This window comes from Tripterygium wilfordii, chromosome 20, assembly GCF_013401445.1.
Source record: "Tripterygium wilfordii isolate XIE 37 chromosome 20, ASM1340144v1, whole genome shotgun sequence".
NCBI classification, from domain to species: domain Eukaryota; kingdom Viridiplantae; phylum Streptophyta; class Magnoliopsida; order Celastrales; family Celastraceae; genus Tripterygium; species Tripterygium wilfordii.
Window position 1 is genome coordinate 1216307 of NC_052251.1, and position 218698 is coordinate 1435004.

Sequence of the window (218698 nt, forward strand, 5' to 3'; positions counted from 1 at the left end):
CTCACTTTTATATGTGAAACGCAGGTACGAAAGCAACAAGGCTCAAAGACAGTGACACTCACCAACGCAAAAATAACGAAGTTTGAAGGCGACGACGTCCGCCAGTACGATAAAAAGATAATGGCGCTCAATAAAGATCACGGAAGAACGCACAACAGAAGCGGCAGCGGCGTGAAAATGACGGAGATATGGGATAACGACGCTCAACAAAAACAAACAACGACGCACGACGAAATTGGCAGAGTTGGTAATAGAAACCGAGAGCCAATCAAATAAACAAAAGCCATTGTCATATATCAAAATTACTAGGTACAAGGGATCGAAGTATTGCTAAGTACAAATTTACTTAGGATCATCCCGATCCCCAACTCCGCGCTTGCCTTGATCGCCCACTCTTTCATCATCCCTACCGTCATCAGCACCTTCATCGCCTCCGTCTACACCAACCTCGTCCTCTTCCTCTTCAGCACATTCTCCAGGCTCCTCGCTGAGCCCCTCGCCGCCTCCAATGAGCTTGTACAAGTGGCCGAACTTCTTTAGTACAATTTCGCAATCAGCTATCTCGCCCGCCAAATCCCAAGTTGCTTCCCGTCCATCCCTATAATCCTTTAGCATTTCAAGACGAGCCAAGGCACCTGCCACACCCCCGACAATCTTCACCTTCTCAGTATGATCAGCTTCGATCGTCAACCTTTCTGCCTCCGCCGCCTTAAGTTTGCTGTCAAGTTTAGCCTTTCGCTTGTGCCATTTCTTGGTTTTCTTGGCCATTTTGCTCTTAAGAGCCGCTAAGTCAGATTCTGCCCGCTGAACATTTGCTAAGGCGTCTATTCTCTCCCTTTCAGAAATCGAGAGCTGATTCGTCAGCTTTTTCCGCATCTCATCTGCTAAGTCTTTCGCCGCCTGGTACTCTTCTAGAGCAACGTCCATCTCAGACTTATACTTTTTTAAAGCAAGGATTTGTTCATCAGCAATTTTCAATTCTTCTACGATCCTGGCTTCACTCACCCTCGCGCTTTGTTCGTCCGCCCTAACTCGCTCAACCTCCGCTCTTAACATCTCCATTTCCAGTGCGACGCTAGTGGCGGTCGAAGCAAGAGTGGCCTCCGCTGTTTCCGCCCGACTATTGGCTTGATCGACCGATATCTTCAATTCTTCCGCCTCTTCCCTAGACTTGCCCAACTCAGCCCGCAACCGCGCTATTTCGTCCTCGACGAAGAGGCTACTTTGCAGAAGCATAAAAGAATCATGAACTGACTCACGAACCACCCTAGCCAAGCCCTTTCGCTCAAAAATTTGCCTATCTCTGGGAAAAAGAAGGCGGCGTGTGTCAGTAGGAAGCATCGGGGGATGATCGTGCGCCGATGCCAGCGCAGGAAACGAGCATTCGATTCTTCTGAAAATGCGAGCCCTCTTGCTCGCCCTAACATAACCCTCGGATCCCCGCTTCCGCTTCTTCTTCGCTTTCTTCTCTTGATCCTCCACTATACCCTTTTCCCTATCTAACCCTTTCTTCGTCCGACTTTCTTTTCTCCTCTTTTCGTCCTCTTCCCCCATCGCCCGCTTAATCCTTTCATCAACATCTTGTTCGTCCACGTCCGCATCCGCTTCCGTAATCTCTAACTCGGGACCGCTCATCGAAATGTTCCGCTTCATTGCCGCTTCCTCCTCCTCACTAACCATCGCCTCTGCCCTCATCTTGGCCGCCCACGCGGCCATACCCTCAACGTCCTCCGCCACAGGAGTCTCCTCATAAACCGGAATTGAATCTATCCCTTTTTGCGTCGCACTCTCCTCCGATCGAGCCATCCTTGCTAACTCCTTGAATGAATAGAACGGCTTAAACACCTTGGGGGAAGTCAACGCTTGGCCTCTGCCGACGTCAGATTTCTTCTTCGACTTCTGTGGGGGATGCTTCGACGCTTCCAACGCTACAACAGTTATTCGTGGCGCAGAACCCTCCGTTAAGTAGACGTCGTCTTCCCCAACCGAAATCTCCCCCTCGGTCGCCTCATCTATCTTAGACGCCCGTTCACCCGTAACTCGCTCAGCAACCTTGGTTGCCCCGACCGGCTCAGGAAGATCAACCACCTCGACCACTTCGTCCGCTCCTGGTACTGGGACGACCTCGGCCGCCCAAGGTGGTGGCGCCCCTTGATTGACGGTAACTTTGGCCTTCAACACCCTTTCCTTCGACGCCTTCTTGACTCCTGACAGACAACACGATTTTAGGGATAGTCAAAACATGTGCAACGCATATTTAATTTCGACTTGACCCTTACCAACGATCTTGGGAAACTTTTCAACATCAGGCACGAGCTCCGCCATGATATTCTTTAAACTCCTCTCATGGTCTGGAAGATTCCTCATCTTCTCGGCCGCCATAGTAGGACGATCCTCTTGACCCTTCTTCCTCGGCGGATCCTTTGGGACTACAGAACGAACAAAATGTGAGTCGGATACTGTAAAACTTGGTCATTGGACGTCGAAATAAACATACTTACTTGAAGGTTTTACCCAACGCATCGGGAAACTCTCGGCGCCGAACATGGCCGCCCCTTGGGCAAAAAAGTACTCGGTCTTCCAAGTATCGTGATCGTTTGAAGTATAGTCCAATATGATAGGAGGAACGTTCCTCCGCGTAACGACCATGCACCGCCCCTTCTCGTCCTTGTGCTCTTTGAAACCGTATATCGAGAGGAAATCTCCTACACGAAATTCGATGCTAAACTTCCTACTCAGATGTTGAACGCCCAAGATCACTCTCAGAGAATTTGGCATGAATTGACCAAGCGATATGCCTAACTCGCTTAGAATTCCCCCCAACAAAGGCGGAACTGGGAAATTAAAACCGATCCTGAACATTATCCCGTAAAGGGACACCTCCGTCCCACGATCAGTGTCAACTTTCTCATATGATTTGGGCGCTCGAAGCCTTATGGTGTCCGGTATCTTGGCCGCCGATCTTAAATTCGATAGAAACTCCGCATTCACCGACGACTCAGGATTGAGGATCGAAGGAAGAATCCTTAGAGACTCTAGTATATCCACTTCTTCGGCGGTAGATCCCGCCTCAACTTGACCGCCCTCCTTCGAAGACGCACGAACTTTGACAGACGAACCCTTCTTGTGCCCCAACATCTTCGTCTTCATGGAAAACAAAGGAAACTACGGCTGGTGATAGTCGAAGGAAAGACACTTCCTCTCTCTCTAAAAAGTTCTTCTTCTCTCTCTAGAAAGGTGAAGGTTAAAACGAATGAAGTAAAACTAAGGAGGACCCCACTATTTATACTAAAGAAGCCAGGGGCAGAACAGTCTTAAACAAAACCCATGATGGGGCACGCCGTTTCACGAAACGGCGCCCATTAATCACGTCCCCCGAAATCCTCGCCTCTTCCAGCCCGTCGTTTCAACAAACCACGAATCTCAGCTTGCCACGTCAGACAATTCGCGAGAGACGATCCCTCGATGCATTAAATGCCTATCCTTTCATAACGTACACCATTCGATACATACCGTTACCAAGTCGGTCAACAGCGCCACTTGAGCAAACCAAGTCGGTCAAGAGTGCCACTTGAGCAACCGAGTCGGTCGACATCGCCACTTGAACAAACCAAGTCGGTCCACAAGGCCACTTGAGCAATCCAAGTCGGTCAACGTGACCACTTGAGCAATCCAAGTTGATTAATACAATCACTTGAGCAAACCCAAGTCGGTCAAACACGACCACTTGAGCGATCCAAGTCGGTCAACGAGACCACTTGAGCAATCCAAGTTGATTAATACAATCACTTGAGCAACCCGAGTCGGTCAAACACGACCACTTGAGCAATCCAAGTCGGTCAACGTGACCACTTGAGCAATCCAAGTTGATTAATACAATCACTTGAGCAAACCCAAGTCGGTCAAACACGACCACTTGAGCGGTCCAAGTCGGTCAACATGACCACTTGAACAATCCAAGTTCATTAATACAATCACTTGAGCAATCCAAGTCGGTCAACATGATCACTTGAGCAAAGAAAGTCGGCCAATATGACCACTTGAGCAACATTCCATGTTAGCAAAACCACTCGAACAAACCTCGTAATAGTAACAGCGAACTACTCTCGCAGTCAGACTTCGTCTAACTCCGAGAGTGGGGGACAAACTGTAGTGGCAAAAAACCGTCAGATGATTCAACCAGCGATATTGGGCGACGGTCAACGCAATGTGGGTCGGTCAACACCCATCTACATCCAAAGCCCTCGGCAGCCCATGAAAGGGCGCACAAGCCCATCTACATTAAGCTTCCCAGACGGTCCATTAAGGAGCTTCCCAGGCGGCCCATTAAGGAACGCCCTAGGCGGCCCAGTAAGGAGCGCCCTAAGCGGCTCAGTAAGGAGCGCCTCAACCGGAGACGTCTAACGTAACTAATCGTCAAGAGACAAAAACCACTCACACCTCAGGTACGCGTCTTGCATCATATTCACATGTATTTGCATACGCATATACCCCGTACCATGTTGATCATGCACCTAAACCATTATCTTCTATCGTACCCCCGCCCCCTGAGGTAACGGTCGTCTGAGATCTCTGTCGAACCTGGCCCCGACAAATCATACAGCCTAGCACGTCGTATCAGACGGCCTTCAGCCACCTTCTGACACCGAGCCACCTGACCACTGTACACTCCAGACTTCAACCAACCAAAATAGGCCGCGTGTCCTGACACTCGACACCACCTCCCCGTACCTGCCTGCGAACTGTACCCAATATGTCAGTATTGGTCGGTTGACTACCCAACTATAAAAGGCCCCCTCCCCCTCGGGAGCAGGGGGACGCATCTTTCTGAGAGACTCAAACCCCTCGCCCTCTTTCACTTCCTTAAGCCCTCAGTTCATTCACAGCTACCTGGCATTTTTTGCATCCATCATTTCCATATCAGCATTCACATTTTATGATTCGTATATCTTTGCTTTGACCGACCCAATTCCAGTTTACTGACTTGAGCGTCGGAGGTTCTTTGGCAGGTACCCCACTGGTGCCCAAGTCCTTCGATCTCAACCTTGCTTTGTTTCTCAGAATCCCGCTGTAGAAGGCCTGCATAGAAATTACGTTGACTATTCAACGATTGTAGATTCGGGTATCTACAGTAGGGAAGTTCTGGAAAAAGGCTTAACTTGGAGGATAGGTAATGACCGCGATGTGTCAGTGTGGTATGACAAGTGGATTCCCCAAGCCTGGAAGTTTAATCTGGTTACTCCTGTCAGCTCAAGATTGGGTCATATTCGGGTAAATCACTTCATTGATGAGCGCAATGAATGCTGGAATGAATCGTCCTTGAGGGAGGTTCTCCTCCCAATTGATGTAGAGACTATTTTGGACCCTTGGCTCAAGTGATTCCTCTGATTCAGAAGTCTGGGCATCTATTTGGGCAAGTGAAGTGCCTCCTAAAGTGAAGTTGTTCAACTAGAGATTGTGCAAGAATTACCTCTTGTTGGACTAAAATGTCCCACATCGGTTAAAACATGTGAGGATGGCTGCCTTATAGAGGCAAGCCCTTCTCCCTCTTAATAGGCCTTTTAGGGGGAGGCCCAAAGGGCCCAATTTATAAGACCTCTCAAATCTATCCAATTTATGCTCACGTTCGATAGCTACTTATTCCCAATGCTTCCTATGTGGCAATGGTCCTGAATCGCTGGAACATATATTTTATGATTGCCGCTGGTTTCGTTGTGCTCTTTCCTCTACAGGCCTCTCCAACATGTTCAAAGTCTCTAGGGGAAAATCCATTCTGAACTGGGTTAACGACATGTCCCATTTCTTGACCAAGGAGGCCTTCGCACGCCTTTTGTTATGCTTATGGCAATTCTGGAATGCCAGGAACCAGGCAGTTCACCATAATACTCTTGGCTCCCCTGAGGATGTGTGGCAGCGAGCTGGTCAATTAATGGAGGACTACAGAAATGCTCAGGTAACTCAAGGCCTTGAAATGCGCAGAACTCGTGTTCATGAAGCGAACCCAGCTAGCTGGAGCCCACCTCCATCGACAAAGAGCTGCTAATCAAGTACTTGCTATCAGGAATGCTCTTAGTAGTGGTGCTATCAGGAATTGGTCTGGGGTTTGTCCAGACTTTCTTGTTCATGTTCTTGCTGCTGATGGCAGCTCGGTTTCTGTTTAATGATATCGTCCCCTTTTCAAAAAAAAAATAAAAATGACTGAATACACAGCAATAACACATGGGAATAGCTTCTAATCTTTTTGTTATTGGATTAAAAATACAGAGAACCCCCACCATCCTTACATAAGCTGGGATGGCGGGGGTCCATATGGTCCGCTATTGTATTGGTGTCGCAAGAGCCCTTGAGTGCGTTTGTAAGTGTGTGCGTTTGCACCTGTCTATCATTATTTTTGGTTTGAACGTACCACGTCAGGATAAAAAAAAAAGTGTTTATCTAGTGGTGTGTTACGGCATCATCGCATCACACAGTGAATTCGAAGCGGAAGCAACAAAGAACTACTTCAACTCTCGACGCAACGTGATTGACATCGTTTTCTACCTACGTTAAAACACGAGATTTTTTTCCCAATTTTACCCTCCCTACCTCATTTTTATTATTTCATTTATATTTTATATAAATAAATTCATTAAAAATTAATTGATATCAACGAAAAGAAATCCAATCTTACCATCGCCTCGCCACAATATGTTTAGTGACACACCAAACACTTTTTGACACCATAATTTACCTCACCACACTACACCACACCATACCACAGTTTTGAAACTCGCCTAATCTCGTTGTTGGAGGTTAAAACACAACACACTCCCAACACGGAGACATTATTTAACATACATGACTGTGACTATGTATTGATCGGGATATTTCTTTTAATGATGGCCACTTAGGTTAGATTACGGTAAACGAATATTGGCTACTTATAAATCTATGACTTTTGCAATTATTTTTAGCAAAGACAACCCGATAAAATGACCGTAGATTAAACAAAATTCCAAAAAATAAGACCATTATTTTAGTAATATAATTATGTTTTGAATATATATAAACACATGAATTTTGTATTTTTCACCATTCTCTGTATCGCAAACCAAAAATCGAAGAAGACGAAAACCCATTGCAAATCGGAAGAACGATCCCTCTCTGATCGTTTACCTGAATGAGGCTTGGTCTCTCTCGCCCCCTCTGGTCGGAAATTGAAGAAGGAAGAGAGCGTATAGGCGTACAACTGATTTGAGGTTAAAAATGTTGTTTTAATCTTAGTCGTTGGTGAGATTCAACGATTGGGATAGAAGTGCGTATATAAAATGCGTAAATTAGGTGCGTATAGGAGAATTCCTCTCTCTCTATATATATATATATGAAGTCGTGGGTGTGTTGGTAGATGTAGAAACAGTTGACCATTTGTCATTTTCCAAATTTGTTATGAAAATTATTATTAGTATTTTGATAAATCATGTTATTAGCATTATTATTATGAAAATTGTTATGCACAATATAGGCAAAAAGTACCATTTAACATATAAATACAGTAACAAATCAATTGCTATTACAATAGTAACTTGAGTACTCACTTTCCCACCTTAAAAAGGATGCGCCGATACGGGTTCGAGTGGACAGAAGGAAAAATTTCTTGAAATAAATCATGAGGGGAGGGTGGAATACCCATAGAGGTACCCCAGAACGGACAATACCTTGGATGCAAAAACGCATCCACGACTAGCGACGTGTTAAAATCAATTTAAAAAATGAATCTTACTACTATTTGTTTTTTAGAATAATTATAATTACTGTAATTATTTACTATTTATTTATTGAGTTTAGGAATTTTTAGGGTTTGTTTGGATGGCGGTTCAACTCTAAATTTGGACAGGACGAAGGAAATATATGAGCCGACTTAAGTAGAACGCTACGCGGCCCAATACTGTTTTTACCCTTTTAATAACCAAACGGACCGAAGCACGCTCTTCTCTGCGCAGAGTTGGAGGCCTTTGATTTCCTCTCTCGTTCTCCATCTCTATCAGTCGCTTTTGGTCTCCGACGAAGATTCAGATCGACTACAAGCTCCTTCGGAAATCCTAGTTGTTGCATTATCAGTTGCAGGTATCGAGAAAACCCTAAACATTCGTTGTTTGTTTTTGCCATTCCGTTGCGTGAAGATGTTAGTCGGTGTATACAATTAATTTCGCTAAGTTTTGAAGAAGTTTAAGGATTGCTCCTCTGATACGCGGAGTTCTTCAGATTGGCACCGATAGGATGTCTTACCCGCTATTCTTATAAACAGATTTGCATATCAATCTGAATGTATATAACCTGCTGGTTTTTGTTCATAAGTGTGGATTTTATGTTATTTTGATTTTGGATAATGTGGTATGGTTAGTGAGTAACTGTGACAATTAGCGTTGTGCTTTCCCTCAGATTATACTTAGCTGTTCTGGTGTAAACTAATAAACTTGTAATAATGTTGAACTGATTTATGCTTACAGTCTTGCTTTTGTTTCACTTTTTTTATTCAGGGTTGAAGAATTGTACGGAACAATGTTTGGTTCTACTAGCCGTAAGTATTTATTTTACCAAGCAAATGCTGTTATTTGATTCCTTAGTTGTTTGCAGATACTTTTTTCCTGAGGAAAGTTTTGTGTTAATTAACCAGTTTTCTTGTTACAGCTTCAGATTTTTTTTTGCTTTCATTTTCTTTATTTATATGCATTCTCTGTCACACAACCATGGTTAACTTATTTCCTTAAAATTTGTGTATTTTGTTTGAATGGAAGTCATTACTGTCTAAGGAGATTGTTAATTTTTTGTTTTGTGCACTAGACATTCCATGGTAGATTATCTATATTTTGCTTCACTTTCTTATATGTTGTTGTTTTTATGGTGATTTTATCTAGACAGTTACGCAACATCAAATTTTATTTTATTTTTGTGAGTTTTCCACTGCATATAATTGTTTTGAACATAATTTCATTGTTCTTCGTTTTGGGTTTGGAAATTGATCTATGTTTTTCAAGGACGGCCTGAGATTGGGTATTTGATTAAGATCTTATTTGCATGTATTTGTTTGATATTGTATGAATTGGTTTAATATTTAAAATGTTTCTTTTTTAAATACGAATTAATAAGTGGATTCCCTTTAACAGCTTTTGGGCAGTCATCTAGTAGCCCATTTGGGACGCAGTCCGTCTTTGGGCAGAACAGTGGTGCAAGTAATAATCCTTTTGCTCCCAATCCTTTTGGCAATGCGACCCCATTTGGTTCACAAACAGGTAGTTCCATTTTTGGGGGTACTTCAACTGGTGTGTTTGGGGCTACCCAATCTTCTTCACCTTTCTCTTCAACAACGGCATTTGGTGCTTCGTCTTCACCCTTTTCAACACCTGCTTTTGGAGCGTCTTCTACCCCGGCTTTCGGTAGTTCATCGTCATCCTTTGGTGGTATGTATGTTTATGGATCAGTTAACATTACACATGTGATCTCAGATTCAGCTGTTTTTTTTGTGTCTTGCTAATTCTTGGAAATTTTGACATTGAGAAAGGAGGTTATAATTCATAATCTCCAGATTTTGGGAATTTTAATAACTCATTTAAGTTTTTAAGGTTTTAATATATCGAACTCTTGTGCGCGCCATAATTCCTCCCTTGAATTTAATTGCAATTTGGGTCTTTGTTCAGGCATTTTGGCATTTATAGCATGGTAATGTTTGCTATTGTGGATATTCATGCTTGGGATTTTGAATAAAATGACCTTTTCTTTTTTCTTTTCTTTCTAATTTTGAAAAAGTAATAAGAATGAGAGGTATTATTGCTATATTCCTTTCTATATATTAAAGTAATTTTGGTTGGTTCTATAACATATAGAAATTTGATTTTTTGTTCCCATAAAACAAGGGTGGAAGGTGATGAAGCAAGCATTAAAGGATAGAGAAATATCATGCGTTAGGAAAGATGTGTTCTTATAGTGTTCAATATGAATACTGGTCACTTTTCCTTAAATTGCAAAGATATGGGATGCACTTTGACACATGCCATGGTGTTGATCAGCTAGGATTTAGAGGGATGTTAGGTTAGTAAAAATATATAAGAAGAGAACTAGTTAATTGCCGGAGGCAACCATAGTTCTTCCTCTGGTTGCTTCTTATTTTACTTCTAGTTATTGAAACTTGTTTGTTTAATTTCTCTTTATAGTTTTCTTGCTTCTTTTTTTCATTTTTCTAATTTATTTATTTTTACTTCTTGGGGACACAGATGTGTCTTTGGTGACATTGTGACAATAATCTATTATTTGTAGTGTTTGCCATTCTGGATGGTGTAAAATTCGAGCCGATAAACTGATCATCTAATGATAGGCATACCGTACCTTATAGTATAAATAGTTCTGTTATTTTGTAAAGCACTTTGTTGGTACTCTAAGCTCATAGCTCAATGTAACTAATTTTGCTATATATTTTTTCCTTCTTGTAGGATCTTCTGTTTTTGGTCAGAAGCCTGCTTTTGGTGGTTTTGGCTCTGCTACTCAAACAACTCCTTTTGGAAGCACAACCCAGCAGTCTCAGCCTGCATTTGGCAGTAGTGTATTTGGTTCTTCCTCACCTTTTGGTATATCAAGTCAGGCTGCTTTTGGTGCCACAAGCACCCCTGGATTTGGTACCACGAGCAACCCTGCTTTTGGTGCAGCTAGCACTCCTGCCTTTGGTGCCACTGGCACTCCGGCATTTGGCGCCACTAGCACTCCGGCATTTGGCGCCACTAGCACTCCTGCCTTTGGTTCAACATCAACTCCGGCATTTGGTAGCACTGGTTCTGCATTCGGTGTGTCAAATTCTCAGATGTTCGGATCTGGGGGAGCATTTGGTGCTTCGAGCTCTCCTGCATTTGGTTCTGCGGGCACTCCTGCATTTGGTGCTTCAGGCACCCCTGCTTTTGGGGCTTCGGGCACCCCTGCTTTTGGGGCTTCAAGTACCCCATCCTTCAACTTTGGGTCCTCCCCTGCAGTTGGGCAATCAGCTTCTGCATTTGGTAGTAGCCCCTTTGGAAATGCTACTGCTCCTTTTGGAGCTCAGAGTTCCCCTTTTGGTAAGTTTGTTTGATTTATATAATTGGCTGTTCTCAAGATAATTTTATAATAATTGCGGAGGCTATGCTTCCTTTTAAATGGGAAAAAAAGAACAAAAAGTACTGGTACGTTTACTGGTTATTTACTCCGTATCCAACCTGAGTTGTGTTGCAGGAACCCAGGCTACAGCGTCAGCATTTGGGAGTAGTACCTTTGGGCAGTCTGCCGGTGGAATGCCGCGTGTGGGAAGCAGGGTAGCCCCTTATACACCAACAACAGATACAGATAGTGCCAGTGGTACACAGCCTACTGGGAAGTTGGAGTCAATATCAGCCATGCCTGTCTACAAAGATAAAAGCCATGAGGAATTAAGATGGGAAGACTATCAAGTGGGAGATAAAGGTAGTTCTCATTAAATATTTGCTCAAACATTAGATAATTATTGTGCCAGTTGCCTATTATAATCTCAAATTTCAGGTGGACCGCCCCCTGCTGGTCAATCTGCTGCTGGGGTTGGCTTTGGTGCTCCGGCTGCACAGTCCAGTCCTTTTGCTTCATCATCAACATTTGGTCAAACATCTGCAAATCCATTTTCTAGCTCGACTTCCTCCAACTTATTTGCTTCAAACTCTTCTGGGTTTGGTGGTCAAGGTTTTGGAAGTTCTTCAACCCCTGCAGGTTCTTCACCTTTTGCTCCTGCTTCTTCTGCCAACCCCTTTTCAACCTCATCTGTATTTGGAACAACTTCAGCATCTGCATTTGGGTCTGGTTCATCTCCTTCAGTTTTTGGATCATCAAGCTCATCAACATTTGGGTCGTCCCCTTCCATCTTTGGTTCTACATCTCAGACACCATCCATATTTGGCTCTACATCTCAGGCGACAACTCCAGGGTTCGGCTCCAGCATTAATTTCGGTAACACACAGACATCTCCCCTATTCCAGTCCACCGCACCTTCACTTGGACAGACGGGTTCTGCTTTTGGACAGAGTACCGCCCCTTCCTTTGGACAGATTACCACCCCTTCCTTTGGTCAGCAGGGCGGATTCAGTTCTAGTGGTTTTGGGGGAAGCTTTTTCTCAAGTGCTTCATCAATGATTCCTTCAAGTAGTCCAATGGGTTTTGGCCAAATAACTGTAAGTACATTGCCTGTACCTGGATCTTGGAGTTTAATGTTGACACATTAATTAAATTGGTTTTTATTGTCTCTTTTATTTGTAGCCTTCTATTTCGACGCCTTTTCAACCAGCTCAGCCTCCACAGACTACTGGTGCTTTTGGCTTCAGCAACTTTGGTCAGACACAAGCAGGTAACTTTGATTTAATGGGTGATTGTACTATTTCAAACTAATCATACACTCTTTTAATTTCACTATATTTGCTTTGCAGCTAATACAAGTGGCTTTGGTGGTACATCGAACCTTTTTGGTCAGAGCAATTTGGGACAGTTGTATGTCTCCCTTTTGTTGTCCCCACTCACTTTGCATTCATGCTTTTTACAATGCTACTTTTATGGAACTGAATATATTAACAAACTATCATGCTTTTTACAATGCTTTTATTAATTATATTAACAAACTATCATGCTTGGCTTTACAGTTCTGCCACACAAGGCTCAACTGCCGGGCAACCGGCGCCCATTACAAATCCATTTGGAACACTCCCTGCAGTGCCCCAAATGTCAATTGGTCAAGCTGGAGCTGCCCCTTCAGTTCGATATGGAATTTCATCCATGCCTGTAAGCATTACATGTCTGAATGTTTGCTTTGTCTATTCTTGTGCATTGTGCTGATTTAGTTTAGTTTGCTAATGGCGGTTGATTATCGATTTGTTTTATGGTGGTTGGTATTGATGTTTTTCTGAACTTAAAAAGTTAAAATTTTACTGACTTAGGAAAGGAATCTGATGGTTCGCTGTTTGTGATGTTGTTTCTCTCAGGTTGTTGAAAAGCCTGCTCCTGTGAGAATATCATCCTTATTGACTTCTCGACACCTTTCACAAAGGCGGATTAGGTGGCCTGCAAGGAAATATCAGTCTAAGAATGATGGTCCACAGGTGAGAAAAATGCCTACTTCTGATGAAAAACATCATGATGGTTCTGGCAATCATTATATGGTTATTTGTGGGTTTGTATGTTGGTCTTTTTTTAATATCCATTGGGTGGTTGGTTTATGCAGGTTCCATTTTTCCATGATGATGTAGAAACAGTCAGCACGCCAAAGGCAGATGCTCTTTTAATTCCCAGGGAAAATCCAAGAGCTTTGGTTATTCGCCCCATAGACCAGTGGCCTTCAAGATCTAATGCGGAGAAACCATCTCCCTTGAAGGATAGGTCTACCCCAGTACATGAAAATGGTAATTAGATCTCTTGGTGGTGCCATCTACCGCATTTGAATAAGATAGAATATGTTCTTAACTAGTGCCTAAACTTGCAGTGAGTTAGTGCCATTTTATATGCCTCACAATGATGTAAGAAGGGGAATATTGTGCTATTAAGAGGCACTATACCCAAAGAATGAAGTAGCAGAAATGAGAGTGTTGTGTTGGACTTACAATAACACAAGGAATGATGGACTTTTATGTTATATTTATATCTAAGGTAGGGGGAGCTGGAATCAAAAGAGAAAATAGTTTGAGATTGTCTGAGTATTTACATCATAGGGAAAGTGATTCTACAGTAAGAAGAGTCAAGGTTCAAGTAGAATATTATAAAAAGATAAGAGGGAGACCAACAATGAGTTCTGATTGGAGTGATGATAACTGATATGGACTCAACACGATTAGTGGAGAGTGTAGCTCAAGATAAGAACAAATCCTGAAAGTGAATCCCTAAGAATTCGTTTAGCCAATCTCATACTCTTTGAGGCAAAGACTGATTACGACGACGACGACGATATTATGTCTACTGTACTATTAGGGTTTTAGGACCATCCAGAACATCGTTATGGCACTTCAAACTTTAATATTGGCAGCACTTGATGTGTATTGTTTAGTTGGATTAAATAATATTAGTTATCAGTTATCACTCCTAGTTCTTGTATCCCTTCCCCCTAATTTTTTTTTTGTCATGGACATCTAAGAATCTGTTTTTTTTGGCACACATACAAACTAGTGATTGGGCTGTGTGGTGTTATTTCTGAAAATTTTCTAAAACAAAGTGTTTTGGTAGTGAATGGTTTCTGGACTTGGAGGATTCTGGTAAGACTTTTCATTTTAAATTTGCACATCATAAGCAAGTGAATATGCTATATGAGAGATCAAGTATCATTCCAGATAATCCTTTTGGTGATTATCAATGTATCTAGTATGCAGATGTATGTTGTCTGAATATATTTTGTGTGTCTTGGTATTTTCAACCTGCCCAATCACCTTATTTTACCGGACTGACCGTTTTAATAATTCCTGTATGTAGGTAAAGCATCGGAAGAAGCCAATATTCCTGCTGATGGAGACAGTAAGACTATTTATTAATACTCCATTCCTCTTAGCTTCTTTTTCTGTTTATGTTGCACGAGAAGACTTCTTTCTATTTTAGGGAATCCTAATCCTGTGCAAGACCATCTGTCCTCCTAGTAATGGAAAAAGACAAACTGGAAAAAACCCATAACTAGTTGGGTACACTTGTTAAAAAAGGATCCTGCTTATTGTATAAATGACAATTTGTTGGAGTTCCTCGTAATAGGATATATTGGGATGTCAATTAGTAGATTAAAGTTTAACAGAAAGTTCGTGCCTTCATCAGCCTTTTTTATCGGCTAGTATGATCAAACTAATCGTTTCATGCTTTTGGAGCTAGTGATGGGGTTTCCTGTGATGTTAAGGAACACAATTTCTGCTGTCGCACTCAGATACAATTGCATGAATAGATTTCTGTAGTTTATATTTCTCTCTCTTGATGATCCTAACATAGAAGGGCACAAACTGTATCCATTACTTTCACCTTCATTTTTCTAATAAAAAAACCAACTAGCAATTTTGAAAATATGGTGTTAATTTCGACTCCTTTGCTACTATTTGTTCTTTTGATCAACATTTGTTCTGATTTGCACCTGTTCCAGACAATCCAGTTGAAGATGGCATCATGAAGGAGCAAGTTCATCATAAAGTCAACCAGAAACCTAATGGAGTCCATGATGATCATTCTGTTCAGAAGGAGGATGCATATATGACACTCAGTGGCCACAGGGCTGGTGAGGCTGCAATTGTGTATGAACATGGGGCTGATATCGAGGCATTAATGCCAAAGCTTCGACGTTCTGATTACTACACAGAGCCTCGGATCCAGGAATTGGCTGCCAAGGAAAGGGCTGAACCGGGGTTTTGCAGGCATGTGAAGGACTTTGTGGTTGGACGACATGGATATGGCAGCATCAAGTTCTTGGGTGAGACAGATGTGAGACGACTTGATCTTGAGGCCTTGATTCAGTTTAATAACCGTGAGGTGATTGTATATATGGATGAAAGCAAGAAACCGCCTGTTGGGCAAGGTCTCAATAAGTCTGCCGAGATAACCCTTCTCAACATAAAATGCTTTGACAAAAAGACTGGACAGTATACAGAAGGGCCAAAGATTGAGAAATACAAGGAGATGCTTAGGAGGAAGGCTGAGGACCAAGGTGCAGAGTTTGTGTCCTATGACGCCAAAAAGGGGGAGTGGAAGTTCAGGGTCAACCACTTCAGTACTTACAAACTCGAGGATGACGAAGATGACTGGTATACTCAAACCACCTCAGTTTGCTGACAAGGGATAGTTTTGATTTCTTAAATGCTAGTTGGTGTTGGAAGAAAAGATGTGTGTGATGCATGCATTCAAGGGTTTTGTTGTGGGGATGGACAAGTTGTTTGTATAGAATTTCACCAAATTGTGTCATATTACTTCCACACCTTTGAGTTATCCAAACCCTCCTTTTGTGGTAGGTTTTATATTTTCTTTTGTGGGATTTGCTTTTTCTTTTGCTCGGTTTCATCTCCTCTGGTGTATTTGAAGTTTGGATTCAAGTTTGCAGTGGATGAGTTGAAAGTACGTTGGACAAAATAATATTCGAAATTCAGTTTGTTCTAAGCCTTTGAAATTACTCTTCATGTTTTTGTTTCTCGTAAGTTTATTCTCTGTTGGTGGCACAATTGATTGCTTCATATGATTGGTTCAACCATTCTGGTCGAGGAATGTACACTTTTGGCCGCTCACAGAATGACCCCCGATTAGTTCTTCGACCACTTTTAGCCACTGACAGAATGACCCATTATTATAACTCAGTCTCTCAAGTTCCATTTGTTTTACTTTGGTCATCCGTTTTATAACAATGTTTCACGGCAATTATTTTGTTATTTCGGTCAATGAAAGTACTAACATGACATTAAAAAATAAAATAAAAATAATTTTTTAGTAAACATTTGCATAGGTGGAAAATTATGTATACGCAGGGCACTTTTAACATCAATAATTGGGTTTGACCGCCACACCGTCCTCCTCCCCACCTTCTCTCCACCACCGACCATCGCCTGAAAGTTCTTCTACATCCTCCTTATCCATTATGGCTTCTTCTTCTTCTTTCTTTTATCACTGTTACGGCCTCGATTTCCTCTTGAACTCCTTCAATACCACAAACCAAGTGTGGATCTCCTTTGGCCGCCCCTTCTATCCGACAAGGATTGAACCTCAGTCATCACTATTGCAGTAACTCACCGGAAAAAAACAAACCAACAATAAAAATCCAATACACATCCATGCCGTTACCGTTGATGTTCAACAACAGAACCGCATGCACAAATGGTTGCCCTCCCACATTCTTCATATCCATGTACATTGGGGGAGAATGTGAGATCCATATAGATAAGTGGTTTTGTGTTTTCTTCTAGGCCATAAAGAGAAGCATCTTTTGGCAATTTGGTCGAAATCTCCAACTACTGGTTCTTAAACACCAAATCATTATGTGGGTCTGATGAATCAGAGCTTGAATCGAATAGAACTTGCCCATCTAATTTTCTGGGCAAGAGATTCTAAGAGCAGTGATTTTGGAGAGCTTGCAATTGGGGATTTAGGGTTTCAAAATTCTCTTTTTTTTAGCAATTGTACTCTTTAATCCACGCCGTTTTTTTGTAGCGCCATGTCATCTATTATATGTTTTTTGTTTGGTCAACGGGACACTTCAATTGTTGACTGACCAAAATAACAAAAAACATGACCGTGGTACATTGTTATAAAACGAGTGGTTAAAGTGAACAAATGGAACGTAGGGATTAAGTTGTAACAGGAGTTATTTATTAGTGATCAAAAGTGTACTTTTCTTCACTCTGGTCAAATAATTTCTACTTGAATTGGAACAGCTTGGTCATGGTGATGGTCATTGTAATTGGTGCTATAAATTTTTGCAATTATATGTATGGTTGGAGAGTGTTATGTTTTGACCTCATGAGGTGAGGCGAGTTTTGAAATTGCAATGAGATGAATGTGTGGTGACAAAAGTGTTCTGCTCGTCACGAAAATAACTATATTGAATATTTTTCAATGATATCAATTAAATTTTAATGAATTTATTTTTGTAAAATACAAATGGAATAATGAAATTGATTGAGGTAAAATTGAAAAAATTATATTATGTTTTGAAGTCGAAAATGCAGTCAACGGCATTATGTCGAGAATGGAAGTAGCTCCCATGCATCTTCACCTTCGAACTTATCGCGGTGTGATGATACCATAATACATCGCACAGCCAATATATTTTTTTCATCCAAATACGATGCTTTCAAACCAAAAACGATGTATTTGACAAGTCTAAACACATTGCTAAGCGCACCCATGGCTTTCTTCAACTATTAAGTTGTGCATACATGTTTGTGGGCTTGGTTTAACAATTAAAGTTTGGGTTGGGCTTAATTTTTTTGTGGGCCTTCTGTGTAGGCCATTTTTGACTTTGAACCCATCCATCCAGTCCAATGACCTCTCAGGACTGTACACATTAAATAGAGGAGTGAAACCCTCATAGGGTTTTTCTCAAGCGGCTGGAGTAGTGAGAAATCTGTGTTTGTGAGAGGAAGCCGCCGCCGCCATGAAGACCATACTTTCGTCGGAGACGATGGACATCCCAGAAGGGGTGAAGATCAAGGTCAACGCCAAGGTGATAGAGGTGGAGGGACCGAGGGGCAAGCTTGTTCGCAACTTCAAGCATCTCAACTTGGATTTCCAGCTCATCACTGACGAGGAAGGAAAGAGGAAACTCAAGATCGACGCCTGGTTCGGTTCTCGCAAGACCAGTGCTGCCATCCGCACTGCCCTCAGCCACGTCGAGAACCTCATTACCGGCGTCACCAAGGGATACCGTTACAAGATGCGCTTTGTGTACGCTCATTTTCCCATCAACGCCTCAATCGCTAACTCTAACCAATCCATCGAGATCCGCAATTTCCTTGGAGAGAAGAAGGTAGTAAAAATTTAACGATGCAGTTTCTTTTTATATTCATTTGGGTTCTGCTTGAATTTCAGTTTCAGAGATTCCTTTCATGCTCAATGGAAATTTATTTTGGTTATTGTGTTCGTGATATTGTAGGGTAGTAGAAGACTTCTTGCTTATTATGCTCTCAAATTTCTTAGGGTTTAACTGCTTGAACTCTTTAGGTTTAAGGTCTTGAATGGATTTGTGAACGTTTTATTGTTAAAGCAATCTTCTTTCTATTAAAATATGTCGAATTTTTCAATCCTGCCCAATGCCTGTTGAAGCATCTGTTGAATGGAGTCAGTATCATTAAATATTTGGTTATCTATTTACTGATTCGTATGGTAATCATAGATCAATTCTACCACAATGCTATTTGCCCATTCCTTAGCTTACTGACAGGATGATTATTCTAAAGTTTTGGTGCTGTATGATAATATTTTGTAGAAACAAGGTTGATTGAGAAATTCTCATTTTAATATAAATTGAAAGATAAAATTTGAACATGTGACAGTTGGGGATAATCTCATGACAAGTAAGCATGTTGCGGTAATAGGGAGGTGAACTTTTCTTTTCTTTAATTAATGTGAATATATGTTTAATTTAGTTGTTTTGAGCTGAATGTCATTTCAAGCTATGTAGACAAATGTGGATAGTCTAGATGCTGGTTGTTGACTGATTTGGAATGTGCTATTATGCTTGAAAAACCAGGTACGTAAGGTGGATATGCTTGAAGGTGTGACTGTTGTTCGGTCTGAGAAGATCAAGGATGAGCTCATATTGGATGGGAATGATATTGAGCTTGTCTCACGATCGGCTGCTCTGATAAACCAGGTAATTATATTTCCTTTGTTTACATGTTTGTGCCAGTGGTAATGGAGGGGGGTTTCAATGACCATCCATACAACTCTGAGGTCATGCATTCGAGCCCCCTGCCCAACTGGGGTTTGACTGATGCTAGTGGCCTACTGGTAGTTGCTATTATTTGTGGTTTACTGTGCTAGGTGGTTCTAATGAGTTCCAACCTTGGAGAGTTTCCACGTCCTAGAAAAGAACTTGTGATTGTGTCCACCGACACATTTAGATATGTTTTTGGCATAACTTTAAAAGCACCCTTTACAATGTGTATACATAGTTTTCATCATGTTTTGTGCCCTGATTGTTGTGCTTAATGTTTTGGACAGAAATGCCATGTGAAGAACAAAGATATCCGAAAATTCCTTGATGGTATCTACGTCAGCGAGAGGGGCAAGATAGCTGAAGAGGAATGATTAATTATATAGTTAAGGGGAGATTATATCATTGTGGAAGTTAAAATTTTCTTTTTATCCATTTGCTATTTTGATTTTAAAGCTGGAGTATGAGAATGTTTTATTGTTTGCTTGTCTGGGATTTTGGTAGTATGAAACTTATTGGAGATTTATTTTAGCTTACGTGGTTGCTAGTTTTAAGCCAATTGATGCTTTTTGTTCACTTGAAATGTTGAGTTAGCAGTTTATGTTACCTTACGTGGTCTCGGTTGCTAGTTTTAAGCCAATTGCTGCTTTTGGTTTTGTTCACTTGAAATGTTGGAGTGACGCGAGCAAGCACATCAACCTCATAGATTTAGTTCAGGATGTCCCGTCTCCTTCACTGCAGTACCCAACCTACCATCTAGGTTAGTTGGTAAGTTGGGTAGTCACTCTTCCATCATCACCAAGAGGTCATGGTCATGGGTTCTAGCAGTGAGGGAGTTGGGATATTCTGAAATAAATGCATGAGGTTGATGTGTTGGGATATCTCTAATGGATTCTTCTAATACATAGGCGAGGAAGGTAATATCTCCAATGGATTCTTCTATCTCCAATGGATTCTTCTAATACATACGCGATTAAGGTAATCAAAAAAGAAATATGAGTTCTTTCTTTTATCACTTAGGAGCCGTGCGAGATGGAAGTCTCATGCACGGTTTTGAATGAGAGAAAGAAGTGAGGAATCCTTTCTTTGACTCTCCCATTCCCCTCGTTGCGTTTCTTTTTGTTACTTCGAAAGTCGTTGCTTCAGCTTTAAACACTCGAATTTTCGATATTTCTTTTAATATCTCATCAAATGAATGACATCTTCTTCTGGAAATCCTAGCTAGAAATCCTAGCTATTCTTAGCATGATATTGGGAAATCTCATTGCTATTGTTCAAACAAGCATGAAACGTATGTTTGCATATTCATTCATAGGTCAAATTGGATTTGTAATTATTGGAATAATAGTTGGAGACTCAAATGATGGATATGCAAGCATGATAACTTATATGTTCTATATCTTAAAAATGGTGGATATGCAAGCATGATAACTTATATGCTGTTCTATATCCTAAAATAAATCCTTGTTGGCCGGCCTAATCCATGGGAGACTGGACTAATTGATGTATGGGTGGCCAAAGCGGACAATTCGGTGCATAGGTGGCCAGACAATTCGATGAGTGTGGTGTGGACTACATTTGAGGCAGAAAAAAAAATTCCCCCACAGTACTTTTTTGACAAGCAAATGTGAGGAATCATAGAGGACATTGTTCAGATAAGCAAAAACCCAGTACATTTTACACCAATCCACTCTTGTCTAGTCTTATATAATCCGGCTGACTAACTCTCTACTTTAATGCTTAATTACAAGTTATCCTCGAGTCTAATAAACCTGACATCCTTTCGTTACTTAGCTGCTATGAGATCATTATACCCACTAGCCACCTTTTCTGGTGGATGGCTGCGGAAAGACATTGTGATTAATTACAAGTCCCACCCCATCTCCACTGGGTCTGTTCCCAGGAGTACCCTACAACTGTCAAAAGAAAAAGTTTGAACAACATATCCATGTCAGAAAAGTATAAGAAACATGTCCATTTTTAGGTAAAGTGCAAGACATATCCTTAGTTAGTTGCCTTCTGCTTCAATGAGCAATGAACTCCTGTATAGATAATGTGGGCATCATCTTCCATTGATATTGCTGGACTGATATTAGTTCCACTGATATATTATATGCCAGTTAGATATGTTAAAAAAAAAAACAAAAAGACAGAAGAAAGGATAAGATAGAAGTGAGAGGGAACCAGTTGGGTGATAACCTAGTTGGTGAATTTCTCTGGGGCAAAACCGTATGGGAGAGCTTGAGTTCAATTCTCTCTATGAACAATACCCTTGTGGCTACGCGCTGCGTTTTGGCCTAACTAACTCTGTCTTCATGTGGGAATCTTCTATGCATGCGGGTCTAACGGCCCGAGTTTAGATCCATATTGGATGTTCAAAGAGCAAGCTCGTACAGTTTCTTTTTGGTTACCAAAACAATAAAGAGAAGTGACAAAGGGTTGATCCTTCGGTGCTATTTAAACCATGATAGGACTTGATTTTTGTTCAGAGTTTGAGGGTGCAACTGCATAGACATGGAAAAAAACTATTCTGCCTATGTAGCAATGGTGCTTGTTCAAATAGTTTATGGTGGATCAAATATCCTGGTGAAAGTTGCTCTTGAGAAGGGATTGAATCAACTAGTCTTTGTCGTCTACCGCCACATAATCGCCACGCTTTTGTTAGGATCCTTGGCTTATGTAATTGAAAAAAGGTATATAACTTTCTCTCTGAAATCTTCAGTCAGATTCAGTATTTTGATTTGAGAGTATGAGAACACCAAGTGACTCCTTAGATTTTGTTTCCGAACCAGGAAGCAGGGCCCGTCCCTTTCGTTTTCAGCGATGATGGTGATTTTTGTTCTGGCATCACTTGGGACAACAATCCATCTGAATGTTTTCTACATTGGTATAGAATACACCTCTGCGACTGTCGCAACTGCTTTGAACAATGTCGTCCCTAGTTTGACGTTTCTCGTGGCAGTTCTGCTCTGGTATGTGCTTAACTCATCTGTTCTGTAAGCTCAGTAAAACCCTTCTTCAGCAATCTTATTGCCATCTTGCACGATGGAGAAGGTGGAGATTACAGATGCCAGAGGTCAAGCTAAGGTGTTGGGTACGGTCATTTGCATCGGTGGTTCGCTGATATTTACCTTCTGGAATGGAGGATATCAGTTGATAGGCTTTGAGACAAGGCCATTGAGGCTGGAAAACTAAGGTTGTCTCCATTACATAAGATAATGGCTTCATTAACGATGCTTACTTATGGTGTAGTTGCAGATTTTATGGACGAGTATGTTACGATTGCAGAAACCATAGCTATAATTACCAGGTTGCTAGTTATTTTCTCATATAATTTGAATGAAGATTGTTATGTATGTATGCATTTCATAAATAAGTCTCATAATAAAGTCATAGAAACTTCAAGTAATGGAGAAGCCTCGATCTGAGCTAGGAAACCCATGAACTTAGTCACACAACTTTGAATATTTGACCATATACTAAATTACTAATTAAGGATCAGACAAATCGATGAGACTTCTTCAGTGGCGCGCTCAAATTGTGAACCTCCCAACGATATCTCATCAAAGCAGCGGATTGACGTCACGGGAATGGTGTGTGTACAAATATTGGAATTGATATGGGTGTACTTCTATACAGCAAATCAAGAATAAAGCAAATCAACATGGCCATAAAAATGGTTGAAATGGTTGGTTGATAGTGCTTCAGAACAATTTCTATTGTCCAGAATGAGAACATATTCTGTTAACAAACATCTCCACAAGAAAATCAAGAATCAAGCAAACCAACAAGGACATTAAAATTGTTGGTTAATAGTGCTTGAGAACAATTTCCATTCTCCAGAAAGATAAACTATTGATATCAGTCTAAATGAGAATATCGTTGGGTCTCAAGCCCGGATAAAAGAGGAGGCCAGAGTTGCAGTAGATTGGCAATCAACGTAAAACTTTGTCAAGCAATATGCACATGAGTATAAATGAGAATATCGTTGGGGCATCCATCCTATACACATATGGTGGACTCCCGTTGATGTTCTCATAAACTCATGTAGACGATCTCTAACTTTTTGGATAAAGACTTTGATGATGATGATGACAAATATCAATATCATGAGAAGAACATGTTCTCAAATCCTAAACTTACTTCAGTGAGAAGTGAACACTCTTTTAAAGGAAAGTAGAGCATCCTAACCTTGTCATATATTCCTGAACTGATTAATCCCACTAGTAAAAAAGTGGTTCTCAAAGACTTGGGGGTGGAATTGATCCTCCACTACTATTTCATAGACACCTGATGTTGTCTGACCCCCGGAACCGACCTTTTTTTTTTCTTCTCCACCCCTACCTCTCCTAAAACCCTATATTTAAACTTACTTCAGGGAGAAGTGAACACTCTTCAGTTAAGCTATCTAGACATGAAGACCTATGCATCATGTGTGGCAATGGTGGTTGTTCAAATAGGTGCTGGTGGATCAATCATTCTTAACAAAATTGCTTTTGAAAAGGGACTCAATCAACTTGTTCTTATAGTCTACAGGCATGTAATTGCCACACTATTATTAGGCCTCTTGGCTTATGTACTTGAAAGGTAAAACTATGATCCTTTTGGGACTTTAAAATTTCAATCTTTCAGGATATATATATATATATATAGCTGTGGAATTTATATATGTCCAAAACAGGAAGAAGCGACCGGCTCTGTCAATTTCCGCGACGATGAAGATTTTTGTTCTGGCATCACTTGGGACAACAATCTATCTTAATGTTTACTATGCTGGATTAATATATTCTTCTGCAACTGTTGCCAGTGCCTTGAGTAATGTTATCCCTTGCTCGACATTTATCATGGCAGTTCTTCTCAGGTATTTCCTTATATCCAAACTTAGTTTAATCCGGGTCGACGTATTAACTTACGACAATTGTTTCACAATGTTTCAGGATGGAGAAAGTAAATATTACGAGCGCAAGCGGACGAGCCAAGGTGTTGGGTACAGTCATTTGCGTCGCGGGTTCACTTATCTTTACCTTCTGGAAAGGAGGATTCCTGTTGAAAGGGTTTGAGTCTAGGCCACTAATAAACTTGTATAGCTCCAACAAGCATTCTAAGGAAAACTGGATATTGGGTTCTGCACTAATCCTGGCTAGTTGCATATCATGGAGTGGGTGGTTAATTATGCAGGTGATTGGATGATTATATGATCTAAACAATCAATCGCAACGTTGTTAATTAATATAGCTAGCTTATGTATGTTTTTCATAGTTGTTTATGTTTATGGAACATTTGTGGTTTTTCTTTGGCTCATACAAGGATATGTCCGGACAGATAATCTATCCGTCCAGAGAGAAGGCTTTTTTTTGGGAGACATAGTTGTATGCTCTTGGGACATGTTAATATATATAAATAATTTCATTTCCTAATCATCAACAACGCGTTTTGTTGGAGGAAAACATCTTGTAGTAACCCTGCAATTAAGTGTGCTTCAACGAGAACACTATTGGGATGATTGACCTCCTGAGAAGACAAAGTCATGCAGCCCGATGTATCCATAGGAACCGGACTACCCAAATCGTCTAGAGCGAGATAAAGGGATTTGGATTAGTTATTGAGTTAAAGAGCTCGTTTATTTTGTAAATCGTCCTCGTTTTAGTGGAATTTTTCGTTATCTTTCGCCCGAGGACATAGCTAAGTTGTGCTGAACTTCATTAAATCTTGTGTGATATTGTTTTATCACTTTTGTTTCCATAGATTTTCCATATTGGAAATTTTGTTCATTAATTCACGACAACATTCCCCTAACAGGCTGTGGTCTACAAAGCTTATCCAGCTCGTTTATCATTGAACACTTTGATTTGCTTCTTTGCCTCATTGCAATCTGGTTTCCTTGCCTTGTTTTTTGGAAGGAATCCTTCCTTATGGAGGCTGGAGTGGAATGTGCAGCTCCTGACCATCATATACAACGTCTGTGTTCTCTCTCATCGCTCCTGCTGCACGGCGTTTTCCTGTCGTAGTATTTCTTCTTCTTCTTCTTAATTTCACTTCATCTGTTTCAGGGAGTAGTGATCTCATCCTTCATATACTATCTCCAAACATGGTGTATCAGTAAGGAGGGACCAGTCTTTGCAGCAATGTTCACTCCATTAGCCCTTATTTTCGTCGGATTGTTCTCAATGATTGCATTTGCAGAGCAGCTTCATGTGAGCAGGTAAACAGTATTTCTCATTGTTGTTTTTTTTTTCCTTTCATAGTCTTACTGGCTGTTAATAACTCCCACCAGCTTGCTAGGAGCAGTTGTTATTATTGTGGGACTTTACTGTGTGTTGTGGGGCAAAAAGAAAGATGAGATTCTCAATCAACAACCAGAAAATGGAGAAACCGTCACTACTCATACTGAAACGCTGGAGGAGATTTCTATAAATGATACCCCAAGAACGCATTCTGCCATAACTGTGTGAAAATTGTATGGTTCGAACTCCCGACCTCGGGTACCATACGCTCTAAGTCCGGACTCCGGAAAGATAACCAATTAGGCGATCATGAAGTGTTTGAATGGCTAGCATTTTGTCACCAAAATGATGAAAACCCAATCACATGTATCCAGATTTCAATGAAACAAAATTGTTTAGAATCCTATAACACTAAAGTATTTTTCCTCATGCTGAATCACTTGGTCAATAGGATAGGGATGATCAGCAAAATGTTTATCCAAATGATCAAGCATTAGGAGCAGCCAGATCTTAGGAGCACTGCTAATTTATATAACTAAAAATAACCATAAAACTATGAAGTATGAACACCACAGATCTTAGGAGCAGTGACATAGCACAAACAAAGTAAAACACTACTGATTATGTTTGCAGAACCTGCCTGCCGACAGTTAAGTTGTGCCGAGACAAACACGAAACTGAACGGAATAAATCCACTGAGGATCAAACCACAAAAACTCCGCACGCATACGTCTTTAGCCGAAACGGATAACCAGCTGGGCTATTCAGTGTGCCAGTCCCTAGATTCCCTACCATACCGGTAGATCCGTTCCCACCACCACGGCAAAGACCACCGAACCACATCGTGGGTCTCTATGCTTCTAGCCTTGTACGGTGTCTCGGTCTCTCAAAACGTTTCAATGGTTTTTTGCAAAGTCGGAGCCTTGAACCCCCGAAGCCCCGACCCGAGTGCACTCAAGTGACCAAATTGCCCTCCAAACCTTCTCCAGTTTCGGTGGATTATCTGGTTGATGCGCTGGTTCTCTTATCGGAATTACAAACCCAAACCCTAAAACCTTTCGGTCAAGGCTAGCTCCTTCCAGTCCAGCTTAGTCTAGTCGAACTTGTCCCAACTTCTTAGTCTGGCGAGGAACCTACTCCCTTTTCTAAGAGTTTGGTTTAGGCCATTCCCACTAAACCCGATCCTTATTCGGAAGCAAGTATGTCTTCCCCTGATCCGGATATTGATCCTCTTTCGGTTGTGAACTCAGAACTCTCTTACGCCATCCTAGGCGGTTTTCCCGTAGCGTCTCTGCCGGCTACTTTCTAAGGTTCAGGTTTGTCTGCCTATCCTAGGTGACCATCTTCGTCTACTACAACTAGGGTTTTTTCTTTCACTTCTCATCCAACCATTTCGTTTTTTTCTTTTCTGATATTGGCTTGACCGACTGGGTTTTGCTTTAAAAGGAGCAAGCAAGAAGAAGTAATCGAAAGGGGCGAAACAGAGTTCGTACACCCGACGACATCGCACCACCGCCACTAGCGATTCTATTTCGACTACCGGTGCTTATCCTTCTCTGATCCTTTTTCTGTACCTATTCACTTTCATCTCTGTAAATGTTATTATTGACTTCTGTTTCATTCTTCACTGATTTTTGAATTTTATGCTCAATGGCTTTGATTTTGGATTGAATTAACCAAACATCGGGATTAAACAGGAATAGAAGTTCTTTATTCTAGTAATTTGTCATTACAGTTGATCCATTCGACATAGGAGTGTTGATTACATCTTTTTTTTGCAGTAAAAGAAATTAACTTTATTGTCTCCAGTGATTTCTAATTGTTTGCCCCATTTCTAATTGTTATCATATCTCTATGCCCCCAACACCCACTGAGTTTCTCATCCTCCATGTTTGGTTATCAGTTATAAGAATAAATTGCTCTTGCCAGATTATTTCCAGCTACATATGAGTCGGTCTTTGAATCTGGGTGGTGCAAACTTGTGCTTATAGGTAGAGAAACAAAAGGATGAGAATGGAGGAGTTGTGGGAGGCTGTGAACTTCATCTGCTCGATGGAATTCTTGAAAATGGCAGTGCTGTGGACAATGTCTCTCTTAACCTCATACATCCAGTTGTTTGTGCCGCGTCTCTTTGGACAGAAAACCACTGTTTATCCTCGTTGCCTCCCTCAGATGAGAGGGTCTATTAGGCCCGTTTGCATTGTCACTGGTGTATGCCATCTTTGTTTTTTGCAGTGGAAATTCGACTTCTTTTTTTATAATAAAATTTTTTTCTTCTCGTGATTGCTTTTTATTTGCAGGCTACCTCTGGTTTGGGTGCTGCAACCGCTCAGGCTCTTTCAAATGAAGGATTCTGTGTTGTTCTTGGTATTCTGCTCACTTTCTTTCGTTTATATGTTTATTTCTCATGCATGAATGCTTCCAATTATTATCTGATAAAGTAATTAACCCCTAATGTGATGCATTCATTTCCATATGAATTTCATGATTTCTGCTTGCTCCATAAAATTGTAGTTTGCCTGCTTAATACACCTGTTGTTTAGTTTATGATCAACTTTATGGAGAGATTGCCAAGTAACCGGAGTATTACTTAATGGTTTAATGTTAGTCATGCGAGAGCACCTTTGCATCTTGAGAGCTTTCTTAATAGGTTTACAGGTGTTATAAATGAGAACTCAAATTTTAACTACTATTTTATGTTAATCAGTTCAAGTCCACTCATTACTTAAATTTTTTTTGAGACAATAGACAGATGTCAAATTGTGACCTTAATTAAAAGAAAAGCATTTATGATAGAGTCGCGCCCATACACGCTCTGTACCCAAGACCCAACCGACACCCACCCATATGGGCCAGCTGTACCCAAGGCCTCCCAGCCCATACTAGAAAACCTTGGGTACTAAGGGAGGCCCATACCTCCCCCCTATAAACAATACCTTAGCTCCCACATCTTTCGATGTGGGACAATCCTATCAATTTATTAAAAAAATATCTCTTTTTTTCATTGTTCGAAAAATGTGGAGCTGAAACTTCTTTTGTTGCTGCAGCTGGACGTTCAATGCATTTGTTATCTAAGGTAGAGCTTCTGTGAAAGCGTTTCAGGTTTTTGGCTGCAGCTGGACGTTCTTATGTTTTTGGTTGTACCGCTTGTTTGCAGACTATGACACAGATAAAAAGACTTAATAAGGATGCCCATCTCAAAGCTTTTCAGGTTGATCTATCATCATTCCCATCAATCTTGAAGTTTATAGGCTCTCTTGAACAGTGGCTTGTGGATTCAGATATGCATTCTTCAATTCAATTATTGGTAAACAATGCTGGGATATTGGCAACATCATATCGGCTCACAACAGAGGGCTATGACCAGTAATTATCTCCTTTTTTATTTTTGTATTTATTGGAACTTGAAGTCAGTGCTTCTTTCATGTCCAATTTTTTTTAATATTAGTGCTTTTATTATCCTTATTTGTCCACTTCATTTTGGTTTATATTATATGATACAACAGCCATTTTTCTTTTTCTTTTTTTTTTCCACTGACTTTCTTTGATTGTAAGTATTATTTAAATAAAGACCATATACTTTTAGTATTCACATTATATCCTGTTTCTGAAGAATGATATATTTCTTGCTGATAAGTTCAGTTTTTTTTCCAGGATGATGGCTACAAATTATATTGGCGCATTCTCTTTGACAAAACTGCTATTGCCACTTCTCAGTAACAGTCCCGTCCCTTCACGAATAGTGAATGTTACATCCTTTACACATAGAAGTGGTAAGAGTGTTTGCTGTTTCTGAATACAAATATTTATCATGACGATGTGAATTGATGTTAACCATCTAGTTTTTTGTAAAATTTTTAAGTGGAGCAGAATTAGCACACCAGTTAGTATGGTGTACGTATGCAACTTGACTTGTCTGATCTTCGGTTTCATCCCTCAAGAGTATGTAACAAGGACATTGGCATCTCTCTTTTATTGTCCAAGAAAATTTGTCGAAGTAGGAGAATTAGAAATGCTTTGACTGGATATGTTGGCATATATATTGAATTGATGGTTGATTACTTTTTCCATCCTCTTGAATTGCATTATCAGCTGCAGTTTACTTATGCGTGGAAATTTACTGGTTTGTTGTGCTATGATCTTTTTTATACTATTTGTCTTGGGATACAATTGCATTTACTTTTTTTACTTTAGTATCTGGTATGCAGATTGATAAGGGGACAGTTTCTGGAAAGGGCTTCCTTGGACTAAGACGTTATCCATGTGCACATATCTATGAGTATTCTAAATGTAAGCCATTGCTGTCTCCTAAATCTATTGCTTATATAATTTTTCCTAACAACCAAATGCCATTTTGTCTTCATAGTATGCTTATTGCTGTTTTCGTACAAGCTTCACCAGCAGCTTCGCTTGATGGATAACTCATGCCAGGTTTCTGTCATGTATGTCTTTCTGAACTTGCTGCTTTCTCATGCTTGGTTTATGATTATAGTGTCGAGAACTTCGATAAGATTGTGTATTGAATGCAATGTTCTTATGTAGTATATGTATGTACTTGGCTATTCTTTACCTTTTCTTGATTGTATAAATATATTTTTGGCAAAGATATAAAATTGGTGAAATTCTTGCTTCGACAATAATATTTTACATGCTTTATCCCTTGAAGATTTTTGTAAGAATTGATTCTTCCACTTTCCACTTTACCTGATAACCTTGTTTTTTTTCTTTTCTTTTCTTTCAATGATAAGTGCTGCAGATCCCGGGGCAGTGAAAACCCATATAATGCGAGAAGTTCCTTCCTGTCTCTCTCGTGTAGCTTTTGTTATGTTAAAGCTTCTGGGGCTTTTGCAGTCAGCTGAAAATGGGGCAAGATCTATAATTGATGCTTCCCTTGCCCCGGCCGTGAGTTTTCCATGTCCTAGTTATTCCTTAATCCTTATTATGCATTTTACAAATTTTCTCTTTTGAGAATTCACTGTTTGTGCCAGGCCTTTGAGTCCAAGTTTACACAAACTGTATTGACATTATTTATCTCTGTTTAAGATTGACAATTCTCTTGAGTTTGAGGATGATGTTTCCTCCGGCCTAGCATTTTGCGGCTGTTTCTTAAGCTGAATTTCACATAATTTCCTTCTAACTTTCGGAAGAAGAAAAGTAAAGTATATGTATTTCAAGTTAATCTCTTGCATTCTTTGCTAATGGATTGCCTATACATGTCAGGAAATATCTGGCTTATACTTCTTTGGGGGAGAAGGCAGGACTCTCAACTCTTCTGCCCTGTCTTACAGTGCCACGCTTGCAGAGGAACTCTGGAACATATCGTCAGATTTGTTTTTGGAGTCGAAGCTTGCTTCCATTGGAACTTCCACTTCAGACTAGGGTTAATCTATATGGGTAGAGACACTATTGGTGTCACTGATTCATTTTGATTGTGGAGACGCATAATTACATTGATTGAGAACTCATTCAAGAGAGGTAGACTGCATTGGTATGATGAACAGTGTCCTTCAAGAGACATCTACTTTCTGAAGGCAATGGCAACATATAGAGCTGCATTTCAGGCAAATGAGATGACTTACAGGACATTTATTATCCACAAATCAAACTCCTTTCGTCATAGCTTGAGGCTTGATCCACTTGTACGTTTGATACTTTTGCCCAAGAAAGGAGGATTGTCAACTGCAAAATAAATCTTGGGAGAACTCTATCCTAAGTCTGATTCATAGCTCGTCTAACTTTAATGCATACATAAGCTACGTAACTTGGTGCTGTAGCTCTCTGGCATCATGGGAATAAAAAGGCTGATCTTCTTGTTTTCTAGCAATCTGTGGATTATGTTGGCCGCTTTCATGATTCAGGTTCTACAAACTCCTGTTTATGAACTACTAATTTAAACACAATATTTTGCAATTGTTGGTAATTCAAACTGCTTTTACTGTTGTGGATCATTAGTAATCTTGCATGCAAGCTGAGATGTTGATATGTTGGGACTCTCAAACTTTTTGATCTATTCCTTCTTTTGGCATCTAGGCACTAAGTAGTTCTGTTTGGCGGCATGAGATAGCTGCTCACTTTCTGTTTCTGCTGGACTGACTTTGGCATTTGGCAATTGCATTTTTAACAAATTAGTTTGGAACCTTGTGGTTGGTTTTCCCTGAATGCAACTGTGGATGTCAGACCTTGTAATTTGTCTGGCCTCACAAGCCTTGCTGTCCTCTTGTTGTCATCGTTGACGCCAAGTTTGCTTTGCTTCCCCGGCAGCTGAGTGCCTTGAATACATGTTTGTCATTACCATATTAGCATATCTTGCATTATCTGCATGTGAAGATTTTTGTTCCACCTAAGCTGTTCTTCAATGAAGTGGTATAGACTACTGGCATTTTATATGGTTTTCAGCTAGCAAGTTAGTTCAGGTAGCTTCATGGGGGATCAAGATCAAGTTGCTTTAAGTTCTTTGGCTTTCTAGTTCCATCGATATGTTTTGCCGCGTTTTGTTTTTTCAATCACTTATAGTTTCCTGACATGGTGGAGAAGGAGGGTATTTCCATTACTGTTGCTTGAATGTCTCTTTCTATCTAATATATTGATTGCACATATCTGCATCAAGTCTTACATGCTTCAAAGGATTTGTATACAAATCTGAGAAAAAAAATAGATGCTCAATGGTGCTCTATCTGGCACCACTGTGTATCTGTATCTGGGTATTGGCACCATTTTCAGGGCAGCAGGTCTCAGTTCCTTCTGCAGATGGAGAAGAGGAGGCTAGACAACTCCGGCGACAAGTGGGACAGGAAGAGTGGAAAGACAACCATTTCTGAATACATTGCACATGGAAACCATGCTTACACCTTCCCAAAACCTGTATCCCCTCACCTTCCACAAACTCTGACAAGCAAATAGCACACTCTGCCTCTGTCCCTGCCAACTTCATCTCAGGTGAAAACACCATTGTTGGAGCCACCACTATGGCTGCTTCCATAGCCTCCATGTCTGGTTTTCCCCTATCTTGTTCTGTTCTGTTAAGCTCCCTGCCACGATGCAAGAAGCAGCGGATTTTTATACTGAGAACCAGAGCACTTATCAGTGCTGTGAATATAATGATGAGGATCAATGCTCCATTGGCTTCAAAATCATTGGAGTTGGAATAAGGCCACCACCTGCAGGAGCTGCTGTGAGGAGCACATGGTGGCAATGGAGCTGCTACTGTATCCAGCTCTGGCCGCATTTGGTTCTGGCTTTTGATTACTTATCTGCTTATTAGCAGAGACAGATATATATATATATACTACCACGGCTTTTGGTGTTTAATATGCTATTTGAGAAAGCTAGTCTTAACATTATCATCCATGATAAGATTTGAGAAACTATATTGGGATAAATCCAACTCAACAGATAAAAGAAATATAAGAAGACAAAAGAACACAACTTGGCGGCCCTTTTGAATTAGAGTGTAAAAGAACAGTGATGGGTGTTGAAGTGTGGATAAGCTTTGAAGCAGACAAAAATGGTGTTTTCTTTTTTTTTGGTTGTATTAGGTAATGTAAGTTGGAGAGAGAAGTAGACATTTCTTTCAGTTCTTATTATGTTTGTGGAGAAGAGGAGTCCAGAGAGGGAATGATATGAGGCCCAACAAGGCCCACCACGTTAATGAATGGACTTATCCAAGATTTGGACCTACTTGAGTTGATACAAATTGACACACTGCATCTCTAGAACCACTAGAACCTTTTGATGATAGATATTTTTATTCTAGATAATAATTTGGGTATTCACTCTCCCATTATGATAAGAACACACTCAGTACCTCAAACCAGAACAAGTCGCATTTCTCAGCGGTATTTCAAAAGAAAAATCAGAACAATTCACACGCTTGGGCCCATTGGGGCCCTCATGTCTTTACCTCTCCCAACTTGTGTCATATGGATGCTGAAGAGTCCAGACCCACCAAGCCTCCTTGCGGGCCCAGCATGAGCACATCCCATATTAACCCAAGCCCACAAGAAAACCTAGTGTTTTGATTTAGAAGTGTTAAGCTCACGGTTAGGGGTCATCATTTGGTCCGCAGGCCTAGGCCTGACCCGACCCGAAATTAGACCGGGCCTGGGCAGCCCGACCTTTTACCTCTTGTCAATTTTGGTCAGGCTCGAGCCCGGTCCAAGCCCTATTAGGCAACATACATTATTTATTTTTATATATATATAATATGTATATGTGTGTGTGTATATATATATATATATATATACACATACACAGACAGTGCAGTGTACATATACATATGTATATATATATATATATATATATTATTACAATGTATGTGTATATATATATACATAACACATATATATTACACACATGCATATATATAATACAATTTCTTTAAAAAAATACATATATAAATATTATATAGTCAAAAAGTCGGACTCGACCCGATCCAAAAGCATGAGGCCTGGCCAAAACTCGGGCCTCATTTTTAGAGCCAAGTCTAACCCGATATCCGATTATCAAAATAGGGCCCAAACTTCATATTTCTGGGTCGGCACAGCCCGATGGTAACCTTTATAACTGACACTCCTTCTTCACATACATCAAAGCGATGTCAGACTATATCAATTACCAAGTGGTCATGAGTTCTGATAACAGTGGTTCTGGTGCATACACAGTTTTTGATGTGAGGTCTTTGGGACCATTCTTCATGCTGGTCTATTAAATGGTTTTCAAGGCCCATTAAATGAGGACAAAAGAATAGAAGATCCCCTACTTATTGGACTGGGTCAGTAATTATCCTGGGCTACTTTACTTATCTACAGCCCAACCGCCTTAGTCCACTTGTCCAACTCAGTTGGAGAATTATGGGCCGCAATCTTGTCCAATTCACAATAAAGCCGTTAGGCCCATTACTGTAGTGAATTAGGTTTTGGGCGCAGTCTTCATTCTTCTTCTCACTGGGTTGGGCTAATGCGAAACTGCGTTGAATTTGAAAGCTCACGCCGGACTGTCACTCTCTCATCGACACTGCCTCCGGCCGATGAAGCAGGAAATCGATTTTCTATAATTATTATTTATAGCACAGAAATATAAGTCCGTCGACAATTCAAAGCGCTCCGGCGCTGCTGTAATCAGTGCGGAGAGCTGGTGATTGGATTTATCCAATCGTTTTGGCTTCGAGTTCGAAAGCAATGCCGGCGTCCTCGTCGGTGAGGACATGGAGGACGGCTTTTCTGTCATTGAGGGACGAAACCTTGACGAGCACTCCTCGTCATTCGACGATTGGGAAGCTCCTCGATCGTCTTCTCTTCTCCAATTCCAACTCTCTCCTCTCTGCCGCCCCCGACCTCCCTCCTCACGAGGTTACCTCCGATGTTCTGTTCCTCTTGGAACTGGCTGCGAATGCTACTCCTCATCTAGGGCATGATACGATCCCCACCTTGTCTCAAGTTGTTCAGCTGGTAATTATACGCTATTTTCTTCAGATGTTTGGGTGTCTGTTGTTTATTTTAATTTATCTTACGTGCTACTGCTCTGTTATCATCGCGTTTCCAGATCCATGGAATCTGTCATCGTACTACTGTTGAGTTGAATCCCTCTTCTTGGACTTTCATACTCGATTCTTTTGGGAAGATGCTGGAATTCTGTATTGGCAACAACTCTGCTACCAGCTCTGTCATAGAATGCTTGGAGACTGTAAGGTCGGTTTGTTTTCCATAGTTATGGTGTTCCCAATTGTCATTTGCTGCAAGTTGCAAACTGTTAATGTGTTGAATCACCAGTTCTTCCAATAGCTTAAGCTGTTGGGTTGGGATGAATAGAAATTCACACATTGGAACAAAATAAAATTGTCCATGCATCTTTGGGAATCAGTATTTTTTTTTAACTTTTATGATTCACTTCATTTGGGTTTCCATCATGGTTGGTAACTGTTGTTTTTCCTGCCCTTAAAATAGAATTAAACACTAAATATTGCATCTTTTTGTGTAACCAGACGCCTCATGAGTGTGTACCACCAAAAATGTGCAATGCCGGACAATGTTCAGTTGGTGAAGTTTCTTCTCCATATTATTTCTTGCTCTCATGTACAGTTGATGTCCGAGTCTTATGTGAGTGGCATCAGAGGGGGTTCTGCTGCCATGGGACGGAGATTATCTCTATATAATAGTTTATGGGAAGTTCAGACGGTTGCGTTAACTATGCTTGGAGAAGCATGTTCTAGAGTTGGGTCTACTTTTCCAGTTGATATTTGGCACTCAACTATTGAGGTATGGATACTCCTCTCCTATTTAACGACACCTCAGAAGTCAGAAGTGACTCAAGTTTTTCTGTCTCATGACTAGGCATGCTCCTTTTCTAGCTCCTCTCCCCATGCTCCCTCTTGATACAGTAAATTAATTTCTTATAATTTTTATATAGATAAGTCACCAATGACTTTCGCTTGTGAGCTAGGTGCTTAGGAAATTGATGGATTTCTTGGCTTCTAAGAGTTTTCTTGTGGAAGACAATTTAATGTCCAGGTATTAAATGTTGCCCTTCCAACAGTTAAGAAAATGAAACATATTTTTCTTTTTGTTAATGTCCATAAATTATGCCGGGTTTTCTGCGAACAGGTTTTATGACTCTCTTCTCCATTGCTTACATTTGATTCTGATGGATCCTAAAGGTTTCCTTTCTGAGAATGTAAGTTCATGGATTTTTGCTTTAAGGTCAAGTCATGGATATTTGCTTACTCCCATTACCTTTTAACTCTTGGAAGTTGTTCCATTTTACAGGTGTCTGGTTTTGTGGCAGCATTGCGGATGTTCTTTAATTATGGCCTCACCAAGAGGCCCCAACTTACACGTCCAGCTGTTAATTACAAAGAGAAGGAAGTGGGTTCAACAAGCAAGTTGAATGCAGAAGAACATTCAAAAACAGATTCAACTAGGTATAAGCCTCCACACTTGCGCAAGAAGCAAATAATGCCCAAAGCTGAGGATTCCCAAGGTTTTTCTTCAATAGTTGATTTTGCATCATCAGATTCAGATTTCAGCGATAGTGATGGATCTTCAAAAGATGCGGAAAGTGTTCGAAACTCCAAAGTTAGAGTAGCTGCCATCATGTGCATTGAGGTAAAACTTTGCCATATCCACGTCCCACTCTTGCCTTCTTTCTTGTGTTACGATTTTGTCACGTTGTTAGTTTTAATCATTACATTCAGTTTCAGAGGAGTGGCATCTCATTCCTTAGATTTAGAAAATCTACTTTTGCCTGAATTTGGGTAAGTGGTTGAATTTTGTGAAAGCTTATTAGTTGTCACTTCAGATTCTTATGTTGTTAAATTCACTAGTTAGATTGTTATTGTTATTGTTATTTTTATTTGCAATGCACTGGGAAGGGCATTAAAATCCTTTACCCAAAATCTTTTTGAATGCAACTTTTTTTTCAACCCAAAATTTATTTGGGGGTCAGCTACAGGATTCATAGTCACTAGTCAATGTTATGCTGATTCAAGTCTGTGAAGTTTCTTATTTTCCTAATTTGTTTCACTTAGTCAATCTGGAATACATCCCATTTTGAAACTTTACTCTGGGATTGAATTGGTTGGGATGCTATTGTTTCTGTACTTGGAGCGAATATAATTTGGTACACAATTTTTGCTCTTTTATTCATCTGTGAAGGATCTTTGTCGTGCTGATCCAAAATCATTTACTAGCCAGTGGACAATGCTTTTGCCAACCAATTATGTGTTGGAACCAAGGTGAGGGTTTCTTCCTTTAGTTATTGATTAATCATTCTTCAGTTGTTCTGTCAGTTTTCTAGAGTTTCTTGCTTTTCTTCACCATACAAACAAAATGTTACTTGCTTATATGCAGGAAGTTTGAAGCAACTCTAATGACAGGATTGCTGTTTGATCCTTACTTAAAGGTACTGGTTTGTTCTTGGTGGATGTATTCCTGTGTCTGTATCTATGTGCATGCGTGTTTCCCAGTTTTCCTTTGGTGTAGGCTTAAGATCTGAGCCGATAATATGCCTAGTTTCTTGTATCCCTATGAGATATTTCGTAAAAATGAACCTTTTCAATTTTCCTTTGGTGTAGGCTTTTCGTGGTTATTTGCTTTTCCCTTACTATTGTTTCTGACATAGATATGCCGCTTTGTGGTTCCTAGGCTCGAATGGCATCTGCCTCAGCTCTTGTGGTCATGTTGGATGGGCCTGCAACCGTTTTCCATCAGGTTGCAGAATACAAGGAATCAACTAAATTTGGATCCTTTATGGCACTTTCAAGTTCCCTTGGACAGATACTGATGCAGCTTCATACTGGTACTTGAAAAGTCACTTCTCTGCTTTTTCGTTACAGTTTTTGTGAACTCTGCCCGTCGAGGATTTGCATTAACTCTCTTGCTTGGCTGTTATCTTTGCACTGGTGTATATGATGTAGGTATTATGTACCTGATTCAGCGCGAAACTCATGGTAGATTGTTGGCATCCGTGTTCAAGATTCTCATGATTTTGATATCATCGACACCGTATGAATCATTCTTCTGAAAATTAATTATTTTTCTGCCTGCTAGGATAGTTCTGTTGACCTAATGTTTTAGTTTGTGATTGATGCTTCCGCAACATATCCGTCTTGATACTGAATTATTATCCAAATGACCTCATATTTGTAAGAACATGTTTTGTTTTGCAATTTGTAATATCAAAACATCTTTAAGCCCAACCATCTTGTTTTAGTGAGCTCACAGGAAGCCAGGTTAGGGATTCTGAGGATCATCGGTTGATAAGATTTTTTTTTGAATAGAAAAATTTATTCAAACACCCAAGGGGTGCAACCCACAACTACAACAAGGACGAGTAGTTAATAAGATCAAAAACATTTCTAGGGAAAGACAGACTCCAGAATTTTAGACAAGCAAACCAATTTACAATAAACAAGTCTAGGGAGGATTCCTTATTTTCGAAGATTCTGTTGTTCCTTTCTTTCCAAATCAGCCACATAACTGACATAGGAATGAGTTGAAAGAAATTCTTTTGGTGCTTGTCTTTTCCAATAGAAGCCCACGCAAGTAGCTCTTTTTCTACAGTATTGTGAGAGACCCACCATAGCCCCAACATCTTCCAAACATTTTCCCAGATAAAGCTTAGCAATAAGATCATTATCAGGGCAAGAAAAGTATGGTACTGACGTGATCTTGGCCAAATAAAGAATGACGAGATGTTTTTATTGGTCATCATTTATTTAGCATGAGTTCTTACAATGTAAAGATCCTCTCCATAATATGGTGATTAGGCTTATATATCTTCCCTCCACATAATCGGTCTTTTTGCTATGCTATATCCTTGTACAAAAGATTGTCTGTTTGAATGCAGCCATGGAGAAGCTCTAATGCAAATTATCTGAACGCAGTAGTATAGGCCTGAAACTTGTGCCAAGAAAATTAGATATGCACTGTGATTGATTGTAAATCTGCAAGACTGTTTTAATATGAATCTTTTATGTGTAGTAAAGGGGATTGTTGACACTTAACATGACAAGCAATGCACTGTTCGATGAAAGCTTTGTTAGTATGTTGGGTCCCAAGCTTTTAGTGTCATTGGCAGCACTTTTATGACTTATGTCACAACTTGGTTTCAGCTACATGAATTATTCACAGTTCACTGTGTTGAGATGTTTAGCAGCTACCTTAAGAACTTTCTTCTGATTTTCCTTAAGAGGGCTTGAATGTGTAACTTACTAGAAGTTTGTACAACTCATGATTCTTGTTATGCATTTGGTAGGTCTGATCCAGTTTTTTCATATTATATTTGCCAATTCTTCATCATCATCAGCATGGTCTTAATTCCCAAATATTTTTGGGTTGAGCTACATGATCTCATAATAAAATTTATTTGGAGTATGCTATGTGGATATATTTGCCAATTAGTGGAGGAATTATACTTATAGCTTCTTTGCATAGCAGTTTGATGGATTTGTTAAGAAATTGAAATGTAAGTGAGTTTTCCAGTAGATGTTAGTTGAAATACTCTTAGTGTTCTCTGGTGTTTATTATGTTCTCTGGTTATGCCACCATTATGTTTTTGCTAGCCCTTCGTGCACTCAATGGATATGAATTTCTTCTTCTTCTTCTTCTTCTTCTTTTTTTTTAAATTTTACGCCCTCTATGTTTGCCGACTTGGTAAATGTTTTGTGGATGGACAATCTACAGGTATTCAAGAATGCCTGGGGAGTTGCTGCCAACAGTAATCACATCTCTACAAGCAAAGATTGAGGAAGGCTTCCCTTTCAAAAATGATCAAACTGGTCTTCTGGTTACACTCCTCATCCCTGTGCAAATGCTTGCTATTCTTTTTGGCTTCGCTCCACACATATTTCTCCTCTTTTGACAGGCTGGTGCTTTCAGTTGCCTTACAGCAGCTGTAGCTGCAACACCTTCGTCCATACACGTCAAAGAAATGCTTTTAAGAGAAATATCAGCAGGTTAGCTCTAGCCTCTAGCTTCAGGGCATGCTCATAGTTAATGTGTTGATCTTATTGCTGACATTAAATTAGATGTATGGTATTGGTGTCTTCTTGAGAGTAACTGGCATTTATGCATTCATTTTCAATGTCAATGAATTTGAATAAGGATGTGTTACACCATTTGTCATGCAGTAGTCTGCTGCAGATCACATCTATGTACATATAGATTGCTTATGGGGAATTAAAAATTTTATGGTGATTATTAATTTATTATTGGTTCCCTACTTCTTCAGGGGTAATCGATAATGAACTTTACTCAAGCTTGTATGATACTTACATATTCTGGCAGTTAAATTTCTAAAATTCTTAATGTTTCTAATTTGACCTTGGAAGTTGATGCCTTTTCCAGGTTTTCAAGATTCTGAAAAGAAACCAGGTGTTCTTTTCACTCTATTTCGACATTCTGAACAACTAGGCAGCCCAACAATATGCTTTGAGGCACTTCAGGTACTATTCTAATGAAACTTGAAATAGCTAATTTGTGGTTGATTATTGCAACGATAATCCGTGATGGATTAGCTGATTCTTTTCTAGTGAACTAATGGACATATGGGGATGTTCGTCTTTTCAATGTTTTGGATGATGTGCACATATATATACTTGATTGCTTGGAATGGAAAGAGTTTTCCTGCCTGTAGTTAACAGGCAATGATGTGTATCACGAAGTCAGTGATGAGAAAGAGGAAAATACAATCATGAAGCAAAATATTAATTTTGACGGCGAAATCTAATATGTCCTACATATAGACGTAAAGGAAAAAAAAACACCCTTAGCAAGTGATCAGGTCCTTTATCTGTGTGTATGATGTTAAGAATGCATATTTGCATGCTTTTGGACATGCTTGTATTAATAAGCTCTTCCATTCTGTAAGCTTCTGTGCAATCTCTGCATGATTACAATTTTTGCACTTGGGATTGATCTAGGTGCATTTTAAAATCAACACAAGGTAGAGGAAGAATCAGTCCAAGACACCTAAAGATCATTTTTAGAATTTTGATCCTTTTGTCATGATGCTGTGTTGTGTTTTAGAGGAACATGACATGTGTTCTTTGTTGCAGGCCCTCAGAGCTGTGTCACACAATTACCCAAACATAATGTTTGCATGTTGGGAACAAGTTTCCACCATTGTTTCCAGGGTTTTAGGGGTAGCTAGCCTTGGAATTTCTACGCGGGTATGGAAGGGACATGTGGGAAACTATGATGGGTTTGTTGGGGAAAAAGTCATTACAGCTGCTGTCAAGGTACAAAATCTTTGCCAGTTAGATGTCCTTATACTGTATATATTGTCTTTTCCTGCTTATCTAGGACTATTCATTTTGACGTCAACAGAAAGTAAGTCTTTACTTTATAATGGAATTTCATTTGCTTTCATGTATCTCTCAGATCAGTATCAAAAATACATGCATACTTAATATCAAATTATGCAGCTCTTTGGAAATTAACCTTTGACGCCCAAAGGATGATAGTTTGAGTAGATGACAGAAGCATCTAATGTATAACCTGTGTTATCAAGAGGATAACTAGAAGATAATTAGCTTAGCATTTAATTGCATCTCTTGGCTTAGAATTCACATGTCATGGTGCTTTTAAAATTTATATCCAAACTGGTTTCGTCTTTTTCATCTGTTTTACCTATCCTTCCTGAGGGGGGTCCCTTATAGGTTAACAATGAATCTGTATGCAAAAGCATTTTGCGCTTAAGGATACTAAATCTCATGGAATAGACATCCCCCTCCCCCACCCCCACCCTACCCGCCAGTATAATTAATCATCATTTGGAGTGAGAATTGTACAATTCTATCACCTTGTTCTCAGCTTTTTTTGTTGTGGGGTGTAAAAGCTTCACCACCGTGAATGAATTCTGTTTTCAGGTCTTAGATGAATGCCTTCGTGGCATATCTGGATTTAAAGGAACTGAGGAACTTTTAGATGATAAACTATTGGATACTCCATTTATTTCTGATTGTGTGAGGCTGAAGAAAGTATCATCTGCTCCAACATATGTCCCTGAGAGTGTAGAAGATATTGAAGAGCCAAAAACATGTCAATCAGCAAGCGAACAGTGGTCTTATGCAATTGAGAAATTCATACCTTTGGTTTTGAGGCACACTTCTGCAATGGTTGGTTAGATGCTTTTTTGTCATTCAACTTTTCTGAATTCGACAATTTCTTGTTTTAAGGATTAATTGCAATTTTGTTTCAACAAGTTTTAGAGGCCAAAGCAATATAATAGTTTTCCGTCAGCTATCTGAAAAATGAAGGCTTCTCTATGAGCAATAAAAGCAACTGTCTAAGGGAGGATTCATATGCTGTTTTTCTCCATCCTTTGTGTCGTACATTTGGATAGTAATCTCCAGATTGTTGCACACTGTAGTCAATATAACAGGGAGTTGCGGCACCGACAATTTGCGAGTTATTGTCATTTTTATACAAATAAAATGGCACTGGAGGAAAGCAATTCGGAACTTTGTTCACCCTCACACTTTAAGCTCTGAGAGACAGCTTTTTCACTGAGCTTCAAGTTTTAAGTGCCTATTTCAGTTTATCACAACAAACTGAATAATTTATTGAAATAGAATCACGTCATATAAGCTTTTGTTGTATCTTTCTGTTAGGTGCTTAACTTTCTTCTATGGTTCTACCAGATTCTCTCTCTTTGTCGTTGATGAACGAAGAGAGAAACTTATATAGCTGTCAAGGTAATCAGCTTAAATGTCCTAACCAAAGGAAAAATTAATTGACTACCAATCACATTGCTTTACTACTAACAGTGGAAGATATTTTATTGTCATCCATGAATATTGATGCCTGTCTCTTGCTGATTCTGCTTAAGCTGTTAATCCTTCTTTACACAAAGTTGATGATTTCTCTTTCTTACATATGTGTAGCTCTGAACTACTTTTTTCATTTTTTGAAGGTGAGAACTGCATCAGTTACTTGTTTTGCTGGAATTACTTCCTCCGTGTTCATCTCTCTCACACAGGAGAAACAGAACTTCGTTATTTCATCTTTAGTAAGTTTTGGTGTAACATTTGCTTGGACCTTATTATTTATTAAGGATAGATTATATATTTTACCCATTCTAATTTCGATATGCATTATATTTCAAAATGTTGTAGATTAATGCTGCTATAGGTAATGAAGTCCCTGCAGTAAGGTCAGCTGCTTGTCGAGCCATTGGTGTTATATCATGTTTTCCTCAAATCTGCAAGAGGTAATTCTCAAGTGTTACTGAATACCTGGCTAGGCTCATTCAATTTATATTAGACATGTTTTGTTTAATCTATGAAACTTAAAATCATGTAGTGCAGAGATACTCGACAAGTTTATCCATGCCATCGAAATCAATACACGTGATACCTTGGTCTCGGTAATTATCTACAGTTCTTATTCTTTGATTTAAAGTTGTACATTCTTTGCTTGATACTTAAGCAGTTAATTCCCTACTACAACTTTCAGGTGCGAATAACAGCCTCTTGGGCTTTGGCAAATATTTGTGATTCTGTCCGGCACTGTATTCATGACTTTTCCTTGAAGGAGAGTACAGGTAGGTGCAAGGGTTACCGTAATAGTAATTTGTATTTTGTTTATGTTCTTAATAAGCTTATATTGGGTTCAATTTCAAATCATTTTGGCTCCTCCTGTTATAGGCTCAAATGCAGATGCTTCGTTGGTGGCTTTTTTAACTGAGTGCGCTTTGAATTTGACAAAGGATGGAGACAAGGTAAAAAATTTGATCCTCAAATCATTTTTTTCCCCATATTCTCTTCTTGTGCATTCTTCCATATTTCATTATTTGACAGACTGACTTCATATTGGTGTGCTTTGTTGGGTTGGTGCATGGGTTAAGGACTTTCTTTTTTCTTTTGTATGGAAAAAAGGATAAGGTTTAATGGTAATCTTGATGCATCTATGATTTCGTCTGGTTCTTGATCATTGTTTTGTTTGCGCTGGTCATTGGTTTAGACGGGTTATTCGGACTGTCTAATTCTATTAGATCAGACAAGGCGTTAAAGTCCGGAGTCCCTTCCTGGGAAGCGGCCATGGTAAGTTCCTCCGGAGGCAATTTCACTATTTCTATATCTGCGTGACATAACGGGAACCGTCTACTGGCAAGCGAAGTCATCTTGACGATGTAGCACTCTACTAATACCATAATCTTTAGTTGGATTTTTTGAAAGGAAGAAAGGGCGCTCCCACATACTACACTAGGCACCCATTGGTGATTGGTTGTGTATTATGTGCTTTGACTCGCAATTTGGGAGCAACGCCTCCATGATAATTATTAATTTCCAGATGCAGGTCTTCATATTCCTATTACTTGGTATTTTAGGGGGCAAAAAGACTCTAGTATTGTCTGTGTCTGTATCAGCTTTGTATTCCGTGAGTTAAACTACTATAATTTTTATTTTCTTCGCCTTTGGTGCATGTCAGAAGATAAATTGAGTCAGACCCGAGTTTGTTTTGTAGCTACTCGCTACTCTGTTGTGTGTTCATTTAGATTTGTTTGGCATATATGCAATGCTCAAGTAGAGGAATCTATAGTACATACTTCTATATGGTTTTTGTTCCTTGCTGTTAGATCAAGTCAAACGCAGTGAGGGCTCTTGGAAATTTGTCAAGATTTGTTATATATACGCATCCATCTGGTGAGCGTGATAAGCCAGTAGAAGATACAGTCTTATCATTGACAACCAACGAGAATAAAGTGTTCATGGTAACTGATAATCTGGAAGATACCTATAATAAAACATCAGATGTATATCAAGCTGCTTATTTGGGCGATTCAAGTTGGCTGGATAGAATGGTGCAAGCATTTATTTCTTGCGTTACGACTGGGAATGTGAAGGTATTACTTTTATATTTCTGGCGACAATCTTTTGATTTGGACTTGAGCATGTATGTGAATTTTGGTATTATATTCATTTTTTTAATTTTTAATTTTTGCAATTTAACAGGTCCAGTGGAATGTTTGCCATGCTTTGAGCAACCTTTTTTTAAATGAAACAATAAGATTGCAGGATATGGACTGGTAAGATTCATATGAATTCTTTAAATATGTTTATTAGTAGACACCTTTTATTTATTTCTTCCCCCTTTTTGGCCTTCATTGTTGTATTCTTGTATTAGTCATACTCGCTGATGTCAATGATGACAATGGGGTGATAAAGTGGATAGTTTGGGGCCAATTTGGCAAGTGTCTTTTTACCCTTTTTCTGTTTTCTGAAAACAATAACACAAAACACCTTTGGTTCATGTATTTTTTGGGTTTTCTTCAAAAACAAGACATTTTTTTTGTTCTTGGACAACAGAAATATGAAAACATAGTTAACATGCTTTCATTGTTTTTGGCATAGTTGTCAAAAGCGAGCAAGGCGCGCGCCTAGGCGCATGGGCGCAACCTCTGCACCTTGATCAGTAGCAAGGCGGCGGCCTTGCCTTAGGCGACGCCTAGGCGAGCGTTTGTCATCAGGCGCTAGGCGCACAGGCGCAGCGCCTGATGAATTTAGGGGTTAACAACCAGATCTGTGACACAGTGACTTGGTCGGAGAAGAAGATACCGACTGGGATTTCAGTCTAGGCTCTCGCCCTCCTCGAAGTTGATTCCATGAGGAGGTTGAGGAAGCTTTGGTTTTCACGATTGTATTTGTGGATGAGATTTGGTCAAAAGGTCAAAGTCTTTAGTTGAGTGACTTTTTGTGTGGACTATTATAGAGGTGAAAGTGTGAAACGCACAGTATAAGCCTGTTTATATTATTTTATTTGTTGAAATGACTGTTTGGTGCAAATAATCATCAATATATTTGTCCTTTCTACCGCTGTACAGTTGAAGCAAGAAATGACAAATTGAATAATTCTCTCTCTCCTTTTCTTTTCAAAGCAAGAAATGACTAATTGAATTTTATTCTTTCTTTCTCTTTTTTTTTCATTATTTTAATTTTTAAATAGCTTTGTCACCTCATGAATTACAATTAATAAAAATACTATTATCTTTTCTTCTCTTTCTGAATGAGAGAAATTCAGGTTATTATTTCAAACCCTCTTAAATTAAGTTCTCTCTCAATATATGGTTATGGGGTTTTGTATATATATGCTAAGTGTTATGTTTAATTTCTATACTGTGAGTGTTATGTTTAATTTATCTAATTATTATAATTTTTTATTTTTATTTTTAATTTTGCGCTTTGCTTCGCCCAAGCGTGCGCTTTAAGTGCGCCTTGCGCCTAGGCTATAGCAGACCCTTTGCGCCTTGAGTGCGCCTATCGCCTTTGACTACTATGGTTTTTGGTTCTTGTTGCATATTGGGAATATTCACGAAAACACTTTTTTTGACAATAACACAAAAACACATTTGGTTCATTTATTTTTCAAAAGCAAAACACATTTTTTGTTCTTGGACAGCAGAAATCTGAAAACATATTTGACATGCTTTCATTGTTTTTGGTTCTTGTTGCATGTTGGGAATATTCATGAAAACACTTTTTTTATCATACAAAATTTATGTTTTTCATCCTCAAATAATACTCTTAAAAACTATTTTCAAAACTCAATTTTTAAAAATTCAACCAATTATGCTCTTTTGTGGATATTCAGTTGGCTTTTTCTGAAGCTCAGGCCACTGAATATGTAGCAAAAGTTTGGAAATATTATATTATCAGGTTTTGTTTTCTTGAGATGGCTATGATCTGATGTAGTAATCTTTTTACAAGCTGATGTAGGTAGAGGTTGGTTGCTAAATTAAAATTTGTGCCTGTACTTGTTTTGCTTTGACTGCTAAACTCTGTTGAACTTGGTTGTTCCTCATTCAGGAATGAAAAAGGAATAACTAAGTTGTTAAGTTGAATAGATTATGAAATGAGATTATAAAAAGTTAAAATATTAAGCCTTTCAATATGATTCCTTCTTTACAGTCTTTCTCTTTTTTCCTCTTTTTTTCTGAAAAAAATGGCTTGTTGACAGTCTACCTTATTTCAGCTGGTTAGTTGCAAGTTTCTTGGGTTATATCAAATATGTATATTTTTAAAATTTGCATGAATGATTTAGTGCCCCTTGTGTAGGTGATATTACCACACACTGCAAATTAGTCTCCTTTAAGGTCTTTCTGATATTCTTGTATATATATGTACTTATTCTTTGGCAGGGCTCCTTCTGTATTTGGTATTCTTATGCTACTATTACGTGATTCTGCTAACTTCAAGATCCGGATACAAGCTGCTGTCGCTTTAGCTGTCCCAGCCTCTGTTCTTGGTTGGTAGCATGTTTTAATATCTTGAAATTGGAATATGGTTCAAGTTATGTTTGTCTTTGCAGTCGTAGGAATTTTTTAAAATATGCCAAATATAAACTTGTTAGCCATAATTTTCTGTTGGTGGAAGTCTGTCTGCATTTGACTTTGTAAATATACTACATCATTCATTTTACAGATTTCCATCCTTGTTTAAACGTATAAACTTGAATTATTGTCATTTGCTCCTCTCCATTCATTTGTACAGATTATGGAAAATCGTTCTCAGATGTTGTCCAAAGTCTAGAGCATATACTTGAGAATCTTGGTTCAGACCATATTCCAGCAGCATCAAGTTTCAGATATAGGACTGTACTTGAGAAGCAGGTCAAGAACCTCTAATGTGCTTCTGATATCATGTGCAGTTATTTGGTTCTAGTTTTCAGCATAGGACTCTTAATATTGTTATTGATATAACTAATTCAAGATTGATTGAGGATATCACACTCAATAATTAAATTTTGAATAGAAAGTCAAGCTCAAGTGTATGTATGGTTTTGCCATCGTTTCAAAAGCTTCTTGATGGTGTATAAGATATATGCAAATGGGTTCTTAATAGTATTTTTCAGAGAACACTAAGTTAGAATTCTGTTGTCCTTTTCTCTAGACTTGAGCTGTTGTAATATTTCTTTGGTGCTGCTACAGGTAACCTCAAGTTTTTTGCATGTCCTTGGCCTTGCTTCAAGCAGTGATCAGCAACCTCTCAAAGATTTTCTTGCGAAAGTAAGTACTTATACACCACAAAATAGCTGCAAAATAAGTATTTATTGCGTATACTACGCAAAATGGCTGCAAAACTACGTTGAATTTTGCAGTTCATTAGCATTAATTCGCCCTTGACTTTATGCGGGCCCAAAAGACATTTTACCAAAATATAGATTGATTCAGTAAAAACTGCACATCAAATGTCTCACTTCATTTTCTTTCATTTTACCTCGACTTTTTGGAGGCCCAAAAAGGCATTTTACTGAAATATAGATTAATGTGATCTATTTTAAAATTTTTGTAAGGGGGTGTTAACATATTGGACCCCTTGTCCAACCCCTTAAAAGGCCTATTAGAAGGTAGGAGGAAACCCTCATTTAAACCACACACCAGCCCTCTTTCCAACCGATGTGGGATACTCAACATCCCCCTCACGTGTGGGTTGGTCCAACTCCGAGAAGCCCACCACGTGAAAGCCCATCGCGTTGGACTGGCTCCGATACCATGTTAACATATTGGGCCCCTTGTCCAACCCCTTAAAAGGCCTATTAGGAGGTAGGAGGAAACCCTCATTTAAACCACACACCAGCTCTCTTTCCAACCGATGTGGGATACTCAACATCCCCCCTCACGTGTGGGTTGGTCCAACTCCGAGAAGCCCACCACGTGAAAGCCCATCGCGTTGGACTGGCTCCGATACCATGTTAACATATTGGGCCCCTTGTCCAACCCCTTAAAAGGCCTATTAGGAGGTAGGAGGAAACCCTCATTTAAACCACACACCAGCCCTCTTTCCAACCGATGTGGGATACTCAACATCCCTCCTCACGTGTGGGTTGGCCCAACTCCGAGAAGCCCACCACGTGAAAGCCCATCGTGTTGGACTAGCTCCGATACCATGTTAACATATTGGGCCCCTTGTCCAACCCCTTAAAAGGCCTATTAGGAGGTAGGAGAAAACCCTCATTTAAACCACACACCAGCCCTCTTTCCAACCGATGTGGGATACTCAACAGGGGGAAATGAAGGGAAGGGGATGGAAGAGAAATTTATTTCTTCTTATTCAGTTGCTGAGCTGAGAACTTTATAAACTTGGGGACAAAGAGTCTTATTCTAGATTTCATACTTGGCAACGTGTTAACCTGATCACTCCAGCTTTGGCCAATGCAAACATTAGAAAGTTTGAGATATTATATCTCATACTTGTAAGTGTTGCCCTGTTGCTGCTGATTGTGAGTTTAGGGTCGGGTATAATGTGGCTAGAAGCCTAGAATTATTGTAACTGCATTTAGTTTTTCAGTTTGCACTCACACCTCAGTCTTTTCTAGTTATCTAATGAATGATTATAGATGGCCACGTGACTGAAGAAAGTCACTGCATGGTGATTCAAAGATGGTTTGAGTGTACTGTTAGTCGTAAGCTCTGGAGAATAATGTTTGAATGTAGCAAATCATATTAGATGGTACAATTTTTCATAATCTGTGAACTCAAATATTGGAATGCTTTTGTTTGTCCATGGCTAGTTCTTCAGGCTCTATGGAGCTGCTTATGACTCATTTCTTGAACATATTTTTGTCATCATTGTCTTTCTCTTTGTTCGTTTTCTCAAAATCTTTTCCTTTCCTCTTGTTGTCTCTGATGTAGAAAGCATCATTTCTTGAGGAGTGGTTTAAGCTGCTATGCTGCTCATTAGATGAGACAAATATGCAGTCTGAGGTTGAAAGTTCCTTAGGAAACCAAAAGAAAGAGATGATTGCCAAGGCAGTACGATCACTAACTGAAGTGTACGCAGACAGAAATCACCATGCACTTGCACAGAGATTTGAGAAGTTGGAAAACAGCATATAATGATCTTGTGCCATTATTGTTTATCTGGGTTGCAATAGTGTGCATTCTTGCAATGCATTATACTGCAGCAGACACCAGTCATGATTTTTATATCTGTCTATTTAAATGTATTGTATGAAGAAACTGCAGCTTAGTTTGAAGATCCGTATTGCTACCGTGGTAGTTGGAGAGGAAGTTGAAGGAGGAGCGGGGGATGGATCCAGGCAAGAGCTGTGGGGCCATAGAGTGAGCATAGATTCTGGGTCGGATGATACTGGTCCAGGCATTTCTTAACCTATCAAGTCGTTGGCAGTGTCCGCTCATTACTCTACGTGGTGCAAGTATGTGATGGAGGATGTAGATTTGATGTCCAGATCCAGATACTATACCGTTCACAACTGGAGCTGGCCACTTCAATTAACAAATTGGCGGTGCACTGTCTGTAAGTGACAAAAGTCTTGAATGCACTCTGGACAATGTTTATTAGTGCCTCTGCATGTGATTGACAATGTAAATTAATGACTCTGCATGTGATTGTTAAAATATCATGTCAGCATTTTAGGTATTGCTGGTGTCCCCTATATGAGTCTGGCTGTCAGATGATACTTTCTTCATTTTGCGAAGCAGTAATGTTGATGCTCCACTGTTTTGTAGATATTAAACAATGTCATTAACATTATAGGATAAATAAAATTAGGAGTTAAGAGTGGTACTTATGTTACATGTCGCATCCTGGATTTATGCTACCGAATTAAGACCTTTTTTTTCAATCTATGACTTATGTGTTAGTTTATGCCTCGACAATAATCCCAGTGATGTTTCTCTTGGATCCGCTGTATGGATAATGCCAGCAGGCCTCTTATCATTTTTGGAATGTATGTTTTTCTTGGTTGGTTCTGTTCCTCATTTCTTTTCCTTTATGGAATTTGTTCTTGATGGAATAATGCTTTGCTTGAGGGTTAAACAATGCTCTCATTGATTCTAGATGAATAACTCAGCCAATTGGTTCGATTTCATGGCCCGGGTACTGCATGCCCCAAGTCTGAATTTTTTTTTTGTCAATCTATGACTTGTGTGTTAGTTTATGCCTCTGCAATAATCCCAGTGATGTTTTTCTTGGTGGGTTATGCTCCTCTTTTTTTTCTTTTTTTCTTGATGGAATTTGTTCTTGATGGAATAATGCTTTGTGTGAGGGTTAAACAATCCTCTCATTGATTCTAGATGAAGTTTTTTTTTTTCTTCTTTCCTAATATAGAATATAGGAGAAGGAGATGGGGGAGGCTTCAACTCGCGACCCTATAAAATAATTAGTGTCATCTCAAGTACTAGTGGTTCTCATTCATTGATTGGAGTTACTCATACTCAATCAATCATGAGGTTGATGGGAGCTTGCATGTTTTGATGATGGAAGGAGTTCTGCCTAGGTGGTTTTCTATCAATAATCAATTGTCATTGGATGCTCTCTGCTCCTCATCATCTCTCAATGTCCCACCATCTCTCCACTTTTATTATCTATCACAAGAAGTCTAGTTGTTAGTACTGCATGGCCATGAGCCATGAAACATGGTGTAATTATTTTGTTGGAAATGATTTTAGTAGAAAAAAAAAACGACAAGAGAAAACACTATCCTTTTGACTTAAAATACTTAAAAGAGACAGAGATCCATTTCTCCAATCATCACTTTTCATTTTACATCTAAACTTTATCTTCCCTGTTCTTTTATTGCATAAAAACTTATTGGTCATTTTAAATTAATCCATCTTCCCTTTCTTTCTTTCTTTTTTTTTTGTTGGATTTGGATTTTTAAGCTCTCTAATTCTTCTAAAATTCATGTAATAATGGTAAAACAAAATTCAGATAAATTTTGAAAAAAATAAAAATATAGTGTGATGTAGTACATTTCTTGAATTATTGGATTAAAATTGTAAATTTTTTTTTCTAAAAAAATTGGGGGGTCCAAGATCATTTTTTTTGTCACACTAAATGATAATTTACAAACATTGAAAAATAAGGGGCTTTGTCCTTACAATTATCGTCCAAAAACATACCAATTTTTATCTCTCTTTGGCTCCTTATTGCTCTCGCTATCTACTCTCTTTTCTTTCTCTTTTAATACTCATAAAAGAATTCATTATTGTCAGTTTTTTAGTATGTTTTTCATGCTTTTTAGTTCCTAAATCCTAATCGGCTAATCTATGCCATCATACATAACTAGGGGTGGCAAAAAAAAATCAGTTTCGAGTCGGACAACTTCACGTGTTTATGAAATATTTACTCTGGGTCCTAACCCGGATTGAATTTAGGAGGTACTTAATTGATCACGCCCGAGTCGGTTTAAATCCATACATGTAAATCGGATAATAACTTAATCAGAATTAGGATCCAGACAACTAAACTGGACGAGATTTATGTGTTTAGATTAGGACCCAATTTTAAATCGAATAAATTTTTTATGTTCGGACGTAGAACGTAGTTTAATCCGAATCGGATGACCGGACATAATTTTACCATCCTTATCCATAACTATGATCTACAAAAGTCGAAAACCCACTAAAAACTGGATCTGGATTACCTGTTCTAGTTTGTCAAAAGCAACAAAAATTCTCTGTTTTTGTAAGAACCACTAGCTAGCAAGCACAATAAAGAGGCAGGTACTTGATGAGGGTGGAAGATATAGGAGGGGAGTGAAAAGAGGCTGGTCATTCTCCTGTAAATCAGCTTCTGCCGCTGCCTTATCTTTTCTCAGATCAAATCCAACCCTTATCTCTCTCGTCCTCCTCCTCCATTTCTGGTAAAAATTTAATCCATCTTTTCAACTTCTTCTGCCTCTTTTTCTTTGGTCGTTGGCTTATTTTCTTGGTATAAGACAAAAAGAAATAAATATCACTACACAAATCAGTCACCAGTAACCACTCACCTCCTCCTGTAATGGCGGAAACTTTGCACCCTTTCCTTCCTTGTTTACTATATATGATTAATAACTCTCTCTCTCTCTCTCTCAGCCTTCATGTCTGCCTGCAACTTTTCCTTGATCCTGCCGTTTTGTCTTGGTACCCAAACCAACTAGCCAAGTTCTTGTTCATTTTATTATTGAACAATTAATTAAAAAATAAACACAATTACCCAACATTTTCCTTGTTTTTTTTTTTCACTAGAACTTGTATCTCGAAATTCTGGAAGCTTTGATCAACCATTTCAGGCATGCTTCTCTCTCTCCGTCTCCCTCTTCTTATTTAAAATGTTATCGTCAATGTTTTTTTGAATCCATTTGCTTGTAGCCTTGTAGTACTGGCTAGATGCTCTCTCTTTGGGTTTTCTGCAGATCAGGTATAAGGGCTGTTCTTTTATTGGGTGGGGAATTCTTGAGTTAATCAGAAGAAGAGAATGTTTAAAGAGAGAAAAGAAAGATAGAGGAGTTGAAACCATTCAAGTTTTTTGGGAGAGAAGCTGTTGCTATTAGTTCTATACTTCTATTTCTGGAAATAAAGGTGTTAACTTTGTCTTGTGTGTTTATTGATCAAACATATTCTGGTTTTTACCCATTTGTTTCTGCTTTCCATACTGGGTTGAACACTTCTTGTCTCTTTCCTTCTCCTAATAACAAATTGAAGACAGAAAAGTTTTACTGTGATGTAAAGTTGAAAACTTTGGATCACTTTTGAGATATTATTTTACCATTTTCATCTGTTAACAGCATCTTTGGCAGGTTGTAATAAACAACAATGTCTGGTGGATCTCCAAAGCATAATCAGTTTGAAAACCAGAGGAATCGTATCACATGGATCCTGGGGGTAAGTGGCCTCTGCGTAGTGTTTTATGTATTGGGAGTTTGGCAGGGTAGTAGTGCACCCACCAAGCCATCTGAGGTCTACAACAGAATAGATTGTCAGCCTGGAATGTCCGCAAATGAGGATAGATCCTCATCATCGTCGTTGTCGTCGTTGCCGGTTCAATTGGACTTTGAAAGCCATCATAGGGTGGAGATGAACAGAACCAGTGAGGCACAGAAGTTCCCACCTTGTGATATAAAATATAGTGAATACACCCCTTGCCAAGATCCGAATCGAGGGAGGAAATTCGATCGAAACATGTTGAAATACAGAGAAAGACATTGCCCCAAAATGGAGGAACTCCTTCTCTGCTTGATTCCTGCACCACCAAAGTATAAGACCCCTTTTAAATGGCCTCAGAGCCGTGATCATGCTTGGTATGACAATATTCCCCATAAAGAGCTTAGCATTGAAAAAGCTGTTCAGAATTGGATTCAAGTGGAAGGTGACAGATTCAGATTCCCTGGAGGAGGCACTATGTTCCCTCGTGGAGCTGATGCTTACATCAATGACATTAACAAGCTAATCCCTCTTACGGATGGAAGCATCAGGACGGCCATTGATACAGGCTGTGGTGTAAGTATATAGATTAGGCCATGAATATGTCTTTTACACTGTAAAGATCTTATTTACCTGAATTGATTTGTGGGTGTTAAGGTTGCAAGTTGGGGTGCATACCTGTTGAAGAGAAACATCGTAGCGATGTCCTTTGCGCCGAGGGATACCCATGAAGCACAGGTCCAATTTGCATTGGAGAGGGGAGTTCCTGCCATGATTGGCATCATGGCTTCGCAGAGAATTCCCTATCCTGCAAGGGCTTTCGACATGGCTCACTGTTCGCGATGCCTGATACCTTGGCATAAGTATGGTAAGCTGCTTTCAGAAACGATTCTCATTTTCTCATTCATCAATAAGGTGCAGATATGTTTTCTGTGTCAGCTGAGAATTTGTTTAATTTTCGACAGATGGTATGTATCTCATTGAAGTGGACAGAGTTTTGAGGCCTGGTGGCTACTGGATACTCTCCGGACCTCCTATTCACTGGAAGAAACACTGGAGAGGCTGGGAAAGAACACGAGAAGATTTGAAAGAAGAGCAGGATGCCATTGAAAATGTCGCAAAACGCCTGTGCTGGAAGAAAGTAATTGAGAAGGATGATCTTTCAATTTGGCAAAAGCCCATCAACCACATTCAGTGCATTAAGAGCAGGAAGGTCTACAAAACACCTCACATTTGCAAGTCTGATAATCCAGATGCAGCTTGGTACTTTCTCTTACCTTGTCTGTCACTCTATGAGTTATTATAATTAGATGGAATCCAATTTGCGGATTTTCCTTCGCCATTCAAATCGTTACTTATTGAATATGCTAAAAACTAACCTCTACTAATAAAAAAAGGTACAGAGACATGGAAACTTGCATTACACCATTGCCAGAGGCAAGCAGTGAAGAGGAAGTTGCTGGTGGTGCACTGGAGAAATGGCCGGAACGTGCATTTGCAGTGCCTCCAAGGATTAGTAGTGGCTCAATACCAGGCATAACTGCTGAGAAATTCCAGGAGGATAACCACGTATGGAAGGAGAGGGTGTCCCATTACAAGCGGATTATTAGTCCCTTAACCCAAGGACGATACAGGAATGTGATGGACATGAATGCTTACCTTGGTGGATTCGCTGCAGCTCTCGCAAAATATCCTTTGTGGGTTATGAATGTAGTTCCTGCCAAATCAGAAAAAGATACATTAGGCATAATCTATGAAAGGGGATTCATTGGTACATATCAGGACTGGTGTGAGGCCTTCTCAACTTATCCAAGAACCTATGATCTCATCCATGCTGACAATGTATTCAGTATTTATCAGGACAGGTAAGAATCTTAAATGGTTCGTATACTTGCAACGATTGATATCTTGATTTCTGAAAGGTTGAATGTGTGTTTTGGATGTTTTTGTATTGAAGGTGTGATATCACTTACATTTTGCTGGAGATGGATAGAATCCTGAGGCCAGACGGGACAGTTGTGTTCAGGGATACAGTAGAGATCCTTGTGAAGATCAAGAGTATAACAGATGGTATGAGATGGAAGAGCCAGATTATGGACCATGAAAGTGGACCTTTTAATCCAGAGAAAATTCTTGTTGCTGTCAAAACCTATTGGACTGCTGAACCTCAAAAATCACAACTACTGTAGTAGATATGATAGGATCTTTCTCTACTTTTCTTCTCCTTTCTTTCATGGTCATTTCAATCTGCCAAATGTCGTGGAATTACTGTGTTCACTCAGAATTTTGATCCAATGAAACTCTTCCTACTAAATGGGAAGAGGATAGGTTTACTAATCGAGTCATGTATTGTTTTAAGATGCTGAAATGGAAATTAAGAATTTTCTTTCAACTTGGAACTTCAAGTTTCCAATTAACCATTATAATACTGGTAGAGTATGATGCTAGATGCTTACAGAAACCCTCTTCTGTGCTCTCCAAGATCCATGCTCGACTTGCTTTATGTACTGTTACCAGAAAAAAGGGGGGAAAAGGAAGAAAAGTGGTCAATCTGCGTTTAATTTAATGATGCGGATGTAGACAAATGACACCCGAGTCATTAGTTCGTGTGGTATAGATGGCGTGTATCATTATGATAACTAGAATTCGAATCTCTTCTCCCATTTCAAAAGAAAACTACATATAAACTGTGGTTACTTCTAGTGCAGACCCTTTACCCACTCTTTTTAACCCTAGTGATCTAAACCAATATAATCCAAGTTGCCAAAAAAAGCCAAATAAGCAAACATATATATTCCTTTCAAACCGACAGAAAGAATTTGATTAAAAATAATTAATTCTAACACAATTTGAGGATCTTATATAGTATTGCTTGCATCACAACAATATGTCCAATTACTTTCAGCCAAAGACTTTTCAAGCATAGCATATGAATGACAAAAATGAATACACATACTCATTTATAAATAACATAAATAAATACAGTAGTGTATTTCTATTGATTTTCTAACCGATTCTAAAATTTTGAGATAAAACCTTGGCTGATAATGACTACCACAAAACTTCAAACTCATGAAAAAGGGTTCAAAATTTAGGGTTTAAAATTTAGAGTCTTCGCAAGTGGTGTTGTGTTGTGTTGGTGGGAGGGAGGGAGGGACTATTTATATATGCTAAAAGGAGTAAGTCCATGGTGGGAGAGGTTTTGGTGAATATGCTCCAAAGACTTTCATACATCATTGTTGTCAAATGTCGACAAAACATAAATATAAATTCCAAAGGGTATAAAACTATTTTTCTTTGACTTCAATACTATCTATAAAACACCATAAAAAATAAATCTCTTCCATTCCTCATCTACACTCTTTGTGGTTTTTGTCATAAAATTTGAGGATTGGTTAGATTTGGCACAAGTTTTTAGAACAATCTAACCGTGATTGAATGATCATCAGTCTTTGGCTCGTAAAACAAACAATGCTTCTACCAAAGAGGTGTAGTCCGGTTGCTTGAGTGATAAGGTGTGAGATTCACCAAAAGTAAATGTCACAACTCACAAGTTTTACTCCCACCAAGAGCTCCCTTAAAGGTATATTCTCACGATAATTATAGGTAGTGTTACAACAATAATGATAAGTAAATCAAGTCAAGCCTCTTGCCAGAGTGGTCTGATGTCCCGATAATGGTTAGTAAGCCCAATCAAATCTTTTGCCGGAGTGGTCTGATGACCCGAGATTTGGATCTGGCCCAGTTGTCACAAAGAGTTGGGGTCCCTCCAATATTAAAAAAAAATGTTTATGGAGGTGAATAAATGGTGTGATTTTTTTTAAATAAAATGATTTGATTCTTGCTGTTTGTATATATTTGAGTATATAAAAAATGACTTAAATAGTTAAATTAATTACTCGTTGTAAGTAATATAAGTAGTAGTAAATAAATAATAATTATAGAAAATATTTGTGTGGGGATGAAGTCAGAATTCATTATTCATCACATAAAAGTGTGCGTCCAAGTAGAGGAATAAGAGGTTATGTTACCGAAAAGACAACGAAAGGACCTCTCTTTCTGATGATTCCTCCTCATCTTTCTTTCTACTGTCAGTCTTCTGTTATTGGGTATTTGTTCTTTGTGTAGCGTGAAGAGGAGGCGGTAGTAGTAGTTGAGGTTTTTGTTCTTGGGTTGTTGAGATTCGGAGTTTTGATTGCCAAAAATCGAGTCTTTGGTATTGATATATACGTCGATTTGAGAAGTGGGTCAAGGGATCGGTGGGCAGTAATGGAGAATTCGGCGGAGCAATCGCCGCAGAAGGTTGAGGAGGAAGTGGGGAGAGTGGTCGAGCTGGCAAAGGAGCTCCAGGATTCGGCGTCGACGTACATATCGAGGACTTTCAGCGATGAGAATTCTCTGCGGCAGCGTGCTCTCTCGCTCGAATCTTCCGTCCGCCGCCTCCGCTCCCTCCTTGATTCCCTCCTCTCCAACAAGCTAATCGATCCCAAGCTCGCTGATAAGCTCGACGATGATTTGCAGAGAGCCAGGTGTCTTCTCCATGATGGTGATGCCGCAACTTTTCTTCCTTCCAAGCCACAGGGTACCTGCTGTTTCATTATCTTATACTTAAATCATAAATACATACTTTTTGCTGTTGATTTCAATTGGGTTTTTTTAATTTGCTAAATTGTTGATTGGTTCTGCTCTTCTCTGCTATGCGCAACAGCTGCCTTTCTGAGAATGTTTTTGGGTCCTATCAATGTGCGTGCCTCCCGCAAAGACGTCCAATTGAAGGTCAAAGAGGAGTACAACAGTTACAGGGTGAGTGCCTCCTGTTTATTATAGGCTTTAAAATTTGGAAGAGACTCATGTTTTGTATTGAAATCTCTTTTAATTCATCAGGATAGAACAGCGCTGCTGTTCCTTATTTTTCCAGCAACTCTGCTGATTCTGAGGTCTTGGATCTGGAATGGTTGCTTTCCCACATTTCCAGTTCAGTTGTACCAGGTATTTCATGATCACTCTTTCTGCATTTTCGTTTGTGAATGGTTGCTAGTTTCGTAATTGACTTTTTTTTTTCTTCTTAATAACCTTTTGCCAGGCGTGGCTGTTGTTCCTCTACACTGGTTTGGCTTTGAGAGAGAACATTTTGAGAGTTAATGGAAGTGATATCCGTCTCTGGTAAATTTTCTTGGAGTCTAAATACTTGTAACCACTCTGTTTGGTCTCGGTGATTTTTGCTTTCTTGGAAGTGACCAACCATATCTATCTCTGGCTTCCATTTGTTCCTTTACAGATGGTCACTGCACATTTTTATTTGTATGTGTGTGCGCATAGCCTCTATACCTTTCTCATGGTAGCTTATGGGCTAGCTGTTCATGACAATTGACATGTCACATGATACAATTATACTTGAGATGCACAAAGAACCCAAGGTTGTGTTCCTTTTCAGAATTGAATTGATGCTTTAGCTTGATCTGGATAGAGCACATTGGATATTCCTTTTAGCTTCCTCCATGATGCATAAGAAGCATGTATCCTTGAATTTCCATTGGTGATCATGGTATAAAACTATAAATACTTCCAGGCAAGAGCCAATAGTAATACTCAAAAAATGAATATGGATGAAATAAGAATGTTTTCTCTTGATGTGCAGGAAAACAACAAAGGATTGGATAACAAATAATACAAATCGGTTTAGGGTACTAGTAGCTCTAGTTGAAGATAAATTTGTAAGATGGTTTTGGCATGTTCAGTGCAAAGATTGTGATCCTCTGGTTATAAGGTCGAGAAAACTCAAGTAGGAGATAGTAAAGTGAGACAATGTAGGCCAAGAAGGCATTGTTGGATATGATAAATAAGCACACGAATGGTATTCCTTTGGTAAAGAGCATAGCTTTGGAATAAACTAAATTCTTGTATGGATTCATGTAGTTGACTCCCGAATGTTTGTTGAAAAGACTTCAATGATACGATTATGAAGGGAATAATAATTAATTACTCAAATTTGGTTTATCTGTTTGTTCATTCAATGTCATTTGTCATGTGTTTGTGGTGGAAATTGTTTCCTCTTTGCCCATACCGACAGGTCTTTAAATTTCTCTGCTTCTCTTATTTCTATATTCTTAGTGTTCACTGATCTCGTTTTCCCATCAATTTGAGTATGTCATAAATTATATGCACATACTACAATATCCCTGTCTCTTGAAAAAGGATTGGTTCTGCAATACTGACTGTTTTTTGATGTGTTTATTTGTTCTTAATTCTGGAACTGATGAATTTAGCGGACTTGAGTAAAAGTATAGGGGACTGTTCAAATGATTCTCCCTAACTATTGCTCTTCAAATAGGTTTTGCATATTTGGGGACAGATTTATCAAAATGCTAAGTTGCTTGTACCATATGCAGGTAGAAGTAACTCGACAAAATGCTTTAAGACATGGTACAAGATTTTTGTAGGCTAATTCCAGTGTGTGATTCCATTTACTTGCATGTTTTGGGTTGCAGTAAGTATCATGGTGGTGGATACTCTTCTATGCGACTGATAGTTCTAGATCCCTGTAAGATTCTTGTAGGATGCTTTAGTTTGATTCTGAAGCTCTATGTATAATGCTTTTATCAGATATATTGTAAGATTTGAGCTCGGGTTAAAGAAATTCTGAAACACAGAGCTGGATTAGATTGGTTGGATTGGAAAGTCTTAAAGTAATTGTTGGATCACAAGTGGCTGAATTAATCATTGTTGATTGATGCATGCACAGCGTAACAAAATTTTCGTTCACATTCTGATAGACCACGCATGATTCGATATTCTTTCTTTATGAAAGTTCTTCAGCTGCTTGTTGGTTTAATGGTTTTGATTAGTTATTGGTATTCTAGCCCTGATGGCACAAAGAATATTTTAGCAAGCATACTGGATATGGTTTTGCAGGTGGATATACCATCATTATTGTGCTATGATTATGGCCCTTGTTAGCCTCACGTGGGAAATTAAAGGACAGCCAAATTGTGCCCAGAAACAGGTTAGTGATAGACCTGTTAAATTCTAATTTTCCTTTTCTTATTTGCTTACTTACTAGCTAAGTTGTGTGCAGAAAGGAGTACAACTTTTTTTACAATGGGCAATGATGCAAGGAGTTGCAATGCTTCTACAGAACCGATATCAGCGCCAGAGGCTCTATACCCGTATCGCACTGGGAAAGGTATCAGCTTTTCTTTTTTTGTGGTGTACATGTATGTACTAATTTGATACTTTGCAACTTAAATTATGATATTTCATTTACTAGTCTTTATACCTGTCATCTTCATCAAAGCCGTTATCCCAAAAAATTAGGGTTTGGCTAAATGAATCTATTGGAGAAGTTAGTTGGAATTGGAGGTTGCCCAGCAAAATTCTATTTCGGGCCTTGTGCTCATAAGATTTAGAAAAGTTTTCCGCTGGAACCAGCATACTGCAACCCTCCTTTATCCGTGCTGAGTTGAATGGATAGCAGTTGTGTAGTACCTAGGATGTAGGGTTGGCTTGCTTATTTCTACTTGTTATATATATAGAATTTTTTGTAATCTTTATTTTCTGTTACATTAGGCCAAGAGAATGGATGTTGTTTGGGGTGAAACTGCTGGCGTGGATGGCCAACTGTGGCTGTTGTGTCCTCTACTCTTCATTTTGCAGGTAAGTTGCTCAAGTTCTTTACCCTTGCCAATTTCTCAGATATAGAGACAGAATGTGTTTTTTCTTTTGATTTTTTTTTTCTTGTTCTTTCACCATTCTACAACCATGTGCATGGAATAATCACTTGAATGATGTTTTGAGTCTCAATTAACTATGTTAACCCAATTAAAAAAAGAATTGATTCACTTCCCAACTTTTAAGACCTAGTTGAAGACATCATAATCGGTGTAGTTCAATCCTAACGACATTGGTGTGACCTCACGTTGATTTAGGGTTTTGAGGCATATGTGGGATTTTTGTTGCTGAAGACTGCATTTGTTGGGGTAGTCTCTGAATGGCAGGTAATGTTCTTATTATTTGTTTGAACATCTTCCTTCAATCAGCGCATGTAATGACATGTTTAAAATCACACGATTTCAAATCAAAACAAAGTTCAGTGATGGAAACTAATATTGGCAGGTAATCTTTTGCGGAGTCCTTTTCGTTGTGATGGCAGTTGGGAACTTCACAAACACAGTGGAAACTCTCATGGCAAAATCAAGGTTTAAGGCAAAGATGAAAAGAAGTAAGAGCAAGCCGGAATTGTAATAGAGCCCTCTTAAATCAAGGTTTAAGGCAAAGATGAAAAGAAGTAAGAGCAAGCCGGAATTGTAATAGAGCCCTCTTAATTGTTAGGGTTACTCTTTTTGGAGCTTCTTAGGATGTCAATACTTTTTCTTTTTCTTTTTTTCTGGATCATTAACGTGTATGTTGAAACCTGGGGGATAATAGCTTCTTGGTAAGGTTTCATTTTGGCAACCACTTTTTTTCCATATCAATATTGTATGAACCTCTTGAGTGTTTTACCTGGAAATGAACAGAAAGGAAGCTTGAAATTAGTAGAGCTATTCCGTTGTTCGGTCCGGGTGCGCGTATCCTTGTCTTCTCTTTTAGTGCAGGTGAAGGCAAGAGCCTCTGTTGTTTTTCTGTGTCTATCAAAACAAAAGGATCCTCCCACCCCAGTTTCTTCTGGGTTTGTGCTCAGATTCTCTCAGTAAGTTTTAACAGCAAATTCCTTCTATGCTCTGTAGTGAGTCCTTGCCTGTGTTTCAGCCCAAGAGTCTTAATATGGGCCTTGTACATAACTTGCATGAGGAAGAATATGGATTCAATAGAATATGAAATAATAAGAAACGATATAGATATTAACTTTCAATAGAAGTTAGAGAAAGTAGATTCCCTTTCATTTTCTCATAGACTGAATAACCGATCACACACTTTTGAAACAAAGGCTCGAATGATGATGACATATATCATAAGGACACATAATTTGTAATCAAGAGCTAATGAGTTATCTGCACCACTTAATACTGCCTGCCTTGAGGTAATAATTTTCTATAACAGCATCAATGTATTAAAATCAATCATAACCAAGTGGAAATAAGAGAGTTTACAGAATCAATATGATCAAAGATAAATAAATTCTTATTATCCAAAGCTAATGTCAAAGCTTATTCCCTCTACACTTAGACCAATCCTTCCCATTTTCCCTATAAAAAGTACTTTATTCACCAACAAATTAATCAATAAATGGAAAGGAATGATCTGATTGATCAAGAGAAGAAAAATAAAGAAGAACATTTGACAGATGATAAAAGGAACCAAAAGCAAAAAAGAAAGAAGAAAAATGAGAAGTATAAAGGAAGAATTTATGGTGGTTAGGCCTTTTTATCTTGTTTGAGCTTCTGAACAAGTGTAGGTACATATGTTACACTCTGGAGCTGCTGCTGCTGCTGCTATTGAACCATGGCCATGAAGGAGGGTGCTCCATTTCCTCCTCCATTAGAGGCGCCGCCTGTGTTCGGTCTTTGAAACTCTATCTTGTAATCCATCTTCCTCTCCTCTTCTAATTCATCATCCTCATCATCTTCAATATCTTCATCTTCCACTTCAGTATTCTCACTATCAGCAGCAGCTTCCTCCGTCTTGTCATAGTCGTCAACCGTTAACTGTTGTCGCTGCTGCTGATGGGATTGCTGCTGCTGTTGTGTCTGCCCTGCTTGCTTCTCCATTAACTCCTTCACAAGGTCTTCTGGCTTCAATATGAAAACAATAATCAATATGGTGGTGCAAGCCTCAATCTAATAACCACAAAACTAATTAAACTAGCAAGTGCAACATACTGTTTATATGACCAGGTTTAGCTATTTGGGACGATGAATCTCTTAAAATATGATATAAATAATGTGAAATGCCCCAAACCAATACATTAACTTGTTGGATCGAACGAGCAAATAACTAATCTTTACATTGTATTGGAGTGGGAGGTCTTAGGTTCATATTTTAGATTTCGTAATTTAAACCCTCATCTATTATTGTTAGAACATACATTAAGTTAACTTATCGGGTTTCGTCGAATGACAAAGTAAAGAGAATCATGGTTATTAGGTTGAATAACAAAGTAACTAATCGAATCATGGTTGAAAATTACAGAAGAAGTTACCTCCTCTGATGCTTCTCCTCCATTTCCTTCTTCAAAAAGGCTGCTTGCCAAGCTTACATTTTTGTTTTGTGACTCGGTGGAGGCTTGTTCTACGCGCGGTGATGGTGTCAAAACAGGCAAATTGCTCGGCCTTGTTGCCGGCAGAGGCTCAATGTTTGTGCTCTCCTGCTGCTGCCACTGCTCTGCAGTGCCACCGGTGCTTGAACCACCTCCTCCGCTGGTGCTGCTGACAACCTTTTTCGTATAAAGTGCGTCGAGTTGATGGTAGTAAGGGCAAGTCTTGGAGTCTTCCTGCCGTTTCTTATTACTTTCCTTCACTTTCTTAAAGTATTTGTTGATGTTCTCCCATTTTTCCTTGCATCTCTTGGAATTCCTCTTGTAACCCAACCTGGTCATCCCTGCTGAAATCTCTTCCCAGAGTGGACCTTTAGGACCCGCCTCTTGGTACCTTGATTCAAGCCCACTTCTCAAATTTATTAGCGCAAGAACCTCCGCCTTTGGCCATCTCGATGAGATGGATTCGTAGGTCCCGCCACCACTAACATCCTGGGGTGGAATTTGCTGCTCTAGTACTTCTGAAACAACTGATTGCGACTGTTGCTGTCGCGGTTGCTGCTGTTGTGGTACTGATGGTGGTGGCGGCGGCGGCGGCATGGATGGGGTCAGGTGGATTGGCGGCACTGGCAGCGGTGGCGGAGTGAATGGGGGGATGGTGACAGGTTGAGGCAATTGGATGGTCTGCCCAGTAAGTTTCTGTAATAATGACACAATGGCGGCGTCTCTGGAAGAAGAGATGGCCCTCTCTTGAGCCATAAGCTCGTGTTCTCGGCTCAATCTTGCCATTTCTTGTCTCTTCCAAGCTTCCTCTCTGATCATTCTATCTTGCTCTCTCTTCTCAATTATCTCCAGAAACTTCTTCTGCATTGTCTCCTGTTTCTGCATCATCTGTTTCATTAGTTTCTCAAAGAACTCCATCATCCTCCTCGTAATGTTGCCACCGGGCCGCCTCTTCCTTTTGCGGCTGCTTTCAGCTGCGTTCAACCGTGGTTGTCGTTCAAATTCATCATCATCCTCATCATCATCATCATCTTCATCTTCATCGTCAGTACCCTGAGAAGAAGAAGACGAACTGTTCGACGAAAAGCCAACGCCAGCGGTAAACGCTGGAGGCGGAGCTGCAGACCCAGTAAGCGGCGTGGGCGGCAACGGCATGGCGGCAGTCAGATCATGAGGAAACACATTGAAAGACATCCGGACAGAAGTAGTAGTAGGGGGTGGTTGAGTAATTCCAACTGATGAGATCGGGATCCCAATAGAGACAGGAGAGACATCAAGGCTAGCGGAGGCTGCTACGGCCGTGGCGGTGGTAATCGGCATTGCCTGGGAGGCTAAAACGTGGTGGGTGCTGGTGGAGGCGGTGGCCGTGGCGGAGTTGGTGTTGTAGAGAGCTTCCAGCTGTTCGAAGAATTTATAGCTCTTGCCATCTTGACGACCGGCTCGGCCTTCCTTTGTTCGCTTGTAGTATTTGTGTACGTTCTCGAACTTCTCTTTGCATTTTTTGGCATTTCTTCTGTATCCAAGCTCCGCTAGTTTTCTATATCAGACGATAACAACACTTCAATTCAATAAACAAAAGTACTTATAATAACAAATCTCTATCTATACATATACATATACATATACATATATTATATATATATATATATATATATTACTCCATAGATCGTCAACTTTATTGGATTTTTTATAGTTTTGATTATGATTAACATGATGAGAGAACCTCCCTCCCTTCGCTTTCATAGAATCAGGCCCACTACTGTCCTTGCACAATAATAATCTGCTGCTTAAGTAAATGACCACTGCAAGAAAAGTTTAGAGGGGGAGAGAGAGAGAATCAGAATGAAATTCCCTCTCGGGATTTTCAATTTTTCATTGGAACTAATGAAGTAAGATAATGAAGGGAATTGGGTGAAATTCATGCAACAGATCAAGGCAATTTTCTGGATTTGGAGAAAGCAAAAGAAAAGATGCCAAACTCGTGATTTGCGATGGAGAAAAAGGGATAGATGGAAGAAGAAAGAAACCTGTACAGAATGAGTGTGAGTGTGAGTGTGTGAGAGAGAGATCAGACAGGAAAATGAAAAATACCCGACAAAGTTTTCAGTGATATTACTGTTCCACCCACATTAGGAAACCTTGAGATTGTATGGAGGAAGAAGAAATATGAGGTGGGTGTTGATAAAGTTTGGATCTTTTTCAATTACCTGGAAACATCTTCCCAGAGAGGGCCTTTGACGGTGGCATCACGAAAGGCAGTATCCATATCAGTCCTAATCTTGATTAGAGCCAATGTTTCTTGCCTGGGCCATCTATTGCCACCACCACTTCCTCCGCCTCCGCCTCCTCCACCGCCTTCTAAACCATCCTCATCCGCTCCAGCTGGTTCTGCCAATCCCATAAGCTCATCCAAACTGGCAGCGGCAGGCGGTCTGCTGCTGATGGGTGAGGCAGCCACTACTGGCTGTTCCATCAAGTGGGTACTGTCACAACCTGCAGTTGCAGGAGGAGTAATCTCAGCCGTTGATGTAGACAACCCATATAGGGATTGCGATCCTCCTCCTCCTTGCATCCTTTTCCTCAATGAAGAATTCTCGTTCTAATCAAGTACAACTTCCTCCTTGCATCCTTTTTCTCAATCAAGAATTCTCCTTCTAATCAAGTACAACTTGCGGCAGAGCTGGACAAACTTTGTCTTCATGCTTGAATCTAAGACCAATTGGGTTTTTTTGCTACACACACCCTCCTCTCTATGAGAGAGGGGGTGAGGGGACTGCTTGGTTGATGAGAAATGGTGGGCAAGGAAAGATTGGAAATAGATGAATAGGTTGTTAAAAGAAAGGAAAGAAAACGAGAGAAAGAGATTGGAGAGAAGGGGGAGGTTTAGAGTTTAAACAACTGGAAAGAGAACTCCTATGAGTTAGTGCTGCTGCATCCCCTCTTCAGATTTGATTTTCTTATTCTGATAAATAAAAAGATTTGATCTTTATATATGGGTTTTTGTAGAAGAAGAAGAAGAAGTCGTCCAGCAGTAAAGAAGCAAAAGAGAATAATAGATATAGAGAGAGAGAGAGAGCTTAGGAGGAGAATACGAAGAAGAGAATAATCACCACTACCATCATCATGAATTCCACTGCAGCACTCCTGTACTGTCCCAAAAAGGAAGGGTCACTCACCTTGTGGAGGAGAGATAAAAATGATAAATGTAGAGAGAGAAAGGACAGAGATGAATGGAGATGACGATTATGAGGATGATGATGATTAAGAGAGAGAGAGAAGAGAGAGAATGTGCATGTGTGTGTGAAATGATAAAACAAACTAGATGCTGTGTTGTCAGTGGCCTTTCACTTTGCTGCTAATAATTGTTAAAAAAAAAAACCCCTATTTTTTTATTATTATAGATATATATATACCCGTTGCAAATAAATAATAAATCATTTTTTTTCCTAAAAAAAATAGAAAGTAAACTTGAAGAGAGGTAGGCGCAGGAGGAGGGTATCCAGTAGAAGTCACTATAGTAACATAGTTGTCATCACAAATATTTAGTCTGTTTGCCAATTAAAAAAAATTGTGTAGATCTCACGTTAATGATAAACATATTAGACTGAACGTTTATGATTAGAACGATCGAGAAACTACAATGATTTCTACTGCAGGCCTCCTTAATAGGTAGATGATCCCATACAATTCTAAAACAGCACCCATCCATGTAATGTAACGATATAGTGCCACATGTCTTACTGTAAAATTGAAGAGATGTAGGCGTCGGACGAGGGATTACAGTAGAAGTTACTGTAGTTGTCTTCACAAATATCCAGCCTATTTACCAATCCAAAAAAATTTGTGGACCCCCACATTGATAAATAGATTAAACTGAACGTTTATAATTAGAACGGTAGAAAAACTAGAATGATTTCTACTGTAGATCCCCTTAATAGATCGAAAAAGCTATTTGTCTCCGTAATTAGGATCCCAATGATCCTAGTTGCTGGGACGAGTAGCATGGCTGTTAATAGATAAACGCTCCCATTACCATACAAATCTAAGTAGCGCCCATCCCTGTAAGGTAACGATACGGTGTCACCTGTCCTACCGTAATCTTCAATGTAATCCAGCTAACTTCAGGCCTTTATTGATGTGGCAAATTCCAACTGGTCCACGTGCTTTCTTTCCCGACAATTAGATGCATTAAATTCTGTTCCCCTTCTTTTTCGTGTAATAATATATATATATATATATATATATATATATATATATATATATATATATAATGTGTAGTAATATTTGAGCTGGAAGAAACCCGATATGGGAATCAGAATACATACGCTGGTTAAACTTAACCATGGTTAGATTTTTAACCGCAGACCACGCTGGCTGAAACTGAAAGATCAAGATCTACCTCTAGATTTTGTCCCATAGTTTTTACTCCTCTTTCTTTTGTTGATTAATTAATTAATTAAGATCCCGATCAAGATCATGATCGCCAGATTGCTTTACTTAAAGCAACTTGTCCCTGCTGCTCCCCCCATATGACCAATTTAATAAGTTCCACGTGATTTGGTATTGCACTTACATGTAACCCGAGTTTAACCTCATATCGGTTGTTAAAAGAACAGACTCGTACGATGTTGTTTTTAGTTACCGAAAAAAGTATTGCTCTTAGATCAATGACCTAATTGAAGGACATTCACGTCCAAACACCCCTTTCTATCACAGACGTTATAAGGAATCCGTTCCTGACCTGCTTAGGAGAGTTCATTCAACCACATAACAACAATTTGGTTATATTTCTAGGCTTAAGGTGGATGACGTTAAGATCGAGATTCAAACCAACTGAGAGTATTTCCCTAAAGTTTTCTATAGGTCTATCCACTTCTTACATGTCGTCAACGTGGTACAAATTATTCAACCAAGTCTTATATTGTTAACTTTAAGAGCTTCCTAGCTAGCTTATTTATGGATATGCTTAAAAGCGTGAGTCACAATGAAGACAAGTTGGCTTTCTATCAAGACAACCGCCATGAAAATGTAAAAAAATAACAATGGCTTTACCATCTTATCAACAAAAAGGAAAAACAGAAAAGGGCAAAAAAACACACACTTGTACTAAGGCATTTAGATCAGTCAGTCATATATACATATATAGATGTGATTAAAAAAAAGCATTGTAGATAATACTAAAAATATAAGTTTAAAAAAAAAAGAAGAAAAGAAAAGGAGAGAGACAAGAACAGAGTGGCACAGGCTGTAAGAGGTCCCAGAATATGAGGTGTTAGAATACATATATACATACATATATAATACACCACCTACATAATATAATACATATATATGCATATTCTCACTTCTCACATACCCTTCCATGGTGGGGTAGACATAAAAGAAGTAGTATTATCCTTCAAGTTAAAGGCTAATGCTCAATTCATCACATCACCACCCCACACCACCACTGACAAACTTATGCAAAGCTAAAAAAAAAAACATGTAATATACCTAATTGGCTAATCAATGTCTAAAGTTCATCCCCATGTGAACTGATCAGATACCAGAACTTCCCTGTAAGTTTCACCAGTAAAAGGCCTCATCTGGGCCTCTGGATTTCACTTTAGCACACAATTGTTAAAAACTTAAATGAAGATTAGCCAGAGAGATTCCCCAACATAGAAGATCTCAACCACCACACCAAAAGGATCTTCCCCATATCAGTTTTGACCTCCCTGAGATCCATCGAAAATGATAAAAATCCCAACAACAATTGGTATTCCAGTTATCCCAGTTACTGAGATGGATGCACGGGATTAAGTGGATTCATGGGCTCCACATATCACATATGATGCACATGAAATCCTATGCGTGCAACTCAACATATGGGATAACTGAGATACCAATTGCTAGGATCCTATCATTACTGGAGATTCATTCAGATAAATTAGCGGAGTTGAAGATATCAGGCAAAATGGCAAACCTAGAAACCAAAAAATTCACTAATCCTACGTCCACAGCAGGCAAAGTCTCCAGATTCACATCACACGACCACCACAGAACCTTATGAGACAATACAAACATTGATCAAAACTCTCTCTACTAGACCCTCACCTTCAATAACCTGTCAGGTCTATTCTTGGTCCAGGAATCAGGATCATCACTGTCAGACAACTCAAGCCAAAAAGAATATATCAATCAACAAAAGCTAGTAATTCAAGAGAGGATAATCAATATGTGCACACCATTTTCTTCCCTACAGTGGAAGGCAATGGCTAATTAATATGGATCCCTGCAAAATTTGTCTGCAAAAAAAATCTGTGTCCTCAATTGATATGTACTTGTAAAAAAAAAGCTCAAGACATTCTTAAAAAAGGATAGAGGATTTAACAAAATAGCCAATGATGCCGACATGGGTTAAAATCAGAGTAGAAAACCGGGATCGGTGAAGAAATAGAAACACAATAATACAGTGTCAAATTAATGGACATAAATATAGTGCATTGTGGATGTTACAAGCTTGCAATAGTAGTTAGAAACTCAAATGCTCATAAATTATGATGTTGAAAGATATCAACATTGTACTCATGCAGCAAGGTCAGCCTATATATATAGCCCCATTTTCACCATCATCATAAGTAGACCGGGAAAGATAATATATATCTTGGGTAGGTGCATAATTGACATATCATAATACAAGCCACTCAAAAGAGCAGTTATATCCATATCTTTCTTCAGTAATAATGAGAAAAAAATATATAAATGGCTTCAAAATTTTATCTTCTGATCTATAAACAGGTAAAGGAAAAGTATACATGTCAGGAACAGTTATCAACCTTAATATTAGACATGGACTTTCAAGACACGACTCAAAGGGCGTGTAAACATCAAAAGAACGATAAATAAGTTCTGGTAACAAAAAACAGAAAAAGGCACACCATATGCAACTCATTATCAAATGACAATTCATTGATTCCATCTTCTCCACAATGAGGTGGCTACTGTATAAAAATCATTACCATATAATGCAAAAAATGAGTGCCTGTAACAAAAAGCCCTTGCGTTAATGCCTTTTGCCAATTTGATATTCTATAAATAGCTACTCCAAAACTTCTCCATGTGAACAGATTTTAAAAGTAAAATGAGTTAGGCAAAGCTAGAATTTTAAAGTAAAATGAGTTAGGGAAAACTAGAATATCTGCAGAAAGAGGGGGGAAGCCACTGATTGGCAGAAGGCAGTCAATTCTTAAGACACTTCAACACACATTGCAGTAATGCCAGATGTTTTCAAATAAAAAAAATCAGAAATATAATCCGTAGTCAAATCTTAATCAGTTTCAAACATTATCAGTTCACAGGCTGATTTGTCAAGGAATCGAGAATGTGACGCAACCTTAATATAGGGTAGTATGGAACAAGATAGCACCATGCCAAACATTTGAAACTTGGAAAGGAACATTAGCAATGGATAAGTATATAGAAAAACAACAGCAAGAAACTCCTGTGTACAAAAGGCAATTCAAAGTTAATGAAGTAAATGTCTACTTCAATCATTATTCTTAATTTTTGACAAATCCATATCCCCCTTCTAAACAAGTATTCAAACAGCGGTGAGAACCAGAAGGTTTAGAACCATCTTCTGCGACTCTCATGAGAGAGAGAGAGAGAGAGAGAGAGAGGTGGGAGGGGGCGGAAGCGAAACTCTAGAGACTAACAACTAAAATTATTCTCTTACATTAGCCTCTAGAAGGTTAAGCATTGAACCTTAATCCTCACACTAGTATTTTAAACGGTTAACTCCCTGAAAAACAACCAAGCATGATCAAGTAAAACTATTCAATCATAAACAGATGCATTCATAAGGAATGAATATGTCAAGACCTGAATTCCTTAATGAATTCTGAAACCGCTATACCAGTCATATCTCCAGTTGACTTCTGTTTGGAGAGGAATAAGGAGTTGATTAGTCAGGTGCATGTTTCACAAAACCCTACCATGGACAACTTCACTACAGCATCTCAAGTCCAAGAGGAAGGAAAATTTAGAAGAGGGTTACTAAAGACAACACTAAAATTATAACAATGTGACTTCGATTAAATTTAAAACTAAGCTAAATCAGCAGCACAACACAATAATGTTTCCTGCCTCAAATATGCATTCATGTTTTTCCTCTCTTTCTTCAACTAATAAGCATTTCAGAAGTGATACAAGGAAACAATTGTCAAGGTTAAAAATTAATATATAGAATAAATGATGTCATAGGCTATGAACATTAAAAAAAATACAGAAACAGATGCCAAGGGGTAGGGGTAAAAAAGAAGAACTCTGCTTTCAGTTCGCCAGCAATTTCCGAAAGTTAGTATAATTATTTACCTTCTGTACAAAAAAGAAGGCAAAGAATTAGCTAAAGGTCTGCGTGCTCTACCCAAATGCTCGTGATAAGGCCCCCTCATTTCCACAATCTGTAAGCATAGGCTTCTAAAATGCTGAATGTCAATTGATAAACAACAGTTACAACATGGATGAAGTCAGTTGCTAAAGAATGGAGAACATAAAATAGTTGATGCTCTCCTCTCTCCTTCAAAGTCGCATGCAGCTCAAAATAATTGTAAGTGCCAACAATCCACCAAACCTTCACACAGCATTAACAACAGAAGTGAAAGAGCCTTTGGCACACTGTCCAACTATTAACATGAGGTGTTCATCACTAGTTTGATTTTGTTTGCAACATAGTCGACGTGGTCCCTGTCCAAGAGTGTTCAAAATACAATTAACTGAAATGAAGTTTATTTTTTCCTTTTATTGGTGAAAAAAAAAACAGATTAAAAATTTGTAGCAATGGAAGACAAACAGGCGAGAGTAACACACCAAATGCCAATTCTTCCTCAGAGGATACCCAATAACCTTGATACTTTGCACATGAGGCAAAGGAGGTGAACGTGGAAAGCAGAAAACTTTTCTTTTTAAATCATTGCCTCCAGCCCGCACATATGAACCCACTGTAGCATTGTGTTCTCTTTTTACATCTTTCAAGAAAAAGAGGATGGGCCTTTTACAAACAGATTTGTAAGGATCCCTGGTGTCAAAATCAAATTCTTTCTGCTGATTGATCTTGTTCCAAGCAGAGAAAGTCTTCTCTGAGCGCTCCAACTCACGGGGAAGAACAATGCTTGGGAACACTTGAACTACATAACCAAGGGAGACAGAAAATGTTAAACCCCGTGCGTGATCATAACAAATAGATCGCTGCAAAAAGCTCCTGGGTTCAATTTTCATAGCTTTTGTGAAGAGTTTTAAGCTGTCCAAAGAGCTCAAGCCAGGATAGAAAGGATCAACAGCCTCGATATGGTGAATTGAGACAAAGGGTGCAATAGGGTGAGAAGATAGAAGACCATGTGCATTACGCCTAATGTCCCACTGCATAAACAAATCAACAAAAAAAGTAAAAAAAACAAAGATGGAACCTTTTAGCATTCTGTAATAAGTAGTCTTCTATATAAACAGCGTAGTATAATGGTAAGATTATCAATTCCAATAGAAGAAGTAAATATGCAAAAGGCAGAACCGGGACATAATTGATTAATGATAGGCACTAGTCAGTACATTGTGCATATAATGTAGGAAAATAGAAGAAAGACCTGGTGGAAACCATGTTCTCTGGTGAGAGGAATGCCAATCTCAGAAATGCAGGCATGAAGTCTATCATCACTTCCATAGAACTTTGGGTACCTCTCATTACATTCGTCCTGGATATTGAACAGCGCCTCGGCCAGTGGGTGGCTGATGGCAATCCCACCACCCCCAAACGCCATTGAGTGACTGAAGTAGGTGTTGGCAGAGTGACTCTCAGACGATCCACCAATATACATCATCTCAGATGGATCATACTTACTTAAAACAGCCACCAGATTATCCGCATTGAAGATGGTGTCGTCGTCCCCAAGGACGAACCAACGAACGTAAGGCAATTCTAGACGAAATGACTCGGAGATAATGCGAGATATCCGGAGCCCCGAAGGGTGACCCGTCGGGTTGGTGTAGCGAAACCGGGCAGTGTCCTCTGAGACCATGACAGGGGGCAGCGAGTCATCACCGTTCTCGAGAGGCACTTCCTCGTCCAACCAGACGTGGCCACGCATGTCCTTCGAACGCCACCACAACCTCACAAATTCCTTGCGCCGCTTCCACAGCCGCGACGATCCAGCAATCCCAAATACTATATGCTTCAGCGACAACTCCTCCCGTAACTCCCCTTCAGACAGGCTGCGATTGCGAGGCAAGGGAGTCGCAATAGGGATCCGACGATTAAAAGAAGGCAAATGATGTTGATTTCTGATCCAGGGGAGACGGTTAGGGCTACCCTCCCAATGCTTAAAACGATGCCAACAATGGGCAGTGGTGTCGGAAAACACAAGCGAGAGCCAGGCCGTGGTGGAGAGAAGAAGAGCCGCCACCGCCACCACAGCGGTGGCCGTACGACTCTGACGCCATCGTCGATTCCTCGCTCGATTAGGAGAGAGCGGGGATCGGCAACCTGGGTTCTTCACAGCAGGGGAGCCGGAATCACCGGATATAGAATGGTAAGGCAACGTCGCGTTAATCGCCATGGCCCCCCAACGCTCATTTCCGCCACCGGAGAGACCGGAACCTGGTCCCCCGATAGTGAAACCCGAACTTTAAAAAAACCGCAACAATCCGACTCAAAAATATTCCCTGAACAAACCCAATATCCGGATTACAAAAGAAACCAACTTCCGGGTGCGAATGCGAGAGTCTGGAGTGGTAGCTGCTTCTTCAGAAACCAGAGGAACACAATCCCTTCTTCTCTTCTACGGGGGAATCCGAATCTCTGTCTGGATTTTGATTGGTTTTTGTGTAATTTTTGAAAACCAGCCACGTTGATAGCCTTTTTGGAAAGTAAAGCGTGCCAACCGAAAAGAAAAGAAAAAGAGACGTTGCGATCTTCCTTCGAGAATCGAAACGCAGCGTGTCATTAAGAAAACGACGTTGGAATCTCTCTCTCTGAATAACAAACCTTGACGTTGATAGTTGGAGAACGCCTTGTCATCAAGTACTGATATGGGTTATTGGTCAAAGCCCAATTTGTTCGAATCCAATTCCAAATTCCTATTCGGCCCAATACCATGTCCAAATATATTTTTCTTCTAACAAACAAAGGGAGACAATCATGTTTTAGGAAGGAAAAAAATCATTCTTAAAACAAACTAAGCCTTTTTCCTTTTTTCTCAATCAAGTGTGATTGGCATGAGAAAATCACGGGTTAATATAATTTGTTAACAACGCGTTTTTCTAAGGAAAATATTCCATAGTAACTCCATAGGTAAACGTGTTTCTGTGAGAGTATTATTGGGATGGTGATCTCCTGGGAAAGCAAAGCCGTCGAGCCCGATGTATCGATGAAAAACTTGAAATGTTTAAATATTCGGTGATGAATTTGGAAAGTTATTAATCTTTTGGTGATTATAAGTTAATACTAACCCATAAGATCATAATAGTATCATCAATCATATGTGGACCCGTAAATCTTATAGCTTTTTAGTGAATCTCATATGTGTGTGTCAACAATATTTGAAATCAATCAACGAGTCACATAGGCTAATCTTTCATTTAGGTAGAATAAATGATCTTTAATGAAAATAATTTAAGTATCATATCAATAATCACAATATGATGAGAACATATATAATTTGAGAATTGTTATAATTTGAATAAATTGAGAGTAGTGAGAAGGAGAAGATAGAGAGGTTTCACCAATTTACTTGAGATATTATCCACACTCTGGGCTCAAGCTCCGCATGGCTTTATTCTTAAAAAGACGGCCCAACCTTGCCTCAAGTATTTGAGGTTGGATGCACGCTTATATATAAACCACGTCGTTGGGTTACATCAAATCGATTTGAGACTTTATTAAATCTTAACACTCTATCGTACTTGTGGACTTAGTTGTGCGATACTCAACAAATGGACTATATGGGAGGTCGTTAGGATTTGCGTATATGCTCCGATGCCACAATTTGAAGAAGTTGAAAGTGATGAAATGGAGGTAAGAGACGTTTTACCCAATACACTTGAACGTTTTACCCAATACACTTGAACTATTGTCCAAACTATGGACCTAAGTCTCGCGTCGCTTTATCTTTCAGAAGACACATCAAACACTCGAGGTTGGACCCACACTTATAAACCACATAAATCAACCAATGTGGGAACATGATTTCCTAAATTCATAACCAGCACCTATTACTACCTAGACTGGTTGGTGTGCCGTATATATAGGTTGGAACAATCTATATGTATAGCTTCACAATGATTTACCATCCTAAAGAAAAGAAACACATGGAGTGGTGGTTCAAGAACTTCAGTCTCCTTAACCATGAAAGTTAATTAATTTTCTTTATTTTCAATGGCTCCGCAAGTACATAACTAGGTACATTGTCCAAAATAGGATTTCTATTTCTAAGAACAATTTTTTTTTTCCAAATAAATAGGAAAAAGGGATGTGAGAGGCTCGAACTCAAAATCTGTATGTGATACAACACACGTGAATGTTATCTAAACTACTCGCGATTCTCTTTCTACCAACAAATTAATTATTGAATATCACTATTCAATGATAAGAAATCAATAAATTTCAGTACCCAAAAATGCCATAAATTCTTATATAATATATATATAATCAATCATAATTTTTCTGCGTGATTGGCTCCAGAAAATCAAAAGCTACACGTGTGGACCTCCAAAATCAATTATAATCAATCAAATCTTACATGCTAATCATTCTACTCAATTGTTTTATTATTATTTATTATTGTTATTTTGTCTCATATATTAAACTAAATAAAATAAGACTCCGTGTGTATATTTGTTAGCAAGTCACAATCTTGATTCTTCAATTCTCATGCTTTTCACAATTATTAAGTGTAATTATCTATTTAATTAATATATTTTCGATAGTGACCCCACTCCACACTTTTCCTTATCCTTTTCCTTTTCCCTTCTAACAATCTCAGTATTTTTTTGTTACAAGTATCTGAACGCACATGATCGTGTGAATAATATCTTCAGTGGATTAGGCCAAACTAAGGGTGACAAAAATTCGATTCCGGGTCAGACAACATCACGTGTTTACGAAGTATTTATATGTCAGGATCTTAACCCGAATTGGATTTCGAACGTACGTAATTGACCAAACCCAGATTGGTTTAAATCCGAACAAGTAAATAGGATAATAATCTAATATGGGTTAGGGTCTAGATAAGTAAACCGTTGTGTTTGGACTAGGATTAGATTTTAAATCAGACAAAAATTTTGTGTTTGAACCGAGATTTCGAACATATAACTTATGTCAAAACTTGGTTTAATCCTGTAAAGACAAATTTCATCATTCTGATCGGATAAAACATAATTTTATCACTCGTACACCAAACCCACATGATCAATATGAAATGACGTACATCCATCTCAACATTTAGAATATCCGCGACCAAAAACGCTTGGGATAGTAAGATTTATGTTTTCCTCAATTTTTGAGGTATGGTACTGTAGGGTGGTTGTATTAAGCCAGTCGGTCATTAGTGACGTAGCAGGTACAGATCTGTAAAAGAAGACTTAAATTTGGCTTCCATTCTTCAATTTCCGGCTCTCTGTTTTGTCTTCCCAGATCAGAGCAGATCCAGTAATTGTCAGATTCTGCCTCTGTATCCATGGAGACGGTGGGAGAAGGAGGAGATGCTGTTTTTTTCTACAGGAGACTACGTCGTCGTTTTCTTACCATTGACTGTCTCTTCTCTCATGTCTTTCTTGTCTGTGGTTGTGGTGGTTGGTGGTCGATGGTTTTCATTTTTTCCTTATTTTCTATTTCTTCACAACTCTGTTTCTGTGTTGCTTCCTTTACTTCTTCTCCAACTCCAAATACATCCCCTACTTCCCCCATTGATCCACCGACAGGTCCTTTAAATAGACAGAAAGACGATCACTTTCACCGGAAAATTGCAATTGCAGTCGGTGTTTCAGCTGGGTTTCTTTTCTTCTTGTTGATTCTGATGGGTTTTCTTGCTACTTTCTTGCTTAGATTGAGAAGGAAACGCAGACCCAGAAAGCAAAATGTTGTGGGTATTGATGATAATGGTGTGAATGAAGAAAAGGGAAAGATTGTTGATGATGGGTTTGGTAATGGTGTCAAGAAGTATAATTGGGATGAAATACTGAAAATCACCATGGATTTCTCTAAAGTGGTTGGGTCTGGTGGGTTTAGTACTGTCTATTTGGCTCGATTACTTGGTTTAGATTCAACAATGGCGGCAGTCAAGATCTTCACCAGTGACCATCTGAACCGAGTTTTCAAGCAGGAGTTAGAAATCTTGCTCAACCTTCAACATGACAACATTGTCAAGTTCTTGGGATACTGTGACAATGAAAATAATCAAGGTAATTGAAATCTTATTAATTCCATTTTTTCAATTTCATAATTGGGTGTGAGATGAGATCATCCATTCATCTGTTTAATTTCTTGATCTGTACATAATTGATCAGATCATGAAGAAGGTGCCTTAGTCTTTGAGTTTGTCCCCAATGGAACCTTACAGGAGAAGCTTCATGAAATCGAATCAGATTCAAAGGTTCTTTCGTGGAGAAGACGCATGGCCATAGTTTTCCAACTAGGACAGGCAATTGAGTATCTTCACGAACACTGCAGCCTCCAAATCGTCCATGGGGACATCAAGGCTTCAAACATACTTCTTGACCAAAACCTCAACTGCAAGCTCTGCGACTTCGGGTCTGCAAAGATGGGTTTTTCTTCAATGGTGATGCCGTCCAAGAAAGTGATGATGGGTTCACCTGGTTACACTGATCCCCACTACATGCGAACCGGAATTGCATCAAAGAAGAACGATATCTACAGCTATGGAGTCATCATTTTAGAGCTTGTGACTGGTATGCAGGCGTTCTGTTCGACGAAATGCCAGCTCTTGACCTCTGTTTTGGGACCTAATCTCAGGGATATTGACCACTGTGAAGCGAAGAAGTTGAAGGAAATGGTGGATCCATTACTGGGTAGTGATTTTAACATGGAAGAAGTAAGAGCTATGCTTTCAATCTCTTCCCGTTGCCTTGGACAATCCCCAACTCTCAGGCCTTCAGCTACCCAAATCTTGCTTGATATGAAGGACAGTGTTTCTTCCATCTCCTTCCTCTCCTCACCTGAGAAGAAGTGAAGAACTCACCTGCATAACCACAAATTTATGGGTTTTCAATTTTTTTTTCTTGTGTTAGTTTCAAATTGTTGTTTACATGTTAAAATCATAAAACAGCCGCCACCACTGTGGAAGAGCCATGGGTGTAGCTTTTGGAGCTTTTTTTTTAGTGGGTTAGGAGATACTGGGAAGATAATGATTGTCTAAAATTTGTTAATATCTCATTTGTAAGTAGATCGTTTGTAACATAAAACCTATACAAACATGCATGTGTGTTGATGTATTCTACAAATCTCTCGGGTAATGCAACATTTGATCACCCGAATAATTGTCAATTTCCAATTCAATCACGAATACTTACACGTTTCAACATGGAAATTAAAACTTGTTTCAACATACACGTATGTGTTGATTTCTTTTTTGACTTCTCAAGTTGGAACGTGTAAACATTCAACAATCGAGTTAGACCGATAAACTCTTTCGATAACTAAAAATTGCATTGTCCTACAAATCTTTCTTTTCTCACTTTTTGTCAAATTATAACGTTTGAGCATTCAATAATCGAGCTGGACTGATAACTCTTTCGGTAACCAAATAATTATAAATTGCCCTACAAATCTCTCTTTTCTCACTTTTTGTTATTCTTTGTCACTATTTGTCGCTATGTTCGTATGCCTGTCTAAGCATTACCTTAAAATAAGAAAAAGACAGGATTTTTAGTTCCTAATATCGCATGTAGTGACACAGGCCGGGCCGAGTCCCTCATCATCTTAACCGAAGCCCACTAACACCGATTCAGACCAGCCGTCGATCTAACAACCCCTAATTCCTTGCGCTTTGTCGGTCGGTCGGTAGAGTGGAGAGTGCTTACTGGGTAGAGCTTCATTTTAATGGCGTCTTGTTCACTATTGGTTCATCAGCCTCGGGCAGCTCTTAGCTATGACTACTACTGCTATGAGAGAAGCAAAAGTACAAACTTTAATGGAATGTCATATCCCTTTTCACCAAGAATAGGATCTAAGACAAGGAGGGGTAGTCTGGAATGTAAGTGTCAAGTGCAGCTGACAGAACTCGCCCCTGCCACCTCGGCCGCCTACGGTGCTCTGCTCCTCGGCGGCGGCCTCTTCGCTTGTGAGCTTCATTCTAGTAATTTCAACCTTTTTATAAAAAAAAATGGTCGTTCAGTTTCTTATCATAAAGTGTATTTCTTTTTTCAGTCAGTAAGTCAGGAAGCAAAGGGTCTCTCTATGGCGGACTCACAGGGGCTGCTTTAATGACGACGGTAATTTCTATCTTCCTAATTCCAAGCCAAATTAATAGAATTTTGTTTCTCTCTGCAAATCTACATTCTGGGTATCTATGTCTTCTGTCTTTACCAATGTTGTTTGACAGTCCCCTTCATCTTCGCATTTGGTTTGGCATCGCCATTACAGAATCCTTTTCTGTAATTTTTTATGGCGACAACACACGATCTGTGTTGGAAACCCATAAACATGAAGTCTTAGGTTGTGACTTGGTTGTATTGTTCTTCTGCCAACCGATTTACATAATTTAAGGTTTTATTATTTTATATAGAATTACCTAATCTTAGCATGATTGGATAAAGAATATTCTGAAGGCTCTTAAAATAGACTGATGAAAGTCTAAATTCGCCAGCAGCAGCGACTCCGTCCAGGCAACCTACATTGGGCTAATGACTGTGGTAGAGAAGTTTGGTGCCCTTTAAAAATAAGCAAAAAACAATTCAATATAAACAATGCGAAACCTGCTCTAAGAATATCATACAATACAAGAATATTCCTCTATGATTTGCAGTTTCACTAGTCCATTTGTTTGGAATGCAAAGTGGTTCTTTTCTTTGTACATACCAGTACTATATCAATAACAACTCTTAGCATTCTCATCTCTGTGATATAACCCGTATTATTTATATTGTTTGAGTCGGTGTTGTATCTACTTCTGTGCAATTGTTTTTGGACATCCATGATCCACCTATACTTGGTAGTGGAGCTCCATGATTTTGCTGGAGGTCAAGTATGAAAACCAAATTATCTACTCCCTTTGAAAAAGGGAAATAGAAATAAAAATTCAAAATGTGACAGTTAATGCAAGCTAGATGCAAAGAACGGCCTTTCATTCCTCGGAATCCCCTGTAGTCTAACTTCATTACCTGACATAAAGCATGGAGGTCACCATATGTAGACCATGAATCCTATTATAATATTTCTTTTGCGTGTTGGTTAATTTGCGTTTATTTGCTGAGATATTTACATAGCATCCCTTTGAAAAAATGGTATTGAATAACAATGGGCCTCCACTATTGTTTGCTTGAACATATGGGCCATCACCCTGCATTAATTAAAGAGAGAAAAGCAGCACCCTAATGTTTTTAACCTCTTATAAATGCTTCAGCCTTTTATATCAGATCTTTCTTTCTTTTTTGGTAAATAATTATTAGCCTGGGAGGGGACTTGTACCTAAGATCTTGCCGTAATTCAAAGTCTAAGGAGTAGACTATCACGAGGCTGAGTGCTCTTTATGCCTCTTTTTTCAGATTAAATTGTGGTTGTTTGTTGTCAAAAGTGTTATTTCAGAAGTTTCATGGTTATATTTAGCTGATTCGTAAATGTGGACTATGGTAGCTGTAAGAGCCAGATTTTATCGTAGATGTTTCTATTCTCTTCACATTTTGTCCTGTAAGCGTCCTTAAGAGTTGATGATTACAAAATGCATTGCTAAGTTCTGAAGTTATGTTTACTTACGGAGAGTTCGTCAGTTCGGTCTTTCTTCTTCATAGTTGATTTTCTTACTGCCAATAAATTTCTTTTTCCTTCATGTTTTTCCATAGAAAGGCACACTTCGCCCTCCTGCCCGAAATCCTTGTCTGTAATTTTATATGGTGAAACACATCAACATTATGTCTTAGGTTGTGACTTGGTCATATTGTTCTCCCAACTGATTTATACAACTTAAATTTTATATAAATCACCTAATCTTCGCAGGATTGGATAAAGAAATATTCTCTGAAGGCTCTTAAAATAGACTAATAAGGGTCTAAATTCATCTGCAGCGAGTCCGTCCAGGCAACTCATTGGACGGCTGAATTTGGTAGAAAAGTATGCAGCCTTTAAAAATAAGCAAAAACAAGTTAATATAAACAATGTGAAACCTGCTCTAACAATATCATATGATACAAGAATATTCCGCCATGATTTGCAGTTTTTCCGATCCATTCTTGGTGCAATGAAAAATTGATTATTTTCTCTGTACATACCAGTACTATGTCAATAACAAGTTAACAACTCTTACCATTTGCATCTCTGTTACCTACTTTTGTGTGATTGTCATTTAACATGCATCTATGCTTGGCAGTGGCGCGCTCCATGATTTTGCTGAAGGTCAAGTAAGAAAACCCAAATTATCTACTCCCTTAAAAAAGGGAATTAGAAATAAAAATTAAAAAGATGACAGCTATTTTTGTATATGCTTTGTGTCTTGTTAAAACAATAAGCAGATTAACCAGGCACAAAGGATATGCTGACACATGATACATACCCTCTCTTTACAATATTTTGTTTAGATTTGCTGAATATATGCTTTCAGTTTCTTTTCTTATTGAAACTAAGTTCCGTAGATAACGAATATAACAAAGTGTGAACAACTAGATGGAAGAACAGTCTTTCCTTCATTGGAATCCCCTGCTATCTAACTTTATTACCTAAGATAGAGGTGCATCACCCGGCATAAATACAGAGAGAAAAGTATCTTAATGCTTATAACCTCGTATAAAGGTTTCAACCTTTTTGATCAGATTAAATTGTGGTTGTTTGTCATGCAAAATGTGATTTGGAAGTTTCATAGTTATATTAGCTGATTCATAAATGTTCTAAGTGCTAGCTGTGAGAGCGAGATTTGCTTGTAGATGTTTCTATTCTCTTGACATTTTGTCTTGTAAGTGTCCATAAGAGTTGATGATTGTAAAATGCTTTGTTAAGTTCTGAAGTTATGTTACATGATCATATATACATGTTGTCCACGCGCAAACGGTCAACTTATTTACTTATCGACTGTTCCTTTCTTTTGCTCTTTCTTCTTCATTGTGTATTTTTTTTTATCACCAATTACTTTCTTTTCCTTCGGGTTTTTCTCATAGAAATGCACAATTTCGTACCCTCGTTGCCGAAATCAACCCCCCCCCCCCCCTCAACACACACCCGAAACCTCATTTCTTATTTCTTACTGTCTCCTTTGTCGATGCTCCTATTCGTTCGTTCGTTTTTGGCTTGAGTTGGTTCGTTCTGTTTAAGAAGGATCTTCACAATCCTTAAACATAATCGGAAGTTATTCATGAGAACGAAAGCAATCCAATTGCATTGGCACAGCATTACTTCCCATAAATCCGTGAATTCTTTGTGGCTATAAACCAGTGAAACTAAGTTTCTGAAGTTTCTTTGCAAACCCTGGTTCTTTATGAAGTATAGTTGTTTCTTACTTTTTTTTTTTCTTGCTCCAATTTGTTGACAAAAAAAATACTCGGCTTACAATTGTAGGCTTACTTTCTCATGCGAGCACAGGAGACAAAAGCTTTTGGAGAAGCACTCGGGTTTGGTTCTGCCTTCCTCTTCTCCTCCGTTTTTGGTACGTCTTCCAGGTTCATATTCTTGTCATTTAACTCGTGTTAATTTGGCTAAATATGGAACTTGAGGCCTTCTCTTCCTTTCATCTTTGTTTGCCACTGTTCCAGGTATAAGATTGGCTGCTAGTCGGAAGCTGACTCCTGCTGGCCCTTTGTTAGGCATTTCTATTTGTGCATTGTCTGTGTTTCTCTTTGCATATTTACACGATAGAATCTGATCGTCGACCTTGACTGCTGAGGATATATGAACCCAAGTTTTGTAATGGAAATGGATCTAGAAGCTGACTTGTTTGTGTTGATTTTACCATCTGTTTGGTACTTCAAAATAAGGTTCTTGGTTGGGTGAGTTGGTTTCATTGTTGCAATTTTTTATAGCAGATCACTCATCACTAAACTTGTATGTTGTTCAGTCGATAGTATATGCTATAGTTAGCCCAAGTCAGGATTTACAGCTCGCATTCGAAGTTACGAGCTCACGTACACTCCTGGTTCCGAGCCAAACAACTTGTAGAGATATTTTTCGCTTTGGGATTCAAGATCTACATGGTTTTGCCCCCGATACAGCTTGACCTTCGTCGTCTTCACCAGAAACTCCACCATGTATCTCAACATTCTTCTTCATATCATCATGCAATGCAGCTCCCACCAGGTTACAGAGCGCATTCCTCAAAAACCATAGACTCATTCATTCCCACTGCCGCTTGGTCCAAAAATTTGGAGACTTGACCTTTTATATGGCACTTTCGTTGTGAAGTCATACATACTGCCCAAGCCTTTCATGTTCTGCAACAAATGCATGGCCCTATTTCTTGCTTTGTTGCCTCACTCAATTGCCCCAATTTAACCAACTTAACAGCCTCTGATAGAGTTATTTCCAATTCAACCTTCATTGATAAAACCAGAATAGTAAGCATGAGTAGTTACTCACTTCACCGGGCTCACATTTGTGGGTTGGGTTATGTCAAACCCAACAAGTGAACGAATATGTGTTCCGATACCATGTTGAAAATCTCAGCCCTACTCACATCAATGATAATATCCGTTTTGAGGACCGACTCACTTAAATCACACTTGTACTCAAGAAAAGGCCTCCTTTTAGGGTAAGGACTTGAGCTTTCTTATAAATTCACATCACTTGGGCTATCCAAACGATGTGAGATATTTAACAGTTCCTATATATTGGGTTAACAATGATGAGGGATGTAGTTGTAGTAGGTCATAATGATCGTCCGACCCTCTATTTAAAACTTTGGGTTGCTACATGAGTATGTGAGAATATCAACGAATCCAATACGACATATTCATTTTCATAATTCATTCTATATATGATCTTACTTTGATAAATTCCTATTGAATTGATATCATTTTTTTACTGCTTCAAGCCATATTTTTTTAGGGACGTAACGGTTGTAGGTGGTTAAAGAAAAACATCTATATATATAGGAGAGGGAAGATCGTTGACTCCATCTAGTTTGAGGATCCTGAAAACAGTGTAGTTGATTTGATAATTTGCTCAAATAGTTGGTGTGCCTGTGCCATAATCAATTTACTTCCTCCAGAGAACTAGTCTCTTCTATAAAATACACAACACATGTAGTAGTTGTATTTGTTCATCTCTCTTTGACTTGCAAAAGCATGCACAAAACCCACAAAAGGAGAACACAACTCATAATTCATAAACCCACAAAGAAAAAAGAAAAAACTCACCTACCCATTTTTCCTCTCCTCCATTGAATTAACAACATGGAAAGCAAAAGAAAATAAAATGCAGAAAGGTGTATAATCATGCCATAGCATCAAATCAAATCATGTGTCTTCACATATACTTGATTGATAGTGAGTAGACACAAGCTCCCAACTCTTGACTTTGTGATGTGTACTGTGGTGCAAGTGCAACCATTTTTGATGCAGACAGAAGCTTCTTGTGAGCTACACCATTGGTTGGTTGTTCTCTTTTTTTGGATGATTATTAAAGGTGGTATTGATTAAGTTGAGAGGAGGGGAGCATAGATAGCAATATAGCATGTCCACTAACATCAAAAAGAGTAGGCGACAAGAGAGAAGAAAATTAAGAAAGAAATCAATGGACCTTATCGTTTGGAGAGAATCATGCATGTGGAGCATCTTCTATATTAAGAAAGAATTTTTATGTGTGTTGAACATGATTTGAAGAGTAGAAGAGTGACGAGTTTTGCAATTTTTGATGTTGAGAGCGTTCTTACACAGAGAGATTCTGGGTTGTTTTATCCTAGAGCGATTTGCTATTCACTATTAGCACAATTTAGAGCCACGAAATCGTCTTAAAAGGAGCGATCTAGTTTGTGACTCAACCATCATCTCACGCTTGTGGCTTGATTTTTCTTATTTTCAGAATTTTGAGGTAATATTTCATCAGTTTTTTTGTGATAGTGCTTTCAACAATTCATAAACCACTACTTGATTGCTAAAACACGCACACATGAAATCATTACTAAACGCAATTGCAACAGCCAGAACAGTAGGCATTCGCAGCATGAATAGTTCCTAAACAATGGATCTAATTTCAAAAACCCATCAATCGCAACATATAGGTGCCTATCTATCAATAGAATGCTGGTCTCTTGGGATTTCCTCTGGCTTGGAATCACTGCTATACCCAGTTCCTATTGAGTTATCAATGAAAAGAAGGCCGTAAATATGATTCCAAGCACCCTGGTCGGGTTCCAAGGTAACCTGTTCGACGTTTTGTCTGTGAGAACTCGCGACACCCCATGGCCCAATCTCGAAGAAGATTGCCAAACGTAGAGGAGCAACCGGGGCCACCCTGGAGCCAAATGAGGAGTGGGGTTTCGGAGGGGGAGAGGTGGGTTCTGGGCCTCTTAGAATGTGTAGAAAATTGCGGATAGCCAGATTTTGTGGGAGGGCTTTATTGGGGAAGAGAGTAGTGGAACTATGGAAGTGGATAGTGATGAGGGATGTAGTTGTTGTAGGTTGTCATCATCGTCCCTTCCTTTATTGTAAAATTTTGGATGAGTTTATGAGAAAATCAACAAATTTACTTTTAATATCCGTTTTCACCGTTCATTTTTATGTAGGGTTATAATTTCATCAATTTCTATTGAATTCATATCATTTTTTATTGCTTCAGGCCGTGTTTTGATGGGACATAATGGTTGTGGGTGGTTAAAGTGAAACATCAAGATGAGAGTGAAGGATCGTTGACTCCATCTGATTTGAGGGTCTTGAAACAGTGTATTGTTGGTTTGATAATTTGCTCAAATAGTTGGTGTGCCACACTTCAATTCACTTCATCCAGTGTATGGGTCAAACCCGTCTTACACAAATATTTACTCAACAAGTTCCATGAGAGCCTCAGTTTGAGCCCAACAATTGTCTACTCAACAAGGTTTATGAGAGCCTCGGTTGAACCCAACAGACTCATGACATGGGTTATTTACTCAACAAGGTCCATGAAAGCCTCAATTAAGCTCACGACTTGGGTTCTCTACTCAACAAGATCCATGAGAGCCTATGTTGCCAAGAAGCTCCTTCATAAGCCCACGGTCTGATCAAGGCTTAATGCTTGCCAACTCAAAGCTCACGTGCCCATTACATGATTTGGAACCCTATAAATACATAGAGTCCCCGCCACAGAAGGCATCCAACTTTTTTGGAAGTAGTATGCTCTCCCTCTCTCTAAACTCTTCATTTCTTTCACTACAAATCTCGCAGCTGCCTACTAACTTGACCATCAGAGCTTTCTTGGTCAACTCAATACCGGTGTCAAGTTTCATGGTCTACCTTCAATGTAGGATTGTCGAATACCTAATTCGACTTTACTTGAATGCTGATCTTTGAGCCCACATCCAGAGAACTAATCTCTGCTATAAAATAGACAACACATGTAGTTGTTGTATCTGTTCATTTCCCTTTGACTTGCAAAAAAAAAGCATGCACAAAACCTAAAAGGCAAAACACAACTCATAATTCAAAAACCCACATAGTGAAAAGCCCACCTACCCATTAATCTTCTCCTCCATTGAATTAACATGGAAAGCAAAACAAAAATAAAATTCAGAAAGGTGTATAATCATGCCATAAAATCAAATCAAAGCTTGTGTCTTCACATTACTTGATTGATGGTGACTAGACACAAGATCCCAATTCTTGACTTGTGATGTGTTGTGTGAGCTACACCATTGGTGGGTTGTTCTCTTTTTTTGGATGATTATTAAGGGTGGTGGTAATTGATTTAGTTGAGATGTCCACTAACATCAAAAGGAGTTTGGAGACAAGAGAGAAGAAAAAAAAATAATAAGAAAGAAATCAATGGACCTTATTGTTGGAGAGAATCATGTAGAGCATCTTCTATATAATGAAAGCCTTCTTTTGCTTTAAAGGAAGATCATAATTCTCAAACCACTAATTGATTGTTAAACAAACACACACACACATGAAATCATTACCATACGCAATTGCGGCAGCTTTTTGACTCCAGCGCCTAAGAATGGTATTGACACATATTTGCTATATAAGTGCATTGGATCAACATTCCAATAAAATGTTTATTTTTAAAAAAAGGGGGAAGCTTTTTATGTCATCTTGGTATATCTAATTTCTTAGTTAAGTGTTGATAATATACTAACAAGAGTGCATGTTGGGAAATCATCACCACAAACCCTACAAATATTAATATTGTCCGCTTTGTTGTTTTGAGTTGTCGACTATGGTATTTAAATCCAAAAAAGACCCAAAATGGATCTTTATTTATAAACCACTCAATTGGGTTATGTCAAATATCTGATATAAGGTTTTAGTCTTGACACTCCCCCGCACTTGTGAGCTGAGTTATGCAATACCCAAGAATTGAACAGGTAGGTACGCCACATCCAACTAGACCGAAACTTCGTTGAGTTATGCAAGACCCAAAATGTGGACAGGTAGAAGCCATGTCCAACTAGATCGAAACTTTGTTCTGACCTTTTTAGAAAATCTATCCCAAACACTATAAACCAATATTTTTCGCTCTAAGGCCGCAGGCCCGCACGACTTTGTTCTTTTGAACCATTGCCTTTGATACTGAAGTCCAGAAAAAAGTAAAAACATTGAATGTGTGAGAATGAGTAGATATTTGCTTATAAATCATACTGATATATGGGTTATATCAATCCAACGTGAGATTTTTAGTCTTCACAGTGCAGCTCAAGTCGTAGCCACTCCTTGGAATTTTGGACAAAATAAAAGTTAGAATCCTCCCCCACACTAAAAACAACTAATATTAAAATCAATATTAAACCTAAAAAGAAAATTCTTAGGGTCCAGTGAATGATTCTTAGTTAAATGTTAGGATTGGAGAGAGTATATACAAATGTATATACAAATGTGGGTTCCGCAAGGAATTATACATGTATCAAAAAAATAAAATAATTTTTTTTTCATAAGACATTTTGATTAGGGTTTCTTTTTTGGAGTAGAGGTTGTCGTTTAGTAGTTTGGCCATGCCTCCCAACACATTAAATTATTATTATCCACATAGAAATATAAGAACAAAATGTTAAGTAAAAGCATTCACCAATCAATTATTCATGTTTTGCTGGCAATTGCTTATTCAATTCCTTGAAACATCATAATCTGGTAATTAATTAATTAATTTTTATGTTCAATAAGTGTGGATCTCTTAATTTCTTCACACATGATGAAAGACAGTTTGTTGATTACTTGCAAGTGGAGTTACCCAAGAAAGCTAGCTACAGTCAACTTGATTAGTGACATGTTTGTTAAAACGTTAATTATGCATATGGATTTATACTTGTTTGGTGCTGCCAAGCTATTACCTCTGACTAATTTAAGCTCTGTAACCAAGACAATTGAAGGTGGGTTAATCTTAGAAAACAAGTATTCTATGATTAATAATAATAAAAAAAAAAAAAGGTATTCTATGATTAATACTATAATATGCATATTATGCTAATCAAAGTTGTCATGAATGAGTGCCCTATCTTGTTTTGTATGTGTTTTATGAAAGTTGTTGTTGCCGAGAATAAAGTCAAAATTTTAAACCACTCAAATCCAACATGTCCTTGGGACAATCCGCACTATACTGACGACAGTAAATTGGTCCGAAACCCATGTGGGTAGAGCCTGGAAGTGGAACCAGCCTACAAAACTAGGATTCCACAAAGAAATATCTCAGCTGATTAGTGGTTCAAACTCTCGACCTCTAGTGTTGTACTCCCTAAGTCCAAAGAGATAACCAAAACTAGGCTATCATAAAATGGTCATTGAGAAAAGTCTCACATCCCTAAAATAAAGATATAATGAACAAGTTATAAGCACATGAGTTTCGTTGATTTAGTAAGTCCCATTGTAATTCCGTGAGTCCTGGATGGTCTTGGAATGCCCTAGAAATCCTAGGATGAGTTGGGCTTGGTTTTGATGAATTTGGGAAAGCAGGCAGTATCTTACCATGATAATCAAGTTTAGGTAAGAAACTCCATTAATGTTTGTTTCCTAACCGTTGCAAGTTGCAACAATGTGTATAGGCAAACAAAATATATGCATATAGTAACTAAATATTGTCGATGTCAACCAATTTTGTCTATATGTATGAATTGGAGTAAGTCCATTACGTACTCAATAGAGATAATATATACAAATGCATTCTATCAAGTCTAACTCTAGAGACGTGATAAGAGGTGGACTCGTTTTTTGCGGATGCATGACAATTCATGAATTCTAACATATAATATATATATACGTATATCAATAATAAAAGGAAAGTTCGTAGCATAATTAGAGGCATCTTATTGGTCACATCTCACATGAATACAAATAACTTTTTCACGTGAATACAAAGATATATATATACATACATATATAAATATAATAGCAAGTAGCTAGGTTGGCAATAATAATAGTACTAAGCATTAAGCATGAACTCAAGAGTAATTTGGGGTAGAGTTATTGCTTAGTATTGCAATAAGAGATTCTTTTAGTGGGTGGCGGTCAACAAGATGCATGTCAAACAAACAACATAATATAAGTGTTAAAAAAAGAACCTTAAATCAAAAGAAAAAAAAAATCAAAACCCAATACAGAATTTTTTTTTTTTTTAAAATAGTAATCTATTACATGATTCATTTGTCTTAACCAACAAGGTCGTGCGCATTACATCAACCACAACATATATATATATATATTCATGTCCCATAGCATATGCTTTTGGGAATGTTGATTCAATTGTATTTGGAACCTTTTGAATGAGATAGGCTTCTTCAACTGTACATTTTGATGGGACTGCGGTGACAAGTTCACTCTCTAGATATAAATAGAAAACCATGACTCAAAGCGAAATATTTGACATTTTGGAGTAGATGATGATGCGATCCGAAAGTGAGGATCGATCAATTAATTTACGATTAAGTTAATATAATTTGAAATTCATTAAAGAATCTCGAAATTCATCAAGAAAATGGAAAGAAATCTTAAAAATTATATTAATTCATCAATCATTCATTTTTTTGTCGAAACGGCTACAACCCTCTAAATAATAAAAAAAAGTAAACTCCAATAAAATTAAAAATAAACACGTATATCTGATCTCTAAATGACAAACTTGTATACTCTCGTTCCCGATTATTAAAAATTTGCAAAGTCCACTCTTTTCATATATAAAATTTAACTAAAATTTTTTTTTCCCACTTCTCTCATTAAATATACGTTATTGGTTTGAATCAAAATATAATATTAAATTTTTTTCATTGGTTTATTTATTATTAAGTAATACATTATTGGAGAGGTTTGGTGGTGACTTCGTTGTGGCCAGAGGGGATTATTTAACCAGGGGGATAGATGGTGGCGTCACAGGCAGGTGGATCCACTTGAACTCTGAACACCGAATAGGAGAATAAAGCTACGTCAGGACTGCAGCAATCACCGACCTTTTGTTTTAAATCATCAGATCCTACGGTCTAGAATATGTCTGTGATAAATGTTTAAGCAGTGACAGTAGCGTGAAATAGGCTGATGGGATGGGCATTGACTTGTTCTGTTTAAATTGAATGATTCGGGGCATAAAATAATTCAAAATTCTGGCTTCATCCCTTCTTCTTTTTTTTAACCGACAAGCTTGCCATCTCTAATGCTACAGTATGGCTTAAACTCATACACGCACATACATTTTCCTTTTCAACATTTGATTTGGACTTAAGCTCGGGACAAAACCAAGCGCGTGGCCTCAAACCGTCATGTCAATGCGCTCATAAATTTCACACAATGTAATCTTGATATTTGAACATCCATTATGAGTATAAATTCTGTTTATATTGAATGATTCGGGGCATAAAATCACTTTTTTTTTAACTGATAAGCTTGCCATCTCAACGTACAATATGGCTTAAACTCAGACCGTCATATACATACACACATACATTTTTCTTTTGAACATCTGATTTGGACTTAAGCTCGAAACGAAACCGAGCGTATGGCCTCAGACCTTCATGCCAAGGCGCACATAAATTTCTCACTATATAATCTTGATCTTTGAACCTTCAAGATGAACATAAATTCGGACCAAAACCCATTGTGTGGCCTCGGATTGTTATACCTACACACACATAAATTTCTCACTATACAATCTTGATATTTGAACATCCGATGTATATGAACATAAGCCCGAGCTAAAACTCAGCGCGTAGCCATATGGGTGTCATGTTGAATGACTTGATGTCCTCTTTTTGTGTGTATATATATAATACATTCATTAACGACTTCACAGTTCACACCCCTATCCTCCAGCCTCCAATCTCATCAACCCACTCTGTTTCTGCTGAGTCATCTCTCTGTCTTCTTCTTCAAATGCTCTGTTTCTTCAACTAGCAAGATTTCTCTGTTGCATTCTTGAAGCTGGGTGGGTTAACTAGTCTCCCTATTGCTCCTTAAACACAGCTTTATAAAAACACTCCAAGCATGTAAAATTTCTTTCTTGATTTCTCACAAAACCCACAAAAACCCAGAAAAAAAAAAAGTTTTCTTCTCTGTTTATGCTTCATATCTTGAAATCCTTATTTGTATTTGTGTAGCTAATCTGGCTTTGTTTATGTTTCTTCTTCCTTAAGAATCACATTTATAAAATCCTCCCCAGCATGTAAATCTAGTCCTCCATTGATTTCCTTCTATCCAACAAAAAAAAAAACCCAAAAAAAAATCATTCACAATGAATTTCTCAAGTTTCTGATACATAAAAGCTTAGTTTCTGGCGAAGATTGATACCACAGTGTAGCAAAACCACTATAAAAATCGCCAAATCATGTAACGTAAGCCTTTTTAGCCTCTATTAATCCCAAAAAAAAAACCCAAAAAAAAATCTTTGTTTTTGAGTACTGTGAAATCCGAAAAAAAATGGGTGATTTGGAGCCGGCAACACCAGTGTCTGCTCCGGCAACGCCGGGAACTCCAGGGGGGCCCTTGATATCGGCGGCGAGAGTGGATTCTCTGTCATACGAACGGAAATCAATGCCACGATGCAAGTGCTTCCCAGTCACCGCTCCGACTTGGGGCGAGTCTCACGCCGCCGCCTGCTTCACCGACTTTCCTGCCCCGGACGTCTCTCTCACTCGGAAGGTAAAAACATATCCATAGATGTATAAGTTTTTACTTAATTATTGATTATTGTCTAATGCAAGTACATTTGGGTCCCCTACATATAACAATCAATCACGTTATCCTCTTGTGACCGCCCGCTGCTTATCCCGCCCTACGGTCTGAATTTTATGTGTTAGATGTCCTACGCGCCGGTTTGACGGTCTGAATTTTATGTGTTAGACGTCTTACGCGCCGGTTTGACGGTCTAAATTTAACGTGTTAGATAGATGCTCAAAGATTGATAATATTGTTATGGTGTCTCTCCCGTTTGAAAAAAAAAATTCAATCATGTTATCTCCTCCTTTTCTGTGCAATAGTGTTAAATGCTATAGATGTTGACTTTGAGATTTGGATCTTAAATCCAATGAACGTTCACCACCACCAATATTATAAAAAAAAAACTCTTATACATTTTCAGCCATTAATTAGAATGATAAGAATAATATGTATTGTCTTGATGATTAAGGTCGAATCTTTTTTCTCATTCCAAAAAAATTCCCTTGAAATAATTTCTATATATGCTGCAACAAATGCATCGACAACCTCTTATGATTACCTTATTATATTTATATAAAAAAAAGATTACTTTATATAATTTATACAAGGTCCTTAATTATATAGAGTCCTATGTCCATGGTATCATTTTATTAAAACAAAAGTTAAAGTAATTTAGTACCCAAAATAAATACAAAAAAATTAAAATTTCTTGTAGGTCCTTCTGTAAGGTCATATGCACACAGATTTCCTATAAACTAACAAAAGGTTCCTCCAAACTTTTCAATCAACGTATATATCATCATTAAAAGATATCCACTTTTTCTTTTTTTCTTTTTTTTCTTTAGAGGTGTATGTGCAACAAATTGAATTGCAAAGGGGTCTGGTTTCATATTTTCCTGGTTCTACCAGTAAAGGGTTTGTGATTTCAACCACTTGACGATAACCTAGTAGGTTATCTCCAGACTTAAGGATTTATGGTGCCCGAGGTTGGGAATTCAAACCAATAAGCTATTTCCTTGTGGAATGCTGGTTTGTGGGCTTGTCCTACTTCCAAACCCTTATCTACATGAGTTTCGGCTGAATCTTCTAGTCGTAAGCATGGTGCGGACTGTTTTGGCGGCCTGAGGTTTACGATCACTCAGCTATCCGAAAGACATGCTGGCATGGGTAGTTCCTTGTGATTTGAGCTTTGTAATATGTATGATGCAAAATCAGTTAATTGATTGATCAACTCATGCACAATTTTTCAGTGAGTAGAGGATTGTTAATTGGGTACTCCATGTTACATTTAATCATCAGATAGGAGCAGAGTTTGTAGGAACATTCATCCTGATATTTGCAGCAGCGGCAGGACCCATTGTGAACCAGAAGTACAATGGCGCGGAGACATTGATCGGCAATGCTGCCTGCGCTGGACTGGCTGTGATGATCATAATCCTAGCAACAGGCCACATCTCTGGAGCTCACCTAAACCCGTCCCTCACCATTGCCTTCGCAGCGCTGCGTCACTTCCCGTGGACGCAAGTGCCTGCATATATAGCAGCACAAGTCTCGGCCTCCATTTGCGCTTCGTTCGCTCTTAAAGGTGCCTTTCATCCTTTCATGGCCGGTGGCGTTACTGTTCCATCGGTGAGACTTGGCCAGGCCTTTGCGCTTGAATTCGTTATCACTTTCAATCTTCTCTTTGTAGTCACCGCTGTTGCCACCGACACTCGCGCGGTTTGTGCTCTATTTCTAAGCTGTTTAATGGATACAAACAAATATAGCCCTGGTCTAAATTTCCATTAATGTTCCATGTATGGTGAAACAGGTGGGGGAGTTGGCAGGTATTGCAGTTGGAGCTACCGTTATGCTCAACATTCTTATTGCAGGGTTAGTGTCTCAACTCCATCTTCATTTACTTGTTCTGTTCCTGGATGCAATACTATATATATATATATATATATATATATGAGAATCAATTGATAAATGGGTTATGGGTTTAGATAATCATCGTCATTTTGATTTTTTGAGCTCATTGTGGCAATAAAACAAACACTTGGTGGGCAATCAAACAGTATGCTTTCCGCTCCTACAAGGTTACTTTTGTATATATATATATATAGGCCAGTAGCCATGGCTAGTATGATATGATATGACATTCAATGCATTATTGTCCGCAAGAGTTTGTTAGCCGACAGACAATGCATAATAATTCATGACAATTAGGATTAGGTGAAGGAGAGCGATTCTTCTTCCATAGCCAATAATGCCCACCCAAAAGCGTTGACAAATAAAAGATTCGCTTTTGACAGAGCAAATCAAATTGAAGTAATTATTAGTTTCCAATTTTGACATTGCAGGCCATCTAGTGGTGGTTCGATGAATCCAGTTCGCACATTGGGGCCAGCAGTTGCAGCAGGAAATTACAGGGCACTGTGGATTTACCTGGTGGCACCAACTCTTGGGGCACTGGCTGGCGCCGCCACTTACACCGCCGTGAAGCTCCGTGCAGATGAGGCCAACCCACCGCGCCAGGCCAGGAGCTTCCGCCGCTAGATATGTGAGCTCTACTGTTGTGTAATACTAATACTATTATGTGTGATAATAATGCTGCCCATAAGGTGTGGGCGCAACTGTTGTGCAATACTACTACTACTACTAGTGTGTCTGTCTGTGTGTGGTAATAATGCCCAGAAGGTGTGGGGCATGATGTGAATATTATGAATAAAGGGGCGATTGTGACACTAAGTCCACGCCCCAACAGTGTGAGATGTATTTGTCTTTGGATGATGTTGGGCTCTTTTGTTGGCAACTTAATATGTATTTTGTCTTGGTTTTGGTTGCCTAATAACAACTACTTTTACCTTTACTGTTGGTGTGCTTATAATATATATGTTTGTGATGAGTCTGCACGGATTTCTTCATCTTTTGTTATGTTGAATAATAAAAAGTCTAAGAAGAAAAGGTGATCAGTTGAAATCTCATTTTAATTAGGATTAATTACACTTTTTATTTTTTACATGTCTGGGGAATTTTTACGCTCAAAACCCCAATTTAAGTAGTCATTTAATTGGTACTTCCCCATGAGCTGGAACTGCCATTCTAAGTCTTCATAGTGGGCAGGTTCTTTTCCTAATAGCGGGTCACATGTATAGAACTAACTTCGGGATTGGGAACTGTATAAAGATCTTTTAGAATCACACTTTGCTTTGCATTTTTGGAAGGATTCTTATGGTTCCGGAGGATCCAGTTAGGGGAAAATCTGGAATGGAGAACTTGCTCCCCTTTCAGCTTCACACTTTGATCTTAAGAATGAGTACCCTTCTCTTTCTCTGACCCTTGCTGCCCATCCCGAGAGCGTGTTTGTTTTCGTGCAACGCCCTCACATTGCCCTCGCAGCAAAAAGAGGGAGTTGTCATTTGAAAGGAAAATCTCAGTCTCTACCTTACCATGAACTCAAGTAGCTAAAAAAATGTCTACACAGGTCAATGCACAACTTCGGGAATATTTTGATTTAATCTTGCCAGACAGGACTCATATTTCTTCCATTGAGATTCAAGGAAGAAAACAACTTCATTTACAAAGGATTGAATGCTTTTAGTTCTGCGGCCGGCTACAACATTATTTGAATTTTTACAAATATGAGAGGAGGGTAAGGGAAAATCTTTTCAAGCACCTTCGAAGTAAATATTTGGCTTCTCAGTATACATGGATGTCCACACTAATACCTCCAAGGCAATCGGCACTCATTGAGCAGCCGGTAGTATCTGTATCTAGTTTCTCCGCGGAAATCTTTTGGTGGGTGCGGCAGCGGAGCCACAGGCAAGAGATCCCAGTAATGGCTGCCTTACTAACAACTCTAACACGGTAAATCATGTTCAAGTCTGTCCATATATCGCTTCCCATGGCACCTGACCCCATATACGGGTTATAACCATCAAGATCTGCTTCTGTTATAACGACTACAGAGCCATCATCAAATGCCACAATATCCTGCGAAGATGCTGCCGGTTGGGTTTTCAGAATTATATCAGATATTGTGCTGTGCAGACCGCCAATCTTCACATTAAGATGGTAATATTCCTGCACAGCCTGAAATTGCAACCAATGACAGTACAGCAAGGTAAAATAAACATTGGTTAGAAAGACACTAAACTGGTTAAGACCAGCTAAATGGGCAATCTTCAAAATAATATGACCCAATCAGAAGTTGGCAAAAACAGATTTTCTTTTCATGGGGAAGATCCAGAGAAAATTAGAGGCAACATCAAGGATGATGTGTGGAAGCTCCTATGACATACATTATCTTCAACAACATGTGATGGCAGTTGCAAATTATATTCTATAACGAAGTCCAACAAACACAGCAATGAAAAACACTACCAAAAAGTTGCTGAACCAAACAACAGTTATAACACACCCCACACAAGTGAAAAGGCTCGCCTTACAATACCTGCCACTGGGTTGATGCCAAACGCACTCTTGGCCGTATTGACCTGACATACAGATATGCACCCTCAGGAGTCATTTGTTTGTGTTGGACCTATAGAAGGAAAAAGATCTCAGAAAACCAAGAGAATGTTCAATAAAAAAAAATAACTAAGATATATTGTTCCCTCATTTTCTTTTTTGAGCACTGACCAGATAACAAAGGACAATAGTTGTACTGCGCCCCCGACCTGCTTTACAATGGATGTAGGTCAATTGCCCAGATGATTCATTTTCTTCGGGATAACAACAGGAACCACCATGGACATCAGAAATATATTTAAATTCAGAATAGGAAAAAAGTAGACAGAACTTCTCTTCGTATAAGAGAGCAGAAAAGCTATGCGAAACATATTCTCTTATACTACAGATGTAACTACACTTTATTTATAGTTGATATCATTATATCAATGGATGTATGCGCAAGTATCAACACTATTATTATTCAAAATATGAACGTAAATGACATCTGAGTACGCACCCTTCAAAACTCGAGGAGGTAAAAGGCTACAACTAAAAATATAAGGGTAGGCCCAAAAACCACAACATAATTGATTTCATAGCAGCTTAACAATGGATAACCCACAAAAGTGGATTACATTTCGCTGAAAGAAAATTTTCAAAGCAGCATTTGAGCCTCCAACAAGAAAATTTTACCCTCATATGTTCCTAATTTACTGGAAAAGGAATGATATACATCTTCTGCTATTTCCTTTTTATACTTATTTCGTGAAAAAAAAAAGGCCCAAACATAGAGTGTCCGAAATAATCTCCATTCCACTTATTAAATTCAGCTACAGGTGACAATCACCTCAAATTATTTGCATAACAAATATTGAATGTCGCAAGTTGTTAGGCAGCCAAATATTCATGTTTAAATAATTTCAATTTTTTGCTTTGAATGGAAACTAATTTAAAATTTATTGCCTCGTTATGAATATTAGCGACAGAACCCAGCTGGGCATATTAAGCACCATAAATCTGTATGTTAAGCGAATGTCAGGATTCCCTCCACTCAAACATCAAGTAACACACTCTCATATAGATGGAATGTAGTTGTTTCTGACTAGCATTTGGTAAAAACTCCAAAATAAGTAAGCACGATTTGAAGGGAGTACTTACTGTGGATAAAATCAACAGCTTTGCATATATCACTCAGGGATGGTGCAAAACAGTAATCTCTAGTAGGGATCACCAAGTGGTCAATGCCATGAGCCTGCCAGATATTTTATTAAAGGCACTGAGACATTCAATAACAACATGAGATAGCAGCCAAAACATAAACATAGACAATTGATGTAAAAGGATGCATAAAAAGTCACAGAAGGAGAGGAATGCATATTAGTGCCATGTAGCATACAAGTCAAACATTCCATCCATAGAGGGAAGGAATGCATGCAATACTGCAAACCAATATTTTTGCTTACATGATATAGCGATGTTGGCACCAATGTTTCATGAGGCTCATTCAGTGTGATAACTCCATGAACGCCAAGCTCCTTAAGGCGAGGAACATCAATAGGGAATGGAACAGCGCCCAACAATACAAACTGAAAATGAAGACAATAGAACCGAAATAAAATTTTTGGCACCACTTCAAAAACATTGTTTTCATATTTCCTTCCCAGAAATTTTAAATAATGGTTGAGTAGTCTAAGTCAAGCTGCTTTATACCAAGTGGTACGAAAAAAGAACCAACTTTCATTGAGTTCAAATAAACAAAGTGCACACATACTGAAAATCACACAAGATAAAAGAAGATAATTACATAATTGGACATAGCGTTAACCTTTTCCTCCTTAAACATTACAAGGTATGCCTATCCATAAAACATCCATCTCTTTTAGTCATAAGATAAGACACATGTTAAAATTTGATGATCCCATAAGAACATAACACCTATTTCTAAACTGATGATATATATACTATACAAGAATTAAGTACATCATGTCAACCATTGAATATGCAAATAGAAAGAAAAAAAAATCATAAACTCATAATGCAAAACAATAATTATAACATAACTAAATATATGAAGAATAAAATGAACAATTAGACCCTCTCAATCATACAGAAATTCATAACACCATCCAAACATTCCCACATAAAATAAAGCTACTTCAAAGTATTATTTAAAAATAAGAAGCCAATAAAATTATACCTGATGGACTCTATCCCACCAATGGAACTCAGCCTGCATCATATTCCTAACAACATTGTAAAGCAGGGTGGGGTAAAACAGAGCACGAGCGCCTGCTCCAATCAAAACCCTTTTCGTACCCGAGGGAATGAAGCGTCTGCTGTTAAAGCCCTCGTCTTTACGACCAGAAGTTTGATCTTCCCCACAATCACTCTCCCCTGCCTTCAATTCCTCAATATACATAGCCCCAATTTAAGATAGAAGAGTCAAAAAAGAAGAACCCAATTGTACGCGATCACCCAAGTTTTTACATCCCAATCACAGAAACTCTAATTCACCCGCGGAATTGACAAACAAAAATACGTAACAAAATTCGAAACGGATTCATAGAGAAAATCAGGATCATGTTTTGAGAAAAAGAAAAGTTCATCGGGTGGTCAAAGAGGCGGATACAGTGAGAGGAACAGGGATTAGTAATCAATCGCTTTTGGTATTTGAATTTGGGGATTAAAGAGAATAATCTGAAGCCCTAATCCTAGATTCGAGATTTTGATTTGTCTTCGGCTGATGAGATAGGATTGCCTGCATTCCACTCTCCCCTTTCTGCTAGCGAACTCTCGAATACTGGAAAGAGAGACCGGAGGCAAAGATAGTATAAGAGCATATCAATAGACACTAAACATATTTTTTAAGTGTTCAAAAGTGAATTTTATGGAAAATTTAGAGTGTTAGAATTCTATAATTGATGAAAATGAACATTTGAAAACAGACTTTCTTGATAATGACACTTGTTTTATACGTTATTGTGAAAAATGACACTTAAATATGAAGTATGTATATAGCTGCTGAATAGTGAAGAAAGAGATGATGAAAAGAAAGAGAGATGATAAAAAAGAAGAGAGAGGTGATGAAAATGAAGAAAGAGATGATGAAAAGAAAGAGAAAGATGATAAAAAAGAAGAGAGAGGTGATGAAAATAAAGAAAGAGGTGATGAAAAGTAAAAGAGAGATGATGAAAAGTAAGAGAGAGAAAATAGAGAAAATGAGTATGAAGTGTTGATGTATAGTGTATATTATGAGATTCACTCACCCAATTAAATTATGAAACGTAGGAGAGAGAAGAAGAGAGAGAATGGTTTTGGAGTACTTGATATTGTATTTGCCATTGGAGTTATCATTGATTGCGTAATATCGGTTAAACGTGCGCCACGTGGTGCCAGATGATTTAAGTCCAGTTCTTTGTTTGTAGGGAAGTAGGCTTAGCCGCACGAGTCTATTCTTTCATAGCCCAATAACTGGCCCAAGCCCAAATCACTAGTCTAGTAAAAGGCATAATTGATTGTAGAAAAGTGGATTTACCCATATAAACCACTCGATAAACATTTTTTTAAGTTACATTTAAGTCTTGCACACAACTAATATGACCGTGGGCCGCGCTTGGATAAAAATCGATGCCCGAATAGATGCACCTTTGCGAGGGATGGACGAACTCTACAATTTGAGAGACTCTCAGATTCACATCTACGGGTGTAGAAATGATCTGACAAAATGATGTAGTGTAAACAAAATCTTACAGGAGTGATATTGCACACACCTCCCATGCTATTGAATTCAAATATCATACTTAAAAAAATTATGGAGCCCCAAATCCGTCTTCGAATACCTCACTTTTGGCCAAAAAATGCAAATACCCAAAAAGACACTTGAGCGACAACCATTGAAAAAAAAACATATAAACAAAAAAAAAAGTTGAAGGAATCAGATCCATGCGTTGTCTTCAATTCAAACTTTGAGCCAGTAAATAGAGAAAAAAAACAAAAAACAAATAAAGGATACCTTAATTATCAACCCAAAATTCATCTAATTAGAAGGGATTTACTCCCCCACTCTACTTTTTTTCTATATCATGATTGTGGATACAATTTTCTTGATGATCCACACGTCAACTATTGAGATGGCTGCTATAGTAGTCTTTCGTGGCCCGAGGACACTCCAAGCTCAAGTCAGTGTCAAACTCAAGGAGTTTTAATAATCTTAGTGATTGCAAAGTGTCATGCGTGAATCAGAGAATGTGTGTAGCATATCTGGGCTCAACCTCAACCTCCTTTATATTGGGGTAGGGGTTGATAGGTAATGAGATAAATTCTTTCTTGATGTTGATATTATCGTCTCTGGAGTACCATGGTAGGATCAAATATCATGATCTTGATCTCCTAACATCTGCAGTAGGTAGACTTTGTTCCTGTGACACAGAATGCTGACTAGACATTGCTTATTTTTCTCGTCCACAATGATCTTATCACCTCCTTAAAACACTATCATGTGCAACCAGGATCATAAAGTTAGAAATCCTACGCAATTTGTTGAAATTTTGACTCAAATCACACAAATAACTCCAATACATCGCCTGACTTTTTGCATTCTTTAGCTGATCAGAAGTGGCACTTGAAATCATTGTCTGGTTAGCGAAAGTTTATCATGATTATCGAAACTAAGACACACACTATGAGCTGTGTGTTAAGATTTTACGTCTTTTAGGCACACTGATAAAGGTCAAGAGTGGATAATGATGAATGGAAGATCTCATTTTGAATTTTGTAAGAATACCCAATCCAAACAACTTGCAGAGGTATTGTCTAGTTTGCGCTTCGAGACTCGTACGGTTTTGTTCTTCAAAGAGTCCTTACAATTGAGAGATGTTGAATCTTGACTTACAAAACACTTTATTTTCCCCCAACTTTTCGATGTGTGACATTTTATCTTAACAAATTTGTTACTTTCCTACTCAATAATTTTAAGAGACCAACCAAATGTCGATTATTTTTTACACTAGATTGAAGAGTTTTATAGATAATATACAAAAGTATTGTCCGGTTTACACTTCAAGACCCGTACAGTTTTGTCCTTCAAATGGTCCTCTACAATTGAGAGATGTTGAATCTTGACTTATAAAATACTTCATTTTCCTTCAACTTTCCAATGTGTGACATTTTAAGATTTGAAGAGTTCTATAGGTAAAATATAGTACCCACTAATAGGTCAGAGCTCTTATTTCATATTATATGTTGTGCTCTCAATTGATAAGATGAGTCAGATTTGGGTATTCAACATAAATTCCAATCTCATCATCAACCCTTTCATAGTCATAGGTATAGATTCTTGAAAGTTGAAAGTACATGGACACCTCATCAGTCATGGAAAAAAGAAGATGAGAATATGCTCAAATATGTATATAGAAATGGAGAAAGAGAGACAAACCAGGAACTTTCTTGGTCAAGATTTTGATTAAGATGGTGGCAGTATATCAAAGTAATGTGCTGATGATGAAGTGATGATGAGGAAAATCACTAAGGGAGACCAGTCTCTACTTTATCAGTTGGTTATATATAATGATAATTTATGACATGCAAAATATGACTCACTCTCGATTGCTCGGTAATCGGCTGCTCGGTTATGCAAACGTCTTAGTTGATAAGATTAGGGATCAGGGGTTGTTATGTCTCTGCACAAATAGAAAATGTGAGTTTTGGGTTCCCGAGGTGTACTTCATGGGACACTTCGACACTCAAGTTAGATCGATAAAAAATGAGGCTAGTGAGACAGTTCGGTATTTAACGATCTCTCTTTAGCTGATAGTGAATAGTGAAAAAAAAATAAAAGAGAGATACCTAATTTGAGGTACCTTTTATATGAATTTCAAATTTTTTATCACTCTTGATTACGGGCGATTTCGGGGGCGAATCCCTTAAATATCTCTTGTGGGTCTTCTTTCATATCTTCTTCTTAATCAGTGATGAGTACTCTTTGATGCCTCAAGGTGTTTTGGTCACCTGGGGTCTCCAAGGTTATCTTGTCAAGTAATACCGATAAATACAGGTCGATGTGACATTTGGGTGTACAGATCGAGATGCTCCCCAACCCGATCTCCCATCCTACACTCCGCTGACGCCACATGTCAGTATCACATTTGAGGGATATTTTTTGGCATTATCAATAATAATAATATATGTATGTATGTAATTGTTAATTGTTGTGTATGGAAATCTTTGCGTTTCCTTTAAGAGCATCTAACATCATCACCTCAGAGTATACAAGTAGTAGTAGTAGTAGTGATACCAAAAGCATTTCTCTCTAGCATTTGCAAACTCATCAACACACTTTTGTTATTTTTCACCATCTCCACATAAAAGCTAGCGTACGCAGTCCAAAAGTAGAATCATCACCCATTCCACGCAACCTATTTGCTCTCTCTCCTATTCTTCATCATCCCCTCCACATATTCTCTGCCATTGATAACTTCGTTAACATCACAGATTTCGAATAACTCAACATGTCTTAAGATGGCTAGCCTTTGACAAATGTTCAGGATTCTAGTGTTTTTTTTGTCTCATGTATCTCAAGTGCAGAGTTGGATACACATGATTCATGTGAAACCATGAGCCCCACATGATCCATATGAAAACGGTGTGCGTCCGTCTCATATTTGGAATAACAGGAACAAAAAACATTGAAATCCATAAGTGTGCTAATTGTATTTGTTGAGAATCTCACATCGATCGGGTGAGTGGTTTATAAAGCCAAGCACACCCCTTACTAAACAATAAGACATTTTCCTAGTCTAATGAGTTGAGTTTTGACCCATAGTAGCTAGGTTTGCTCAATGAATTGGGTTCGGCCTATAATAGTTGTGTTAATGAACAACAAAGTCGTGCGGGCTCAATGTATCCACGGAAACCGGATTATCCAAAGCAAACAATATTGTTAGCATGTATGGAGGTGTGGATTTCTGACTATAATTTTTGTCTTATATTGTATTGTTCACATAACTAGAGAATTGAATTGAGGGTGTGAAGAAAGGCTTGTACCTAAGACTACAGAAAGGCCAAACAAGATACCGTTATCACTTGAAGAGAACAGCCAAAAGCAGAGCAATCCTTCAAATCTCCTCACCTTCCCAAAACTTTACTCTCTCTCTCTACACTTTTTCCAGTTTTCCTTCACCATTAAGTCCTCTCCTCTTCTTGTTCTCTTATAACACAAAACCAACTCAACAACATTGCCTCCCTCTCTTCTTCTTCTTTCTTTCTTTCTTCTTCAATGGCTGATGCAAAATATTACACCAAACAGCAACTACCAAACCAAGCAAACCCAAGTAAGTTCTACTCTCATTTTCTCTACAAAGCCCTACTGGTCCTAGTTTTCTTTGTTATACTACCACTTTTTTCTTCTCAAGCTCCTGAATTCCTCAACCAAACTCTCCACACTAGAGGTTGGGAGCTTCTCCACCTTATTTTTGTCGGTATAGCCGTCTCTTACGGGCTATTCAGCCACCGATATGATGAGACAGAGAAGGAACAGAACAATCATAATTACGCAAAGTTTGATAATGCACATTCAATGGTGTCTAGATTTCTTCAAGTATCATCTGTTTTTGATGATGAGGGGGAAACAACATCTGGGTCCGATGAGAACAAGATCCAAACTTGGAGTAGTAAGTATTATAGAAATGAATCCTCTGTTGTTGTAGCTCAAGACCACTCTGTTCTTGGAGAACAGAGAGGTTCAAGTTCAAGAATTGGGGAGAAGCCATTGCTTCTGCCAGTTAGAAGCTTGAAAACTCCGGTTTTCGATCCGGGTTTTGTTGAATCTAGCAAAGAAAGTAGTGCAATCTCTAAGTCTCCTAGTAGGTCGAGTTCGAATTCGGGTTCTAAAAGGTTTTCTAGCAGCACAAGCAAACCCAAAATTGGGGTATTAGAAGGATTAGATCATGGGAATTTGGAGGAGAATGTTGTGCTTCCTTCACCGATTCCATGGCGATCAAGGTCGGGGAGGATGGAAATGAAAGAAGAAGTTGATAGTACTAATCCATCAATGGAAGAACATGAACTCAATAGGGTTGAATCCAGGTCTCTAAAGCGTCAATCATCTCGTCTTTCTCGACCCAACTCTTCATCTTCTTCACCAAAGATGTCCCCAAAAAAGTTGTCTCCTTCAGCTTCGTTATCATTGGAATCACAAGCTAAGAATGCAGAGGATTTAGTGAGGAAGAAAAGCTTTCATGTCTCTTCTCCCCCGCCTCCGCCACCACCACCTCCACCTCCAGCAATTCGCAGATCATCTTCTTTGAAACCAAACACTACAAGCGAGCCTAAGTTGATGAGCAGAGAAGATTCAGGAGCGGGAATGAAGCCAAGAAGGTCTGTTAGAACCATCCGAGACATCGAAGATAAAATCAATGGCAACGCGGAGGATAGATCAAAGGAATTCGACGAAAGCCTTGGAGATGTCAATCACAGCTTCCGGGGATATGCAGAGGAAGAGAAAGAAGGGTTTGATGACAAGGTGATCATGGAGTCCGACGGAGAATCGGAGAGTGATAACGATGAAAATGAAGCAAGTAGTCATGTTTCAGGTAATACAAGAAGCTCAAACAATGAAGAAGAAGCAGGAGTTTCAAGCAGCAATGTTAGTGATGGAGGACCAGATGTTGACAAGAAGGCTGATGAGTTCATAGCCAAATTCAGAGAGCAAATCAGGCTTCAGAGAATAAACTCCATAAGGAGATCCAGTGCAGAGATTAGTAGTAAAAAACCCTAAAACTCATCAAGGTAAAATACATGGAGATGGTGAACTTGGGGTTTGGTATTATTTGCTTTTCTTGGTTATGCTTTTGGCATCAAAAGACTTTTTCTTTTTCTTGCCAAATTTGAGATTATGTATGTATACAGATAATAGTATGACTAACCAGCAATTTTGCATTGTTGGTTTCTATATTAACTTTTAAATTATTGTAATGTCATAAACATCCAAGAATTCTCCTCTGCATGCCAACTTAAAATGCGAACCAATGTTTTCACTATTGATTTAGAACATGTGAAATCCAAAGTAATCGGTCATACTTGTCATTTATCTCATCCATACCCGTAAAAAGTTATTCGTCTTTTAAATTCGCACTTTAATTACGCATATATTCTCCTTTTTTCGTTTTTAGCTCAAATTGCTTTGTAGTTTGGTATTAGAATTGGTTTTTTTTCCTTCTTTCGGGCCAGGAAAAATGGGCCTTCGGCCCATCTAAGATATTTGGGATTGGTGTATTGCAACATATCCAAGTTACAAGAATCAAACAGTTAAACTTCATACATATCTAGAACTTTTCGCAACTCAATCATGTATGATGGAATCATCAAAGATTTGACCTTCTCGAACTTTGCCTGAGGCCCAGATGTATTAAACAAAGCTAGTCATGCCCAGTTAGCCCAATACTAACTTACGCAGGCTTGTGGAAGTCTGATGTGGCCCAACTCATGGTCCATACCTGAAGCAGCATAGATTTGGTTGACGAATGAGTTAGGCCCGTCTATGTATGGGTCGCATTATGCTCGCTTTCAGTTCAGGTCTCTCAAGTTAAGTATGCATCAAAGAATCATATATATCTCACCCCACCAAATATAAATACAGACTGAGAAATGATTCATCAGTAACCAGAGTAAATATATAATCTAGTGGTGAATCTTTCTAGTGTCAAATTATATAAATTAAAAAATCTGGTGGATCGTTTTGGTGCCGAATTGTATCGACTTGAAAGATCTTCAGTTCGATTCTCATTGGTACCAATACCCTTGTGACCACGCGAACCAACTTACCATGTCGTCAAATAACTTCTATGTACGCAGACTTGACAACCCAAGTTTATAAATATATTATAGTTGTGAGGTTATTGGTGTGATGGTGCAGTTGTCTGCGACAAGTTGTCCGAACAAGGTGGAGATGTTGTCCAGACAGCAAAAGATTCCTTGAGGAAGGGCGCTAGAGACTTCCTAGAGGAAGGGTACTCTGGTCTAAAACCTACCCACGTTGTCGGGACACCCTCTCACAGTTGTCCGAACAGCAAGTCCAGACAGATATTTAAGCTGACATCGGGACAGTTTTTCATAATTGCAAATTCTTTGTTTTGAGTGCTTTCTTCTAGGGTTTCAGAGAGACGGAAAACAGAGTGAGTAGAGTTCGGAGAGATCAATCTTGGGTGAACAATGGTGTGATTTCTTGTGAGATTCTCAAGAGATGTGATCAAGGCTTGTGTTGAGCAAACTTGGAGGTTGTCCAAGAGGCTCAGTTTTCATCATCTAATGGAATACTCACAACCTCATGAACATAGGCATAATATAACCGAACCATATAAATCTCGATGTCATTCTTTGCTCTCTACTTGATTTACTTCCGTTGTCTATGTGGTTATTGTTTGTAGTAGTTCTATCTTTGTCCCGATTGAGTATTTGCCGGTTCAACATCTTTGTCGTGATATACTTTATGTAATTTCCGCTGCGCCATACCCGAACATATATCAACCCAAGTTTATACATATATCCAATGTCATTCTAGGTTGCCAAAAAAAAAATCAATCGTCATGTCAATCCATTTGATTATGAGAGATTAGAACACAAGGATTTCCTCAACTGAGTTCAACATAAATAGGCAGCTTGCGATTTACATTTACATCTGGAGACCCTCCTCGTTCAGGAGATGAGCAACAACTATTACTAAATTATCACTACAAGTCAAAGCTAATACGACGACGCATTTGGGGTCAAAACAAGTAATAAGACCCACCATATCCCTCTGTAACAACCCCATATCTTAGACCATAGACTTACAATATAAAAGGAAAACAATCGCTATTGACCAAAATGGCCTCGAATCACTACCCTATTTACGATCTGGGCCGAAGAGCGTCGTGCGGCCCATGCGGGATGGGAACAGATGAAGCCCATGGGCCGATGGGGATGGATGCCCGATGGAGGGCGGGAGTAACGATCTGGTGAGGCCGTGAACCGGCGGATGACGGTGGAACCGCCACTCGCTCACACGAAGGGCACATGGTGAGCGTGGTGGGAGGCTTCATCTGCATGTAGAACTGTGGGGAGAGTTTCAGTGCTCTTAGCTCTTGTACTTCTTTCTGCAACCGCCTGTTCTCCTCCGTTAGATTCTCGCAGCATCGCTTCAAGAACTCACAATCAACCTCTGTTTGCTTCAATTTAGTCCTGCCAATAATTACATGACATCATCAACAACCATCACAACGGGTTAAGGCCCCTGCAGCAGATGTCACTGCAGTTTCCCTCCCTATAATTTTAATCACATACAACCAGTTTGTTTATTAGTGTATGATCCGCACGATTTTTTGAATTTGATAAACAGATGGCATTTTTAATCACAGACATTCATTTTGTTTACTTGTGTGTGATGCACAAATTTTTTTGAATTTGATAAATATACTATACATATATGATTAAAATTATAGGGATTTCTACAATGGTGGTAAGAAATTACATGAAAATCGAAAACGGTCGCTTATTTTTAAAATATTATTTAGTGAGAACCAAAGGATTAACCAATTGAATAATTGAAATAACCGATCCATCAATCGTTTAAATCCTCATCAAAAAATCGACAAAAAAAACGACCAAAACCGATCGTTTACACCTCTAGACCATAAAAATATTATTTAGTATGAACCGAAGGATTAACCAACTGAATAATTGAAATAACCGATCGATCAATCATTTAAATGTTTATCCGGTTTGCACTTCAATCATTTACTAGTGTATGATCAGCACAATTTTAACCACATACAACCAGTTTGTTTAAACGAAAAATCGAAAAGAAGGTTAACCGACTGAACGGTCGTTTATTTTTAAAATATTATTTAGTGAGAATCAAAGGATTAACCAACCGAATAATTGAAATCTCGAAATAATCGATCGAACAAACATTTAAATCCTTATAAAAAAATCCACCGAAACCGATCATTTACACTTCTAAGCCTCGTCCACCATCACAACAATAATATTCCCGAAATACCCTTTAAAAAATAAGTGAATATCTTACCTTGCCCTTCTGTTCTGAAACCAGACTTCCACTTGTCTAGGTCTGAGCCCTAGCTGCTTAGCCAATGCCAATTTTTGCTTCTGCCAAGTAATGATATAGACCAACAGTAATGTCAGTAAAGTACTATTATACCCCCTGACGTCATCCAAACAATTTTCTCTACCGTGTGTGGTTCGCGAGAAAAAAAAAAACAGAGGAACTTTGAAACTTACTGGATTGAGGGTGTTGTGTTCTTTGAAGCTCTCTTCGAGAATAGCAGACTGATCTTTGGACAGCCGGAGCTTCTTCCTCGACGTTTCGGCGTCTTCTTCATCGCTGATTCCATGAGAACAATCTCGCTCGATTTCGTGCTCCTCCGATCCATTTGGTTCTCTCTCGCTTCTCTTTCCGCTTATACTCGAAATCGTACTGTTCGGAGACGAAACTCCGGCTTCCTCGTAACAATCGGCGGTCGAAGGTAAGCGGTTCACGTCTATTCCCCGGATAAACGATCGGGTCTCGACCCGACACGAAACTGAGTTTCGATCTGCAGCACGTGAATGCATGGATTAGATTAAAAAAAAAGCATTTGCAGTTCCAGACAAATTAATTAAAAAAAAAAAAAGAAGGTGTGGATTTCTCTCAAGAAAAGAAGTTTGAATGAAAAGGTAGAGAGAAAAATAAGGCGTGATTGGAAAAAGAGGGGAGATTTTAGGGAAAAAATTTGCTCAAAAGAGCGTTTGTTTCTCGGGAAAATACAGGAAAATGGAAACCCAGATCTGAAACAATCAAAGGCATGCTGATCCATACCCGATGAACGAAAAATCTCGTTCCAAGACGATTTGGAGGAAGAAGCAGAGGATTGGAACAGAGGAGGATTGAGATTCATCTGCAAAGAATGCTGATTTTGAGGAAATCCCAAGCTGAGACTCAATCCCAGATCATCTTTCTCAACCATCATGACCTCCTTCCAATTTCTTCAAAGAAATAGAGAGAGAAAGCAGAACAAAGGTATGGCCTTTGGTTTCTAGACAGAGAGAATGAAGGAAGGGGAGAGTGTTTCTAGAGAGAGAAAATAGTTGAAAGTTGTGGCTGGATTTGGGTTGTGTGGGTGGGGGATTATATAGAAAGGAAGAGAGAAATGGGTGTAAGTGCAATGCTGACATGGTGTCAGGAGCTCCAATTAACTCAATCATGGCCACTGCCTGCCTAAATAACTCTTGTTTGTCCTGTTTTTCTCTCTTTGTTTTTTACTACTTACTACCTTAACCATGGTAAATTTAGGAAAAAATTACCCCTGTTTGAATTATTCTTACTGCCCTATCACTGTTTGACAGAGCCAAGAGAGGTCCTGAGCAACCTGTTGTTTCACAAATGATAGCTTTGACCAACTCCATAAAGAAAACAAGTAGGAAATAATGATTTCAACATTTATTCATGGGACAATAAAAAGAAGATTCATTATAATATGGGGACACAAATAGTAATGTGAATGATTTATGCACTATATGAGCAAGATTAATCTTGTATTAATTGATGATTTTTTTAACCGATAACCACATCATGCAAATTTATAATTTGAACATCCAATATGGATTTAAATAAAGTTGTCAAGTTCGTGAGTACACAAAAATTTCATCTGACGATAAGGTAAAAGTTAAGCCAAAATCCAGCATCACAGTGGTATTTCTTTCAATAGGAATCGAAGTCGAACATTCAAGTCCATACTTTTTGTCACATATAAATTCACCGTCAGTTTATCATCTAAGTGTGGTTAATTCATTGAGAATGGGAGATAGTCTAGTTGGTCAGGTTGTCTGTCCAGGACCTTGAGATCCAGGGTTCTATTCTCACCAGGGGGTTTGGGATTCGGGTAGTTTTCCATCCGCTGTGATGACATTCATGCCCCTCGGGCATAATTTAGCGTGTGTGTGACCTGTGGGCCTTAAAAAAAATGTGTGGTTAATTCATTGACTCTCTAAGCACTTATTCGGCAATTAGGTTAGTTGACATTAATTCAAAGATCCAATTAATTAAAAAAAGAAAACCAAATATAATGATTTTAAGAGATCACACACAATCCTCTATGATTATTGTGAATCCGGATCATTTGTCTACATCAATGGAGTAACTTACCATGAAAAAAAATAAAAAAATAAACCAATAATGGAATTGAAAATTGAGATAATCTAATCATAGCAAAACACATGGAATGTTGGGGTGATTGCTTAAATCTAAAAATTTGCCAACCCTAGCCACCCCAAATTAATGCAAGTAGGTTTTTAGGTTTAGACTTTAGACTTTAGACGTTAGACTGAAGACTTGAGACTTATGAATCTTGAGCATTCAAAGTGTGTGGGGCCATACACCCACCTGAAAAACACCTCACATTCCCTCAACTAGATCAACGGTTATGATCCCACACCCACCCAATAAACCAAAAGCTGAGATCATTTGATCTTCTTTTGTGTGGGGTCCAATAATCTATATGTCTATCATGGATATGTTATTTAGGATCAAAGCCAGTGAAGCTAGACAACCATCAAATCATGAGAGTGGATGGTTATGATTGGAAGCAGACAGATCAACTTTTGTAATATTTGATATCATTGCGGGTCCCACAACCTCCATTAATCTATTATCTTATTTATCTATTTGAAAAAACCCAAAAAAAAAAAAAATACTTTTTCCCATATGAATTGCACGAGGGGTTTACGAAACAAAAGGGTTTCTTCCTACTTTCTATGGTCTAATGACATGGTAAATTGAGTCAAACAAGATTAGACATGGGATGTTTTGGATTTATATTCAACTTTCACATTTTTCATGTATTTTTCATGTTTAATTTAATTTTTGTTTGGGACAAAAATATGTCCTTGAATTCATAAGCTCGAGCATAACACGTTCATAATTTTTTTATTAAAAATAAATTTTGTAATGAGTTTACAACTGGATCTGTTGTAAAAAAATTTGCAACAAATCCTAACACTTGCAATGGGAGACAATTATTGAGTCAACAAAGATGTTGTCTTTTGCTGATGTGGTTGTATTGTAAAATGTGTTTTGCTTATGTGATTGTATTGGGAGAAGTGTTTTGCTGATGTGGATGTATTGATATTTAGTGTTTTGATGTAGTTTTGTTGTGGATAATATGGAGGAATGAAATGTTGTTGGGTTGGGTGGAAAGAGAAAGTGTGTGGGAAGAGAAAGTGTATAGAAATTCGTGTTTTGCTGATGTGGTTGTATTAGAATACGTGTCTGACTTGACTTTTTGTGTAATAGAGATGAGACCCAAAATTAATTTTGTTGGGGATACTTCCCCCTAAACCATTACAAGTGCCCTAACCACCCGTAATGGGAATGGTTATAGAGAGGAATGGTCAATTTGGGAATAGTCAGAGGGGAATCGCCAATTGTCATTCCGCACGAAATGATCTAACTCTACTTTCACGTCTAAGTATTGTTTTTCCACCATTTTCATTCTCATTCATATCTAGTCCAAAACAATTTTTTTTTTTTTAATTTCAATATTGTTTCCCATTTTCATTCCCGTTCTCGTTCTCGTACGTTTTGTTTGATTAAATTACGGAGTTTTATTTTTGGAATTTTCTTCTGAAATTTACATCAAATGAAAAATAGTTTATTTCAATATAAACATAACACCGTTGCGAAATAGACGAAAAACAAGAGGAGGAAGAGAGAGATAGCGGTTAGAGAGAGAAGGAGACAAATTAGAGTGGAGTTCACGTGGGAGCAAGAAAATGCGGGAAAGCGATGGGAAGAAGAACCTACTTCTTCCGTCTTAAACTCGATTGGACCAACATGTCTTTGCCTGGGCACGTGCCTCACACCACCTGCGGGCCCCCACGTTGTCCTATTTTGCTATTTATAAAACTTCCAAAGAAGGCCTGGGGCCCACGCTAGATCCCCTCACAACTTGCTGTCCTGGGGTGCCCAGGCTCCTCTTTTATTATCACTCAAAAAATTCACACCCCCGAACAATTAATCATATTATCTTTTTTGAAATTTTGATTCTCACGAATATGTAGGATTATGTTTATGAGTTTGTTCAATCTGAGCCCAGCAACTGAACCGTGATCCAAATCACTAAGCCTAAAAAAGACGACTTAATTGCTAGTTTGAAAATAGGTCTTGTCGTATATAATACTTGACAAATCTATGTCTGCTCGATATGGTATTATATGTCTTAACAACTAGTTTACGAGTTCAACCATATTTTTTATCTCAAACAAAAAAAAAAAATTTATAGCAAGTAAAAACATAAAATGTTTTAGATTCATTTCAACGTTTATAATTTTCACTCATTTTCATGTTGAATTTGATTGTTATTTTTATTTGAAACAAAAAAATGTATCCTTTTACTAGTAAACCTAATCAAAACACACACATATATATAATATAATAATTTGTAGTGGGTCCCACATTGTGCGTAGCCATTTGTGTCTCTCCACTCCCCGACACCCCATTCTTCACAATCATTTGAACTCTTCCTAAAAAAGAAACTCTCGTTGCCCTTTCTACCTCCCAACTCTCCATCCCAATGGTGCTCCTCACTCAAATGGTCCCACATGCAACTTATGTCCATGTCGGCTAGCCTACCCAACCCCATATGCTTAATTACGTGGGGGGTCCTTGCCTTTGCAATGGTAAAGCAAGTATAAGATAATAAGCTAATCATTATACACTTAATTGATTACCAAGTTTCACGCCTAAATTTATTTATTTTTAAATCGATAATTCCAAAATATCCCTCCAATGAGAAGCTGACATGTGTCGTTATATCAAGTGAAAGAGAGGAGATCGGGTTGAGGATCATATGTCACCTTGGTGGACACTTCTCGGTACTACCTAACAAGTAAGACTTTTGGAGCCCCCACGTGATCAAAACACCTCAGAGTATCGAGAAGACCTTGTCACCGAATAGAAAGAAGATCTGCAAGGAGATCCACGAGAGATCTTTAAGAGATTCAGCTTCAAAAATCTTCCCACAATCATTGGGATTCATAATTTGAAAATCGTATAAAAGAGAACCTACACTTAGATAAACCTCTTGCATTTTTTCACTTTTGACTACTTGCTCGGATATCCGTAGTTCATGTTTTCTATGGGCAAAAGGCCAAAAGCAAATCCATTCCATTCATTGTATGAAAAGGTTCAAAAATTCCGTCGCGGACCCCACTTTTCCGGTTCATCCTTTCTTTGTCCGGCCCAATCGACACTTGTATCCACGTGATTATCACGTGAATCGGACCCCCCCCCCCCCCCCACGGTCGTTTCAACTTCATTGAGACCACAGTATCCACCGGTTTTATCCTTCGAATGAATGCTTAATATTGTTCCAATGATTTGTGGTCGTGTCGTACGTGCGGTTGGTGTGTTTTTCAGGTCCCTCATTAGTGGGACCCTCTCATTTATACAAAACTCGACTGAATTGACTTCTAAACCCCCATCTCCTCCCGTCCCATCAATTATTTTTACATTTATTTATCTTTCTCATGCATAAGAATTTATGACATCAGCATATATTCCAGTGATCTGCGTAGGAGAAAACGTGAGCTCGAATCCAAAGTCTGATCGACTGAGACTCCTATATAATCGAGCAGCCGATCACTAAGTAAATATGTTACATAGACGAAGATATGTGATTATGTTCTAATGGTAGTATTGTTTACCACCATATATTTTTCATGTGCTATACCAGAATCTGTTAGATAGGTCAATTTACTGGTGAACTATTAGGCCATTTTTTAATGGTCAATACGTTTCAGTAGCTTTTGCATATGACTATATTAGTATATTACTTGTTAAAGTGTTCTACAATACTTCAAGAAACCCTTTAATTTGTCAAGACTTCTATCAGAAAATTTCACATCGCTTCGGTAAACTCAAACAATGTGATTTTTAAGAAAAGTCTCACTTCCTTTCCATCAATAAGACCTTTTCTCTGAGCCTACGTACTATTAAATGAGACGGATCCATAAGAATACAATATTGTGAGACCAATAATTCTACGGAAATCGATATATTCAAAGTAGAGAATATCATTGATGTGAGGGGCTAGGATTCTAACATAATTCTTCATATAATGCACAAATAAGATAAGTACACCAATTATTGGCGTAAAACTCCAATGATGGCCATTATTGGTCCCAATATCTCACCATAGACTTTTCCCCATAGACTGGACTTAGAGCCTTCCATCACTAAAGTTCATATTTACTTTTGTTTTCCATATGAAACGACACAAAATCATAACCTAAACATTGTTAACGTCTATTAACAGCCAAACAAAGTCAATTATTCATGCCTGCCTAGGCTACCCAGAAAAACTTTTGTATGAAATAGTGTTGCTGTTTAATTAAGGAGACTATTAAATAATAATTGTTAGGAACAAAGAAGTTTTTTTTTTTTTGTCGATTAGGTTGGAAATCCTTTTTGTTAATGATGGAAGACATCATTGGTGCGTTTGAGAAAAATATTTGGTCCCTTCAATTTTTTTTATCCTCTCCTTTGAAAGAAAAAAAAACAAAATTATAAATATATTTGGATTGTGAAATGCGGATTTTTTTTTCAACGTTGATTTGGAATATGTGTTGCATTGAGCGCCACTTCTTATCTCACTTATCCACACCCTTAAATGGTGGAATATGTGTTTCCAAAGTCTTCTATGTGATTGTAAAATGCGGATAACTTTTTCATCGTTCATTTGGAATATGTGTTTCCAAAACATTGAGTCCCACTTCTTATCTCACTTATCCACACCTTTAAAAAGTGGAATACGTGTTTCCAAAATCTTCCATGATACTGTAAAATTTGGATTACTTTTTCAACATTGATTTGAAATATGCGTTTCCAAGACATTGAGCGTCACTTCTTATTTCACTTATCCACATTTTTAAAAAAAGTAATCCTTATTTTAGGCTCTCGCTCTCCCATATGAGAATTCCTGCCATTTTTGGAGTCTCCTGCCCCTGGGTTTAATAGGTTGGGGGGAGGCGTTAAATGTGATGGGGACCGACAAGATGTCCGGTGATGATTGTGGCGTCCCCACGGGGTGCGTGATAGCTGTCCCACGTGTTCCTTGTCAACAGTATCTAATAATTCGTCTCTGCCTGTTTCGCCACCCGACAAGTTGCCTATCACGCACTTCCATCATCCCCCGGCTCGTACGAGGCTCATTTCCCATGTGATCCGCACGTGAACTCGGCCCCATCCCTGGGACATCTTTTCATGCAACCTTATTCATTGAGAAACTACCATGTTGCCCCTCGTGTGTGGTTAAGACCGTTTTATTCGTTAATTAAAGACTAATACAAATAGATTAAGGTAATTAAGATAAGAGTTTGCTAACCGAACACGCTCTCCACTACCACTTCCCGAGCATAGATGTAATAGTTCGTCCCTCCACACTAATAACACCTCACCCGTTTTGGGTCAGTCTATATTGACCCGTATAGATTTGTCTTCGCATCCCAACACCAGCCCATACTACTTTAAACTCAAGAAAAGGTTGAAAAGCACCTATTACCAGTTAAAAAATATGATCTATTATATCATGTAATTCACATCTTCTATTGGGCGATGTGAGGCAAGAAATTTAGCCTCATTGCTACTTGATAGCTCGCCCAACATCACAAAGTTTTACGCTACATTGGCTTATGGTCAAGCCCACTCAAGCCGGTGCTACAAATTATTCCAAAAGGATAAATCATTTGATCAAATCTTTTTTGATAATTGCGAACGACGTCATATTATAAGTTTGTCTTTTGGACAAACAATATGAACCAAAACTTTTGGGCTGTCATCCTGTTTGCAAATAAATTTTCCACCTAAGATAGGGTAAATAGGGTCTAGCGTGTGGTCACACAAATATCACTCCTAATGAAAATTGAACTCAATACCTTATGATTCCATATGATTTGGCTCATAAAAAATTCACCACTAACCTATCAACTAAGCGGTTAAGTTTATCAAACTCCCTCACACCTTAACACAAAGCAAATTAAGGTAAAGGTTTGCTCTCTCAAATTTTGACAATTTCTTTGGGGGGTCAATGAAAATGTGCAAAAAGTCAATTTTAGAATGGGGCAAAAGCAAATCAAGTCAATTCCATCGCGGACCCCACTTTTTCGGTCCATCCCTTCTTTGTCCGCCTCATTGGAGACTTGTATCCCATGACGCCATGTGATTCTCACGTGAATCGGACCCCTCCAACGGTCGTTTCGACTTCATTGAGACCACAGTGCCCACCGGTTTTATCCTTTTAAATGAGTGTCTAATATTGTTCCAATGATTTGTGGTCGTGTCGTACGTGCGGTTGGTGTGTTTTTCAGGTCCCTTCTTAGTGGGACCCTCTCATTTGTACAAACTCGACTGAATTTGACTTCTAAACCCCCATCTCCTCCGTCCCATCAATTATTTTGACATTTATTTATTTTTTCCATGCATAAGAATTAACCGAACTGATGACGTCCAAAACTGGTTTGCTATCATGATCGGACTAATATAAGTGTCGATTTTGATGATCTGTATAGTAGAAAATGTGAGCTATTGTGAGCTTGAATATATTCTCAAAGGGATCTCTTCGACGTTCAAATCAATATGTAATAAATATATGAGTGCTCAATGCTTGGATGTATCTCTCTCAAATAGCAAATAAAAATTGTAAGGTTAAGATTTAAGATACTTTTTATGGCATTGTGGGTTGCCATTAATATGAGTCTAAAGAGTTGTAACTTTGGTATGAGTAGATATGTTCTTCCATGATTCTTAGGAGCTAGGATTTATAGGAGTGTGAATTTTCATTTTGATTCCTTTCTTAATTGGATTCGTCTTCATCACGACTCTAGATTATCTTGGATTTTTTGCTCACTTAGGGCTCCCGAGATGGCGTGCTCAATTTTATATCGGAGGGGTACCTCAATTACACAATTGGTCGTCGGCTCCTAAGGTGGCTCCTCGTCAATGTTGTCATGGACATATTTTGCCACATGTCAAAATTCTAATGGAAGATATTTTGGTATTATCGCCAACAATAATGTGAGGACATGTATATATCACCTTATCCTCCAATAGTTTTTTTTTAATCATTGTTCAATAACCAAATAGACTTTTTTCCCCCAAAGAACAGGTTCAACAAGTAGAGAACCAATTCCACTTATTATTTCATAATAATTAAGGTTTTTTTTTAAATACCACAGAGAATAATTGAATTATTTTAAAGCATGTACAAATAGTAGTAATTATAGGATCTATAATAAGTGGCACGTTTATGCCAACCCTTTCAAGCTAACATCAAACTGTTTTTTTTTTTTTTTTAAACTATGTTTGAATAGATTCTCCCAAGTTGATCATAATTAGCATTCGAACATCTACGTATAAATAAGAAATTCATATTTAGTTTAATCTTGCATTTGAAATTTGAATTGAAAAATGACGATTCATCTTGATCTCTTGTTTTGAATTTGAATCTTCCCAGATTGTTGCGAGGTGGTTTTATGTGAAGTCTTCCCTCTCTCTCTGTCAATTATCTTGCTGATTATGCCTGTAATTTTTTATCCATCCAAAATTATAATATTTTTTTTCATATTCAATTTGATTTTTATTTTGAACAAAAAAATATCGTTGGACTCGCTAGGTCTTTTAAAAAAAAAACATTGTTACAGCCACAACAGCGGGACAACGTGTTGTCAAGAGTTGAGGGTACCTATAATAGGATTGTCTACAACATTCTACAGTTTCAATCAGTGTTATCAAATCTATTTACTAAAGTAAAAAAAAAAGAATGGGTCCCACATTGGTATGCACTATCAACGCTCCTAATTGAAACTGCAGAGACATTGCAGTGACTTTTAGAGTATGTTTGGATTGAAGGATTTGGAGGGGAGGGGAGAGAAAGTAAATGGAGTTTCCTTCCAATTACCTTGTTTGGATAGTTTATAAAAAATTGAGGGGAGGGATTTAAGGGGATTTGAGAGGAAGATTTCATTAAATTTTTGTCAAAATTCTTTCCTCTCAAAATGAAGACATTTGGAGGGAAAAAGATTGCTAATTAAGTTACTTATAAGTTTAAAATCTATTTTACCCTTGGACATAACACTTAAACATAAAAAATAAGGATAAATTAGTAAATTAAACTACTTTTCTTTCCTTTTTTTTTTCATCTATCCAAACATAAGAGAGAGAAATGTATGTTCCCTTCCATTCTCTTCCTTTCATTTCCCTTCCCTTCCCTTCCATTCCTTTCCCTCCAAATCTCTCAATCCAAACACACTCTTATTGCGGAAACCTTAACTCGTGTTGTCACCTTGGGCTTTGTTACGACAACGTGTCCCCACATTATTACCACTCATGTGAATCCTACGTTGCTCACCAATCTCTATACAACACGAATACAGCTAAGCACACGTGTACCAGCACGTGCAGTCTAGGTCAAAACGAGATTGTCCTTGCTGGATCCAGTCGACGGTCTTCTTTCCCCAGAAAGGTTCTTTTTATTTTCCAAGAAAAATCATTTGCCTAATCATTTCTTTTGATTACTTTTATTCCCACACTTTCGTCTCACCTTCCAATCGGCACAGTCGGTGACCACCCGTACGGACAGTTTCCTAACCGTCGGATGGTGAACATTAAAAATTTATCATCCGTTGATGGCGGGATTTCCCACAGGTGCGAAGGAAAAAGATTGGCTGGAATTATTCCACCAATTCCACCAAATCTACACCATTGAATGGTGAGATATTGTGTTGTCAAACCCAATGCATTCATGCATTGAATGGTGGTGATTTGGTGGAATTAGCTGGACTAATTCCAGCCCCCCCTATCCCAGGTGCGAATGTGTAAAACACCGGTAAAAGCAAGCCATGCTTTGTTTAGATATTCGTTTGACGCATTGGCGTGGCTGAGCTGGTCACCATATGATTAACCGGTTTTGCAAATTCCGTGCTTAACAAATAGCCGATACAGGGGTGGCAAAAAATTTAGTTATTGGTAGGACAATATCACGTTTTTTCGAAATATTTACATGTCCAGACCTTAACTTAGATTAGATTTCGGACGCATTTTATTGACCAAACTTAAATTGGTTTAAATTCATATAAGAATCTAATCAGGGTTATGGTCCGAATAAGTAAATCAGACAAGATTTATGTGTTTGGACCTAGATCCGGTTTTATTAAACTAGCTAAAAGATTTGTGTTTGGACCCATATTTCGGACATATAACTTATGTTCAAACTAGATTTAATTCGGGTCGGACAAATTTGGTTATCAGAATAAGACAGAGTTTTACCACCCCTAAATCGATACGTCCAGACTAATACAACTAATACAACATCTAAGCTAGCTAATATAAGGTCCACCAACAAGCTTATTTCGAAAACACGCTAACGACGAATTAAGGGCCACTACAGTGATCTTGTAGTTTCAATCAATGGCGATGACTCTCTTTATCATTGTGGAGCATAATTTTTTTTTTGTACTTTAGTAAACATACTGGACGGCCATGACTGAAACTGCAAAAAATTGCATGGTAACTTAACTTATTGCAAGGCCTTGTCCACACTAACGACACTTCTTTATCTTCCTAGAACTGTTTAAAATAAGCTCTATCAAACAGAGTCTTGTTTTCAATTAATCAAATGCAATTAAACTGGATTAAGGGGCCTTGTAGTGTTAACAAGAACCGTTGTATGATCCAATGGTTCTTTATTTTTCAACTTAAACTATTTTTCTTTTCATTTTCATCCTTTACTTCCAAACCTGAAAAATATAACTGTTTGCCAAGTGTCTTGATATTAGAAGGGTAGAATCGGAAATTCAAGCAGGAATGTACAGCTTGGACGATTTTGCTTGGGAATCATGTTTGGTTGGTGGGATTGTGAGAGAAAATTTTTGTGAATGTGCACATGATAGATTAATCATTCATAATTGTTAATCAAACAATGTGGTACGATGATACAACTTTTTAACAACAATAGGAGCCCACTTGGAAGATTTTATAAATATATAGCAAATCTATGGTAGACCCACATCTAATTATGATTTATTTTGAATACTAATTATGATGATTAGGGCAGCTAATTAGTGGGTTTGATTGAAAACATTAATGGCCAAGTGTGATTAAACAATCAGTTGATTGTCACCTATGAACTTGGAAGAATAAATTCCAATTGGGTAGGAACGTGGTCTACTTGCATTATTTTTATTATTATTTTAAACGGCGAAGGGGATTCGAACCTGATCACCAGGGTAATACACACCATCCTTACCACTCCAACTATTGTCTCGGGTGTCTACTTGCATTATTATTATTGTATCAGTAGAGAAACTTGAGGTATTATTGTTAAAAATGCACTTGATTTAACATAAATCATGAAAATCATATTATGTGTTCTTAGTTATTTTAAGTCTTATGTTAACATAGTTTTAATTAAAGTGTATATAAAGAATTCTTATAATATATTATGACGCCAATTTGATTGATGAGCAAAGAATGTAGTAGTTTCTCGCAGAAAATACTCTCAGGAAATATCAATGGACTCTCTTATCCAAAGTTGACTATCATCGTAAGATAGTTTTCCGTTTCCCAAGTTTAAGTCTAATCCATCACAAAATTTTCAGGATCTTTTAGAGCTCACCACTTTAAAACACGTCTAACTAAATTAATGATCAGATAGACTTATAAACTATCAGTCAGATCTTTATTTTAACGATGTCAACAAATACCATTTTAATATTTGAAGAGCAAGTGAATCACAAGATCTTAAGAGGAAGCATGTGCACGGGCACGTGCATTAAAAGACGTTTACCCTATAAAGATGTTCAGTCTGCAAAAGGTCAAATAATTAAAGGAGAAGAACCCCATATTGCACACGAAGGTTCATGCACGTGCAAGCATATATATATATATATATATAGTTTTTCTGAGAAATAACATTAGGCCCATTCAAAGTGTGAGCAAATGGCTTCTAAGTTAGCCCATGAAATAGAGTAACCTTGCAGCCCAATTTGTTACCAAGAGGCCTGAAAACTATCACTTGGGCTTGGCAATCAAACATTGGGTTTCTCATCGTACCCGGCCCAATTCGACTTTAGCCCTACCTGGTTCAATTCTCACATTTGTCTTCCCTTCATCCCTTTGCCACCATTTGAATAGGTTACACTCATTTTAATGAAATGAACAAAAAATGAGATAAATGAAGATTGAAGAGCACAGACAGAAATAAAACACAATAGATCTACAATCTGCTTTCAACAGTAACTAATGCTTTTCTCCTAATACTTATAAAGCCTTTGCCCGTACTGTTATCAAGCTTGGATTAAGTAATTATCTACTTAAAAGACATAGCAAAGCTACCAATGGTGGTTCACTGGGATTCTAAAACAAGAAAATTTAATATTCTGACAGAAGAATCCAAGGACTTTGAAGGGGCTGAATGAGGAATCATAAGAGGATAACAGCTTATTTACCGGAGAGTGTAACTCGCTCCAGTCACTTTCTTCTTGACGACTCATACAAGTGAGAGAGCTTGAGAAAATCTAGCTATAGCTCTTGATGGGTTCCGAACAATCTTCAGGGGACAAGTGATCGCCATGATCACAACATTCATCTTGATCAGCAATCATATGCAAGGAGGAGTGTAGTTCTTGACGGGGAAATAACAACTTCAGACGAAAAGCGTCAACTCCATTCAAGTAATAATGGAAAAGTCTTTTTGCCCTAATAAAACCTAGCCGGCCATAGAGTGCAAGTGCACCTTTATTTGTGACTTCTGCTTCCAGTGTCACCTTCAGATAAGAAAACAAACAACAATTGAGAGCCAGTATCCAACGGTCTTATTGTAATACAAAAGGATGTAATGATTGTCAGCCAAAGACAATGATTTTGACAAAAGGAAATATTTGGTTTGGTGTGATCAAAGAATGGGAAGAATCACATCACACCAAATGCAAGCAGATTGGTTAGGAGTTAATGTATTTTTTGACTAGCATGAGGAGAGGTTAAAAAAACTTGACAACATTAAGCAGCAACGTCTTACCAAACAATTCAGTTCTTATATGGAAGTAGTAAAACAAATATTGCAGTTGTGATGTGAATGAAATGGAAACAAAGACTGCCCATTCAGTGAATGTTTAGTTCTACTTTCAAATTTCAATGTGCGATTTGGGCAAATTCCATTGCTCCCAATCATAGTTGAAATGAAGGTTAACATTGAATTTTGGACAGCTTTAACATTTCCAAATTCCAAATAATTCCTCTAACAGAACTTCCTATGTTGTGTGTGCCAGCGACTCAGAATAAAAAAGAGAGGGAGTGGCGGCACTTTCCAGCAGAAACTGACCTCATAGGCTGTTCAAAAAACAGGTTCGAAAATATTGTTTTAACTGATGGGAAATTATTTGTAACAGAATGTCAAACTGAAACTATATGCTGTAATAGGAATTTTCTGAATCATACATCACAATTAGACCATTCAAAGTGAAGGAAAGTGGTATAGATTGAACAAGAGGAGCAAATCGTTCAGACTTTAGAAATAGCTAATATTTCACACGAGAGAAGAAATTGAGGATGGCATATTTCATACTTTGAATGATCTTGTAGGTCATCCAATGTGTGATTGAGAAACAATTTATGTTCATCAAAATTCTCTAGATTTAGAATTATTGGCACTTCAATATATTGTCTCAGGGAAAAGGAAAAGAAAGAGAGAATCCTAAACAACCAAATCCTCAATGAATCCTTCTTTCCAAAAAATATCTTTCCGTGCTGCTTCATATTTCTCAAGATGTGAAATATTTGAAGGTGAAAACAGAACAATGAAGAATCAACTGATGTGAACCACAATAAGGTCAAATCCATCAAATTAAAGCACATACCTCTTCACATCCTGATTCCATCATCACTTTAATAGATCTAGTAACAAGTTCAGTTGCTGCAAAAGGAAGGAACTTCATCTCAAAATTCATCCACAACAACTTGACTTATTGTTAATTTACTTAAGTACATCCATTACTTACAGTACCGATATCAGAAAGATAAACATAACTCGCAAAACTAGTAAGAACCACTGAGAAGTACCAAACAGTAACAATGTTAGAAGCACCAAACATATAACAAAACAAACACGAAATGTAAACATAGTAGATCATTGTTATTTCGCTGGAACCCATATCACAAACATTAGTTAGACAAATAGCTCAAGAAACACATATGTGAAAATTACCATGCGCATTCAGTAGTAGACACAAATACATCTTAGAAACATTAAACATAAAGCTCAAGCAACAGGATACATAAACATCGCTAAGCAAAGTTGGTCTTAACAGTACAGTCTGAAAAACAAGTATACCACTAAAGAAACACTTTTTCTAAGCGTCACTCAGCACATTCAACACAAGGAAAACTATATATGGTATTGGTATCCCAAAAAGATAACCTCAAAAATTTCCAGGGAAGTTGAATTATGATCCTGACAGGACATACATAAATATACCCTACACAGCACCCATAAACAGTAAGAAAATTTACCATGAAAGAAAATCAATTTCATAGAAACTAAACCACAGAGCACAAAAGAACCTACTCCATCCATACAGTTTTGCATTTGTAAGAGAATTTACCAATGCCTTTGCCTCTGAAAGGCTTGATTACAACCAACATGGCTATGTAACCTCTGAATGTAGAGCTCCGATGCTCACCCATCTTGCAAACCACAGTCCCCACACATCTCCCTCTGTGAAACGCCTAGCCCATACATATACATACATACACACATACATACATATATATCAATCCGAAAACCTTTCAAGAGAAGAGATTAGAGAGATTGGGTGATTGAACAGAGAAAAGGGTTTTTACAAGGAAAGAGAGCTGGGGCCAGAGATAGACGAAGTAACGGTATGTGAAGATGGAGTAAGGCTCGCTGAGCTCTTGGTCCACCAGATTCATTACCAGTGGAAGGTGATGCTCTCCTCCATAGCTCACGTACTCTATCTCCGACGGATCGAAGTCTACCTTCTCCGGTTCCTCGTTGGTCGTCTCCATCATCACTCTCTCTGGACTCTCAGTATGCAAACTTATAACAATGAGAAAATCAAAAGCAGGTCACACACAAAAGCCCAACTTATAGGCCCAATATTCGAACCAACCAACTTGGGCTGCTGTTTAAAACTTTAAATAGTCGGGCCCAACAAAAGCCCAACTATGAGGCCCAAATATTCTAAATGAAGTCCACAAGAGTGACTCTCTGGCACTCTCAATATTCCATGTAAATGGTAAACCTTGTACTTGTATATTATAATTCAAGTGTATATTCTTTTTAGTAACGAAGACACTATACAAATTTACTTTTTAAACATCTAATATAAGTCTAAACTCGAATTGTCAGACCACGCATAAAAATTTCTCACCCGACGACAAGATAAATCAACCTTTTCCTACCTAACGACACCATAAATTGGATCAAAAACCCATCACGTGGCCACCAATATATTAATCAATGGGAATTAAACTTAATACCTCTCGAACCTATACGATTTCACTCTATAATGATTCACCCAATGATTGCAATCATTCAAAAGTGGAATTTCAAAACTAAAGTTGGGGGTTTAGAGGTTGGCCTCAATAGGCCATTGAGGGACCAGTTAAACATCTAAAGACAAGCAGAATCAATGAAACTTTGTATTTAAGAGTTCTATAACCTTCAAAATAAGGCATTGACTTACCATAGGACAAACCATGTGTCTAGGTGTGCTGCCCAAGTTAATAACATCCCATGACCTAATGACCATGACATCTTTGTTCCAAACCATGGTTGCCTTTAGAAAAAGAAAAAAGAAAAAGAAAAAAAACAGAGAAAACCCTGAAAAAAAAAGAGCCCAGAATGAGCAGCAGCTGCAGCCTACAAGATATATTAACAAAGAAACAAACAATACAAAAGCGAAGGGTTACACAATAAATCAGCAACTACAAGATCATGCGTCACATTGGACTAAAAAAGCTCTACACTGTTCTCCCATCTACATTCAGATTCATAAGATTTCAAGAATCTAGCTGCAATCACCTACATCGATCATTGCATTTCTTATATGTCAAAACACGAGCCATATTAAAGCATAAAATCACCCAGATCCATAGCCTTAGCAATGCAAAGTGCAAACACAAGAAAGCTACTTCATCAAAGAAACGAAAAGGAACATGTAGCAATTCAGCACAAAGACTAAACATTTATCCGAAAATGTTGAAGACTCCACAAGCAAGTAAGCCTGTGGTACTGACAGGCAGCTGAGCTCATGTCCTTTCCAGATTGCAAGAAAAACATGGAACTTCTCAAAAATTGGCCAGTCAAATCTCAGACAGTTTATATGGAAGCCATATGAAAATTGGACCGCTCAACTAGTGGAATCTATTCAGTGGTTTCCACAGTCTAAACTGCTACATCAAAAATGAGATGGAGCTTTGTGAGAAAAAGTAAACACTAATCACTCCAGAAACAGAAAAGACAGATAGAAATAGAACGACAAAACCTATATATATATGGACCATTGATCATAATACACTTCTCTTTTTCAAAAACTTCACAGCGATCATCTCCGTTGGGTTATATTTACATTTGGTGACTCAATAATAGATGCTTATAAACCTAAGCAAACAAGATATGCCCCACACAATCAATCAAGCAACCCTTTTTCGGATGAAAAAGGAGCTTTCCTCAAAAGTCAGATACAATTCCCTTTGGGCAATGCATCTCAGAAGCACTGTTAGTAGTACATGTTTGGCAACTGATACAGTATGGAACAAGGAAAAAAATTGGGGAACCAAAGAGACAATGAAGCCTTGGAAGGCATCATTGCAAACCTGTCCACAGCCTCAGGAAGTGCCTAGGAAGCAGTCAAGCAGCATGAGCTAGCCCCCCTTGCATAAGCTGCAAAGTTCCTGGACTTTCAAAACAAAACGTTCAAATCATCTCATCATTTTTTAATAAATTCATCTCTGTATACCGATCACGAGGAGTTTGCCAGCCTCTTTGCACACACAGACAGAAAATTGATATGTGAACTAGTATTCACAAGCTTTGGAAGCTTTTACAAAAAAAAGAAAATAGTTTAACATGATTTGCAAATAGCGGGAAAAAAAAAGAGAAACAAAAACATATGCATGCATCAATTTGTGCAATTCTCAATAGTTCTACTTCATTTACATATGCAAAGAACCCTAATCATGAAGAATGTACCTGAAAGATTCTCCAAAAGATTTGTTTACACAAAGCTAATGAGATACTAGTATACTACATATAAAATATATGCCTAACAAAAGTGGAATGGGCATTCCACGACAAGCCAAAGAAGGGAACCACAACAAAAAATGTCCACTGTCATTGTCAAAACAGAAATTACTCTAGACTGACCAAACCAAATATGCTTAACCAGTGATAACGAATTTACTTATTGCGGCGCAAAATTAATTTGAGGCTACTACAGACAAAATAAGAAATATTAGTTAAGCTACCATAGAAAATAGAATGAAAATATAGATAGAGAAAATGAAGCTGTCGAGAATAAATTTTCAACCTTATAAGGGGTTCATCTCGACAGAGCTGAAACAAAATAATAGGAGTTCTTCCAGAGCAAGGAAGCACGCAATGCCTTGATATCAAATCCTGTATTGAATTAGACTTTGTAAAACTAACTACACATTTCTTATTCTGCTCCCCCACAGTGTAGGGAGCCTGTCAAACATAAGGTGATCAAAAAATAGAAATCACCCAAACAAAACCGAGACAAAAGCCATAAAAATCTCTATTCAGCCAATTTCTGGTCCATGTTTTACATCTTAGGCTTAGAACTACTAAATAACATGTAAATTAAATCTATGCTACACTGTATCATACCCTCAATTGGACTACAACCAAGCATAAAGAAACCAAACTTCTTTTCTTCCCCTTTACAAAATTCCTCTATGTATACCTCCAATTGAAGTCTAGACAAAGCAGGTGCAAACTTTCCAACCTCGAAGGGCTTCCAAATGTCCATAATTTGCTGTAACCCATATCTACCTCTGCAACAGCAGATTACAAAACTAAGTCCTCGCACGATGTTAGGCCAAAAAATTCTAAAGCAAATCAAACAAATTCAACGCCCACAGTTATGAAGTTAGAGTGACAGACCAGAGACTTTACATCAGGAACTTAGCATGTGCAAGCTATTTATCTCTGCAAAGGAAGCAACAATAACATTTCAGCAACCGAGGATCTTTCCCATTGAAAAGTGAAAATATATTGACAGTGAAAAAAGATGAAAAGGCGCAGACCTTCACTGGCGCTTCCGCAACTCGATAGGCATCAGCGGAAGCCCCAACTAACCACATCCCCGGAAATACCACCTACAACATCAACCATGGCAGATTGACAGAAGCAAAGACAAAACAGAAAAAGTATAAAGATCATCAACAGCCACACCAAAAACGAATATAGCAAAAACAATATCAACAAACGGAATCCTCACATCAAGCTGCTTCTGCACGTTCTTCGGCCGCTTCTTGGGCCTGCGGGACGGCCTGTTCCCCGTCATCACGAAGATATCCTCCTCGATCTCGTCTTTCGACAGTGCTATCCAAAACCTCCTCTTCTCCCCTCCGTTCCCTCCTCCGAAAACCTCCTGCGCCGCCGTTTCCGTTGCTGACGCCGCCATTCCCCTGAGTCTCATCGATTTCGGCTGCTGATTCCCCTGTGCCGGAAATTCCTTGCTATTACCATTTCCATTGTAAGTCCTTTCGTTCTCATTCATGAACACCCGCGTCGAAATAACCTTCCTCGGCCTCAAATTCCATGGCCTCTGCGCAGTCTCCCCTCCGTCTTCCACTTGTTCATCTTTGCCTTCTTGCTCCTCCCGCTCTTCTTCCTCGGCTTCGGTATCGTTGTTGTTGTTGTGAGGAAGCCCGACTTCTTTCTGCGCGGTTCCCGACTCCGGAGATGAAGCATGTCTCGCCGGCTTCGTTTTCGGACCGATGGAGGAAGAGCAGGAGGCGAAGCGGTGGTGAGGACGGGCCGAGCGGGATCCGACCCGGAGAGGACGGATTGAGTCTGACTTCTCCCGATTCTGCTGTCCGGGTTCGGGATGAGAACGGCGGTGGTTGGTGGTGTTGTTGGTGCTCCATTTCAACAAGGAGAGGGAGAAGTTATGCAGAGGCTGTGACTTCATCGGCGCCGTCTCCTCCATTGCAAGCACTATATATTCCTCCGTTCGTGTGTATATATATATCTCTGACTATATATATACGTATCTATAGCTGTACCATGTAGGGCCGTTTAGTGAGAGAAATTCTCGACCGAGAGAGAGAACGAAGAAGAGAGTGTGATCGTTTTTGGTGCTGCAGGAGAAGGGGAGACGAGTATATACAAAGGTCTGTACGACTGGGCACTACTCTTATACAAAGAATCCTATAGTGCAATTTGTATTGCACGGTATGTGCACCGTCTGATCTCTATGGACCCACCGAATATGAAATCCTACGATGGATATAAGGTAAATAGCTAAATATTAGGGTTCTGTCCGATCCGTATGACCGAATTTATTCGATCCAGATTAAAATAAGTTTGAAAATAAATTAGATGCCTGGACAAAAATTTTTTTGTCCGGTTTAAAAACGGATTCAAATCCAAACATAGAAATTTTGTATGAATTACTTATCCGGATCCTAACCCGAATTAGGTTATTGTCAGGTTTACTTGTCTGAATTTAAACAAATTTGAATTTGATCAATTAAGTATGTTCGAAATACAATCAGAGTTAGGATCTGTAAATGTAAATATTTCATAAAGGCGTGATGTTGTTGGATTCGAAACTGATTTTTTTCTACCCTAGTATATATGTTGTGTACATCGACGTGTCTAGCATTTATAGGCCTAGGATGGTCCACAGTAATTTTCTTGTGGCTCTTTGGTAAAAATTGAAAATTCTAATATTCCTCTTATTATATTAAAATTTGTAAGCACATTTTTTGGTGGGTCTTGTTGTCTAGAAAACCATTAATGATATGGTGCTTCAACTCAGTCATAATATAAGCAACGTTGTCTGACCATGTCAAGCTGTCAAATTTGTAAATTAATTGGCCAGTTAGCTCATAGAAAACCATATACAGATTGACAAGTTCATAATAATGTTTTAATTTATAGTCGACACCTGAGAGGCTTAATGAGAGTTTGTTCTTGTAGCGACATGGGATAGCCTCATTGGTTATGTCTTTCGATTTTGGGAGTGCGATGTTCGAGGTTGGAAGTTTGAATCAATCAATTTAGATATTTTTTTAGGGAATCCTGATTTCATGAGCTTGTCTCACTTTAGAATCCCTACTCACATGAGTTTCGATCCAGTCTTACATGTCGTCAATGTGATTCGGGTTGTTTCTAATAGGCTGAGACTTACGCTCACTCAACTATCCAAAGACATATTATAATGGGTGATTGATCGGTTACGAATTTTTTTTCCATTCTTGTGTTTTTATTGATTTTTTTTTCCAAATAATATAAAGATAAACAAAAAAAAAAGAAAAAAAAAGGAAAAGAACAAATAAAAAGAGCAACGAAAAATTCAAACTAAATTTTGAAACCTCTAAACTACCTAGGGGCGGATCCAGCATTGGACATAAGGGGGCGGAACTTAGTGCGAGGGTGTTGCCCCTGCAAATTTTTTGTTGGTTCTATATATATCACTATAATAAGAGTAAGATAAAAGTAAAAACTGTATTCATAAATTTGATAAACATTTACAATTGCTTTTTTATAGTTTTTATGTTTTGATAATATTGTATAATAACCTCATTCGAGCATTTGGCTTGTTATTAATGTTTAAACTTGGTCTATGGAGTTGGGTTCAACACATATGAAACTAATTGTAATTTTTTTTTCTCAATATTTAAGGGGGGCAAAGTCTACTAATAATTTTTTTTCTAAAAATATATGAACTATTATAATTATATAAAAAAATTTAAGAGGGCGACTGCCCACCCTTGACTGTGGGTGCCTCCGCCCCTGGAAATGCTTAAGTCGAGAAAATAATTATAAAATATTTAGAATATATATATATATATTTTTTGAAATATCAAAGAGAAATATGATTGCAGTTGTTATCGAACATTGATCCCACCTATGTCTAACCTAATCAATTGTCAACCGAGTCATCGCTTATATATATGCGTAATATTTTAGATTTAACATTTGCATAATGAATAAACGATGAAATTACAAAATAAGAGGAAAAATAGTAAGAGAGTAATTTAAAATAATTTCCGCCGCGAGTCGATCCTTTATATGCAGTGGAGCAAAAAACACCAAGAGAACCGCCACCATATCAGCCGGGTTGACAAGAGAGATGGCGGAGACTCATAAACTGGAGCTCCCAGTCATAGACTTGTCCTCCCCTGACCGCATCTCCACCGCCAATTCAATTCGTCGGGTTCGTATTCTTCTATCTGTTTATGGCCTTTGATTATCTTTTGATCATTTCACTGTTTTATTTGAAAGTAGCCCTTGTTCAGTAAACCCTAGAATTGCCATTTTTCGCATCACTGTAACTCTGGTGCTTCAATTTTGTATTATCGTACATTGATACAGTGATTGTACAAATTTAGTCAATAGTAGAAAGATTGTTTCAGGCATGCGTGGAGTATGGTTTCTTTTACCTGGTAAACCATGGGGTGGAGGTAGAATTGTTTGGAAGGGTTTTTGGTGAGAGCAGGAAATTCTTCTCACTCCCCTTGGAAGAAAAGACCAAATTGGCTCGCAGAGAACACAGGGGTTACTCGGCACTCTATGATGAGAACCTAAACCCCTCTTCGAGTTCCAAAGGTTCTGTTTATTCCTCTTTTTTATTTTTGTTTTATCGTTTTGTGTGTTTGTGTGTATGTTGATGAAACTGGTTGAATATTGTATATATTGAGAAGACATGATCATCATGAAAGCCTTTATATTGAATACACTGATTGTAAAAACAGGGGATTCAAAAGAGAGTTTCTATGTCGGTCCGCTAGAAGGGGAGACAAGAAACTTAAACCAGTGGCCTTCGCAAGGTTTGTGTTAGTAACTTAGTATCTTTTGTTCGATGTAAACATTTGAATTGCAGTCCACTTGCATCTATTATCTTTTTTATTTCACTCTTCTTGTGAATACGCGTATCAAATAGGGCAGTAGTTTGATTGTGACATTGTTTTGGTTACTATTCTGGTTAGGAAATTTTCAGAAGTTCTGCCTTCTTGGAGATCCACGATGGAGTTGTATTATGAGAAAGTGATGTAAGTTTTAATATCGTCTGTGTATCAATTTGTCATAGTTTACTGAGTTCAAATGATGGATCATACCGAGTGCTCCTTTGTTTTGAAATCAAAATTGTGCTTTATGGTTTGCACCTAAGTTTAAAAGCTGATTATTGCAGTTTATTTCGTTTGCCTAATTATTCTTTCATGTGTACCTCAAAACCATACTACTGCCAGCATGCATGCACATAGCTTAAGGTCAAGTTGAGTTAGTGTATGCCTACTTTAATGGAATGTAATATGTTAAGGAAGCTGTGGTAGGTTATGTCTTGATTATATTATGGTGGGGAGTGCAGAGAGTGTGGCTCTGCAGTAGGGCAAGAGCATCCTCTTCAGTAGGATCAGAGCGTTCCACTCTGTGGTAGGATGAAGAATTCCCTGAAGGCTTATGATAGAAATACCACATCGAAAGATGTGGGCATGATGGTGTTGTTTATAGGGGGGAGGTATGGGCCTTCCTCATAACCCAAGGTTTTCTAGTGTAGTCCGCCATGGAAGGGCCTGTCTGCGGACAGAAGGTCCATGGTGGGCTGGGCTGGGGCCTTGGGTACAGCCGGCCCATATGGGTGGGTGTCGGTTGGGCCTTGGGTGATGAGCGTGTATGGGCACGACTCTATCAGCTTATCTTTTAATGGATTACGATTCTTCGCATTCTGATGTGTGTTCTTCTGCGTGTTTTAAAATTCTGGATTCTGAAGTGTATCTAGATGGTAATCTTCTACCTCAGGTCTTCTGGAAAAAAATTGATCTCCTTAATTGCTTTGGCTTTGAACTTGGATGAAGACTATTTTGAGACACTAGGAGCTTTGGATGCACCAGCAGCTTTCCTTCGCTTATTACACTATCCAGGTACAGCAAGTCATTTTTGCTGCTTATTGTTAATCACCTTTATTGCATAGCCCTGTCAAACGTGATCTCTATCTTAATAATGCCTCATGATTGCCGCTTCTCCTTTGTGTTTGAGGGTAATGTTGGTATTTTTTTGGGAGGGGGTGGTTGTTTGGTGGCTTTGGTTTCAAAATTTGTGGCATTCTTTTATATGTTCATCAGTCCATGTATTCAGGTTGCATCATTTTTATGGCATGATCTGACATTGCACTTTTTTATTTCTCTATACAAACTTTAAGCAGTTTAATTCTAAGTGCCTTTTTGTGGCGTTTGTAGACTATATTTAACATTAGGCAACACCTTGCTTTCTTGTAGTAAAAAATGAAAATGACCCTACGCTAACTTGTTAAGTTGTATTTGTTATTCAATGGCGCATTATTATATTTCAAATCTTCAAACCATTCAAATGTTTTAATGAAGCAGTCGTGAGTTCATAATACTCTCCTGATGCAGCGGCATCAAGAAGCTAATTATCCGGTATTGTTTCATAATATGGAAAAAACTTCTTTTCAGGGCAATATTCTGAACTGAACATAGGAGCTTATATTTCTAGGACTTAAACTGGAGTCTCTCTTTTTATCCTGGTCAAATCATATGATAAAAAGTATACAAGTTGATCTAATAGACAACATCGCAAAATTGAGGCTTTATCCTTCCATGAAACCCTTCCATCTTGTTTGAAGCAAGCTTTGAAATATCAATTTCAGGCAATGTGGCATCTTCTGACGAAGAAACATATGGAGCTTCTGCGCACTCAGATTATGGAATGATTACCCTTCTGGCAACTGATGGTGTCCCAGGGCTTCAGGTATGTCTCCAACTTTCAGTAGATTTCGGGAACTTTTAAGTTGCTTGATTGCTTTCATCAGGCCTATCTTATTTATGTAATTTCACAGGTTTGTAGGGACAAGACCAAGCATCCATGGATATGGGAGGAGGTGCCAAATAAAAATGGGTAAGATTAAGTCTATAATTCCTAATTGAAATTCTAGCTTGTTTCTTAACCTTCTTTTTTCCCCCTTGAAATGGCTTCAATAGCGAGTCAATTTTATGAGGAGTCTAATATTCCTGTGGATGCCAGACAGAATATGACGATTAATTTTTGTGCAACTTTTTTTCCTAATCAAGTTGGCGAATAATTTGGATTGTCGATGAAGCCTGTAATATGTGGAGGATCTGAATGTGCTGTTGGTAGTTAATAATGTTATTCTGTAACTATTATCAAGAATTAACAAAATGATGCTGTATTTCACCTAAAGCTTCTGAATTTGAATCTGCAGGGCCTTCATTGTTAACATTGGGGACATGATGGAAAGATGGACTAATTGTTTATTCCGGTACAAGAGTTTTTCTCGCTGCTGCTGCTTTTTTTTTTTAAAAAAAAAGGTTATCTTTGTTGTTTACATTCTGCGTATCTGACTCCGGCCACTGCGGGAACCTTGTGCACGGGAGTTGTTTAAAAAAAAAGTTGTTTGCTGCGTGTTCTAATGACATCAATACATGAACATATATATTACACACTTCTGTGCCGAGGTTTTCTTGATATTTAAATTATTTTTTTCTGTGCGATGCGTGCCATTTATTTTGCAGTTCGACATTTCACAGAGTGATGTCAGTCGGACAAGAACGGTACTCGGTAACTTGATTTACTTACCTGATGACTATTTTGGCTTTTATTTTTTTGGGATATAATTATGTTTTCAGTAGTTCTGAATTATAGTTTAAAACGGTGCAATTTTCACCACTTAATTTGTAATTGCTGCTGGTTGGATATTTATGCTTGTAAAAATGTCTAATAAGATAGTGTTATTAAAGAGACACTATGTGGCTTAATTGGGTGGATTTGCAGAGTAGATCATTATGAGTTATGACAACCATTGAACTGAAGCAACCCTGCAGAAGTAAATTGTTATATGAAAGCTAAAGTCTAATGATGAAAGAAGTGAATAATATGGACTTAAGCTGTTTTGGTCGTACATAAACCCTGCTTCTCAGATGAAATGCCCTGTTCACTGATAGCTGAGACATGAAAAGTTTGCTGACAATTTAAAATGTTGCAGTTTAGTTGATGGAGCATCGTTTAAAATTTAAATAATTAAATATCTTTCTTATGGAACAAGTATCTAATTCACAAATGATAATGAAATCTATAGCAATGATGAGGTTGCAACTAATGGACTTGTTAGATTCGTATTGCAAATGAGCTGAAGGTCCTTCCAATGTCTTGCATCAATGTGTTGAAATGTTATTTCAAGAAGACGCTGAAATTATCCCCTTTGTAGAAATATCCAAATGTTGCTGTGTCTCAGCTTCTGTCATAGAGAGATGTCTACCGTACTATTGACTGTTTATTTGTAATGCTGCAGGTAGCTTTTTTCTTGGATCCTAATGAAGACTGTTTGGTGAAATGTCTGGAAAGTTGTTGCAGTGAATCATGCCCCCCAAGGTATATAGATAGATCTCTTCCCATACTCTTGAGCAGGCAAAAAGAAAAACAAAGGAAGAGGGAGAAAGCTTTTAGTTGGTTTGTTTTGCATTTTTTTCTCTGTACATCTCTTGCATGCTCCATCTGGATGGGAACTAGTTTTTCCCTTTGGATATCGTAACCTTTTGAGCTCGGATGATTTCTTTTAATGTGTATAAGTCAGATAGACCCTAGTTTGTGCATCTGGGGTTAACTTCCTATTGCGCTTAGTCCGGACTTCAGATTAGTTGCCTGCAAATTCATCCTAGTCTTGGTGTTCATAGACTCGTAGTTCCCTTTATTTACTTGAAGGGTCTAAGGACACACAACGGGAAGTGAGCCGGAATGTATTTTCGATAGTTATTTCTGAAATAATTATTTTATTTTCCTTTCTCGTAATGTATTTACGGTGCTTTTTTACTTCATGATTATATACTTTTTATTTTGCCGCTGGATTTGTATTCTATTCAATATGGAGGCGATTGATTCCTATTAGCTGTGTGCAGATTTCCCCCTATTCGTAGTGGAGACTACCTGACGGAGCGGATCAGGCATACATACGGTTCCTACTGAGGGCAAGGAGAAGCATAGATGCATTGCTGCTGTATATGGTTCTTCATGAGAAATGAAAGTTGCTGCTGCTTTTGAATCTCAACTGCGGTACTATTAATTGCTACACTGAAGCATTGATAGGTAACATCTGCTGAAGTGCTGGTAAGTTAAGCATTCACATTGGTATCAAAAATTGTTGTGTATCCATAAACATACTCTTCCTTGTGAGAGATGCATGATTTATTACAAAACAATATTGTCAAAACAGAAGTTGTTTTTATTTGCTTCAATGTACCCAAAAAAAGTCATTTGGGATAATACTTGAAAATGGGATTTTCACTGTTGGCAATTAGAGTTTGCAAATCACTAGTGTCTTTCAGAATGACTGCATTCAGATGAATCAGGACCATCCAAAATAAATGTCTACAATGATAGTGGCCGTACAGGTGTTGGGATGATAATGTGGTCCTGTCAACTGATAGTCTGTGATCAATTTGATTCCCACAGTGAGCAATACCCTGTGATAATACCAAAATACTCCTCCAATAAGACATTGACACGTGTCTATTCTATAAGATTATGGGGATCACCTTGTTCTAAACAGGTGTCACCTTGGTAATCATTAACTCGGTCATAGAGTTGATCGGCATGGATAGATCAATAAATCATACTATCATAAACTATGCGCATTTTCAACTCTCACGATCATAAAGGAGCGGTTACAATTGCATAGGAGCATTGACGATCAGAGTGTATAAAAGGGGGACTTCCGCTCAGGTAAATGACTCTCACTTTTCAGTTTCTATTATCAACTAAATAGAAAGCTCTCATTATTGAGCAGTCTCCTTAGTTTTTGTGTACGCATGTGCGTCGTGCCTGACATTAAGAAATTTTTGTGCGCGTGTGCATGACATTAAGGTGATAGAATTACATGTGACACTAGGTGTTTGAGATCATCTACAATACGCACAATTGGTGGCTCGAAGCAGCTGACAGTCTCCAATACTACAATGTATATTGACTCTTCAATACTTTGGAGATAAGGGCATCATGTTACTTGGGTCACCATTACAAAGCAATTTCTCACTCGTTTCTGATCAGGAAATCATGGCCGTCGGATTAAGTCCCGGGGACCGCATAGTAATGGATTAAAAATTCTGGGACCAAAGATAAAAAATGTGTGGGATTAGATAAGATGGATAAGCTTTTTTTAAGCTTCTTTATTGTTCGTACGATAAGGTATCTTGTAAGCAATTATATAATATGTGATGTGTCCACGTGGACGGTCCCTGTAATACATGTGGATTTAGACCAAGATTATTTTATTAAATACATCGTAAGTAGAGAATGCTCCAACGATATTCTCATTTAAACTTATGTTCATAAATTTGACAAAGTTTTACGTTGATTTTCGACCTATCGCAACCCTACTTCTTTATTCGGGTTTGGAATCAACTGCAAACGTAGATGAGATTTTGGGATGAAGAATTGATAATGATGGGTGGTGTTGACAAAATCCGAAATGTTATTTAGGAAATTAAACATAATCTATACTTTTTTCAATCTCTTACTTAAAAATTGGAAATATTGTTTAGCAAATTAAGCATAATATAGAATTTTTTCAATTTCTTACCTTTTTTTTTTGAAATACCACAAATAAATATATTTATGGTTAGAATCAAATATTGAATATACATATGTTTAACCTAACCAATTATCAATTGAGCCACCCCTTTTTGGTAATTTCTTACTTTCTATAACATAACATTGTTAACTTAAAATCTTTTTTTATATTATTTCAAATATATAAAAAAAAATATTATCCATAGATAGATAAAAGGCATCTTTAAATTAAAATAAAGCCTTTTAGACGGTAGGCGGGTGGGCCCCAAGTCAGATTTGACCGGTCTAACCATTCCTTTTTGTATATAAATTATGACAAATCACGATGATCTGGACAAAATCAACGGCTAGAAATCAAAATTAATATTTGCTTAAATTACAAACAAAAACAAGAAATATATTCTCATTATCATAAAACCTAATTTTAAGGGTTTTGGAATTTATACCGTTTGATCCTCTCTCTCTTCTTCTCGCTCGCGTATACATCTGAGGAAATTGAGGAGCAGTGCAGAGACCGGCGAAGACCCATTTGGGTCACTTGATCTGGGTCGTTTAAAGTTTGGAACTTTATAGGTATCTGAGAGGAGAATCCGAATTTGATCTGATTCCGTTGATATGACGCGGCGGTGCTCCCATTGCGGCCATAACGGGCATAACTCGCGGACATGCCCGAACCGTGGAGTCAAGCTCTTCGGTGTCCGACTCACCGACGGGTCGATTCGGAAGAGTGCTAGCATGGGAAATCTCAGCCATTATACCGGGTCGCTTGCTAATGGATCCAACTCTCCCAGTAACACCCCTGATCACGGCTCCACTGCTGATGGATATACTTCTGAGGATTTCGTTCCCGGGTCTTCAACGAGCCGTGAAAGAAAAAAAGGTTCGGTTCGGTGATTTGTTTCTGGTGTATTTGTCATTTGTGGTGTTTGGTTTGAATTTGAGAGAGCTTTGATTGTTTATATGATCAATCATTTTATTCACATCTGAATCTGCATGATTCGCGTTGAATATTATTTGGAAACTCGGCCTTCTCAGTTTTGAGCAATGATTACAGATTGTTTTCCTTGAAATATGGTATGGGATTGGATTTGAAATTGAAACTGGTATAGTTTATTGAAGGAGTCTATTAAACTAATCGTTGCTTTTACTAACCAAACATCACCATATGTTGATCGTGAGCTTAGGCCTTTTGTTCTCTCGGGATATATATGTAAGGAAGGCTGTGTGTATGTGCCTTATGGGTTGCACTCCTTTGGTAGTTGGTGCCCTAAGAACAGCTCTTTTAACATTAAGAAAAAAGATTTCCATTTCACTGGTACTTGGGGTTTAGGGACTGTTTCAAGTATCTGAGGTGTAGTTGTGTTTGCGTAGCCGTAGGGGTTCCCTTGTTTCGGGAAAAAAAAAGATTTTCTTTTTTGTTTTTAAAGTTAAATTAATTAGGTGATGAGATGAATATAATTGCTTATAATTGGTCATAGAGGAATTGTGGTGGGTTGTTGTTGTTAATTGCTTATCTGAGGTTAATTACTGTTGATTTGAGGCTGGAAAAATATGCTTAATGTTTGTTTCACTCTGAAAACAAACAAGTAGCTGGTAGACAAATATTATCAGCAGGTTTGAATGCAGTCCTCGAAGCACCTTTCATTTGATGGTGTGTGAAAAGTTATGGCACCCAAAGCAGTCCTCAAATTATCTAAAATAATTTGTTCTCAGGGTTTTGTCATCCCACAAGAAGTGGGAAAAAAGAAACAATATTATGTACATGAGAAGGATAGCTGATAGACAATGTTACTATGTCATCACTGACTAGGTGTTGCAAACTTGCAATTGAGATTTATAATCAGGAGTTGGTCAATTTAACGAATGCTAAGCGGTAATTCTCCATTGCTTGTAGTTCCCTTGCTTTATGGGCTATAACATGTTGTGCAGGTACTCCATGGACTGAAGATGAGCACAGGATGTTTCTACTCGGGCTGCAGAAGCTTGGGAAAGGCGATTGGCGTGGAATTGCACGCAGTTATGTCATGTCAAGAACACCAACTCAAGTGGCCAGCCATGCTCAGAAATATTTCATCAGGCAAACAAACGTGTCTAGGAGGAAAAGGCGTTCTAGCCTGTTTGATATTGTGGCAGATGAAGTAAGCACCCAGACCCTTTGTGCATTCGGTACTTGTATAGATATATACCATTCGTGAACCCACTCCTCTCTCTCTCTCTCTCTGGCTGCATCTCATGCATTTGGCATGCTGCAGAAGCTTTCCTCCTGTTAATTGAAATGAATTACTGGCACTGCAGTTCATATGATGTGAACATGCCTATCTTTCCATGTATTTTCTCTAATGACATTGGTTCACTTTAATGGTCATATACTGTCAATTTGGGCAGTATCCTGGTTAACTTTCTTGCCTCACTTTAAGATCTATAACTATGTTGTGAAGGGTTTTTTTTATCCATTATTGGTTTTGATTGTCAGTTACTGATCCTTGTCCTTTCTTTCCGTCACAATTTGCAGTCACTCGATACTCCGATGGAGTCTCAGGACTTTTACTCAGTCAGCCATCCCCTGGCTGAAGGACAAAATGAAAACCCTTTGCCTCCAGTTGCTGCTGCTGCTCCCCCTCCTCCCCCTCCTTTGGATGACAATTGTGAGTCGATGCATTCTACCAATTCCAATGACAATGACGAGGAACCTGCTATTCCAAAACCAGAAGGCTCACAACCTACTTACCCAGTGATATATCCTACTTATTTCTCCCCATTCTTCCCATATTCAGTTCCATTTTGGCCAGGTTTCAGTGCAGAGCCACCTAAGACAGTGCCACATGAGGTGCTGAAGCCAACAGCAGTCCACTCCAAGAGCCCAATTAATGTTGATGAACTGATTGGCATGTCGAAACTTAGTCTAGGCGAGTCTATCGGTAATTCTGGATCGTCCGCTTTATCACTAAAATTGCATGAAGGGTCATCTAGGCAGTCAGCTTTCCATGCTAATCCGGCCTCAAATACTTCAGGCATGAATTCAAGCGGCAGCCCAATCCATGCAGTTTGAAAGGCTGCTTCTGCTGAGATTAAGAATACAACTTAGGTCAGTTCTTGTGAGCTCCACAGGGTACTGTTTATATGAGGGACTAGCATGTAGCATGTGCAGAGTCTTGGTTAGAAGTCATTTATTTGTTTGTGGAATCAGCTTTAATAAGGTTGTCTTATTTTAGGGTATTTTGTTTGTTTCAGTTAGCTTTTAGGGCTGTATGAACTTATTATAAATTATTTGAATTCTTAACATTTCAGCCATATAAGTCTCTACCTAATGCACATTTGAAAAATATTTTTCTGACACACATGGTGCACGCATATAAGGTCACCAGACATGCTGGTGATGAGCTTAGCTGGTTAACCATTCAAGTATTTTTGTCCCAGGTGTAGGGTTCAAATCCTACGGATAAACTCCACCAATTAGCGGCAAGTGTGAAAGTAGCAAGAAGTTGCTTTCATGTCAAGTGACGTTTTACGAAACTCTGTTTTGAAAATAAAATATGGGGCTTTTTACACGATTATCCTCATCTATTGTAGGTAATTATTATCATGTCCTCAACTAGATCGCAAACACCTCTCGTTCGTCCATCCTCACCATCTCCGTCTGTAAAGACTAGAGAGTGCATCCCTGCCATCCCAGGTAATCTCTTCTCTTCTTCAAATCTCCCTCGTTTTGTCAAATCCTTCTCTTCTTCATCACATATATGTTCAAAATACATCGACACCCTTCCTTCAAGCATCTCTAATGTGGAGGAGTTGCGGTGAAAGAACTGCCGCAACATCATCAAGCCCACCAAGAAATTCGTCAAAGAAAGAACTATTTTATTGATCCGCCAATCATTTTTTGTGAGCACAACTCACTCACGTCATATCACCACAATTTTCTAATCTTACCTCATCTCACATTGATTGGTCAAAATATAAAACACTCCCAAACGGATCCATAAGGTCACTTAGTGACGCTACTAGGCCCAAAGATTACGTTGGCCAAGGCCTATTAGGCCCACACCAGTCAAAAGCATCAAGCCCAAATATATCATCATAGTCTCGTAGAGGAAAAAGAAGCATTCCCACTTCTGAAGTTCACAGGGAGGAAGAAACAGATGCAAACTCAAAACCATGAAAAACCTTTTTAATCTCAACAGAACCAAGAGAAAACCCTACCATCGCAGATCTTCTGTCATACTCGTCTCAATCTCGTCTTTCCTCCTCTTCTTCATCGTATCATACAGTCAAATCCCCAAATCTCTCTTTTCAATCCGATTAACCGACAATCGACAGCCACAATGCCCAGCCCATATCTCAACTGCGGGCGAGAAATTCATGTGGTATGCTCCGCACAGTGGATTTAATAACCAGCTCTCGGAGTTCAAGAATGCTCTGTTGATTGCGGGTATATTGAACCGGACATTGATTGTTCCACCGATTCTTGATCATCATGCTGTTGCTCTTGGTAGTTGCCCTAAGTTTAGGGTGTTGGGTCCTAAAGAGATTCGCCTTTCGGCTTGGGATCACATGATTGAGCTTCTATGGACTGGGAGGTTTGTGGGTCTGGTCTCTTTGTATGTCTCCCTATAATTTTTCGTATTCCCTTTCGATCTTTTTTTTTGTCATAGAATTCTGGTTGTCTATTGTCATAATTTTCTTCCGTGATTGCTTGGTGAGAATAATTTGAGAGAAGAAATTTAGGAATCCTATTTTGTAGAGTAAGGCTGCCCAGTTTTTTAGATTAAGTTCGTTGTTTGGGACTTTGTTCTTACTCTGTTTCATGTTTATGCTGTGGAATTTTATGGATTTTAGGGTTTCTTGTGAACTTTATATGTGTTTTTTTACCCTTTATTGCAGGTACATCTCCATTGCTGACATAATTGATATTTCATCTTTATTATCTGCCTCCACTATTAGAACCTTGGATTTCAGAGTTTTTGCTTCCATGTGGTGTGGTGTGGATGTTGATTTTGTTTGCTTAAATGAATTTGATTCCCAGTCTTCTTTGATTGAAAGCTTAAAACAGTGTGGGAATATACTTTCCGGCTTCTACGGTAACATAGACAATTGCTTGTATGCTTTGGATGAAGATTGCAGAACTACTGTCTGGACATACCAAAATGATGAAGGGGATGCAGTACTAGATTCATTTCAACCTGATGAAAAACTCAAGTTGAAAAAACACATCAAATATGTTAGGAAACGACGAGATGTGTTTAGGACCCTTGGACCTGGTTCTGTAGCTGAATCAGCTGCAGTTTTGGCATTTGGAAGTCTTTTCACAGCCCCTTACAAAGGCTCGGAACTATTTATTGATATCCATGAAGCTCGAAGGGATGCATTGGTACAGTCTTTGATTGAGAACCTTAAATTTCTTCCATTTGTCCCTGAAGTTGTAAATGCAGGGAAGAAATTTGCATTAGAGACCATAAAGGTTCCTTTCCTTTGTGCTCAGCTTAGGTTGTTAGATGGGCAGTTCAAGAACCACTGGAAGACTACTTTTCTAAACTTAAATCAAAAGTTAGAACCCTTAAGGCAAAGGGGTTCTCTACCTATTCGTATTTTTGTGATGACCGATCTTCCTGAGGGTAATTGGACTGGTGGTTACTTGGGTGATTTGGCAAGAGATTCAGATAATTTCAAGTTGTATTCGTTGAAAGAAAATGATGAGTTTGTAATTCAAATAGCCAGAAAAATTGCAGCTGGAGGACATGGCTTGAGGTCTCAATCTTCTCGAAGGACTCTTGATACTGTTGACAAGAAAAAGAAGGTTTGTGCATCTCGGAGACTTCCTGACGTACTTCTGTATATCGAGGAAGCCATATGCAGTTGTGCTTCACTTGGTTTTGTTGGAACTGCTGGCTCAACAGTTGCTGAGAATATAGAGCTGATGAGAAAGTTTGATGTATGTTCAACTCATAGTGTGACGGTATCATGATCCTAGCAGAAGCCTAAGGATCTAAAGAAGACTTCCTGAGTAACTTCATTGATTCCACTAATAGCTCGACCGCAGCATGACCTTTGTATTTGGTCATGATGAATTCTAATTCAATGAGTTCCCTTCTGATGTCCAAGGTTAAGGGGTTTGGACGCTTTTATTTCTACTATTCCACTGTGCAAGACTGGTGATCTAAGCATCGCTATTGAAGACATTGCTGTGTAAGGCAATGGTATCTATGGTGGTTGCAAGCAGTCATCAGTCTCAATTATCTCCTCCATAGAAAGATTAAACATCATGTTTAATCGAGGACTTGACTTTTGTGTGTAAGTTCCAACTTGGCCAAGGTTACAGGTTGTCCTAATATCACACATACCAGGAAAAGTGGTGGTTCTTACTGGCGTTGACAGGTAGACTTGCTGCCTCTTGGGTGCATTGTTTTTGTTGACGCACAGATAATTTATCTAACTAACCAGTTAATGAAGTTATTGAATTACAGTTGTTCTAATGTTTAGAGTTAGGGGAATGATTTGTTCTTGTCAGATGCGCAAAAGCACCATAACTAGAGCGTTGATTCTTTCATTTGTATCTGTGATATGTAAATGTTACCTGTGTCATTTTTTCGAGAATTTCCACCATCCTTGGCAAATGGTGGCCTTATTGCAATATATATCCTGATGGAAACGAGCTTGCAGAAGTTGTAATTACAATTTTCCTAAAATGCTTGTTCAAATGCTCTCTTTGTTTGCGTATAATTACACTTTCCTCTGCCCTTTGTTCTCCTTTTCTACTCCAGCTGAGATAGAAGGCAAGTTTCCTTATGCAAACTGCATCTACCATATTTGAGACTGTGGCCTATCATTCTTTGAAATGAAAGTGGTTTCTGGCTGCAGGTGCAATCAAATTGAGAGTAAATTGATTTGGTTGCAACAGTATTGGTTAGTTTAATTGTCAGGTGTATCATTACTACAATTGGTGTATATTTGAAGAATTAGTAGGTTGAAGTTCAACTAAGTTATTAAACTACAACAATGGTAAATGATAAACATCTCAACAGTTGGGATCTCAGATGTGATGACCGCAAATGTATCCCGACTCGCTGAGAGTGAAACAGCCGATCTTTCTATCTATTTTCTATAGAAGAACCTTGAGCTTTGAAGCAAGTGGTCTATGCTAACTCGTTTTCGAGAGGAAGAGTTTGCTTTTCGGTTCATGCTATGGTATCGGAATGCCTCCCATTAGGAGAAGTTGGATCAGAAACTTATTACATGCCAGCGATATTCTGCTTTTCGGTTCATGCTATGGTATTGGAATGTCTCCCATTGGGAGAAGTTGGATCATAAACTTAGTACATGCCAGCGATATTGCTATAATGAGATAATTGAGATACTAGTTGTTGTAGATAAGGGGTCGGAATTATTCAAGTAATTTCATATGATCTCCACCATCTAATGCAACCATACATTTAATTTGACAACATCACACCCAATACACTCATTCAATGGTGTAGATCATGTGAAATTACAGAAATCATTCTAGTAAATCTATATCATAATTGAACTAAAAGTTATATGAGACAAAACTTTTATAAGTTGGGCTTGAGCTTGAACCCGAACATGTGGGGGGTTTGGGCTTGGACTTGGGCTTGAACATGAAAAACACTAAAACAGTAGGGTCGAAAGTGAATCACTGCGTTACAGAATTGGCAGCTACACGTGTCAAAGCTTGTCTCGTCAGGACAATTACTTCCTTTCTGTTCCATTTGTCCTGATTGGGTGAAGAGATCCACTATAAGTACACAGACAAGCAAACACAGATACGTACCAGACTGACTTAATTTGAAAAGCCAATTTGGGGTTCGATTCGTTGGACAATGGAGGGCGGTGTGGATCACCTGGCGCATGAGAGGAACAAGGCGCAATTCGATGTGGAGGAGATGAAGATCGTTTGGGCTGGCTCACGCCATGCCTTCGACGTCTCCGATCGTATGGCTTGTCTCGTTGCCAGCGACCCGGTGATTGATTCTCTCTCCCTCTATGTTTCTGTTTGGTTGTGTGGTGTTATTGTGATTGATTCTCTCTCTCTCTATGTTTCTGTTTGGTTGTGTGGTGTTATTGTGGTTGAGAAAATGCAGATGGTGAAATTAGCTCTTTGAAATTTTTAGCGCAATTGCGCAAGAGATCGCAAATTCTAGCTCTCACGCTTGACGTGATTTGGTGTTATTTCCCCATTGGGCCATAAGCTCATTTCGTAATCGACCAATTTAGTTTGTGAGCATTATATGTGATCCGTAAATTTATCATTGGGGTTTAGTACGAATGTATGATGGGTTGGGTTTCAATGAGTTTCCTCGTTGAAAAAAATGGTGGTTGAGAAAATGCGCCTTCAAATTCATAACGTTTGATTTTGATTTACCATAAAGCTGTTTATAACCCTTTGGTTTCCGAGGCAAACCTAGAAACTAGAAAGTGGACTAAATCATGATGAATTAAGTTCTTCACGTTGTATCTTTCATGGAGAATGATAAAATGATAATGAGTGTTCCCTAGATAATGATGAAAATGAAAAAGATGTATTGTAATTTGAAAAACATATATATTTCAAGTTTCAAAAATTAGGTAAGAGAGTCTTCATTAGGTGTGATATTTTGTGATATGTTGTAATCAATTTTTAACAAGTGTCATCAGGTGTATGTTATCAATACCTATATTTTATTAGGGAAATATTATTCAGTGTCCTTAGGACATTAAATAAATGACATAAATATGCTTTTCATCACATATGACATGTTGTGATATGCGGTATTACCATTAAGACATTCGTCAAGACCCCTTTTATTAACATGCTAGCATATATATTGGTATTGAAATTTTAATATGTAACTAAATCAATATTCTCTACTTAAATAGTATAAATTGAAATTGTAGTTAAGGTGACAAAACTATGTTCGGTCTGAATGATCGATTTGTTCAATTCAAATTAAACAAAATTTAGACATAAGTTATATATCCGAAATTCATGTCCAAACACAAAAAATTTATTGAGTTTAAAATAGTCCCAGACATAAATATTAAACAATTTACTTATCCGGATGTCAATTCAGATTAAATTATTATTCGATTTACTTATCCGAAAATAAATACATTCGAAATCCAAAAACCGATTTAAGATTCAAATATATAAAAATATTTCTTAAACACAAGAGGCGATCTTGTCTGAGCCAAAACCATCACTCCTAGGGCCCTAACTGTTAAATCAGATGTCAAATCTCGGCAAGAAAATCTGAAACTTTTCAATGGTTACAGATCGAAGCAAATCCTCACCCTCCCCCAACACATTCGCTCAAACAATCCCCCTCTCCATTCTTCTGAATCTGAATCTTTGATCTACTCATCACAAATGGCTTCGCTCGTCGAGAAGACTGGCGGTGGCCGAGAGTATAAGATCAAAGACATGTCCCTCGTCGACTTCGGCCGCCTCGAGATTGATCTTGCTGACGTTGATGTGCTGGGGCTCATGTCCTGCAGCACCGAGTACAGCATTCCAAATAGCTAGAAATGCTACTAAAATTGTTTTGAAACGGTGGTCACCAAATTGGTGTTTGGCGGGTGAGTATATATGCTACTCACAATGGTCTGCCAAACAGTAGTGTAACAGTATAACTTGTAGTTAGTTTTATCAATCAATGAATTTATTATAAATGGAATATAAACATTTTGGGCTCCTTCGCGGTGATTCATTGACCAAGTACTAAAGTTGCAAGTTTTTCAATTATAAAGTTACCTTTTCCATATATTGCTGCAAGGAGTAGATGTGATAAATTTTCATGTTTGTGTGTACTGGTAGTAGCAATGTGTGTTTTTTTTTTTTTTTTTTTTTTAATGTAGAGCACTTGAATCCGCATTCTTTGCTGCTTTCTTTTTTGATATTTTAGTTTTCTGGGTGGTTTTTCACTTGTTTCTACTATGGTTTTTCTTCAGGCATTTAAGAAAGATAACAGAGCTACTCTAGGCAGGAAGGAATTGTTTAATAACACCCTTAGAAAAGCAGCTCATGCTTGGAAAAGGATCCTTGAGCTTCGTCTTACTGGTTGGCATTAAACTGGATTCTAAAGTCATATTTCTACTACTACCTTTAGAGCTTTGTAATGGTTTTATAGTGTAAGATTGAGTTACTAATATATCTTTCTTATGTGACTGCCATTTCTGTTATTACAGATGAGGAGGCTGCTAAGTTGAGATCGTACATTGATGAACCTAATTTTACTGATCTTCATTGGGTAAGCTTGTTTACGAGCTTTTAATTTTGAATAGGTTGTTCATTTCAACAAAAGAATGCTGACAGCTGACAAGTGTGGAGAAATTATTATATCTTTGAACTTTTTTATTGCCGCAAAAGTAAAAATTTGCCAAGAAATTATTGTTGATGTGCGGACCTGAACTTATAAAATTTGTAATTTTATGATAGGGAATGTTTGTGCCAGCTATCAAGGGGCAAGGTACGGAGGAACAGCAGCAGAAATGGTTGCCGTTGGCAAATACGATGCAAATAATTGGTTGCTATGCACAAACTGAGCTTGGTCATGGCTCCAATGTTCAAGGGCTTGAAACCACTGCAACTTTTGATCCCCAAACTGATGAATTCATCATTCATAGTCCCACCTTGACTTCATCTAAAGTAAGCAAACGAATCAACTGGTGTTTACCTGATAACAGCAACATTAACCTCAGCTTACTAGCATATCATTTAGTAATTCTTGATTTCTTGGCAAAGGCCTTTGCTCATGCTATACCATATACTACATGCTACATCCAGATTCTCCAACAGGATAACTCATATTCTCTGTTAACTGCATTTGCTTCTATATTGTCATTCTCTCATGCTCCCTTCATATAATACTCTCATAAAAGTGTCATTTTTTTCTTCTCTGTTACTTGTCAATAGTGGTGGCCTGGTGGTCTGGGTAAAGTTTCCACACATGCTATTGTCTATGCGCGCCTTATAACTGATGGTCAAGAACATGGGGTTCATGGTAATTTCAAATTTCCTTTTTCAAACTCCTTGATGGATAATGGTTACAGGCGAGCATGTGATCCAGTGGTAAGTTGCAAGGGTGCAACCTAGGGTCACAAGTTTAATTCTGGACACAAGCTCTCCACATATTATGTGGGAGTAAGGTCTGCGTACATCCTGCCTGTGCATGGGAGTTGTTTGTTTATCTTGATGGATAATGGTTAATCTAGTTTTAATTACTAAAAACACCACTTCAGGTTTCATTGTCCAGCTCCGGAGCTTGGATGATCACTTGCCTCTTCCGGGCATAACGATTGGTGATATTGGCATGAAATTTGGAAATGGGGCTTATAACACTATGGACAATGGCGTTTTAAGATTTGATCATGTTCGCATCCCAAGGGATCAAATGATGATGCGGTTTGTTATCCCCCCCCCCCCTCTCTCTCACTCCCTCTCATTCTCTGTCACTCTCTCTCTATATAAGGGACTATATCTTAGCACCTGGTCCCCTGCCTTAAGAAGTTCTTCTCATCATTGTAACTCTAAAATTTTTGGGGCCATGATTATTGCATTATATGCGGTATTTTTACCAAATTACCAGTATACCAATGATTTTAAGTCTATGGATAGTTTTGGAAAGCTGTTAAATTTTCACTCCTTGGTTATGGAAGGTGGAAATTTTGTGGTGGGCATCTCAATATTGAGGGGTAGGCGGGAGCCAAACAAAGGGGGAGGGAGTGCTAACTTTGAAATGACCCTACCCTAGCTTGAGTAACTGCTTTTGGCAAAGTTGCTGAATAGATATTGTATTGACGGCTTCTCTTGGATTAGACTTGATTGATAGTTAATAAGTGTTTAAAGCTCTTCGATTCTTTACTTTGTGACCAGAACCTCCATCTTGCATAACACTAGTACCATCAGAGAAATTTTTTTGTAGAATGCTGCCTTCTATTTCATTGCTAAATCTTACTCCAATCATCATCCTCAATTTTCATGGAGCAATATGTCAGCTAAACCTGATGTCTATTTTTCAATAACTTCCCAGGGTTATGCAGGTGACAAGGGAAGGAAAATGTGTGCGATCCAGTGTCCCGCGTCAGCTGATCTATGGTACCATGGTGTTTGTGCGTCAAACAATTGTATCTGGTGCATCCAGTGCTCTGTCCCGTGCTGTTTGCATTGCTACAAGATACAGTGCTGTTCGTAGACAATTTGGTCCACAGAATGGTGGTGTTGAGACCCAGGTATGGAAAACCAGTTCTTGAAATAGTTGGCATAGGATTCTTCTACATTATATTTTTTCTGCATAATATCCAAGTTCCTTGTTAATTAAACATTCATGGCAATCAAACATGTCGTATTTCATTGAAAGTGTTTTCTCATGTTTGGATGCTCAAAGCTGGATGATGGTGCTTGGGAAGGTTTTAGTGAATCTTAAGATCATATTGCAATTTGGAGATGATACCGCTGTCATTTCCAATTTTATGATTCGTATATCTTATGTTAAAAGAGCTATTGGCAGTTTCTTTGTCGGCTACTATTGGACATGCATTATGATGGGATTTGCATCTTTATGAATGAGTTGGTGAATGGTGATGTCTGCTGAGTTTGAAGTTCGAACACTAGGAGAATCACATGTTCTGGATGACTGCGTTGTTGAAGGGTTGGACCACTAAATGAGTTATGAAAACCCTTTTTTCAGTGGGTATTGTAATTCCTCAATTCTTGCTAATTGGGCTCTTTTTTTGTGCATATGCAATACCTCACATGTATGAAGAAGGTTCGTGAACTTTCACTGGCATTTGTTTTCTCAATAGAATTTGTTTTAATGCTTCTGTGCAACTTCCAATAAAGTTGATAACTAACGAAGATGTAAATTACAAATTAAAAGATTAGTTTTGAGAAAGTCATGTTAATATTTTTTTTGCTCTTGTTGCTGGTTGATTTTCAGAATACTTGGTTATTTTTTCCTCTAGGTGTGTTTTTTCCTAGGAAAGCGCATCTAATTTTTTTATGTTCAATCTATTTTGTAATAGGTGATTGACTACAAAACTCAGCAGAATAGACTATTCCCTTTGCTGGCTGCTGCCTACGCTTTCAGGTTTGTTGGTGAGTGGTTGAAATGGCTATATACGGATGTGAATCAAAGACTGCAAGCCAATGATTTCTCAACATTGCCCGAGGCTCATGCGTGTACAGCGGGTTTGAAGTCATTGACTACTTCTTTCACTGCTGTATGTGTCTCTGTCTCAATAAATAAATTAATTTCCTCACTTTTGATTTGAATCTCTTTCTCTCTCTCGTGTGCTCTGAAAAATGTAATTATCACCAAGCTAAGTTTGATTGGAATGGTGGTGAGCACAAATTGTGTTCAAACAATGCACATGCTTGATTAACTTAAATCTGTTATGGTCTACTATTCTTTGAACTTCATCTCATGTAGAATCCTACCCTAAGAATATTTACTAAACCATTTTGCTAAAAGTTATTATTGTCATTGTCAAAAGGATGCATTTTTCTTCTCAACTTATCATCAATATTGGGTTATAATTATGAATTTAGGGATGTTCTGTTACAGAAATGTTTTGACAATTGTATTTTATTAGCTATTACACTCTTGTGAACATGATTGTTTAAGCTTCATGCCAAGCTGAATGATTTATGCCAATGCCGTGCATTTTATTGTACATTTGTTTGCATTTAATTTAGTGTTATTTTAAGAAAAATTCTTTGACAACTTAATTCAACATCTGTTTCTTTTATGGTGCTTTCTTGACTACATTTCGTTTGAGCTTCAGGATGCAATTGAAGAATGTCGAAAATTATGTGGTGGCCATGGTTACCTGTGTAGCAGTGGGCTTCCTGAGTTGTTTGCAGTTTATGTTCCAACCTGTACGTACGAAGGAGACAATGTTGTGCTGCTTTTACAGGTTTGTGATCATGAAAAGCCATCATTCCTTTCATTTTTTCCCTAAATCTAATACCTTTCATTTGTTTAGTTCATTTATATGATAGCCATTCTCACTTATTGCTCTTTCTACTACATAAAAAATGTAATTATGAACCATTGGATAAAATCATTGTGCTCTACAGATGGTCCCCTTTGGCCCTGAGCCAAATCTTCCCTTGTGTTAGTGCAGAATGCCAATGAAGTATGTGCCTGATTGGGATAATAGACAATTAGTCCTTACATGCTAATGGAGAACTTTTAAACTCTTCCCTGCAATTCCTTAAAATGATATTTGAAAGCAAGTCTGGGCTAATGTAATATTTTCACTGTGCTGCTTTTTCATGCAAATTTGCATCTTCACGTTTTGATAATGTCATCTAGGTGATCTAATTCAATGATGACTTCTTTTGATCCTATGGGCTCTGATTTTTAAAATTGAGTCATTTGAGCTCAGTTTACTTTTGGCTGAGTTTCAGTTCAGTATGTGTATAACTCTGGCCTCGTCATACTATGATGTTGAGTCATCGTAGTGGAAAGTCTTCAGTTCAGATATAATTAGATAAAATTGATTATGGATGACTGAAAATTGCTCCAGCTCTTACACTCTATCCTAAACTATAGAAAGTTGCATGAATGCAAATCTTGGAAGAATTTGTTGGTTTCACCAGGAAAGAAAAGAAATCAGAAGTTCTCTTTGTAAATTTCACTTCTGTCATTTTTTTTGTGAAGGCTGTGACATCTCCTTTGATGGTTATGCCTATGGTGATGAATTGCCAGACAACACGATAGTAAATGACTACAAAAGCATTCCGTTTATGAGACTTCCTAATTCTCCTTTTTAAGGATAAATTGAATGTCTGACTTCATCTAACGTGCAGTTTCCGGGCTTGCATATAATGGCTTTGGGCAGTGCACCTGTTTAATAGTAGAAGATATGGATTGTAATTATGAATTAACGGCTGCATATTTGGTGGAGGTTTTTTGTCGTTCTTTTGCATGATGCCTGTGCATGTGCAGGGGGTTGATTGATTCATTCTGTTCTTAATACCAGATTGACTTGGGAGGCCACAGCAACCACCAGTTAATTGTTTTGAACTAATGCTGTTATGAAACTGAATAATATTGTAGGTGGCGAGGTTTCTCATGAAGACTGTTTCCCAGTTGGGGTCTGAAAAGAAGCCGGTTGGGACAACAGCTTATATGGGACGGGTAGAACACTTGATGAAATGTCACTGCAGCGTTCAGAAGGGTACTACGTTTTATCACTTGATGTTTTTACTTTTGTCTTTCTTCCCCAACGATTTAATTTACTCTTTCATGGCTCCTCCAGCAATCTTGTGTCTATTGTTTTTGGATGAAAGACACTATATCCACTAAAACGTTAACTTTAAAAATATCAATGCTTGCTAACTTCCTATTGGGTCTTGCTGGTTTCTGAAGAATCTAAGGAAAGATCACGACCTAATTCAACACACCGGAGGCATTAATTTGAGGAAATACTTATGCATGTACATGTTAGTGATTTAGTAACAGTTGGTCCCTAATGGTTGGGTTGCTACCTTATCCAAGCACCCATACCATGAGGAAAGAACACATGGACAATTGAATATATATATTTTATTGATAATATATCTATATCTTTAAATATCTTGCAGCCGAGGATTGGTTAAATCTTAACACAATACTGGAGGCATTTGAAGCAAGGGCTGCCAGGATGTCTGTTGCCGTTGCACAAAAACTTGCACGGTTTGCAAATCCAGAAGAGGGTATGTCACGCCTTGCTAACCTGATATATTTGCAGTTCCATATATTTGTATCGTGGTTTTGACATATTATGAGGAAATTTTGAGGATGTTTTAGCAATTAATTGTTAGCTTTATTCGGCTCATTTTCCGGTCATTATTATTTCTTGTTTTGATGAGGTAAATACAGACTGGCAGTCGAGTAATCATTAGTTAAGTCTTACCCAATTATTTGGAGTCAGCTACATGAATTAATAGACAAAATTTCGTGGAGTCCACTTCAGGGATCTCTATTGGTATTCGATTTTGTCTGCAAATACAATCTAAGTACTTGCTCCTTTTGTAAACCTTCCATCTGTTGTAAATTTTGTTGGTCTGTTACTGCATGTTTTGGTGCCAAAGTTGGGTCTGTTTTGCTATTCAATTTGGTCTAAAAATAGACTTGTCACTGATCCTATCTTGCGCATGTTCATTTTATTTTATTTTATTCGTATGTTACTACTTACCTTGGTCAACGGTTATTGATAGATTTAACTCTTTCTTTTTTTCAGGTTTTACAGAACTCTCACCTAATTTGGTTGAGGTTTCGGTCGCTCATTGCCAATTAATCGTTGTTTCCAAGTAAGCTCTGTATACTTTTTCTTTACTGTTGAAACTATTTTAAGTCCTTTTAAGGCTTTAACAATCCATGTGCATCTCTTATTGTGCACATCCTGTGCATAACTATGATACAATACAAAATCCTGTAAGCAGCTATGTTTCCTCCTATGAGCCATTGGGCCAATGTGACTTTCCAGATGGCTAGCTGCTTTTTTACCACTCCACATTTTTTTTTTTTAGTTTTTTCTTCTTTTCTTTTCAGAGTGTAAGAGAAATTTATTGAACAAGCACCGACCATCGAGAAACTGTAGTCCAGAAAGGGGCATTAAGACCTATGAAGTTATCACCATTACATATATCTGAATTTGAAAAGTAAAAATTTCAACGAACAAATCAGTGGTCAATGGCTATGCTTTTTCAGAGAAATGGCTGAAATGTTTTGTTTTTGTTTTTTTATTTGTTCCCTATTTTCTTGGTTAACCATTCTAAGGATCTTAATTTTGTTGCAGATTCATCGAAAAATTGCAACAGGACATACCAGGGAAGGGAGTGAAAGAACTTTTGGAGATGCTGTGCAATATTTATGCTTTGAATCTTCTTCACAAACATCAGGGTGATTTTCTATCTACTGGTTCCATTACTTCCAAGCAAGGTTCGCTTGCAAATGATCAGCTTAGATCAATATATTCCCAGGTTTGTCTCAAGAGATTTGTTCTAATAATCCTCATGCTTGTTTTCGTAAAGCCACCGTCATCCGATTTTTCTTTCAATTTGATGGTTTCTTAGGTCCGTCCAAATGCAATTGCACTTGTCGATGCATTTAATCACACTGATCCCTACCTTGGCTCTGTTCTTGGGCGATATGATGGAACTGTTTATCCTAAACTTTACGAGGAAGCATGGAAGGATCCTCTGAATGACTCTGTTGTACCTGATGGCTACCGTGAATATATCCGGCCGATGCTGAACAACCAACTACGTAATGCAAGGCTCTGAAATAGTGAAATGCAGGCCGATGCTGTTTGGTTCTGTATAATCTAAACTAGTAGAGATTTATGGTTGATTAGCTTTTCTTATTTTTCCATGGCTTAATAATACATCATATATGCAATAATGCAACTGGTTTGCAGTTGCAATGGGCTTGTAAGTATGAGAAACAATATTGTCTTCATATTTGGAAGGATCATAAATTATATACATGTTTTTTATGGCAGTTTTTAAAGATTTTTTTTTAACGATCTTTGATAATTTTGTCTTTTATGCCACATCGTCCAAACAAGGTAGAAAATCTCTTGGCATCGCCCAATGGGCTTAATTATAGGGAGGGCAAAACTCTCTCATGTCGGAATGATTGAATTTGTTTGACTCGGATTTAATCAAGTTTGGATATATGTTATATGTTCAAAATTTAGGTCCAAAAACTAAATTTTTTTCCAATTTAAAATCGGATCAGGGTTCAAACAACTAAATCTTGTCAGATTTACTTATTCGAATCCTAATCCGAATTATGTTATTGTCCAATTTATTTGTTCAAATTTAAATCAATCCAGACCCTAGGCTTAATGGGCCGCGAAAAGTGTTTGGTTAAGATGCTTTCCCTCTAGCCTGTTAAGCTATTACTCAGGAATTCGCATTGTTTGGTCACTACTCCAGTGAGACTCAATCAATAGGCCCACCTTTATTGATCAATCCTTGAACTGACCAATCATATAGCAGACATGATTATTCTACTATCCATTCTTACACACAGCCACTCGAAGTGGTAGTTGGGGAGTTGTCTTTTATCTACTCAACTCCGACTGTGTGTAGAAGGGTAGATACATAGTACATATTTCCTCACTAACCTCTCAAACCCCTCATACAAGTCAAACAATGCGACTGACTATCTACCCATATTCTCAATTTATACTCTCCCCACTCTCCAGGAACTTATAACATAGTCCCATGCACTCTGCTTCTAACTTCTAACCTCTCTCTCTAATGTCTCTCTCTCTAATGTCTTTGACAAATGATCGACCTCAGAAAAGAGTGAAGACAAAAGGAGCATGGACGGCCGAGGAGGATCATAAACTGGCTCACTGCATTGAAATTCATGGTGCAAAGAGATGGAAGGCTATTGCATTGAAATCAGGTCAGTGTGAGGCCTATCCTAGCTATTATGAGCTAAATTGATAATGACGAACCACTTGTTGCTTGTTATTGGAGTTCAAGCTGGTTTGATTTTCCTGTTTCTTCAGGCTTGAATCGATGTGGGAAGAGCTGCAGGTTGAGATGGCTGAATTATCTAAGACCAAACATCAAGAGAGGCAACATTACTGATGAGGAAGAAGACCTGATCGTTAGGCTTCATAAATTATTAGGGAACAGGTACTAACTCGTTCAACAAACAACTTTGTTTAAGCTATATTCAAAATCAGTACGTAAAATAGTAAAATACCATCTCAATTCATCCTATTTTACTAGATCCGGGATGTGATAGGGCTTCGAAGGATGAACTCGATATGGACAGTTTTAATAAGATTTCATTCTTGAACAAAAATCCAATTTTGGATTTTTTTCATCTATTCCATGACCAGAACAGGAGTATGCAGCTTACACCACGATTTTGAATCACAAGAGATTTCAAGAAATGGCGGATATATATGTATGTGTGTGTATACAAACATATAGTAGGGATTTGAGGAATGTGTTACTTCCTTTGATTGTTTTAGGTGGGCTTTGATTGCGGGAAGGATTCCAGGACGAACCGACAACGAAATCAAGAACTATTGGAATTCTCATTTGAGCAAAAAGATGAGTGAGGATAAAGCACCTTTAACTTCAGGTGCAGACGAGACGATGTCCAGGAACTCCTGGGAGCACATTGCCTTGTCCGTTGAGGACGGCGCCAAAGAAGTAAGGAACTCGGAGATTAACTTCAATGTGGACGAGTTCTTCAGCTTCCCCACAGAAGGTTCCAACCATTTGGAGTGGGTGAACAAGTTCCTAGGACTCGAGGATGATCCATGCTCACTGTGAAGAGGCGAACATGATGTAGAACATGAAAGATGTGTCACGCTTCAAAAAATAGAAACTTAAGTAAACAATAATCAATTTAAACATTTATAGTTGAAATAAAATTTGCTACTATATGTATGCTGGAAGTCTGGTTTATATGACTGCATTTGGTTTGTTCGCCACGCAAGGCAACGGTGCAGTATTTTCAATCATGTAGTTGCTCCTGCTGTCCTGCAATACCTGCAAGATTATGCCTATTTTAATTTCTCCTAGATAACTCACCTTAAAGCTAAGGGAACCATGATAATCTCATCAAATATGGCATTTTATAGAAAAGGTGAAGAGAAAAAAGAACTTCAGTCTTCAGTGTCTGAAGTCTGGATGATCTAAAAAATGTATGGTGTTCATGAATTCAATAAGTAATGTCCAACCATCAACAAAGCAATCAACTAATGAACAGCAGACCAACTTGCAGAGTTTAGGTGAAGGATTGAAAAGGTAAAAAAGTAATGTTGTCCCCTCAAAATGAAAAATGTGGGGATAGAAAAGGGATTGAGACAAGGCCTAGAATCAGTATTAAAGTAAGCAAGCTACTAATGCATGGGTCAACATGATAAAATCTAACAAATAGAAGTCTGGTTTTGTCTTAAAAAACTTCTCAATGAAAAATGCCTTATTTTACGAGTTCCAGCCCCAAAGATTTTATGATTTCTCTGCCAGGGTTCTGTATCCCACTGCTAATAAATCTCAAATCAGAAAATCAGATACAACGTTTGTTACTTTTGCCGTAAAAATCCCGAAAACGCAAAAGCATGTATGAACACATTCTTCTGTTCCCCCCCCCCTTTCTGTGGATTTTTTCATATGCTACATAAAATGAATACAAGTAATATGTATATGTACCTAGTACCGGGCAGATTACTCGATGAGCCCCTGTCATATAAGAACTTAAATTATTTTGTTAAGTTGCTCTGTTATCTTCTCTGCCACAGAAAAAAGCCTCAAAATTTTACAGCTCAAATTTGAAGTTCAGGACACAGAAGGTAGATATATTATTCACTGTCGTTTTGAATAACCAAACATCAGCTAATGCAATTAGAAAGCTAATTCATTGAGGAGATTGATCTATTAATCAAATCTAATCTTGCTAGCAGCTTCTTGACAGTTCTTGCTGAAATTTTGAATCACATGTTAATTAGCGGCAAAAGAAGCAGTTTGTGACCAACAGAAATGAAGTTACAATTATGCTTACATCTTATATGAAATGATAGCCACATGCTTCTACACAACCATGCGAGGTTGTACTTTGGTGCTCAACGAGCAATTGAAACAAATAAGAGACAAGCAGTTTAACAATAGCAGAATCATTGCACAATTCATTTCAAGGTAAGCGGGATTGTAGCTAATAGTAGTATAGCACACACAAAAGATCATGAGAAAAAATGATGATTGAAATGTACCTGAATCATGATTGCCATCTGCATCACCATTCCTCCATCATGTTTATATTTCAGACAAAGCACTTGATTTAAATATGTTCACCTGCCTTACGGTCACTAATATCACGTCCCTCTAAACTTCAACAGCAAGCTTCTTAGTTTATACTTGAGACAAATAGTCGCCTGCAATTTTGCTCTCTATTTGGCTCATCCATCTGACATGGTTCACCCAGCTTATGATTCTTTTCATTGAAGAAGAACCAAAAGAATCACTAGGACTGTGGGATTGGAATATGGTTAACCCTGCTAAACCAAATCGAATGGAGTATCATGTGGAACAAGTCAAATCTGATTGGCCTCGGGTTCCAAAGAAAATGCTTCTGTACCATCTTCACATTGATTTGCATTGTCAGGTACCTTCTAAGCGGGATTGCCAGTAGAATTTCCTTCAGTTTTGGGATATCCTTCTCTGCAACGACCACAGAGAAAGCACTCCAATCTAATACTTCACTAAAAGGAAGGGCAAAATTATCCGCAATGATTACTGGTACACACTCATAATAAATGGCCTCAACAATCCTGGGGCTGTTTACTTCAAAGCCCATAGGGCATATACAATATTTACTAGATTTCATGTGTTGAACATAATTCATCTTTCGTGAGACTCTGCTGGGAAGAGGCCCATAAATTCTCATGTCTTCATCTTTGTCAAGCCAGTGCTTAAGAAGAATGGGACGGACCCTGCCATGCATGTTCCCAGCAAAGAAAGCAAGGATTGGACGCTGTGATACTCTATTCCCATTACCAATATATCTAAGGGGTCTTCTGTAAGTCCTTATGGTGGTCTCAGGCAGGGAAACATCCCTTCCAGCAACAAAAATTCCTTCAGATAGGTCTGCGTTGCATAAAGCTTTTATGGTGTTTTTGGCTAGTTCCTCGTGGGCAGTGACTGTGTAAGGACCCTGCAACCAGAACAGACGGGTTATTCAAGATAAGCAATGACTAGAATGGATTGCAAATGGGTGCTCAAATTGCCAAAGAAATCTGAAAACAACCACTAATCAAAACTTAATTGATGACGCTTGCGTTCACACACTTTCTCAATTAGAACCTTCAATTAGTTCATAAGAAAACCTCCCAAGTATGATTTATCTAGCTCCATTGGGCATATAGATGACCACGGACAAAAATTTCAATATCAACATACAAAAAGATATGCTAAGGGCCTGTACTTTAAATGAATCAATAAAGAGCAACTAAAAGGTTTTCTAAAAAGAAAATTTGTCCTTAGACCCAATTCAATTAACGACAAAACCAAAATAAAACTGGCTCATCTAGATAATTCAGCAACTATGTAAATTGACATATTATGATACCCAGTCATGGCAAGCAACAAGAAAATGATCTCTGCCATGTGTGCGGTTCCAAAATGGATATTTCATGGCCAGCATGTTCACATAGTCTCTGAGGAAAATTGACAAAGGTCTCAAATTATGTGAGTCAGGCACATAGAGTGCATGCTCCAGCTGGCGTGTACTATATGGCAAATAAAACAATTGGGCCTTTTCTGGATCCCTTGTGACGAACTGCCTGTTTCCCTCCATTAACCTCAAAAACCACCCTTCAGAGGCATAAATTCCAGTGAGATGAGGTTGATGGAAAATTGGTCTTGCTCCATCAGGGTAAATATAGACTTTAAGTATCAGTTCCATCAATTCATAGCTCCTGAAATGAAGAAAAATTGGTGGTCTTTTAGATTACATAATTCCTGTGAAAATGACATATTTATTCTTAACGTAAATCATAAGAAGTCAAAGTCAAAGAAGGAGTAGAATGGCTATTGGGAAGAATAATGGTTCAATGGGGTTGCACAAAGAAAAATAAGATACAGAAAAACTACATACCAGATTATCACACTCTGATTATATATTCATTATAGATGAGAAACTTATGCAAATGTAATTCTTCAAAATAACAAAAATTCACGAGAAGGAAGCTTAAAATGCAAGATCCACGACCATTTAAGGGAAAGACTAAAGGTTTGCCTGGGGCTTTGCAATTGTAAACAGTTCAAACTTTATAACAATAGGCCACATGGTCAAATAAATAAGGGAATGTTTGTGCTGCTTTATATACAAATAGCGCAATGTTAAAAAGCTAGTGAAGAAATTGATATCAGAAATGGAAACATGAAGATAACCTAAACCCACCAGTTTAACAAATTTTGCATCGAGAAGAGGGAGAAAGAAAAGGGGAAACCACATAGATAGTAAAGCAGCTATCAAAGCAAGCTGGCTCTTGCATCACGATCTAACTTTGAGCTTCTATCACCATGTCTGAACTAAGCTCACTCCACATGCTCACTTCAGAAGTCAACGCAAACCTCAGGCATTAAGTTTCATGGTTCGCCATGTGTCTTCGCTAGGATCATATGATGAAAATGGAGATGTGACAAGAAAATAATAGCACCAGTGCGCCACCCAAGTTCTCTTATCTAAGACTGTTTTTCGTTTCATATGAAGAGCGAGCCATATCCTTTTATCATAATTTTAATTTTAAAATTTATGTCACCAATACAAACATTGTAGGTTCAAATATGCATCAATGAAAATATATCTTTATCCATGAACCTATAAAGACAAATGGACATGGTGAATTAGGGACTAGCAGTACATGGATAACATAACACCATATACCATCAAGGCATCAACAACCTCAATGAAGACAAAATGGTGAAGTGCGATGAAATAATACCTTTTGAAAAGTGAAATATTCCTAAAAATAGGGGGATAGAGATAAGGATCATCTTTCACTTCTGAGGCAAGTTCTATTTCCTTTCTAGCATACAAAAGAGCCTCATCAGGTGGCAAGGACCAAATGTGTCTCTGCATAATATAATGATACAACAAAAACATTAGCTATAACAGCTCTATATTTGCTTCTAATATTAACCAAAGAAGTCAGAACTCACAATAACTCTACCTGCAAACGATATGGCACAGTTTCACGAGGAGGAGGAAGAATAACCTTTGGCTCATCATTTACCTTGCTTTTCTTCCTTCTCTTGCGTGGTAGAGGATTCCTCCCTAAAGAAACAATGGGCTTCTTTTTCTTGCCTTGTTGTAATTTAATGAGTTCAGCAGATGAATTAACAGAAACAATCAGAAAAGGTGGACTAAGAGGAGACTGCCTGCCCCTTGGCTCAGCATAAGTCTCACCCAACTGCATAGTAGAGTTCAAGGATGGAACAGTTGGAGAAAGCAACCACGTATGGAGTGGATATGGAAATACAAAGGTTGGCACCACAACACCAGCTGTTGTCATTATGGTCGCAACTAAAAACAGTTTTCTCCAATCAATTCTGCTTCCCACACACCGCCCAATCAGTTTTCTCATCAGGACAAGAGCGATGGGCCGCAATGATTTTTTCATCTCATTTTAGCAGAAGACTTCAAAATTGCTAATCTAGAAAATAGCAGTGAGAAATGTACCGAGGACCACAACATGTGTACATCATCTTACAGATCTTCTTAATGGAAGAGGGCTTCAAAATACTGAAAACTTAACCACTTGTTTGCCTAAGAAGAACATAACAATATACATCATAACCAGATGAGGCTGGATATTGAATTTCATTTCTCTGAAAGCTTTAACATTTGAGTTCTTAAGAAAGACTGAAATGTGAAGACAATAAACTTGAATGGCAATGGCATCTAGATCCACTGAAAATAAGTCAAAATTTCCATCAGAATGATTTTCTTTAGGATTCTTCCATGAGCAAGGACAAAAGTTATTACAAAATCTAAACATTACACAACAAAACAAATTGACTAGCAAAAACAAAACTAATTTTCATCTAGAAAATTCTCCCATGAATCTAAAAATAATTGTAAAAACAACAAATGAGGATATGGTAGAATGTTCTCATGATACAAAAAGATTCACACACAGAAAAAAGGAACTCATAGGAGGATGTGGTTATGACGCAAAAGAGGGGAAAAAAGAGCATGAACTAATTTTGTCCAAGCTTATAAATTCTATTTCCAACTAATCACACACTTAAGGTGTTCAATGCAACTTTCTTGAGCAATTCAAACTTTGTTGTTGCGAGTTCCTAAACCAATTCATGCATTGATATGGATCTAATAAAGAAGTAGGCAGTACCTTCTCTTGCTATAGAAACATTTCCAGAATGAAGTAGAGATATGTGCTACCATAACAACCCCGATTTCTAAACTTCTGGTTTCACCATTATTTTGGATGCTCAATAGCCATAAAAATCACAAAAATAAACGGTTGAAACGTCTATTTTTTCGTATTGGTTGAGCTCCTGAGATCAACCATCAGTCTTGAATCTTGATCGTTCTTGAAAACCATTGGATTGCATTTGCAATAATTTTGAAATTTTTTTTCCATAAGAAAACCTTATCTATTCAGATTATCAAATAAACCTCTACAAGTACGGAAGACTTTACCACCCAAACCTCAAGAAGAGATAGTTGGAGCAGCAACCGAACACCTGAATGCAGCCTAATCTAACGAATCACCACCAACATTAAACAGCTGAATACGTGCACAGAGTTTAATAAATGAATCAGGTAAAGATAAGCGAGGCGGAAAGCTTGCCCTTCCCACAGTGTATTGGTGGGCCACTGACTGGCACACATGATTGGACATCAGCCAAAAAATACTAAACATGGAAAAAGAAGGAAGGGGAATGAGAACTTTGGACTTGTTTGTGAATAAATTGAAGAGCTAAAATCTCACTTCAGCATCAACTGCCTTCATGCTATAAACATCTCAAACCATGCATCACCCCTCCATATATGAAAATATTTTTGTGCACAATTGTACAAATCACAATAAGAGTCATCTTCAAGAAAGCAAAGCAAGAAGGGAACGTGACAGCACCAACAGATGAATGAAAAAGAGTTTTGTACTTTAATGTGGGAATGAGAGCCAACTTAGCCAGTGTAGCCATGTACAAAATACCTTCACTTTCAAACTACAATGCAGCTGTATCATCCAGAAAAATTTTCAGAAACAACAGTTATTTTAATGGTAAGGGATAATAGGAAAAAAGAAGAAGGAATAATCCCTAAATTGCAGGTTTGCATTCCGGTTGCCACTGAAAGCAAAGAAACTTCAAAGTTAAAGAGGTGAAAGCACCAAGTAATTGGAAAATGAGGATCTTCAAAACAGTTATATGGAATCTGGGATTTTAATATGCTCAATTTCTTAACATTTAGAGCACAAATTGTCACAGTCACAAGAACTAAATGATTGCTAAGTCCTCGTTTATCAGGCATAGTTTTTTAATAGCAGAACGAAAAACAGTAAATCAAGATCTCCAACAATAACAGAATGCACTCGAATCTCTTAATCTTAACTAGAATTATTGAATCATGCTCATAAAAAGAGTGCCCCCTAAGCAGATTCACCATCTTGTGATCCTGTTCTATTTCATATGCATCAAATATTCAATTCTTGAACAGATTAGAATTCTCCTCAAGAAAATTCGTCGATAAAAGCTAAAAAAATACCAAATCGTTTGATCACGTAAATTTGAAATAATTTACAGGTCGAAATAGGCCATACCTGAGTCGAGAGACGAAGCAAAGAACAGGCAACCAGATTTTGATAAATTGTGTGAAATATGACAAACAACAAGCGTGACTTTGAATGCGCAGATTTGCAAAAGCACGGATCTGAGCTTGTCAATGAAGGTTTGCGGAAAAAGGAACAGGGAGAAGTTTGAATGGAGGGAAGCAGTGGGCTGGCGAGGCAGACGCTAACGGTTCTAGCTTACATGGATTTCGGACGTTTCTTTAATTGATTTTATTCCTTTACTTTTTGAAAAAAACATAATCAAATTGGTTGGATAATTATTTTGGGGATAAGTATAGCGAGGCCTATGAACTTTCAAAAAAAATGTCAATCGGGCGTAATTTTTTTTGGGCCAAATCAACCCATCAACTTTAAACAAGGATCCAAACTAACATTTTATTCTATTTACCGTAATGGCATAGATGACATGGTCGTTAGTTGATAATGTTTCATTTTTATTTTTTTTATAATTATTGATGTGACAGACATGTGACATTGATCGATAAAATAATGACACATGTCATTTTTAATTTATGATTATAAAAAATAAATTAATTAATAATTAAAAAATCTGAAAACCACAATCAAATAATTAGGAGCTTAATTGGTTGTTTTTTGAAAGTTTAGAACTTCCATGGTATTTAGCCCTTTATTTTAGTATAGATGGAACATAAATATTGTTTTTTGAGAGATAGTAATTCTATGTAATTAGCAAATATACATATATATATATAGATATATATATGGGAAAAAAATATAAATGTCTTTTATAGTGTGTTTTTCCAAACAATTATTCTAATCTTCTTTTTTTTTGAAAAAGAATTATTCTGATCTTCTTACATGAATATAATTCGTGGGGGTTTTTTTTTTTTTTTTTTGGAAACTCTCCATTTAACCAAATAACCATAGGTATCAAATAGGCAAAATACCAACCCATAGATGAATAAAAAAATAAAAAATAAATTTTTGGCCTAGTGATAATGACTCCTTAAGATTTGGAAATGGACGTGAGGGTGGCCCTTTTGACCTAGAAATATGTCACTTGTAAACGTGTTTATATTGCAAGTTGCCAACCGAACAAAATCTAATCAGTATAAATTTATCCTTCGAGTCGTACCATTAGATCACAAAGGCCGACTTTCACCCTTGCTCGACCAATGTGTCTTGCTCAAGGTCTTTTATGCCTTTACATTCGAGGGACAATCTTCGTCGGCCACGAGAAAACCTTTGCACGCCTCCATTATTTTTTGGGAGGCTTACACCCCATAGAAACTATCTACCTGAGACTGTCTTTTGGCTCGTAGGACATAATTGTAAAATTCTAACTCTTTCATAGTGGTATCTCACTAATAACTCGGGCCCCTCGAAAGGAGGCCTGAAACTAGGAGTGTACATGGTTGATTTTTTGATATAAGATTGGTTATTGACAATTTTGGCAATTTGTCAATTGATCCTCAATAATATACATTTGACAATAACTGATCAAACGATCGGTTTGATGATGGGTTCAGTTTGACACAATTTTTTTGGACAGCCCTACCTGGAATGCCTCTGTAGTATTTTTCTAATGCTAGAGTCTTCTTCTCAAAACTTCCTTCAATTAAACTTGAGCTGACCAATTTACACGAGAGACGAGTATAATAGCACTAGGTTATAGACTTATGGCTGTGTAATGTGTAAGACTTAAAATGTCCCACATCGGTTTGGTAACACACCAACCATGTGATTTATAAGCTTGGGTTCATCTCCAAACATTTGAGGTGCCTTTTAGAATGACAATGTCAAGTAAGTCTTAAGCTCAAAGTGTCAACAATATCTCAAATGAATTAAGTACAAAACTTTTCTCACCTCCGTTTTCTACTTCTCACTTCATTCTTCTCATCCTTCAATATAATGCTCAACGAGGATATGACTATTAGAGAATCAATTAAAGAAAACCATTGAAGAAGCAATAGGCAAACCTTAAGCAAACGACGACGTTGCATGCGTGGCATGTGAGTCGCTCTTTCTGTCACAGCGAGACGAAAACAACACGTCGAGATTGATACTCCATCCAATAAAAACATCCCACGTAATCAAACGTGCCACGTGTACACCCTTAAAATAATGTCACAGCACATGGCCAGCAGCAGGCGATAAGAACCAGAACGAGAAAGGTCGACTCAAAATGGGAAAAAGGCCACGGTGAAAACTCTTCCTCCTACCAGCGAACTCGTCTCCGAAGGAAGAATCACTGCAGTCAAGGATATTATCGTAATTTAACTCTCTCCTCTTCAATTCTAAGAACCAGTAAATAAAAGCAGAGTCGTACCATTCGTGAACCTGTATGTAATATCTGCCTTGAACAATTAGGTTGTAGAACTGGAGTGATTTTTCTCTTGTGATTGCCAGAATTCAACAATTCGTCGTTGATTCATTGTAGAGCTGTAATCCTCTGCATCATTCGCCATGGCCGCACCATTTTTCTCCACTCCGTTTCAACCGTACGTGTATCAGGTACTTTCTCTTGCTTTATCTTTACAGCCGTTTCAACTATATATTTGCGTCTGGTTACCTGGAAAATTGAGCCAGAAGGAATGTAGTAATCGTTGTTTTTTTTAAAAAAAAAAAAAATGCGTGCGAGCGTTTAGTATATGTTTATGTGAATTTAGAGATTTGTTTAGGTTTTGACGTCTGATCTGTCGCGAATTGTGTCCCTTTCTTGGGATCGGTTGTCTTGGTTGGCTCAATAGGGTTTAATTCACTGGGGCGACGCCTTCTAAAATTTGACAGACTTGATCTGTGAACGCGTATTTAGTTAGTGAAGAGTTCAAAATTTCATTGCCGAGTGGTCAAAAGCGACAGACTGTAAATCTGTTGAAGTTTTTCTACGTAGGTTCGAATCCTGCCTCTCCCACTTGTTTGTTGTAGACTTCAGAGAAAAGAGAAAGGAGGCATTCGTCAGCGTAGGAAGGCTCATTGATGTGTTAGATTATGTTTTATGGTTATGTAAACTAGATGACATAATTCCGGTTTGTTAATCATTTATGCTTCGTGAAGTAACAGCAGTGTTACATTCCGAGAGGGGAAAAATCTAAAGGCAGCATAACATTAGGTATAAGAGAAGATTGTTGAACTGACAAGTTTTATGGCCGAGGATGAGGAGAAGGTCATTGATGCAACATAAAGTGCTTAGTAAATGAAGGGGTGGTTTGTGTTTTCAGGAGTAAAGTGTGAGTGTTGAAATTGCAAATCTTCCGGCTAGGCATGACATGAGGGCTCGATCGATCTGAGGGTATCTGAATTCTTGCACGAACAAGGACATGTCAGCTTTCCGCAGCCGCATTGGTCAGTCGGGGACACTCGAATGGTTAAGTTAGTGGTTTTAGAGAGAGAAAGAGAGAGAGTATTGAATAATGAGAGATCTTTTTTTTTTATCTCCTTCTATATCATTTGTTTGGGCGGTAACATTCCTTTGGCGCGAAGATTCTCTTGCCTTGAGTTCCCGCCATTAGGTTTTCCTTATGCTAAGCGCATAAGATGAATGCGAGCTGGTGGGCCGTATGCCGGTAGGTTCTTGGGTATGTCATCATGCCACGTGTTTGAGCTGAGCTTTGTGCTCCTTATAAAGCAAGTGTGGAAATTGAACGAACAAAAATAGAATGGAAATGCAAAACCAAGGCAGGTTAATCAGAAATAGGCAATTAGGCATTATAGAAAGCTACTCATGCATGATTATTATGGGAGTTTTGGGAAATTAGAAAAATTGTTGCCAGGTTGTAATAACTCCAGCATTGAAGTGACGGTTACATCTTGGAGAGGCTCTTTTGGTAATTTAAACTGTGACCCCTAAGTTTCAATGAAGCAACTCTACGTAGTATTTTGTGTTCAGAATTCAAGGAGTCCGAACCCCCCTCCCAACCACTATATCTAGGATTGAGGCTTTTTTTGACTGCGATGACATTGAATAAATTAAGGAAGTCTTGGTTCGCAAAAATTCAGCTCCTGTGTAATTTGGTGTTACCATCGAATTTCCTAATATCAGTTTTCTTGGTTACTAATTTGAACAAACAGCTTGAATGACATTAGTACACTCACAAAATGAAGGCCATATATTAATATATATGTAGTTTGGATATGACAATCAGGTGGAAATTGTTGGGTCCATTTTCATTGCATGCGGTCTTTTTAACATTGAATGCTCTGTTGATTGCTTGAAATAGATGTATTTAATTCAATGGCTCAAACTAGTAAAAGTGTACGTTCTTGTTCCCCTACTTAGCTATTTACATAATTACATGTACTATATCTTTTTAATCTGTAAGGGATCAAATTAATGGGTATTGAAGTAACTTCACTGCGTCTTCCCTGAATTTCTCAAATCAAAAAGAAATCTTGTGTGTCCAAGCATTGTTACCTACATATGGCCGGTGTTGTTGCTTGTAGTTACTTCTCAAGCTTATTTTCCCCCTTTTAATGAAATTATTTTACTAAAGTTGAATTCTATAATTACTCTTAAGAGTTCTTCTTCTTGTTTTTGATAATATTCTATATACTGTAAGTGTGAATACTTATAAGACTTGATGTACTGTAGAGTCCACATGAGGCTGTAATACCTTTCCAGATTTTAGGTGGTGAAGCTCAGGTGGTTCAGGTATATACCGTGATCATCCCATATTGCATCATGATTACAGTTCTCCCTTATATTTCCCTTCTCTGCCCTTGATTTCTAAGTTATTTTGTTGATTATGCTTCTTGCATTTCCAGATTATGTTGAAGCCAGAAGAAAAGGTTGTTGCAAAGCCTGGTAAGTAGCTATCTTTCCATGTTTATCTCAATGATTGCTGAGCTTGTTGTTTCTTTAATGGATCTACTGATATACAAACCCACATTGGGTTAAATCACGTACATGTTGAATAATAAATTTTTAATTTGTTGTTTGGTGTTAATGACTGCATACTCATATACTGCTTTTCTGGTTAGTGGTTATAATGTTTGGGATTATTATTAATGCCAATATTCTGCTATTCAAGCAGAAATAATAAATTTCGTTTACGGTTGTTGATGAATGACTTTGCTCAATTCCTAGTAATCCATACACTGCCCGAGGCTTCCAGCATGCTGTTAACCATTATTTAAGCAGCTCACTTGGTTTTGGCTGCAAAGCACTGAAAGCAGTGCATCTTACTGCCATGTGTCTATCTATCTGTAGCTGAAGTAATTATATTGGCTTATAATAAGGGTAATGACATATGGAGCTCATCGACAACTTACTGAAAATATGCTTCTAGTAGATATATCAGGCTTTGTAAAGTTGATTGGCTGTATTGCAGCTAGTTGATATGTTTTTTGTTATATCTATTTTCAATTATAAAGCAAGCACTTATCCTTAGTTCCCCTTAGTTACTTGTGGGATTGATATATGAATCTGTAGGTTCCATGTGTTTCATGTCTGGAACCATCGAGATGGAAAATGTGTACGCACCTGAAAATGTAGGCGGTATGTGGCAGTGGCTTTTCGGCAAGACCATGACTAGCATAGTTCTGCAAAATCCTGGTCCAAGTGATGGGTTTGTTGGGATTGCTGCGCCATCCGTTGCTAGAATTCTTCCGGTTTGTGATTTTAAACATGCCAAAATTTATATATTTTGTATATACTTCATAGAGCGTATGTTCTCAAACATATTAGTGGCTTTGACTGACTGTGGCCTGCACTCTGTGTTTTACTTTACCAGATTGATTTGGCGGTGTTTGGTGGAGAGCTTTTATGCCAGGTAGATCTGATTTATTCAATTTGGTTCTTGATTTAGCTGATAAATCGTGGATTCATTTTGAAGTCTTACCTAGAAGGCTAGAATAGACTTTCACAATTCCTGGTGCTACATAGTTTTCTTTTATGGTTTTTTAAAACGATTTTTCATTAAGGTCACTGTTGACGTTTCTTTATTGTTGCCCTGGAATTATTCTGTGACTTCATTATGTTATTTTGTAGCCAGATGCATTCCTTTGTTCCATCAATGATGTAAAAGTTAGCAACACGGTTGATCAGAGGGCACGTAACATTGTCACTGGTGTTGAGGTTATAACTGCTGCTTTTTCTTTATGCTGCCTGCCATTGCCCCTTCAAGGAACTGTTTTTTTTTGTGCACCGTGTCTTTCTTTGCTTACCAAGTCTTCGAGTTGTACTATTTTTAATATTTGTTTGTCATGTTGATGTTGTTCAGGGATTTCTTAGACAGAAACTATCTGGCCAGGGACTTGCATTTATTGTTGCGGGTGGATCTGGTATGGTTTTGTGACTTTTTCTCAAGTGGTAGAATTGATTGGAAGAATGGACTGCTTTCTTAAAGCTGTGACTTATTTATACATACCTAAAGAACTCCTGCTACAGCCCTGACTTTAAATTGCGCTTTATCTGAACTACTGAAAATGCAGTTGAAAGTCCTAACAGAACATGCCTCGTTTGATGTTCGTTTGAGATTCAAATTTGTCTTAGCGGGGATGTGGTTATTTATGAATCTCAATCTCTGTATTGTTGTCCTATTATGTTTACATCAATTCAGATTGATAACAACATATTTAATGGTTTGTAAACTTGTAACCGTTGTACTTGTACTTCATATTTGATGATAATGAAATACTTGCCTTACAAAAAATTCAGATTGATAACGACATATGCTATGGTTACCTTATTACTTTGACATAATTCAGATTGATATCAACATATGCACATTTTTCAACCAGGCCACCATCTCTGCCACCTCATGATTTTTTTGCTTGTACTATTTCCCATGCTGTCTAAGTGATGAAAGCCTAATAATGAGAACCCCATTTCTTTTGTGCAGTTGTACAGAAAAATCTTGAGGTGGGTGAGGTATTCGCCGTTGATGTCTCCTGCCTTGTTGCCCTTACAGCTTCAGTCAATGTCCAAATCAAATACAATGGTCCCCTGAGAAGGGCAGTCTTTGGAGTGAGTTGCTCTTCACCACCCCCACCCCCACCCCCATCCCCACCCCCTTGCGCCCCTCTCTCTGTCCCAGTTCGTTTACCTGTTACATGTTGATTCTGGGTTATTGGATATTCATCATCGTACATCAGAGGTATCTTGTTATGGTTTTGTTTTGGAGAAAAGTTCAACTGAACTGATTTGTACCAGTTTAAGTCAAGGACATGCATTCCGCTTATCAGTTAAAAGATACACAGACACAAAAAATTATTTATTTTTTCTGGGGTTTGGTAAGTTGCAATTGTTTTGGTGAGGGTAGTCTGGGTCTGGGCTTATATACTTAAAAACAAGTTGTTCTGTGCTTGCATTTTTTATAACAAAAGTAAAATATGTAGTAAATGGTTTAGTTAGCTCAGGCAGCTTATAGCTCTATGGAAATCTGAGTGAAATCCATGAGTTTCTCTTGCAAAGTGCAAACTGAACTGAGTGTTAGGATCAAGAACAAAAAGGTTGACCAACAATCAAGGTAAATACTGTTGGTTGATGAGCATGTCTTTTTTTTCTCTCGAGTATTGTTTACCCTCTGCAAGTTTACATGTTTGTGAGGCTGCCTTTGAGGATATAAATATATAATGTTGTTTTGTATCTTAAGTGAAGTGACCCAGTTCTCTGTGTGTCTAAATATTTGTTACTAGCTGGCTTTGCCCTACCATGAGTGTCTGTTCACATTGAATTCATAATTGTGCTCTGAAATTGCAGGGCGACAACCTAGTGATAGCTGTTCTAACTGGACCGGGCATTGTCTTCATTCAGAGTTTACCTTTTAATCGACTTTCTCAACGGGTTGCTAGGTATTTGCTTCCTAACGGCGTAGGGCAGATTCTTTCATGTTTGTTGCTCTTGCTATATTAATCTGTTCCAGGGTTCGTAATGTTGTTGGCCTTCTGGTTTTTCAGGGCAGTCACAACACCCAACATGAGGGAAAACCCCAAGTTTTTCGTTCAGATAGCCATCTTCTTTTTCCTGGCCTATGTCGTGATTGTATCTTCATTAATCTTAACAGATGTATGAAGTTCCGTGCGGGCTTTTCGTTCTTTTAGATGATCAGTATAATATCTGTATTAGCTCAATTAAATTTTCATATAGTCAGATGTCACTCAGATCAATACCGAAGGATTTAAATGGTTTGCTTTTGTTTTTTTGATGCTACAACTCACCTGGAGCAAGTGTTGATGATATTACAGTTACATTTGTTTAAGAGGTTGTTAAACTGACTTTTGTTTTACCTATTTGTTTAGTGTAGCAAGAATTGATGATGCTACATCTCATACAGGCGATTCAAACATTCTTTCAAAAGTGTATATTTCAATAAGAAATTCCTAATGTTTAGTAGGATTCTTAATTTTGAAATTTTGATGTTTTATAGTTCAGTACACTACTTTCATTGTTATGATCTGAATCCCACATCGGAAGTATGAGATTATGATGTGGGGGGGTTTTTATGGGCATTGGGATTAACAACCTCACAAGTTAGTTTTTGAGGTGTGGTTCTCTCAAGGTTCATATCAATTGATATTAGAGGTTATATTATGTCTCTCAGTTGCAATTGTGCGGCAGGGGTGATGATATCAGCATAACAGTGTTCGTCACACCCTAGTTAGTGTCAAGCCACAAAGGTGGTGAAACCAATTCATTGGGGCTAGTTATTGAAAAGCCAACCCGTGTGGACGCCAAGGTTGTAGAGTGTGGTGGAATGTTACGATTTGAAGTCCACATCGAAAGTATGGTTCTCTTAAGGTTCATATCATTCTTATGGAATCACTTTATCATTCTTATGGAATCACTTATTCACTTGTAATTTTCATTTTAATTTTTTATAGTGAAAAGTCTATCCAAGACATGGTCACAATGTACTTCATCATATATAATAAGTGTTGGAGATACGAGTTCTTTGTATCATTTTCATTGACTTGCTTTTTTTATCAGTTACGATACATATTGACTTGTCTTTTTATCGATTATGATACGGATACCAACAACTTGTATACCAATTATTTCAACTCCTGAATATACCAACAACTCGTAACCAATTATTCTAACTATTGAGTTATATAACTCCTTAATATATTTGCAACTCGTAATCAGTTATTCCAATCATTGAGTTATACATATTTTAGATTTTAACTACATAAGGACGTGGAGTTTCACGAAATTCAATTATTCCAACTATTGAATTATTAGTAGTGCTTGGTAACCCATATAGTGATAGTCCATAGGAACCCAAGTCTTTTAAACGAAAATTTAAAATGTTTTAACCCTTAAAATACATGTTAGATTTTTAAAAAAATTACATATTCAGAATTAGTGTATAAAACTCTTTCTAATAAGATCAATTGTCGATGAGTTTTATCGATAAAATCTTAATTCCATCGTTTTTTTCAATGGAATTTCAAATTGCAATGTTTTTTCAATGAAATTTCAAAAAATAATAAATTCATAACTAAAACAATGAATTTTAAACTATACTTTAAAAAATAATGAAATATATATTAAAATAATAAATTTTGAATAATAAATTATGAGATAAAAAATTTGTTGGATTCTAATGGACTATATGTTATTTTCTTTGAATTCTACAGATTTTAGATTTTACTTACATAGACACGGGAATTTCATAAAATTCTATGCATCAAACCCAACGAATAATTGGGATATCATCATTTTCGCCTTTCTATCTCAAGAAATAAAAGTCTATGCACCGGTAACAAGGTAACCGTCGTATGTAGAGAATCGGGTCCGGACCCTTATTGAATTCGGATAAAGTCATACTATAGAGGTAAGGTTTTTGAGAGCCATTTATTAAAGACTCCTTCCCGACCCCAAAACCAAACAAGCGCCCCACAGTCGCTACGAAAAAGATCAATCTCTCCCAATCCTAAAGTTCCTCATTCCAAACCCTAGCGAGACCGATCTCTCTCAATTCTTCCCGGCGTAATACCCTCCGATCGAGTTCGTATATTTTGAAGGCGGTGTGTCAGAACCTTCGATGACGAATCGCTATCGAATCGCGTAGGCAACCACACCGATTTCCTTGTTCATCCAGATATCTACGAGGAGCATGAGAACCGGTCTCTGTAGACGATTTCGCTCCCAGCATCTTCCGATCGTCGATTAGGGGAAAATCATCGCAGATCTCTCCTACGGATCTCAGGGGCGGTCATCTCTTACTCTTCCCTTGCGTCGATTGCAACGTTGGTTAGGGTTTTCAGATTTTTTGTTCTTCTCAAGATTTTATTTCTGATCGCGGCTGGGATCGTTTCGAGGGTCACAATCTGTAAACCGTCCGCTGTGTTCGTATTGTAACCGCTTGCTGTTGAATTTGATTCAGTACCACTTAAGAGTTTGGAGTAAAATTTCATATCTACTCGGAGAATTTTTTGAAAGCTGTCGATTGGGATACTGTGGAGAGCTCGGCTACATACTTTGGTGTACAAGTCTCTACCAGAGTGGATTGTATTGGTTTGGTCGAGTTTTGTTTGTACTTTGTATACCAGGCCTGTTCTTTACTCACAGGCTGACGATTAGTGCTTTTGTTATTCGGTTATTATATTATTGTTTTATTTGTTGAAAAAAAGAAGCCATGGCTGTGTATTACAAATTTAAGAGTGCAAAAGACTATGATTCAGTCACTATGGATGGTCCTTTTATCTCTGTTGGTACTTTGAAAGAAAAAATATTTGAATCAAAGCATCTAGGCAGGGGTACAGACTTCGACCTTGTGGTCACTAATGCCCAGACTAATGAAGGTTTGTTTTGCTTTCTGGACTTAATTGGTTCTTAATTGAGAAGTCTCTAATGAAATGGTGACTAATGAATCTTTGATTAATTCTGATATGGGCTTAGCTTCCTGTATTTGGGGTATTGTTTCTTAAATTTCAAACACTTGGGTTGGGCACTCTGCACTTTGTTTACAATGTAGTTTTATGGTATCCAGCCTTTTGTTTAAGCTTGTTAAGTGGAAAGAATTGCATGTGAAAAGTTTTTTAGTGCATAAGCATCATGAAAACCTGTCCCGTGTGAGTTTTATCTGGACCAATTGTTACTTATTGTTTGTAACACTGGAATTGATTTGACGCTCTAAATGAGAGATGGGGATGGAGGTCTAGCTTTTGATACATTGCATCTTCTTTATATTGATGGTATCTTAAACTTTGACAGTGTTTCATAAATCTCGTTTTCTTTTGCTTTGCGATTTCAGAGTATCTTGATGAAGCGATGTTAATCCCAAAAAATACATCTGTGTTAATTCGACGGGTTCCTGGACGACCTCGAATGCCTATTGTTACTCAGCAAGAGTATTGTCTCAAACCTTTAAATTTTTCACGATTAAATTAATCTTTTTTAGCATTGTCTATGTAGAGATGTCTAAAATCCCCTAGTCTTGGTCTGTTGTTTCAATTACTTAATATATAAATCACCCTCTAAAATTGCCAAATTACTGTTACTATGCAGACAAGTAGGCCCATTTCTTTTTGACAACATTCTGTGAAAATTCTGAGGGTTTGGTTGAGTTTAGGCATATTGTGTTTTGCAGGCCAAAGGTAGAAACTAAAATGGAGGACACCCAGCCAGTAAAGAGTAGCATCCCTTTTGCTGATGCATCTGTTACAAAATATGTAAGCTTTCATTAACTTTCCATAATCTAGTGTCCTGTTGGTTTTTTCAGCAAAAGTGATTCAAGTACTAATGCTTTTAACTTGACGGTATAGACCGAGGATGTCGAGTGGGATGAGTTTGGTCACGACTTGTATGCAATTCCTGAGGCCCCTCCAATTCAGGCCAGCAATCCATTAATTGATGCTCCGCCAACAAATAATGCTGACGAGGATAGCAAACTGAAGGCCTTGATTGAGACTCCTGCCTTGGACTGGCAGCGGTGAGATTTCCTTTTGGTTTCTAGAGTACATCGTTTGCTTGGGAAGTATTCTTGTGACTTTATATGTTAAATTTTCATAATGGTTTTGCAGTCAAGGTGTTGATGGTTTTGGTGGTCCAGGAAGAGGTTATGGAAGGGGTATGGCTGGTAGAATGGGTGGACGTGGTTTTGGTACTTCTACTACTCCTATACTTTTGGTTAATCTATGCTCTTGTAAGACGAGAACTTTTTCTCATGAAGCTGAAATTCATATATTGTTGTGGTTGATTAGGGTTCGAGCGGAAAAAACCTCCAGAAGGCTATGTATGCCATCGGTGCAAAACACCCGGTATGTGCACATCTAAGATGACAATTTACCTGTCCTTTCTCCTTCATCCTTGTTCAGCCTTCTGTAAGTATGTGTTTATTGCAGAAACATGCTTAATTAATGTATGTATCGTTCTTGTTCAGGGCATTTCATACAGCACTGTCCTACAAATGGTGATCCAAATTATGATGTCAAAAGAGTGAGGCCGCCTACGGGCATTCCTAAGTCAATGCTGATTGCCACCCCAGACGGCTCTTATGCATTGCCGAGTGGTGCAGTTGCTGTTTTGAAGCCAAATGAGTAAGCTAAATATCTTTCTTAGGTTTTTAACTCGTTTATCCATGCAGTCCAAATTGTCTGTTTGAGGCAGCATAGATTATAAACTTGTAAATTCTTAATAGGGCTGTTTTTGAGAAAGAAATCGAAGGCTTACCTTCCACTCGTCCTGTTGGTGATCTTCCTCCGGAAATGCACTGCCCCATGTGCAATGAAGTAATGAAAGATGCTGTCTTCACGAGCAAATGCTGTTTCTCAAGTTTTTGTGATAAGTGTAAGTTCTATTGAAGCTTAAATTAGTTAAGCATATACTTTTATTTTTCACCTTAGTTTTAGTGTAAGTTGCATGAATGCTTTCGTTCTTTTCATGCATATCGTTAGTTCTTTTCTGGCATTTTTAGCACATATTTTCTATATTTTATCTCTACTTTGCTACTTAACTCAGGTATCAGGGACCATATCATATCAAAGTCAAGGTGCATTTGTGGTGCAACAGATGTACTCGCTGATGATCTTCTGCCAAATAAAACGGTAAGGGATACAATCAACCGTATTTTAGAGAATGGTGGTAATAGTAGTGCTGAAAATGCCGGAAGCGCCTTTCAAGTCCAAGGTATAGTACGATGACCTGCATTATTTATGTAGACCATTATCATGTTATGCAATGTTCATAAACCTCTTCTTTAATATCAGATATGGAGTCGAAGATTCCACAGCCTAGAATTCCATCACCTATTCATTCTGTTGGATCCAAAGGAGAGGAGAAACCACCGTGCCGTAAGGAGGAAACCCCTATTGTAAAGGAAATGGTAGATGAAGTGAAGCCTTTGAATGCCCATCCAAGGGTCTTGGAGCAGGTGAGGACTGTGAAAGTGGCTGATATATCAGAAGCTACGCTAGAGTCTATGAGTATAAAGGAGCCTGCTTCACAGAGAAGTGCTCCACCAGTGGAGGAAGAAGTGCAGCAGAAGCTAACTTCTGGTGAGGCAGGTAATAGTTGTCGTTCTATTTATTATTTTATCCTGAAATATTTGACTTATATATTTGGCAGCGAGGTATGCTAACTTCTTTTTTTGATTTTAGTATCCTCGTAGATGCTTGAGGACAAAAATACTAAGAGTGAAAATAAGAATAATTTTTTTTTGTAATTTTCATTTTAACTTAAACTGGATAATACTGGATTCATTTAATAATGGATGCCCATCATAGGAAAATATACAGTATAAGTTTTTGTCTTATTGTTCAATAGAGCCATGATGATGGTCTAACACATTTCAAATCTTTGCTTTATCAGGAAAGAAGAAGAAAAAGAAGAAAGTCCGCAATCCTTCGAATGGTTTGTTGGCCTTCTAATTTTACTTTACATAATATCAAAATATTTCAATATTTGGTTGATTCCTTATGGCTCTTGTCAATTTTTTTCGGCATATGTTATCTTGTTCTGAATTGGATGAGCGATTATACTTTGTGCAAATGCTTAGTGAATTTGTTGGAGGTTCTATGATTTATGGAGTCTAATTGGTATGCTTTACAGACTTACAGTGGCGAACCTCTCAAGATCTTGCAGCCGATCCATATATGATGCCACTTGGACCCTCTGCTTATAATCCTTACTGGAATGGCATGCAGCTGGGGATGGAAGGGTACATGGGTCCCTATGCTGGTGGAATACCCTATATGGGACCCTCTGCCTATAATCCTTACTTGGACATGCCTTTTGGTGGTATCATGCCTCCAGACCCTTTTGGTGCACAAGGCTTCATGATGCCAGTAGTCCCACCACAGAGGTATGCGTGATGTGTTCTGTTAAAGTGTTTTTTTCTCCTTCTCAAACCAGCATGCACAAACGTGCTCATCCCACAATAGGATGTGCGTGATGACTTGCGCGGGCTCTTTGTTGTTAGTGACATGCTGCCTAGGAATAGTGATGAGTGAATTTTAGTGATTTCTGTTCGTGGTTAGAAATTGGGTTATTTCATTAGGTTTTATATCTGGTTACTGTAATGTCAGTAACACAGTACTTTTGAAATTTGAAAGTAATGCAAAATACAGTAAGGAAAGATGTTAGAGAAGATAAGCGTTTAGAGTGTCCCAATGAAAATCCTCGTCGGAGTATCTGCATGTGTTAAGACTTTAATGGAATTTACTCTTTGTTTTGTTGTAGAGGGCAAGTGTCTTGGTGTAATGATGAAGTTGCTTGATTGTAGCTGAAGCGTCACATATTTAAATTATGAAACATTCCATCTAGACTATGGGATTAAGTTGTGTGGATCTGCCCTTCACATATACCTTATTTTGGAGTCTTTTGTACCTTTTTTTACTTAATTTACTTATTAATAAAGAAGGAAGATTGTGGTGGATATTGATATATTAGTTGTGCTTGCTGTGGTGTGAAATGGTAATATGTGAATTTGAAGCCTAATGAGAATGAATTTTCGATATTCTACAGGGATCTTGCAGAATTTGGAATGGGTATGAATGTTGCACCTCCTGTCATGAGCAGAGAGGAATTTGAGGCTCGTAAGGCCGACGTGAAGCGGCGGCGTGAAAATGGGAGACATGATGAAAGGTGATAAATAATTTTACATTCTCTTGCGATTTTTGATCTATGTGTTATATGATGACATGACCATGTTCTAGATGATAATCGTAAAAATTGAAGTGGTATCTCATTGGAAAATTTTGAACTGCCATCAATTTGGCATGTTGTATCTATGCCTGTTGCTTGGGCTCTCCTGCAGTTCATTGCATAGTCTAATTTGTTGCCTTTGCTTCCAAGTGTTGCGCAGTTAAATTTATATATTTTTTGCCAATATGATAAACAATGCAATTTCTCCTGCAGCAGGGAATTCTCTAGTGGTCGGAACTTCAACAGGGAAGTGGGCGGCGTTGATGATGGTTCTTCAATGAAATCAAAATCTGTACGTCATTTTTATTATTTAAAACCATCCTTTTCTTTTACGTCTGGTCACTGCAGTGGTCATCTTTCATGGTTTAAAGATTTAATTTGGCAAAATAAGACCAATATTGCAAGAGGTCATGTGATTGCACATTACCCTTTTCTGTGCCCTAAATGGGGAAGTTTAATTCTATCTTCCTTGTGATTGTTAGGGTCAAATAATCATCGTTTTTTTTCCCTGGCTTGTTCTTTGGATGATTTTTTTTTTACTTTTTCCCCGTTCCCATGAAATTTAAAAAAAAAAAAAAAGCGGAGGAAAATAATTAGGCTGGAAATTGTTTTACCAGATTTATACTTAATCTGTTGAGTCTTTATATGCTTTGCAACTTCTCTGCAATGACATTTAAATTAAGGGGTAAAAGTTAATTGAAGTTGGTTTGAGTTGCGGGTTCTGGTAGTTTTCATGGTTCCTTGCAGCCTTGTGTCCTATCAGCGAATTTGGTCCCTTGTCTACCTCCTAGCTTCTTCTGCCGTGGACCTGGTGGTTCACTGATCATTTGATGTTTATTGTCGGTAATTAATTAGTGGTAATTGTTGTGTGGATAAAGCAGACCAATATCATTCAATAGGAAATCTGGTAGCTATTTAATTTATGTACATGCGAGAAGTTCTGGTTGTAATTATAGTACGTGGATTAATATTGCACCGAATTGATGGTGTTTAGAATAATCTACTTGGTACGCAGTCTTCTGAAGCAGTGAATTATGTTCCCATATATTTTGGACCTTGCTACTAGCAATGACCAAAAAAAAGAGAGGTGTGGACGTCTGGTAACACTTTAGTTGCATATTTTCCTTGATTTATAATGCATGAATATTAATCAATTTTTTTGTGATTTGCCGTCATTGGAGTTCATTGTCCAATGCTATGAACCTTTTTTACGTTTTCAAAGTTGTAGTGTTGTTCTTTTTAAGAAAGAAAAGTTTTTCGATCTATCTGTGTTTTTTGCACTAATCTGGTAATGTTATTGGCGTTGGATGAGGAGTTGTGCCATAATTCAGGGGAGACAAGAGAGGGATTTAAATTTCGATGATAAATGGTCTGTGGCTTCTGAATCGTGTTGGCTGCCAGGGACTCATAGAATTAGATGTAGGCGTTTGATCAAAACCCAGTATCTTTTGTTCTTAATTATAGAAAACAAAAGTACACTTCATTCGGTTGAGAGTTTTTGGTTCATAATATTTCTTGAGTGTGTATGTAGGTTTAGGTTTTTTTATTTTATTTTATTTTCGTTTTAAGAGTTAAATATTATATATTTTGCAAAATGACTAATTGAAAGAATAAGGGAGATCTATATAAATAAACTTATTGCACGCAATCATATGTATATATGCATTTGAGACGGTGCATATATTCTACAATTTTTACCAGCATACTACCATCACATATTCTAACTTATATGTTACTGTTAAAATTGTCTGTCAAACGAATTCATAGTTACCCAAATTTTGGCTGTTGCTTTCGATATTGTTGTTCAAAAACCAAACGCGTTAATTGAAGGGGAGAAGGTAAATTTTATTTTACATATGGGGGGGTTTTGTGGGTTAAGTGTAAGGTTTTATTTTATCTATAAAATTGCTTCATGGTTAATTGATCCTTGTTATTTTACTCTTGCCCTTTTCCTGACCAAAAAAAGAGAGTTCGGATTCGTCTTTGCTTTAGAGTGGGCTTGAAATTTAGCCCACTTTCGTGCAAGCCACCAACCTCCAATAGAGAAACAATGAGTTTTGTAATTATGCAGTCCATTGGGCTAGATATGGCCCATTTACCAACACATCAGCTCAACTATGACTTTTATTATTTTATGCAAAAAATCTCTGACCTCTCCGCTTTTCGTTTTGTTTGCGGCAGAAAACTCTTCCTTGGTCATCAGGTGGGGATCCGCACCACCGCAGATCTGAGAGGCCCTCGCCGGATCTTTCCGCACGCGGCTGCCTAGAACCACCTCCTCTGCCCTTGAAAAGAAAGTCGATCGAGCACCATGACAGCAACCGTGATCGGGATCGGGGTCGGGATGATGCTCGTAAAGATGGGGCCAGCGACCGGCGCCACCATCACCAGCCTCGTTCTTCAGAGCCCAAGCCCACTCACACTGAGAGTGCTGCAGCCGCCGCCGCCGCTGCTGCCGACCGCAAGCAGAAGGCAAGCGTTTTCTCTCGCATAAGCTTTCCGGAGGGGGAAGCAGCCAAGAAGCGCAAGCACTCCTCTTCGAGCGATATAGCTGCTGCATCCGGAGCTAATGCATCTAATCACAAGTCGTCAGCAGCCTACGAGGACTATAAGGCATCAAAGGCGGTGGCTTTGGCATCATCTGCGGGAGGCAGGAAGAACACTAGTGTTGCTACCGCTGACTATGAGTCGAGTGACGACGAGAGGCATTTCAAGAGAAAGCCTTCAAGGTATGAGCCATCTCCACCTCCACCGGAGGAGTGGGAAGACCGTGCAAGGCACTCTAAGGGCTCCGGGGATCGGGAACGCAGGCATAGATAGAAAGTGTGTATTGTGTGGAATTGAAGATGCTGCTGCAATCATGGATTGAAGCGTCTCTCCAGAAATTGCTGTTTCTAATGGGCAAAATGTGCCCGCGACTGAGTAATTAATTACCCCCTTGTGGGAAGAACAGCATGGATGATTATGATTTGATATTTGGGTTATTTGAGTTCTCTGTTTTCGGTACAATATCTATTTTACATTTTTAATAAATAATAAAAGTTTTTGTTCATCTTCATTTGTTTTCTTTTTGAGTTTGCTTTGCCGATTGGTAAATGAATTGCTTTTGGCAGGGTTAACTGAGTTTCCATCTCTACACTACGAAGTAAATGCAACGGAACTGTCAACTATGAGTGGCTTTATGGGCCACTAGGCCCAGTAAGCCTAAAACAATCAAGAGGCTTGTAAGAATTTGAGGCCCAATATGAACATTTGGTTGGGTTCTAAAACATACAAGCCCGGCCCGGAAATATTTCTTAGTTTGATATGTTTAACCTGGAAAAGATCAGGACGCACATTATATCATATTTTTGTTTTTTAATTTTTATGATTTACCCAACTTTTTCCCCCACCATTATATGTAAATTGTAGACTCAAAAGAATTGTGTAACCCTCAAATCTGTCTAAAAACATTATTAGCTGCTATGGTCATAACAGGAAAATATTTACCAGCCTGCCTGCATCCATGACTCAGACATGGCTCATAGGCAAATCACAACTTCTTTAGAAAACTTTGGCGCATCATTCTCAACTTCATTTTGTACTTGTAGGAGATGAAGTTGGATAAAGTCCATTCTTCTCTCTCTCTTTAGGGGGAAATAGTGCATTCAACAAAGAGGAAAAAAAAGGAAAGAAAAAGGAGAGCTATAACTGCAACTAAGCAACCATATATAGTAAGACTAAATAATGAGAAGCATAGTTTTATTCCAACATAACTAGCATGAGTTACAAGTTCAAGAAGTACACAGCCTAAAACCAGCATGAAGCAAACATAAACACACACAATAGGACTGTTCACCATGGCATCTCTCGATAACCAACATGATCCAATGCAACGGCAGGTTAATTAACTGGGCAAAAAGATATGACAAGACGGCTTGCATTTCAGCCAACAATTTGAACATCGGTATCCAAGGATTCTTCTAATACATAAGCAACCACAAGATGAAGATTAATCATAGAAATTTGAAAGCATAACTAACACCAACTCCCACTATCACTAGTCTATGAAATCTGCATGCATGCTTGCTGTAATCAAACCCTGCAGACAGAAAACAAATGTATAAACGTAAGCTCCACGCAAAGGACTAGGTCTAGGAGGGACACCCCAGTACTCATAAAACATTATTCAGCAACAATAATATCATCCTCATGGAGTATAAGTTAAAAATATAACTTAACAATATCCAACTCATGCAACATCAGTATATGCTCCAGGGTGAAAAAAAATTAGAAACATCAAAGGGGATTCCTAGGCAAGTAGTAGGTGAACAAGATAGTAGATGGAAGTAATTTCAAAAGGACATAAAAAAACTTAAAAAATTAGTGCAAAGTATACATTTAACTATAAGTGATTGGTGAAAGTGGTCAACAATTCAACATAGTTTCTAAACTAGAGAGAGTTCTCTTTTTTTTTTGGCAAGTAAGAAATATATTAGAAAACAAATGTACAAAATACGAGGGCATACCCCAAGAAAAGTCAATAGGCAACATGAAGATAAAACTCAGCTACAAAAAACCAAGCCGAAAGCCAAAAAACTTCACTTCACGACATTAACAAAAAACCAACGCTGGGACCAAAACCAGCAACAAAATACCGAAGGCCACAAAACACTCCAGGAAAATTTGTCCACAACGTTCCCTGCTCCCCCAGGCTGTTGGACATAACTTCGATTTAGTATTGTGTTGTAAGGGATTGGTGGATGGAGATGGTGGTGAGGATTATGCAGGGACAAGTAATACCCACATCCACATAAAGGTCCAAAGAAGTTAAAAGTAACAAGCTTGAACAGCTGACCTCTTTTGTGTTCTTGAACATTTTTCTACAGTGTTCACAAACAAATCGATGACTTGTTCATGACCATTCACAAACAAATCGATGACTTGTTCATGACCAAGCATGTTGAAGAGTCTGAACAAACTCGACAAGCTTGATTATAGTCATGAGCAAGCTCCACCATGCATTCACACATTCGACAATACATTGATAAAAAAAAATTGATTATGTTTTCATGAATAAGTTTGCTCAAAGTTCATGAACATGCTCATTTATGCAATCATTTAAGAGTTAATTGTTCTCTGATAATCTTCTGAGTTTCCAGTTTCTCTTTAATGTTTTAGTTTTAGTTTTAAAATTTAATTTATTTTTTTTTATTTTACATTCAGTATTGAATAAACAATGAATTAGTTCTGTACTTTAGCATTATTTTGTTTTACTGGAGGAGAAGAGTATATTGAACCACAGAGAATAAATGTACTACTTGCCAGCAAACTTGCAAATAATCTCCTCAATTGCACATGGGCAAGTTTGAGCTCATCACAAATGAACCAAGCTTGAACAGCAATGCTGAAGCTTAGAGAGAGCTTGAGTTTAAGTTCTTAATACATGAGTTCAAACAAAGTAGAGCTCTCACAGCTCAGTGCATACACACTTGTATAAATGTATCAACTGTAATAACTGAAACTTTGTTTCTGTCATCAAAATTCGTGTTCACTGTCAATCTCATTACAAGTTGCAACTTGCAGGAATCTTCCTGTCAATAATTCTTTCAGTAAGAATCAACTAGCATACTCCTAATAAATTTTGATGCAATTAGTTGAACAGCAGCGCTTAAAGAGGTGTTATAACATGACATCATAGAAGATAGCATTTGATGTTTGAACATTTCACTGGCTAGCTAATGTTACAGAAGATGGAATGGAAGCATGATGCTTTCCAATTTTCATTCCTGCTTCTGAACTTAGCAAATGTAAATTTCAGTAACGCATAATTTAATGAAATTGACTGTCAAAACTGGTCAAAAAGCAAAATAAACCCCCCAGGTTGGCTCATCTCTGTGAGAGTACAAGGTTGAACAAAGACGTTATTTATTTCATCCCAACTCAACTTTGAAAAGCAATAAGACAACTACAGTCTGCATGACTTTCATGTCATACTCCAACATTTAAATCAACATGATTTAGAGGACGACAATATGTCAAAATTACGAATGTTGTATTGACATCATCAATTCCTATGTAATATTTATTGAGTTTTATATTTGTGCTTAGGGCAATGACGCAACTCGTGAGGCTCTAACCGAGGCACGCCAATTGCATGTTGAAAACATATACTGAGTTTGTAAAGGGTAACAGGGCGGAGAGATTTAAACGAATTACAAAATTTCTCTTATTTTTGGTCAAAATTGAATATGTTGTGGGCCTTGTGGCATCAAAAGAAACTCTAGACTTTAATGAGAGATAAAAACAAGCCCTAAACAAAACAACAAACAGAAACCTCTAATTGAATTCATCATACAATTATAAACCGAAGCAAACAGTTAGCAAAGACAACAGGCACCACTTTGCATTAGCAATAGAAGCAATCCCACTACGATGAAATTCAAAATCAAGTTTTCCCCCTCCATCTCCGCCATTACTGATTTCTCATTAAGAGCTCCGTGTCTATTGTTCTTAAATTACAATAAAGGTTGCAGCTTTGATAACCCCATTGCCCAACCTACTATGATTCCAAGACTTGGCATTGAGAGACAATAGACAAATAACAAGCATCCAGCTTTTTTTAGCATCATTTATACTCAAGTTTCCCTATGCATCTTCTTCATTCCAACTACAAATTCGAGAGAACAGAGTGAAAGATAGACATGAGTACCTTCAGAATCCTAAGCAGCCTGCTCGGTGGGGATCATACCAGTCTGACGAGCATAGGCAAAAATCCCTCCGGCCTCGATCACAGGCCCGGCGTCTCCAATGGGCTTCAATTTGTACTCCTTCCCTGTGGTGTGATTTATCAACCTAGACTCCCCCAATTCAATTGTTATAACGTCACCAGTCCTGCACTCCTCGCAGATCCTCACCTCTGATTCCAGCGGATATATCTCTCCGGTAGCAACCGAATTCCTGAAGAATATCCTTGCATAAGATTCTGCCACCACCGCCTTAGCCCCCGCAGCGCCAAGTGCAACCGGTGCGTGTTCACGCGATGACCCACACCCGAAATTGTCACCTCCGATTACGATCGAGTACTTGGTCTTGATCTCATTGGGCTCAATAAATCTCTTTTCGTAGGAGGATGGAAGCCCGATGAGAGCATAGGATCCAAGTTTCTCGTACTCGTCAGGTTTGGAGGGGACGAGGGTGAGGTACTCAGCGGGGATGATCTGATCGGTATCGATGTTGTCGCCGACCACATAGCAGAGACCGTGGAAAGTGTTGGTGGTGGTGGTTGAAGAAGAGGTGGAGGCTGCGGCTCTTGTGGTGAAAGCAGAGGCAAGACGGGTGGAAAGCGATGGCGGCTGGGAAATGAGAGGGGGGAACCTTGAGGGCGTCGTGCAGGTGGAGACGAGCTTGATGGAGTGAGACAAGGAGGTCACAAGTTTAGGTTTGGGAGTGGTGGTGAAGGCGGGGTTCACGGTGAGGGAGAGAGAAGCAGCCGCCATTGTGGGTTGTTTCGTGGTACAAAATTGAAGAGAAGTGGTTGCTAGAGATGTATAAACACGCACCAAAACCAAAAATACCTCGGCGACCTATAATTTTTTTGGGTGAGCAGGAAGACCCCGCTTGACGGCCACTTAGAGCGATTTTTGAGTCAATTTTTGAGTCATATGCACAGTAAATCACTAATTTAGTCTTGGAATGGTCACCCCAATACATACAGCGGGTCACTAATTTAGTCTTGAGTTAAAAGATTCTTAAACTCTCTTAGGAAGCATGCCCGTACCATCGAATCTCGACCCACGAAACTCAAGAAACTCCAAAAAATTACATGTCACCGGTTCAAATTACTGACCTGAGGGATGTTTCACCTCTAAGCCCAAAAATATAATCACTAAGCTAATGACAAGTTGTTCGCCACCTATAAAATGCTAGTAAATGAATGAGAGATTATTTTCCAACATCCAAAACAAGACTTTTCACCCAACCTTCTATTTACCCTCCCCAAGGTTGGGTTTGTACAAAAACCTCGTGCTGTGTAACTACAAAGAAAATCACAAGGCCGGCTATCCCGAAACACTTCGGTAAAGGTATATACTAGAATGCCCATCCATTATTTCCAAAGTCCCAAACGTTGCCCTACAGCGAAAACATGTCTTATGTATGGTAAACTGTCTACATGTGCAAGTATACTATGTTTAGCAAACGGAGGAATCTGTCTGAAGAGAGGCTCGCAACTGATTAGTTAGTTGCTGAGGCAATAACTTACAAAAGCAATCATCAGTAGCTGGTATGAGAGAATGATCTGCCACACTGGGATTGAGAAACCGTCCAGACTCCCACGGGAGGCAAAGTGGGTAATTTTCTACAATGAATGAAGACAGGCTCACAACTGATTAGCTAGTTAGTGAGGCAATAACTTATCAAGACAATGAAGACAGGCTCACAACCGATTAGCTAATTAGTGGGGCAATACCTTATCAAGACCAAGGTTTTGAAAACCAAACTGGTCCTTGAACCGAAAAACCCTTCGGTTCACAGTTTAAATGGTAACCAGGGTCAAAACCGGGTTCGACTGACCAGTCCGGTCCGGTTTTTAAAACCCTCATCAAGACAATGATAATAGCTAATTTAAGAGGATGATCAACCACACCAGACCAAATCTGACAGATCGTCCATCTTCAGTAAAGATATAAAAGACTCGTTTATGTCGAGCAATGTTCTTCGAAAGTTTGGAGATGTTAAACAAATCAATGGCATTTATCCAAAGAAGAAAAATCAGCACATTTCAATGACACTGGCAGATTTAAGACTACAAAGTTGGACAAGGCAACGAGGCATTAAACCAAGTCCCAAAACTCCTAAAATACCCTGAAATAATAGATGCATTAATCCAAGAAACATGTTAACAACTCAGAAGATAAAAGTTTCAAACCAGAACATGATGAGTATTTAGCTCTACAAAATTCTGAATTCCGAATGACAAACTTGTTTTGAATGATTGAAATCTGAATGACAACTCGCCGGTCTTATGAACAAAATCCAACAAGCAATAATAAACAAAAACCCAGTAATAGTGTCACTAGCCTCAGCGATAGCGACGAAGTGATAGGGTGTTGTTTCTTTTCCAGGTTGCCCTGCGAGATGGACGAGCTTTGTGGTGTGTGTGTCCCTTTCCACGTAGACCCCTGTATTTTTTCCCTGCAGAAGTAAGGCCACGAAGCTCCCTGTGCTTGTGAACTGGATTGCAGAGCCAATTGATCCTTGGATCATTGCGGATGGCATTGTGTGCAACATCAACCAGTATTACTTCATAATACTTGTATGTAGAGTCCTGAATAATGGAAATATAACACATATTAGTAACTCTTTAACATACAAAAAGAACCCTAATAGCAATAGGAGGAAAAGATGAATGTCTATAACTAGTCCACAAACCTCATTGATCCAGTAAGAATTGAGAACCCTCAGACCTCCCAACTTCCTACCAGCACGCTCCTCAGCAACTGACCTCTTACTGCGCTGAAACTTCAGTTGGGTAACACCCTGATTTGTGGGCTTACCATACACGATACCCTTCGGTACAGGCCTCTTCCGACCACCACGCCTTACACGTACGCGATAAACCACATATCCCTGCAAAATATTGAACATGTTGATATCCCAGGTGATAATACAGTAATATCAGTTCATGTTGACCACAAAAAATATAAGTTCATGTTGATCACAAAAAGTATGAGTACATGTTCACAACAAAAAGTATCAATTCATGTAAGGTATCAATTTATGTTGACCACGCATCACGATACAGCTACAAAGAACCAAAGGAGTACAAGGAAATATGCATCATTATAGTGTGTAAATTAAAGTGAATAAAAAAGCGAACAAGAACTGTATCTGATCTAGACAAAAGTGAATTCAAATTAAGAAAATGCACTTGGTCAGATGATCGATTATTTGGTTTGACGTAGCTGGTGTCAAAAGGCATTCAATCACTGCATATATAAACCTCACGGAGAGGTGAATAATAGGCATCAGGATGCCGCTTGACCAGCAATAAAAAATCTATCTACCCTACAAACACCAAGATTTTATTCCCTTGGAAAACTCTGCATTCAAAACATTAAATGAGATAAAGACAAAATTGCTACAAAAATGGTTTGGTACCAATTAGGCCCCAAAACAAACATCAAGCCTTTATACTTTACAATTTTTTTTCTAAAAAAGCAATTAAAATTTATGAGTTATGCTCATAAGACGAACATAACTCAAGTTAAATGCGCACTTGATCATCTATATTCCAAAAACCATGAGTTGGAAAACCAATTTCCTAACTCCCTAACAAATTAAACTCAGCTTTCACAAGGTATCATAAACTTACACACAAAGTGCTACTTTTCATTTCTCAACTAGAAAACAACCAACAATAGATGGTAAAATGCTAAAATAATGTTAAGCCCATAAAGCAGCTCCTCTGTCACCACGTAGACTAGGTTGTCTGTAGCTTAACACTCAAAGCCAACAATAATATAAGTAATTTGAGTAGACAACCAAACTACAACACCAATAATCCATTAGCAACCGCGTAGATGATTATTGATCAATAATTACAAAATCTTTCACATTAGACAAAACCAACATGACAATGTATAGCATAGAAGCCATCAAAGGTCTGCACACTAGTAACAAAAAATATACAAAGTAAAGTACATAAGCCGTCAGAGGCATCTACACCGAAACAAACAATATATATACAAAATCAGCCAACATCAAACACATATTGCTTACCTGCTTGGCCTTGTAACCCAAGCGGCGAGCCTTATCAGGGCGCGTAGGCCTCGTGACACGAACAATGGATGGGTGCTGGCGGTACTCCCAGCACCTCACCCGCTGAATGAAACTCATCACATCCGATTGCTTCTTCCTCCATAGCTCCGAAACATACTTGTAAGCCCCTAATACATCAAACATTATAAATAAAATCTCAATTTCTCATATGATGCTTCAAATATTACTAAACGACAGTTTCAGCACCTAAAATACTTCGAAATTGACATTTCCAGACCAATAAACTTTGTTCCTCTTCCACAACACAAAATGACATGGACAATAGTTAGTCACCCACTAGAAAAGATCAAACATTTGAAACTTGTTTTGAGGCAAGAGAAACACCAACAGATTATGAAAGAAGTCAATGGGTTAAATATTAGCATATGACAATGTAATCTGGTTCTCTATCAAGACAATCAAAACACCATAACCCTATCAAATTTGAATTTCTTAGATTACTCAGCTACTAAAGAGAATGAATCTGTACTAGTAAAATAGTACACAATAAAAGGGTCATATGAATACTAATACTAATATATATATATGTGTGTGTGTGTGTGTGTGTGTGTGTATGTACGTATGTATACATATCTATGAAAAAGCTAAACTTACGCTACAAAGCTTCAAGCAAGATAAAGCAATTATCCGGAGGATCATGCCCACTATGCAACCACAACTTGAGGAATACTAATTCCAATCTATTATAGCGATTCTACAACAAATAATCAAAGGTTTTGCACAGAAATTCACAAAAATGTACTTTAAACTAAGAGAACCAGAAATCGAAAAGGTAGAAATCTAACAATACTACAGAAACATCAATCAAATGTAACCCTGATTCTTTAGAGATCATCAATAGGGAAAAATGCAACAAAACTAAACGGATAACAGAGGGATCTAATGAGTACCCATGAGGTCGGCCGGCGCTAGCTTCTTAAGGGTGAGGACGCAAGGGTTCCTAAGAGAAAAACCCTAGTCAGTATTTATGGAGTTGAATGGGACGATAGATGAGAGCTGAACGATCTTGGCCGTCCATTATCACGCGACCCTAGAGATGAGAGCTGGAAAGCCCACTACCAATAGCCCACATCAAAAGGTTAGCATAGCCGAAAATAATTGTTTTTTTCATGGGCCAGTTGGAAAGCCCACTTTCAAAAAGCCCACATCATAAATCTTTTCAGGCGATAAGGGGTGAAGTAAAAAAGATGCATTTTCTCTCTTAATTTTCTCCCCCTCTTTCTATTCGTCCTTCGAAGCTGCAAAACCTCTCTCTCTTTTTTCTTTTTTCTTTTTTTTTTTTCTGATTAGTTTGCATCTATATCCTTACTATTTTCATTGTAAATATGTGTTGTTCTGCTATTTAAATCATAAATCCAATTGAAACATTCGAACAGATATTGTCTGCTCTGAACCTAAGACCCACACTCAGTGGTGGATCCAAGAATCAAAATCATTAGGGACACAATTAAGTAACGGGGTCCGGGACAACGCCCACAGAAAATATCAACTAATACTACTTTTGATACCCTTCTCATCAGCTAATACTACTTTTGATACCTTCTCATCAGCTAATACTATTTTGCATATGAAAAGCATGCATAAAATATCACTCACTTAGGATTTCCAAAGAGCCGACCGTGACAATATTTTTGAAGAAGTTGGTTTGTTTGTTATCATAAATCTTACAAACGGGTGCCAACAAGGGCATTTGGTCTAGTGGTATGATTCTCGCTTAGGGTGCGAGAGGTCCCGAGTTCAATTCTCAGAATGCCCCTTTACACTAAACTTTTGGGCTATTTTATGTTTTATGTGGGGACACAAAGAAAAATCTAAAGCTATAAGCAAACCTAATCGCCTCTCTCTCTTGTGTTGAATAAGGTTTTGATTCTGGTTTTATTTACTCTCAATTTAGATCTCACTCGTCAAGGCTTCTTGATCTCGATGAAGGGGAATCCAATGTTTGTAATTTCCTTGAGTGGTTCGATATTGTCCAATGTGTGCAAATTCTTAGGTTGTTTTTGTGACGTTAACATTTACTATCATATAATAATGAAATGCTGAGGTTAATATTTTGCAAAAAAACACACACACACACTTGAGTCTTGTAAAATAGAATATTGAAGAGCTTAATTAACAAGCAGTAAAGCAACCGAGCCATGACCAAGACTTGCAAGAAACTTATCAATAATCTTGATTTATGACTTCCTTAATTGTAACAAATCTGCCCTTCTCAATAGAAAGCTGTGCTGCAACCCCCATGGCAACTGAAATCAGTCCATCCTGAAGTTCCACTTCAGGAGCTTCTTCTCCTCCGGCTCGGATCGCTGACAAGAAATTAAGGTGTTCCAAGTAGCTAGACCCATGATGCAGCCCATCATATCTGGAAAAAGAAAATGTAAATCAAACTAGATAGAGAGATAGCCCCCACAACACAAAATTTTCCCAGGATTCACAGTTCGTATCAATGAAATTCAAGATCACGCAATCAACTAACTCACTTTATTCGTTTATCGGTAGCTTTCAGAGTCTGGACACCATCTCTACCTGAAACTCGAGTCCCGAATCGCGCTATGCTCTCAGGAACGAAGGCCTCCCCCTAATACAAGCTTAAGTCTTGAATCAAATGAAAGAACAAGACATAAAAATTACATGCATTGTTTCTGGAAGATTGAAGGGAATAGGGTTATTGTGCACTGGCATGGTCATTTGCAGAACTTATATATGCTGCTATGGCACACTTTGACATATACGTTGGGGGTGTATCTCGGTCGTGGGTGCGTGAGAGTGTGAGAGAGATATATATACCTTCCCAATATCACCAACAACAGATATTTCTTGCTCATTTTTACTCCCTTCAGCAAACATGCAAAGATCAAGCATCCCCCTAGAACCATTCTCAAATTCCACAATAACATATGCATTGTCGATGATGTCCGGTACCTGAATCAAACCAATGCAAAGAGTCACAACTAAAAGAATGATTTCCATACGGAAAAAATTGTCACCATCTTTTGGTTTAAACAATAGATTATCAGAATCAAAGAGACATTAAAGAACGTGGAGATTTCATGTTGTGTGCACAGCATCCACATCAAATTTCCGTCAACAAGAATCTACCTTTCCATCATAAATTTCTTCCTTGTGATTGACATCATGAGCTCCAGAAGCCATCACACGGACCGGATTTGCACCAGCGAACAGCCTCATTAGATCAAAGAAATGGCAGCACTTCTCTACTAGAGTACCCCCAGTATTAGCACTGAACCTGTTCCAGTTGTTAACCTACTACAGGCGTAAGTCAATAGCATATAGGTCATCGCTGCAACGGGAAGCTGAGTAAATTTGAGCTCCAAGATTTACCTTAACCAGAAATGGAAACCTATGCTCCCGTATCGCGACCATTTTGACATGTCCAAGAGTTCCAGCTTTAACAATTTCAATCAGTTTAGCAACGGGCGGCATGTATCTGTACTCCAGTCCAACCTGTACTAACATATCGGACCTCTTCTTTGCAGCATCTACCACCTAACAGATTCAGAATATAAATTTGAAATATCAAAGTATTAAAGAATGTGAATTCCTCAAACTATAACTTGTAGAAGTCTTCAATATTCCATATATGCTAATGCTACAAGTGAATACAGTTCTACCCCTTTAACAACAAAGAGGTATTTTCTGGCTTGGCATTGCACTAAATCCTGATAGCCATCAATCAAATATAAATAGATTGAGTCTAAAACTATTCATTAGTTCAAGGATGAAATGCTTCTCATACAAAATGAATCCCAAACTCCTCTTATTCAATTCAAATTTAAAAAGAAAAAGTAACCAAGTTGATTCCAATGCAAAAGCTTTGTTCAACGTGGACAACAGAAAATCAACACTTTTTTTTTTTTGGTAACAGAGAACAATTTAGCAGGTATATCCTTTCTTGGACAACCCACTAAGCCAAAATTCGGGTCGAACTAGGCACGTGTAAACCTGCCCGACAGGTTAGTTGGGCTAAATTCGACAGGCGTGCCTAATTTGGAGAGCCCACTAAGCCCAAACTCGGATTATGCATGCGCACACCCACTCGACAGGTTAGTTGACACTTTTTTTGGTAACCGAGAACAACTCAGCAGTCATACCCTTTTTTGGACGACCCACCAAGCCCAAATTCATGCCGGGCTAGGCATGTGCAAACTCTTTCGATTGGTTAGTTGGACTTAAAACTCAACAGGCGTGCTGTTTTTGGAGAGCCCACAAAGCCCAAACTCGGACTATGCACGTGCACACCCGCTCGACAGGTTAGTTGGGCTGATGCTCAGCGCACCACTTGGAAATAGTTGCGCTAACTTAGAATCCAACTCCCTATGTCTAGACTCTTGAGAGATAACCAACTAGGCTATCGTTAAGTAGTTATAAAACATCAACACAAAGAGGCATCCATATACTAATTCTGAATTGACTTACCTTTCTGCAGTCAGAGACTGTGGTGCACAAGGGCTTCTCCACCAACACATGATGAGGCTTTGGATGGTTGATGATATCCATTAGAATCTGATAATGAGTCATATTTGGTGTCGAAACAACAAGCACATCACACAACCCACTCTCCAGTACCTCACGATGCCCTGAAAACACCTTCACAGAAACAAACTCTCAAGAAAATCACAAACCCATAATCTGAAAATCCAATGCAAAAATCTTAATACTAAGGATTATGAACATATATATATAAATATATATATATATATACTTTAAGAGGCCAGTTGAAGGAGTGGGCTAATTCAAGGGCATGTTGTTGAGATTGAATGTGAGGATCTGCGATGCAAACAACATCAACACCTTCGCTGCTAAGATGGTGGAGATTGATTAGGTGTTCTCTGCCCATCATTCCCACTCCAATGATTCCATACTTGACTACTGCACCATCATCACTAGCAACCATGGTTGCGATTTGGAAACAACTCTGTTTTCCTCTGCTTTTAGATCTACAATGCAGCAGCCAGCAAGTCTCAATCTTTATCTTTGGAAGTAACGTGCCTGTTACTGCTGCCAGACTCGCTTGCTGACAATTGAGCCGTCGCGGGTTTTCTGCGATTTTTTCTATTATTATGCCAAAATCAACTCAATGTAGGGCCCGATAATGATCGTTAATCTGATCCTCTGTATATATATGTGATGTGGATATATGTATATATGTGTGTGTGTGTGATGTGATCAGTTTCTTTCTTATACACTTTCTTGTGATTTTATAATACTGGTGCGATGTATCTGGACACTTTTGCTTGGTTTGATACTTTGCTGGGGCTGCGCTAGTGGATATTCGGCCTTATGTAATTTATTTCGATTATAATAATGCTTGAGACTCTAAAAAAATGGCCTCAAAAGACTCACATTTAATGTGGAGTGTTGGATATGAAATAAATCCTATATATGTGTTTTTAATCAATGATCATTTTAATGTCACATAGATTTGGAGACTTTTGAAGGTCATATTTTGAAGGTCTCTAATATTGTTCTTTGGATAATAATATCATTTAGGAAATTATTTCAATTAATGCTATGAATTTCACACTCATAATTATTTTAAGCATTGGTTAATAACACATCATGACTCCATTTGATAGAGCATTTCAAATAACATATATATGCTACGTTTGTAGCTAAACGTCTCATTTGAAATAACATTTTTTTAGAGTATTTCGACAAGTTACTTGAAGGTAACATTTTAATAGCTTTCATGATTTTAACCTTCAAATATTCGTAACACTCTATTTTTTTCAAAAATATTCCAACTATACCTTAAAAATAAGTTATCTTTTTCGGGATTTAATTATCGGACAATTTTTAATGCAAGAATAAGATAGTTTGTTTGTCTTTTTAAATATGTAACTTCTTAGCGATGTGTGTATACATATATATATATATATATAGTTTTCAACTATTTTGATTAATTTGATTGTTACCAGAGGAGATAAATGTATTTTACATTTGGTCATTCCTTTTCTTTTGTTTTTCTAACTCTTACACATACATGAGTCTTAAAACTTTATGAAATTGTGATGCTCAGCCTCAGGCTATGGTATTTCAAAGCTAAAATTCACCTCAGGTTAGATGGCTTAACAATTTAGGAGCAAAACCCCAACAACCTCTCAGCTGAGGTAGTTAAGGCATAGACTCGACTTGGTGGCATCCAAGTTCAAACCCCCCATCATGAGGAAGGAAAATGATGTCTCAAGATACACCATTATTAATTCTGATCACAACATAGAATTCCATCTATATTTACCATTCTATTCCTCCAACGCATTACCCTAATATCCACAACTTCAAAGGTTGGATGAGAAAGACTTAGCTGAAAATCAGTAACCTGGCAAGTAGCAACTCAAATTCTAGAACAGACTTGGGCCCTTTCCATTGATTCTATACATAAATAAAGGCTGATACAGCACACTTGCTGCATTATCACTATAGCAATGAACTTGATACATCCATCATTAGCATACTAGTAACTGGTACCACATACCACAGAAAATTCTAGTACGTTCCTACGGATGCATTTCTGTCCTATATAAAGAAAAAAAAAAGAAAAAAAAGAAGAAGAAGACGGACGCATGATCTGAAGCAGAAAACTCCATTACCTACCATTGGGCAAATGTATACATTCTTACCCTGCATTGCAAATAGCCAAATACACAATTCTATGCATAGCTATGCGAAATTGAAACATAAACTGTATGCTGAATCCCGTCAAGATAGCTCAGAAACAGTTACAGTGTGTTATGTGGAGAAAACACCTATAATTTAAATCACAGCTCCAATGCATCAGAGAGTGAATGTCATCAGCACGATATATTAACAAGAAAAGGGGACTCCTATGTCTCCTCTTCTGCATTCGTGGTGCAAGTACTCAACATCACTTAACATAACATGGGACCATAGGAGATATACATTCATGTATCCATTGCCAAATCTCAGGTGATATGCAGTATGCAGACATAACAAAAATGCTTTTCCCATAAAATTTTCTTTGATGTTCATGTGATTACCTACTGTTATGCATTCCCTCATAATTTCAAAAGTATCAAGCATTAAAGACAGATGACTCTATATGTTACTGTATTATTAACTAACAGAAAAGAATATCCATTCAAGCCTAAAATTATTCCAGAAGTGAGCATAATTCTGCAAGCAATTTTTCCTTTCAATAGAAATCACTAAAGTTTTGACAGCAATAGGAAGAAAGGTAATGAATAATAATTCATTGAACAGCTGAAAACAGAAATTACATCCATGCAATTCTCTGGAAGATAGAAAGCAAAACAATAATTTAACAATAGCAACTAACAATGTTAAAACGAAATCAAATGGCTATTTGTGCAAACACAATGACAAAAATTAATACATTGGAAGAAGGCAGTTGCATAATCGGCATCAATTCAATCCACTCATCAAAACTAAGTAAAAAAATTGAGTATACCATTTTATAAACTCAAAGTAGCATATCCGAAACAAATCTAGCACACACAGTTCAATGCATTTACACTTGTACTTTGAACTTTGAAGAGCTACTCAGGGCTTTGGATATCATCCTCTTCGCCCTCAATCACTCCTGAACCATTTTGAACGACAGTCTCCAATGAACTCTCTATATCAGAACTTTACTTCTGAGAAGAACAAAATGTCAAAATCTCTATATTAGTTGCAGTTTCCATTTTGAAAGCAAACACACATTACCCAACAGGAGCAGTATCATTTACTCTCTAAATATAATCAGCAGAAGTAGAAAAGTTAAATATGAAGATATTAAGCGCACAAACCCTAACACAATCGAATATTGAAACTTGGACAACCCAACATATTTGAACCAGATATTCAAGTAAATAAGGGAAACCATAAAATTTCCAATGCATGCTCAAAACCTCTATTTTCCTTAATTCGGGTAAGCACTTCCCATCAAATGAAATTAATGGCTGCCATAGAATTCTCATCCAAATTTTTTTTAAAGGCAGGCACACCTACGTCTGCTTGGAGTACGAAGAAGAGTTAGGCATTCGCTTATTGCGGAACATCATGTACGCTACAGGAAACACCACCCCAATCATCATGATCGCCACTCCAATCAGGTACCTCAACGGACTCGGTGACTCGACTTCTATGATTCTCCTTAACTACATCGCATACGATCGCAACAAAAATCACAAAAACAAAACTCGAATTATAAATCCTCCGAATACAAATAACTCGAGAGCTAAAACAAATCTAGAAAACAACGTAAGATTCAGATCGATACTGATACTTACTTGCATTTTAAATCTTCAATCCCTCTTTTGGTTCGTCGATTTGTGCAGCTTCTTCAGATCATCAGATGCAACGATCGGTAAACGATTGCACGCCGCAATCGTAAGAGACGATCGGATTTCTAATTTGATTTTGCTCCGACTCCGAGCGAGGGATCTAGATTCGGATTCTGGGCTAATGGGCTCTGGATTCTCTCTCCTAAGTCTCCTGTGAGTTTGGGTCCAGTGACCTCCCACGCATTTAGGAATGAGGAGCAACAAAAGTATGTTCGGTTGGAATAATCGAATTTATCTGATCTCAATTAAATTAATTTTATATATAAATTATATGTTTGAATTTGTATTAAACACTAATTTTTTGTAAAGTTTAAAATTGGATTAGAGTTCAAACATATAAATTTTCTTTGGTTTACTTGTTTAGATTGTAATTCAAATTATATTCTTATCTATATTTAATCTAATCCGAAATTGATCAATTAAATACATTTAAAATTATTGAAAATCCATATCCCTATCAATATCAATTATATTATTCCTTTTGAATTTTCCGATTAACACGACTTTATTTCTTCTTAACTAACAAGTGGGTCAAGACCCATTTTTTCCATCCCTACACGGCTACACGCGTTAAGTCAGGTGGATTATGAAGTATGAACTTGACATGTCACCACAAACGAAGAAAAGCGACACGTAGCGATGACAAACGACACCGTTCTACCCAAAGATCGGAGAGGCCACTACCAAGTTTGTTGTGTGGCTATACTTTGCAGAGAAGCAGAGAAAGATGACACTGATACAAAGAAGAGTCCCTTCAAGCCTTCCTCAGATTTTTGGATTTGCGAAAAGGTCCTTCAATTCCTCAAAATTCCCAATTGAGGCTCTCAATTCGTCTTCCTCTCCCTCTCTCACCCACGGCATCCACGTCTTTCACTGCCCAGTAAGTCCCCTTGCTAAAATGTCTGTATACATTCTAGATTTGTAGCAACTGTGAAGGAAATAATTGAGAAATGAATGATTCAGATAAACCCAGATAATTTTTTTTATTAATTTGATGATTTTGTTGATAGGATGGTGTCGGGATTGTGGCCAAGCTGTCTGATTGCATTGCTTCAAGGGGCGGAAACATTTTGAATGCCGATGTTTTTGTACCTGAGAACAAGAATGTGTTCTATTCCCGAAGGTATCTTCATTCCCTTATTCGTTTAGATTCAATAAGTTGACGTGTTTGATTATACGTCTGTTCAAGATTTGACATAGGTTTGATTCTTTGTTTTTTTAAGTGTCATGGCTATGCACTTAGATGTGACTATTTAGAATGATTTTAGATAACTTTCAGTTTCATCAATTACTGTAGAGTAGGTTGAACTGAGATGCAAAGCACATTCAGTTTGATAGTTTTTAAAGGAAAATTAACCCAAAAAAGGGATAATTGTTGTATAGATAGCACTGAAGATTTAGATTCCAGTCTTTGGTTATAGGTAGGTGCTTCTTTGGTAACGTACACTCGTACAGTACAAGATTCAATACTGCAGTGTTTTTACCTCCTCTCCAATCTCCATTCTTTATCTGAGTTCATATTCTGGTTTGGCACAATTTGGATTTCGAGATATTCAGCTGTGATTTCTTTACAAATTTCCCTATCTGAAGTTGAGTTCAATCTCATGACCCGTATTTTGTGGTTTCCACATTGAAGGTCAAGTTTAATACAATGTGCATGTGAACCAGTGTGAAATTATAATAATCGGGTGCAATGTTGCAGTGTGTTTATTTTTGATCCTGTGAAGTGGCCACGGGACCAAATGGATGAGGATTTCTTCAAGCTTGCAAAGATGTTCAATGCTATGAAATCTGTTGTCAGGGTCCCAGATCTTGACCCCAAATATAAAATCGCTGTTCTTGCTTCAAAGCAGGTAGCTTTATTTTCTGCTTGGTGATTTTATTATATATGTGTACACTGAAATTATCTTCTTGCTGCAGGAGCACTGCCTTGTTGATTTATTACATGGATGGCAGGATGGAAGGCTTCCAGTTGATATTACTCGGGTTATAAGGTGAAGATTTAGGATGTTACCCTCTATTCTGATCTGTTGGTCTCAAGAGCTCTAATCATGGTTCCTTACCTATTTTATAACAGTAATCATGATAGAGCTCCAAACACCCATGTGATTCGCTTTCTTGAAAGGCATGGGATTCCGTATCATTATTTGTGCTCGTCCAAAGAAAATAAAAGAGAAGACGAGATCCTGGAATTGGTTCAGGATACTGATTTTTTAGTACTTGCCAGGTACATGCAGGTAAATCCAATTTTCGGATTTTAAGTTTCTTGCTTTTACTGCAATCCTGAACAATAATGTATAGTAATGGTGTAAGGTATGAAAGTAGTATGGCTTTTTCTCCTGCAACTCAAAACATATACACGCCAAAATGTTAGGATCTTTTTGGTATCTATTTTTGTTGCACTCGGCACTTTAATATTGGAAATTTACTTATGTACAGTAATTAAGTAAAGTATAATCAGCTTTGACATGGGAGCTGCAATTTGTTTTGCAGGTATTTTCGGGTTCATTCTTAAGGAGTTATGGGAAGGATATCATTAACATCCACCATGGCCTTTTGCCATCATTTAAGGGAGGGAATCCTTCTAAACAGGTCAGTTTTCCGCCTTCTATGTGAAGTATAGAAATAGTCGTCTTTTATGGCCAGTTCAATGCTTTCTGACTATTCTGTACATCTTTAATTTGCTAGATTATGTTGGCAGGCATTTGATGCGGGTGTCAAATTAATTGGTTCAACGAGTCACTTTGTTACCGAAGAACTTGATACAGGGCCAATTATTGAGCAGATGGTCAGTATCATATCCTTTTTGTTATCAAATAACTGATTAACATTTTTTGTTATGTTCTGAAGTGTTTTGGGCTTTTACTCAGTGGTGATCGTTTGCTTGAATTCTATGTCCGATTTCATCACTATGACCATGATATGGAGGCAAAAATTGTTATTTTGGGGTAAGAAGTTCCGCAAGGTGGCCCATAGAATTAAAACTGGCCAACATTTAACTGAGGCTTTGGGAATGTAGTATGGTGGTCAAAGTGGAACCTTGTTATTTTGGGGCAAGTAGTTTCTCAATCTATTTGTTAGAATGCAAAGCTATCTTCTGTTGCATAATGCAAACATAAGTCATGTTCTTGAATGAAAGATTATTGGTAAGATTAACCACCTTCGAAACCATGGTAATATTCCGTCTAGTTGGTTTTACTAGATGTTAGATCTGGAAATTTTCATATGTTTTGAAATTCCGTTGGTATTCATTCTCCATCACAACTTTGTTTTTCCCGGCAACTCCAATTGTTTGTAAAGACGTGATTTTGCTATGCAGGTTGAGAGTGTGTCTCACAGAGATAATTTGCGGATATTCGTCCAGAAATCAGAGGACGTTGAGAAAAGATGCCTTGCCAAAGCTATACGATCATACTGTGAACTACGCGTCTTACCTTATGAAGAAAACAGGACTGTTGTGTTTTGAGGATAAAGGAGGAAGATCACACACTAATACCCCTGTGGACTAGTATGTATATTTACATTTCAATTCAATCAAAATACCATCACTACTTTTATAGGGTGTTTGGACACAGTTTCTGAGCTGAGTTTGTTATGATAGAAAAATGAATCATTTAAAATATTTTCTTTTTCTTCCAAGTAACATAAGTCTTTACAATGTTGAGAAGTGCATTTGCATAGTTCAATGCATTTATGCATGTATTGTTATCTATAATATGTACCAGTTCCTAATAATTCTAGTTTCCAATCGTCTTGTTGATTCATATGAGTTGGTTGATCGAAGAAAAGCTCTCTGCCCATGAAGTATTAAATTTGTCAAGACCACCAGTCTATTCTTTGAGCTTGTATAGTGTTGTTTTTGTTGCTCTATTTTGAAGAGCTTATCTAAAATGCAGCTAGAAATTGCTTTTTATACATGTTTTGGAATGTCACAGTAGCTTATTAACTTCTAAGTATTCATTGAAAGAAATAGATTTTGGACACTTGAGCAGATTATTATATAAAATCCGATGTGGGACTATAAGTCTAGACAAAATAACTTTTCATAGGGTTGCGACATCTGAATTTAGGAGAGGGTATCCCATCTCCCATTGATTCTTCATGTTTATGATCCACCTCCCATTCTGAATAAATAAATCAAAATCTAAATATCATGGTACGGGTATATGGCATAAACTCTTTTCTTATCTTTTGGAGCCTAATATTAAGGGAGAAAAAGGGTGCCATTCCCATATATGGTTTCTTGATTTATGAAGGAAATTTCCATCTCATTATAATATGATTAGAGCAAGCCAATGTATAACTTAGGATTGTGCCCATGAACATCACATACTTAGAGATGGAGTGTATATATATATATAGGAAGCTAGGAATAAGAAGAAGAACATAGATGATAAATAATTGAACAGACAGATTATGGTCCTTAGCAACTCACGAATCACGACTTTTGCTCTGCTTTTTGCGCACGCTGGGAAGGCCTCTTGTTCCAGGTACTCCAGTATAAGCAGGTACTCCCGTATAAGCACTAATTCGAACAAGACTTTCAGTAAAAACCTTCACATGCTGGAAGCGTTTGAAGTTCCAGGAAAAATCAATGCAAATCTCTTGCTTACGATAAGCTGGTTTCCCCATGTTATAATAAAACAAGAATCCACGACATAAGCTATGGCAAAGAATATGGTCATGGTTTCTTGAGTAAGCCACCGGCATTGCATAAAACGGGCATGAATAGAATTTGGTCCACGACTCTTTCACATTATACTCCTTCATCACCCAAATTTCATATTTATATTCACGATCCGTGTGAGAATCGTTATAGTTGATCATAGTAAGGCATCCCCCAAATACCCTAACTTTTAAATTAGGCTCAACACAGTCCGGCATAGGTACCTCCCTATATTCTTCAGCTTCGATATCAAAAGCAATTATAATGTCCTGCTTCTGGTTCTGGTTCTTCTGGTTCTTGATGGGGGGATTCTTCGCGTATCGATTCAATCCGCTCCAATGCAACGCTCCTGCTACGAGCACTCCAATGGCAAATCCACAATAGGAGGTATTATAGAATCGTGTACCATGAGGAACCGTTAGACTCCATTGCCACGCATGATTTTTTAGACTGTAAACCTTAGAAACAGATCTTGATGTCTCCGTTAGAGTTTCAATAATCACCACCTTATAATCATCGTTAACTTTGTCATATCCAAACCCGCATGCGACTTTTCGATCTGAAGGAACCCTAATTCCCGGGTAGGGTACGGAGAATCCAGGATCTCTAGTTGCCACATTCCGTATGACAATATGATTTGAGGATCTGTATAATGAACATAATAATCCATTACATGAACCAATCACCTTGCTATGGACGGACTCAACCCGATCATAAGGCTCAAGAATTTGTTCAAGTTTGTCGCTTGGAGATTTGAAGTCGGTTAAGTAGGAGTAGTAGCTGAACTCATATGGTAAGACATGAACTGGCGAAAGCAGTAACTTAGTTATATTGGATGATTCAATACTGCCGCCGTCTCCGTCGAGGGAGCGATTCAGATGACACTGAATGAAATATTCGTCTTCCACAAGAGAGCGCCATCCTTTTGATACACACTTGAATCGGATGAGCGTCTTCACGGGCAACCGACACAGTATATCTGATATCAACTCCAAAGGGATGCAATCGGACATTGTGTATTTTGCTTTTTGCATGTGTTTGGCGAAGCACCCCACCCCTTATATCCATACATACATACATATATACATATATATATAATATGACAAGTTTCCCATATATCTCGGGTTTAGGAGACCTATTTGCGATCAACCATGACTATTACGAGACATTTGGTTAGTGTTTTGAGGGGAATGAGGATGAGAATAGTATATTATCTTGTTTGGTTGAGTTTTGTAGTTTGAAATCCCAAATTTATTATACCCTATATTCTTTGTGTAGAATAGTCAAGCTCACCAAGACGGTGAGAATGACTATTCTATTCTCCATAAGGGACAATGAGTTAGTTCTTATAAAGGATCAGACTAATGACATATACAATACTTGAATTCTCGATGTAGATGCCGCATGGTTGGTTCTCATCCTTTAGAGACTACGAGTGTAATAAGAGCATCCGTTGACAAAAGGATCACCCTATGATATATGATAATCTCATGACTATTGAAACGAATCAAATAAGATGGTTCTATTTCTCAATGTTTCTGACTTCCTCCTACGGAACCAAGATTGAAAAGATTGAGAAAAATCGGTCATTCACAACCACTAATGAAGGATTCCTCGAAAAGTTAAGGATTAGTAATCCTTTTTTTTAGAAATCAAATGGATTCATCTTATACAAACGCGAGGAGGGTAATAAAAAAAAGAGTAATATGAAAATTGAACTATTAATATTCTCATTCATGTTCACTATTTATTTTATATCAAACATGACTATGCTCACCCCATACTCATCGCACACTCACCTCTTACTCCTCGATCATCTCATGCTCATCTCACACAATTATGAACCAAATGCCCTGTTATAACAGGGACGATCGCAGGATTTAATATCAGGGTGGACAAAGCCAAGCGTGGGTCCGGAGGCAATGAACTTTCAAAAAAATTTGAGTTATTTATTAATTATGCATTTGAAAATACGAAGAAAAAAAATTAAAAATTATAAAATAAATATAAGTAATGATTGAAAATTATTTTGCAAATGACCTTATTATTCTATTGTTATTGATTCAAGAAAACCAATCTTTATACTCAGACGTCAAAATGTTCTGTTTAGTATTTAGTATGCTTGTTTTCATACCTTTTTTTTTTTTTGTTTTCATTATCTGAGAAATGTGTTTAGTTGTCCATTTTAGAAAATACGAAAAAACCAGAAAAACAGCTAAAATTATTTGAAAATAGAAAATAAAAAATATACGTTTTTGTTTTCTGTTTTAATTTCAAGAAAATGAAAACCTGTTTTATTTTCTTTTTCAAAACAGACTCTTAACTAAGCATATATTATTTGAATTAAATTATCTGACATATATGCTACTTTCAATATATTTTACCAAACTTGGCTCGTGTTTTAACATGCAAAGGCTTCTCGCAACTTGGTTGGCAAATCTAGGCCAGGTTCACAGTCATCCAATGCCTCAAAGTAGGCATTAACCATGTCTTCAGACACTGACTCCAAACATGGTGGATTCCACTGCATATACATACATAATTTCACAAAATCAAGACCCATAATCCATATTATAATAAATCCTTATCAAGGGTACAAAGAAATTAAATACACCTTTGGTGCAAAGCATTTGTCTACTAATCGTGCCCGAACTCCCTGCATTTATATGTAAAATCATAGAATCAGACTATATATATAGCATGACACTAATAAACTTGCGGGCATCACTTTTTCACTCACATCAATGGGGCCCATTTTTTTTTGCGGATGTCCGCATAAGAGAATTTATATATGTGTGCGTGTGTTTGTAGCTTTAAATTGAAGTTCTCATACATATACCTCACAGAAATCACTGGAGATTTTTCCAGAAATGACTTGAAGTGACATCATATATTCACGGGCAAGACATTGTTCAAGACTTTGAAATCTACCCTCTCGAATCTGTTTGTGCTTTAAGCATGACTCTGTCAATTGGGGTAGAATTAATGTCCAAATTTATATAGTGCGAGAAAATTTATATACTTACAGATCTTAGGGAAACCTTCAAGCTTAAAGGTGGAGCTCCTCTTAGTTTCTTGAGTGTTGAAAAACACCACTTGTCTTTTGATCTTGCTTCTTCAGTTTCCTTAATTAATTAGAAACATCAATTGTTACCAAAAACGACAATATATATTTATATGAATCTGATGAAAAGATATAGCAGAAGGAATGTTCTTACCAAAGCACTGATAATTTCTTCAATTGTGCCATGACTAAAGCATTTGTTTATCATCTCCATCCTAAATAGAAAGCCCAAAGATGATGGTAACGTTGTGTTAACATATAAAGATGATGACAACCCGATGTATCCACAGGAACCGGTCAACCCAAAACGGACAATATTATTGATGTATATGGACTAAAAATTATAATATGGTATCGGACTGTTTGGATCACCTATTGAGCCTTTTGGATGTCCTTATGAATAGATCACCTACAAGTGACCCTAACTCTATAATCCATTTGTTGAGTCTGACATAACATAGCCCAAAAATACGAAGGAGTGTTAACATATATAGATATATCTAATTCCCGTAATAACTCTGCACTTAAGTGTGCATTTGCGAGAGTAGTATTTGAGACTATTATTTGTTGATTCAATGTATTCTTTTGTTGTCTGAGTTCAATATTGTAAAGAAGTTTGGTTTATATATTAGTGATTTGACTTGGTCCTGTGTAATGTTAGTTGAATTAGTCTTGTTTATATTGGCTAGTTACGATTTCACATCATTTATACCATATTCTTAACAAGAATTTGTGTTTTATGCTAATTTCTTTCTGTTGAAAGCTTCTGTGCCTACCAAGTGTTCGTTGAAATGCACCAACGGCCTGCAGCAAGTACGTACCTCCGAAGAACACTTTTGCCCTGCGGAATGCCGTGCCGGCCACCATATCTTGCTAGAAATGTTTCCATGACAGAAAAGTCGTTTGTCATCAAGTTTGATAGACCTTCTTCAATCAATGGAACACTCTTACAAAAATTAAAAAAAAAAATCATTAGTCATCATCATTTACAAAATAAAGTATGTGCACCAGGGAGGGAACCTAACTGCACTGGATGCATAGTGAGTTGCAAGTCCCCAAGCAAGCATTTCCTCTCCACCAATTCTATCTCCTGTTAGAGCTAGGTATTCCCCTACAATATAATGTCAAAGCAGCAAAATTTTGTAAAACCGTCAAGACTTGTAGTCCCACATCGGATTGGCAGCTACAGAAACATTGCAATTGAAATCGTATAAGGATCGATGCAGGGTTTCTACCTATGTAGCCGGGCAGACGAGAAAGATAATAGGAAGCCCCCGCATCAGGATGTAAACCGATGAGAACTTCAGGAGTTGAAAAAACCTGCAATTGTCATCGGGCATGAAGCTGAAGAAGGGAACATGACTACTTATGGTGTAGAACAAGAACAATAAAAATGTCTTTCATTCAGATAAATACAGTTCTATCAGTCGCGATTCGGTATGACCCATGAACTGATATTCCAGCACCTCCACCCATTGTGATGCCATCCAATATAGCAACCTAATTGCAATCAGTGAAACCAATCGAAATTAAGTAAACTTCGAGAGGAGACTTGTTATATTAAGTTATCAGCAATTCAGCAGTAACACGCCAGCGCTCAGCTCAGCTGGCTAACCATTCGTGTATTTCTGCCCACTATGCGGGAATAATGTGTTGTAAAATACTCACATGTGGTTTCAAATATGTGCCAAGCAGGTACATGAAGCTGTAAAATGTTCTGAAACATTCTTTACATTCTTCAATTCTTCCTGCATAGAGTTTTCAGCACCAACTAATGACTCATGTAGGAAGAACAAGTTCTTGTCAATTTCAAACCAATAATTAAAACACTTATTCAAACCTTCTTTGATTAACCGATAGAGACTAACAACATCACCACCTGCACAAAATGCTCTGCCATTTCCCTATAAAAAAAATCGAAATCGGACTTTCATGAATAAGAATTTCTTCAACATATTAAAGTTTGGAATTTACAGGCGAGCATGTGACCCAATAGTAGTGTCATGCATCCCATAAGCCGGTTTTCAAGTGCATAGTTAGGCCCATGACAATTGGTATCAAAGTCAAAGCCCATCTTTGAGCATGTGGGTGTGTGTGAGCTGCATGTTTCGGCCGGGCCGCGAAAAGGACTACTTGTTGACCCCATGAAAACGGCTACCAAGGGGAAGACCTAGCCGGGTGAAAGCCTCATACATAGTACAGCCGACACGGACGTCGGTGCGGAAGCGTGGTGGTTTGTCACGCATTCCACAACGGATAAATGGATTGAGGCGAAGTGACATATAAGCTTGGGCAACCCCATCATTTGTACGCCGGGTTTCTAGTGTATAGTTAGGCCACGTGACAAGTATGGTTGCAGAGGTGCAATGTGCAACCTAGAGGTCGCATGTTCAAATCTTGAAAAAGGCTCTCCATATATTATGTGGGAGTGCATACATTATGTCTACCCCCGACCTCACCCACTGTAGGAACTTTATGAAACCTTGAACTTCTAAAAAAAGAAAAATGTGCATTGGGGTTTACCTTCAACACAACGAAACCGACATCTGGATCTTTCTCCCAAGATTCATATAATTTATGTAGTCGAATCCCCTGATTACATTAGGGATTTAGCTAGCTATTTAAATTTGGAAGAAACAACATAAAGTAATAATCAAGAACATACCATTGAAGTTGTGAGAGCATTTAGAGCAAGGGGTCTGTTGAGAATCACAGTTCTCGAACAAGCTTGCCTTTCAACAAGCACCTTCAAGGCACAAAAAATGAGAGAAGAAGAAGATATAATATGGTCCTCTTCAATGTATTACAGTCGACAATTCAACTTTACTCACCAAGTCTTTAGCATCCTGTACACGCTGTACATTGCCATTGTTAAGCGAGCACAGTGTTCTATCCAATAAAAGAAGTCGAGACTTGCTCGAAGAACGGCACAGGACCCTGAAGCTCTGCATTTTTCAATTTTTCTTGCTAGGTAACAGAGTCACTGAGCTTACAATGACATATATATATTACATATAGGTGTGTCATTTGTGTATGTCAAAACTTATCATCCCATATGTCAATAGGACAATGCTAGAGACCCCCAAAATTTGACCTCCAAAAGTCCTTCAAATCTATGTGGCATTAAAATAACCATTGATTAAAAACACACATGTAGGGCTCACTTTACATCAAACACTCCACATTAAATGAGGGTCTTTTGGGATCACTTTTTGGAGGTTTCAAGCATTATCAATGTCAATAACCCAACAAGTGAGATATAAGCAAAAGTCAAGCACTTCTCACACAACAAACGTGTTTTTTGGACTTGAGTACTACAGAGATGGTTTAAGAGAACAAATCCATGACAATATTTGTTGATGTGTTTAGATTTGAATTTTTAACATGGTATCAGAGCAAAGACTCGATCTATTTGGACATAACATCTATCTTATACACTTGACGAACCTCGCATAACCGGACCCACAAGTGTTGAGAAATGTCAAGACTTATTATCCTACATCGATAGGGTTATATTTATATAAGCAAATGTCAAACACCTCCAAATAATAAATGAGTTTTTTGAGTCTAAATACTAAAGAGACTGTCGGGAGAATGAATCCGTATACTCGTGACCCAAAGTCTACAATATGTGGTGTCCAATACATAATTGATGGTACTCGTCCTCTCCATTATTTGATTTGGATTTTTCTTTTATATCCTGAATCATGTGAATTTCAACTATTCAAAGTAGAGAGAACGTGGTAGCAGTACTGCAGTAGCACTCAGTGTCCAGGCCCACCAATTCAGTAGTTGTTGTGTGCATTGTCGACAGGCTTTATTGCTTTCAAATTAAGTCTCATTTTTGGCTGGGCCCATCGGCCCAGTAGTAGTTGCTGTTATTCGTGAGAGACATGAGCCATATGGTAGGGTTACTTTAAAATCAAAATCAATATACTGGTGATGGAAATGATTGTGGTAATTCATCGAAAATTATTTTTGGTAATCGAGAACAACTTAATAGATGAGCTCTTTGAACAATCAGCTAAATTTAAATTTGGATGGGGCTAGACACGCAAATTCATCGCATACATGGTGTGTGCACTGCTACCATAACCAGATTTAGTGCAGATATTGTCTGCAACTACAATGCAATCTTAACACAAGATCCAAAGTCCCTCATTAAACAACCAAACTAAATGACTTCTACGATGCTTGGAAAAAAGAGATGACTAAGCAATGCATACCAATCTTGGGTGTCCTATTAAAGACTAAGAAACTTGATGGACCTTAAGTTTGACTTAAGTCCATACCTTGTTGCTTGACCCAACTTGAATGGTTTTTGGCCCAAGCCCTATTGAGGTTAGCCATGTTTTGCCCTACAATATGTTTGTTTTGATCCATCACATTCCAAATGAAATTCAGGCACCTTAGACTAAGAAAGAAACCAAGAACCAATGTTGAAAATACTCTCTAAAATCCGTAGAGATATATAGATCATGGGCCCACAGATTGAAGAAAGACGAGCGGGAAAGCCTTCTCTTTGTATAAACACTATTGCACTAATTACTAATTAGAACAATACTATCATATTTCATATTATAAATATATGATTGAAGTTATTATCCGTTATAAAGCCAGTTGATAAAATAAAGCATTTTTCTTCGATGAGCATGTTCGACAACGCAAAGCTTCTACTCCGCTCTCACATCATCGGTTCTCTTCGATGACACCTCCATTGGTGACCCCCATTTGTGCTTCTCCAATGGCGTTTGGGTTGACAAGTCGATCACTCTTAAGCCTTCTTTCAAATATGTTTTCGACAATTTTTACAAGGCGGCTTTGGAACGGGTTGATTTTCGCATAGAGCCTAATGAAGTCAAAGATCAAGTTACTTCATGTGTGAAGAAAAAAAAAAGATCAAAAGCCTTATAAAATATATTTTTCCGTTGGCTCAGTTAACAGCTACTTGCAAATACATTCTACTTTAAAAGGGCTTGGAATAAGAAGTTTGACGCATTGGCTACTGAAGTTTACGCACATTTCAAGGTTTTCTCCACTACCACCCCGCTCCATATATTCGTGTGAATATCCCGCTCATAAATATGTATTTTAGAGTAAAATATATGTAGGTTGACTCGTATATCATTCCTTGCAATAGGACAAATATGAAGTCATTAAGGTGCAAAAAATCCTGAAGAAGGAAACATGAGCACATGACTTATGTTATAGCTCATCATTGTGTTTGTCGGGTGAGAATTAGGTCACTGATAAGGATGGCATATTTATTTTGAATAAATGGACAAACAAAGAATTCCCACTGCCTACCTCTCCCATTGAAAATAAACTGAGGAAAGGGATTGTATCATGAGTGTATGGATTTGGGGGCAACATTTCTTGAACATCTACAAGGTACTATCAGTCTTGAATGTTTGCATTAGTAAAATATTTGATCTTCATACAAATGATTGGAAAGAGGTTCAAGATAAGAATAGGGGTTGGCGTATTGTTTTCAATACAAGAGAAGGGGGTGTCTTGGTTCTAAATGATTTGTACTTCTTTGGAGAAGAAATCGAAGATGGAAGACGAGTTATCATTCAGTTTAATTTTGACAATGAACAGTATGAGTTCTTCCAATAGTCATGAAGATGTTTTCTATGAGTATGTTATAAATGAATGTGTGAAAGTTTAAAAATGTATCTTTGATCTAGTCATTTCTAATGTTATGATCAATATATTTGGAGTGTGAAACTAGCTTGATAACTAAGCCAAGCCTTATTGGAACATTGATTTAAAATTATGTGTTATATTCTAAGCTTTCATCAATAATCTTACGATCCGATGTTTTTATATGCTTGTGTGGAACTCTTCAAACTCAACTCTTAATTTGATTTGATAATTGTCGATGGTGTGAGTGATATTTGGAAATTTCTTGATATTCATGAAACGATGTGGTCATGTTATGGTGATTTAATTTTTGAGTGTGGAACTAGGATGCTATCTAGGCTAAGTATTTTGATTGAAAATTAGATGAGCTACTCTTAATTTTCATCATAAATCAATGAACACGTACGATTTGTTTTCATGTTTGGATAGGAGTTTTCAAATACACTTTTCCAATCAAATTCATATGATTGTGTGTTATTGTCTTGAACATGAAAACAAAACATTTACCGAGAAGGATTAGGGATTAGGTTGTTTTAATTCATATTTTTGACGAACGGTACGGTTTTAAAAATTATGCCTATATATATTATTCCAAAATATATTATTGAGCGGGATATTCATAAGAATATATGGAGCGGAGTGGTTCTGGAGCAAGCCTCAATGATTGTTTATATTATTGGTCTACCAATTTTCGTATTGTATTTTAGTTTCAAATTATCATAGTATCTTGTAGATGTTTAAAGAAATGTTGTCCCCAAATCCGTACACTTATGATACAATCCCTTTGTTTCTCAGTTTATTTTCAGCAGGAGAGCTGGGCAATGAGAATTCTCCTTTGATTCAAGATAAAGATTCCATCTTCATTACTGAAGACGGTCCTAGCCTTACTCAATTTCACCAAACCATTTGTGGTAGAGACCGATGGTACGGGGAGTGGAGTAGGAGCTAATTAAGCCCATTGAAATACAAGACTTATATTATAGTGATGATGCATGGATCAGTAATACGATTCCTATCAATTACTGTAGTGATTAAAATATCAACATATATACTTTGCATCCTTAATACTTAATACGTTCATATCTGCCTTACCTGCATCACATGAAATGATAAAAGAGTTATTCTAACCAAAAGCTAGTCTTAGATTTATTTCAATACGAAAAAATAATAAAGTAATGAAAAGAAAAAAAGAATATATTGGCAATGGATCGACTTCTTGTTCTAACTTCATCTCCAAACTCTAGTTTCTGCCCCTAGTTCAAATACATCTTAAGGTGCAACTTCATGTATTTCTCTCTTACTTATTTTTTTGGTTTGTGTTTCTTGGAGTGAACTAAAAATTTGTTTGGTTTGATGTTATTTTTGTCTTATTGAATGTTGGTTTTGGTCATTTTCATTTGGCGGTGGTATTAAGTTTACTCATAATTGTAAATATTTTCAAGTAGTATTATATTATTGTATTTAGTGTTAATCTTCTAATCTAATTCAAAACACCATAGCAAGCAAACATTTTACTAACGAGAGGTGGCTTGATTGATAATCGAGTGGGTTAGACATATGTGTGTTCAATGTTAGATTCCAATAAGAAACATATTTCTCAACGATATTTCAAAAAAAAATGCAAACATTTCAATATTTCATTACCCAATTGACAATCTTGAAAAGGAAAAGGTTTTGAGATCCACAAACCCAATTGATTTATAATTTACACTTCCTTATTAACAAAAACATCAAACCCAACCCCAAACCAAGAAGCCAAAAACACTTGAAACCCCAATACCACAAATCAAGCATTACATGCAAACTCTTCAGACTTCGGAGGCAGGGATTGAGACATATGAACCAATGAAGATGTCACCATAAATCAGCCCAGCAAGGCCTCCTCCAATTAGTGGGCCGACCCAGTAAATCCAGTTGTCCGAGAAATTTCCACTAACCACTGCTGGACCAAAAGATCGGGCCGGGTTCATTGAGCCTCCACTGAATGGGCCTGCAGCAAGAATGTTTGCACCAACTATGAACCCAATTGCAATAGGTGCAATAGTACCAAGTGAGCCTTTCTTGGGGTCTGCAGCTGTGGCATACACTGTGTAAACCAATGCAAATGTAATGACAATCTCCATAACCACTCCTTCAACCGCCCCAACACCTGAAGCTACTCCATGAGTTGGAATGGCCTGCCCAATTAAAAATTACATTAATTATTGTCAAACACTAACAGGTTTGTCGGTTCACTATGGATACATCGGGTCCGTAAAATTATGTTCTTCATAAGCCGTCGTTAATAATACTTAGACCCAGAAAACACATTTTTAATGTGAGAGGGTCTAGGCTTTACTTATAAGTCACTCGACATTTGGGTGTGTTATGCTAAACCGATGTAAGATTATAGTCTTGACAAACACATTGCATGATACCCAAATTGAATTTGATTATAATTAAAATTTAAATTTAAATTTAAATTACCTTGCCATTGGTAACAAATAGGAGGAGGAGGCAAGCCACGATGGATCCAAGGCATTGGGCAATCCAATAGAAGATGCCAGATAGGATTGTGATGTTGCCTCCGATAGCCAATCCGAAGGTGACAGCTGGATTCAGATGTCCACCGGAAATATTGGCGGCTATGGACACTCCCACAAATAGTGCAAATGCATGGGCCACGGCCACTGCAACCAGACCCGGTGGGTCTAATGCTGCATCTGCTGTGAGCGCACCTGCACGCCCAATAAAATTTATTAATTTTCACCTATATATCTGTTTGGAATTAATAGAACTCAACTCTATGATGGTCCACATATATGATATTGTATTTATGTTTTACATGAAAAAAATAACGGGTATGAATTCTGAAGAAAATATTGTTAGAAAATCAAACTCAAACACATTAAAGTGATATTATCTGTTTTGGGTCAAAAAGTTTGCATAAATTTATTCTCCTCGACCATCTTTGAAGTACTTAGACTCAAAAAACGTGTCATTTGTATGTGAGGAAACGAACCATTGCTTATATATCACTTATTTGAGTTATGTTAATCTGACTTGGAATTAAAGTCTTAACAATTATTGTAGGGTATATTCAAGGACATGTTTCTCTAAATGTATAGCATACATCAATTAATCATCTAGCGACGACTGATTTAATTGAATATACATTCTTTCAATTGGGAACCTAAGTTTAAACTACCAGATAGAAAAAAATGAAACGATTCAAATACCCAAAAACTCAGTCGGAGAAAAAAAAACCCGATTATCTCCTGAACTAAACCTTGGATTAGAATGTGTTAATATGAAAAATCATGTTCTAAACATACTTACCGAAAGCAATAGCTGATCCAACACCAGCAAACACAAAGAGTAGGGTGGCTATGAACTCAGACAAATAAGCCTTGATAGAGCCAATGCTAAAGGAATCACCAATGCTACCAAAAGTTATCTTCACCATTCTTTCTTCTCTCTTAGACAAAAAAAAAATATATATGAGAGAGAGGGAGAATTCTTGGTGACTAAACTGGCTATAATATTGCAATTTTGGAGATGTACTACATGTTGCAGATAAGGGTATATATATAATGGTTGTCAACAACCTCTCAGTCGGGTGGTTAAGACATATATTCAAATTGGGTGGTATCCAAGTTCGAGTCCCAAACATTAAAATCTAAGGTACTCTAGACTGTAAACTCCTATATCTTAAACCTTAAATCAACATTAATCTCAGTCATTTGGTCAGATATATGGACATAAAAGTTGAGATGCTTATATAAACCCCAATAAAAACGTTTTTATTGGAGAATTCATATATATGAGGAATTCTCACATAAGAGTCTAATGTAAAGGTGTAAAATAAAGGTCTATGTTCACACCATTGATTTAAAATATGTGGGATTCAAAGCAGTGAACCTGACTTGTCATCTCATTCATCCACACCATTAAAACGTAACCCTTATTTTATACCCTTACATTAGACTCTTATGTGATATTTCCTCATATATATATATATATATATAGTAGAAGTAGCCAATGTATAATCATTGCCGGCACCGTCCATGATGCCAACAAGAAAGCATCAACACCGTTGGATTGGTTGCCGACCAAACCGCCTTTGTTAGATTAATTATAAGGGATTTGTTAATTATTAGCATAAGACAATTAACTTAATTAAGTGATTAATGAACAATCGGATAACATCATTGTCGTATTTTAAAAACATTAGGGATAAGCTTGTTCGAAAATACGATGGAAAGTCATCTCAATTACAATGATTATTGAGGGCTGACGTCATTTTTATTGTATATAATAAAATTAAATAATATGAGATTCTGATAATTGATAATGAAGCCACGCAGTTCTTAGTCATCGATTAATCATCGGACTAACTAATCATTAAGGAAATTAATTTTAATACAATATGTATACCTATTGTTAAAGTAAGGGCGGAGCTAAGAAGTGGTGTTAGGTTGTATTAATATTAAAAGAATATCATTTTGATATGTTTGAAAATTTGGCAAAGACCTTGACAACACCCTCAGAAAAATATTTTTTGAACTATTTATAACAATACAACTCTTTGAAATTATACTATCAATAAACATCAATCTTGACATTACAACTACTACTTACGAGACTTTAACCAATAACCACTAAAAAGGAAATAACTTTTGTCCTCTTTTGTTTTGATTACCGAAAACACCACCATACAAGTTTGCCATTTGAAGATTATATATGGGTTTACTAAACTCGAGGTCATCAAGTCCACGCCTATTAAAGTTTCTTACCTGACGACAGGGTAAGTTGATCAAAGTCGAGGACACGTAACCACAAAGATATTGCTTCCAATAAAAATTGAAATCGATCAATACATTTCGAGTTCATACTGTTTATCCCCCTCTAACCGAAAGAATATGTTCTTTGAATTTCAATGTTTTTATTTTTCACAAAAGTTACTTGAACAGTCCTACTTTAATTATGATTAAAATCAATGTGATAAAGGTAGTTCTGAAACTAGGATAGACATGATGAAATATTTAATTAAGCAGATATTGCTGTCCAACTCCCATACAATGCCAGTGCACTACCATTAGAGAAATGCCAACAACTATTATAGATTGTGCAGGTGTTCTGTATATGAATAGCATGGAATTTGTTTTTTCAGGTTAATGGGTTTGGTGAGTGACTTTGGTTTAAATAAGAGGATAAGAGGAAATGTGGCTGGTATTCAAAGTCGTGTAAGAAAATTATTTATGTGCAAAACCAATCTCAACTTTGAAATGGCCAAACATATATATATATATATATCCCACTTAGCATTATTAATATATATACACATGTAGATTTTAAAAAATCGATAACAATATCATACAAATTTGTTCTTTTGACATTCATATGTGAGTTTAATAAACTCAGGTCGTCAGACCCACGAACACATAAGTTTCTTACCTGATAACATGAAAAAGTTTAGGTCAAAGCCTAATGCATGACCTTAAATGTATTGCTTTTTAGGAGAGAATTGAATTGAAGAAATGGTGGGTAATTCATAAATTATTTGGACTGCAATAACAACCCTAATTTGGCAAAGAATTGGAGAACTCAACTGTTATTCTATCAAGGTATTGTAGTGGGCTGGTGGGGGGGGGGGTTGAGAAGGGATTGTAGTGGGCCTCAGAACAATATATAAAATGGGCCATGCAGATATCTGAATTTATATATAAGCCCATTTACATTAATAAAAAAATTAACGTCCGATTAAAATAATTAGGGGTTTAGCTTTAGCATATTTAATGACATTTATGCTGATCCCCTTTTAATTAACTGCTCTTTAGCTGCTGTTGCAATTTGCAAAGCCGACTTGAGGTCTGCATGGACATAGGCATACAATAGTCATACCATGGCTGGCAGGCCATACAGACCTAAATACAACGGTGATTAGGTTTTCATATATTAACAGGTATTCGAATTTTGGGTGGCAGAATGAAAGATATATAAGTTCTTGAAAAATGTTTGAGGCCCTCGATTTATGATTATCAATTTTTTTCTCAATTCATGTGGTTCTAACGGTCAAAGTTCAAACTCCA

The 218698-nt window shown here is 38.0% G+C and overlaps 34 protein-coding genes, 1 non-coding gene and 2 pseudogenes across 55 annotated transcripts; 21 read left to right on the forward strand and 16 right to left on the reverse strand.

Annotated features, from left to right (window-relative positions):
- Positions 1-7947: 7947 nt before the first annotated feature.
- LOC119987054 (nuclear pore complex protein NUP98A-like) lies at positions 7948-16129 on the forward strand. 2 transcript variants are annotated; one of them, XM_038831770.1, is made up of 13 exons: positions 7948-8103; positions 8517-8557; positions 9144-9437; positions 10464-11075; positions 11230-11457; positions 11533-12191; positions 12277-12364; positions 12444-12504; positions 12654-12792; positions 12993-13109; positions 13232-13409; positions 14467-14508; positions 15122-16129. In XM_038831770.1, the coding sequence occupies exons 2-13, from the start codon at positions 8539-8541 to the stop codon at positions 15793-15795; spliced, it is 3111 nt and encodes a 1036-aa protein (XP_038687698.1). In that variant the 5' UTR covers positions 7948-8103; positions 8517-8538; the 3' UTR covers positions 15796-16129. The 2 variants fall into 2 exon arrangements, with proteins under 2 accessions (XP_038687698.1, XP_038687697.1); XM_038831769.1 differs by having other exon boundaries at positions 7949-8103; positions 15113-16129.
- A 1907-nt stretch (positions 16130-18036) lies between these two features.
- Positions 18037-19960, forward strand: LOC119986525 (60S ribosomal protein L9-like). Its single transcript, XM_038831111.1, has 3 exons — positions 18037-18475; positions 19199-19321; positions 19672-19960. The coding sequence occupies exons 1-3, from the start codon at positions 18104-18106 to the stop codon at positions 19756-19758; spliced, it is 582 nt and encodes a 193-aa protein (XP_038687039.1). The 5' UTR covers positions 18037-18103; the 3' UTR covers positions 19759-19960.
- A 1968-nt stretch (positions 19961-21928) lies between these two features.
- Positions 21929-22579, forward strand: LOC119987519 (WAT1-related protein At5g07050-like). The gene is made up of 3 exons (XM_038832448.1): positions 21929-22077; positions 22177-22325; positions 22407-22579. The coding sequence occupies exons 1-3, from the start codon at positions 21929-21931 to the stop codon at positions 22577-22579; spliced, it is 471 nt and encodes a 156-aa protein (XP_038688376.1).
- Positions 22580-22934: 355 nt separating this feature from the next.
- Positions 22935-25590, forward strand: LOC119986799 (WAT1-related protein At2g39510-like). The gene is made up of 5 exons (XM_038831487.1): positions 22935-23971; positions 24066-24245; positions 24322-24562; positions 25184-25342; positions 25435-25590. Exons 1-5 carry the CDS (start codon positions 23799-23801, stop codon positions 25588-25590), a joined length of 909 nt encoding a protein of 302 aa, XP_038687415.1. The 5' UTR covers positions 22935-23798.
- A 1123-nt stretch (positions 25591-26713) lies between these two features.
- LOC119986798 (short-chain dehydrogenase TIC 32, chloroplastic-like) lies at positions 26714-31590 on the forward strand. 6 transcript variants are annotated; one of them, XM_038831484.1, is made up of 11 exons: positions 26714-26943; positions 27055-27150; positions 27538-27819; positions 27909-27975; positions 28656-28684; positions 28766-28974; positions 29263-29381; positions 29803-29898; positions 29975-30050; positions 30357-30510; positions 30829-31590. In XM_038831484.1, the coding sequence occupies exons 3-11, from the start codon at positions 27616-27618 to the stop codon at positions 30985-30987; spliced, it is 1113 nt and encodes a 370-aa protein (XP_038687412.1). In that variant the 5' UTR covers positions 26714-26943; positions 27055-27150; positions 27538-27615; the 3' UTR covers positions 30988-31590. The 6 variants fall into 6 exon arrangements, with proteins under 6 accessions (XP_038687412.1, XP_038687411.1, XP_038687410.1 ...); XM_038831483.1 differs by having other exon boundaries at positions 27600-27819; XM_038831482.1 differs by having other exon boundaries at positions 26714-26924.
- A 541-nt stretch (positions 31591-32131) lies between these two features.
- Positions 32132-33108, reverse strand: LOC119986800 (RING-H2 finger protein ATL79-like). The gene has a single exon (XM_038831488.1). It carries the CDS (start codon positions 32831-32833, stop codon positions 32279-32281), a length of 555 nt encoding a protein of 184 aa, XP_038687416.1. The 5' UTR covers positions 32834-33108; the 3' UTR covers positions 32132-32278.
- A 1440-nt stretch (positions 33109-34548) lies between these two features.
- On the forward strand, positions 34549-50638 carry LOC119986765 (HEAT repeat-containing protein 6). 4 transcript variants are annotated; one of them, XM_038831443.1, is made up of 26 exons: positions 34550-35054; positions 35149-35294; positions 35588-35861; positions 36046-36113; positions 36207-36276; positions 36369-36707; positions 37257-37336; positions 37452-37503; positions 37746-37899; positions 38018-38105; positions 39786-39888; positions 39967-40057; positions 40449-40546; positions 41159-41341; positions 41972-42220; positions 43018-43113; positions 43220-43314; positions 43407-43470; positions 43560-43647; positions 43751-43824; positions 44683-44949; positions 45059-45132; positions 47242-47348; positions 47594-47712; positions 48031-48108; positions 49735-50638. In XM_038831443.1, exons 1-26 carry the CDS (start codon positions 34785-34787, stop codon positions 49936-49938), a joined length of 3531 nt encoding a protein of 1176 aa, XP_038687371.1. In that variant the 5' UTR covers positions 34550-34784; the 3' UTR covers positions 49939-50638. The 4 variants fall into 4 exon arrangements, with proteins under 4 accessions (XP_038687373.1, XP_038687371.1, XP_038687372.1 ...); XM_038831444.1 differs by lacking the exons at positions 47594-47712; positions 49735-50638 and having other exon boundaries at positions 48031-48104; XM_038831446.1 differs by lacking the exons at positions 47242-47348; positions 47594-47712; positions 48031-48108; positions 49735-50638 and adding exons at positions 45458-45475; positions 45589-45817.
- Positions 50639-52493: 1855 nt separating this feature from the next.
- Positions 52494-56140, forward strand: LOC119987032 (probable methyltransferase PMT18). 6 transcript variants are annotated; one of them, XM_038831742.1, is made up of 8 exons: positions 52494-52709; positions 52921-52968; positions 53074-53117; positions 53625-54324; positions 54406-54616; positions 54714-55011; positions 55146-55613; positions 55706-56140. In XM_038831742.1, exons 4-8 carry the CDS (start codon positions 53641-53643, stop codon positions 55935-55937), a joined length of 1893 nt encoding a protein of 630 aa, XP_038687670.1. In that variant the 5' UTR covers positions 52494-52709; positions 52921-52968; positions 53074-53117; positions 53625-53640; the 3' UTR covers positions 55938-56140. The 6 variants fall into 6 exon arrangements, with proteins under 6 accessions (XP_038687670.1, XP_038687669.1, XP_038687668.1 ...); XM_038831741.1 differs by having other exon boundaries at positions 52494-52968; XM_038831740.1 differs by having other exon boundaries at positions 52921-53117.
- Positions 56141-57734: 1594 nt separating this feature from the next.
- LOC119987034 (transmembrane protein 120 homolog) lies at positions 57735-62304 on the forward strand. Its single transcript, XM_038831746.1, has 10 exons — positions 57735-58330; positions 58457-58551; positions 58633-58737; positions 58832-58911; positions 60661-60751; positions 60824-60931; positions 61315-61401; positions 61674-61742; positions 61861-61943; positions 62010-62304. The coding sequence occupies exons 1-10, from the start codon at positions 58018-58020 to the stop codon at positions 62053-62055; spliced, it is 1077 nt and encodes a 358-aa protein (XP_038687674.1). The 5' UTR covers positions 57735-58017; the 3' UTR covers positions 62056-62304.
- A 525-nt stretch (positions 62305-62829) lies between these two features.
- On the reverse strand, positions 62830-67248 carry LOC119987031 (trihelix transcription factor GTL1-like). 2 transcript variants are annotated; one of them, XM_038831736.1, is made up of 3 exons: positions 66148-67246; positions 63884-65477; positions 62830-63476 (listed from the first exon to the last, which is right to left on the reverse strand). In XM_038831736.1, exons 1-3 carry the CDS (start codon positions 66510-66512, stop codon positions 63177-63179), a joined length of 2259 nt encoding a protein of 752 aa, XP_038687664.1. In that variant the 5' UTR covers positions 66513-67246; the 3' UTR covers positions 62830-63176. The 2 variants fall into 2 exon arrangements, with proteins under 2 accessions (XP_038687664.1, XP_038687666.1); XM_038831738.1 differs by having other exon boundaries at positions 63105-63472; positions 66148-67248.
- A 4811-nt stretch (positions 67249-72059) lies between these two features.
- LOC119987033 lies at positions 72060-74833 on the reverse strand. Its single transcript, XM_038831745.1, has 3 exons — positions 73561-74833; positions 72791-73339; positions 72060-72667 (listed from the first exon to the last, which is right to left on the reverse strand). Exons 1-3 carry the CDS (start codon positions 74527-74529, stop codon positions 72557-72559), a joined length of 1629 nt encoding a protein of 542 aa, XP_038687673.1. The 5' UTR covers positions 74530-74833; the 3' UTR covers positions 72060-72556.
- A 2649-nt stretch (positions 74834-77482) lies between these two features.
- Positions 77483-79429, forward strand: LOC119987186 (probable receptor-like protein kinase At4g10390). The gene is made up of 2 exons (XM_038831995.1): positions 77483-78370; positions 78476-79429. Exons 1-2 carry the CDS (start codon positions 77647-77649, stop codon positions 79156-79158), a joined length of 1407 nt encoding a protein of 468 aa, XP_038687923.1. The 5' UTR covers positions 77483-77646; the 3' UTR covers positions 79159-79429.
- A 405-nt stretch (positions 79430-79834) lies between these two features.
- On the forward strand, positions 79835-84129 carry LOC119987187 (protein FATTY ACID EXPORT 4, chloroplastic). 2 transcript variants are annotated; one of them, XM_038831997.1, is made up of 4 exons: positions 79835-80268; positions 80355-80419; positions 83712-83775; positions 83882-84129. In XM_038831997.1, exons 1-4 carry the CDS (start codon positions 80028-80030, stop codon positions 83989-83991), a joined length of 480 nt encoding a protein of 159 aa, XP_038687925.1. In that variant the 5' UTR covers positions 79835-80027; the 3' UTR covers positions 83992-84129. The 2 variants fall into 2 exon arrangements, with proteins under 2 accessions (XP_038687925.1, XP_038687924.1); XM_038831996.1 differs by having other exon boundaries at positions 79852-80268; positions 83688-83775.
- On the reverse strand, positions 83881-85091 carry LOC119987522 (annotated as a pseudogene).
- Positions 85092-92522: 7431 nt separating this feature from the next.
- On the forward strand, positions 92523-96243 carry LOC119987189 (probable aquaporin NIP5-1). The gene is made up of 4 exons (XM_038831998.1): positions 92523-93373; positions 94691-95110; positions 95202-95263; positions 95734-96243. The coding sequence occupies exons 1-4, from the start codon at positions 93152-93154 to the stop codon at positions 95927-95929; spliced, it is 900 nt and encodes a 299-aa protein (XP_038687926.1). The 5' UTR covers positions 92523-93151; the 3' UTR covers positions 95930-96243.
- A 619-nt stretch (positions 96244-96862) lies between these two features.
- Positions 96863-100657, reverse strand: LOC119986465 (phosphatidylglycerophosphate phosphatase PTPMT1-like). 2 transcript variants are annotated; one of them, XM_038831026.1, is made up of 6 exons: positions 100023-100656; positions 99289-99411; positions 98984-99077; positions 98015-98097; positions 97827-97916; positions 96863-97465 (listed from the first exon to the last, which is right to left on the reverse strand). In XM_038831026.1, exons 1-6 carry the CDS (start codon positions 100242-100244, stop codon positions 97073-97075), a joined length of 1005 nt encoding a protein of 334 aa, XP_038686954.1. In that variant the 5' UTR covers positions 100245-100656; the 3' UTR covers positions 96863-97072. The 2 variants fall into 2 exon arrangements, with proteins under 2 accessions (XP_038686954.1, XP_038686955.1); XM_038831027.1 differs by lacking the exon at positions 99289-99411 and having other exon boundaries at positions 100023-100657.
- A 4214-nt stretch (positions 100658-104871) lies between these two features.
- On the forward strand, positions 104872-106881 carry LOC119986781 (uncharacterized protein DDB_G0284459). The gene has a single exon (XM_038831463.1). It carries the CDS (start codon positions 105099-105101, stop codon positions 106596-106598), a length of 1500 nt encoding a protein of 499 aa, XP_038687391.1. The 5' UTR covers positions 104872-105098; the 3' UTR covers positions 106599-106881.
- A 1521-nt stretch (positions 106882-108402) lies between these two features.
- On the reverse strand, positions 108403-110963 carry LOC119986682 (homeobox-leucine zipper protein HAT4-like). The gene is made up of 4 exons (XM_038831342.1): positions 110676-110963; positions 110099-110412; positions 109887-109966; positions 108403-109039 (listed from the first exon to the last, which is right to left on the reverse strand). Exons 1-4 carry the CDS (start codon positions 110824-110826, stop codon positions 108709-108711), a joined length of 876 nt encoding a protein of 291 aa, XP_038687270.1. The 5' UTR covers positions 110827-110963; the 3' UTR covers positions 108403-108708.
- A 12121-nt stretch (positions 110964-123084) lies between these two features.
- LOC119987208 (N-alpha-acetyltransferase MAK3) lies at positions 123085-125978 on the reverse strand. The gene is made up of 4 exons (XM_038832038.1): positions 125745-125978; positions 125507-125630; positions 124763-124818; positions 123085-123673 (listed from the first exon to the last, which is right to left on the reverse strand). The coding sequence occupies exons 1-4, from the start codon at positions 125931-125933 to the stop codon at positions 123425-123427; spliced, it is 618 nt and encodes a 205-aa protein (XP_038687966.1). The 5' UTR covers positions 125934-125978; the 3' UTR covers positions 123085-123424.
- Positions 125979-128531: 2553 nt separating this feature from the next.
- LOC119987207 lies at positions 128532-130256 on the reverse strand. The gene is made up of 4 exons (XM_038832037.1): positions 129389-130256; positions 129195-129266; positions 129052-129096; positions 128532-128942 (listed from the first exon to the last, which is right to left on the reverse strand). Exons 1-3 carry the CDS (start codon positions 130100-130102, stop codon positions 129091-129093), a joined length of 792 nt encoding a protein of 263 aa, XP_038687965.1. The 5' UTR covers positions 130103-130256; the 3' UTR covers positions 128532-128942; positions 129052-129090.
- Positions 130257-132161: 1905 nt separating this feature from the next.
- Positions 132162-137461, forward strand: LOC119986539 (2-oxoglutarate-Fe(II) type oxidoreductase hxnY). Its single transcript, XM_038831127.1, has 11 exons — positions 132162-132337; positions 132537-132729; positions 132876-132950; positions 133121-133172; positions 133921-134042; positions 134789-134889; positions 134978-135036; positions 135362-135418; positions 135672-135717; positions 136448-136527; positions 137052-137461. Exons 1-11 carry the CDS (start codon positions 132254-132256, stop codon positions 137116-137118), a joined length of 936 nt encoding a protein of 311 aa, XP_038687055.1. The 5' UTR covers positions 132162-132253; the 3' UTR covers positions 137119-137461.
- A 1684-nt stretch (positions 137462-139145) lies between these two features.
- LOC119986451 (transcription factor MYBS3-like) lies at positions 139146-142020 on the forward strand. The gene is made up of 3 exons (XM_038831008.1): positions 139146-139600; positions 140650-140858; positions 141233-142020. The coding sequence occupies exons 1-3, from the start codon at positions 139336-139338 to the stop codon at positions 141767-141769; spliced, it is 1011 nt and encodes a 336-aa protein (XP_038686936.1). The 5' UTR covers positions 139146-139335; the 3' UTR covers positions 141770-142020.
- Positions 142021-142820: 800 nt separating this feature from the next.
- On the forward strand, positions 142821-145366 carry LOC119986536 (O-fucosyltransferase 30-like). Its single transcript, XM_038831124.1, has 2 exons — positions 142821-143294; positions 143599-145366. The coding sequence occupies exons 1-2, from the start codon at positions 142873-142875 to the stop codon at positions 144677-144679; spliced, it is 1503 nt and encodes a 500-aa protein (XP_038687052.1). The 5' UTR covers positions 142821-142872; the 3' UTR covers positions 144680-145366.
- A 1095-nt stretch (positions 145367-146461) lies between these two features.
- On the forward strand, positions 146462-156205 carry LOC119986484 (peroxisomal acyl-coenzyme A oxidase 1-like). Its single transcript, XM_038831049.1, has 14 exons — positions 146462-146693; positions 148660-148768; positions 148897-148958; positions 149147-149356; positions 149624-149711; positions 149950-150112; positions 150741-150939; positions 151732-151929; positions 152494-152625; positions 153774-153894; positions 154301-154411; positions 154939-155008; positions 155497-155680; positions 155774-156205. Exons 1-14 carry the CDS (start codon positions 146553-146555, stop codon positions 155981-155983), a joined length of 1998 nt encoding a protein of 665 aa, XP_038686977.1. The 5' UTR covers positions 146462-146552; the 3' UTR covers positions 155984-156205.
- Positions 156206-156871: 666 nt separating this feature from the next.
- LOC119987316 (transcription factor MYB114-like) lies at positions 156872-158171 on the forward strand. 2 transcript variants are annotated; one of them, XM_038832191.1, is made up of 3 exons: positions 156872-157118; positions 157198-157354; positions 157699-158171. In XM_038832191.1, exons 1-3 carry the CDS (start codon positions 156968-156970, stop codon positions 158003-158005), a joined length of 615 nt encoding a protein of 204 aa, XP_038688119.1. In that variant the 5' UTR covers positions 156872-156967; the 3' UTR covers positions 158006-158171. The 2 variants fall into 2 exon arrangements, with proteins under 2 accessions (XP_038688119.1, XP_038688120.1); XM_038832192.1 differs by having other exon boundaries at positions 156888-157118; positions 157225-157354.
- LOC119987315 (probable glycosyltransferase At5g25310) lies at positions 158044-165235 on the reverse strand. Its single transcript, XM_038832190.1, has 6 exons — positions 165022-165235; positions 162406-163001; positions 162178-162308; positions 160800-161148; positions 159445-160385; positions 158044-158224 (listed from the first exon to the last, which is right to left on the reverse strand). Exons 2-5 carry the CDS (start codon positions 162853-162855, stop codon positions 159696-159698), a joined length of 1620 nt encoding a protein of 539 aa, XP_038688118.1. The 5' UTR covers positions 162856-163001; positions 165022-165235; the 3' UTR covers positions 158044-158224; positions 159445-159695.
- Positions 165236-167177: 1942 nt separating this feature from the next.
- On the forward strand, positions 167178-173244 carry LOC119986470. The gene is made up of 12 exons (XM_038831031.1): positions 167178-167283; positions 167383-167389; positions 167427-167526; positions 169604-169663; positions 169777-169816; positions 170444-170622; positions 170745-170783; positions 171002-171088; positions 171234-171294; positions 171855-171979; positions 172715-172806; positions 172912-173244. Exons 3-12 carry the CDS (start codon positions 167479-167481, stop codon positions 173024-173026), a joined length of 846 nt encoding a protein of 281 aa, XP_038686959.1. The 5' UTR covers positions 167178-167283; positions 167383-167389; positions 167427-167478; the 3' UTR covers positions 173027-173244.
- Positions 173245-174792: 1548 nt separating this feature from the next.
- Positions 174793-183161, forward strand: LOC119987024 (E3 ubiquitin ligase PARAQUAT TOLERANCE 3). Of its 2 annotated transcripts, none has more exons than XM_038831728.1 (15): positions 174793-175761; positions 176214-176310; positions 176550-176631; positions 176725-176891; positions 176983-177062; positions 177163-177219; positions 177342-177498; positions 177600-177748; positions 177920-178087; positions 178168-178464; positions 178769-178810; positions 179009-179261; positions 179924-180043; positions 180317-180395; positions 182285-183161. In XM_038831728.1, the coding sequence occupies exons 1-15, from the start codon at positions 175596-175598 to the stop codon at positions 182921-182923; spliced, it is 2553 nt and encodes an 850-aa protein (XP_038687656.1). In that variant the 5' UTR covers positions 174793-175595; the 3' UTR covers positions 182924-183161. The 2 variants fall into 2 exon arrangements, with proteins under 2 accessions (XP_038687656.1, XP_038687657.1); XM_038831729.1 differs by having other exon boundaries at positions 175596-175761; positions 180320-180395; positions 182285-182923.
- Positions 183162-183813: 652 nt separating this feature from the next.
- LOC119987420 (3-isopropylmalate dehydratase small subunit 1-like) lies at positions 183814-187689 on the reverse strand. Its single transcript, XM_038832333.1, has 2 exons — positions 186795-187689; positions 183814-184184 (listed from the first exon to the last, which is right to left on the reverse strand). The coding sequence occupies exon 1, from the start codon at positions 187579-187581 to the stop codon at positions 186805-186807; it is 777 nt and encodes a 258-aa protein (XP_038688261.1). The 5' UTR covers positions 187582-187689; the 3' UTR covers positions 183814-184184; positions 186795-186804.
- A 1254-nt stretch (positions 187690-188943) lies between these two features.
- Positions 188944-191959, reverse strand: LOC119986447 (60S ribosomal protein L15-1). The gene is made up of 4 exons (XM_038831004.1): positions 191815-191959; positions 190865-191031; positions 189515-189712; positions 188944-189410 (listed from the first exon to the last, which is right to left on the reverse strand). Exons 1-4 carry the CDS (start codon positions 191816-191818, stop codon positions 189165-189167), a joined length of 615 nt encoding a protein of 204 aa, XP_038686932.1. The 5' UTR covers positions 191819-191959; the 3' UTR covers positions 188944-189164.
- A 649-nt stretch (positions 191960-192608) lies between these two features.
- On the forward strand, positions 192609-192680 carry TRNAP-AGG. Its single transcript has one exon. It is a non-coding gene; the product is annotated as a tRNA-Pro (tRNA).
- A 268-nt stretch (positions 192681-192948) lies between these two features.
- LOC119986587 (inositol 2-dehydrogenase 2) lies at positions 192949-196030 on the reverse strand. The gene is made up of 7 exons (XM_038831209.1): positions 195648-196030; positions 195362-195532; positions 194267-194431; positions 194024-194188; positions 193712-193846; positions 193405-193502; positions 192949-193286 (listed from the first exon to the last, which is right to left on the reverse strand). Exons 1-7 carry the CDS (start codon positions 195837-195839, stop codon positions 193088-193090), a joined length of 1125 nt encoding a protein of 374 aa, XP_038687137.1. The 5' UTR covers positions 195840-196030; the 3' UTR covers positions 192949-193087.
- Positions 196031-198205: 2175 nt separating this feature from the next.
- On the reverse strand, positions 198206-199071 carry LOC119986698 (annotated as a pseudogene).
- An 818-nt stretch (positions 199072-199889) lies between these two features.
- LOC119987287 (formyltetrahydrofolate deformylase 1, mitochondrial-like) lies at positions 199890-202890 on the forward strand. Of its 2 annotated transcripts, none has more exons than XR_005465426.1 (8): positions 199890-200131; positions 200262-200374; positions 200954-201104; positions 201172-201245; positions 201329-201488; positions 201745-201843; positions 201940-202039; positions 202571-202632. XR_005465426.1 is itself a non-coding variant. In XM_038832156.1 (8 exons), exons 1-8 carry the CDS (start codon positions 199979-199981, stop codon positions 202715-202717), a joined length of 984 nt encoding a protein of 327 aa, XP_038688084.1. In that variant the 5' UTR covers positions 199895-199978; the 3' UTR covers positions 202718-202890. The 2 variants fall into 2 exon arrangements, 1 of the variants encoding a protein (XP_038688084.1); XM_038832156.1 differs by having other exon boundaries at positions 199895-200131; positions 201953-202039; positions 202571-202890.
- Positions 202891-203682: 792 nt separating this feature from the next.
- LOC119987523 (F-box/kelch-repeat protein At3g23880-like) lies at positions 203683-204930 on the reverse strand. Its single transcript, XM_038832453.1, has one exon. The coding sequence runs from the start codon at positions 204928-204930 to the stop codon at positions 203683-203685; it is 1248 nt and encodes a 415-aa protein (XP_038688381.1).
- A 1311-nt stretch (positions 204931-206241) lies between these two features.
- Positions 206242-209932, reverse strand: LOC119987524 (3-hydroxyisobutyryl-CoA hydrolase-like protein 1, mitochondrial). The gene is made up of 14 exons (XM_038832454.1): positions 209848-209932; positions 209647-209774; positions 209505-209573; positions 208822-208885; positions 208650-208729; positions 208398-208481; positions 208217-208301; positions 208007-208092; positions 207803-207927; positions 207136-207196; positions 206944-207042; positions 206757-206858; positions 206532-206573; positions 206242-206441 (listed from the first exon to the last, which is right to left on the reverse strand). Exons 1-14 carry the CDS (start codon positions 209930-209932, stop codon positions 206319-206321), a joined length of 1233 nt encoding a protein of 410 aa, XP_038688382.1. The 3' UTR covers positions 206242-206318.
- A 4306-nt stretch (positions 209933-214238) lies between these two features.
- LOC119987352 (probable aquaporin TIP2-2) lies at positions 214239-216168 on the reverse strand. The gene is made up of 3 exons (XM_038832238.1): positions 215946-216168; positions 215094-215344; positions 214239-214804 (listed from the first exon to the last, which is right to left on the reverse strand). Exons 1-3 carry the CDS (start codon positions 216070-216072, stop codon positions 214436-214438), a joined length of 747 nt encoding a protein of 248 aa, XP_038688166.1. The 5' UTR covers positions 216073-216168; the 3' UTR covers positions 214239-214435.
- Between the last annotated feature and the right edge of the window lie 2530 nt (positions 216169-218698).

What these genes read in the sequence shown, in the direction of transcription:
- LOC119986536 (XM_038831124.1), top strand. Translation starts at nt 142,873, where the DNA reads ATGAAAAACCTTTTTAATCTCAACAGAACCAAGAGAAAACCCTACCAT. An exon ending in GAGCTTCTATGGACTGGGAG is followed by an intron (nt 143,295 to 143,598) that starts GTTTGTGGGTCT and finishes CCTTTATTGCAG; the next exon opens with GTACATCTCCATTGCTGACA.
- LOC119987524 (XM_038832454.1), bottom strand. Translation starts at nt 209,932, where the DNA reads ATGCAGAGCTTCAGGGTCCTGTGCCGTTCTTCGAGCAAGTCTCGACTT. An exon ending in ACTGTGCTCGCTTAACAATG is followed by an intron (nt 209,775 to 209,847) that starts GCAATGTACAGC and finishes AATACATTGAAG; the next exon opens with AGGACCATATTATATCTTCT. An exon ending in ACAAATGCTTTGCACCAAAG is followed by an intron (nt 206,442 to 206,531) that starts GTGTATTTAATT and finishes ATGTATATGCAG; the next exon opens with TGGAATCCACCATGTTTGGA.
- LOC119987033 (XM_038831745.1), bottom strand. Translation starts at nt 74,529, where the DNA reads ATGGCGATTAACGCGACGTTGCCTTACCATTCTATATCCGGTGATTCC. An exon ending in GAGAACATGGTTTCCACCAG is followed by an intron (nt 73,340 to 73,560) that starts GTCTTTCTTCTA and finishes TTGTTTATGCAG; the next exon opens with TGGGACATTAGGCGTAATGC. An exon ending in TGAGGAAGAATTGGCATTTG is followed by an intron (nt 72,668 to 72,790) that starts GTGTGTTACTCT and finishes ACTCTTGGACAG; the next exon opens with GGACCACGTCGACTATGTTG.
- LOC119987024 (XM_038831728.1), top strand. Translation starts at nt 175,596, where the DNA reads ATGGCTGTGTATTACAAATTTAAGAGTGCAAAAGACTATGATTCAGTC. An exon ending in ATGCATCTGTTACAAAATAT is followed by an intron (nt 176,632 to 176,724) that starts GTAAGCTTTCAT and finishes TTGACGGTATAG; the next exon opens with ACCGAGGATGTCGAGTGGGA. An exon ending in CTCAAGTTTTTGTGATAAGT is followed by an intron (nt 177,749 to 177,919) that starts GTAAGTTCTATT and finishes TACTTAACTCAG; the next exon opens with GTATCAGGGACCATATCATA.
- LOC119987032 (XM_038831739.1), top strand. Translation starts at nt 53,641, where the DNA reads ATGTCTGGTGGATCTCCAAAGCATAATCAGTTTGAAAACCAGAGGAAT. An exon ending in CCATTGATACAGGCTGTGGT is followed by an intron (nt 54,325 to 54,405) that starts GTAAGTATATAG and finishes GTGGGTGTTAAG; the next exon opens with GTTGCAAGTTGGGGTGCATA. An exon ending in GATAATCCAGATGCAGCTTG is followed by an intron (nt 55,012 to 55,145) that starts GTACTTTCTCTT and finishes TAATAAAAAAAG; the next exon opens with GTACAGAGACATGGAAACTT.
- LOC119986798 (XM_038831484.1), top strand. Translation starts at nt 27,616, where the DNA reads ATGAGAATGGAGGAGTTGTGGGAGGCTGTGAACTTCATCTGCTCGATG. An exon ending in ACAACAGAGGGCTATGACCA is followed by an intron (nt 28,975 to 29,262) that starts GTAATTATCTCC and finishes TTTTTTTTCCAG; the next exon opens with GATGATGGCTACAAATTATA. An exon ending in ATCCTTTACACATAGAAGTG is followed by an intron (nt 29,382 to 29,802) that starts GTAAGAGTGTTT and finishes TTTTTACTTTAG; the next exon opens with TATCTGGTATGCAGATTGAT.
- LOC119987287 (XM_038832156.1), top strand. Translation starts at nt 199,979, where the DNA reads ATGACACTGATACAAAGAAGAGTCCCTTCAAGCCTTCCTCAGATTTTT. An exon ending in AATGTGTTCTATTCCCGAAG is followed by an intron (nt 200,375 to 200,953) that starts GTATCTTCATTC and finishes GCAATGTTGCAG; the next exon opens with TGTGTTTATTTTTGATCCTG. An exon ending in TACTTGCCAGGTACATGCAG is followed by an intron (nt 201,489 to 201,744) that starts GTAAATCCAATT and finishes TTTGTTTTGCAG; the next exon opens with GTATTTTCGGGTTCATTCTT.
- LOC119986781 (XM_038831463.1), top strand. Translation starts at nt 105,099, where the DNA reads ATGGCTGATGCAAAATATTACACCAAACAGCAACTACCAAACCAAGCA.
- LOC119987519 (XM_038832448.1), top strand. Translation starts at nt 21,929, where the DNA reads ATGGTGCTTGTTCAAATAGTTTATGGTGGATCAAATATCCTGGTGAAA. An exon ending in GCTTATGTAATTGAAAAAAG is followed by an intron (nt 22,078 to 22,176) that starts GTATATAACTTT and finishes TTTCCGAACCAG; the next exon opens with GAAGCAGGGCCCGTCCCTTT. An exon ending in TTTGAACAATGTCGTCCCTA is followed by an intron (nt 22,326 to 22,406) that starts GTTTGACGTTTC and finishes ACCCTTCTTCAG; the next exon opens with CAATCTTATTGCCATCTTGC.
- LOC119987054 (XM_038831769.1), top strand. An exon ending in CTTTGGTCAGACACAAGCAG is followed by an intron (nt 12,365 to 12,443) that starts GTAACTTTGATT and finishes TTTGCTTTGCAG; the next exon opens with CTAATACAAGTGGCTTTGGT. An exon ending in CAGAGCAATTTGGGACAGTT is followed by an intron (nt 12,505 to 12,653) that starts GTATGTCTCCCT and finishes TTGGCTTTACAG; the next exon opens with TTCTGCCACACAAGGCTCAA.
- LOC119986447 (XM_038831004.1), bottom strand. An exon ending in TGGGTTACAAGGCCAAGCAG is followed by an intron (nt 189,713 to 190,864) that starts GTAAGCAATATG and finishes AATATTTTGCAG; the next exon opens with GGATATGTGGTTTATCGCGT. An exon ending in ATTCTTACTGGATCAATGAG is followed by an intron (nt 189,411 to 189,514) that starts GTTTGTGGACTA and finishes TCCATTATTCAG; the next exon opens with GACTCTACATACAAGTATTA.
- LOC119987523 (XM_038832453.1), bottom strand. Translation starts at nt 204,930, where the DNA reads ATGTCCGATTGCATCCCTTTGGAGTTGATATCAGATATACTGTGTCGG.
- LOC119987034 (XM_038831746.1), top strand. Translation starts at nt 58,018, where the DNA reads ATGGAGAATTCGGCGGAGCAATCGCCGCAGAAGGTTGAGGAGGAAGTG. An exon ending in AGGAGTACAACAGTTACAGG is followed by an intron (nt 58,552 to 58,632) that starts GTGAGTGCCTCC and finishes TTAATTCATCAG; the next exon opens with GATAGAACAGCGCTGCTGTT. An exon ending in CAAATTGTGCCCAGAAACAG is followed by an intron (nt 60,752 to 60,823) that starts GTTAGTGATAGA and finishes AGTTGTGTGCAG; the next exon opens with AAAGGAGTACAACTTTTTTT.
- LOC119987186 (XM_038831995.1), top strand. Translation starts at nt 77,647, where the DNA reads ATGGAGACGGTGGGAGAAGGAGGAGATGCTGTTTTTTTCTACAGGAGA. An exon ending in TGACAATGAAAATAATCAAG is followed by an intron (nt 78,371 to 78,475) that starts GTAATTGAAATC and finishes ATAATTGATCAG; the next exon opens with ATCATGAAGAAGGTGCCTTA.
- LOC119987207 (XM_038832037.1), bottom strand. Translation starts at nt 130,102, where the DNA reads ATGGAGGAGACGGCGCCGATGAAGTCACAGCCTCTGCATAACTTCTCC. An exon ending in ACGTGCAGAAGCAGCTTGAT is followed by an intron (nt 129,267 to 129,388) that starts GTGAGGATTCCG and finishes TTGATGTTGTAG; the next exon opens with GTGGTATTTCCGGGGATGTG.
- LOC119986765 (XM_038831443.1), top strand. Translation starts at nt 34,785, where the DNA reads ATGCCGGCGTCCTCGTCGGTGAGGACATGGAGGACGGCTTTTCTGTCA. An exon ending in TGTCTCAAGTTGTTCAGCTG is followed by an intron (nt 35,055 to 35,148) that starts GTAATTATACGC and finishes TCGCGTTTCCAG; the next exon opens with ATCCATGGAATCTGTCATCG. An exon ending in GAATGCTTGGAGACTGTAAG is followed by an intron (nt 35,295 to 35,587) that starts GTCGGTTTGTTT and finishes TTGTGTAACCAG; the next exon opens with ACGCCTCATGAGTGTGTACC.
- LOC119987316 (XM_038832191.1), top strand. Translation starts at nt 156,968, where the DNA reads ATGTCTCTCTCTCTAATGTCTTTGACAAATGATCGACCTCAGAAAAGA. An exon ending in GGCTATTGCATTGAAATCAG is followed by an intron (nt 157,119 to 157,197) that starts GTCAGTGTGAGG and finishes ATTGGAGTTCAA; the next exon opens with GCTGGTTTGATTTTCCTGTT. An exon ending in CATAAATTATTAGGGAACAG is followed by an intron (nt 157,355 to 157,698) that starts GTACTAACTCGT and finishes TGATTGTTTTAG; the next exon opens with GTGGGCTTTGATTGCGGGAA.
- LOC119986484 (XM_038831049.1), top strand. Translation starts at nt 146,553, where the DNA reads ATGGAGGGCGGTGTGGATCACCTGGCGCATGAGAGGAACAAGGCGCAA. An exon ending in TCACTGCAGCGTTCAGAAGG is followed by an intron (nt 153,895 to 154,300) that starts GTACTACGTTTT and finishes AATATCTTGCAG; the next exon opens with CCGAGGATTGGTTAAATCTT. An exon ending in GTTTGCAAATCCAGAAGAGG is followed by an intron (nt 154,412 to 154,938) that starts GTATGTCACGCC and finishes TCTTTTTTTCAG; the next exon opens with GTTTTACAGAACTCTCACCT.
- LOC119986799 (XM_038831487.1), top strand. Translation starts at nt 23,799, where the DNA reads ATGAAGACCTATGCATCATGTGTGGCAATGGTGGTTGTTCAAATAGGT. An exon ending in TTGGCTTATGTACTTGAAAG is followed by an intron (nt 23,972 to 24,065) that starts GTAAAACTATGA and finishes TGTCCAAAACAG; the next exon opens with GAAGAAGCGACCGGCTCTGT. An exon ending in TCCTGACCATCATATACAAC is followed by an intron (nt 25,343 to 25,434) that starts GTCTGTGTTCTC and finishes CATCTGTTTCAG; the next exon opens with GGAGTAGTGATCTCATCCTT.
- LOC119986451 (XM_038831008.1), top strand. Translation starts at nt 139,336, where the DNA reads ATGACGCGGCGGTGCTCCCATTGCGGCCATAACGGGCATAACTCGCGG. An exon ending in GAGCCGTGAAAGAAAAAAAG is followed by an intron (nt 139,601 to 140,649) that starts GTTCGGTTCGGT and finishes CATGTTGTGCAG; the next exon opens with GTACTCCATGGACTGAAGAT. An exon ending in TTGATATTGTGGCAGATGAA is followed by an intron (nt 140,859 to 141,232) that starts GTAAGCACCCAG and finishes CACAATTTGCAG; the next exon opens with TCACTCGATACTCCGATGGA.
- LOC119987315 (XM_038832190.1), bottom strand. Translation starts at nt 162,855, where the DNA reads ATGAAAAAATCATTGCGGCCCATCGCTCTTGTCCTGATGAGAAAACTG. An exon ending in CTGTGCCATATCGTTTGCAG is followed by an intron (nt 162,309 to 162,405) that starts GTAGAGTTATTG and finishes TATATTATGCAG; the next exon opens with AGACACATTTGGTCCTTGCC. An exon ending in TTGTTGCTTGCCATGACTGG is followed by an intron (nt 160,386 to 160,799) that starts GTATCATAATAT and finishes TTCTGGTTGCAG; the next exon opens with GGTCCTTACACAGTCACTGC.
- LOC119987420 (XM_038832333.1), bottom strand. Translation starts at nt 187,581, where the DNA reads ATGGCGGCTGCTTCTCTCTCCCTCACCGTGAACCCCGCCTTCACCACC.
- LOC119986470 (XM_038831031.1), top strand. Translation starts at nt 167,479, where the DNA reads ATGGCCGCACCATTTTTCTCCACTCCGTTTCAACCGTACGTGTATCAG. An exon ending in AAAGGTTGTTGCAAAGCCTG is followed by an intron (nt 169,817 to 170,443) that starts GTAAGTAGCTAT and finishes ATGAATCTGTAG; the next exon opens with GTTCCATGTGTTTCATGTCT. An exon ending in TATTGTTGCGGGTGGATCTG is followed by an intron (nt 171,295 to 171,854) that starts GTATGGTTTTGT and finishes TCTTTTGTGCAG; the next exon opens with TTGTACAGAAAAATCTTGAG.
- LOC119987352 (XM_038832238.1), bottom strand. Translation starts at nt 216,072, where the DNA reads ATGGTGAAGATAACTTTTGGTAGCATTGGTGATTCCTTTAGCATTGGC. An exon ending in TGGATCAGCTATTGCTTTCG is followed by an intron (nt 215,345 to 215,945) that starts GTAAGTATGTTT and finishes TTGGGCGTGCAG; the next exon opens with GTGCGCTCACAGCAGATGCA. An exon ending in TATTTGTTACCAATGGCAAG is followed by an intron (nt 214,805 to 215,093) that starts GTAATTTAAATT and finishes TTAATTGGGCAG; the next exon opens with GCCATTCCAACTCATGGAGT.
- LOC119987031 (XM_038831736.1), bottom strand. Translation starts at nt 66,512, where the DNA reads ATGCAAGGAGGAGGAGGATCGCAATCCCTATATGGGTTGTCTACATCA. An exon ending in CTCTGGGAAGATGTTTCCAG is followed by an intron (nt 65,478 to 66,147) that starts GTAATTGAAAAA and finishes CGTCTGATATAG; the next exon opens with AAAACTAGCGGAGCTTGGAT. An exon ending in GAGGAGAAGCATCAGAGGAG is followed by an intron (nt 63,477 to 63,883) that starts GTAACTTCTTCT and finishes TTCATATTGAAG; the next exon opens with CCAGAAGACCTTGTGAAGGA.
- LOC119986539 (XM_038831127.1), top strand. Translation starts at nt 132,254, where the DNA reads ATGGCGGAGACTCATAAACTGGAGCTCCCAGTCATAGACTTGTCCTCC. An exon ending in ATGGTGTCCCAGGGCTTCAG is followed by an intron (nt 134,890 to 134,977) that starts GTATGTCTCCAA and finishes GTAATTTCACAG; the next exon opens with GTTTGTAGGGACAAGACCAA. An exon ending in GAGGTGCCAAATAAAAATGG is followed by an intron (nt 135,037 to 135,361) that starts GTAAGATTAAGT and finishes TTGAATCTGCAG; the next exon opens with GGCCTTCATTGTTAACATTG.
- LOC119986682 (XM_038831342.1), bottom strand. Translation starts at nt 110,826, where the DNA reads ATGATGGTTGAGAAAGATGATCTGGGATTGAGTCTCAGCTTGGGATTT. An exon ending in AACACAACACCCTCAATCCA is followed by an intron (nt 109,967 to 110,098) that starts GTAAGTTTCAAA and finishes ATTACTTGGCAG; the next exon opens with AAGCAAAAATTGGCATTGGC. An exon ending in TTTCAGAACAGAAGGGCAAG is followed by an intron (nt 109,040 to 109,886) that starts GTAAGATATTCA and finishes AATTATTGGCAG; the next exon opens with GACTAAATTGAAGCAAACAG.
- LOC119987187 (XM_038831996.1), top strand. Translation starts at nt 80,028, where the DNA reads ATGGCGTCTTGTTCACTATTGGTTCATCAGCCTCGGGCAGCTCTTAGC. An exon ending in CGGCGGCGGCCTCTTCGCTT is followed by an intron (nt 80,269 to 80,354) that starts GTGAGCTTCATT and finishes TTCTTTTTTCAG; the next exon opens with TCAGTAAGTCAGGAAGCAAA. An exon ending in GGGCTGCTTTAATGACGACG is followed by an intron (nt 80,420 to 83,687) that starts GTAATTTCTATC and finishes TTACAATTGTAG; the next exon opens with GCTTACTTTCTCATGCGAGC.
- LOC119986587 (XM_038831209.1), bottom strand. Translation starts at nt 195,839, where the DNA reads ATGGTTGCTAGTGATGATGGTGCAGTAGTCAAGTATGGAATCATTGGA. An exon ending in CCTTCAACTGGCCTCTTAAA is followed by an intron (nt 195,533 to 195,647) that starts GTATATATATAT and finishes GTTTCTGTGAAG; the next exon opens with GTGTTTTCAGGGCATCGTGA. An exon ending in GGTTTCCATTTCTGGTTAAG is followed by an intron (nt 194,189 to 194,266) that starts GTAAATCTTGGA and finishes CGCCTGTAGTAG; the next exon opens with GTTAACAACTGGAACAGGTT.
- LOC119986525 (XM_038831111.1), top strand. Translation starts at nt 18,104, where the DNA reads ATGAAGACCATACTTTCGTCGGAGACGATGGACATCCCAGAAGGGGTG. An exon ending in ATTTCCTTGGAGAGAAGAAG is followed by an intron (nt 18,476 to 19,198) that starts GTAGTAAAAATT and finishes TTGAAAAACCAG; the next exon opens with GTACGTAAGGTGGATATGCT. An exon ending in CGGCTGCTCTGATAAACCAG is followed by an intron (nt 19,322 to 19,671) that starts GTAATTATATTT and finishes TGTTTTGGACAG; the next exon opens with AAATGCCATGTGAAGAACAA.
- LOC119986800 (XM_038831488.1), bottom strand. Translation starts at nt 32,833, where the DNA reads ATGCGGCCAGAGCTGGATACAGTAGCAGCTCCATTGCCACCATGTGCT.
- LOC119987189 (XM_038831998.1), top strand. Translation starts at nt 93,152, where the DNA reads ATGGGTGATTTGGAGCCGGCAACACCAGTGTCTGCTCCGGCAACGCCG. An exon ending in ACGTCTCTCTCACTCGGAAG is followed by an intron (nt 93,374 to 94,690) that starts GTAAAAACATAT and finishes TTTAATCATCAG; the next exon opens with ATAGGAGCAGAGTTTGTAGG. An exon ending in TTGCCACCGACACTCGCGCG is followed by an intron (nt 95,111 to 95,201) that starts GTTTGTGCTCTA and finishes ATGGTGAAACAG; the next exon opens with GTGGGGGAGTTGGCAGGTAT.
- LOC119986465 (XM_038831026.1), bottom strand. Translation starts at nt 100,244, where the DNA reads ATGTATATTGAGGAATTGAAGGCAGGGGAGAGTGATTGTGGGGAAGAT. An exon ending in CTATTGTCCTTTGTTATCTG is followed by an intron (nt 97,917 to 98,014) that starts GTCAGTGCTCAA and finishes TTCCTTCTATAG; the next exon opens with GTCCAACACAAACAAATGAC. An exon ending in TGGCATCAACCCAGTGGCAG is followed by an intron (nt 97,466 to 97,826) that starts GTATTGTAAGGC and finishes TTGCAATTTCAG; the next exon opens with GCTGTGCAGGAATATTACCA.
- LOC119987208 (XM_038832038.1), bottom strand. Translation starts at nt 125,933, where the DNA reads ATGATGGAGACGACCAACGAGGAACCGGAGAAGGTAGACTTCGATCCG. An exon ending in GGCCCCAGCTCTCTTTCCTT is followed by an intron (nt 125,631 to 125,744) that starts GTAAAAACCCTT and finishes TGTATGGGCTAG; the next exon opens with GCGTTTCACAGAGGGAGATG. An exon ending in TGGAATCAGGATGTGAAGAG is followed by an intron (nt 123,674 to 124,762) that starts GTATGTGCTTTA and finishes TCTTATCTGAAG; the next exon opens with GTGACACTGGAAGCAGAAGT.